Genomic DNA, 288,358 nt, shown 5'->3' with positions numbered 1-288,358 from the left:
GCTGCTGGCTTTGGGGTACGTATGCATAAATCTAATCATCTCGGAACATATGAAGCATGAAATGGCGCTGACCTACCCCTTCCTGGGAATCTGGAGCCTGCAGGAATTATTTCTCAGCAGTTGTTTGTAGGCAGTAGCCCTGGAAAACTCAAACACAACCTCGGTTATCGCACTCAGAACACCTATGATTGACACAGAGAATACAAACTATAACTTAAAATGTGTGGAACATATGAAAACATATCTTGCTACTCAAACGTGTCTTCAGATCCCTGCAGAGTTCTACTAATTATACCAGGAGCTGCAGTTTATTGAGGAACGTTGTCAAGGGACCCCCATCTCCTGTCACAGTCTATGAAAAGCCTCGCTCCCTCGTCAATACCACTGAGTACAGTATAGACTAATGATCGAGACACTTAGGAAGCAAGCTTCTCAATTAACGTTCTGCTCGTTTAAAAGGGGAAAGACATTAGGCAGAATCACTAGTGACAGCTCTGATCTTTGCCGAGACGTTTCTGAGCTCTGACAATCATTTAATGGTAAGAAAAATTACGGATGAAGGACAAGTGGGGATCCTGAAAGAATCATTTTGGGCCAAGGTTCTTCCCCATAGAAGCCAGTGGAAGGTTACGTCCTATACGTTCCATCTCTCTTGAGTCACATGGTCAAAACAAGCAGTCTCATATTATATGAAGAAAATAAAATGTTATATGGCTCCCGACTGGCAGCTTATTTTGTAAATGTTTTTTTTATATATTTGTTTTATAATTGGTGCAAAAATCAAGGAAAGGAGAAAGGCTCAGTTAGATTTAGCTCTATGCAAGTTAGGTTGACGTATATTGCTAAGAATACTTTAAAACACATGGATTAAATTTAACACAAAATAATAAAAAAGACGTTAGCGAGATAATTACTTGGGGATTATTTAATGGTTTCTCTTGGAATTCTACGTTTTCTTGATATTCTGCCACCAAGATGTATATATACAGGTCTTACATCACATTTCTGGCAGGGTCCTAAAATTATTAAAAGCTTAACTGTGAAAAGCACATATTATATTCACTGGCACACGTATAAACCGAAAGTGACATCAGGCTAAGCTTAAAATGTGAATTGGAATACATAAAATGTTGATAAATTCCTTTTAAATTATTAACATCAAACACATCAGCCGGGAATTTATTAGTCTCCATCAGCCGGCATTTTCTGGCTTTTCCCAGAAACCCATCAGCTTCAGAGAATGACCACTTGGCTTAGCACTTAAGTTTCTCTGAATACCTTAATGCACTGCAATGTTTTCTATCATTATTAATCATGGCATAATTTATTTATTCACCTCCAAACAGTTTACAGTTCTGCACAATGGGCTTATAGACAGAATGGCAAAAGACCTTGCATTCCATTCAAAGTTAATCTGGATCGCCTGGGGTTATACAATGCGTGCCTTTTAGAATTATATAGTTGTAGATATATATATAGATGGAGAAAAGACCTTCCAATTAGCCTAATAAACGGATAAATATTATAAGAAATTCTAAATAATTATATTTAAATAATCACTCTTTTGGAAAGTTCTTTGAGCGCTGAGATCAGTCGTTTTGCTTTTCTCGACAGACCTTCCAGAAAGGCTGTTAAACATTGTGTGGGCATTTAAAGGGCAATGCCACGATATGCGTCGTCATAGAAAAATGACTGATCCACGGACTGGTGGAGGAGCAGTTCAGGAACACTTAGGGTAAGCGTATGGTTGTCTTGATATGCAAGACATATTTTCAGCAATATTGTGATAAAAAAAAAACATATTTCTTTCAGGTCTAATAGATTTAAAGGGCACAGGCTCACTTTACATTAAAAAATATTATATTAAATATTACGTTTCCTTTATAACTATAAGAAAGTGGGTCTCTTTAACATTGTTTGCAGTTTTTACTCTTTTTTTCTATTCTATATATTGTAAAACATAGACGTTGTTTCCATAAATGATTTGCACAGTCCTAATGTGCCGCTCATGGCGCATGGTCTCTCTCCAACCCCATGGAGAGGGATTTATAACTAAAACGGCTTCAGTGCATGTAGGAAACTGACGAGTAGGGAACTCGCCTAACACTGACCAAAGCCAATGGATCAGCTGTGGATCCGTGCCACTGTGCTTTGTCTGATCTAATATTACATCTGCCATCAAAGCATCCGAGTCACTCACATTGTGTCCATGGCGCCTGCTGGATAGTTCTATAATGTGTTTTGATCCTTTATGTTATTTGAACATGAAAGCAGTGGTAATGTTGGAAAACAGCTGTCGGGATCAGAGGCACTTAGCGATGTTTGTGTACCACGTAATCAATAGGTACACCTTTGAGTTTCCACTCTCCGCGTCTTCTGATACATCTGGGTCATTATGTTTCCACTACGGCTGCCAACTGTGCAGTAATTAGTACTACGGGACAGATGTGTTGGGGTTTTCATCTTACGGCATGGCTGATCTCTAACAGAGTGGGATAGCAAATTGCTAAATAATAGATAACGTATGATGTCATATGCCAGAAATACAGAAAACTGGATGGGAAGGGCACACGGCTTTCTTGGTATCATTACAAAACAATTACAATGTTTCACAAAGAAACCTGTATGGTTTTAATGTATCCAGCCGGGGTCTTTACAGTAAACAATAAATATTTACATGGCAAACAATGCCGGGTTCTCTAACATTCTACGGAATCTGCCCAAGTTTAATGCGCTGGGAATTAACAGTGTAATAAAGTGGAAAGGTGCGCTTTAAACTTGAGTTAAACGCAATCCATTTACCTTAAATAAAGTCTGTTAGAAACATCATAAAGGTCGCTCTTCTCGCCCAGGGAGAAGGCTTACCTATCTCATTTGAAATGAGAAGTTTTATCTGTAGAATTACGCGTAATATTTCCCAATACATGGGTTTGTAATAAATATAAAGGGCTGACGGTATCAACAAGAAACTAATTTTTTTTTTTAATCTGTAATGGCACTATAAAAAAAATGAATATTTCAAAACTAAAATAGTAGAACTTCAGGCTGATGTCTCACTTAGATGGACAATATTGTACAGTGAATGTTTGAGGACCTGCTATAATGCCTGTTACCATGGTAATATTGGAAAAGTAAATGTATCCGCATAATTAGTTCTGATTATGAGACGCCAGCCACCTACAAGTTACTTGTTAGTCATATACTTTAACCTCTCATTTAAAGCTGCCGTACCATGTGACGTTGCCGGTGTTAGATAAATAACTCCGATCCGGTTAATTAAACCGGGTTGGTGCATTTTGCAAAGTCGAGATGTATATTAATTTAAACGTTCTACAAATGCAGCACTGGAAGTACTACTTTTTGATTATTATTTAACCCCTTCTTTACTGGTGCACTGTGGACAAAACTCTGCAGTAATTAGCATCTCATGTCATATTTGTTAATACGTATTAATACATAGAAAATGGTCCTGATCAAGAACTAGAGTAACTAGACAGTGACCCCAAATTACCCCCAAACCACCATCTGTGTAACCCCCATCAGCTTGACCCCCACTCCAATCCACTCAATGGCACTAAATTATTTACTAATACAGATTTGGGGGATTTAATGAGTTTTACACACATGCATATACATCTCATTTTAATCTCATACCATATGTTACAGCCACCCAACCACACAATAGGTTGAGCCACACAGGGGAGCCCACAGTTATTGTGGAAGCTGCATATAAAGTCACAGGGACTAATAAGAAGACAACGACATGCTGGGGCTCCATATAACAACATAGAAATGAACATGCTTTCACCCTACTTACAGCACCCCAAATAATGACACCCCAACCTTGACCCAGTTGTGTGAAGAAATCATGATGGTTGCCTTCAAGCCCAATACAGACCTTATACAGACCCAATGATACCCCCAGGGCACTAAAACGGCATTTCAACTCCTTGCATGCCCATCATGGCCCTAAAGTAATAATCCGGAATATAACCCCCGGCATTGAGGAATACAGACTCAGCCCAAACCGGTTTCCATAAGAGAAATGCGCAGTACTCACTCAGCTAAAGCACGGCTGCGGGCCGGCGCGGACACTCTGCGGGCGGTGAGGACACTGTGGGGGCGGGACTTCCGGAACGACAAGGCAGAAGTGCGCAGCATTCATGTTCTAGCATGTTCCAACGAGTGAGGTGCCGAGCTCCTGGAAGCCAGAGAGGAATGCAGGAGTCAGACACACTGAACAAGGGCAGCATAACAGCATATGCATGTATAGCCATAGGAACGGGGACCCTGTAACCTGTGTAAAAAAGAAGACAGGTCATATAGAGCATTCTGGGGTGCAGACAAGCTGGTTTATAGGCTTCCAGTGCATTGCAGAGATCCCAGGGGCAGACTGCTGCCATGTTTGGTGAGTTATAGAATAAATGCCATGTCTCCAGAATACTAAGTCCTTTCCTATACTGTTGCACATAGTAGGTTGTATGATTATATATATAAATACAGCTGGTCTGCTTTACTCTATACATTGTGCAAACTTTGTATTTTCTCGTGTAACCCCTTCAGTCCCAGGTTTTTGTTTTTGGTATTTAGTAAAAAAAAAAACTAAAAGCATTTTGGAAAAAAAAACACATTTTAAATTATTTAAAGTGACAGTCAAAATGTATCAGTTAAGGTGTCCTAATTTCAGAAATATCCCACATGTGTAGGTTTATATATATATATATATATATATATATATATATATATGTGTGTGTGTGTGTGTGTATATATCTGTGTGTTGATATATATATGTGTGTATATATATATATATATATATATATATATATGTGTGTGTGTGTGTATATATCTGTGTGTGTGTATATGTCTATATATATATATATATATATATATATATATGTGTGTGTGTGTATATATGTATATATCTGTGTGTGTGTGTATATATGTATATATATATATATGTGTGTGTGTGTATATATATATATATGTGTGTGTGTGTGTGTATATATATATATATCTATATATATCTATATATATATCTTAGGCATGTTTCCAGGCTGCTCCTGATACCTGCACAATCAGGTGGCCCAATCATTGTCCAGGCTGTGCTAATGGCCGTCACCTGTGACCTTTATTATCTCGACAGATAATATTGATATAGAATATTAGATGCTGGTGTGTGCTATGTGTGCACATACAGTACCCTCATATTATGCAGATAGGATACTGTGTTTTTATCTATATGTCTTTAATAGCTGGTAGCATGTAGAGAATAGCTCAACTCTTCCAGTTATAATACCTTTTATTATTGTTATTATTCATAATAATAAATAATAATAATACCTTTTCACTGTAGCAACAACTTGTTATGCTTAACTTTAAATTAATATAGTGTTGTGTTGCATCATCTTAGCTCATATGTATTATCTGTTTTTTTTTTTAATATGTGGCACCTTTTAGGGAGAAAATACATTGTTTTAAGTCTTAAAATTGATTCTGGTTCAGCATTTGAATGTGATGGTGGTTGCTCCACGTTTGTTGCCATAGTGATAAGACCACTTTGCACCAGACGCTCTTTTCCATTTTTTTTAAATAACATAACCACCTTTATAACTATAGTGACCCCTAAAATGGGGCAGTTTTCAGCTATTCCCATACAGTGCTATACATTGAAAGGTGACCCTGATAAAAGCGGCACTGTGTTTAAAGCCCTTCATTGTAGTGGCCAAATCCAGGCTTATACAAGCCCACGTACCCATAGTAAATGTGCATGTAATAACTCATTGGAATGAAGTAACAAAGACGAGTCCACCCAACAGTCAGTGGGGTTAAGCAGCCAATCAGCTGAGAGTGCAGTTCCCGCCTTTTTTCTCTCATTCCGTTATGGGACCCGCTGCCCTTATGAGGTATTCCTGTAGAGCAGCAACTTTCCGACCGCGGTAGGACATAAAGATACTGCTGTTTACTAACATGGCCTAAATATATCATGTTTAATTACACCGGTCATTATTATATGTTTAATGACTAACATGCTTGGTAATTCCAGTCATTATTACATGTTTAATGACTAACATGCTTGGTAATTCCAGTCATTATTACATGTTTAATGACTAACATGACTGGTAATTCCGGTCACTATTACATGTTTAATGACTAACATGCCTGGTAATTCCGGTCATTATTACATGTCTACTTCTATATGTTGGGGAGGAAGCAAATACACAAAAAGGAGATACAGCTAGGACTTTTACACTGCAGATAAGGCCCCGACATGCTTTATTTTTATTCATTGCGTTTAGAGAGCTATTTGCAGGCAAAGAATAAAATAACCCGATAAGATTCTAGAAGGAACATTATTTGCACAATTTACCATATGCCACTTTCATTCCAAAATGCTTCAAACACCCTCAAGAGCCGAGTAACGTTACGGTCCAGGCAACGGGTGATTGTTTTCTGCGAGATGTTTCCAGCGCAGGAAGGGTTAACTCCGCACTTATCTCACTTTTTTCTCTCTCTCTCCATGTAAATGTCAGTAAAATAAAAAAGAACGTATTGTATGTAAATGCTGTTTAATCCGTGGATTTGCTTAACTGTTTGGATTGTACGCCCCTCCGGCTTTCGAAGGTTAACCGAAAGACATTATTTATGTAAAAGAAGAAGGAAGTTATGTTATTATAATTTTTTTTGTGTGTCAACACAGTGCGGGAAAACAAACAGTCAAGCCCGGGCTCGCTACCTGCAAAGACGATATTAAATGTCATGTTAGTCTCCCCGGCGCCGTGTACAAAACGCCGGCCTTACTAATGCAATCAACGGTTTCCCTGTAGCCACGGAGTCGTCTGTTAGCCGATAAAGCCCCAGATATTTGTCCCCGTCCCGGGCATAAGCTCTTAACATCAGTCACACCATCCCCAGAGCTACGGCAGCAATGCAGATGTGTTTAATCTTTAAATATCCTGATCTAATAAGAATAATTCCGGATTTAGAATGCGACTCTTTGGCAGAGTGGGCGCTGTGGGCACTGTGGCCGCTCCAGGTCCGCTGTATAAATCATGTCTTCGCCTGCAGCCATTGCATATTTTTTTATTATTTTTATAATTATAAACACAACAGAACAAATAGACACAAAATAATATCACATTTCAGAAGACGAAAATGAAATATTCCACAATAGAATAAGAACGGCCTGGGATTTTAGTTAAAAGTAACACAGAATGGATAATGCCGTCCTGGTCCCGGAGGTAAACTTTCAAGATAACGGAAGTCCCTTCTTCAGATGCAATCAAAGGGACTTCTGCTATGTTATTGAAACTTTGTTACTGTAACTTTGTCTGTGAATGTTTCACCACTAAAATGTATCGTACACAGATTATTAGTAAATAAAACATTTGTGTTAACGTTTTGTTTTTGAAGGATGTCTAGTAGTATCTACCAACTTCAAATACTGACTTAGTAGTTAAAACAAAAGGAGTTTATTCACAAAGGGGAGCGTTGTCTGAAGAGGTGTTATATTAACTCTCTAATTTCATCGTTCGTTATGAAGGGCTGATACCAGCAGTGTGAGGGTCCGAGGGTATTTAAACTATACATTATACAGGGCCAGCCTAGCTCTTCCTGCAGCAGAAGCTCACTGGGATTGGCTCTTCATGCTCTATAGTGAGGTCAATGAGTTTAATTCACAACTACCCAGTGCACTCTCCTTAGCAAATAAAGCCCAATGGCAAACTTAAAGCACTCATCTCCCCTTAACCTGCACTAGCATTAAAGGGACACTCTTATGTACTTTAATGCATATGATAGCTGAGTGGTCCCTTTAATTTTTCGCTTGGCCCCCCTTGCAAATGCATGAAGGTAATCTGCATCACGGACATTGCAGTGGGGTAAATGTTTTATGGATCTGCAAACTTTTATAATGATTTTCGCCGGATTAGACATTATGCCAACATTGTCGTCCCCCTTTTACAATAATGAGATGTCTTCATTATACGGTATCAGAAGCCAGAATGCAGAAGATTGACATAAAGTCTCCTCAATCCCTTTGTGATTTGCCCCCTATGAAGTATCATATGAAAAGAGCCGTTGATAGCGTCTGTTATTGAACGCTCACAAAGAGGGCTTGAAGATTTTTAAGCAAGTTTAATACAAGTGGATATAGAGCTGTCACATATTAGCAACTTCTTGCTGTGAGAAAGCAGACTGTTACTGTCCTTGAATAATAATCCATGCAATTGAGACAGATTTAAATATCTTTCAGGAACTTGCCAAGTCCCAGGCTTAACCCTTTCCCAAGAGTTCCTCAAGAAAGAAAATAAGAGAGCCTGGAGTTGTTTGTAAGTATACCTGGAGATGCTATAATGGTGAGTATTAAATATAATGAGTCCGCTCAATCATATTTTAGTAACCATGAACTAATGATGTCTTTCCAGGGCTAAGTCTAGCCTTCTTAAGGGCCCGGCTTGTATATAAGAGCGGCTTCGGTTCTAATTGCAACATGCTTCAAACAGAAAAGAACATTGTAACTAGATCAGGTTTGACAGACGCGCCTGCTGCAACACTTCCAAAAGATGTAACAATGAGGTCTCTATACTGTATGGCTACAACTCTCATCATTACACGCGTGGCCTTAATTACTATCCGGTTGGTAAGTATTGTTAAATACACTGTATTATTATCTTAATATCAGTCATTAAATTCACTTATAATAGTGTCTTAGAAGTATGACTAAATCTACTAAAACCACGTTGGCCAGATATTTAGAGGTAACTGGAGAATAGCCGTTTTCGCAGTATATATTTTATTCCAGAAGAAAAATCTATTTTTCTTAATAAGAATGTTATGTAACGTAATGTTCTAAAATAAGAAGCATTGTTTATGTATTTATTTGCTCGGAGTGGGTTCACCTTCCATGCAAACAAGGAATTAACAGTGTGCGGCGAGGTCCATAATATTTTCTTTGCAATAAAGTCATATGTTCCACACTGCATTTATTGAGCCTCGTGTTTGCTAACATTATGTGATGCCGTGCTGAGCTGTTATATGAATAAACCAAAGACTTCCTTCATACCTCATAAACATCTCCTAAACTTTGTGCGTCGTGGAGGAACTCAGCTAAGCCGCTTGTGATTTTATTTTGTAACCAGCCGCTCGATGCTGAGCTCCCGCAGTATTCATAGAGATCTTCACAGCCAGGTGAATTTTGGTTATTAAAATTCTAATCAGAATCCTGTGTGGCAGAAGTCAGAAATCTTTCGACATTTCTGATTCATTATCTGCGCGGCGTTCTGCGGCCGGCTGAAGTCTTCTGGTCCCTGGGGGACTTGGAGTAAAAAAAAAAAAAAAGCAGGGCAAAGCTAAGACTTATGTATACAGAGTTTTAATCCGAGGAGGAACCATCGTGTTATATTTAGGACTATGCAAAAGACACTAAATGGTGTATAAAACAGGATTTTTGTGCAAAGTTTGAAAATTGGTGTCATCGCTATGGCAACCGATTAAATGGACAATCAAAAACGTTTTATTGGTTGTTAAGGCGATACGGCCCATTGTATCAAAATCACTCAAATATATCTGGTTCAAACAATAAAAAAAAATCTTATCAACTCTAGAATTAAAATAAGCCCGCCTCTAATAGAAACACATTTTATCTATAAAAAAATAAAGTGGAATTCAGGTAATGAGAGTTTTGATTTTCTGTCTCCTCCGGAAGCAGTTGCTAAATGATTCATGGTGCTCCTTAGGTCCTGTTTATCTTATGTATACAGGCAGATTTCAAGTTAATAAGCGTCGGTCGGTTAGAAAAACATATACCTTGGTGGTCTTTCTTGTAAAGTTGTGAATTGCGTTTCCTGACCTTCTTGTTCTTGCTTCTGTAGCAGCGATCATTCCCCTGCGAGTCCAAAGACACAAGAACAATCTATTCAGTGATATGAAAATGAGATCTGCAACCAGAAGGGCTATTTAAATGCTAGAAGCAATAAAAAGGTTAGTGACTCTTCTGTTTGACTCTTCCCCAGGAACCAGGGTTTGTTTCTGGTTATTTTATCCAGTACATTTTAGATATAGTGGGCAGCTCTCTTCCGCGTCTGTTAAGAACTCACCGTAGGAACTAATGCTTTCGAAAGTGTCTCAGCGAGACACCACGGAGTCCATCTTTGTTACATGATGTCCCCTGTGAAAGACTTTTAAAAGTTTGGGGTTGTAAGGAAACTCCTTCTTGGAAATAATAGGAGAGTCAAATAAAATGTTCACCCCTTTAGAAGTTACCTTGACAGCTTCATCTTTGCTCAGCATGTTCATCCAAAACTTCTCTGATTTCTCTTAAGTACGTTATACACTATTAATGTGCTATGACTTAACGGGAAAACCAATTATGATTGTTTTCCAGACGAGAAAGTAGGAATTAAATTATTTACGGTGCTCAGACACTCATTTTAATAAAAGGTATTTATGAAAAGTGTTACACATTAAAGGGACCACCGAACACCCGCTGTACCCTGTACTTTCTTGCCCTACAGAGAATACATCCCAGAAGGGCATCTACGTTTAACACAGAGGCTGGAGGAGCACATCAAATGGCATTAACAAATATATATATATATACACACACACTCACACATATATATATATATATATATATATATATATATATATATAGCTTCACATTTAATCCAAGGGATGCAGATTAGTCAAATCTAATCCCCCCTCAGGGTTTAATTTTAAAACGGAGCGATACACATCTCCTCTATCCGAAACGCTGATTCTGTATGGCTTTATGGGCTACATCCACTGAGTTAATAAGGCCCTCTTAAATTATACAACACTCCTACATTATAGAAGACGTGTTGCTTGGCTGAGCGATTTTACTTTATTTTCACTCTTGCAAATGTGATAATTAATTGATTACTGTTTAATCAAAGCTACTTTAAGTTCTATAATTAAGCCAAGATGATTTTGCGCTCGCCTCAAACGGTTTAGTAAATTGCATTATAAGGCAGCACAAAGTGCCCCCCCAGTACTTATGATGTCATAGATTTAGCCATCAGAATAATTAACCCTTTGTGTGCACGCTACAGCAACAAAGAATCTCAACCTATCCAAGCAGGGTTCCTTATGTCACATGACCGCATGCTTTAATTTAACTAATGCGATCTGATACATATTCCGTGGGGGGGGTTGAATACGGTATGGTTAATCGATTTGTTGGCACTGTTGGACGGTCCCTGGTAATGGGGAGGAAATCCTTAATGATCAGTTCGAGCGGGTAGGTATTTCCCGGTATTCCGTGTCCTTGTGCTCCAAGGGGTCAATTAACTCACAACATCTATTAGCCCCCGCGTACGATTTGACGCAAGCTCTGCGTTTTTCAGTAGCTGTGATTGATCAGGTGTGGGCTCATAGACAATATTTTCTTTCCTTGTCCGTTCCATAAATCAGACCTCTTAAGCACAGAATATTAATGGCTTGCAATCCAGGAAAGTATTGAGCAGGTTACAGGCCAGTGGTCAGAAAAAGTATTTTTTCCGTTCACAGCCCCATACACCATCAAACTGGGTAACTAGATTATGTCACATTTTGCTTACAGGCAACGGGGAGTAAATAAAGCAGAGAAATGACTTCACCCCGGCGGTGATGAAATATAGTCTGCCACTAGAGTTATGAGCACGGACAGCAAGCTCTTTGCTTCTCATCCATTTTCCAAGGCTCCCGTTCCCTCTATTTATTAACAGAAAGGAAAAACAGTGACAATGTAAGCATCATATTTCTTGTATGACAGCGCGGACCCCCTTGGGTTAATACATGCCGCTTCTTTGTTGTTTACTTCTCATTAAGCTAAATGTTTTATGCAAATAGGCTGATTTGAAGCCAGGCGACCAATCTAGAAAGGCTGTGATTTTATCTGATGAGTTCATTCAACTGAAATCTGTACTTAATTTCCATAATTACACTGCCCTGTTCTCATAATGTGAACTGATTTCTGAGAAAAAACACACCAAATAACCCTAATCCTGCCTGATTTGAAGGGAAAAAAACCTGAAAGAATATTGCCCCCCCCTCACCCCTGGGGGTCCCTTGTTTTTGTTTTAGAAATATTTCAGTAATAGGTTTCTACAGATGCCACCTTTTAGTTTTCTTTGCGTATGCATTTACCGTGCTCCATTTTAGGAAGAAACAATGTTTGTAAACATCCTGCCCCCGAGGGATGAAGAATGATTACCCCTACAATATGTTCAGCGCACAGCCCCTTAGTGTTGAAGTGGTTAATTATGATATTATCACAATGCGTAAACCTTTTATTTATTTTCTTCTGATATTTAATTATGTCATTTTACGCTGTCTAACTTCTGTTCTTCTCAACAAAATCAACAACAAAAAAACCTTAACCGTTCTGGGTGACCGACTTCCCCTCTGTGTATATATTTGCTTAAAAGAAAAGAAACAAACATTCTTTGCACAGAAAGAAAGAATAAATGTATAAAAAGCCGTACTCACCTCCGGCACTCAAAAGGTTAGGCAGGAAGGAATACGATTGTATTTTGTTTAGGAGCAATTATCTTAGATAAAATATGTTGTAGAGATGCCTTTGGGAACTAAAAAAATAATTCATAAATATCCAAAGCATTTTACACTTGTGTTTTTTCTTGAGGGGATGGGGACTTAATAGGCCCAGAACTGGCAACCTTTTTTCACATATTTAAAATACATTTGGAAAGGCAGAAGTGACCGACCCCTGTTTTAAACTCTTATCTTTAAAGATGCTCTTTTTTTTAATCTATTATACTTTCTAATTAAGAGCAAATACATTGTGACAATAGAAGGTATTGGTGTACATGCGCCATGTCAACAAAATGGTAACCAACATTACATCACATTCATTGATATAGCGCCAACAGATTCCATAGCGCTGCTACAAATCAGTGCAATAATATACTTCTTGTGTATGTCTTGGTGCTATAAGTAACATGTCGTGCACCATTAGCCTTTTCTGCCCTTTCTCTTGTAAGGAACGAGTAACTTTCTTTAGACGTCGGTCTAAGTTCCGAGAGCCCTCCCAGTCTCATCGGCAAGACCGTCCGGACACGCCTCGGGTCGTCACAAACAGTAAAGATTTAATGTGTTTCTCAATTACCCTAATAGCATAAAATATGCCTCCTACACTCTGATGACCACACAAAAGCAGGAAACTATGTATCATTTTCCCTTTTCAAAGTAACACAAATAAATCCAGTCTCATTGAAGTGAATTAATTGAGAGGCATTCTCTATTTACCCATGGCTAAGCACCCAGGCTGTTTTTTTCCCCCTTGGAATGAAAAATGATTTGACTCTTAACACTGCAAGTGTCATACCCTCCGGCTAACGAATCTTTAACAAATGGAAAATGATCTGTCAAAACCAAGAGCCATTACCTAATTCTGCTCTATTCAGCGGCAGTCTTTTGTTCCCTGGAACTTCAAGCTTCACCATCTATCTTTCTTCGAGTTATATAGCAGAAAACTTTGTTTTACTGGACATGACATCATTTCCCACAGTTTTGTCTGTACCTACGAAGTCATATACTTCGGTTAGCTTTATTAATACTTCACTTCCATGTTATTATTTAATGGGCTGGACTCATTGTATTGTCACAAGTTATATTATCATTTCCATCTTCATCGTATTGTAGGGGGTGGTTGTTTTTATATTTGGTAGTCAGAAAGAATATGTTTTTGGTCCTGGAAACTTAGAGCCTGTATCATTTTTTATGGCTCTTTTTCTTTGCAAGTGTAGCAGTTCCATTACGATTCTGTTGCAGGCCTGAATGCATGAAGGAGTTTGTATGTATAACATACATTGTGGCATTTGTCAGGAAGACAGTGTGGAGATCTGTAGCTGGAGATCGCAGACTAAACAGGTCATCACAGGTCCGAAGAGGCCAACTTTTTATTTATTTGTCCTTCAAGTTAGTACCAAGTCTGAAGGCCCAGGTTCAGAATGGGCGCCAATAAAGTACACAGATAAAAGGTGCGTTTGATGAGAAAGCAAGATCTGAACATTTCCTTTTACGTTACAAGTAAAACAGAACATGGAAACGATTAAACTTGGCAACCTTTATAAGCTAACGCGTGTATTAAGTTAATTAAGTTAATTGCGTACTTCCTCAGCACGTCTGGAAGGAACTCCACGCACCCCTCATAGAAAACTAAACCATGATTATTCTTTTGTAAACATCACTTTGGAAATGTAATTACGGCTCTGCCAATATGAAGCAGCCCAGGTGGCAAATGGGTCAAGGGCTTCCATGGCTAATGTGCTGTAAAACTTGTCAGGCGAGCGTGGATAACCAAATTCTTTCCAGAGACCTGCATATTAGTGATGGGGTCTCTGCTGTCCCTCTTGGGACGCGCACACATCCCCCCATACCATTGCCAGCTTTTTTCAGGTGGGTAGAAGCCACATTCAAGGTCATCTTCTTAGACCAAGCATAACATTATATAGTGAGATCTCCATGAAATTATGCAGGAAAGATGGACTGGAAGTAGGGAAAACACAAGACCTACCGTCGGCAGCATGTTTAATTGGAAGCTTAGACAAAACAACACATTATTTGATACATATTTACAAAACTGTCACTGTTTCCACCAGAGAATTCAAGTTATAAACTTGGGCAGTATACCCCCATGGAGTGATACAGTATCAATAAGCCACAAAAACAGGTTGTTTAGTGAACAGTGCAGCTTGTACATAAAGGAAATATTTTATCTTTTACGCGGGCCACCGTGCACACAAAAAGGACATGATGACCCACATGGGATATACTGGAGGCTTTTATTAAATACCTTTTTGTACATTGGTGAGCAGAGGCAATTAAACATTGTTTAACATCGTTTAGCCAGGAAGAACAAATCCTACGTTTTAGGTGGCCGTGTCTTCTAATTTGCCTCCAAAAACCTTCCTTTGCTTACATGGTTTTTCCATTGGGTAACCGATTGCCTGATATGTGCTGCTTTATCCTCCCTTGCCACATACCCCTCACTTAACATACACCCTTTTAATGTGCTTTCCCTACCTCTCTATATCATGATATGAATATGATGATATCATTAACTCTATAAAACCTTGACTGCGCAGGGTTCATGCAGACGGAGACTTTCTTTATTTGAGTTCTCCGTTATACTAATCGTATACATTTATACAAGCCTGTTTTAGTGAGATGATCGCTATACCCGCAGCCAGGTGTACAACATTTTAATTCTAGTTCCCACTTTCTTATGCTTTTTATATTGACCCCTATGGATACATCCATACCATTATTTATCCCTTAAAGAAGTCGCTCTGGCATGTTTCTTACTTCTTAATTCTTATCAGGTAAAACCAGCAGAATGTTCTGCATAAAATATAACCCCTCTCACCCAGTCCCGTTGATGTTACTAGCCAACCTCACTCGCATCCAATATAAAACATGAATTGTAAGCCCAATATTTTCCTTTGCCTTGAAACCCTGGGTCACAAATCCTTTTTTTGCAGCGGCAATATCGACACCGCGCTAAACCCAGACAGCGCTTGGATGCCTCTGCCGAAATTAATTAAAGCAGGGAGTATGAATTGTACCTTTCATTAACATTAATGAGCGGAGGATTTCAGATGAAGTAAGCATTGTATAAATAAATTGAAATAATAAATTAAGTAATTGCCTTAAACACGTAGTCGGGATCAGAGCAGCGAGCAGCTATATCATAGATGGATACTGGGCTCTTGTGGTTAGTAATATATTCAAACTGCTGTTTATGCTTTTTCTCTGTGTGAGACGAATACAGAAATACCGTCACTTATTTGTACAAGAACCTATGAACCATGCGCAGATTAACCATCTGTGTGAATGATAATCCACTATGGATTTTTTTTTTCTCCAGATGGGGAGGGGGGTAAGAAAGAATCTTAATTAGAGTTTAAGAGGGTTGAAATAAATTAAAACCCTTTTTTGGCGTTTTAAGAATGCCCAATCGTAAAAGGGTTCCTAGGATGTCCTCGGTCATCCAAATAATGACGTTTAGTCCACGGAGGGACTGGGAGTTTGATAATAAACTCACACTCAATCATTTAAGTTCTCGCTGTGCCTTGATAGAGCAGTCACCGCTGTCCATGTATTTATTATTAGTATAGGATAGTATAGAAGGATGAAAAAAAGACTTCAGTCCACCAAGTTCAACCTTTCACACATACCTAGTTCTAAAGTTCTAAAGTTGATCCAAAAGAAGGCAAAAAAACCTTACTTGGGGCAATTAACAATTATGCCACGACAGGGAAAAATATCCTTCTTGATTCCATAGCGGCAATCAGTTTACTCGTTGGATCAACTTGCTAATACTACTGTCCTTTTAGCAGTTGTAGCCCTTTATGTTATGCTGAACCAGAAAAGCATCCAGGCCTTTCTTAAAAATATCCACAGAGCAGTTCCATATTCTTATTGTTCTTACTGTGAAGAACCCTTTCCTCTGCTGATGCTGAAATCTCCTTTCCTTGTGTCTTTCGTAGAGACCTCTTGGTGAATCGATCACTATTTAATGCTACGGTGATAAGACCACTTGTGAATCTCCAATGCTTTATACAAGTAAACCCAATTTCTTTAAAGTGCAAAACTGGATAATTTCCATTTGCATTTCAAAAGATTACATTTGCTTAAAGTTTTATTTATTAGTTTAAGTTCCCAAGCAGCTCCTGCGGGTGTGACTTTCAGCATGTTTAAAACATGCACTTTTGATATGTGCATAGGACTGGCATACGGCTCTGGAATCTAAGACGAGAGCAAGGACCGATTAAGATTTCATTCCTTATATCTGCATTTATACCTCCTTTTTGTATCTGGCAACATCCACACGTCTTGTGTTCTCCGCTGGCAGGTGCAACGTCCTTTTTTTTTTTTGTCGGTTTTCTTTTTCGAGCAGAAAACATTAACCGGACAGCGCTTTGCAGAGTTGCTATCCAATCTGTCACTCATAACTAAATTGACCATGCAAAATCGAATCAAAAGCATCGTCCTTCCATTAAAATCCTGCTATTCCCTAGTAAAAAAAAAATGGACAAGGCTGTAATTGTAGTGGTGAGCTACCATTGTAATTGTAGCAGAGATGGGAAAAAACCCCTTTGACAAATCATAAAAGGCAGTCAGAGGAGCCTCTGCTGTGAAGTAACTGAATGATATATATTGTGCCTCTTTAAACCATTAGCAGTATCTATTTGGGCACTTTTTGATAAGTGAAATAATAGATGCCCCGGTGAAAAGTGGCAATCTGGCTGCCATATTTAAGATGACACGTTAAAGTGTTGCCTGTCATCGGTGTATAAAAAAAGTGGCGAGTAGGTATTACTGCGATCAACACTTGATCTTTTTTCCTTCTTGCCTTTAAGTGGAAGTCTGTTTAATAATCATCTTCAGATGTCAGAAGTGACTTTTTGTATTGTTACATTTAGACTGCACTGGTTTCTTCTAAGATTAATCCCATAATGAAGCCAATGGGATTTTTAAATTGACCTTTTGGAAACTAATGTTTTCAGAACGTATAAAGAACAGAATAAACTATTGAAGTTACAGTGTTTAAAAAGATACTTTGTAACACAGACACAATTGTTCAAGGAACATGCAGAACCCCACTGTTCATTGGAATACAGGGTAAAACTTCTGTGACACCAATTCATTAAATACGAGAATCAAGCTTATCAATAAAGGCTTTTCAAGACAAGCAGTCACCAAAAATACGTATCATGTTTTAAGTGCATTCCGTGCATTTTGGCCATTAATATGAACATCTTGCTTTGTGTGCGACTTAAGCAGAAGTTACACAGATTTAAAGTTCTGTTAAACAAGCAGGCAGTACGCATCGAGAGAGATTGGTATATAAAGATATATAGAGAAAGATATAGACAGATACGATATCAAATGACTTCGGAATAAATTGAATTTGTGGTCCCGGCATTCTCAGAATTTGAGCCCATTGTACCGTATCCTGAACTAGTGAACACGCAGCCTGCTGTTATAAAACAATAACTTCGCGTCTCTCTGATCGGATGGCGCTGATAGGAAGTGACAGTGTGCAGCGTGTCTTCGGCATTGCTGAAATTCAGTACAAACAGAAACACCAGGGGTAATGACAATGATAGCTGTGTCTTTTTACATAGTAACAGTGACACTTTCCCCCGTCACTGCCTTATTCCGATATATATACTCAGGCTCACGGGAGCAAGACCTGCAGTGCTTTGGGAGTGGATATAGTGTCATTATCTGGAGCTGTGTTATGTGTCCTGCCATTCTCCCCTATGCCATGTATGTCCTGTTCATCACTATGTGCTTAGCAAATAAACCTTATATTGGCTTAACCAACATTTCATGCTGCCAAAGCTAATTCTGAAGAATTGAAGAATATGTGTCACATTCCCATGTGATATTAAGTTGGTCCTCCCTTTGCAGCTATAACAGCTTTTACTCTTCTGGGAAGGCTTCCCACAAGATTTTGGATCATTTCTGTGGGAGGTTTTGCCCGTTCATCCAGTAGAGCGTTTGTGAGGTCAGGTACTGATGTCGGACGAGACGTCCATCTCACAATCTCTGTTCCAGTTCATCTCAAAGGTGTTCGATGGGGTTGAGGTCGGGGCTTTGTGCGGCCAGTCAAGTTCTTCCACATCAAACTCATCCAACCGTGTCTGTATGGAGCGTGCTTTGTGCGCCGGCCGTCGCAGTCATGCTGGAATAGAAAAGTGCCTTCCTCAAACAGTCCCCACAAAGATGGAAGCAGAGCATTGTCCAAAAGGTCATGGTGTGCTGAAGCATTAAGATTTCCCTTCACTGGAAGTAAGGGGCCCAAACCCTGATTTCAATAATTAAGAGATGCGTCCCAATACATTTGTTCCTATAGTGGTGCACAAAACAAGCTCCATAAAGACATGGTTGGGTGAGTTTGGGGTGGAAGAACTTGACTGGCCTCGCGGAGCCCGTCCTCAACCCCATTGGACACCTTTGGGATGAACTGTATCTAAAAGAGGCTGCAAGATGAAATTAGTATGTTATCTTAAAATGATAGATCACAGTTTGTGTTTAGATCTTCTTTCAGTGGGATAATGGTATTTTTGTTTTAGCCTTTCGTTTTTTTAATAGTTTTCTGTGGAGATGGCCGCTCGTCACCTGATTCACTCAAATCACTTACAATTATTCCATAAAACCAGATTCTTGTAACTCTGTAGCAGCTTCAGAATGTACGTTGTGTTTCTTCAAGCAGTAAGCAGCTCTCCTGTCTGTGATCAATAGTAAATACCAAGGACACGCCATTCTGTAAATGTATTATTATATATAAGGATGCAATAGGCATTATATTCTCTATTTACCCCTCCCCCAGGTGGGTATGTGTGTAAGAATGAGATTTACAATGCAAACCCCTGTTTTTTTAGTTCAGATACTTTGACCTTTTATGTTGCATTCTGTTAATGTTTTCCAATTGATTTTCACAGGCTGATGCACATTTTTTGGATTTCAGATGATAAAAACGGCGTTTAATGTTTGTGTTTTAATTACATGTCTCCGGATAACAATCCCTCATTTAATTTCCAAGCCTCATCTTAACTCTCCCAATCTTTTCCCTTAGCTTGTGAATCTGCACAGTTGTTTAAATTTATTATTTTTTTAATTTATGTATTTATTTGCATAAACCAAACATTAATAAGATGTTTTACTTCAGAGCAAAAACTAAATAGTTCTTCCATCACAAACATCTGTCAGTTTACATTAATCTAGAATCTTGGAGTCTCATGATGTATCACACTGTGATGTTGAAAGCTGAAGTGTCTCACTTCCCCGTGCTCTCTTAGCAGATCATTAATCCAAAGGCCTTTTTTGGGGGGGTGTTAAAATTTGCTCATTTGTTTGTTTGTTGGGTATGCGTGTGCGTGCGTGTCCAGAAACGTCACATGCAATCATTATGCGTATGTTGTAGGCTATTGGCACTTATGTTTGGATGAATAAAAGTGTTTACTGAAATGGTTATTTGGAGTTTAATGTCAGCCCTAGTTCACTAATCTGTTCTTCGTGCACAAAATCAAATCTTAATTTACCCCAAAAAGATCTCCTGTGTCTGTGACATCATATTTAGCCTGTCTATGGACACTTGGCATGCTGAGACCTCACCACTTACTGCTTAACGTGAAATGTTTTAAGAAATTTGTATGTCTGGTTTCCTTGGCACTTTATTTAATAAAATTGTTTGATCTCCTTTACACTTTGGAGTTTGGGACCCGTATTTTTCTCTGTGTTGCGTTGGAGAGGTGCCGGGGGTCCCAGGGACCCGTCCCCCGGGGGTGTCTTCGGATTGGCCTTCATGGCTGGGATTATGGGAGTGAAGAGTGAGGCCAGATGTTACGTTTTTCATACCAACAATAGGCATTTTTCAAATGACGACACCAGTATTCACTGGCTCTTTAATATTGGTCTCCATAAGGCTATAAAAATCCGCTGAAACCCGAGGCTCATAAATCCAAGACATGCCAAAGGTGAAATTCACTCTAGTAATATGAAACATTAATATTAATGGCTGAAGTTAAAATTAGAGACAGAATATTAGAGCAGTATTAAGGGTGAAAAAAACCTCCCCACACCGAGCGTGTATTAAATTGAAGAGGAAATTGATACAGCAAATAGAGTTAAACTAACTAGCTGGGGAATTAATATCCTCGGTGTTATTGTGGCAGCGGCTTACGCATCCCCTCCTCAGCCGTCACTTAAAATCTTAACGAGACGTTTCCAATTGAAATATGGAAGACGAGAAGAAATTAGCCAGCGCTGCCCCGTCAGAAAGGACGTTTTATGTAATTAAAGCTCTGCCTCCGTGACTTCATCGTTAGGGATCACCGCAGTCTTTGTTTAGTGAAGATTATCTTGTAACCTAATTATTATCTCAAAAATGAGAAATTAGTTATCCAATTTGCTCTCGCTAAAAGTTTGCATTTCAATCCGAGTCCATTTACCTCTGGAAACTCTTTTATTGGTAGCGGTTATCTTTTTTTTTTTTTTTTTTTTTAATAGAAAACTATACCTTGTGAGTTTTTTTTGTTCATGAAAACGTGAAGAAGTTATACTTAATATACATTGAGCTTAGTCAGGTACAGTCGTCCAGGTCCTTGCGACTTGTGGGCCCTTCTGCTTTGTGGAAATGAAGACTTTTAAACCCGTTAATCACCTCCCCATGAGCTTGATTGAGATATGATTGATTATCTGTAGTGTTCTATCTAGAATGTCTGTTTATTGGGGGTTCCTTTTTAGAATAAGCTCTGCTCTGGGTGCCGGACACAGAAGAGGGTATAGCTGCTGAACTTCATATAATGAAAGCCACCTATCTGCGTAACATTGCATGCGCTGTACACGGAACACGCGCTGTAATTGCCTCCAAACAGAAGAATAACGAGGCTAACTTGAAATCCAAATAAAACAAAAACAGCTGTGAAAATCTCAGTTTTATGATTACCTAATTATTTTTTTTTTCTTTTCTCTTCAACTACTTGTGGGATTGATAGTCTCAGTTTTTTTCACAGGCTCAAATGAGGGAAAATTTCACTTAAGAGCTTAAATTGAATTTAAATTGATATATAAACTCCGGGGAACATCTCTTCTCCATCTACCCTTCCCTGCTGGGGGGGGGGGGCGGTTGGGTTTTTTTTTTTAAATGAAAGGTCTTGCAGAAATTTTAAATTTAAAGTAATTGATAAAAATCTACAGGTGCTTTAAATTAGAATGTTGTCAAAGGCTTCACATTAAAAAATAAATAAATAAAGACTCGAATTCTGCCTACTTGTTTAAAAGCTGCCTGCATATAAAGTGGTTCTCGGTGATACTTATTATCTTGTTTCTCAGTATACAACTAGTCTGGCAGCAAGTGTGAAGTTCAGTAACAGACCTTTAATAGACTTGTGTCTTTTCTTGTTAATTTGCATTGCAAAACTAATTGATTTTGTTTTCCGAGAACTCCTTTCTCATCTGATAAAGGCTCCTTTGTTTCGCGGGCTTGTTGTTCACCTCTTTAGAGAAAGTTAATTATCCAACATGTCTGCGGTAGAGATGGACCCGCCGGCGTGTCTGTGCCGACACCAGGCAGGGAAGAAGTTCTTTCCAGAAAGGGAGCAAAGCTCCATGACAGATAAGCACAGACACGTGCATCCAGAACACAAAAGTAAATCCAAGTGCCCGTGAAAATAACTTATTTTGGGGGATGTCCTCCTGTTGTAACTAGTGAAACAGAGCTTGTAAACCCTTTTACTCTCAGTACTCGGGTCGGATGTTTGCAGACCCTGGGCAGGCGGTGTGTTGTACATTTATTTATATAGCACCAGCAGGTTCTGTAGCGCTGCTTCTATATAACATTAAATTAGCAGTATACACTTCCCGCTATACAATTTGACAATAGGATTACCACACATTAGGACACCCCGCTCTTATAATATATATATATATATATATATATATATTTATATTACGATCTATATACAATGGTTATTCTTGTAAAGGTGATCTTTGTTACATTAACATAATGAGACAGCGGCTGGTGATTCAGCACCATGGACAGCTCCCACAGCAGCAGCGCAGGGACAGAGACTGCTTCTGTTGGTTATATACATTTAGCCACCTGCGTGGAAATGTTCCATTGTCTTCTGAGATATTGGAGGAGATCAGGCTGTTGTCTTCTCCCCCTTTCTCTCTGGTCCTTGTAACTATTATGGATACATACAGACATGTATCTCTATTACACCATTAAGTTCAGTGACCCCTGGTACTGGTTTAAATGGACTGATGTTCTTTTCATTCATAATGTGACGTTCCATATCGAGAATATCCAGATGGATTTAGTTATATCCACTGCGCTATAGAGCCTGGGTATATGCATTCCCCGGTAGCGAAGCTCTGTGCTTCCTAGTAGCCGGAAATATGTTTATCGACCGTTTTTTATTAAAATTCAGACTAGTAGGTTTGTAATGCTGGCCTGTACGATCTCCATGCATTCTTTTTTTGTGCTGAAACACAATATGTGTTGTAGCAGAATTGTTTGACCTTTGTTGACCACCTTGGACAATGTGGAAATCGCACTTGAATTATTGTGGAAGATGAGCCCCCTGCCTGTTATTCTGTGCATCCAGCAGATATTTCACTAATTATTCACAACTAGAAAAAGATGTTTTATGGCATTCCTGTGTATTTTGTTTCAGAACCTTTATTGAGCGCGCATGACAAACGTATCAGCCTTTTTTTCAGAAGTAAACTGCAATGACTGCAGTGCTGTACAGAAATGTACACAATCATAATCTCCCAGACAATGCCATTTCTGCGTTATTACGAAGAACACCGCCATCCTTTTCATGCGGTGTCTGTTCTGATGGCCTCAAGTCATTTATATTTCAACTATAAATAATAAACCTTCTTTCTCTGAGGGACCGTTGTGGGATTTTATGGAGTCGATGCCGGGATACATAATGCTGAAATGGTATTTGTTTTTTAACTTTGCGCTCGGTTTTCATGCAAAATATATTCGTGGAGAAGCAGTCTGTGACAGCATCCTTAAGAATTATGAGTGTTGGAATGGTAATGCGTTTAGCTTATAGCTCCACAGCTTTAAGTGTGTGCAGAGTTGCATAAATATAATCTAAAATCTCTCTGCCGTCGTCTCTTACACCTTCGTCCCTCCCGCTTTCAGACTGCGCCTTCCACTTCTATTTTCATTTTTAAGGACGCGCAATAAATCTCAGTTAAATTGTCTCATCTTTGAGTTGGCGTCTGAGAGACTGCGTGTAATTTTTGCCTTTTTTTTTTTTTCCCGGACTCCAAAAAAAAAAACTTCTTTACCGAGAAATCCATTACGGATGCTTATTTGAAGATAACTTTGAATCGGACAAAGTTTATTGAGAAGGCAGGCTGTAAAAACGTAGACTTGGCGTAGACGGCTCAAGATTACTTTCCCTCAGCGCGTGAGGTCACAGACGCTTGCTTTATTGAGAACATTTAGCTTGAAGGTCATGTTTGTGAATAGATGTCCGCCGTGTAGCCATTACTCATTTGTGTTTGAGGTCACCAATCTTTTATAATCAGTATCTCTAGACTGGTATAAAAAGCTCTCTTTTAAATAGGAGCCAGAAGTACAGACTCTATGTTCTAATGTTAAGACCCCGTAATATTTTGTCTTTGCTCTCTACCGTTATATTTTTAAAGTTTAAGTGCACTTAGGCACCAGCGGGACTAAACGTTCGGAGGTTTTACGTGTCCGATATGCGGAGGGAAGCCCCTTACATTCTGCAAATAAACCCACTCGCTGCTCATGAAGCCCGTACAAAAAAGAATGGCAGGAGGGAAATAAGAAGCATTTGTACCGGGAACCAGAGCTTTTCTTATTTCGTTGTCATGAATAAGATTTTGGGTTTAAAAATGGCAAATTGATTGGCAGATATGCCCACTTGTAGGTAACGGAGTAGTTTGGACAGCTCCGGTCTTCATAGGCGATGGTGAACACTTAGATTGAGTTAATTAATACATTATTACTAGGAACGCAGAGACAGCTTCATACATGAAGCAAATTTATATCGTTTTAATTCATAGGTGAGGGTTTTATCTGCCGAGGCCCACGGGGTATCTCCGATTCCAGCCTAAAGCAATCAGGCTTCTACCCACGGTAATGTCTATTGTATCTATTAAGAAGAGAAAGCAAATTAGTGCTTAATATTCATAATGCTTAGAGTGGGAAGAAAGCGCTCAAGTATGTAAATCTCCAGCAGATCTCAGAGTTATTTAATGTGTTTATGGAAGAGCGGTATCCCAGCTGCTCCTGAAGTGTTCCGGTGCAGAGCATTAGGTGTTGGTTATTACGCTCGTTGATAATTTTGATTTACTGTGCTCTGCAAATTACCGCATTGCCTGTCATCGTTTGCTCGGTGCCACTCAGGACATGTTCCTCGCGGCCCAGCCGCTGATTGTATGAGCCACATCTCACACAAGGACAGATATACAGTTGTTTGCATTGCTAGGTCTGCACACCATGCCAACTAAAAGGGAATTCCAAAGAATTATGATTGCTCCCAACCCTAAAATGAATATTTAAGTTAGTCTAGGTCAGGGGTGTTGAACTTGGGTTGAAATTGGGAAGAGGGCCAATTTCAATGCCAATGGGGCACTCCCTAAACAAGTCCAATTCACAGCTATGCATTTTCAGCCTTACCGGTACCTATAAATCTCACAGCATTTATACAACTCGTATCATCCACAGGCGTAGCTCTCATCACTCACACATCACCTACAGCAATCTGAAATATCACCTCCGTCTACTAAAGCCGCCGGGCTGTGTCGGCCAGAGTTTAAAGAGACTCCTCATATGCATCTCTGAATATAATTCAATCAGATTCACGGTGACCCCCCCCCCCGGTCTAGAATTCAGTGCCGCGCGTTATGCATTAGATGCCACTTTTCTATAAGCGACAGTGCAACCGACAATAATGAAAATCTGAAAATCCTCAATAACAAGAAAGATACATTAAACACGTGGGCAAAATAAATGCAATTGTTTTTCACCGTAATGTTTTTCAAAGATAAATTCCACTTTGGACAGGCTCTTTAAAAATCAATTTGCACTTGCTTCCTCTGTAAAGATTTATACCAATGAAAAAATCCATTAGTATTAAAGTGCTTAAATACTTGGCAGTATCTCTGAAGGCATCAATTTCTGGTACTAATTACAACTAATTATTCACCCAGCAGTTGAACGCTGCATTTAGTCCCTCGGGGTGGAGAGGCTTGTCTGTATACTCAGTGTAGCATGCATTATATATATTTGTTTTAAAAGTTCTTACATGCAAACATCAAGACAACAAACAAATGTGTTTCAGCAGAACAAACATCTGGGTGAACAATCAAAGCCACTAATGGCAACTCATCGGCAGAAATGTATCCCCTTTGCAGGGATGAACACATAAATAAAAGTTACGCAGACTTGGAACCTTTCATCTTTAGTTATATCCCTTTTATGCAAGCTGAAAGATACTGAATATATATAAAGAATACATATAAATATATAAAGAACGCAGATTTTTTACAAGCAGACCATTTATATATTTTCAGACTGAATTCAATACATTTGTTGTAGAATTCCTTGACCTTCACTGGGTGTTATAGCCGTGTTTTTATTTTAATGAAGTCTCTATCTGTATTATGACAGAACTCTTATTCATTGCAGCACTAACCCTATTCTTGCTCTTCCTAGAATGGCCTTTCGTCCACACAGTTATATATACACACTCATGCTCACACTTACTCTAACACATATACACACTCATGTGCACACTTACTCTAACACACATACACACTCATGTGCACACTTACTCTAACACACATACACACTCATGTGCACACTTACTCTAACACACATACACACTCATGTACACACTTACTCTACACTCATGCTAACACACACTTATAACAACACATACTTACATATACACAGTTATGCTCACACTTCCTGTAACATACATACACACTCATGCCAAGACACACACTCATAACAACACATACTTGCACATATAGTCATGCTCACACTTCCTCAAACACACATATGCATACTCAATCTAACACACACGTATAACAACCATACTTACACATACACAGTCATGCTCACACTTCCTCTAACATACACACTAATGCTAACATATACACATTGACTGTAACATACATGCATGCATATACATGCTTCTCCAATTCCTTTACCTTCTCTTTCATTCTCCCTCACTCCCTCATTCTCTCACTGTCTCATTCCCTCCTCTCACCCAATTACCTTCTCAGAGGTATCATGTGAACCCACCACTTACCAGCCTCTGTGAGAGTTGTATTACTGCCCCGTGGGCATTTGCCCCTGTCCCCAATTTAGTAGGCATTAATTATCTTTCTGTGAGCCAAAAGGGTAACTAAAGATAGTTTACATGCATTTCTGTTGCTTTTAAGCAAATGCCACTAAAACAACAGAGGGCAGTTCCCCCATAAGTAGCCCAGTGCTGGGTAATAATATTATAAAAATGCAGCACTTTAACACAGCCCTTATATTATGCCCGCCCTAAATCAACTCTTAACCACCTGATAAAGTTGGGTTCATTATCCCTCCCCATAGTTCTGCATCCCAGTCGAGGTCATCAGAAGAACTCATGAGCTGCAGTGCCAGGAGCAGGCGCTCGGTTTGTAAGGACTGCACATCTGGGGATGTTACTTAAATAATATCGGCTGATCGGCTGTGTCTGGAACCTCCCAAAATGTGCGTAATTTGCAGTTTGGTCAGAAGATATACTTCATGATGACTCTTGGAATTAGAAGATTGTAAGACTTTGATGTGGACATTTAAATAATTAACCTGCTGTTTCACGGATCTGTATCAAGACTGCGAGCACATAACAATATACATGAATACTTTATAAGGACAGCTGTAAAGTCAGATGGGGTTTAACTAGAAGACATTTTATCAGCCAATTATGAAAGAACTGAAGCAATGTAATCCCTTTTTTTTCTGTTAAACATTTTTCTAGGAGGGAAGTGTTTCCAGCCCACTCCAGAGCAAAAGCTTTAATGAAAAAGTCGAATATTCAATTTATGCTCTTTGACTTGTGAATCAGACCTAAATCCGTTCTTAATACCACAACCGCCGCCTGTTTCACATAAGGTCACCGCAGCTATGACCCCCGACTCCGTCACATTGGCCGTCTGTAACGTGCTAGAATGAATAAAACCTGATTGCCATAATACATTTGCTACATAATTCATTTTGTCTCCCAGAACAGCACGTACAATGCTCTGATAACGCTTCACGTACATGAATATGGGATAATTTCCTCAGACAGCCGTTTTATGTTATAATCAGAGAATTCATTAATATACATGAAACAGACGAAAACAGAAATATTTCTTTGTTCGGCTGTTTGCGGTCCAACGTTTAACAGGGAGGTAGTTCTAAAGATCGTTATTTGCTCAAACAGTGTCTGATCCGTTACTCGATTCACTAGAGAGTGAGGGAGCTGAGATAACCACATCGTGATTGTGCTTTATAAAGGGTTATCCTCCAAAGTTTTCCCCATGAGAGGGCAAGGAGGTGCCTTGTATGATATATACCTATGAATGTAACCAAATCTGAGCCAAAAGTGCTAATAAAGTATTTAAGCGGGCTTTTATCGAGAGTATTGCAGGGGAAATGGTGGAATGTCTTCTTTGGGAACAGATAGTTTGAGGTGGAACTAGTGACCTTATAAAAACTTCTTGGATAACCTTCCAAGGTGAAGCGGAGCCGCAGGACAGTCTTCTCACCTGTTCCGACCTGAACACTTGCATGCAGATGATAGATTGTTTCCATGTGTTTATATATTTGTGAAAATCAAAAAGAAAAGACAGTAAAGTACACAACAACTGACAGATTAATACTGTTTGCGAAAGACAACGTGGTAAATAACATCCTTCCTGCGATGTTAGGGATTAATGGAATGTGTAGTATGAATTAATTAGCACTTCCGACCTTCCCGCTTCACTTCTATTTGTTGGTGTTTAGCTGCCCGCGTATCCTCATTGAACAGGCTGGCTCCTTAAAATCATTTTTACTAGCGAGAATTCTAAGAATCTCGCTGGCATCCATCGTTGCATGATAATGCTCCTCAAGCAGGCAGGTTCCAGCCAATAAATCATTTTTTTATCAATGCCATCTCTATTACATTTCTCTTTGCGTCACATGTGACAATGACAGATTCCCCTGGCGGACATTATTTTTATTTCCATCCAAATCCTCAAAATCAGCATTTTCTATCCATTTTCTTTTTTTTTTTTTTACTTTTTTTGATGCTCCTGACACAGAATAAAAACCAAATCTCTTCACTTATTACATTGAAGAGCTCAGTATATGCCAGGCCGGATACGAAAAGCAGGCGTTTACATGAATTTCTGGTGGAAGGTCCACAAACTTTTCCTCGACACCGTAGAACCTTTTCAACAATGCAGTATGGATTTTTTTTTTCCTCCTTTTTTTCAATTAAGGGGAGAAATAAGACAGATTTGGTAATGAGGCGCTGGATCATCATTTTTCTCCATATGGTTAATAAATAATACATCTCTTTGTAGACTAAAGTCTGGGATAACAAGCTTTTATTAGCTGGTACGTGCAGCACTGAATAAAAAAAAAGCTCATTATTAATAAGGATTTCATTACCATAAAGCACGTTCCGCTATCGTTATAAAGATTCATTGGCTAGTTAAAGATTTAGTATGAGAGAGTTTATATCCATCGCCGGTTGGCTTTGTTCCGGTCGGTAAGAAAAAATCTGATCACTTAGAATGGTAGTCCATTAAATGGCAGAGGATAATGGGAATTGTAGTTCCACAGCAGCTAGCAATTGGCAGGGTATTTATTTGTGATTTAGAACATTTCTATCCAGGAGTCAATGAGTTACTTTGTGTTTATATATATATATATATATATATATATATATATATTTATATATTATTTTTTTCTCATCTTAATGGAATCTGGATTGTTTATCAAAACGGACAAATTAAACTTTATCGGTTTCTTAAATGCCAAGACCTTTTGTGGTGAATGTGATACACAAGACTTAAATTACTGTAGTAACTAAAGCAGAAGAGAAACCTAAGTGGAGATTTGATTAATACTCTGAATGTATTTGTACGTGCAGTGTGCAGAAAATATCTGATGTTAACCTTTCTTCCGAACCAAGGAATGCGCCTAGCTTTTGACGAGTTAGACCAGCTCCCTCGAATTTACAGATTAGGTGCAAGATTACCCGTGAAAGCTGCCCCATGCATGGTTATAGTAAAGAAAAGATTAATGCACGCATGGGCTCATATGTACTTGGCAAGTAACCTTGGTCTTCGTACTTGAATTCAGGTGATAGACTAAAGGATCCAGCTTCGGAGTAAAATATCCAGGTTGTTGGTATTTTAGGCTATATATATGTATACCATTTGGTTAATGGCACTGTATGCTTATCTAATAATTATATAAACTGGGATGAACTGGTAGAGGACACAGTGAGTGGACATAATACTTGAAGGCATATTGGGAATCATGAACATTCCGCTGGTTTCCATTGTAAATTGTTAAATGGTTCCAATGTTAAAGGAAGGGTTCTGAGGGTGGATTTGGCAGACATCAAATGGAAAGGGGTGGAATATTACAAAATAACCCACAAAAGACCCCAGGAACTTCACACTTTTATAAGCACTGTTAATGAAGGTATAGAATCCTCAGTAAAACCCGATATTATGAGCAACACTATAATATTTAAGGTATAATACGCACTAATGCATAATGTGCACGCTTAGCTGAGATTTAAAATGATTCATAGATGCCATTGTTTGTACTTGTATAACACACACACCTCTCTAAGTGTCTAGAAAAGGGTGAAAAAAGGTAAAAAAAGCGATACTATAAATGAGATTATAGCCTTGGTCCTGTTCTGCTGGATCTACTTTTAAGTATAGTTCATAACTATTATGTGATTTTTTTTCTCTCTCCTTCTCTGGCTTCCACAATAACATCTGAATTGCTTTTACGGCATCAACAAAGTGATACAATTGAGAGACTCAATTTACTTTTTTTTCTCCCCCTCTGGAGCAGTGTGAAGAACGTCAGCGGTTGAGGCCGAGACCGCGTCTCCGAGGCGGGTGGTGTGCGTCACAACGTGTAACAATTGCCATTCTGATACTTCCCACAAAATCAGGTACATTTTACACTCATATATTTACAAATAACCATATTTGGCAAACGGCTGTGTTTACGGATTTGATACTTTTTTGTTATTGGTGTTGTGAAAGCCCCTTTGGAGATGTTTAAAACCTGCAAATGTATACGGGAGTCACGGTTATTTAGCAGAGTTTTTGTAGTTTAGCTATTTCTTTGGTTCCTTAAGAGGTGGACCCTCCTGAACGGAGGTAACACCAGTTCTTTTAAAAGATCCCAGTTCTTCCAGCTGACCCAGAAGTCAAGACTCCTGCAGGGTCAACAGATGAGTGCCTTGTGATTATCAGGCTGCTTATGTAAAACTAACACACCTTATGGGGTTATGTATGATGTAATAATTTGACTTTGCAGTGTTCTGCTCACACCTCTAGGACTTAGAGGGTTAATGAAGCCCCCCAGCTGTTAGCACTGTGTAGTATGCAGTACTTATTACCTTCTTTATAGAGGTAAAATGTGCTTTTTTTACATTTAATCTCTTGGGTAAAACCAACAGCACTTACTGGTTTTATTGTGTTTTTAACAAAAAGTTGTCAACAATGGGTTTCCCCCTGGCCATCAAAATGCTGATGATGTTGGCTCGCTCCGGCCTCACAGCCCGTATTGTATTCATTTTCTGTGTCCGATTGAAAGGTTTAACACAAGGACTCCTCTGGGAAATGTCAATATTTTCTAATGATTTTTCCTGCAGTACGATACATGCCATTATATTGCGATCACAAGTGGCTTGTTGAAGTAGCCAGCGTGCTATTGTTACTTCGCAACTTTTTGCGGGATAATATTCTGGCAATGCTTTCTCAGCAGCAATAACCGGATTCTTGTTAATTTGTGTATTGATTGAGCTTTGCCAAGTCTCACGGATTATACATTGTTTATATTTCACAAGACAATGAAAAATGCTTCTATTGTTCAATAACATTACTGTATTTAAAAAAAACCCACAATGTTGGATTAACCGTTCTCAAAAATTCGTATTGGAAGGGAAAGGGGGGTTATTTATCACAACTGAATTGCCCCAAATGTATCCATTTTTAGTTGCAAATGGGGTAACTATGAATTAAATTATCACCATTTATAATAAAGCTACGGTCCTGGATATTGTGCAATGTGATGCATTGTTGCAGCAATTACCTTTACAGCAGAAACACAGTATCCTGAAACGGTAGGCAATTATATGTTTTTAATTAGGGGAGAAAATAAGGAAGTCCTCGAATGGGGTAAGTGGAATTTTAAATCACTATTTCTTTCATGCATTCAATCACTATATATATATATATATATATATATATATATATATATATATATATATATATGTTATTTTCACTATATTCTGTACGGTGATACTGCATTAGATGTTACCTAAAGTTGTCCTCATCCCCCAAAATATAATATATATTCAACAGAATGTCGCATTGGTTTCTAAAGCTTTTGTCTTAAAAAAAAAATTACTCCAGTTTTCTCTTGATAACAAACCTTGATAATGTCAGAGACACTGAAACAATATTACATTTTTGTCAATATGAATTGTCTTGTTTTTGTAACGTTTTTCGTTATTGCTCTCCTTACAATGATGCAGTTGTAGTCCATAGCTATGGATAGGCCTGATCTCAAGCACGCTACCCTTTGCTAAACAGCTTGGCGTGCGTGTAGGCAGTGTTCCATTGTGTATCCCGGGGATAATTCAGACTTCATCCTGCCACGGGCGTAATAGTTTATTAATGGGCTAGGAACTCCTGTTCTAATACAGAAGATGTAATAAGAAATTCATAACTGTAAATTGAAATCACAGCAGTCACTTCGTATTAGAATGACCAAGACTCAAAACCTCATTTAGTTACAAATGTTAGTCTATGGACAGTATGCAGACTATTTGTGTTCTATCTTATGTGCTTCAGCACTCATTTAAGTGTTTTCCCCTCCGTACCGTGTTCATACCTTTTCACTTACAAATAGTTAATAGTAACTGGGTGTTTTATGTTGTTTGTTAATAACTTGGAGGCCAAATCTATGTCCTGAAGATTTAACTTCACTAAATGCTATCCCCGTTTCGCTGTCCTTGTGAAAGCTTCAGAATGCAGCGACAGGCCTAATGTCAGCATGCCTAATTGATTTTAAGTTCTGAAAGAAAAACATTACTTTGTATTTGGTATTTAGAAGTGGCTCTAACGTCACTTTCCTTAAAAGACGTCTTCTATCCTCCCGACCGCCGCTTCTGACGTGACAGTCATTGTGAGCCGTTCTGTCACGGCTGCTCCGAGCTGCTATTTGCTCAACACTTCGGCTTCCGCAAAGTCAAGGACGGAACATATCGATAGAAAAGGTTTGGATCTGTCTTGTTTTTGGTCTTAAAATGAAAGGAATAAGCCCTAATACATTCAAAAAGCAAGATTTATTCAAAACTACCTTCCTGTTTCGAAAAGGAACATTTACTCTTGACATTGATTTTTACGATGAGTTTGTGTCTCGACGTTGGAAGGAAATTTGGAAAGGTTCCGAGCTCTGTGTTTGGAAAGGACATTCAGACAGATTTTAAGTGTGTTTTGTAAACGTGTGACTATGTGACTTACCTTTTTCTACCCGTTGCTACGCCCGCGTAAAAGACAATATGTTCATGTTCTACTTTTTCTTAAATGTTTTTCTTTATAGAGAACAGCAGCAGCAGCCAACTCAACATAGTTTATGTTTGAAGGGAACTAAATACTGAAAGCTTGATACATCACTAAAACTCTTACTGCTTGGGAAGACGTAAAATGCTGCAAGATCAATTTATTCCTTCCTTCCTCTCGGCCATAGTTTATACGGCTGATTCGTAGATTGATAACACTATTTTAAAATATGTAAGGGGTTACTTTTCTTTTCCGAGTCGGGGCTTAAACATGCGTGGCTGGTCTGTTAGAAGAACTGGCGGCTAGATATAACCTTACATTAATTTCCGAACAGTTCCGTAACATAAGTGTTAATAACACAAAAAACACACACTGTGACTTCTTTCCGACACATAACGTTAATTGCGGATCAATCTGCTGTGGATCAGCGAGAACCCTTTCTCATTGGTTTCCATGGCGATTGTGACACGTTAAGAATACCTCTTAATAAATATGTTCCACTGACCACACGCTACGTGCTCTGTGCGACATTGTGGATTTTATAAGCAGCTAGTAAATAAATATATGTCTGGGGCATGGGGTTTATTTAAACCCGACCCCTCTCCGCTTCTACACCTCAAAGACTTATTCCTTGTACAGAAAGGGAACTCTGCGGACTTCTAATTACATGAAATAGCATAACCAGATGCATGCTTACATTGTCCGAAAGACAATATCATGCACATAAATCAAATGGTGACGTGTAAAGGTCATCTCCAACACCCGTTTCGCCCACATCGTGAAAAATGTAAAACTACTGAAAGGTCGGGTCCTGCAGTAGTTACACCCCCTGTGAATCTTTAAAGTCCATGATTACTTCTCAAGATGCTGAATGTAGAACAGTGCAAAGCCGAGACGGTACAAGCAGCAGAATGTTTTTTAGTTTAAAAAAAAAAAAAAAAAAGGAGATCCTAAATTATTTTTAAGCCCCCTATAAAGCACGAAACGCGTCAATGCCAACATCCCCAGCGTGATTAACAACGGCGATGCTTATAACCGCAGTCTGCTGCTGAGCTTTATTGATCCTCTGCATCTATAGTGCTTCTCGTTTTCTCGAGATAACATCTGGTACAGGGAAATAGCCGCTTTCTGCTTAATGCCTGAGGGTCCTGGGAAAATCATTGCAGGTTTCTATAGGATGCGGCGTGTTTCCGACCTTTGTTCTGGGAATACGACTGAAGCTAAGCAACATTGTATCACTCCTAGAAGGAATGGCAGACACGGTCCCCAGTGTGTCAGAACAACACATTAAAATCCCAGGGGGGCGTCATTAAGTCATCTCCGCAAACTGTAATTTAATTAAGCAAAACCGCGGAGTTTACATTTATTGAAATTAGCATTTGCCTTTTATTTTTATTTTTTTAATAAAAACATATGTTCCCAACACTAGTTCTTTTGATTTTGTTATCTGTTTTAATTTATTCAGCCAAAACAGATGCAAAACATTTTTAATGATACATTGTTAATTCAATTAGATTTTTTTCCATTGTTCAACTTTTCAAGGATACTCATTATTTTTGCTACGATCTTGTGTTTCCTGATTGTGTTGGTTTGCGACCAGTGTTTCTTTCCCTTATTTCCAGTTTTTAGACGTAGCTGCTGGAAGGTAGACAGTTATCGACCCTAAGGAGGACACCATAGACAGCTCCCTGTGAATGGAGAAAAGGCTACAAACTGAGGTTTTAGACATCTTTTAAATTGCAGATATTGTCGGTGTCTTACATAGAAACATTCTTCCGGATGTATAGACCCAGACCTTAATCAGTTGTTGGTCTGGTCTTAGATTCAGGAGCCACATGCGTATCCCAGGCATGCTTAAATTACCTAAGTATTAGCCACTACCGCTTTTTGGAAGACTGTTCCATTTAAGAACCTAATGATCTTGTCCACTGATAGCCAGGTCCTAAAACAGTTACATCTTGCGATGTTACTTTCATAGCCTAACCTATTGGTGAAAGCCTTCTTGGTGCCTAAAAATCTGGAACATGCAATTGCCTGTCTGACTCCTAAACCCCGCAAACATTTTAATGTCCCTCTTTACTTATTCTACTTGGTTACTTATTTTGCTTGAGAACATTGGTTTCTCTTCACAATCCTTACTTTACAACACTATAGGTCACAGATGGTCCTTTTTATTTCATCCGAAAACACATTTACCTGGCTGGCGAGCGCATCTGAACGTGAACTTTGCAGTTAATGAATCTTAAATAGCATTCAAACGTCTTTCTGCTGTTTGTTCTAAGCTGCACTGTAACAGTTCATGCTGTTTTATATTTATTTTTCATTTTATTATTATATATTTATTTTTAGTCACAAAATAGGCAATTTGCCGAGGAATGTGACATTTAGTGAAAGTTACTGCAAATTTCTCTTTTAAACTTTTATTTTATTATAATTATGTTAAATCATTGGTATTCATGTCTGCAGGGTTTCCATAGTAAAGTGAGTCCTTGAGTATTGTTTTACGTGTTAGGAGAGGGTGATTGCTATGCCCTCTATATTGGGTGGTGATGGAATCAAATGAAATCATAGAATTGGAAGCCTGTTACTTTACTAATGGGCCTTTGCCTTCTTGGTTTATCTTTTCTATTAAAAATGTTATGCGAGCAAGCAGAATGCAAATAAAGAACTGCAAGCTGTTTTGGGGGTTTGCATTTATCTCAAGCTAGGAGCTCGTTGTTGTCCCAACTAGTATCCCCATTGTACATGGTATGTACGTATATGTTCAAGCCTGGGTATTAATATCAAAATCCTAATAGATCGGGTCAATCATTTCTAATGTAAGTATGGAATGCTACAAGGAATCATATGATCCGATATGTGTTGTAGGATAAAATGAATGTTGTATGCTACGGGGAGGGTCTCATTGGCATATGATAGATGTAAGTTACAATGTTGTATGTGACATTTCCTGGAAAACTTAATAAAAGGTTTTGGTTCCAATGGTGCTCTTACACAACTGGACCACTAAATATCCCTTGCGGTGTGGATAGTTTTAATCGAGCCAGCGAGGTAAACCAGCATGGCTTTCTTTAGCTCCCCAAGTCAACCTACTTTTGTTGACCAGAGATGAAGGTACACGCCAAGTTCTTCTTTCCATACATACAGTCCTCATAACCATGGGTTAGATTTATAGATGGATATATCATGCACTACAAATGGATCTTCTTCCATTCACACTGTATTAAAAGCTAGCCAGCAATGCATAAGTCGAATGATTTTAAAGGCTGCATGGAAGGCTATTGCTAAATTTTTCCTGTAAGAGAAATCAGAAAGCAGAGCTAAAAAGTATCTGTGGGGAGATCTCCTCTCCCCTTTAATTGCTACATGCATAAATCATCAGTGACAGCCACCACACAGGAGATAGGAGCGAGAGACAGCGGATCAGGTTAAAGTGGCGAAAGAGGGCATTTTCCCATCGCAGTTTCACGTTCCTCGGAAGGAGAGAAGTAAGACTGTCTATCATTGACAACACAGGGTATGGGGAGCTGACTTGTCTTAACTGTTAGTAAGACCTTTCCATCACAGAGAAGATGGGGTATCATTATGTTAGAAGGGGTATCATTCCGGTACATAAGTGCAATGCTGGCGCTGACGTGGGGTAATAACGCTACACTGACGCTGATCTACCTGCTATGGCAATCTGTGTATATAACAGCCACCGCACTGAATAAAGAGCGCAGGTTCACTTTTGTTATCTAATTGGAGGAGTTGTCAATCTGATATAAGACTTGCAGTAAACCTACCCTTATTCTTAATGTATTTTTGGCACATTATGAAGGGGCACAGTTCCTCTTGAGCCCTTTCTTCTGAATTTGCCTTTATAGCTCAGTCATTAAAGTATGGGAGTTCGATCGGACCGGTCACCAGGTTCCATCAGCACTGGGTCTCCACCCTGGGATTCTTCCGCGTCCCATATAGGATCAGACATGTTTTGGTAATGCCAGAGGAATGATATATCATACCTCTCGAATGTCCTTCTTTAGGAGGTACCGTGCCTTTTTGAGATTGAAATCTCTTTTCATCTCCACTGACTGCTGGGACTTGTCCATCACTAAGACTGACACTCTTACCTGTAAAGTAATATTCACAAACTCCTAGATTGTAAGCTGTTTGTCAAACACTACTTGTAATGTCCTGTTTACCCGCTGTACAGCGCTGCGGACTATGATGACGCTATATAATGCAATAAATAATAATAATATTCTGCACAGTCTAATTTAAGGTAGCAGACTTGATCTGCTCTGATCAATGTGAGAGCTAGAAGGTCATATTATCCATCTGTAGCAGAAGAGGTATGCACATGGCAAAAAAAATATCAGCAGATGTGCCCAAGGCAATGATAAAACTATGAATTTGCTTTGTACGATCTATAAACCAAACAATCTCCATTATACTGTCCAAAATCTAGTTTGATATAAACCTAGCTGTATATTTGATGTATCACGCGATGGTGTCATTCATGAATTCTGAATAGGAGAGACAATTTTTCAAATCTATATTGTCAAAGCCATTTTCTCTCCCGTAACATCGACTGTAAAATGTTACAAGAGTAATGTCAGTTTTATTTGCATTTAAAAAGTACGGAACACCACAACACATTAACGGCTTTTAAAGTGGCATATTAAATACAGGCTGCCCGTCTAGATTTCTTACTGTATTTGCATATTTCTCAAATATTACATTCTATAAATAATTGTAACCTACAATCCTTTCTGTCATCGCACATGATTAGGAAGACATATTCTGTACTTACATCAAAATATTCATAAACTGAATCTTCAGAACAATAGTCCTTTTTATGCTGTGTGCTTGATTTTTAATTTGTACGTATTTAGCATAAAACATTTAAGCTATTCTAACACCTGGCTTCGATTGAGTCAGATGTACTGTATGGCTCCTAGGGTGGTGATCTATGGTCGGAAATGCTTAAAAGATTGTCACAACCCGAGCGAGGGGGTCAGGGAGGGAGCCTCGCTGCAGGGGAAAGGCTGGACTATGTTTGTACCCAACGATGCATGACAAATAACATGACGGTACAGATAGGCTAAATGAAACACACGGGGGTGGCAATTATAAACGGGACTGGTAGGTACACTCAAGGCTGGATATAGCCCTCGGACAGGGCGCTCGGCTTGAATACTTCAGGCGGGGCCCTTGGCACATGCCAATTTGGCTGGATATCCCTCAAGGCATTGTTACCCTCAGATAGAAAACACCAGCCAAGAGGAGCAACAGAAGGAAGAGAAAAAAAGCCAAACAGAGAACCAGATCAAGCAGGTCACAACCACAAGGCATAAACCCAACACAAAGTCCCCGTCTGTAATAAGCAGCAGGTATTTAAAGGGCTGCTCAACATAACGAGACCAGCTGACTCCATCAGAATGGAGCAAGAATTCCAAAGTATGTAGAGCGGCCACTACAGGCGGAAAGTGGAAATGACAGCACAGTTATTATAAATAATACAGGAGCCTGGAATACAGGGTGGAATCGTGAAAAGATTAATTAAGGACAGAATGTATGATTATATTGTGGCTAGAGATTAGAATAAGCCTATTAATGGAGAAATGGTAAAAGGTTCCGTCTTGTATCTGTTGTTCTTTGTATAGTTCTAGATTGACCCTATACCATGAAAGCTTGGTCTAAACAAGTGGTTGACTTTTCTGAGGTCATCCTGGGTGTACCCAAGCATCTGGCATCGAGGGTTAAAAGAAAATAGTTCCCTTTGATATCTGTAGGGTACTGAGACCAGCTTCTTGGCAAATATCAGTCTGTTACTGTTACCCTGGTGTGGTAACCAAGCAATACATCTGTGATTGAGATAATGCACACTGGCAGACCAGGGCAACTACAGGACAGGGGGCATTTCTGTCTATGTGCTCTTAATGGTTTTGTTGGTCTGCCCTACTCTTAACAAGATGCCACCCAATTTGTGAGCATTTTTCCTTTTGCAGTTGAAAACAACTAAACCACTGGTGACTTTTTATATGGTAAAACTGGATACAACTTCTGTTTCTCACACAGGTTATATCCAATTATAATTGTCCCATACATCAAAAGAAACTGCTTACAACTACACAGCAGTAATTTTTCTTGCCGTTTTAATTAGCGTTTGTGACAAAACTGTATTTCTTGAATAAATGAATCAGAAAAACAATTTTTTTTTCTTAAACCGTATTTAAACATACTGTCATTAAGGTGTAATTTTTGTACCAGTTTTATTGCAGAAATAACAAACTGCAGCACAAACCATAGACAGAGGTTTAAATATATATATATATATATATATATATATATATATATATATATTATATGTAGTTATATGTAGTTTATGTGATATTTATCCTATAATTCAATGGAATGCCTCCATAGTAGTTTATTAGGGACCGTTGTAGGAAGCAGTAGGTTGGAATTAAAATGAGCTTGCTGGGAACCTGTGGCTTACTGATCATATGCGTGTGTGTGGTTGACCGTGGTTTTCTATGCTTGGTAGATCCGTTTTATTCATTAAGTGCATTATATTTGAGTTTTCAAGTAGCTTACAATGTCACCGAGCAAAAGGAATCAATCTTCTGTATTTTCCTTAAAGAGACGTACGTTTCCTTTGTCTTCGCAAAAGGTTTGTTTAAAGAATTCACAGAAGACCAGTAGAATGTGAATATAAATATATCGGGTGCTTAAAAAAGTTAGCGACTCTTCTGGGTGACTCTTCTATTACTCCGACAGTCTCCATAAAGCTTTATGTAACATTATGATATATGAGCCTGTGATCCATTCCGTCACGCAGAGGCAGCGACGCTTTTAGCTCTCCATACTGCAGGATGCAGCAGCACAGAAGAGGTTTCACCTGCTAAACCATTTCAAATATTTATTGTATGTAGGAAGGGCAATAAAAGTTAATCACTAGAGTCTTATCTGCTTATTCAGTGACTTACTTCTACAAGTATCAGCATAGCAACATGGCCCGACAGGAGCCTTAGTCGTGGATGTCCATGCCCTAAGTTTCCATGATAGCATGGATAAATAAAGCCAATCCAGCCATTATTGGAGCACACTACTAACTTTCTACACTTTTAAAGTTTCTGCCTCCAAACGATGAAGCAATTTTCCAACGACGCATGGAACGGCAGCTTCTAAACCTGCTATTTTGTTCCATTATAATTAACACATATTAAAATACCATGTATTCTGTAACAAACACTGCTTTTATGAAAAAAAATATATATTAGGTACCCTTAATCAAGCCACAAACATTAGTTTAACATAACTGTCGGCGTGCCCGAACATTTTATTATAATATTTGTGTCTTAATAGAAGTACTTTAAATAAACAATAACCTATTTTAAAAGCTCTGCATTTAAATTGCCAAAACACAATTCTATCACAAACAAATCAGCTCCTCTCTCTTTGAATTCAATGTAAAGTGATTTCCAGCTTAGCAGCTTAGTACGCGTAACCCTATAATTTATTATAAAGTGCCACGCGGAAACTGCTAAACTAGAGCAAACTGCAAACATGTAATTCTAATTACTTTGCCCTTCTTTACTTGGCGCAATAATAAAAGAACAATGTTAAATCCGCTTTACTTTTCTTTAGCGAACCCGGGTTGCTGTTTAATGGAAAATTAAGAGAAACAAATATTTCAAATACAATCCACCATGTGTGCAAAGAAAACAAGTGTCTCTGAAGCATAAACATGTTTTTTTCCATCCTTAAATATAAGAGAACCTGATCGCTTATATTTTTTCCCCAGGCTCGGCTGCGTCGGGTCACCTTAGTATACTTATCATAGTCACTCACAGTGACACTCCCCATATAGCGTGCCACATGTCCCGGAATCCCCGGGACAGTCCCGCAATGGGCTGCCTTAACCCCGGAATGATAATTCTGAGGTCTCAGCCGATCGGGAGAGACTCCTGAACACCCTAGTGTTGATATGATTACAATAGGAACAATCACATCAAGCTTTGTCTTCTAACATTCTGTACGGCCTCACAATTTAACAAATAAGTTAAATGTATCAGTAATTCATTTATTTCCACTTTCCTTGAAGCACTTTTTTCCCCTGTTTCTAGTAGTTTTTTAAAATATAGAGACATTAGAAAGATGTTGCCATGCCAACAGTCTGCCCTAGGTTATTTTAGCCAGGTTATATTACACAACGTCAACTATTCTGATAACTGTCGCAAAATTACATAAAACATTCTGCGGCAAAACAAAAATGTAAACATAAAAAAGTTGCATTTTCGAGCACCAATAGGAAAATCAACAATTAACTTTTTTTAGAATGTATAAAAATGTATTATATATATATATATATATATATATATATTATTCTAGGTTTAACAAAGTTACATAGGCTATTCCTGGATCTTTAAAGTTCTATATTTAGAATTTTGAATTTCATAGAAATTGTAATTTGCTTTTAACCAAAGTGAAAGTAACATCAAACTAAGAATATAGCTACTGATTGGCATTTGTGTGGACGCTAACAATATATTCTGTTTATAAGCGTTAAACGCATATATTACGGGAGGCACAGATGACAGTTTATGAAGAAGTAATTTCTCTCGGTTTGTGACATGCATCACTCAGTGACCGTACCCAGTCTATTAGATGTCACATTGTTTCATGGTTTATAATAAAGTTAGGTGGGACGCCAAGCAGTGTCAATGTTTATCATTCTGAGATGTTGACTAATGGATGGAATTGGTGGACAGATGTCAATATGTGCTGACGAATTTTATGAGAACAATCCAAGTGAGGAGGTTCTAGCGTGAACTAAATAAATCAACATACATTAACATGCAGCTTTCCTCCACATCTGAAGTTTTCTTGGCGCTCCGTCAGATCAACAATGAATAATGTCATTACGATTTAGAAAAGTACCATTCAATCCATCCCCGTGGAAATACACTCACAGTAATTGAATAATAACATGCCTTTAATCTCGATTCCGAGCACATTCTTAGAAATGCAATAGAAAGAGGTAATTTAAAGATGTGCGCAGAAATTATCAATAAATGTAAATACCGCAAATATCCATAAAGCAGGATCAAGCTCGTAAAGTTATATCTGGTGATCATCAGTTCTGTAATTGTTCCATCAATTTTTCAAGCAAAACCCAGATGCGTCCCTTGAACGTTATTACTGTATTCTATCTACTAATGATAAATCCCGCCGTTACAGTGTGAAGGCAGCTGCTATCAGTAAGGCCCGTTTCTACATAATTCAGGTGGAAAAAAAGTAAATGTTTAACCTATTTGTTCTTTTCTGTCGCCTGCATTGATATTATACTTTATTTAAAATAATCGCTAGGAATTTTCCGGCAGAAAGTTGCACATATGAAGATATTACCGTTCCCTAGTCCTTGGTTTTTAAGTAATCGTGTGACAGCACGGACAGACTGTTAGTGACTTTAAGGCCGGTGGCCACCTGATGACATAAGTTCGGCCAATGGGTGAGTGTGTGGCATTTGCCCGGTGTGCCAGATGGCCAGTTTGGTCGTGTGTCGGTATGTCTGTGGATCTCAGGAGTTGGAGGAGTAAGTGGGGATTTATAGCGTGCCTGGGAATTTATCCTGGGTAGGCTGCCCGGAGCTTCTTGGGGACTAGCTATTAGCTCTAGAGAGCCTTTAGTGGGAGGAGAGTACATAAAAGTGGGTGGGAAGGGGGAGTGGCCACATGCTGTTCCTCTACCCGGACAAAGAAGGAACTGTCTCTGAGACCCGGGGAAGCAGGGCTTCACCCGGAGACTCCGGGTCACACCTGAAGAGTTCCCAGGGATGTCTGTAACAATGCACCAGACACTCTCGATACTGACTGTCTCTGGGGCAGGTGAGGCGTTGCCTCGGTTTCATTTTTAGGTAATGATTTCTCTTTCAATAACATATCAAAAAATGCATTTAATTTTTTAGAGGGTTCTATTTTTTTTTTTAAAGATATTTTTGCAAAACGTTCCAACGCATGCTTTATGACATCATAAGAAATGAATTGACCTGTAGATTCCGAATCTTGGATTACGTCTCTAAAGTAAAAAGAAAAAAAAAAAGAAAATACAGCAATACAACCACACACGGCACCTGTGAATACATACTTTATCCTAAGTAGAACAAAGAAAGGTCACGGCAGGTAACACATCTAGTCGCAGCACAGATAATAAGATATTGTGCCCAGACAAAAGCAATCTCAAGGTGCACTGAGGCTTAAAGAGGCTGCTCCCTGCTGCCTTGAAGCTTTGAAACTTTGAAAATGTTAGCTTGATTTAAAATAATTCCCAGTTGGAACTATAGAAGACCAACAGATAACATAACTCCATTACCGACGCGTCAAGACTGCTGCCTCTTATTCCACATTCTAGAGTTTTAGGGAACGGCGAGGGGTGACAGATAAATTACAAACCTTTCTGCTGCCTTCCCCCAATTCGCTACGGAGGGGTCCCGCACAGAACAGCAATAAAAAAAAATCCAAGGTGGGAAAAAAAGAAAAGAAAATCTGATATTTTTTTTTTCCCCAGTGACTGAATTTCATGTCAAGCTATATTATTTTACAGAAGCAATTCATCAAAATATCTATCTGAAGCTGCCTGGCAGAATAATACAGTTGGAAACAACTTTCACCTTTCTGAGCGCGGCGTAATGAATTGCTAAAGGCCTCGGAGTCCTCATATTTCGTTGTTTGCTTCCGCGTAATAATATACCGCAAGATTATACGATGTCAGCTCCCGTTTAGGTCAGCCGACCTGGTTTTACCAGGCGTGCATATTGGAGAAGACGCCTACTCTGTGTAATGCTGCTTCCAAACAATAAAAGACTTGAAATAAAAGAATAAGTGACCCGTAGTAGATGTCGCCTGTGTTCAGCCAGACCACAGCCTCACATCAGATACATTCAGAGCTTTGCTGGGAGATAAATGGTGCAATGCACCCTCTGATATTCTGTGTTCCAATAAAGAACCCCTGCGGACACCCATAAAACAGCTCCATGCCGGCCTGTGAAGCGACCTTAAGGTGCCGTCTCAGAGAACGGGCATAAGCCTCTATGTACAAAAAAAAAATCCAAAAACATCAGAGAATAAATATCTTTATTTACTCCATTTGCTCAACGGCCTTCGGTCCCTTTAACTGAAAGATGAGGAGCCGAGCAGCGTAGCAATCGTATTGCCGGCTGAGCTATCAGAACAATCTCTTCCCCACTGGTTTATCATCATAATCTTATAGTCAGAGCTGCCACCAAATCCTTAAACACACCTACTAGGAGATACTGGATATTCCGCTAACGGGTAGCAAGCACATTATGCCTGGTAGGGTAGTAAATGTGATTATTTGTTGGGAAGCCAGCACGGTATTTGCAAAACCATATGGAAGCCAGCACGGTATTATATCACCAAACATTGTTTTAAACGTTTATTATTCACCGTCCAAGAGTCGCCTTATTCCCTCATGATTTTTGATCATTACCTGTTTTTTTTTGATAGAATAAAGACTTTCCGCCATTCCGCTGAATCCGCACAGCGAATGCTCCCCGGCTCCTCTCCATGCCCAGGATCTTCGGCTTAATATTAGTTATTGTGAATTGAGTAAATCGTATCAATTTTATTGCCATGGAAAGAGGAACATTTCCTTGAAAAGAAGAAAAAGCAGGGGCGGCAGAAGTGAATCTCATTGCAAAGGCGAACGTTTCGGAAAGGTCTTTTAGTTATATGAAAATGAGATGTTATTTCTGACCTCTCTCTTGAACATTAGGAAGGTTATAAATAATTCTGATTTTCAAATTCAAAGCAGTGGATGGAAAGTTTCGCTGGTGGTATAATGAGAATTTGAAGAGAGAGAGTTCATTGGGACTGCTTAATCCAGAAAAGAAAAGGGCCATGAAATATCCACTTGCATTAAAGTATTAAAGGAAGGTCTCGAAATCAAACCTAAATTTATAACCAGAAACTTTTACGGGGACTTGAGGAGCGATGCGCATAAATCTTTTTAACTCGGTGAGGAACGTCTTCAATCAAAGCAGGCCGTGTGCGGTGACAGATGTATTTGATGGCTGGAGAATTCATAAGGATGATGTTCAGATCCTTAATGATATTTGAAGGTGCTCACACCTCTCACTTCGGCTGGTGAACAGGACCCGCTCATAAACATGATATGTTTGTCACATGAAGAGACATCAAGGCTTCTTGGCCAAGTCAACACGCGTCAAAAGCAAGATTTCTCTGTAATTATCTGTTCCGAGTTAATTAAGCGTTACCCCGGGAAACTCTGAAAAGCTTTACTTCTCGCTGTGGAGGACTGGAACTGGAAATTGATGACGGACACATAAGGGCTGTCTCTTTTTCACAGGGTTTTTAAATATATGTTTATTCCTGCAGAGTAAACTAAGCACAGAACATGCAAATAGTGGGAACAATGTATCTGCGTAGCGGATGATTATTTTACTCGCTGTGTATCGGCCACATCTAAGAAAGCTGGCATTTGGTATAATTTGGGTCATTACATATTAGTAGACACAAGGAACCCTGCAACGGCTCATAGATCGAAATTTCTTAAGATGCAGAAAAATCCCTTTAGTTGGAAACTATGCTGGTTAAGAAAAGTGATACTTTATAAACAGCCAACTCAACGTGTGGCTAGAAGGACATCGCACAAAACTAGACGGCAAGTGAACAGTATTGAAGCCCAACGGGAGGACAGCGTGCCACGTAGAAGGCTGAGATTAATAATCGGAATGCTGTGTATTGTGCGATGTAGCAAAGCTCGAGACAGCTGCCTCCTCTCATTGTCTGTGTGACTTTTACCTGAGCTGGAGACTCTTCCGGAACATTTTATTACCTTCCCGCATTGCCCTGGTCCATGGCAGTTTAGGACGCCTACATTTACTGCATAAAACACAGCTTTTGAATCGCATTTTGCTGAGGACCATTTTGAAAAATGTTTTTGGCTGATAGCTGGCTCAGAGATGTCTACCCTCCAGACATCCATCTTAAGAATTTTTGCCAACGCTAGAATTTCCTTTTGTTGATGCATTTCCAATTTACTTTGAAATGACAGTAAACGGGGAAACACGTTTTTTTTTCTTAGTTTAACCCTTAGGCAGCGGAGGTAAAGCTGATGTGCGATCGGGATTGGATTAACCACACGGACCTCGTTAACGGAGCAGAGACAATCCCGGTTCTAATGCCATAAGCAACGACCTTGAAAAAGTCATTTCGCCGTCATTTTTTGAAGCTAATTCCCTGGAAGCAGCATGCCTAATAAGCATTTCATGCATCTACAGATACATAGACAAATGACCACAGAATATCACCTCCTGCAGCCAACGTAATTTAGTGTAAAGATGAGCTACGGCGTTGAACAAGCAACATTTAAAAGGCTCGCTAATGTAAATTCTGAATTAAACGCCCGAATTGGATGAGATTACAGAGTGACATTGAGATTTGGTGGTGAAAACGTCGTGCTTTTCGTAACCCGCACACTCCACTGTGACCACTTTAATTACAAAGAAAAAAAGGGGGAAATGTAAAAAATAAATTAGCCGTTCCTGAATTCGTTGAGCCGTGCCTTATTTATTTATTTTTTTTAGCCTATTCCCGACAAACGACTGCACAAATTTCTGCTGTTTCAAGAGCCTCTAGAGTCTGAGACGATTAAGGTGCCAATGAACTGGAACCCTCTGATTCAGCTAATGCCTTGGCTGGTAGTTGATGTAGTGAAGCATATTCAGAATGTGTTAGCCATGATAAAGTGGCTGTTTGTGGAGCGCAGGTTCAAACTAATACTTTATAGGATTTTTTTCCCACCCCAAACTTCTGAAAATCAATCGCGGGAGAGAAACGTTAATGTTCTCTGCATTTTAGACGCCTTTACACACTGCAGTTCTTGCCATATTTCCGGTTGCAGCCTACCGTTTGGTCTACTGTAAGAGCCGGCTGCCAGCTTTCTAAATGAGCGTTTATAAATCAAACCGGCCTGAGAAAAAGCCAAGGGTAGCATTAAATCCGGCACAGCGAGAGGCAGAGGGAGGGCGATTCCAGCTCCAAAGCCGGGGATGGCACAAGCTTTTCCTTGTGTTTGACTATCATATTCTCGCACATTTTTTCAGCATGCCTCCCTTTTCCCAACCAGCGTATTAGTTATTTACAATATCCGTTGAGCCTGAAATACTGTGTCACGGCTGCGTTGCTTTAACATGAAGCTCAGCGGGACGTCAACGTTTCACAATTCACATTCGGCGTGAGCTTTCGGATCAGAGTTGCCCTTTTACTCCGAACAAATCTGTTTGGTCTCGCCTGTATGTTAGGTTACCTAAAGGCTATACATTTTCTCTTCTGCTGTATGCTTATTAGTGACCTTCATAGTTACTAAACATCAAGGACATCTGATGAAAACCAGACCCAATTACACCATCTATTTTCTCACCCTTGTGAACTAAAGTGAATGTGTTTCAGAGCATAAATATTCCTGGAAACAGAAAGGTTTTTCGTGTAAGATGGGTTTACTCATTCGTTCTGAGCAGTGATCCCTTTGCTACATTGTATTCTACACGTGGTTCATAGAGACATAAAACCCCCATCCCGGATGTCCTTGTTTTAAGCCGTGCTTTTGGTAAAAGCCACCAACTTCATGTGACCTCCGCTTCGTTGCCAAGGAGCATTCGCTGAAAAGTTACTTGGATTATTTGATTATCAGTAGGAAGCACTTGGGTGGCTTTTTTTGCATTGGCTCCCGATACACGTCATCTCTTGAATTTTGTTTTGCTAATTAACTCTACTAATTAACTTTGTATTTGTTGTCAGTCTAATACCAAGTCTTGCATGTCGTCTCACTGATAAGAGTAACCTCTTCAGCCCAACTAGACCATGAACATCCCTTACAAGCCCAAAGCACGGAGCCCACTCTTGTATTACCCTCATGCACATGTAATACATACATGTAGATGCTTACTTTGGCTGTGTGTTCCAGGTACAGGGTAATACAGACACGCTTTCCCCTCCAGAGCGTTGTCTAAACTGACTTAAAGCCCTTTATGAGTTACATGGATGACGAATGTATCTGTAAGCTGTTTTCTTTCCATGTTTTGACTTTTCTGCTCAACTTAAATTTCTCTACATGTTTGTTATCCGGGGAATATTTGCAGCATAAACCCCAGGCTGTGCCAGTCTTTGTTATGATAGAATGATTTATTGTGTCATTATGTGTCCTACGACGGTGCCACAATGGCACACTTCAGCGGGCTGTCCGCGTATCCCTCAGACAAACGCCTGGATAGTTTTCTACAGGGTACTAAATCTGTATGAAGAAGCTTACTTAGGGAAGATGACATTTCAATGAAAATATTATAGGATGCCCCAAAATAAGGTCATTCATATTAGGCCAAGTTTAGCTATTCTAGAACAAAGAATAAATGGGCACTCTCTACCCCTATAGCTCCCACCTCACCCGAAATGCCCATAAATTGTGCTGTAATGCCTTAGTTACAATATATTTCTGGCCGACAACATGAAGGACAGTTCTCCCAACCATGACATGTATACTTAATTCTGTCAAAGCTTGTACATCTTCGCACTACGCCACTGGCTTACTTCTGTCTAAAGAGTTATCGTTATCGCCTGTATAACAGAACAACACAATTTACGGCGTGCCTCGAAAAGAACCAGGACAATGTTACTTAACTTAAACCTTCAAGTCTTTTTTGTGCACGGCCAACAGCTCATAGGTAATATCGTTAGGGGTTTTGCGTTGGCTCCCCATCTTTCTGCAATAAGCTCATACTGTCTATATTGGCCTAAAGAGATGATTGAAACATCGTCATAATCTGTTATTTCCAATGGGGAATTTATTATTAAAATCCCTGAAATTAGTTGGCTCCCAGAAGCGTGTGTGACACACGGGGCTCTGTCGGAGTAATTATTGATCTACCTGTGCTCAGGTGATCATGTTGGGTGTCCTCGAGGACAAATACTTGGGTAACCGAGGGTAACTAGAATATCTGCTTGTACCACGAGGCGTAATGTATTTCGATACAAGGTTATTTACAGATAATTACTGAGAAAGAATAAACTAATTGGAAACTGCTATCAGTAAGTGTTAGTTGATAAAGAATACAATGTTTTAATTGCGCGAGTGCGATTATTTTACACACACTATCTGTTATTTCAATTCTTCAATTAGCATGGTTTGTGATGATGGCTGAGGCAGAGTGATAGCTAGCTTTGCATCTCTCTGCTTTTCCAAACAGGATTTGTGAGACAAAATGTTAGTGATATTGTATTTAAATTATATATTAGCAGATTTCCAGGAGCATAGTTACTCCTGTCACGTGATTTTATTTCAAGAATCATGAATTCATTGTTGTAAATCATTTGTGAACCTTTTTCCTAGCCGTGGAGTGTTGCGGAAGGTGGCACTTTTTATTCCCGCTGCTCCTCCAGCAGGTTTCTCTTTTCTCTCTGTTTTTCCGTTATTCTTCATCCCCGTTACCTTTGTTTCCTATTAAATCCTGCACAGGGTAACGTGAGATTAAAAACTTCAGTCACCTCTCGTCTGTGTGGTTCAGCCACGCAGCCCGGAGAACTCATTAATAACGGAATGGCAGAGAGGGTTTTATGTATGTGATATACGCTTTGCCTATAAAAGAAACCATCAATTAAACTTAGGGAGACAATCAAATCCTTACGGCTTTGCGGCACCTGCCTGTTCCAATGCATCAGCCGCCGTAATGCAGAAGTGGGCGCTCCGCAGTGTTTTAAAACATTAAGATCCTTTGTCTTGATTCCTCGCCAAGTCCGAGTCATCTAAGCACTGATTGAGAATTATCTGTCCAAAAGATCCAAACCATCTTTCAAGTATACCGAGCAAACACAACTCTCAAACAAGACCATTTCTGATATTACAAGCTTTTTATCTCGTTAATGTCCATTTGGCTGCTGTTCAGTTGTCCATTTTCCTTAATAATTTCTTGACATTTCTAATCATTTCATTAAACCTTGCAATACATCATAGAACACCAGCAGCCGAACCTCAGGACAAGAAATGCATTCCTGTGCATTTCCAGCTTGTTTTGGTCCTCCTGCCTTTTCCCATCCATAGTGTAAGCTGAAGGGTTCACTAATGCCCAATATTTTGGATTATGTTTTCTCTGCCAGATGTCTGCGCATTAGAATTTGACTCCTTGCTGATTTCCATGCAAAATTCACAGTAGGAACGAGCTCTGGGCTGAATTCTAATGACTGAATCAGATAGGAGGCGGCCTCTAACAGATATATATCTTCCTAAATATTGCAGAAAATGATTATTTGGAAGTTGGACTCCTTCCTGCTTCTTTTGATTTAAAAAAACACTAATTTGCAGTCTTCAAGCAGAGCATATGTTACCAGCGCTGATTCAAGGTAATTGGGGTATCGAAGCATAGCAAGGACTCACACTGACATTCTACTCAAACTTTGACATGTACGCCGAGATCTGCAGGGATATTTCCATAAAATATCACCCCCCAGTCCCTTGAGGATTTCTAGGAAAAGTTGTAACAACCTAGAATCTAGTGATCAAATGACACCCCGGGACGTTTACAGTGTTAGCAGTGTTCTAGAATAGAATCCCTGGTTGTCTAGATTGTTTAGCCAGAAGACAACATTGGCTCTAGATGAAGAAATGTTTGCTGGTGATGATGTCCTTAGAAACATTCATCATTTAGGTTGAGCTGGTCCATGGTCAGTAGAACCAGGCGATAGGTTGCTTCGTCCTCGCATTGATGACTGAATTCTTGGGTTGAATTGTGTTATTGGGAATACTCCCATGCGGTTGCCCGTGAGTTGCTTTCACAGCGATGGCTTTTTACTGTATCACTAAGTAGGGGGAAGACATTTTCAAAACACCACTAGCTTGACTGAAATTCTTGAGGGAAATCAAACGTTCGAGGAGGAATAAAGAATCGGTTCGTTCAACAGATGCCTCTTAAAGGGGGGGGGGCTTTTGGAGTTGGTGTCATGTTAAATATGCGCAGCAGGAAGACAGCCAGGTACTTGAACTGACATGATGGATTTCCCTTTCTCATGCTGTTTCTATCTCATTAAATAAAGTGATTAAAGAGTTATCAAATTTTAATACTTCAAATTGACTGCAGCAGGCAGCATTCTGTACATGGCAAATCATCCTTGGAGATACACAAGCTTTAATTTTATTGAAATGCTGGCATTCAGACAGCAAGACGAAATATTGAGAAAAAAACAAACAACGTTGTTTAATTACTTCAAAGCCTGCGCAGCATCTGTATGTTTCTAAAAGTTCTGCTTCTTTCTGCAAAGAGATGATCGGAGCGGCAGACAGGGCTGTGGGTTGGAAGCCGGAGTCTATCATCCATCTAATTATTAGGCCATGAGATCCCTTAGCAATTTGCCGCTGGCTGGTATTATTTACCGCTCTTTGCTGTCAATCAGAACTTCATTGATTTCGTCAATCAGAAGAATAATTTACAGTTTTTATCTGATCCGTAGGAGGTATCACGTTGTAAGCTAGAACATCGTCTGATTGCAATTGTTAGAAGGTCTAAAACATGAACCTCTTCTAGAATGAATCACGTATCACACCGGGGAATGTATTCATTATAACTTCATGTTGCGCGTCTATCCACTCATAGGCTGACGCAAGCGTTTCCGGTATCCCCCATGCACAGGAACCACTGATGACATCCAGGATGATGGAATTGTCCTGCATTCATTTGACCTTCTTATTGGCTTGTCATATCGACACGCGTCCTCTCATCACCGGGGATATTGGCAAGGGTTGCGGTTTTGACAGCCGCTGAATATATCGCAGCACCTGGGGTTGTGGACTCAGGGTTTATATACTTTCCCAAACTCATTATCCCAGCTGTCACTCTGCAGAGAGAAGGACATTTATTCTTTTTTTTTTTTTTTTTGCAGCCGATTGTGGATTCCATCAGCAAATGATACATTACCATCAGTCATGATAAGGAATAATAGGTCGTGGATCTATCTGACAATACAAATCCAAGATTATACCAAATCTCCATGTTTACTTTCTGACAAGGCTTTAATGCCAAGTGTATATTTTCTGCATTGAGTGTGGAATGTGTCATAAAGTATCATTTTAAAGAGATACATTTCTAACAATGACATTGCCATGGCATAGAGAACTTTACGTGTAATGCAGATCTAGTAATTGTGGGTTTTAGAATATCCATTTGGGGTTTTATTTGCATTTTCAGGCTTTGGGGTCACATTATTAGTGAAATTAGAAAAAGACATAAACCTGTCAACACTCAAGAAAAAATGTATAGTTTTTTTTTTTGCTTTTCACTGGAGCCTTTTGGCATTTGACAAAAAAAAAACCTTTTAGGCTGCATTGAAAGAATCCAACGTTTTAGAAACTCCTCAAATTTGCATTGCAATCTGTCCGCTCTTGATGGGGTTTAGAATTTCCAAAGGATAATTTTGACGTGGACACAATCCATTTCAAGGGGAGAATTTAACAGCTGACCTGGTAATGCAAACAGATCTTCCCCACAGAGACTAATGTCACTATTCCTCATATTATCATACGTCTTCCGACAGACAATAGAAACGTCTTCGAGTAGGAATGATAGGAGGACAATTAATGCATGCGTATGGAATAAGCAGGCTTTAAATATGCACATTATACCATTTCCTCCAAGGGCCTTAAAGCTCACCACATAGAGAACAAATTCCCCGTGGCGATAGTGATAATTGAAGGTGTTGTTGGCTGAACATGCGGGTAATGTGTGCAGGGAGCCCACCGAGGTCTGCGTGGGACGCCTTGGTTTTCAAGAGTCTTGACAAAGACCCTGCAAGGTGAAAACGTCGCCGGTCTCTTTGGTGGAACAGAAGTCACGAATGCGCTGCGTTCCTGCATCTTAAACCTTCACTAACAGCGACATTTGAACAACCGTTAAACAACTATAGACTGGAGCGGAAAAAAACATGTTTCAAACTGGTTGCTAAAAACCTTTTTTGATTATCCTGGAGATTGTTCTAAAAAGAACTTGTCCGTTCCCACAGGCTTCCCTGAAGAGTTGACATTTCTACAGGTAGAATAATCAGCCGTGGCCTTTTTCCATATAATACAACTTAGCTTGAATTAGATTTAGGGCTAAATTGAACACTTAATAAGCCTTTTTTTCTGACCACATTGATTTCTTTTCAGTCAAGAAAATCAATGGAAACAGCGGTCATATATTGTGCATTTTCATTTCTGCAATTTTCCTTCAAGGACAATAGAATACGTAGAGGGTCTGTGAGGGTCTGTGAGGGTCCTGCTCGCCCCAACCTAGTACGTCTCACGCTGTTGGTATTTCACCATTTTCTGCTGTATGTGTTAGTGAATAAACAAGCATGGATAATTTTTTTTTTGAATCATGTCACTGCAAGGGATCGGGGTAATTTTATTTAATAAAATGGCAATTTTATTAAATTAAAATGTAATAATTTCTTTTAATAATATCTTTATAATATTTTTTTAATAATAATCTTTAATAATAATCTTTTATGAAAGAAGGTCTATAAAATGATACTGTTATTTCTTTTTATTTTTAAACACAGTGAAGCTGTGCCTGTAAATTGCTATAAATATATACATCGCATGGCTTAGGAAATTCAAAGAGGATTAGAGAAGAAATGGCACTGACAAGGATAAGGAAAGGCATGTCCTCCAGACTTAAGTCTACTTAATACTTTTTTTGGGTTTGTTGTGTTTTGAATTTCGTCAGAGCTGGGTTATTATTACCAACATGTTGTTCCAAGAGATTGGAATTACTTCGGTAGAATAAGACGATGAGTAAAATTGACATCATTGCGATAAAGACAGTTCTAGAACAACAGTCTAGAACTAACAAAAGTAGCGATGACAGAACAGTTTGTAAATAACATACACACAATATAAAAGGTGTAAATGTTCTTTCATGTCCCCTTTGGAGATCACATTGACAGGAATCATGCCTTTTTACTAAAACGTTGTGCCACATTCCTAATTTTGTATCTTCTTAACAAAATACCTAATGTAGTTAGGACTTGAGTTTGGCCACAAATATTTCACCAGTGGAGCGTTTTCATTGTATCTGTCAGACTCACTGGTCGGTAGTCTCCACTCCAGAGCATCTTAGATAATAACTGATTACAGCCATCCGTTAGCTGGGCCTGTAGCTCAACTTCTGTCCCTTCTGTCCATAATCATCAAGTTTCATACGTGTATGGGAGTTGTTGGGTCTCATATTAAACTATAATACCTAAAACTATAACACTCCATCAGATAAAAATATAATACATAGAAAACCCTCTATTACTTATGATTTATTTTCTTCCATTGAGTTTTTGCACAACTGACATTCTGTATCCATGAGTTTGATACATTCATGTTACCTAAACTGGGGTTCTACCGGTTTCCCAGATGTTTATATTGTAGGTTAGATGGCTGCATGTGTTACATCCAGCTAGATGAGGGGGTTGGGGGTTGTATGCACTTTGATTGGCTGAATAAACAGAACAGTGGATTCTCTATTCTGCGAGCCTGACCCCCTATCCAGCGAGGGGCCGCCATTCACTGGGGATGCTAATGAATCAATAGGCCGTTGGAAGTTAATTCTAGTGTACCGTGATTTGTCTTATAGTGCAGAGAGGATAAATGCTTGGATAAATTGCCTTCACATGAAAGAACACCATAATTTTCACTGTCTGGCAACACTGTGATTTTCACGGTTCCAAAACCAATAATTATTTTAAGGAACAAATGTTTTTATTCATATGATTTTTTTGACCTTGTAGGGAGCGTTCGGCCCGGGTTTTATTGACACTGTGATAATGCCGTTGCCACGCGGTGTTTAAAGATCATTCTTGAAGGTTTTTCATACAATCCTTAGTGCGATGAGTCTCTAATAAAAAAAAATACGCTGACCTCGGTGATTTGGGGGGATTTGCACAGCTTTTCATATACCAGCAATTATATACTCCTTTTATAACTATCCCTCGGTATAAGGAGTGCCTCCATTCATTGGATCTGCCATATTATTGAGCTATCCACAGGTATACAAAATAAAATGCTCCTAAGCAACAAATGCCCTTCGCCGAGACCTCCACGAGCAGCACAGAGCCGGGAATACTCGCGGACGCTGCGAATTAAATGGGACTAGTAATTTGGTGCCCTGCCGAGCACCACCATCCCGGACGTAATTACTTTATTTCAAGGCTCAGTCATTAAATCTGCATCTTATTGAATTCTTTTGATACGGACTCAGAATTGCAGAATTCCAATTGGCTCTTTTAAGGCATTTATAAAACAGCTACGTATAAAATCCTATTTATTTAAAAAATGCACAGTTACAGTAAACAAATACCCAAACTTCCTTTAAAGTTGGTGTTTTCTGTAACTGGCCCATGAGTTAAAGTAACACTTATTGTTGAAATGGTTTATTGCTTGAAAATATAAACAAATGTGAGTGAGATCAGCCCAGAACGTTCGTACCGCTAGGACTGGCTGCTCGTACACGTCGGACTACCTGTTCTCAGTTACGTATCTTAATGTTTTTCCACCCAAAATCCTGTACACCTTCGGGCTTTCACATGGTTAAAAGAGCTGCAAGCCGCAGAAGTGTGTTTTAAAATGATAAAAACCCTGCATTTTCTCAGCCTTTCTGTTGCGCTCGTGAAACGTGCGGCTGATGGCTGAGAATTTGGGAAAAACCGTAGTCTACTTTTTTTTGCAGTAAGGATGATAGATTGACGGAGAAATGTCCTTAATTGTCGGGAAATGGCTTGGAACATTGAAATCATTTGGCCCGTTCACAAAAATGAAGACATCAGCAAACAGAGAGCGCTGAAAAAACTTCTTCTCTTCGACTTTTGGCTTCTGTATTAAAAACTGAGCGTCTCTGCATAATTGTAACGTTCCTGTTGGGGTCCGACCTTAATTCATAATTTGTTGCAAATATCTCTCATATTTCAGTGATTTAACGCAAATACAAGGCTGAGAAAAAAAGAAACAGCTTTATATTTGGTGAAGGAACCCAATATTTTGAAATGGCCAATGCCATAATGCTGTGTGGGGGGGGGGTTATATCCCAAAAATCCAGCAGGTAAATGGTTACATTGAATAATCCAGTAGGCTGTCAAGATTCTACAGGGGCCACTTCAATCTAATCAACAGATTTTAAAGAGAACTTTTGGTATTGTGGGTACTTGCTAATATGAAGACTATATGGACAAAAGTATTGGGACAAAGGGGGGTAAACTACATATTAATGTTTATGTATTTATGCAATGTCACAAAAGTCCCTGTTGATATAATGGTCAGGCGTCCCAATACTTTTGTCCATATAGTGTACCCGGCCTGGAAAGCGTTACTAGGAATACTCGGCTGTTAATCAGGAATCCTTAACTGATGTTTTTGCTCATTTACAGGTATTTATTCTTTGCATTCTTTGCATTCTTTGTAATTTAAGGTTTAGCAAACACATACTATTTTATTTAATATTTAGCCAGTATCTGCTTTTTTGAAGCATAGACGTATATGATTTGTTGGAAGACATGACTTGCTAGACCCGCCTAGACACCATACTTGCTGTAAAACCCCGTCCCATCCTTGGTTCATCATACCCAGTGCTTGGAAGCCTCGCTAGATATTTTGTATCTCTAAGATGTCAATATTTCTTAAACCCCATGCCTGCATTTAAATGCGTCCTCGGTTTCTCTCTGAGGCTTTCCAATCCGCTAGAGACAATTCTGTGCAGGGAGGGATGGAAATTGGAGAGAATAAGGGAAAATGGGAGGTTAGCATCTGTCTTTTTTGGGTTGGTAAATGCAGCAGCAGTAATGGATATAGGCTGCTGTCTCAACTCAATACTTTATTGGATGTACGAGACGCTGAAGTGTAAAGATATCAGAGGAGTGCAGACTTCATTCAATTTCCTCACAAACACTTTACAAAAAGACTTTGAAATTAGATAGCGGGAGAATCGCGCGTCCCAGAAGTAGAAGTGCAATAAGGATTTTTTTCCTCTTTTAATTACATATCTTTTGTATATTGAGAGATGTTCTTTGAAAACACCCAGCAGCTATCCGCTATTGAGATAGGAACATGCAGAAAAAGGAATAATTAAGCCAGCCGCACAATACATTTTGTTGGATGCCATTTTTTGAAACATAAAAGTTAATTGTGTTGTTTTTCTTGGGGTCACCGATATTATGCCTCTTTCAGCAGTTTCCAGCAATTGTTGTACTTTTATATACAGCGTTTGTCTCATAAGGATGCATTTTATAGACAATATAGTATTAAAATCCGCGTTGGCACGTAAGGAACGCGTGAGGTCCATATCATAATCATCATACGTTGGACTGTTTGTCAAATGCAAAGAGTGGCAAAGAGTTAACTCTCAGATCAGGAACATCGGGAATGGGGTTAATGGGTTGTTATTCTATGTCTAATACCTTAATGAAAGGAGTTGTGATAATTAGACTCTTAGACTAGTTCTTCAAGCATTGCAAGGCAAGTAGGTTGTGGTTATTTATTTCCTTCCTTCCTCACTCTCTCCTCCTCCCTTTCTCTCTTTCTTTCTTCCTCACTCTCTTCTCCTCCCTTTCTCTCTTTCTCCCTTCCTCACTCTCTTCTCCTCCCTTTCTCTCTTTCTTCCTTCCTCACTCTCTTCTCCTCCCTTTCTCTCTTTCTTCCTTCCTCACTCTCTCCTCCGCCCTTTCTCTCTTTCTTCCTTCCTCACTCTCTCCTCCTCCCTTTATCTCTTTCTTCCTTCCTCACTCTCTCTTCCTCCCTTTCTCTCTTTCTTCCTTCCTCACTCTCTCATCCTCCCTTTCTCTCTTCCTTCCTCACTCTCTCCTCCTCCCTTTCTCTCTTCCTTCCTCACTCTCTCCTCCTCCCTTTCTCTCTTTCTTCTTTCCTCTCTCTCTTCTTCTCTCTCTCTCTCCAGGTTTGTGGGAAGAAAGACATACCAGGCATTATTATACTAGGTTTGATCACCATTGCAATATGAGGCCCTGATGTGGGAATGCTTTAAATGATGAGCAAATATGAGTAAGAATTGAATAGCTTATTTCATGGATTTTCCCCAAAGCTATGCTCATTCCCAGTTAAGTTTCTAATTTAAACAAAGGGGGTTTAACACTCGGATAACTCCCAAGAGCCTGGAGATGTTTGGTAAACAAGAAGTTTATAAAGTATCCCCAGGCTTTAGCTCTTTCTTAGTGAATGGAGCCTGCAAGTCCCAGGCTGTGTCTATTCAGATAAACATGAGCTCTGCAAGGCCTTGCTTTGGCTTCCTGCAGATGAGAATCAGATTCCCCCTCCTACGAATCTCTAATATAAATTTAATCTCCTTCCCAACTTGTCTGCAGATATACTTAAAATAATATTTTAATCATTTATGCTGTTCGGATGATCAAGCATTCCATTTTATGGTCTTTTTCATCCTTCTTAATTTTATGTGAATCTGATGAATTCTCAGCTCTTTAATTCAGTTGCTTTTTAATTCCGTTGCTTTTGTACGACTTTTCCACACACACAAAAAAAACCCTTATGGCTAATTTAGCATACTCAATAGTCACCTAATAATGAGATGCAAAGGGAGCTGTATTTCAATTAAAAAGCATGCAAACGTAGTTTGGCTTCAAAGTAAATGCTCATTAAGTTTCTAGGAAATGAGGAAGGAAACATTTCTTTAGCAAATTGGCCCCATATAAAACGATATAAAATACTATATAAATACTATATATAAATCCTCGCTCCTCCACTCCCTGCACGGGCAGAAAGGGGCCGTTTCAGAAAGGGGGGTAACTCCATAGTTGGGGCTTTTGGTGGAGAGTACGTTGTGCTAATTGCCCCTTTCCATGGCCAGGTAACTGTACTGAAAATACATTTAACCTAAACTAAATGTTCCACATTCACAGAAATCTTATTAGACCGTGTTTATTCGCTTCACAATTCTGTGAATCTTAAGTGACAAGAGACATTGTTACTCACTGAAACGTGTCTCCAGCACGACTCCCATTACCCATATCCCGTCTCGCAATGTCTTTTACAGGACAGCAGGGTCAGCAAGGAATGGGAGTCCGGCAAAGCTTTACCAGAACGGCTGCCGTCTTGGTTAAGAGGCTTTAACCCCTTAATGACAAAGCCCGTACATGTACTGGCTCAAAATGCATTGTTTTCAATGGGTTTAGGGACTGCCCATTGTCCTTAAGGGGTTAATAGAATTTCAGGATTTCTGTGAATGGCCGTGCAGCGCGGACACGTTCTCTGTTGAAACGTGTTTATATAATGATGCGTTACTTTGGATAGAGAGATACGTGCCTTTATTTATTATTATTATTAATCGCTTTATTGTGCTTTGTTTGTTGCTCAGTTTCTGTGGGAACGTGCAGCTCCGATCTCATATATTTAGTAACAATGTGTTTGTTTTCATACCCTATATCTTTGGAGTTACATTTTAAGACTACTCTTGTTACTTTTCCTCATCACCTTGTAAAATGCTAAGCAAAGTACTTCATTTCACACATGGGGTTCGGAGACAACCTTTTTATTACTGTTTTTAAAGTTCTAACACATTTTGACACCTTTTAGACTTTTTTTTTTGTGGGACCGTGTCAATGAATATGCCGCGCCAGAGAATATTTTAGCATAATTACGTCCTGTGTACACTGCGCACACAGATTAAAACCTGTTTTTTTTCCTGCCTAAATAAAGTCCATTTTAATTTACTTTGATAATCCTGCCGTAATGTCTGCAGGATTTTGTTCTCGGGACCGGCTGGCGTGTGCAGCTCGAAGGCTTTGTCTAAAAGGCTCTTGAAGTTTTAATACTTTGTATTCTCCAGACACACTTGACCATCATAGATATTCAGACAGCGGAGCCTCAAAGCACCATCAGTACCATTCAGTTTTGCGTATGAATACGAGAATATATAAATATATAGCTGTGCCGATAGTTCTTTCTGAAATATAGTTAAAACATTGTTTGTGCTTCTACCTTCTGCTGGAGTTCTTTCGTAGACGGATAACGAGCAGAATCCAGAGACATGAACTCTGTGCCTCCCTAAGACTTCAGGCATCTGGATCTTCTCTGTAAGGAGTTGGCCTTCGGGGACAGCGGCATCTTCATCTCTCCACAATGCAGGAAGAAAAGCAAAAATACATGGTTTACGTCTCAAACAATACTCTCGAGAACAGGAAAAGTGCTCACATACAACAGCATAGCCTTTAAGGGAAAAAAATATTAATCACTTATTCTAGAGCGCGGAAACCAGGGTCCTTAACATTACAGCAAACTAGTTTACATGAGCACAGACTTCTAACCATACAGTTCTAACTGTGATCATCCATTGTGTCCAATCTTCTGATCTGAGGGCCGTGACTAACTTCAAATGGCTTTTTGTTTTTTGGCGAAATCAGCGGTAGTTTCTCTTGTGTCGGTCCTGACCATTTCCAGAGTGATGATAGCCACCGAGGAAGCAAGAGATATATTCTGAAGAGAATATATATATATATATATATATATATATATCCCTCAAACGCAGACACAAAACTGGGTTTGCAAAAGAGCAGCTGCTTAAATGAAATGAAATGTTGCCCGTTAGGTCTGTGGACGCCATGGGGTGCATGTGAGAGTAAATGCTGCTTCCCCGAATACCTGTTTTGTGTGAATTCATATTTCATTCCTTCCATTTCTGGAGGCAGACACTTTGTAAGAAAATAACAGGAGTTAAGCAGAAGCATCAGTTATATTTAATAAAGTGCTTAGTTGGAATAAAAGACATTATCTCTTACATGCGGCAACACTTTGCATAATGTTTTAGCAATCGAGGTGTCTGTGTCCCTCATTATGCATTCTGCTGGCTAATTTATGGACTGTAAAGGGGAAAAAAGCCAGTTCAAAAAAATACATTTACTTTTCTTCTACTTAATCTTTACACAAAATATGCACCGTAATTAACATATTAATCTGTAACAAATAGAAAGAAATGCCCCAGTAATCAGCCTTCCATATATTAAATTTTACGTCTTCCTCATTTTGCTCTATTTTGTTTTCAGTCTTTTCCCGTAGGCACAGCGCTATAAAACAAAAAGGCAGCGAGTCGAGGCTGCTTAACTTCAGAAATTGGAGTTTTCAGGATTAATTTGATTTGATTAAACAAGTGTTACGTTTTTTGAAAAATGTGATTTGCATAACATTAAAAGATATTGTGTTGTGCAGAGAGTAAAAAAAATAAAAGATTATGGAATTATATTTTCATTTGGAATCCCATAGATATAGAACGATGTATTAAAACTGATTAAGTAGACTTCATGTTTTTGGGTTAATTCTTCACAAGATCTGTCGGGGCGGTAGATTATAGAATACCTTTAATGATTTAGAAAGCATTGATCTATCGTTCCTTGTCATGTGTCCTTTGCCTTTTTCAAAGTGAATAAGAGTAACATCTTCCCTTTGGGGGAAAAAAACTATAATGCATAGGTAGAAAGGTATCAAAAGGGTATAAAAAGGGTATAAAACGGATATTCTGCAATTGAATCATTTTATGGATAATAATGGGCACTAGAACTAAATTTACCCCAAGTATTGTTAAAAAAAAAAAAAAAACATGTTAAAAATTTAATAAAGTGTACAAGACAGGGAAAAAGCAAGTTGAGATTTTTTTTCTGTTTATGTACACAGCCCCTTGGGCAGCAGTGGATACAGAGTTACAAATATAATGCAATGTGTTAAAAGAGATGTCATCAATTGAAAACACACTCATAGTTTTCTGAAAGATACATTATTTTATCATATACTTGTATCAGTAGGATTAAACATTATCAAAAAGATAACATCAAATTATCTCAGCTTCTGCGGAATCTGGAAGCGAGAACTGAGAACTTTAGATCTGTTCTTTGTTTATTGGAGTAGCTAAGAGAACTCAAATGTTACTTTGGAGTTTTGATCTGTGTCTTCTCAGAAGTACAAGGAACTTGGGTATTGTCTTTTGTCTTCACAAACTGACTTATTCATATTATTCACTGGGTTAAAACCCAGATGCAATCATTAATCTGTGAAGTGATACATTGTGTTGACTCTGGCTTAGAACATCTGTACAGAACTGTAAAACCTGCATCCAGTGCATGGAAATATAGCGAGATGCCGGCATGGCTGTAACTACTGATGGTTTGACAGTAAGATGAGCTGGTGTCCCATGAACTGAAAATAACACAGAGCTCTCTAAACTGTCTGACACCGGGGCCAACGTTACCATAAAAAACAGAGACGGGAAGCCTGCAGCCTACTGATGCTTTTTAATATGGCATTAAACTAGATGTGGACAGGGAGGACAAGGAGACGTGTAATACATACTAATGCAGAAAAGACTGTCCTATGCAAAGAAAACACAATGCACTCTCTAGTGTGACAGGCTTTTATAAATTGTTATTGGAGCTTCATGGTTATACACATTTGTGGCAGCTTTCTAATATTCTCGCAGGAGAACTGTCTCATCTCCTCAAATTAGACTGCATGGCAGAGCTATAACTAACCTTGAATTAAACCACCAGAAGCAGCAAAACTTGTGGATCCTTCCTGAATTTCCTTTCAGTTAATGAGTATAATAGAGGTCAGGACACCAGCTTGCATGTCTTGTCATGCGTCTGACAATAAGACTCTGCTCTCTCACCCCAGCTTATTTGAAATTGTCTAGAATCTGTTCCATAAGCATCACACGAAAACAATACTAACAAACAGTAAGTCTAGCAATGCAGTCATATGCCAGGAGCTGTGCAGTGTACATACACATCTGAAGAACATGACGTGGAAGGGGTAATTGTAGCCCTTGGGTCTGATAAAGAAAGATGATTGATAGCGAATGTTATCTCAGTTTATACAATCTTTCAGGGGATATGAAATTGTTACCTGTATCCATTACAGATGCTGCTGCACTTGATTCATGAGGTGAACCCATATGAGCTGTCTGATAACTTACATTTGGTGGAATTAGGGCAGGGTTCAACAAACCCTGTGCACCGATTATAGTATTGTTCCTGTCCATATTGATTGGAAAAAGCCAGAGTAGGCTAATCACTTGAACAAAAGCTAATTGGAGTCAGGAGTTAGCAAACCTGGAGTCCCATCAATGAAACTGGATCGGAGGAGTGTTTTAAAGCTACTTTGACATACAACACACTCATCTGCTGATGTGAATCATGCCTCACAAAAAAAGAAATCTCGGAAATCCAGCGGAAATAGCGGTGCTATGATTGAAACATTAAATATATGAAAATATATATCTCCGACATTTTTTGGCTGGCACTGAAGTCTAAACCAAATTTGTCGACCCCTGGTTTCGGTTATCCTGTTCTGTTTGCACACCCCAAGGAAGATACCTGGCTTTCTGCTCGTTGGGGAGCTTTACGTGCCATCGCCTCCTACTCTAGTACAGTACAGTGCCGAGGCAAATTGATACATGTGCCTTTCTTCACATGTTCATAGAGCTACACGCCGTGCCCAGCAGGACATCAGTTCATTTACACATCCATCTGCCGAGCGAAAGGCTGTCTGATGACGTGACATAGATTGGGCTAATAGCTGGCACTAATATGAAAGGCAGCCTTCTGCAGGAAATTGCAATAAGAAACACATTGTTTTTGGTTTTTTTTCAGTACTAACAGAGAAACTTTTTTTTTCTTCTTCAAATCAACATATTTTTATTTAAATTCTGAACAGGCCACCGGATCAGTAAACCAGATAAGGATTTACAATGAGCTGGATTTTCCAGAACTGAATGTCTGATCAATTCAGCTTTAATTGCCACTTAAATCAAGCTGTAAATGTCACAAAATTATTTCATTAGCTCTGGTAAGCTAAAATAAAACAAATACAAAATGCGATTAGAAGCATGAATGCCCGTGTCTCATCAAAACAACATGCGCGCTCATCTTCATCAGATAGTGAACTTTGTAGAAAGGCTCTTTCATTCCTTCTAAAAGAAAAGTTTTAGTGGAAAAAAAAGCTATTTAAAAAATCACAATACAAGGAGCTGAAAAGCCCACATCGAGGTAAGCGTCACAATGACTTCGTGCAACAAAAGAGCCTGACCGGTAGATGAATATGCCTTTCATATTGTGCTTCAGTGATTGGCAAGGTTGGAATTAATAGCTGCAGAGAGTGGAAAAACTCCTCCTGGAGACTGCGGAGTTTGGGGGGTTTGTTTATGTTGTCTGTCCTTGGGGTTTTATAGCAGGTACTGGGTGGCTTTAGATACTGCTAGCCCTCACGTCTCAAGGGTTAAAGGTAGTATGTTCTGAATGTATTCCTTTACGGTGAGTTTTGATGGCATTTGTAAAATCATGGAAATGGCCCCATCAACAACCTTTACAGCAGGGTCTCAGCTTTCCATGCTATGCCAACGGTAGAGGGGCTGTTGTCATCGCTGGTTGTCTTGTTGTTCACCCCGAGGGGTAGTGGATGCTTTGGGTTGATTCTGGGTTTGGATTGTTTGGTTGAGATGTTTCATTTCTTGTTCTTTTGGTTGTGTTCCTCTTGAGGTAAGAAAGGCAGTTGCTTTCAGAACGCCGCTGTCCATGTGACACCAGAGAGGTCAAAGAGGTTGCAAATAAATTTCTAGTTACAAATTGCTTATTTGGGTAAAAAAAAATCTGTTACTGTTTGTACAAAGCCGCTACTTCTCATCCTGTAAACACAAACCCCAGCTAGAGGCAGGTCAGACTGTTACAGGCACTCGATCCACTTTGGCTCTTTAGTAATTTCAATAAATAAACATCATTTTTCTTTCTAGAAGCCCAGTAAAGCACTTAGGAACAGAATTAAAGGGTTGTTGCTGCAGATGTCATGCCGCTCTATTAACTTAACCTGTTATAGGTAATTTTCAGCATAATGTAACAGAAGCGCTTCTTTACATTATACTATTCCTGCGCCAAAAAAGACTAAAACCAGGACTGTAACAGAAATGGCTGAACAGCAGCGAGAGAGACAGAGTTTGTTGCTTCCTATGAAGGCCACTGTTTGTAGCTTTCAGGGAACGAATAACGTAAAGGATTTAGTATCAGACCAAGAAAAGCTCTGAGACGCACACAAGAGAAACAAGAGCAGACCGAAACCTTTGGTACTCAGCAGACAGTGGCAGCGCAGGCACGTCTGATACAATATTAATTAATCAACCGCCGAGCGTGTCATTTGATTGTGGTCCTCATTTCATGGACCAGCTCAAACATGTTATGTCAAGCAAGTGTCCAGGCCAATTAAAAGTTTTATATGGATGGTGATAAGAGTTTACAATGTTTTTTATGCGACAGATGGAGTGAAAATACTTGTCAACAGACTTAGGACTAATTACAGCCAAGTGCTGCTTAGATGGATGCATTTCACGCAAAGCAATGCTACTCCCCTATTTTATGCAGGAAAGCTCTGCAGGGCGCGACGCCTCTTCTACTGAGTAGGACAATTCTGCCCAAATATCTTTTCCTCAGCTGTTGAGGTGTTAAGCGCCTCTTTATCATCAATAAATAAAAAATAAGAACAAATGGCCGAAGGTCTTGGAGTTTTGGCAGCAGTTGACGATCTCCATTGGCCAGTCTAATCTAATATGAAGTCTTTGTCACTTCTGTAACCATCACAAGATTCCAGGTGACTAATTGTTTCGAGAGCGATTCAGGACTGGGGAGAAAAGAGAAATGTATTATTGTCTTACGCGAGTAAATGCTTCTCTGAGGTGGCATTTTGCTGAAAACACTTTTAAAATAAATGTTTTTGCTCCTGATAATTAATATGCCGCAGAGAAAATGAGTGTATATTATCAAGTTAGCAGCAGAACGCCATTAATCTAATGTTATGAAATGGTGACATTACATTCCGCTGCTGTTCTGTATCATAAAACGATGAACATAAAATGGTTGATAAATCTCTCTAGCGAGATTAGCACTTGGAAAGAAGTCTGATTTCCCAGTCGGTTGTAGTTAGCGATACTATTTAGTGGCCAAGCTAATTGCTCTTCATGGATGGTGCCCAGAACTTTTCACGCCCCGTTGATTCCTTCTCCATATGGACTGTCCCAAATCAATGCAGCAACAAGTCGTTGAACTCGTACATCCAAAGCTCTTCAAACGCCACGTGTATTTAGGGTCCAACTTTAAGAGGCAAACCCAGTTAATGCAGGGCACATGTGGCATTGTTTGAGGAACACGCGGCTATCTCCAGCTGTGATCGGAATATATAGCTGTTTGAGAGGGTATAGGTGTGATGGTAAATTGCACCATTGCTGGTGTTAGATGTGGCTTGCAGTGAAGCAGAGTTGTGCGACACTAACGCGTCATACAACTAAGATTGGTATCTGTTTTGTCTTATTGTATGCAAGTTAACTTACATGTATCCGTTCTCAGTCGTCTGTGGATTTGTCTTTGTGTGTTCTCTCTTTATCATCTGACTGAGCTCGTGTTTTGAAGTGAGAATACTCATTTTATCCTTTTGTAAGTTTCATCACTCTTTTGTCTTGAAACCTGCCCCAAAAGCATAAACCTTGGTTTAGTAATGGGTTCCCTGGGAGGAAAGTGCTGAAGTGTAATAAACACGAGTGTGGCAACTGCAGCATACGGCTGATAAGTGAGTTACTTTGCGTTGGAGTGCAGAGTATTACAGGTATTGTACTGAACACAATCACACGGAGACGTCCTCTGCCTGTATCCTCTGTTCTACTCGATGAACAAATAGGATATTCACAAATAAAGCATGGTATGCACGTGTGTTGGTAGATAGGTTGTGTGTGTGTATGTGTGTATGTCCTGTGTTATAGTCTTTATAATATATAGCCTGAGATCCCACTGTGCCAGTACCATCCGTGAACTTTGCTCCGCGCTGTCATCGTTGTGAAACAGAAAGGCTTTTAATGATGGCCAGAGATCGAACCCCCTTATTACATCTTAGTAAATCAGATTCAGCAGCCGGTTACAAATCAGTTCAGCATTTCAGTGGAACGTTGTGCAATTGATTTATAAAGTGCCGTGTGAAATGCCAGGAAGAACTTCATCCCGCTATCTGTCTGAAGACGGCACAGACGAAGTGCTATTTTACTGGAGGAGGACTGAATGTCTTCAGAAACCTGCCAAAGAAAAACCCTGCAGGCCTTTCCCATCTGGAGCGTCTTCTGAGACGCCGAGTCCCAGAAACACCTCAAAGCCGCCGTGTAAAGCGCGACCTTGATGACGGGAACACATGTGTCATTTAGCTGGGGCTTGATAAAGCAATCTGCATGCGAATTAATGCAGGTTACACGCTGATGCAGCTCTCAGTACCTACCTTTAAAACGTCATCTCGGGAGAAGGTGAAGTCTTCAGGCGGTTACTTCTGTTGCTTTGAAGTAAGTTATGTTAACCACTTTCAGGCCAGAGGCATAAACAAGCTCATTTCTCTGGAGAAGACGGTGTAAGGTTTATTTAGCGTCTTATATTTGTATTCCCTCCACCAAACATTCTAGTGGTGCCAGGAGAGGATGTGTATGAAACCTCTTCATCATCGCGTCAGCCGCGCAGGTTTTTAGTCCTGTCTGGCCGGTGGCGGTTCATTAAAACTGATTATAACTGGAGGACTTATAGAGCGTCACAGCGTATTCACTAACCCAGGCCAAGTGCGGCGGCACAATGCATACAGGAGGCATACTGTCATGGCCTCGCCAATCACATAGTTTCTTGGTAAATGGGGACTTTTAAGCACCATGGAGAGGAGTGACTATGAGGACATGAGGGCTGTATGTGATGTTTGTACTAGTGAGCATTGGATCTATCCTGGATGGCTTTAGCTCTGCTTACGTCTGGACAAAACCCATCATTCTGCTAACCGCGGCTCCATCTTTTCTACTACATTTTTTGTCCCATCTTAAATTGGTCACTCTGGATGACCTCGCTCAGAGCTGCTTAGAAAGTCTGGTCCTAAATCACACATTTGTCCAGCCCCAGTTTATAGCAAATCCAACGAGCTCATTCACATTAATTTTTAAACGCCTGCAAACAAATCCGACGCTGCAAAGCAGCTTGTTGTAACGAGCCCCATACCTGCTAATAGCTGCCGTTTGCAGTGAAATGACTTTATTTGGGTTGTTTGCTTGTTCTTGTTATTCTCAGGTTTTTTATCTATTGGTCTCAAAGCTACTGATGTGTATAAAGCTGTAAAAATTGTGCCTTGAGCGGGAACTTTCCATGTGCCGTCATGGTGACTATACCCCCGTATAGCAGAAAGAGACCAAGCTGCCCCAATAAGATACACAGCTAATACGATGTAGGTAAAAGTCCAGAGATCCTTTATTTGAGCATTTCACAAATAAATTACACGTTTCTTTGCAACCACATCATAAATCAAAATGCTTATTTACACCTCAGTAACAGCAAGCAATTCAGCAACCGGGGCACTCGCTCGCTGGAGAACATGTGCAGGGAAAAAGAGTCTTTCCTTTACATTTTTGCCTTTTTCTGGTGGAAAGAAAAGTAAAACTTTCACCAAATGTTGAGGGAAAAAAAGAAATGAGATAATCCGTGTTCTACAACACTCATGACCTCATTTCACGATGGAGTTTCTAATACACGGAGCCTGACATTTGGCATAGAGATGCTGCGGGGACGGCGCTCTAGCATGTGATATCACACGTATCACACACACGTGTACTTAGGCCTATTTCCCAGCTGCCAGGCCATTGCAGAGTGTGGCCCAAATGCATGCCCAGTAATAACGTGTCGGGAAGAAAGAGGATGGACTGCTGTGATAGCGGCGGCCACACATTCTCGTATCCGGTAATTTCTAGCTAACAGTTCCTACAAAACACATTTTTAATTAGCTTTACGCTGCACCAGTACAGAGCTCAGGAGAAAGAAGTTTGTCAATGAAGATGCTGAGTGAAGATAACGCTTTTGACTTTTATATTTAAACTTAGACTTCATCTCCTCATCGATTTATGTTTGTTTGTTTTTTTAGAGAATTACAATAAAGATAATGGCCAAGCAAAAAGCAAATCCACGTTTAGGTTTACAGACCCACGGTTCCAAATATTCCATCCTCCATGATGCTCTGGATCTCTAGAATCTTTTATACTGTATGGGACCGTACCAGCTAAAAGCTGAGAAATAAGAACGGTCTGCATCTCCCCAACGCCAGCGGCAGCTGCCGATAAAAATAAACACTTTGAAGCAGTTAATTTAAGATTAAAGGTTATCATCTCATTAATCTGTAATTATTACTGTTCTTGAAACATTATGTATTATCCATATCTTGCGGCTGGATGAGGCTGCTTGTTTTTAGAGCTATTCTGATTATTTACATTGGTGCATTCTTCGTGTATTTTTGGCCAACATAAAGGGACAATATATAGATCTAAATACTAGATTGCCCGATAATACATTATTCAGTCAGGTTCTGGGTAACCTTACTCAGTTCCTATTCATTCCGATCACCTCCCATACATGCCCTTCCGGCACACAGCCGCACAATCTGCATTATCGTCTCCGTGGGCACTATGCCAGAAAACGACCTTTGCTTCAATGTATCTTAATGGCGTATTATGCATACCAGTTGCTTAGCTCTGAGCCGTTTCAAGGACTCGAAGGTGAAAAAACATTCTTCTTTTTGTTGTGCCAGAGCTAATGATATGTGTGAGATCACCTCATTCCAGTGAACTAGAGAGGAATGGAGGCAGGTAAAATAAAAATATACAGATATTATAAAAATGGTTGCGTCGTTTGTCAGGAAAGCGATAATCCTGGATTATATGGCATTGTAAATTGTTTTTGTTTTGTTAAGAAAATAGGTTCAAAAGCGTGGCTTTTTTTTTTTTCTTTACAAAACAATAAAAAGGAAATAGAAAGCTGCTGTATACCACAGCCAAGACTGAGATAGTCCAGAAACTGGAATCTAGAGTAATGGAACAACCCATACCTGTGTGCATGAAGAGGCTTGGCATGGTTAACAGGTATTGGTAGCTGGGAGAATAGCAAATCTCAAGCTTAAGTTCTTTCACGTAAGAAAATAACAGAATATATGTATTTTCCAAAGTCTGGCTTTTATAGTTATAATCATCTTCCAAGACTAGGACTGCTAGGTACCAAACTCAAGTTGACGGCTTTAGAGGTGACGTGTAACAAAGAGGAGGTCATCATTATTTCTGTAGTGAAGTTCTGTGCCCAAGAGAGACCATATATAATTTAGGGCATTGCGGACAGATCCACGACATCTCAGTATCACATAAGAGACAGGTCTGCACAGCACATCGGCAAGTAGCTAGTGTTACTTGGAACCTTAAAGCGTTTGTCCCACCTATTACCACTATAGGTCCAAACATTCATTCTTACATTAAGTTTACTTTACATTTTCATTCTTTCTATAATTCAAATCACAACCACTAAGACAATCTGTGAAATAACTTAACACGGGCTCTTGGTTTGCAGTTCACCAAACAGAAACATACAGATGACATTTTCAAGATATTCGGTTTGTAAAAACAAATTGGGTAGGAAAATACGGTTGTAAATACTTGTCTCACCTAGAACATTCATCTAGCATGACCTAGAACAACAAAGATACTTATTTTGTTATAAAACTAGAATCTTTTAATAAGGGACGATAAATAAGCTTGATACTGTGAATAGCACCGCGGTGGTTGGCAACCTCTCCAGCTGCTGATAAACCGCCGGTGTGTTGCTAATCAATACTGAACGATCTCTGTGGCCTAATCGCTCAATCACCACACTTTCATGTCTAATAACTACTTACAGGCACGCATCTTATAGGACGTTACCGTATAGTTCAGACGGTAGCCGCGGTACAGTCACGTACACTCTGGCTCCCAGAGTCCTGAACATACCCATCAAGCATGACAATCGAATCTATGGATTTGGGGTCCAGGCGCTTGGCTGGAAGATGACAGATACATATTCAGCTGTTGTACAGTGTGTTCTACATCACAAACACATCTCGTTATCAGTGTAGCACAAGTAAAAAATAGCTTTGAGATATTTTCTGAACATCTCTTTAAAAAAAAAAAGACTATTTAAGTACATACAAGGAATCTTCTCCAAAAACACGTTTGCTTTAAAGACAACATATGACCAAAATAATACAGTAGAAATGCTAATTAAAGAATGCAGCTGAAAGTTTCTAGTTGCATAATAAAAGCTTTTTATCTGTTTAAACTAAGTCTACTGGCCCCCTGCTCCGAAGGAGTAAGAAAGGGGACACACGCTGTAAAGACTCACTTTATCCTAGCTGACCGGTTAGAGCCACTCAATGTCACTAGTAGAGTTCATAAGAATTTGGTGTGAGCTCCGATAATGTCCTTTACAACTAATCTCAACACGCACTGTATTGTCTTTTTATTCACATTTGTGACATGCTCACAAAAAAACAGAACTTTATTCTATATATATATATATTTTACTTTTATACCTTTTCAAAGACTGATAAAAATATCCACTTTACTTTAAGTATGTGTTTGGGTATATGTACTAAAGACAAATGTGCTTTACTTAAAAGGTTTATACACATGGGGAGGCAAAAAAAAATGATAGCAATAGAAAAAATACCTTGTGGGGGGCAACCAAAAGACCGTAAAATCCTGCAGGGAAGATAAATTTTGTTATGAATCTTGAAAGCGTACTGTGTGCCGGTGAAAGGTGTATTGATTCTTTGCTGCCATGCCAGAGAGTATTACACTACAAACTTATTGAGCATTAAAGTAGTTGTTCCCCCCCCATTCCTTCACGTGGCCATTACATTTAGCTCATTCTTTACTGTTCATTCTCTCGTTTGCTTTTGTTCACCTTTCTCCCCTACCACACATTACTACAGTACATGACTCTTAATGGTCGCGCTTGATTTTGGAAACCCCACTTTTAAAAACACCAATATAGTTACAGCTGTTGTACAGATTGCATATTCCTTATCACACCTTCCATTCCAAAAGGGATAAGCAGTTCCCTGCAGACCCCTTTGCAATACAAGGGTTAACAATCTTCACATCTAGGCTTCTTTGCACAGATACTAAGCGCGCCCCGTGTATTAGATGGGCTGGTGCAAAGGCATAGCCCCTTTAATACTCATGGGTACGAATGCCACGCTGCTCCAGGAGAGAGAGGGTTAAGAGACTCTAATTATTTCTGACAGACTTACAATGTGTTAATGGAAAATCTTATTACATATTACTCGCACCGTGAATGTATCTTTAATCTGTTACTCCAACATCCCGGCTCCGCAATGCCTTTATTCTTGTCCTATCTTGATTGGTAATCGTATTAACATGAACTCATTAGGAAAGCCTTCAGTGTATTTAGCAGTGTTTTGGTTCAATGCACACAACATGCTTCCTTGAGACACACGGGTTACAGGCAGGAGCGCGCATGGCTGCAGGGTGGTCTCCGATCTGTATTCAGATTAAGCGCCCATCTGACAGACTATTCCAGGTTTGCTAATCAGTACGATGTCATTAAACCAAAGCGTGTGTGCGCGTGTGCATGTAACCACTCTGCGCCCGGCCGTCGGGAAGGACATGTTCAAAGTGATGTTCTTGTGTCTTTCATCCAGAATTCTTGTAACGCGTGTATTGTCAGTAAACGTCCATTAATACAAACAGTGGAGGAACAGATGCTGTCAAGGATTGGTGTGGCGCTTTATAGACTAATTGAGAATGCAGAGCAAACCGAGGCTGCAGCAGTTGAGGCCTAGTCGTGAAGGAATTGTAAACGCGGTCATCAGATAACACCTTTTTCCACTTCCTGTTGCCATGACAATGTGGTAGCCAGCGTAGAAAAATCACCAGTATTCACAGACCTATACAAAATAAAGCAACGGGTAGTTATTAGAAGCGCAGAATGCAAATACATCCCCAAACACATTCTACATCCCTGCACAATGTATGGTCCATGCTAACAAACTAGACTGTAATTCCCATCATCCTCACCCAATTTTAGGGTGGAGAACTGAACCCATGTATATTCCGAGGCAAGCAATCTTGATTTTGCATTTAAGTTTGATGTTTAAGCTCTAGTTTACAGTAGTACAAGACACGAGACGCTTCCCTGCAAGCACCCTACGAACCCTGACTGTCGTGGAGTAGATGAGTAGCGCGCACCCAGCGCGGGGTTGGTGAAGTGCGGTACATTAGGTGAGAAAATATCTGGAAAGCAATGTGCTGATTCAGACGTACTGCGAAGGTTTAAAGAGGCAGGGAAAAAATCATTAAATGATACATTGTTTCAGCTCCAATTACTGTGATTAAAGCACACAAGTCATAGAGAGAGGAAAAGTATCCTCTCCGCTACGGCCAGGCTGCAGGACCAAATGGCCACCGTGAGCCCTCCAGCTGCGAGGTGATACCTCCATCAATAGAGATGCCTCTTCTCTTGGTCATTAGCCAATCGATGCATGTGAATTAGTCAAAGCACCACATTATGACATCATAACCTGGTTACAAACAGTGGAGGGCAGAAGTAGAGAACTGAAATGGCCCTTGTATGAATTCCTGTTATCCACCTACAGATAGTGACTGAGATCATATTATAATCCCATATCTGGAAACTTTTTTTAATTATTTGTAGGTTTCCTAAACTCAGTCTTTGGTCAAACATTCCAAATATGCAAGAGATGATTCCCGCCATCGTGTTGTCGAGATGCATAATCAACTGTAATTAATCCGGTAAAGCATTTGAAATTAAGTCATAGTAAGACACAGCCTCCCTTGTTCCGATCGGCGATCCTCGTGCCCAAAGAGACCTGATTCATTTCGCAATGTACAATAGGTTCTGCTGTCACTTACGAAGAATGGTAATGCGATGGCGTGATTAAAGCGCAAATATAGGGCGCTGTGCGTGTCCCAATTTCTAGACGGTGTCCCAGAGGAGACAAACGCATCAAGCCATCCACATGTTAATGATTCGTAATTAAGAAAAATAAAACACCTTGACATACTTATTACTACAACAAGCTAGACTACAACACACGCAACTCGATTCCTTCACGAACCCGTAAACACGGTATAATCCACGGAAAATCTATAAAACAGAAAGCCCGGTCTTAGTTATCAATGCTCGGCCCTTTAGAATATCTTTTCTTTTCTTGTATGACTTTGTAACTTGACATATAAGTCTCTTGCGTGATGCGGGGCAGGAACCTAAGGGACGTGGACATGCCCCAGTGTCAGAATCACCTGACCGGTGTCAAGGGGGGATCTCTTAAGATCCCAGCACAAAACGACTGCGTTTCCACATATGATTCCAACGTGCGCTATGAAGATAAATGAAACACGCACACGTGTGTGTGTGTATATATATATATATATATATAGAGAGAGAGAGAGAGAGAGATGCCTGCACACCTGGCACAAAACTTAATCAGAAATAGATTCCGCTTTAATTAACCCTGTTAGCGCTCTGCCGTTAAATACAGTTCACCAAACATCAACAAAAGCCAGATTTAATGAGGTTAGCATGAAATACTTCAATTACAGGAGTCACGGATACTATTCCGCAACAATACTCCGGAAAGCATGATTTGTTTTTTTCCAGTTTTTTTGCACCAGTCAACAAGCGTATTAAGAGACATTGAAGTGAGCGGTAAATCACGCACTCGATAGGTGAGTACTTGGAAGTAATTGCTAGGTGGCAAAGAGCACAACAAATTTAAGAGAAATATTCGTGTTCCTGCGGAGCGGTAATTCAGATGTTGGAGCTGTCTGCGTAAAAGCTCTGTATTGTAAGATGTTGGCATGGTGGTATTAGGTTGGAATACTAATGAAATAATGGGTGTAATGGCTGAACAAGCCTTTCCCTCCAGCTGAGAGCAGTGCGCCATTCCTTATGCGATATTCTCCAGACGTAACATTAGCAGGAGGAACAAAACTGCCTTCTGTGTGCGGATTGCAGAAAGCCACCGTGCGCCGTCTTCTCTCACACCATTCATTATGGATGAATCGCTTCCCCCATAACACCGAACCCGGGGACATGAATGTGCCAAACATCACACTCAGTCGCCATTCTTTCTTTGGCTTTGTCATTAGAAGGTTAAATGGTGGTAACGCATGTTATGTGATGGGTGGGAAGGAGAAGATTGTCATTTATCAGACTGCTCATTCTTTGCATCGGGCCACTTGTGTGGACGGAGTTGCCGCATGGCTGTGGTTTGGGGAGCGTTCGCGTTGGCGGTGGATGCTGAGAGTCCTTTCCTCCTTCGGACCGGCACGACTGCAGCTGCTTTTGAAGTAAGCAGAGCAGGAAGATAAACGTATTTTATTGCAGAGCAAGGCGGAATAAATTTGATAGAAAGCCCTAGTGCTCATCTAATGTCTGTGGCGTCTCTCCTATAAAGCCATACACTAAAATTTCAATTTATATTAATGAATCTGCACAAGAGCCGCTTACTCTCTCACCAGTTGTCTTGCGCTTCTTTTGATGTCAGAGCGGCTGAAACTTACTTCACGGTTCAAACATCAAAAGAATACAGATCAGCGTTAAGAGGCCTTGAAGAAAACGCCTAAATATACACAAACATTTGGGTCTTTGGAGTAATAAACAGTACAAAATCCCTTCTAGTGTCTGGAGCCCCTGCAGAGTTAACCCAATCACTGCTTCCAACATTCGTTAACATCTCACAATGAAGTAAAAAACTGAGATTATTTATAGTAATAAAGCACCTCTCCCGCCACCCACATGTTAACTTGGATCATGGTCTCCAAGTGTTGTACATTTTGACGTTTATACTCAATAGTAATAGTTTTTGTGTTTTAGCAAATCGATCTATCCAGCCCTGGGCCCCTCGGTTTTTGCCACCCACAGCCACGTTCCCTCTCCACAAGGCTAAGGTAGACCCTTCACAGACTGCCCAACAGACCCCCCGGCCAGTCTCTATTGCTACAAGAAGAAGGGCTCGCATTTTACTGCCTTGCATGTTTACCCCGACGCACGCATCTCATCTCACAGCACTCAGACCCTTTTACCATAAAGGATTTAGCGTCATCAGACATAAAATCTGATCGTTAGTCTCACTCCTTCACTCTTCTTCATTCTCGCTACAACGCAGACGTATTGTTACCAAAATCCCACAAACTTTTCCTTTGGCCAATCCTTTATCATAACACTGGAGTCTCAGCCCATTTCTGTCTCCTCCGGGGTCTCTAACGTACTTTTGGCTCTGTCTTTTTCTACCTCCTCTTCCTCTGATGCACATACTCTATTCTGGACACTCAAGTGAGTTCATGTTCAGAAAGTGCCCCACGGCCTCTTAAACCCAAAGGCAGTCCTGACTTCGCATGGACCGCACTGAATGTCAAAAACTCAATTTCTGGTGCCCTTGTTCCTCCGCTATCTCTTGATTAGTGTATCTTCTGTATCTGACCAGCACATGGTCCTCCACTCCCCCGGTAATCTGTATATAACACTTTTCCTCTGCAGATAAATTACATAGGGTAGGGTGGGCGTATCTGCCATGTTTTCGAGGACAGAGATAAAACTCACATATTGCTGGCACGTGAAGAGTGTGAGATGTATAACGGAGTAACCGCTTCCCTTCATCAGCATCCCACACACTGCAGCGCTTTACCTGCGCCCGTCACCAACATGGGTTCCTGGAAAACATGGCCGATGCGGTCACTTTATATTACAGGGTCTGTCTCTGATACCTTTGGTCTCTCCTCTGCTTTTCTTAGGACTTCGAGCTAAAAGACTCAGCTGTGTCTTCTCTGAGACCGGTACGTAGTATTTCTGTCCGTAGCATCGCATTTGGAAACGTCACAGACTGAAGTGTTGAGTACAGGTTACTTGGGAAAGATGTCTGCCTCGTTTACAATAGTTACATTATTGAATACCCTTTTGTCCAGAAAATGACCGTCATTAACGCTACGGCCTTCCAATCGATAGTTGCTGTATGTGCCAGAGTGAGAATACAGGTTAATGCTGAGCCATTCGCCGTAAAATCAGAACCGTAAAATTCAACCATTTCCTGACGCTCGGTGACATTTCAGCCGGCATTAACTGCAGCCAATTAACGATGCCCCGGGCGCTAATCACATTTCTGGAGCCTTTCGAATTGGGATTCTTTTTTACAGCAGTGGACATAACATTTCTCCAGAGTTAAAGTGATATATATATATATATATACTGTGTATATATATACTGTATATAATCTGTACGTATGTACTGCAGCTGTGCCTGTATTTCTATTCTATATCTCCGCGCTATTATATAGGATACCCCTTTGACTTGCATTTGCCAGCAGCTTCACAGTCCGTAACGAGGACTCCGTGCAAAGTGTGTTATGTTTTGATGTCATTTCTCAGAGCATTGGTGTGTCGCGGCTTGGCCGGCAGGGCCAGATAGCTGGTATTTATGCCCTTCACTAGGGCCAGGTGACCCTATTAGGCGATTCGGTTCCCTGGTGCACCGCGGCCTCTTTGGAAGATCTTGGCCCATTTGCAATGCAGTAGTCTGTTCAGCTGGACAGCCTCTGAGTACGTCTTCCTTCATGCAGCTCGACATGTTGGATGCCCAGCGCCCCGTATAAATACATTGCCTGCGTCTGCTAGGGGTCTGGGATCTTTCCTTGGAATATTTTCGCTTTACGTAGTTTTTGTTTCCACGTTCTCTAATACTCAATGATCAGCATTCATCTTCTAGCTGCCACGGCGGATGAAGGGGGCATTTAGCCCGCCGGCATTAGACATGTTTTCTAGCTACATTTTATAAACCAAATGTCATGAGTGCCTCCCTCCTGTATATCAGGGAGGGTAAAACACAGTCTGCGCGGTTTGTGGAGACAGTTTGAAAGGTATATTAATGTGCGTGCTTTCTGTGCTGTGCTGTAGAGCTGTTTGCATAACGCTCCCGGCGCTCTACCCACCTCGGCGCTCATTTCACTTGAGTGTTTATAACATGATCGCAAACGGAGAGCCCTTAAACCTGCGTCCGCGTGAATTACTAGTACTGACTGCACCGCTACAACGCTTTCCGTTAGTTCCCTGCCCCGGCTGTATATGCATGGTGCTGTTGGGTTGTGTATGTTTGTCTATGTTTGGATTATAATAAAAACGACCAAATATAAAGCAAAATACCAGTAGCTTTTTTGTCTTTTTGCTTTCTACGTTTTTGTCCAGTTCCGTGGATTAGTCTGAGTGTTTTTTGGCCGGGCTGTGGGTGACCGCCTGCCATCCGTTTTAATTCACAGCCACTGGCGGAATTCGGCTCTCACAGATCCTCTGCATATGGCAGAGCTCACACTACACAGATCGAGGAGGGATAGTGCAAGTACCGGCACATACCGCCATCGCCACGTCTGTCGCAGTCACGCTGGGTATTGCCGAGTCCCCGGTGAGGGGTGGCGTATCTGTCTCACCTGTCCTAGATGTTTGCACGCTCAGGTTTGTAAATAAGCTTCGCCTGACTTATTGGGAAATAGATGAGAGCAGACAGCCCTCCGTTTAATGGGCACCAGCGCCGCATTCCCATCGGAATACTTTCAATCTTCTTTATTTCTGTCTTAAATTGAAATCTGGTTGATACAGATAAACGGAATGAGGGCTCTCTTGCTATTGACATTTTTCTTCAGTGCCCTATGACTTGCTATTACAGAAACACGTGTATGTGAATGAAATGCTCAAAAATATTGGATACACTGTAATGGTCAATGGGTATCAGTATGCCAAAGCTGGTAGTGTACATGGTACCAGACCATGCATGGTTATTAGTATAGGGCAAAGTGCTGAGTAAATAGAAGTCAACAATAAAACCAATAAAAGCGACCAGGTGTCCCCTCAGTGTGAGTCTCTTTGAGAGGTGCATCACGTGCCATCTGGTGTAAGCACCGTGCCCAAAACAAACACGGATGCTCCCGGTGCCACCTACCTGTAGTCTTACATGTGCAGAAAAAACATTCTCTCTCTCTTAAAAGTGCCTATAAATACATGGATGATGGGCACAGAGAAGAGCTACCCAAAGACCAGTTACTGGATCATGGGGAATTATGGGAAATGTCAGATTAAAGTGCTCATCATATATTACCAGGTTTAACTCTTCAACACCCGGAGCTATTTGCCCCCTGCTCTATGCATTGAGTCAGCCATGGGCCCTTCATTCCCCAAGCTGTCTCTAGATGGCTGTCTATGCCCTGCTGATCTTTATATATATCTCTCTATATAAAGACACAGTAGCCAGGGTATATTCATTTCTTTTTCCCAGATTCTCTCCTCCTAATATCAGTAAAACATAACTGAGCTAACAGGAAATAATTCTCTGCAGTCTCCATGATTACACGCTTCATGTCTTATCATTTTTTAATAAGCTTTGTAAGGACTGCTGTCTATTAAACAAAGAACTCCAGCTGACCAGGGCAGTCTGCATGCTAAGGGGCAAAACACACGCGTGGCCCATACACCTCACCCCCCCCCCACCGGCTCACGGTTACAGTATGTAGAATAAAAACTAAAACTTACAAAATAAACTGGAGAGTGACAATATGAGGACGAGGACGAGGCTGATGTGAGGGGCAGCGGCTGAACTGCAGTCCATTTTGCCCTTCTTACAAGAACACACTTGTATTTTTAATTCTGTTGTGTTCGTCAGAGGCGGCTTCCCGGCATCCGTCACCATCACAGGCAGGTTGTAATTGGCTCTCTTCAGATGATGAACGAGGCTGACCTGGGCATGAGTATCTGCAAAAACCCACAGGTTGGGCATTAATTAGACGCAGGCGGCGGAAAATAACACTCAGACCTTAAACTTCCATTCAGAGATACCGTAGGAACGCGAAGACCTCTTTATTTTAAGATCGTACGTGGCGGAGATCTTTAGATGACAGACAAGAATGGTTTTCAGTAATAAAGATGTTACTTATCAGTACTTTGGCTCAGTACAATGAACGGTATTACAGAGAGAGAGGGGCACAACGAATCTCTCCGTCTATCCGACAAAATACACCCTCACCTCTCTCTGCAAAGGACGCTTCTCCGAGGAAAAGGAGTTTGTCTGCTTTTATTTCTAGTCTTTCAACTTCTTTGGGAAGCGTTTTAATTGACGGGCATTTCTTTGACTTGTCATAAAACTGAAGTGGGAGCCTAACTGCAGGAAAGTTAAAATCCATAAATAGAGCTGCATCGTTGTACTTAATGAGCCGTACGTTGTTTGAAACGTTTGGACACGTTTTAAGATGTAGTTTAACTAAAACCTTCAAGTATCTTCAACAAATACCCAGCAGCTACATGCCTCCTTGACTGACCGAAGCCACACTCGGCTTAGTAATAATTTGGCTGCGGGTTATTTACCTTGGTGAATCAGCTTACAATGCCATTAAAACTTGAAAACATGAAGACATTTGTGACAGTGAGGGCTGTAAAGCTGTGGAATGTACTGCCTATAGAGGTGCTACAAAGGCCTCTACAACCAAACTGGGTAATCATCCAAGATGTCTTTTTCTCAGCCTCACGGCCCTTTGCCCACCGGGGTTACTGCAGGCGATGTAGTCTCGTTTACTTACTGTTCAGGGCAGTGATTTTCCATGCTTTATCTGGTCCGGTCTGTTTGCCCAGCTCAAACTTAAACGATTCGGAATTGTGGTGGAGGTCCCTGTCCGACGCTCCTAGCACAACCACATTCAGGTCCTTGGCGTCTTCACACACCTTTGCCAAGGTAGGGTGGATGTAGGGCGCATTGTCATTAATATCTTCCAGAGTAATCTGAAAGGTGCCCGTGCCAGTAGCCGGAGGAGTGCCTGAAATCAGTAAAAGGCAGAGGTCACTACAACCGTCAGCAGCGATCCCTTGAACTGCCCTGATCTCATTATTTTGCCTCATTTATACGTTTCCTGGGAATACGTAACTGTCACACAAGGAGAGTACGACGATAAGATGATCAGCTTTGTTGCCATAGCAGCCTCACAATAACTTTTCTAGCATTTCAATGTCTTTTTCTCTATTTTTTTTTAAACTACCGAACGTGATTAATCTGGCAGATCTGTCACATTTCCTTAGCTCTGTATTCTAGAACATTCAGTGTGCAGGTTGAAGAGAACCTCTTACATGTTGTGTAGTGCTGTATTTAAACAGCGGAGGAATGACAATGGAACCAGCATGCATTGTTCTGAGACGGCGCTGCACTTTGTTAAAAATCCAATTCTTTAATGAAAAATAAATTGTTTTTCACTTTTGATCGGACTAATTGAATCTATGATACGAATCCAATAAGCTCTTGGATCTTGATATTTTATTAAGAAAAAAGTCATGAGACAGGAGGGTTGGAAACACAATGGAACGTTTGAAATATGTTCATAAAAGTCAGAATGTTGTGCCTTTCATTAAGTTGCTGTCTTTGCAGACAGGACTGATAATGCGGGACGCACTCTCGTCATCTTTTCCCTACTCAGTGATATATGGGGGGGGGGGGATGAGGAATAAGTCTAGTCCGTAATTGGTTCGAAACTGATGATTTGTTATTTGTATCACGGTGTGTACGTATCTCCATATTACTCGGAGAGAAATAAAGACACTAATGAAACGTGATGGGAAAGACAATCACTCGTATGATTTCCTTCACGGCCCCGTTCAGAACCCCACGCTCCGCGGCGTATAAACACAACGCGTTTCTTTCCTGGTGACGTTTGCCCTCACGCTTAAAAACATCTCAGCGCTATCTGGTGCTTCTGCGAGTTCACGATTAGCAAAGGCTTTGTAAATATTTACCGGCAAGACGGTCTTTAGATAAATATTGCGTACTCCTAATTCGGTTATCATGTGTTTGTAGATGTAATTTAGATAGGAAATCTCTTTCAGCTTTGGTAATAAGCACTGGAGCACAACTGTCCTATTAAGCCCCGATCTCATCTCTTTAATTTTTAATCAAGGCTGTGTGATGACATATTAAAGCAATATCTTCCTGTAATTTGTGCATATGAAGTGCGTTTCTTCATTTTGCCGCGGTGAGTAAAACGATAAGGAGGATTAATTGTGTTTCTATCAAAACGAATTGTCTGGGTTTTTTTGTCAAACAAGAAGCAGACAGAGACTGCCAGTTCATTCGGGCTCCATACTATTATCATAAAGCAGGGGTCAGCGACTGAAGAAAAGAATGGCTCCTAAATCCCAACCAAACACAGTAACATACTTATACACACACATACTAACACACGCTAAGTAAGATACATACACATATACTTACACACAGTAACATACTTACACACACATACTAACACACGCTAAGTAAGATACATACACATATACTTACACACAGTAACATACTTACACACACATACTAACACACGCTAAGTAAGATACATACACATATACTTACACACAGTAACATACTTACACACACATACTAACACACGCTAAGTAAGATACATACACATATACTTACAGTAACATATTTACACATGTACTAGCACACATAGTAACATACACATGCAGTAACATACTTATACACATACTAGCACACACACAGTAACATACTTACACACATACCAACACACACACACAGTTAGATATTCACATACACACATACTTAAACACAGTGAGATACTTACACACATATTAACAGACACAGTAACATACACACATACTTACACACACAGTGACATATTTACACATACTAACACAGTAACATACTTACACACATACAACACACACAGTAACATACATACACAGTAACATACTTACACATATACTAACACACACAGTAACATACTCACACACACACATACTAAAACACACCCAGTTAGATATTCACATACACATACTAACACACACAGTAACTTATTTACATGCATAGTAACATACTTACACACATACTAACACACTTACACGCACACATACTAACACACATAGTAACATACTAACACACACAGTATCATACACACACATACTAACACACGCTCAGTTAGATATTCACATACATACCGACACACAGAGTAACATACTTACATACACACTCATACTAACACACGCTCAGTAAACTATTTGCATACACACATACTAACACGCACACAGTAACACACAAAAATAATAACACAGGATCAGTTAGATATTCACATACACACATACTTACACACACAATAACATACTCACACACACAGTAACATACTTACATACACATACTAACACACTCATTCAGTAACATAATAACATACACACGGCATACTAACACACACAGTAAGATGCTGCTTGTATCCGAGCACCTGGAACTTCTATGACATCCCTACGCTGAGATTCAGCGCGCTGGGGGGGGTCACCAGTCACTGGACGCAAAGTACAACACCAGCCTTTCATTACTGGTGTACAGTTAACAGCCTACTCCTATGGATCATTCCATTTCATTCTCTACTGTATGCAGCTCTATAGGGGATGCACCCCAGCACCCCCTTACCTTAGTACTACTGTCCAGGACGGGTGGATTTGTGCACCTGTGCTTCGATACAATAACACTGATAGTTGAAGGTATGAAGTGTAATATCCAGCCCTTACCAACAACGCAATCGTCACGCTGCAAAGCATCCATATTAAATAGAAGCACTTGTGCCGTTTTATTTATATCACGTTTACGTTGATTGACATTTCCAATAATGACTTTTTATCCTTTAAAAATGGCCTGCATCTTAAACCGCTAACCCATTTCATCTCTGCCTGCAAGTGGTGACCTTTGAAGGATCTCGCTTTAGGGCTCTCTGCTGCCAGCTAGATTTCTCATGATTTTGTTCATATTAGAACATAAACACGCTGTAATACATGTCATTTACTCCTGAGCCGGGAATCTAATATTCATAGCTCAATTCCAATAGATAAAGGAACGCATTCTCTCTTATGCTTGGTAGGACTGGGTAACAGCAGCTTGAGGGCCAAGAAAAGGACAAGTCATACTCACCATCATCTATCGCCTGGATCAGTGCAGTGTATGTGTTGTTGTGGACGAATATGGATTCACGATCCAGAGGGGCCGTGGTGTTGATTGTACCATTAAGTGGATTTATGTACAGCCAGCCTGCTTCATCCTTTAATATGGAGTACCTGTGTAACACAACACACATTCAGACATAAGGCGTGCATCACAATAAACACTTTGCCAGTCGTGCATTATTGCCTGGAGATTCTAATTACATGTAACGTCACTGTGTCCTAATATCTATCTATCTATCTATCTATCTATCTATCTATCTATCTATCTATCTATCTATCCTGTATGTATATAAAGCCAGGTATCTTACAGTTGTTGCTCCCTGTTTTAGCAGAAGTAAACTGTTTTTTTAAAGATCATTTACATTTTTCTCTGGCAAAACTGCAAAAATTAATTGTTTTCTTGTAGTTGAGGCAGTCTTAAAATTCACTTAATCAAACCGTAAATTAGAGGTGTTTGCAGATAGTAAATATACCAAAACCCAACATTCTGTCACTGACTTGCCTGGCACGTTTTGGCTTCATTATAATGTATCTCAGACTATGAATTAACAATATGCCGTGCTAGACAGAGAATCATCTGATTTGTGAGCCGGCATACTGGGCTACTGCTGTGCGCGGCATCCTTTAGTCCAGACACAGACCCAGCATTGCACTCCACGGCCAAGCATGTCAGATTTAGAGACTTCGGCTCGGCTTCGGGCTTTTAATTCAAAGGAGAAGGCAGCACAATGAAGCGTACTGAACATATTGTGTGCTCCAGCAACAGCGGGAACCGGCGCCAAATTATTACAGAAATAACAAGCAATGGCCAATTTCATTTGTCATTTTTTACATTGTGTGGGAAATCAGCGCATATCAAGCAGCCTGTCTGTAACTAACTTTCTAGACAACATGGAAGAGGCCGTCCAGGGACAGGGAATAAAAAGGGGGCTCAATTCATCTGTAATCTGTATATAATATAATATTGTGAGGGCGACAGGAAATATTCCACCCGTATTCTAATATGTTTGGGGCAGGAACGGAAATAAAATATTGCAGGTAGGCAGTGTATATCGAGTCCGCGCTGATATCTTGCGCTTGGTTTGGGGATTCTGGATGTTACTCACTGGCAGAGTCGTCACGTTTCCAAAGGACCCTAAAACAATTAACTATTGTTTATTCAAACCTCATCTTCCGAAACAGAGATAGACTGCAGTGGGAACGAAGCTCAACGTCTCCTGGGTCATGTTTTGTCACTAAAGAAACATGCAATAGATTCTTATTTTTAACCCTAAAACAGCATTTCACCGGCCCGGCTTGTACTGTCAGTGCTGGCAGGATGAGGACATTTGCTGCTTCCACGTAAATAAAGCCATAAGCAAGGATTGCAAGCGTGGAACACGGAGGGCCCAACAACGTTATGTCTGATTATTATCACAACACGGACACCGGGGCTCCCATATTATGCATCATTGGGATACTTTCCCGCTACAGTGTAATGTGACATATTTTTTAAACAGAGAACTGTCACTTTTTATTTATGAGCCCGTAAGCCCTAAACCCGCTAGCAGTGATAGAGAACCCGAACATGCTTTGCTTTTGTTTCAGCAGATAACATTAGCACGGCTTTTTCTGCTGGCGTGACGCTTACAGATAACACAAGGATATATTTAGGCACAGGGTAATATTTAGAACATCATTTAAGAACAAAACTGTTGAGAGAAAAAAACTATATTCTTAATCCAGCCAAAAAGATTGAGCGCGTTGCTGCAAAACGTGGTCGTGGCGCACCGTTACGGTACAGAGACAATGCACGGCAGCCGGTTATCCTTATCAGCCAAGACCAAAGACCGATCGCTGCTGATAGCACCTATTATTTGCTGCTCAGCTGAAATGGAAACAGGAGATTGGAAATCATTTTCCATTGTGAAAAGTCAGACCTTATTGTTTAGGAATTTATGGTTCCCGGCGCGGGGAGTAATCAGCGCAGACTCCGCTACCTGCGGTATGCTGCTGCGTATACACCTTACCAAACGAGAGGCGTAAGCTGCGTGTTCAAACGTGACACAATGTAATAATGTTTAAATAAACCATTATTACAGTTATCTTTATCAGCAAACCGTGTATAAACAGACAGCCTCGTTACATGCATGCTCAGTGCAAACTAATCCAACCTTTGTCTGCTTCTTGGGGACGGTGATGGAGAAGCTCCAGTCTGTTCCTGCATCGCAAGGATGGGGTAAACTCGTTGAGCACGTGTTATAACAACCAGTAATCAATTTATCTGCACCGGTATCCATACAAACATCACGCAGCTCAGTTATACAAACTATTTGTACAGCCCCATATCAAAACACTTAATAACATTTCTAAAATAAATGCCAAGCTTGGTGGATAATAATACCCCAGGAGTGTAACAGTAACCATGCCATGGGGGATCCACTTACCGACATAGCAGCATCTAAGTAAATCAGGCCGTAGTGTACTTTATAAGAGAAAGAACCCGCGGTCTCAACGAGCCCAGAGTTTGCTATAGCCATCTTCTTTACAGCCGAGGGCTAACTGGCACGCTGAGGGGCACTTGGTAGGTAGACTGCTAAAAAACTACATTCTAAAATAATTATTAACTAAAATCTCTACTATTCCACAACCGTGATCATGTTTTGGTTGTTTCTAACTTTACTCCTGCAGGAAGTTCCATTGATTTCTAACATTCTATCGGAGTTAAATTGGCATCCAAGGGACCCCATCAGTGCAGCTCAAACCCCCCTCCACTGATCGAGTGTTCCTAAGCAGCAAAGCCCTTCATTTAGAGCCACTATTTGAGTAAACTTTTAATGCTGTACATTTTTGTTTCAGTGAAACTTTGAATCCTGTAACCACACACACCCACAGTAACCCCATATATCACCTACAAACCCCCTATGCACATAAATATATGCACACAGCTTTCTCTCCTTTTCTCTGAATCTTTAATATTTCATGCCTGCTACAATCCATGTATTAACACTTTGAACGGCTTCTACCACAGAGCAACTTAATGGTGAGGAGTAATAACTCCAACTCTTACCATTGTCTTACACTTTGTTTATGTTTGAATTCTGCAGCTTCCCAAAGTGTGTAACATAATCAAACAGAAATCTGCAATGTTTTTGTTTTTTTTTAGTTAATGTTGAGGACTTTTGTCCTCAACATTGCTGTAGCTAGCTTCTTTTGCGGCCGAGGCAAGAATGGAAAATTGTGCCACCCCAGCTATTTTTACAGAGGCTATTTTATTTACACTGCTCTTACACACAACTGCCAACATACTGCATTTACACACAACTGCCCATAAACACACATATACGCATACACTGCCCTTACACACGACTGCCCATACACACACCTGCCCATACACACACATATACACATAGACTGCCTTTACACACACCTGCCCATTAACAGTAAAAATGCTGTCACTACTGTGTTTTAGTAACCCCTTGTGTTTTAGGCTGTCTGGATTATTAGTGCCATGTCCCTGCTGATTCCACCAGCCTGCTGGGTTCTATGATGGCCAGACATGCGGACTGTTGCAGGTGGATACTCTTCACACCTTTACCTGCAAACCGGTGGCTTAGTCTATGGGAGTTAATCCATTTAACGTCACAGAGACCAAAGGGCTGTCTGTAAACACATGCAACTGAAGCAGTGAGGGCAAATAAATCTCAATCACACACACACACACACTACTGGGGCACTTTATCCTTTGGATTTTGATAAAATCATGTTAGGCAGCACAGGGGTTAATATTTTATTTGAATATAAAAAAATCCATCTTACACAACTAAAAGGGGATGATCGCTTCCATCTCAGCAGATAAAGATGTATTAGCTTTCGGAGATGATTGCTTGAATAATTCGCTCTCTTTCAGCTTTTTCTACCAGAATAAATAAGTGAGATATGGAAGAAACGTAAAGTTTCCCGTTTCCTTATCAAAATAAGTGGTACTTATGTGTCATTAGTATTCATGAATTATCTGTGCTGATAAAACGCCAGGCGCTCTATCTCTGAGAAATGACATGCCGTCAGTGTCCATCAGAAAAATGTTATCCCGGTGAAATCGGCGAATGAGGACGAGCGCTAAAGCCTGACGAGTATCTGTGCGGATTAACTCCATACAGCTGCTAATAACAGAATGGCGTCTAAAACCCAAAGGGCTCAGTGTCATCAAACCACCCACACCAGATATCCTTTACAATCACTACTCGCCCACCATCAGCACGTAAAGGGTACAGAGATGCTGATGGTCTGACTAGATGCCTACATGCGCACCTCAATACAGTGTCCTACGGAGCCACCTGAAACCCTTATTGTACAGAATATTAACCTTATATATAACACCTACGCGTAGCGGGGAAAGGAGAAAGGACGGCTCATGCCATGTAACGTTTGGCGCTGTGCCTGCCGCTTATGGCTTAGCCTGGAGCAGTTCCCAGAACGCGTGGCAGTGTGTGGCCACGCAATGTGCTGCAGCGCAGGTTAAACACAGCAAGCCAACAAATACTATTAATACAATTCCTCCCTCTCCGTGTCACACGGCTCGCCGGCGTACCCGTTACCATAACATTTGCAAAAGGCAATTAAGCTGGAATACATTAAAGCCCCATTACTGTGGCCCGCCTGAAAACAAAGAGCTAAATGTGTTAGCGCGCTGCTGTCTGTAAACATGGTTGAAAGTTAGGGGCTGTGTAATTTACTGCCGGATCTAAAAACAGCTAGTTTTAGCCTCAATAATTATCCTTACAGTTAATTAAGATCTACGCTTATACGTGGAGTTTGCCATAGTTGGTCTTTTAATTTCCCAGGATAGCGGATTTTATTAAACATGGCCTTTCACTTCTCACCGACAATCAGACTACAAGTTCTGATTAAAATTTCGGAGGTGGTAGGAAGGCACCCAAAATTAAACACTTTAATCTGCCGCAGAATATACACGAGCACATCTAATTAAGAAATCAAATTTTAGAAACTTTATTATAGGTCTATTAATAAATAGTGGCTATTTCAAGCTGATGAGGGAATTAATTGCATTGGATTAATATAGGGTAATGAAAACGAGAAGCCCGACCAATCCCCCTTCTTATTCTATTCAAGCTAAGTGTCCAATTAGGAATCAGTCCTGCGTAGAAACAGGGCGTCTGGAAGCATGTGAAGGGCCGCCAAATGCTAGTCTCTGCATACAGACTCCATATGTACTTTAGAAAGCAGCTTATATGTTACCGGCTACTTGCTGTGACTGATGGGAGTAGGGGAGGTCCCTGTATTCCCGCACACGTTGGATGTACACTATCCTGCGGGACTGGGTTAATCGGTGGGCTTTGTGAGTTTATGTTTCTAATGTGGGGCCCCCAGTGTTTTATTGAGCACAGATATGTGTATCTACCACAGGCACATGAAGTATATAACTTCCCTGCTACAAAAGCCTGACGTGAGAGACTTTCTCCCAAAGCCTGTGGGAAATGTAATCCTTTTACTGTATGGCGTGAGGTGTAGAGCTTCCAGCATATGCCTCTGCCGCTCTGTGCTTTAACGAGTCTTATGGCGTTCAGCACCACGGACAGCGGCAGACTCTGCGCAGCACAGAGCGGCAGGGCAGGTCTCTGTAGCTCATAGACCGGGAATATTGCAGTATGTGTTAGGAAACGTTTGCGTTATATTCTATGCAGCACTAATAATCAGTAATATGCAAGTCCTGCAGGTCTGTAGCGCTACTTAATATTGATCACTATGCGCCATCGTGGCGGTGTAGTCTTTACTGGGTGTAAGTATCCATACACGCTAGCAACAATGTTATTTCCGCCATATAGCACTTTGGCACAACATCAGATCAAAGAAGCGATTTTGAACAGTTTCAGACTAGGAATACAACATACATAATCCCACAGGGGTCTTCGAGGAAAAGAAAATCTTAATTTGCAATGCATACCAGCTATATAATGAATTGCTATACATATGTATTTCTGTGTAATTGTAAGCGCACCATTGTTTAGATTCCTAATGAAAACTAATTATTATTTGGCCTTTGGTTGTTTTGTTGAAGAGAAGCAAGCTGTGTATCCCAGCACTGTGTGGTTTCATTAAGATTTAACACTTTTAGTGCCAGTACATTCAAAGCATTTGATGCCCTTTGCTGTATGACTGCTGGTTGGAAAGTACAGGGATTTAGTAAATTATTATAACGAGTGTTATAATACTTCCCAAGAGTTTCAGAGCAGGGAATAGTAATCATGTGTCTGTAAATTAGCTTTTTAATAGATTTTTTTCATTCTTAAATATATGTATATAGCAGCCCTTAATAACTAGCACTCATCCCTAAAGATGTAACAGAATAAAATTCTCATCTGTCTCCGTCTCATCTGTCTATAGAGCATGAAAAGGTTTTAGATGTCATCTGCTTATGAAGTATGAATTATACCAGTCATTTACAAACACCAACTTCCGAATGCGTCCTCAGGATCACTGACATTAAGCAGAAGATGCGGCTTTTTGTCTAAAATGGTACTTAGAGAACCCTTGATGGATAAACCTTGATGCTGCTGTTAGTCACTACCTGCCGCGGGAATCTGCATTATTTTCTTGTGTTTTTTGAGTTTATTCTCTGATGTAAGTCCATGCATAGCTGAAGGTTTCAAGATGTCTGAAAATGAACAGCTGCAAAGTGCAGATCTTTACTTTTGTTAATTTGACTTGGCGTTTAGGCTTCGGGTATAAACGTGACATTTGTGGTTCATAAGGAAATGGTTTCTGGAATAGGAGAGAACCTCATGGATAGCAGCACAATGAGTGTTATACGTTAATGTATTATCTCACCTTATAGACTGATGCTGCAGCTTGTCTGGATCTGTAGCATTTACTGTGAAAAGCACGGAGCCAACCGTAATATTCTCGACCTTTGTCACACTCATTGGGTCGGGGTGGAAAACAGGCCCTTCGTTCACATCTAATACATTGACCTGGACAGTAGCAGTGGAGCTCGGCCCATACGCTACATCTGGGATCAAAGGGTCTTCGTTCTCAACTTTGATGAGCAGAGTGTGGAATGCAGAAATCTCGTAGTCCAAGGGCTAAAAACAAAGTCATTGTAAATAATTAACATCAACCAGCTTCTCTCATCTGTCTCTACCCACGGCAACGATAACATGTGAGGTTCACAAGCAGAGGTATTTTTAATCTGTGCAAATATATATATAGCGTAAACTGGCAATAAGATCAAACGGGAGACCTGTAATTATTTACTTATGGATAGGATTAAAAAAACAAGTGCCATAACGTGCCATATTATTGTTGACATGAGGCAGTGCCTTACCTACCTGTGAGTGAAGCAATTTCACTTCATGGCTCCTAAATATCTTAACTGGCCCCGTCTGTGACATCCAGGATGTGTTGTTAGTAAGTACTTTTTACTATAGTTAAAGCAAAAAGTCCATGGCAGCCTCTTACCTTGACTACAGAGAGCATCCCTTCGTTTGTTTTTGTGTTGGTATGGATTTCAAAGCTCTGGCCGGGGTTGCCATTAATGATGGTGTAAACTGCCCGCCAGGCTCCGGTGCTTGGATCATCTTGGTCCTCGACCGTCAAGTTTATCATCACACCAGCCACCCCTTCTTTTACTGTGGCTTGAAACTAAAAACAAATGGAGAAAAAATAGGAATATAAATTCAATATGTCTTGCTTCCACATAGCCAGACAACCCGTTATTGCTTCTCCTCTCCCCCTCACATAGCAAAATTGATTCAAACACAGAACCGTTCTGTTCTGGTTTCACTCCTAAAACACTAATTATTTTGTTCACTGACACCTCGTTCCAATAGTGCAGCCAGCAGAAAAACAACAGGACCCCAGTAAAATAGAGAATAAAACAATTAAAAATGTTTATGAAGACCTGAAAGACAGGTAGGGATCCCGGCGGATTCACCGTGAAAGTGATTTATGCCTCAAAAGAGAGTTCATGCCCTGCACCTATAACAATGCATTTGTTTAGAGAAAATAATCAAGGATATAGTGTTCTTTTAAACCACCTACTTTTGATAGATTGCGGGCAAGACTATGGCGGAAAATAGTATTCAAAGGCTGTAAATCTCTCAAGTGAGAAGAAAAATCGTCTACACGTAACACGCATAAAATCATGCAGCCCAAAGTAAGACGGGGAATTGATCTTGGTGGAAGGAACTTTTAAAGTTATTTAAAGGAACAGGGTATGGAAGATTCTGCCCCTGTGATTTATTTAAATATATTAATTATAATGAGTCAGTTATTAGATATAAGCCTTGATAACGCAAATATAACTCATTATCACAGTCTGAATCGCGGGCAATCATGCATTAATACATGAGATCTATTGTTCCAAGGTCCACTATTAACCGGAAAATACATCATTTCTAAATAACAATAATATGTGGTTAAAAAGATCTCCCAAATTCATGGGAGCGCATTTAATTTCTACTCCATTCTCTGCTGAATATAATTATGTGCATGAGGACCTGGTGTACTTATAATTTACAGAAGCTTCCAACAGTGAAATGAATATGAAACAGACAGTTCAATTTGTGTTTCCAGTGATGTTTCACCGGTATGTCGTTAGCCGGGACCGTGACGGTGACGGGAGAGTATAACATCCACAACGCGGGAAAGCTTTGGAAAGAAACTCCAAAACATATTAAGCCATTTGTCTGTGTCACGGGGCATGTGTGATGTCATGCATGGTTCGTGTTTGGGAAGGCTATTTGTATCACTGGTTCTGTTCAGTGTAATAAAGCACTGAATGCTATTGCCATCCCACTGATTGTGACATCACATAAATAAATGTTATGTAATATAATTGCTTTAGCGTTACCTGGAGAGCCAGCGGCGAACAAAATAAATATAAAAAGTGAGCTCATCACATTAACCTACTTAAACAGTATGAGTAACTGCCTCTCCCTGGGGCTGATTATCATACATATCTATGTATATCATACATGGTGCTTGCATGGTGTAAATGTATGCAGGATGCAGCGGGCAGGGATTCCACTTGCAGACATGTATTTGTCATGTCCCTAACCTGGATACAAAAGCCATTAAACATTGATGACTGATCCCTTTAATCAATAGCAAAGATGGAGGTTGATTCAGAAACAGAATAATTTGTATTTTACTCACAGACGACACAATAAACGGAGCTGCCATTAGGGTTTAAAATGACTAATTATATAAGTCTTGAACTTAATTGATTTTATTCATTTTATGCAGCCACAAACCCCTTGTGTTTACTGGCTTAATGGGGAAAACGTGAAACGTGGAGGCTTAGACTTCATGCTGGTATAATGTTAAACAATGTCGGAAGGATATGACAGCACCGAGCATCCTATCATCCAGTTTGATTTGGTCAATCAAACATTCTCATCAAGTAAGTCGTGGCAGTAATTCCCGGCACGTGCTGGCACTGCTAAGAAATCTATAATATTAACTAGTTAATGGGGACGTGGAACAAGTGGCCTTCTGTCTGCCATTTGTATATCCACTTCTACAAATATGTTCTGTCTCAGGGGTCACCAAACCTTATGTACAAAGCTAGCAGACACTTCCAAAGTTACATATGTGATGTCATTAGTAACTTTTTAGTTTCCTAAATCTACAAACAAAGCCCAGGCCACCTCGCTGACATAATTATATTCCAGCCTATCTTTTCAATTTGCTTCTCTATATCCTATAAATCCAACGCTACTTTGAAGCCACATTCCCAGTAAGTACTCGACTCTTTCTTTAGGCAAACCAAGCCTACTATTAAATAGTAAATTCTATTACCAGAGGAGATATTACATAAGGAAGTGCAGTGATACTAAACGCACCTCGCTAAGTAGGGTTTTGCCGGAATATGTAATAGCAGAAGAGAAACATTTTCAAGAATTATTATGATTGGCTTTGACTCGTTAGAATACCGTGGGATGTGATTTCCAGTCAAGAGCAGCGTTTGTGATTTACCTTCTACCAATTTGCATATCAATTCAGTGAAAATATATGGTAGAATTCTGCTTTCATATCTGGCATAATGAAGGCAATGCGCAGCGCAGGGAGAAAGGGCCAGATAAGGAGGTGAATAACTTTATTCTGTGTCAATATGAAGACCACCTGTTGCTTCAATGAAAAGCCTATTCTTATCTCTGCATCCATTAATCTGCCTATAGTGATATGAATTAAAATGAAAGATAGAGCTAACATTCTAGTTAAAAATGTTTAACAAGAATATTCTTACTTACATCACACGGTTATATTACACTTTGCATATACATACACCACTTCACACATAGTCCCCCAGCTTTATGCACGTAAACATGCATGTACACAATCTAAAACTTTCATACACGAATCATGGGAGTTTGAAAAATCGACCATGCATATGGTAGTCAGTACACCTTAAGCCTGTTCCTCACACACCTATATATCTGTGGTCATGTAATGGTTACGTGCACTACCTACCATATGATGGGTTGCTGGTTCAAACCTTAATGACTGTATGTATGTTTTAGTTTGTGTGCATGTTTGTTTATGTAGAGTGATGTATGTATGGCATGGCCATGTAATGTGTATAGTAAACTATATACTCACACACACTGCCACGCTGTACACTTACATACAGGAATCACAGAGGTTTGGACCAACCTTACTGCACATGGTAGGTAGTACACCTAATATTTATGCCACTGTGGGCATGTATGTGTGTCCTTGTAAGGTGTTAGAGTGTGTGCATGTGAGTCAGGAGCAGGCAGTCATCATGTGTCCATAAGGAGGCAGAGAGTCCAAGTACCTGGTGGTGTAAAGGTGAACCTAAGCAGGGTTGCTGGCTCAAACTACCATGAGTCATGTATGCACACTATATTGCCCATATACTGGCATATATATATGCATATACACCATATCATCACACATAACCCCTAGAACACCAAACACTTAAACATACATGCACACAATCTAAAACTTACATACAGGAGTCATGCAAGTTTAAACCAGCGCTCTCGCAAATGGTAGGTAGCGCAGTTATCAGAGGGTCCCAAACCATTACATGATGCCAGGGGCCACAGTGATAATAGGAACTATGTGATTTATTATGTATCTTGTTCATGACTAATGTGTTTTTCAAATATAATATGATTTGCCCCCATCCTGAACTGTGGCCAGAACCTGCCACGTGCAGTGTGCCTAAAAATGGCACAATTATCTCCAGAACTGGTTTTAATTCCTAGTCTGGCCATGTGTTTAATGAATGGGATGAGAGATTTATGGGTTAAATGAATGGGATGGGAGATTGTATAGGTTAAATTTAAAGGGATGGGGACCATATGGGTTTAAAGAAAAGAATGGGAGACTGCATGGGTCTGTATATGTATATGTATATGTATATGTATACATGTATGGTACGGTTTCCTTACTAGCCAAATGCAACAGATTCCCACTGACAGCAAATGAATTTGTGTGCCGAAAATAATACACACCGCATTCTAACAATGTAACAAAATAATAACAGAAGGCTTCGAAAAGCTGGAAAAGCAAGAAATCTGGCCCCTCAAATATTACTATTCATAAGTTTGTAAAACAACATTAAAGTAACAAAAAATATACAAAGCGTATGTGCTTGTGCTGACAGAACACATGTATGTTTAGCTTTCCCCATGCGACTGCACCTGTTTACTGCATGACAAATAACGTTTTCATGGACTTAAGCAAGACCAGCTTCAGTGGAGGTGATAAAGAGTTAATATTACTGCATTATTCATGAAGAGTTAAAATATACATGTTGTGCAGTTTTTTAGGAATCATTTATTCTCAATTGTATTTGATTGTAATCACATGTATGGAATTAGCTTTGCAGAGTACCGCTGATTGTTTTCCATGTTTGGGACCAAAGAAATGATTATATAGGAGTTGGGACGCGCTGATGTATACAAGATGAGCTTCACACCCTAAACTGCATGGAAACAAACCAAGCAGCTGTCTGACTTTGCTACTTGTTGCTACAGCAAACGATATGTACTCGATGCAAGAATTGCATTGGGGACAGTACTTAACCGCAGAGAGTGAGAAAACTCACCTGTACACTAAAGGTGATTGATCTTTGACCACCAGGAGTATTGGTCGTATTGATATTGCCTATACAGACAGATTTAACATGGTGTCCTGCAGGCTGATTACACAGATCAGATTATTTGGATTAATGCTGGGGAGCCATGCGAGCGGCTGCAGGAGTGATTAATAACCTCACTGCACAAAGGCACCCATTCTATATTTAGAGCCCAGGCCGGTGAGAAGCAGTTGCCTTTGTGGCAATATCGCTGTATGAAGTTCATAACCTCGCAGAAGGAAATAAATCCTTTGAGTGTTCCTCACAGGAGGAGAGATCAGACAGCGGCGAGTTTAAAGCTGTGTGTGTTTTTATTTGTCATTTTACGGATCTGTGTGGCTCGTGTCAGGCCCTGTCCGTGAGAATTACATGCATCTATCGGAAACTGTTACGGCACTATCATTTGCTGTTTATTACTGTGGGCTGGATAGTTACTTAACACCAACCAGATAGGAACATCATATGACTGCATTTAACCCTCTGAATGCCAGAGAGGAGCACTTTGCTTTATTCACCTCTTACATTTCAAATGGTTAAGTAGCCATAGAATGTAAGAATACATATTATACAGAGATCCTGGTATATCGGCGGCCCTCATGGACCACTTTAAGCTAAGGGATGTTCTTATTACCTCTATATGCTGAGCAGCCCCTTCTTGCCTGTGTCATCCTATACAATAATTCTCACATGAAAAAGTCTCAGTGGCTCCCAACGATCAGTTTGCTTGCATTTGTTTACATCTCCCATAGCGGCAACAACCGTGAATCAAAAAAGCAGCAATTCCTCAATGAAAACAACATTTGGAAGTCTGGGAAACAACATAAATAACCTGCAGGCATCTATTAACATACATGTGATTGTATAGCGTGTGTCCCTGCTGAGAAGCCCAATGGAACATGTAATGACTGGATACAGGGTGCTGCGAGCACAATTAGAGGCTTGTTCACCAAGTATGTGTACCTGATCCCTGGGCAGGTTCAAGGTGTCTAGAGTACTGTGCATCATCTCTATGAGAGTGATTTATGGGCTGTAGTGGATGAAGGCAAATGATAATATTCCTTAAACCCATCGACTCCCAACATAACGTAAACCTATAACCCTGTAAGCACCTTCATTCCTGACACAGAGATGGAAAGACGCAATATGCTTGTTCGCTTTACATTCATCTCTGGCGTGGCTGGTAGGTCAATCTCAATGACCCCAAGAAGAAAGTAACTCAACAACAATCTTGATCAGTGTAAACTAGTTCTGCTTTTGTCCAAAAGGGGGTGATACTTTGTCCTTGTGCCACTGAAAGGCTTCATACTATGTGATACATTAAATCAAAGCACTCACCTCTTTTCTGGTAAACTCGGGTGGGTGATCATTTTTGTCATCGATGACGATGGTGGCGGTGGCAGTACCGGGCAGCCCCACATCAGAGCCTGCCATGTCTTTGGCTTCAATGGTCAGTTCATACTGAGCAGCTGGTAGAGTCTGAAAGGGAAGAAGAACATGTGTTAGCTTCATCTATTTCAGGCAAATTACTAATTGACTGTGGCTGGAATTACGAGGCAGCATAACAGCAAGGGATAAGGGAGTGAGTATAGCAGCTCTGCACAGTGCCTCCTGGTTGGGGTGCACCAATGATCGGTTTATGCTTCTTCCTTGGTGATACATTGTCTGGTTGGTTGGGGCAATAAGCAGATCCATGGTTACAAAGTGATTTCAGCGATTGTAGAGACTGCAGAGCTGTATAACACGGTATAAACCATTAAGGAATATTATCCACCTAAAGACATTTTCATGAAACATATTAATACATAGCATTTACCAGGGAGGGGGCGAGTCTTACCCCAAATTACCAGTTATTAACAACACTAATAGGAATGTATGCAACATGCCTTTCTTTAGTTATTCTTTCCCAGACAAAATATCACACAGAATCTAAATTACTGTCCTTAGAATGGTTTAAGAAAAAAGCAGGCGTCGTGAAACTGCAGATTTTGTACCAAGCTGACCTCGTGAATACCGTGGGCGTGAGGGTCTGGCAGTCTCTCTGTCTGCATTAAACTTTTATGAGTAGATCGCTGGATATGCTTCCATTAAATAAATTGTACAGTGCCTTTCCCGCAATCTGCCGATAGCTCAGTGTTACCACGCTCCTCATTCTCTCACCTTCTCAAACACTTGTATTCGCAGCTCATGTAGCATTATTTCAGGAAATTACCCGTGTCGCTTTGGAATTAGATTTACTGTTTGTAATTTTCAAAACAAAAGTAAAGTCTCCTGGACTAACCATGATTTATTCAGCAAGTATACTCGCAAATACTGCCGCCATTTGTGGGGTTAAACCATTGCTGCTTTTTATAGCTTATTTCATGCTCTTTGCTTTGTGGTTCTGGCAAACATGGGATTTTATTGCGCTGATTCTCTTACAGATCAGTTGGGTGTTAGTAAGGTCAGTAATATTCACATGCAGAGGGTAATTCAGAGGGGTAACTGGCCCATTATTTGTGGTTTTAGGCAAGCATGTCAGTGTTATCATCACTCCACACCCCATATCTGGCACCAACACAGGTACGCATGCTGCGGCTACACGGTGAGCATCAGTCTGTACTATACCAGAGACAGCCGTCTCACTGTGAATCTTTACTCTGAGGTTAAATACAAGCAGCTGTGTATACATCATATAATAAGAATATTATTGTGAATCCCACAAAGGAATGAAAAGTATTAACCATAATGATCTCTTTACCGCTTTATGGTAGGATGTACGTGAACCTGTGCGTTTGTTAAGTTGTTTTTTAACCCGCTTAGTCATGCTGCTAAGACACCTATAGAAGAGCACTGTACATTAAGCAGGCAGAGAGAAGTCTGCCGTATATCTGAATCCGCACACAGAGTGCACCGAGGTGTCCGCTAGACAATGATAATTAGATTATAGCAAAAGGAAATAGAACATAACGAACATAAGAATGTTACTGATATGTTTGTCACTCCATAACAATATGACTCTTTTGCTCCATGCATTAGCCAATCTTTCCAAGGCCACGATCGTGTCAGAAGCACAAGCCATAACGTTCAAGGTGACGTGTCTAGAACACACGTGAGAAATACCAAAAATGAATGGTTTCTGCAGATAAAGGCGTCCTTGTGGTTTTAGAAATGAATCTGTAGATATACAGGCGGTGGCAGAAGTGTTGTAATTATTGTGGCAAACTGATGTACACAGAGAATGTGTGAGTGTTAAAGGCTGGAAGCGCGCATTCTCTCATCAGCTAATAAAAAAGCAGAATGCAGTTAAAAGTATCTGAGAACAGGTATAATTTAAAACAGAAAAATGTTATATGGAAGCAGTTCATGCTCGGTAACCATGAAGAAATCTGCAATCTCAGCTATTCCAAGACATTAGTTTTCAAATGACTATAGAAACACTGAAGATACACGAGTCCTGTTTCACAGCGGGAAATGGATTTGCCTGCAGAGTACGCGCGCTTGTTTTGTTGAAGAAGAAATTTCTGCAGAATATCGCCACCGTGCCCGCTTTGCTCTAAATGGATTAGCACTTTCTTTATAGTACGATAGTTTTCCAGATGACGGTCTGCATGCCAATTTACCGGCTAATGTTGTTTTACATACACACTGTAGTTGCCATAATTGACTGAACAAAAGGATTCTTCTGATGATTATTTTACAGGTTCTGTAAACAAAGAGGTCGCCCGCAGAACCTTACATGATAAAAAAAAATGAATGATTACTCTCTATGTAGACCTTTACAATAGAAGTGCGTTAAATGATCACATTTGGTCTACCAAACACTCTAAACAGAGCCCAAGAAAATGCCCCCCTCTCTCTCTCTGTCCCTCAATCCTCTCTGTGCCCTGTGCACTCTACCCCACCCCTGCCTTGCATCTGCCCCGACCTGCTCATATACCTTCTCCAGCCATTTTCTGGTCTCCTCTGATCTCTCTCTTTGCAGAAGCAGAGACCATGCTAACAGGAGGGGTGGGAGAAGGAAGTAAGGGGAGGGAAGGAGGGGGGTCAGTATGTGAGTCCTGCAGCAAAACCTTAACCACATTTTCTGGGAATGCTGCCAAAATTCTAATCAAAGCTTGGTTAAGCCTGCCTAACTTATATTGATAACCCTGCATCCCCGTCCCAAATTAATAGCTGTATTCATCATTACCATCACTGCATTGATATGTTGGCTCCTCCTGGGACAAACATGGTTTGTGTTGTCTTTGTGGAGCTGTACTTGACTGAACTAGTGTAGAAACGTAGTGTACCACCCGGAGAGTGAAGGCCATTAGAATGTGATAACCTGTATCGCTGAGCTAGTACTTTGTTAATTCTACATTTGAGCTCACTTTTTAGTAACCCAAGCAGGCACAGCCGGAGGCCCGCTGATTACTTTGTTATAGCTGCGACGTCTGACACACGATTAGTCTAATTATTTTTAACATGCACAAAATGGAACAACAACAGGTCAGTTCAAATCTAAATCTAGATACACGGAAACTTGACTTTAATGTAAAGATCTGCATTACAACAAACATCACATTTACCAACTAAATGTTTTAAACAGTAAATATTTCATTAATTCAAATAAAAAAGTAAACTTAACATTTTCACTGTGGTGTTCTAGAGCCGCGTGATTGTTGCCCTGTCTAATTAAGTTGTAACAGCATGCATATTTTTAATATTCCCAATAAACCGCGTTTTCATGTGTTTCTCTCTCGCGCGCTGAATCCAATGTTATATCTTTTCCCCGTCACTTTTAATTAGAGTTCACTTTAACTCAATTTAAGTTCAGCTTTGCTTCTTAAGATCCTATTATGTGCAGCGCACCATGGTGAATAATTCTGTAAGGCTAATATTAAGATAATATAATTTGGCATTATTAAATTCAAATACAGGAGAAATCTACAAAGTTTACTATTCAAAAGTTATCATGCTGGCTAAGCTGCGATAATCAGGACATCTGCGTGAACCCAACTGAATGAAGTCATCTCGGCATTATAACTAGAGCAATATACTGCAGTCTACCCCTCGCTGGACAATAGAATAACGTGTCTCAAAGACCAAAAAGGAAGCAGTAACAATACTGAAATCCTTCAGTGTATTTGGGCAGCCGCATGCAAACTAACGGGCACACAGCTTGTATGAAAGGCTTCGAGATAACCCGACAAGGCACTTGTGGCGTTACCTCTCTGAAGGATACACTTGTTTCATCACAACCGCTCGGGCCAAGTTCACATCTCCAAGCTTTTACAATGGATGGGTAGTGAGATAGCGACTGGAATACACACGTGTAACATGGACCATAGATAAACTGGAGTATGGGTTGGATATCATTGTCTATGTAAGAGTTAGATGTTTATGCTTCAGAGGTAGGACCTCTGCCACCTTGCAAGAATTGTTAAATAATAGACATGGGCTTCACTGATTGGCTCACATGGATGACAAAACGCCGATTTTCGTAAAAAACATGACAAAAGATTCATCCACCACTAACTCGCGTTTGCTATACTGACTATAAAGAACTCCTACATTTAGCTTGGTCGTGGATCTGTGTACAGTACATGTGTGCACAGATGGGAGAGCTGGGATTCTTTCCACACTTTTTCCACACATTGGCTGCAAGGTGTTGGAACACAGAAAAAGCAGAAAGAATCTATCACAGTTCTCTAAGCATTCTATAGGAGTCCATTTGGTGACTACTCTGGTTTTCAAGTGTTGTTGCCACACTTGGATTACATATCAGATCATCAGTATCTAACGGGCAATTTTACTGGCCTCTTACTGATTATATTCTGGCTCTAAAAATCATTAAATGGGAAATGTTATCCACATTAAAAGCTTCTCTTTCTACCCTTTATATGGATTATTGTGTGTGAGGTTCATCTCTCCAGAGATAACTCCAGGTAGCTTTTGAAGCAAGACATCCCGTTGTGTATGAAATGAATCGGTAAATGATATTGGCTTTACCCCTGGACAGGCAGAAAATAAAAAAAAATCTGAAAACTGAAGCTTTGTTGCTGCCATATAATTCATGAATACAAATTAAGGAAATTCTAAATTATAGGAAATCAGGTAAAAAGAACTTCAATTAACAGTCTCCTCTTTCATAAGATTATATCTTAGCATCTGCCAGAAGATAATACAAAGCCGAGAGATAACACAAGTGTGTAATATGTATCTAGATATAATTCATTCTAATTTCATTTTCACTCACCCATCTTCATTCAGACATCAATCACCGCGATGGGTCGAGCAACTCATGCAACTGGCTATTTTCACAACTGATCATCTCAAAGAGCTACAGACCCTACCTATGTGTTACACGGTTACACTCCCACCTCCACCTGTTTACCTTTCTGCTTCCACTGTCCCTTCTCTGTCTGTAACACGTTTGTGGCTTTTGTCTCTGACAGGCGTTTATTCGCTAAATGATGAGTTATCAGTAAGTTGGAACGGTAAAGCTCTCTACACACAGACTCCAAGTCTGGAGAGTTTATCCAGTACAAAGAGTCAGGTTGGCCCTGGGTAATGCTTTTCTCGTGCAGAGAGAGATGGAACTCATCCTACTACAACTAACTGCTTGGTGAATAAATCCTTGTTTGTGTTGCATGCAGTCCACATGCCGCAGAGGCCATCGGGAATTGTGGATAAAGATACTCAGCCACGCAGTTATCATAGGGAAAAAAGACAAGAGCAATCAGCACAGATATTGTTACTCTGTCAGTGTGACAGCTAAGGCAGAAGTAGTTGGAGGACACTATGATTGTGCAGTGTTAATATCTTAGGACAACACAGAATCCTGTAATTATACAAGATCAACATTAATCAAGCAAAATGGGAGTCTATTGTGGTCTTATTATCCAAAGAGAAAAATGGTAGAACTCTACCCCCCTCCTTCAATAGAGAGGCTGACAAAGCCATGTGTAATTTAGCTTACACTTACTATGCCAGTCACACCAAGGAAACCAAGCAGCGGAACACGTGTAGATCTGGAAATCCAATTTGTGGAAAGGACACAGCAGCACGTCACAGGCTTCTCATAAACCAGAATCCTCACTAGATTTCTTAAGGTTATCAGTGTCCCTCCACTAAACAAGGGGCAGATAAGGAACGGCCAGGTCTCCACTCACAAAGAAATAATGCTTCTAGTTATTATTTTTCCATCCATTGCGTTATTTCTAAGAGACCCGTGTGAAGTGTTTGCAGGGTTCTGGCTGATTAGCTCAGTCTAACCCAAAGTTAGATCCAAGTGCCATGGTAACAAATCATTAGAGGGCCCTCAGAATGAAAGCCGTCACACTACTGAAACCTGTTACAACGTTCTCAATGTTATTAATTCCGAGGGCTATTCATTAATACAGCATATTTATTACAGATACCTACTCGCTAGAGAAAATTTACCATTATGTCCACATATCAACCACTTATATTTTAAAAGAATAGTGTAGTCCCTAAAATAGTAGTTTAATTTTTAATATATGGTAGAGTCGTTTGAAGCAGGCATTAGGTACTGGAAATAGAAAATGAGACTTTAGCTCCGCCCCTGGCTGCCTCTACTGAACCCAGAAGCATTCATATGTACACTTTGTGCACATGCTCAATACAGCTCCTACTGAGGTGCCTGAAGAAGCAGCCAATCACATCCGTGCTAGCAAGATAGAGAACATATAGTTGGCTGCTGTCACCCCCAGTAATGTTTAAAGCATCTCAGCTACCTTTGACTAGAACGGGATCTCTACTGAGCGTGTGCAAGAAGCATTCCCCTGTATGCTTCCTGCTTACGTAGGGGCAGCTGTGGGAGGAGTTCGAGGAGACAGAAGAACTCCGATAACTAAAGAATACCTGCTCCAATTTGCATGCACTAAAATGCACTTGAGCAATAATAGAGTATTCCAGCAAATTAAACGCTGCTGCAGGCTATTTCGCCTGGTTTCATTTACATTGGAAAATAAGAAAACTGGCATTACCTGAATGAAAATCTGAAATCTGTTCTCTTTTGTTGCCAGCTTGTTTTAGACAAGGCGCTGCTGTAACAATTAGCTCATTTCCAACAGCTACACTTTTTTCTCTTTCGAGTGCAAAGTACGCTTCACAATTCATTGTATTTCTTCCAAACTCTCAATCATATAGAATATTTGACTAAAAAGAGTCAAAGCCTATAATATCGTGATGGAATATTAGTAGATGCTGAGTAATTTGTGTGCAGCAACCCAGATACAGTAAGCCGCAAAACTATCATGTGATTTATTATCCCGGCTATTAACATCCAAAAAAAGTTCACTATCATGGATGAAAGGAATACATTGCACTGTAATGACTGTAGCACACTTATGCTAACTTAAGTAACTTCCTATGGATGTCATTATATATATATATATATATATAAATATATATATACACACACACATATATATACACTGTATGTATGTATATATATATATATATATATATATATATATATATATATATATGCACATTGTATATATGTACACTGATCAATACTGCTAAGGACTGACTCACAGCTAAGATACCCCATGGAATATGATGCCAAGTTTTTATTTACGTTATATTTTTTATATTATAATCTGTGCTATAATGCCTAAATATTTCATTGCACTCTTGGAATGGTCCCTAAAGGACCCACTTCACACCTTTTATATGCAATTCACAATACAAGGGAACCTTCACTACTTTGTATTAGTCAACAGCTAAACTCCCACACCTTTCCTAGTAATCCTACTATGTAGAACAAACAATAGGGGCAACTGGTTAGAGGTAATTTACAGTGAAATACCTGTAATTAAAATAACCCTGCTAAATGAGGCCATGAATTACAGGAATACCTGCCTGTGCTGTGCTAGCGACTAAACCAACGGAGGCTTTAATACTGAATTATTACAGTTTCTACACACGTATAAGGCTGAGGTTTATGTTTTAACTAACATTGGATTCATTTAGAGGCAATGGTTACACTGTAGCTGTTCTTATAATATAAATTATGACATAATATGTAGCATACTGTTTAAAAACAGAAACATACCCCAATATATATTTATTACATTTCTTCAGGTTAGATTAAGTGAAAGAATATCAAGTTAATAAACAAATAATAATTTATAAAATAATAATAAAACATATATTGTGCTAAAGGTGCAAACAGAGTGCCTATAGAAAAGAAGAGGTAAATAAGCATCTCTGAGGCCTGTTATATCAGAGCAGAAGTCAAATCTCAAAAAAGTCCTCTTTAGTAATAGAATTCTGATGATCTCACACACAATCCCAAGAATAGAGGAGCCTGTAAAAAGGCTGAAAGGCTGGCGTCCTCCAGCAACATCATATCTCCAAGATAAATGCGAACAGACTTTATTTGGAAAGCCAAGGTAATGAAATGAAGAGCATGTCTGAGGCTACGCGGCCTTAAATTACACAGCCACCCACAGGAGCCTTTTATTACCCTGCTGTGGACTTACTGGCCATGATATTTATAAGCGGAAGCCATTGCTGTGTCTGTGTTTTCCCTCTGTTTTCATCCACTGGGATGCTCCTGTCTCCTATCAACGAGACATTGCAGACAAGTAATTGGGAAACGCTGCTCTGGATCAGATGTTGTCTGAATCCGCTTTAGTCGGTGGAAGTGAAAATATAATGTGTTTAACACACGGTGAATACATCTGTTTACTGACTCGTTAATAACCCAAGAACAACTCTTTGGGGCTTTATCACATACACACCATTCTGGTGGCAGAATGTGGGCTATTTTGTTGAGGCTCAAGATCAACAGGACAAAAAAGTTTAACTCTTTTCTTTTGGGAAATGACATGATGACTTAGGAACCGCAGACACCAGAATGGCCAAGTTTTATAAGGGTTTTCTTCCGTATTAAAGCTGATTAATAAGACACCCCCTCATATAGTTCCATTGAGATTATATTCACCTCTCTATAGTCTCTTCCATCTAAGCGGTACAATTATTTATCATCAGTACATAAGCCCTTACAGGAAAACAAACACAAGAATCCTTAATGAAATTCTCCATTTCTCATAGCAATGGCACAATGCACTAAACTGCAACTGATACTTATATAATTTCATTGCCAGATAAATCTATACATGTTGGGGAAAACCTTATAAATATGCTGAACAAGATTCTGCATTACAGCAGCCTGGGAAAAGTGCCTACAAGAGCATAAACCTTTGAACATTTTACAGAAAAAGCAATCATTCAGAAGAAAGACCGCTTCAAACAGATAAAGGAATTGTAACACGTGTGGATGTAACGCGTAACTGTCCCTAATCCCCAATGTATAGTGTGGGGCAAGAACACCAAGCTCACAGACGATGATCAGCTCTTGGTTGGTAAATATATCTGAATAAGGACAGAAACGCCACTGATTCCCCTCCACAGCTGCTTGCAGGCCAATCAACGCAGGAGAACTTCTCTTGATACAAAGTATCTACCAGTTACTGGAAACTGGGGGAATACCCCATAAACAGCCATTCTGATGTTAAAATCCAATGCAATGTTCTAAAGGTGGTCTTATCACCAGTTGGATGGTGACATTCCATTAAGTACTATAGTGGTAAGACCACTGTTATAATTCAGACCATACATGTTCTTTATAATAAAAAAAAAATGACATCAAACCACGTTGTTGGCTACTTTGCCTAGTTACAGCACACCGGGACTCGATGGATTATATCCCTGCATGCTATCTGGGAGACTGAACCTCATGGAAGTTCTTTTTCAGAACCATCCGGAAGAGACATTTCCAGCCGCGATCCACAAGCACAGAGCGAACGCGTGTCACAAACAAACATGTCTGTTTGTGATAAAAGCAGATAATCAACACGGGATTGATGATGTGCCTAATGGACAAGAACTAGTTGACAAGGTGCACTTTGACTACAAAAATAGAACCGTGTCGGTTTCAGTAGATGATCTCTAAGACAAGACGCATTCTGACTCATGATCACTTCTTAAATTTCTCTCATTTGTAGTCTAATTCCAACTCATACTCTAACCCGACTGCGACAGTCTCTCCTTTTTTCCCTATTTTTTTTTGGTTAGATTGCCTTTGACAAGCATTGCTGTAGGGACTTGTTTCTTAATATGCAATGCAGCTTCCACGATTTGCTTGTTAAACAACTGTCTTTAAATTGGATTAGAACCCTTGGATGTCATGTCTCCAGAGCGGCCCAAGACTGGAGGATTGACACAACTACAGAGTGAATGTGAAAAGACCATACAAAGATTTTACTTGTTTTGATGTGCCAGTTTAGACCAAAATTTACTGTGGTTAAAATCCCAGCGCCGAACGCTCATAAAAGAGGATCTTTCATATTGTGCAGAGAACAGCTGTGCTGCATACAGATATTTATAACCAGCGGCAAGTGTTTTACGGGTCATCTCATGGGACACAAATGAGGAATAAGGCTGCGATCCTTTCAACAAAACACACTGAATGCCTAATAAGAAACAATCTTTCTATGTGGCTTTTCTGCTGTTTACATTACAAAATAATTCTGCATGAATTGGTCATACGTCTGGTCTATATGTCATAGAGAACACTGCGTGTGATGCGCAGCCAGGTGTCTTAGAGGGATTGCCATAAAAAAATACTTTTTGTGCATTAATGTCTTATTTTTGTATTATTCTGCAAAAATACATAAATCCAATTTATCGCCCCATGTCTTTTGCGTCTGCAGATGGATTGCACAGAGGGCATACTATCTGTCCTATTGAGTGATCTACAACTTGTGCTCAAGGTGACCTCTGTCTGGTATCTCTCAGAAATATAACGTCAGCAGCATTTCACATGTATTTTTCAGGTGGATTCACCCACAAAACCTTCTCCAAAGTGATAATTCAACTGAATGTAACACAATGGAATACCACAACTGCCACGCAAATCCAGAAAATGCTGGTTAGTTCTACTTGGTAGGACCACATGGTTCAAAGCAGCTTCTCCGATTTTGTCATTTATTACATCATTTTCTAGAGAAATTTCTGTGAGATCTTCTCTTTTTTCTACTATAAACATTTAGTGTTTTGAAGCTCCAAAGGCTGGATCGTGAAGCGCTTTATTGAAGAAGTAGTTGCCCCTTCATGGAATCTGAGATAAAATTGGATGAGGTGTCTAAGTGGTTATAAGAAAGCAGGATAGGTTGAGGTGTGCGCTGAATAAGAGCCTTTTCCTTAGACTTGCAGAGAAAAGAAACGATTCAAGATGACCCTAGAACCCATTGATCGGAGGGTCAAGAAACTGCCTTTACTCTTGGACCTCAGAGAAGATCTGATGATTTCCATAACCAAATGATTGACAGGAAGGAAGGACGGAGATATATTTTCTATACGGCTACTTTTCACTGCAGTCTGTGAAAAATCAGAGACTGAATGAATACGGCTTCTAAGGCGATTTGGGATTTGGGGAGAAGCTGTAAATAAGCACATCTGCCTTGCACCGTTATTCTCATTCTTCAGCCATAATTAACCAACGAGAGGAAGATCTGCAGGGAAAACATCGTATATGTATATGACGGGCTCCGTTACACCATGTAAATATTTACTGGGTAAATAACAGTTTCAATCATATTAACGCATGGCAATGATTACAGACAGGGACACGCTGCATATGGACACTGCATAGGTTAAGATGTAATTGATTCTTTTGCAGGCACTCCGCTGCTATACTTGTGTATTCAAGGCAGTTATTCAGAGACACACAAGACGTGCATCCTTCACAGCATCCATTTGAAACTAATATCCTGAATGCAATTTCAAATCCCATTTGTCCTGGACTCCTGGGTAAAAAGCGCACACAGCTAGAAACAGCCAAATCAAAAAGAGTCCCCTGCCTGCAACTAATACCCTGATATAGGACTGTGGGGCCATGTTAGCAAATCCCTGCAACCTACACCAGTGTAAATACATAATATAAGCACTTAGAAGATCCATCATCCCATTCCTCACTAACGACACGCTCGATACTCTGTGATGTAGCACCGATTCCAAACCATAGCAGCAAAAAGAACCTTAGTCTGTTAGAAATACTGAGGATTGTTTTTTTTTACATAACATTCTTATTTTTTTTTTTATAATGGCTCAAATCTGATTAACATGAAATCAAGGCGTTTTGCCTTTTACACGCTATATAACAGTCCCCCAAAGGTAATACCCAGTTCTAGTTGGGAGTACGCCTTCTCTTGAATCTGCTAACAAGAACCTGGGAGACTGGCAAACACTCCCTGTTTTTCTCCTTTGAAATGTATCTTAGCTTAATAATGGAGTTTAAGTAAATGTAATGGTCGTTTCCTGGCTGAAGTCCAGAGTCAACTCAATAAACATTCTTCCTCCGTCTTTCATGTGGCCGAGGTCCATGGAAATAGTACGCCTTAATGGATGTCTTAGCGCACCGGCTAATCACTAGCTATTAGCATTCTAATAAGTAATAACAAGTTTAACCCAAGACGCTGAGAACACCGGCAGGATGATTCAGATCCATCCGAGTTCTACTCAGTAACAGCACCGAACAAAAAAATACTAAACTGAAAGAGTTATTTAGAAACAAGTGAACATTTTTACAACACACAACACTTCTCTTGTGTACTTTTGTGTGAAATCACATCTAATATATTAAGTTACTTTCCTGTAATGCTTATTTTTAAAGGATGTTCTAGTTTCTAGACTACTTAACCTTTTACCTGAACACCACAGATAAAGCTTTACCTAAATCTACAATTTTCCAATGTATTTAGCCAATACCAAAGACATAATCCCGCTTCATTTACCCTAACAAACTATCTGCAGCAAGTGGAGAGAAAAATCAGTCGTCGGTAAAACCCACACACACACGATCTGTTTCTCTCTCTCTCTCTGAACAAACAGAACTATTGATTCAGAACGTAAAGGTCAAGATAAAAGGAAGAGGAAGAAAAGGTAGAATCAGGCCAGCCCCAAGCGATGCACCCAGGAGCTTAACACGGATCAATCGCTCTACATGCTGATTAGATATCAATAAAAGATTGAGTCATTTCAATGTCATGACGGGGGTGGGAATGGAAGTCGGCCAACCTGGCTATTATTACACAAATGGTTATTACTGTGAATCCATGCTTCAGATATGTTGGTGGTTCAGAATGATACAGCTGAGCTTACTATCATTTTAAGATTAACTACATGAACACTTCCAACCGCAAAGACTAAAACTGACTGCGCGTTCCAAACAGATCAGGCTGATTTAAGAACACGCGAGGAAATCCAGATACCCTCTGTGTACTGTTACCAATGCAATAATCAACAAATACTCTTAGAAGCACGGTGTCATTTCAAATACTTTGTTATCATAAAAGAGAATGAATTGAAATGCTATGTGATGAGTGGCAGCCGGCTGAGCAATGTCATGCGTTTGATCCTTCAGTCCTTGGAAATGCGCTTTAATTCTGTGATGAGAAAAGCTTGTGCTCGCATAATATAATTAAAAGACTTTAATGGCATGTTTAATATACATGACAGATGTTTATGGATACATTGTATCCGGACTTCTCTAGGACTCTGTCCTTTGTGTTAGACGGGAAGAAAGATCGGCACCACATGCAGCCAGCAGCTTGGCCTTGAGTATAACTCAACTCCGTTCAATGGCTAACTGGCCTTTAAATGAGGCCTTGGAGTTGACTTGTTACTGAAATAACATTATTGCTCTAACACATGAGGTCAGTACCAATTGTTAAACGCTGGTTACACATCCGTAGTAAGAAGTAAGATAACAAAACCATCAAACACTTAAGATGAAATAAATTCCTACAGACACGGATCATAAAGTGCTCTAATGCATGTAGAGTCAGTAACTTGACTCCTCTAGTCAACACCCAGTATAGCATAGCATGGCACAGCATATCATGGCACAGCATATCATGGCACAGCATATCATGGCACAGCATGGTATAGTATAGCATAGCACAGCATGGTTATTTGGGGAGCTGGGCCTGCACTGTGGTGTAAATTAGAGCTTTAATGGCCTCACACATCATCCATCAAGCAGAATTACCATAGTAACAATAAGAAATCATTCTAACCATGATAACAATAATTAGTAATTGTAAACAGAGACCAAACCCAAAACCACAGAAATATCAGAGCTCAGAGCTTTAAGGGAAGCATCACCCGCCTCCCAACCTGACAGCAGGCTTTGGATGGGGGCGATAACCCCATCGCCTGGGACAGTCCACATCTCTTACCTAAACTACCACTAGATCATTTAAACAAAGGTACCCAACGCAGGCGATATTGTATAGATATTAGTATAAAAATGCTTCCTGATTGTGTTATTGCCTTGGGAGCAAGCCACAACGCAGTGTAGGACTTTATGATTTCATTAATATTCACTTATTGAATTACTGATTGCCCAACCACAGGAAGCGGCCACAAGCTTCTGTAAAAACGGCCGTTATAGCCTTTATATATTACAGCGTTCATCAATCACGCTTTAATTGAATAAAAATATGTACGCTATTATGGTCACTCGCTAGCTATAAAGCTCCCGGTAAAATAATTAATTGGTTTACATGGAAACAGAGATAAAGCTGAGAAGTGATGGTTTTATTGAATGAAAGTAGGTTTGCATGCCGATGAATCAAACTGAAATCCAGCAAAGCAAACCTTCCCCCAACAGGGGCAAATCATCAGCCTTTCCTAAAGTTTTACTCGCACTCCTCGCTAGAGGACTAGAGGAGCGTGGGAGACACAAGACGAGTCAACAAAGCAATCGCAGTGAAGCAACCACCAGGGATATTGTTATGGGGATTGCACCGCTATTTCAGGATCTTGGGGGTCACATATACGCTGCTGTAGTGGTCCGTGGAACGTGTTTAAGGTGTCCACGGTTTGGTTACAAATATTTCAGGTCAAAGTATGAGTTTAAGAAATAAACCTGTGAATGCCTTACTCAAAAATGATATCCCACAGTCACGAGAAACGCCAGACCTTTACATCTCAAACAACCTTATGTGAGAAGGGGCCACTGGGTGACTGAGGCTCCCCAGGGATATGAAGACAGGCCCAGACACGAAGGCTCTACCCCTGATGAGTATCAGCCTTTCATGTTCATAAAAAGTATTGTTAAAAACTCAAAACACGGCCATAGCCAAGTCTAGCAGCGCCATTAAATGTTAGCGCTATCGGGCGTTCAGTACCTGGGCTCGCTAGAACCTCTTACACCCAACAAACCACCAACAATCCCAGACTTCATGGGCACTAAAGGACAATAAGAGGAGAGGGGTTTAAGACACAACCTACCTGCAATCTCTGCAGCCACAAGGGTTATGAATATTTTAATGTTTAACTTTTATTCAAAATGTGAACAGCATTCACCGTAAAGATTAATATCTTTTCATTAAAAAGGAAAATGCACTATGGGTTCAATATTTGCATATAGATGGAGTATATAATAAGCGTATTTGTCCATCTGTCAGCGCAGACACAAAAGCAACTACATAGTTTGTTTATTTTATCCTGATGCCCAGTAGAATACAAGGTTTTATCTACAAAGAACAAAACAAATGGAAAGAAGAAGCCAGATTTGAGCTGCGTTCCCTTCCGGGGATACCCGGCACACTCCACATGCAGTTTGGTTTTTAACATGCAAACTCAGTGCTCACATCTAATCAGCAATAACAAGGAACTGCCCACTTCTGTAACTTCACAGAATGCTCACGACTTCCTAGATTTACAGAAATATTCATTATCTGACGGCTTGTGGGATACGTCCAGCACAGACAAGTCCGATCTGCCGCGCCAGGCACTGCTATAACTGTGGGCACCAGACTCTGCTCATACGCAGTATCATTTTACAGCAATACGAACGCTCAGTGCTACCGACGTCAAGTAGATGGCACTGCTGGTTTAAAATACAGCTTGCACTCCCCTCCTGGAGGTATCGGTGGATTTAAATGTTTAACTCTGCAAGGTTCTGACCCAGATTCCATGCCAGACCCTCCTCTGTATTCCGACCTGGTTTTGCTTCTCTGGGTTCCTGTGGATTCATCTGAAAATTGGAACTGAAGATCATTTGGCTTTTTATGTTTTCAAAAGATGCCGCATCAAATAGTTTGGCAAACACATCTAATATATCTGCACTTGCTCTCGGAGGAAATCATTATAAGACAGGCAAACAAAAATATGCAGATGCAGGCGTCTGCCACACTCGTATTGGTGGTTATAAAGCGAGTGGTAAACGGGCATGCATTTAGGATGACGTTTAAGACAAATTATCAATCAAGAGTGAGATGCGAATAAAAAGCAGCCCATCATGCACTAGAACCATCCTTCAACTCACATTGCGGTTTTTGTGAATTAGTAATTTTGAACGGTTAGAGATACTTTGTGGACTTGTGTCAAAGACAAAAGCGATTACACACCTACACTTAAGCTGGAGTTTCTTGGTGCATTATTCACGCACAGTATACGCCATCATCTCATTTGGTTCTGTGGATTGTAGAGCTGACATTGAAGGCTGCAGGGCATTGTATGAATCCAGAGAATGGATGGATATACATGAATGTTTACATTGTGGGCAGATAAGGCATTCTGTGTCCATCCTTTAACAAGTTTACTACGCCTGACCTGCTCTCATCTACTGCAATTAACTGTAGCAGTTCGGATAAATTAACCCACAGCAACCCTTAATAAATAACCCATTTGATCTCTGGATCACTTGATGTAATAACCATCCTAAATCAATGCATACATTAATGAAAAATATACACCGTATCGCTGCTTTTTTCCCAGCAGCAATTAAATGGAACATTATGTTTTCCCTGTATACAAAATAAACCAAACTCTGCTTGTAAATGTGAATGAATGAAAGTAACAGTTACAGGAATAAGCTCTTATAACTGGACAGAATAATGTAACACATACTGCAGCAATGTTCACTCCAGCTTGTTGCTGAACCTGGCATATAATTAAAATATTTCATGTGTTCTAAAATAAACATCATTGTTAAATACATTTGCAATAAAATAACTCTCAATGTATACAATGCATATAAGGTACAAAGCATCTCCAGAATCTGCCATCTGTCAGGTTATATTAAGCATTTTCATTTCCATGTTTGTCATCTCCCCCATCTTTACACCATCATTTAAGCCACAGTAATTATAAATAAAGCTAAAGCACGAAGCGATGTATAGGAATATCTCACAGGTTTATGTTGCACTCACCTCGCGATCTAAGAGCTGAGGGGACACTACGGTGACGATGTCTCCCTTTTCAGGGTCAATGTAGAACATGTTTGGCGATGGTTTGTCAGGGATCTGCTTGAGGATATTGTATCGCAGCACAGCATTATCAGTGGTTGGGTCGTCAGCATCAAAGGCTACCATATGCATCACAGTTGTACCTAGAAAGCAAACACACAAACAGGTCAGATGCTTAAGGCCAGGCTGGCACCTATAAGAGTCTATAATGGATTTGGTTAAACTGTGGAATTTCCTCCCCGTTATTAGCTGAGAAAAGAAAACCACAAAATAGTCGTAGCTGCTTTGCCAGCCGAAGAGACTCTGCAGCTTTAAAGCCATTCAAATTAGGAGCCAAAGCACCTAGACATGACGGAGCAATCATAGGGCTGACAATTTGCTTATCACTCCTATTCACCATGTCACCAGACAAAATGCTATTGATGTACAATATACTCAGAGCCAACGTCCGACTACCCTGCTGTTTTTACATTAAACATGTGATGCAATCTTATGCAGAATAGATGAAGCTTCATCCATATAAATGTAGAAGAAGGCTTGAAAGGGATGTTCTTGGTGGCTGATATATCCATTTAAAATTTAGCATTGTGTCATCACCATTTGCTGCTGCACAGTCTCTTTTATGTTTTATGGAAGCTAAGAAAGAAATGTTACTCTGTATCAAACTTGCCAATAAGAAGAATGAAACACACTGAAGATCTGATCTGCAATACTCGCCGGGGGCCATATGTATAAAAGTAAAATCAGCACAGTTTAGATGCAAAGTGCCAAACAAAAATATATCCCTCAGGTTCCCGTGGTGATTGCACCACATACAGCACAGTATCTTACAAGGTTTCCATTAATAAATATGGTCCCACATAATGCCGGATGGCTCCCCTCCCTTAAGAATTTAGTCTTTTAGGATCCTCTCTCTATTAATCCAGGTACTTCTATAGGTATTCCATATAATACTAACCACGTACACACTAATATAAAAGAACGTTTAGAGGGGGCCCCTAGGACCCCCCACGTGTATCACTATACCCTACCATCTGGGTGCAGTCTTTGAGCGATATATTGTCTCCCTCATCATGCGGCAAAGACCATCTCGCCACCCCCGGCAAACAGAAACTACGGCTAACGCAAAGCTTTACGATCGCACTTCCTGCTGGATAATGGAATTTATTAAGGTTATTTGACCATGAAGAGGCATCTCAATTATAAGTTTATTTCCGGAGTGATTGTGGAACGCCTGCACAGTATGTGCTATACACACAGATACGGCACAGTTGTTTAACAAGCCTGATTAATATGCACATGTCCAATTGCACAAAGTATCGCATTAGCTTCATGTAGGGTTCTGAATAAGGCCCCTGTTGTTTGCCAGTTTGAATCATTCCGTGTCATTATGCATGGACAGAGCTGAGGTGCTGGTGACCCTCTGAACCGGCGATAATTACCCCGGCTCTTAAGGTGTTCCAAACACACAACACACATACAACGCAGGGGCTGGAACATGGGAACACAAATAAGACGGTATCTCAGCAGAATAATACATACATACTTATTATCTCGGTTCCGCGGTGTGTGTCTGATGCGTATCTATCTGCGCTAGTCTTTTTCAATACTATATATAGTTTTGGTGGTCCCCCTTGAAAAAAATTATTGAGTGCCATAAAGAGTGCTACAGAACACAGCCAAAAACCTGCCGCATTGTATCAAATTGTACATGGGAGTAAAAGTCACTTTAATGACAAAAAGCAAAATGAAAAAGCTTCCTAAAAAATCTGTATGGCTGTTATGTTTTTTAGCCTTGAGTAGAAATAATACAATGACAACTAATGCACGACATGCTAGAGAGTGCCATTAACATTTAGCCTAAGTGGCACAGCACCTTTAATACACAAAGGAATGCTAAGTCTACGCTAGTATATGTTTCATGTTTGCTTCTGAATTTGGAGCTAGGGAAATGAAGTAATTAAGATCTGCTCATTAAGCACAAACGAATAAAAAGTGTTAAGCAACTAATTGAATAGATTGAAGAGAGGGTAGTAATGAATAATACATTGTTTGGAGTGAGGAAACCGACACGCACTTTCTCTGCTGCTCTGTCACTTTGGTTTTAATATAGTTTATTGCAGGACCTGTTAACAGTAAATAAGTGGTTTTATTTAAAAAGGATATATCATAGAGGGTGTTTTTTTCCTCTATTACGCATATTCATGAAATCTTGCAAATACTCCAATTAGGCTCATTAGCGATGCTAGCATCACGCGCATGGAGTAAATACTCAGAGAGTTCTATTGGGAGTTGGTGGGTTCCTATGAAACAAATACAGCATTATTTAAGGTTGGGTGTAAAAATAAACAAAAACGCTATATTGTTGGTGGTACCTCAATGGAAGGATAGGCAGTTCCACTGAAATAAACGTGAATAGGGCACATTTAATATTTCATAATGCTAGTTTTTGTAAAATAGGTTAATACGAATGTAAGAGTGTGACCGTCTTCTCCTTCTTGCTTTAATCGCTATCTGCCCTGTCTCTGTAGTGATGGTAATAAAGGTGGGCTCTCTGATGGGGGTTGAAGGGCGTCAGCTACAAGACAAGAAAGGGAGGAAGAAGTCCTCGGTGAATGGCTTGGTAAGCCTGGGTAAGACAGAACCATGTGGGCCACCTAGTCTTCCCATCCGGGCACCTGGTGGATTTCAGGCTATAATAGGAATCAGGGATGCAAATACCTGGTGCCAGAAGCCAGAATAACAGAAGGTAAAGCTATCTGAAAAGATTAAGCAACAAATATCTCAGAGTAAGACAGCTGGGGGTTCCGAGTGATCAAATTTGTATTAAAACTATATTTAACCGTAATGAACTGGAAAAAAACAACATATGTTAACAGTGCGTGCATTTAGCAGTCCAATCCCCATTCCGCAGGTAGCAGGGGTGGCCTTTCCTTATCCAAAATGTAAGTTTTGAGTTGTGTTTTCATTATTAGGTAAGTGGGGGTAAGCGTAGCCCGGAAGTCATAATATCTCTACATGTACGACAGGGTTCAAAAGGGAGGCCCCGTCCAATCATGTCAATAAAACAAAACAAGGCAAGAAAGGGGGTACAGGGAAGATATAAAGGGGGTACAGGGAAGATATAAAGGGGGTACGGGGAAGATATAAAGAGGGTACTGAGAAGGTATAAAGGGGCTTTGGATGATAAAAGGCCAGCTGGGAAAAATCCCAGCAAAGTATCTCTATGAGGAGCGGCGGCAGTAAAGTCTTATTTGGGGGCCACAATTTCCCAATCCTGCAGCGTCATCTCTTTTGCGGACATTGCAAGAGGCAATTAACCCCACGCTATATTTGAAGAAACCGTTACTCTTTCATTACAGGAGCTTGGGGTATAAAATGTGACGCTACAATTAAGCGATTATGCAAATAACGAATGTTAAAAATCTTTTGGAACTTCTGGTTCAGCGCAGTAATCCTGCAGGTGTCAAACATAAATGAGACAGAGGAAAAGAAGTCTGAAACATGACAACGGTAACACAAAATGGTAAGAACGCGGGGAACGGGATCCAAACATGTTTTTTATCCCCGCTGTGTGAGTCATGTACAATGTCTAATTGAATATCTTTTCTCTCGGGATGCGGTGCCGTGATGTTTCTACAATTAGGATATCAGGCGGAAATGTATTGACTATTTTAATAACTGCTGCATTGCCATTTTATGATCTATGCGTAGTATTTGAAGAATTGATTTTATTCTGGTGCTGGTGAGACTTGCAGCTGCTTGTCTGGCTTTTAGATTTAATTTGGGGCTTTCATTGTTTGATATTTTAAATACAATTGGACTGTGAACAAGTAAACAAATCTTAAACAATTCAAACAGTCATTACGTTTGGAACGAGAATAACAACAAAAAAACAGCTTGAGATAAAGGTTGAGAGAGAAAATAAAACAAAGCGATATTATATAGCTGAATGTGACGGGGACATATTTAGAGGCTTGGGTGAAAATGGAACCACTGCATTATTAACCCTCCAGCATGGAAAACATGATCTTTACGGGTATTATCAGAATCATTTCCAGCTTAGTTTCCATGTCTTAGTTTTGGGTGAGAACCACAAGACTATCCAACTGGCAGCGCATCTTATTATATGACTTCATAAACCCGCTCATTTTAGATGCATGCATGGAAACTGTTGGGGTTTTACCCCAATCTCAGGATCTCGTGGGAGATTCTCTGGGCTATACAGGATGGAGCGACCCCTTCCTATTCTACTTGCTTTTCTCAATGGTTTATCAGCGCTGAAAGACTGCTTGTATACAGGTGGTTCATAATATTTCACCTTTTGACAAGTCATGGTTTCATGGCATCATGTATTCTAAAGAAGATGCTGCAAGTAGGGATCCCAATTTTTAATCTAGCCATGGACCATTTCATTGTTTATTGGGGAATAGAGAATGAAAGAACCCTTCGAAATGCTGTTTTTTTTGCGGATGAGGGGGTGATACCCTTCTTTGATTAAGAATATATTAAGAGTATGGTAAGGACTGGATTAGTGCATTAAATGCACATCCCATATAATAACCGGGCATCATAACGATCTCCAATAATACACTCCAACTAACCCTTCAAGGGACATTAAGGACTCAATTACCAATGACTTACACGGGCATTATAATTTGCCGCTTCTTTAACATGGTGCTTAATTACGGATTGCACAACCTATTAGAAGGATAGAAGTAGAATTATCCATCTGAATCTGTACATTAGTTCCAGGGATGATTAAGGCGTGCAAAATGGGTTTTAGTTTTGTTGGTACCTTAACCCTTGTGGCCCATTTCTGACATTCAAAGGGTTGTGATGATCCTTCTTCAAACTATTGGTCAAAAACAATCCCAAAATGAGAAATGTTGTGGCTACCAGGCAACCGTCTACATGCCGTCAGAAAAAAAAGCCATTCCAAATCTAATCTACTAACATTATTATAACATTACAAAGATCAAGAGATCCTTTGATCACAATATTCACTTCTGAGAACCTCTCGTAAACCATTCACAATTCACATGGGCATTTCCACCAACTTCATTAATGAGACCAGCACAGCACAGACCAAACACTACCCACCCCAACCTGCTTCATAAAGCAGAAAGCTAATATTAGTCATCTAAGTTCACCTTAAGATGTGTTGGTCACCCAGACGCTTAAAGGATGAATAATCCTGCAGAAGCTGGACTGATTGCTCCTACAATTACTAATAAGAATGAGGGAAACAAACATGTGAAAGGACTTGACCCCAAGAGCCGTGTCACTGTTGTTTTGTGAATAAAATCGCTAAAGTGCCTTTAGGTTCATGGCATATTTCACATAAAGATGGTGAATGAATTACCATGCATATTTTTTCTGCTACTGTGCTCTTCCCCTACTAAATAGCTTTTAAAATGTTTTCACCGCGGCTTCCTCTGTTTCTAATTTCTATTTAATACCATTGGTGCCCAAAGCGCCATTGAAACCGGAATAAACTCTGGGCACTGTATCCCCGCTGAGCAGATCTAATCATTTTCATTTCTTGCATTTCTTGCGCCGGTACATTTTGCAAGCCTACCCTCTCTGTCAGACAGCAGAGAAGAAAACAAGAGAGTGAAAGCATCATTATTTAGATGTCTGATGTGAAATTTTAAAAAAAAAACAAATAAATAGTATCACCTTCACTTTAGTATTAAGGTCTAGCCTTTCTAAAAACAGGCTTGTAGGTTACCTGTCATGCAGGGCAGGGTGCCGGGGGTCCTCACCAAACCACCACAGCGTTTCTGCCATTAAATAAACCCACTAGCCTAGTAGTGAAAAAGCTATTTCCCATTAGACACAATCTCATGCAAATATTCCCAATATCCATTAGTGTGCATGTCCACAGTTTGCCTGATGTGAAGGCTTAGACCTTAATCAGTCCTTGGTCTTCTCTTAGAGTCAATTGTCTCCACTGGCTACAGCCAGAAGGATATGGTGAAGGTTATAAATAATAATCTAAAGTCACGTACAACACCTTCTGGGGAGGTATAAGCTATTTAAACATTAGTCAACAGGTTCAGCATTTGGAAAAAAAATCCATCCTCTCCTCATTAGCTAAATGATTCCACTATCCACTTTCAACAGCCTGCTGCGCTCTATGGAGTTACTCTACTAAAGACGTTTGAATAATGGCGTAAGGAGACCTTGAAGCAGAAGTATCCATATGCTCAGGTTACGATCCCAGCTGTACATAGCTAGGGCTATTTAATGAAATCTCTCAATATTTTAGAAGGCCCGGGGGTGGGTTTAGGAGCTGTCAGGCAGATGGACAGGCTGATCATTTACTCCAGACTGAACATAAACACGCATACGTCAGGATGTCTTCCATGTAAAACCACGTAGTTTGGGCTGTTGGGTGGCACGGAAGGACAGGTGTAGCAACTGCAAAGTGATTATGTGGTGTATTCACAAAATCAGACATTTAAAAGGAGAGTTGACCATTTAATCCTGATGACTTCTGGTGGATCTGATGGAAGCTTTGCAGGTGATCACTTATATGCCATATATTATACATGGACAACACTTTGCTAAATTCAGCAATACTATAAATAATTGTACATATTTTCCTCAACTGGAGCCGTTTCAATCTCTGACAGCTTATTTTTCATAAAAATACAAGTGAATAAATGTTTTATCCGTGTCAGAATGGGGAAACCTATAAAATGTACGTTACACTCAGCAGTGTTATTGGCACGGACTCCCCTACAGCTTTATCGCATTATCATTATACGCGAGGATCAGTCTTTCCTTACAAGAACCAGGTAACAGTTACGATGGGTGTCAGCAGACTGGTCCCATGGGGTCGAGAGAGGTTGAGCCATTGTCCAACTTGCAGATACCTTTCGCTGTTACTTAACTAACTGACCCAACTTGGGATATAACTTACATATCCTTAACTTTTTTCTATTTTACACAAAGAAAATCTATGAGGATATAAATAATGGACATATCAGGACCTTAATCATGGAGACCAAGCATTCGTATGGTTAGTCTGCATCTTCCTTCTGCCAGGTTTCTCGTGCAGGATATACAATCAGCGAGATTCCTCCTGTTTGTTATCTTGCAGATACATTTTGTCCGGTAATATTGCGTGCATCTGCTTGGTAAACCGTGTCTCATTATCGTTTGCAAAATCTATTAAGTACAAGGTCTGCGATAACAATTTCCTAAACGCTGCATAACATTGCAAGTGGAATAGATGTCTCGTTAAAGCTGCATATTGTTGACGAGCTAGCGTTCAGATCCGACTTTCAGGTACCTGTGTGCCACAAAGCTCGGCTGTCTGAGCCTATTGGGAGTTATAGTCTTGAGTAGATAACTTTCCCGTCATTAGCCTGATCTCATTGACTAGAGGAATACACATGCTATTGGGATTCGGGATGGAAAGTAAATGTAGTTCTTCCGAAAAGCACGAAGTTAATTTGCTGCGTTTGATCTCTCTTATTTCTTTGCGTAGGTTAATGGAAAGACAATTCTTCCAAATCTATTTCAAGATAAAAAAAAACACCTAACAGTTTATTTCCCACAATAATGCCAACGAGTTCAGTGCCTTAAAGACAGCGGTACTGGCAAATGCTGGCGGGCCCTGAAAATGCGCCAAGTACCCCCTGGGCTATGGGAATGTAGGAATATTAGTGCATCTCCGGGTCACACAAATAACATTTTCCATACATTCCCTATGAGAAGCCCCGGTTCAAGAGTTCAAGTTTGCTATTCTAGTTATTAACACACCATATGGTTAGCTGATTACCCCTGATAAGGTTATGAATTGAGAAATGTCTACATTAACATATTACATTTATTGAAATGTCCAAGCCAAGGATACGTGTTTAGTAATAAATGTAATGTTTTATTTTCCGTGCCATCGCATACAGCATACATCGCGTAAAGAATGAAGAAGCTGTTTATGTTAGAGGTAAAAGAGCTAGTAAAAGCATTCCCCTAAGAAATGATGGCCCCTATGGTAAGGTCCCAAGGGCCCACTGCTAGACTTGGGGAAATCAAATCTACACCCTGGGTAATAATCACTTAGCGAGGTCTCCGAGATGCAGAACCGCAGTGAATCTGAGGCGTGCATCGTGAGAATGAATTCTCCAAAGTAAGACAGCCTGTCAAGGTCTTCACCAACGTAATATCGCTCAGATTATAAACATTATGCACCAAGCGGGCCACCCAGGTAAAGTATTTTAGCTTATATCCAGAATAAAAACAAAAAAAATAGAAAGGTAAGCAGTACTCTAAAATATTTACTCCTCATATTTCATTTAGCAAACAAAACATCAGAGGCCCAGAGATGTAATCTACATGATGTTTAAATCAGAACAATTTAATACTCGTTGAATTAGCGTATTGCCCCATCTAACGAAAGAAAAGGAATTAAATAAATTGAGTATTTTTTTCTATATTTAGATAAAATAATATTCTCCCTTTCGGCAGCTTTAATATATCTTTATCTGCAAAAGGAAAAAAATAGGAGAGGAGAGAAATAACTCTACACGGATTGTTATGCTGTTACCCCCTGAAACTCAACAACATGTTGGAGGTGTGTAATAGCGGTGTGTAATAGCGGTGTGTAACAGCGGTGTGTATTTTATGTGATCGCATAGTAGGTTGAAAAAAGACTTCAGTCCATCAAGTTCAACCTTTCAATTGTAGGTAAAAGATTAGAAAACCATAATTTTGCCAATTATATAGCTAATTATGATTAAAATATATAATATGAAGCTCTGATTAAGGAAAAAAAGTGCAACATATTATCAAGATGAATAAAGTACAATAATACATGAAGGATAAAAATACCTTGTCAGCTAATCATTTTGGTAAAGAATGGAATTAGTAAGTAGAGCAGACACTATGATTTAAGACACATCCCTTCAGTAAATCCTTAGCAGATTTGAAAGGCATTATTTGTGGCTCACTGGATAAATTTACGTTTTAATAATCCACATAAGATCTCCGGTCAGTCGTGTCAAGGAAGCCTTTTAATTCCTAATTTGAAGAACATTTCTTCAGTCCTGGATCCCCAGACATCTCTGTTAATGTACAACCAAGGAAGGGCCTATTCACCGTACAGTCAGCCTAGGACTTATGGCGTAACGGTTTAGAAAAAAAGGAACCTAGAACTGCAGCGTCATTAAATTCTAACTGAATCCTGAATAAGTACTAGAAGCAGTACCTCCAAAACACGGCCTAAAAATGTTAAATATTTATCAGCAGAATATTAAATCCTGTGAAGTGTTTTGGTGTTAGACTGCTCATCTCACAAAGACTGCCGGATGAAACACATATATAACTAATTACGTAAATGTTAATAAACCCGGCATATCCTTGTTTCTAGAAACAGTAACCCTGCCATTCTTGCCGCAATGAGTGAATGAGTTAAATGGAGGTAAATGATGGAAGCTGGCAGCAAGTGATAGAATCCCTGATGAAATCTGTGTCTCGCTGAAGGTGTCAAGCGGCTCACTTTGTCAGCAAACCCTAAACGTCCTTCTCCAATGGCTGTCTCAGCTAATATCTCCTAGGGGACCTGTCACAAAAGTTCCACATTTTGTTTGTGGCGGGGGGGTAAGAAGGCTCTCCAGATGCTCATGGAGCCGTTGGGTTAAGATGCAGCAGGTCACAAAGCCAAAGGCATGACTTTCGTCTGTAGTAACAAGGAGGATGTGCGTAGAAAGTACAGTCATTATTTTGAAATAGAACCTTTTTAATCCATTGTAATGCTCTTCTTTCTAAGACTTGAGCTAATTTGGAGGTAGTTGCCAGGATTGATATTACTTACATTGTTGTAGATGGAAAACAAGCTGATTAAAGGTAAACCCTGATAAGACAGAATTCCTGTTAATCGGAGGAAAAAGGATAACTGCACCTAATCAATTAAGTGCCGACCCAACCGGTGTAGAACTTCAAATCAAATCAGCACACTTATGCCATATCACACCTATTCTGCACTCTCTTCATTGGTTTCCTATAAAACGGAGAATCTATTCTGTTAAGATAGGCTTGTTGACACTTAAAGCCTTAAAGAACCAGGCCCCTGTTTCCTAAAAGAGCTATTATCACCCTAAAAGTCTCCTCCATCTATCTCTTCTTTCAGTCCCACACTGCATACAACATGGGACTCCAGAACATTCTGTCCAGCTGCTCCAACACATGGAACTCATCTTTTCTCCCAAGCTTTCCACTAATTCACACTTTTATTTCCCCACTAACTTCTTAATATCAAGTTGTGTCGCTATATAAAGCATATAGATATGTCCTTCTTGGACAAAAGTGCTATGTAAATGTCTGTTGTTGTAAGTGTATATAGTTTTCTTGGCACCTTATTACAGATGAGGGAACGGGTAATTAGTCATTGAGATTGGACTATTGCTTGCATAGTACTAATGGCCTCAATAAAGCGTATTTCAACCAACCAGTAATGTATACGGAGAATGCTTAAAATCTATTTGGCAGGAGGACATGTTTGTGTCCATGGTGAAGCCTACGTGTATTACAATGACTGCTGCTTGATATAGATATGCTTGGGAGCAATGGGCGTGCAAAATGTGGCAAGTTAGTAGATGATCAACTGGTATTTAAAAAAACAAAACATGGTTACTACTCTAAGCCATGTCTCACCCCAATATGTCTCCAGTTATGAGTTAATACGCATGCGTGTGACATCATAAAAAGGTCCCTCATCCCAGAAGCAGATTGGGTATTTGTACGCAAAGGAAGTAGGATGAAACTGGATGGAATGACCTTTATCTACATTCTCTATGTAGAACCTTGGCAACCACCGTAATGGGGATAATGCTACGGTTGTAGAATATAGTAATCTGCCACTGCACAGGTTAATGAGATGCACCATGGAGGCTTTCAGAAATCAACTTGGCGTTTTTTTGTTTTATTACAATTTACAGAGGCCTTAAGCCATGCATGTGAATTCTGCTGACATTCTCAAGTCTAGGAACAGGAGAAGATGTGCCATCCAGATATCAAGAGACAGATCAGAATTTAAGCACCGCTAATTCCACTAAGAAGCTTATTCGCAAGCACAGCACAGTTACTTTCTGCAAAATCGAGAGGAAAATCCTCATCCGAGTTAATAAAAATATTCGTGGATTATCGGATAACCCCAAAAGTGAGAAGAGATTAAAGGTCACGTTCAGGTGTCGGTCAGCGTTCTAGATACAAATTACATAAAGTTAATCACACATTGGGAAGGCTTGCGATAAAAGTGGAATCGTATCTGAAATAGGAATAAAAGTGATACATTGTATGCTATAAAGTAGCAATGCTGTAAAATATGAATACTACATAGAGAAAGCCAGAAACAGTAAAATCATGCATAAGAACAGACAAGGGTCAAATGAATGAAGGGAAAGCGGTAAATTAGCAAAGACATTATAGCACAGAGAGACTGACCAGAAGATATAGAGTGTACAGATTTAAATATTTCAGAATAAAGTGCCTGAATTCCCGTCATGGGCAGTGATAAAGGTATTTCCGTCAAGGAGAATATTTCCCATACAAATGATTTGTTCCTTCACTTCCGCCACATCCCAGTACGAGGACGGCTACGCCAGACGCAGAGTTTGTTGCATTTTAATGAGATTCCTCTGACGTATCAAGTGGAGCCTGGAAGATCTTCGCCGTTGATGTTTATCGACAGAACCCTATATCTTTCATGTAGAAAATATAAAATAATAGGGAAGTGGGATGTGGTTGCTTCGTGGGCATTGCAGCGGATGTCTTAAATGTGTATTTTTGGCTTAGTGTATTGCTACAGGTGTGTAAACCTGAAAGAGACACGCAGAGAAACCTCTGCATGAAGTAACATTTTCTGTGGCAGCCATGCAGAAAACATTTGCAAATGAAGATATAGAAGCCAACAGCAGGCTGAGCTCTAACTACCTTTTCCTGCAGAAAACGCGGGAATACAAGGTAAAGAGCAATATGTCTACGATTGTGTAACGGAAGAGAGCCCGCAGCTAATCAGATGTGTGCTCACCTATTGGGTACAGCTGGGGAATAGGGAACTTTAGAGCCCTACGGATAATCAGGACAATGTTAAATCAGTCCAAACGGAGCTAAAACCAAAAATGAATATGGGTATTAAGGGAAGCAGATGTATGATTCGAAGTGACAGTCACTGAAGACGTGTCCTTGTTTTAAAGACAGAAGGGAGGGATGATATCAGCCTTTTCTGCTGAGTAGAAAGCAGATGTTAGTAAAGCTCTGTATTAAATACACGGCGCCCTGTGGCAAAAGCCTGGACAATTAAAGAAGCTGCGAGTCTGAGGTTACCGGGTCAAGCTGCCATTTTTTATTTCTTTAACAGACCTTGTGGGCCCTTGGAAGTCAAGGACTGTCTCTCACCCCCAGGCAGTGCCCTGGCTTGCGATCATGTTAATCCTCCAATGACCCTGCTCATCTTCCATTGGCTCTGCTCTGTTCTAATTTAGAATGTTGAACGCCATTTACTAACCCTTACAATGGCTCTCATGTCTTTAATCTGATAACCTGACATCACAGCAGTGAAAAAAGACTTTGCGGCATCAAGCACCACAGTCATATATTTGCAATGAGGATGAAGCTTAGCATATAAATACTATGGGGCGTAAATAACTTCTTCTGAAGTCATAAAAACTACATGACTGTGAATACTAGCTATATCAGATGGGCTTTCTCAGTACTTTTATAATATTAAATCCTGAAATATCCAATATGTACGTACAAAACAAAGCATAGAATCAGTGCACAGCCAGTAAATGCATACAACTGACAGGTATAAATATTGGGATTCTATCAAAGTTCTCCAGTTTTCCCCAGTTTCCTCCTTTTGGAAATGCCAGCCTTTCACATTTTCAGTCATTTGTGGACGTAGTTTTTTTCTTTCGAGAGACCCAGATATATTACAATGAAGTTGTGTCCGTATCGCAGCCCAAAGAAAAAAAAAAAAGAGCCTGGCATCCAAATTAATGCCCGCTTTTTTGATTATTAAATATACAGAATGCATCAAACACTCCCTGAGATTTCATCTTTGTCCTCTGAAAAGCACTTGAATCAAACCGCTGCAATTTATTTACTCTATTATGCTACGACTTTCAATGTGGGCTACCGGGGCCATTACATAAGCAACTATGTGTACATTAAGGAAGCTGCCTTCTACAGAGGAGCAAAGCGAGGAGCCATAGAAAGATCCACTTCAGCTAAACAAGGTCATTGTCCAATTAGAATTTAGTTTACAGGCAACAATAACACTCCTGTCAAACACAAGGATGCTTTAACGTTCTAATATCTCGTTCGCTGTGCCTGGATTTACGAGCTACGGATGGGGAGGAAAGCGGATAATGTGGTCCTATAAGTAAAGTGCAAAATATTATCCGTTTTAAATAAATCCACAAGACTGCAGACTTATCACTTTTACAATCTACTGCAGAGTAATGAACAAAACTTGTATAAGACTTATTACACTAAGGGGAGGGAAGTCTCTCCAGTCATTAAACAGTCTTCGGTCTTTGCTATCCCCCTAATAGTCACGCATTTATCAAAAGATGTGACTACTAACTACGCGTTAGTAGTAATAAAGAAGGATACTGTTTAGTTTTACAAAGTAGTAGACCGTATGGGCCTCGAGACAGCAATCAATGCTTGAGACAAGCCAAAATATTATTCTTCGCTCTGTCCTAATCTACGTTATTTACATAGCATGCTCTGCGATGGGCCTCACATGAGCATAAGAGGCAGTATTAAACATGCCTAATAACATCCAATAAATACAGAAAGGACATAAAGCTCTACCTACAAAGTGTTAGAAGGCAACAGAAAATCTACACTTATTAGTGAACACGACACGGAAACAGGCTACGGCTTCAACTTTATCTTTGGGTTGGAAACGAGTGACTCCAGAAAGAAAGGATGCGATCCAGATGTCACATTGAGACATTGCATGGAGTGTTCTGCGCCATCATTCATACAGAGCTCAAAGTAATTGTCATTCTTCATGGCCCAATACGCAGGTTTCACGGAAATCAAAGTGTGTGAAATGATGTGAATCAGGCAAGTTTGGATATCCCAGCCTGAATCTCACATATCTAAGAGAACGTTTCATTAAAAAGGTGCTTTTATCGGTAATATGTGTTTGTTATGATAGTCCTAAAATACTATTTGATAATAATTAGAATTGAGTTCATGTAATTTGAATATTTGCATGCTGCCCCTACTGCGAGTTCTCAAACTTTTATATCTCCTGCCTGCAGGACATAATTGTGTTTGTAGTATGTCTTAAAAGTCCTTTTTGTGACTTGGTAATTATTTACACATATTTCTTGAATCTCCTGAATGCTCTTTAGTTAAAATGTGATGCTGTCAGGCAACGTTACCACAATAAAGGAAAAATCCCTCTATTCTGGCGTCATTTGGGAAAAGAGAGACTCCAGTACTTACAGCTTTCTCACAGAGCTTTCTAACCTCTCGGGGTGACTACACTCTGTGAAAGAGGAATAAAACCAATGTCGAGAGCACTGCTGTTTGCCTTGTAGCACGTGGTACAATGTAACGCAAAGGGGTCTTCTGTAATTGCAATGTCGGAGGGCAGTAAAGATATATAGATAAGCGAGCTGAGGACGGGTATAAACATGCTTCAGGTGTTGATGGGGACGTTATTTTTACCCGCTTATTTGCGCATCTTAATGATTTGTATTCCCACACGTAGGCCACAGAGGAGAATAGCTTCATGTACAGACAGGAGTTCATTTTGCCGTCACCAAACGACACATCTTCCTCATTAGGATTTAGGATTTATCGGTTTAGAGGCAGTAATCCTTTCAGGTTTTTTGCTTGGGGCATAAAGAGATGGTGCACAGGATAAAAGGACATCTTTATTAATCACTCCTGAGATGAAGATGGCGGATTGGTTTTATAATAATTAATGTTATTCATGGAAAGGTAGAGCTCTCAGCTTTTATAAGATATAGATATTGTTAAGACGCCACAATATGTGTGGTTTTGGTTAAATCAGTTGTTCTGGAATCATTTCTATAGGAGCCACTGGCCAGCCACAGAGCACGTGGTTAATATCGCAGAAGTGGAAATTGCTTATGTCCAGAACAAACAGGAAAACACAAACAAATCTGAAGGTACCATCATGTAATGCTGCCTGTCAGTGAAGGCTACAGTATGACCAAAACCAGAAGTCTATGGAGCTAACAGGTCTTCAAAATGAATGATTTTAAACATTTAACATGCAACTAAAGTAATCACAGTGTTTTGTGGTTAGTAAATAGAAAACATCTTATTACGTCATAGGGAATGCCTTGCGGTCAGATTATTTAACCACATAGCCTCTATAATGTTGCCTTCTACAAACGCATTCTGAAGGGACTAACCTGTGGGAGATCCTTCCAAAACATGCCCAACGTAGGGTCCTTCTCTGAAGATCGGTCGATTGTCATTTTGATCAATGACCACGATTTCTAAATCAACAGGTCCTTCAACTGTTTTTCCATTTTCATCGTTAACTTCCACTTGAAGCTGTAAGGGACAAAAGAAATATATATCATTAAACGCATTCCAAAGCCATAATGTCTCATAACAATTATCATTACTGATTTAGTATCAGCTCCAATATTCAAGCTGATTTTAACCGGTGTTTTCATTATTATATGTCTGGCAAACATCAACGTTCTAATATGGCAACGTGAAATCATAATACATGTTCTCTCTCTCTTTTTTGGTTCCTTCATATATCACACTGTATGAACAATTTGAGTTTGAGTATGAGACTCAAAAAGCTTCTTCAGCTAACCTAACCCCATAGCCTTTCACAAAATCACACACTTCTCTACAGCTGCTGATTAGGGAAAAAGTAGCTAAAAATAATGTTTTGTTTCTAGAAGACGAAAGATTGCCGCTCCTCTGGGAATGAGAGAGAAAAGTCGGATGGAGAAATGTGTGTTGGTACAAGGTGTGCCGAACAAGTTTGTATCATTACTTACAGGCTTGTATTACTGTGCTTTGAAAATACTCTAAGGTTATTTATTTAAATGAGAACAGCCGTGCTGTATTGAAAAATAACATGACATTTCACGTACCTACTGCCAACAGCGCATAAATCATTTCTGACCCTTAACCCAAGCAAAGCTACAATCATTTTGTATCTGCTGTAAGCTACTGTGGTCAGCCTGCATTCTCATGATGGAACACGGAAGAGACTCAACGCCATTCCAACAGCAATTTAAAGAGCACCTACGTGTATAATAAAATAAACAGTCCTGCTTTCCCAGGATTACTTCAATACAGACAAAGTTAACAAAGCAATTCAGTTAACTGAGCCTACCATCTTAACCCCTTCAACATGGTTTCTCACTCTCCCCGCGATCCCCCTGCAACGATCACACTGTGATCTCTATACAAGTCCCCACCGACCTGCGCAGAGATCACAGCGTCTGAGCCTCATCGGAGGACAGGATACCCCCTGCAGGATCCTGTCCTCCGATGACCTTCTGGGTGACATCAGCTTTAAAAATGTAACAGCTTTCCGGCTTTCATGCCAGGAGCTGTTACATCAGATCGGGCAGCAGAAAGCTGGCAATGCCGGCTTCTGCTGTCAGTGGGGAGTCCAGGCTGTCAAACGACAGCGTGATCTCCCGTGCAGCGGCAGGGATGTGTCCATAGGGGACTGAAGGGGTTAAACAAGTGCCATATTTTGCATCTCAAGTAAATAATCTCAAGCAAATATGTTGTGCACCCGTTTCAGTGCAATCTTCCACAGAATGACGGAACACATTCATACAAAAGGCATTGTGCTGCTACTCTTCAGTCCTTTGCCCGGGGATGTGTATATTGTATAAAGTGTGGTGTAAAGTGGATGTCCAGGCTTTCTGAGCAAACATCTCTTAAATAACGATCTCCAGGGACCTTTGGTCCCAGTCATTATACTGGAAACATCCTGAAGTCATCCTCTGTTCTAATGAAAATGTCTCCATAATAGCCTCCACTTCGGCTCTATGACTTAATGAGGAAAACTCTGGTTTAATATGAGCTCATATTTTATAGAAACCCTTGACTCTTTCTTTAAGTGCGTCTGTTCTCTTCTAATGCAATAAAGTGGATTATTACCAAGAAGGGGGAAGAAAACGGGACGGATCGCAGCTGAATTATTTGTGAAAATCAGTGAATTTTGAATTAACGGCAATTCAGAGTATCACATCGAATGCAATATTAAAAAATCTATATCAGACTCTAATGCTTTCAAAGTAAATGTTGCTGCACAAATAAATGAGCGCTTCAAGAGATAATTTACTAAATTCAAACCATACACATAATTTCTTCATGTGCATGGAAATGCCGTTAAGTTGATGCATTGTTTAATTATACATACTGTCTGCGTACGCTTCCAATCACACAAATCCCATTCTGTTTCAATAATAACACTTAAAGGGGAATCTATTGTGCATTTTATCAGTTCTATAATTCTATGGATTTAACAAACATACATGGGGAGATGACTGGCACGAGTAATAAACACTTCACATCTACATTCTAGTACAAACAAGAACATCAGCCTTAGCCATATGATGTCATCGACAACGCGTCAAAACTCTGTACCCACGTATTGTCTGTAAAAACTCCTTTTGTATGTTCAGCTACTTAACGAGTGGTTAAAAAATCTGATCATTTTTAGCGTTTTAGATGGAAAATGGTTTTATACTTTTGACCGAACTGATCAAAAATAAAAAAAGGGCAGTCAAATGCTCAGCGAACGTTTTCAGCTCATTTTTTTAAAGCACGGTTTTACGACCCCATTGATTAAACTATTTGAACCTGCTAATAGCAGATCAATGGTGAAAGGCAAAATTTAGCAACCTCATACTAAATTCAGGAGGATAATCTGTGCTTGGCAAGCCGAGAGATAAGTCAGCAATAGCTCCGTTCTGTTTCGGATCCAACAACCACGAAAACTAATTTACTTTGTCAAGATGCAATTAGTAGCTGCCTTTCCTTGCCATTTATTTGACAGCTTTTCATTTTCCTAAGATTTTACAACTTTTGTACAAAATGCCGTTCCGGAATCATATCTGTCCCCAATATTTTGCCGATTCTGTAAACATTATCCAAAGTAAGGGTAAATTAACAAGCACATTAATCTTAGATGTCATCTATGACCTTAAACAGCATCAGTAACGTTGTTTCTCGGATGCTGGAAGCCCAGTGACAGGGTCTGCGCATATTAGAAATTAGCATATTTTCTTGATATGAGTAAAAGAATCGTAATTACGGATGTCAAAGGCAGAAAGAACAATAGTTAATAATTTAGCCTGGAGACATGCCCACCGTGCCAGGCACCTGGATTTCATGGGGTAAATGGAATAGATTCTTAGCAGGAAAACATAACAGGGGATAAGGACGCCCACATTCTAAGGTTATTCTTGGCTAAGTAATGCAGAAAAATAAACCGAGATTGAAGAATTAATTTGAGGGCAAAATGTGACAAGGACCTTTTGAAATTAATGATAGTATACTTTAAAAAAAACACCTGGGTCAGGATGGGGATGTCACATAGTAATTATCCAAATTCAACATGTCTCCATAGTTCATTATTTAGTGGGAAAGGATACCAGGAAGAAACTCACTGAAACCCCCTCGGATTATCTCACATCCACCCTTCACATCGAGATCCTTGTGCTGCCTTCACCTGTGGTGGCGTCATTCATTAATGCTACTTTATCTCAGAATAATGGAAGCAAAGCCAGGAAGCAGTGATATAACGCACCTTCCAACGTTTAAGCTGGCTGGGGAGACATGCCACCCCACACACATTTACAGGTCACTGATTACACGGCACAGTAAGTGTAGGAAGGTCCAATGATGATTATCAGAATCTTCTAATTATACACCTGTGACAAAGGACACCATCTCCACCATCACCTAACTAGAGTCCATTTTGATCACTGCTTTAAATTGCTGTAAATTTTGGGGTTTATCTACTAAATCCCACGCTGCATCAAGATACTTTTATGACCCTAAATGTTGCACTAAAAAATCCAGGCGAAACAAGATGGCCCAAAATGTAAGAAACGCCAGGCCAGCCTGGTCCTCGGGGAGTCATCGGGACTGGGCCTCCATGATGTGGAGTAAAAACATCTGAAATCTTCCAGATCATCACCACACGCATTTAAGTGAATAAAACCTTCAGAGATCACAAGGCATAACACTCAAGACATAGTCTTACACCATGCGCCCTTTGTGTTGCTTTATAAATTAATTCTCCATTACTAGCAAAACAAAAGTGATTTGTTCTTCTGGTGCTAAGTAACCGGCTACCACTACTACCAGTTCAGTGATGTGATAAAGGCACCGGGACTATCGTTCTCCCTAAGGGGAGCTTTTGATTTTTTTCATTGAAAAATGGCAAACATAAAAGAGAAAATAATGGAAAAAGCATATTGTATGCAAAGTCTTCACAATGCCTCGCACTGAATATCTTTCACTGAGAAAACACACAGGATGTCACAATCAGTTGAGCGAGAAGGTGCAATGTCTGCCTTCTTCTACTGCCAAATGCAACAGGTTAGTGTTAGTAACACTGCTAACTCGCGCCCGCTTACTCCAGACACTTGCATGCTGTGCGGCTGTGAAGGAAAACCAGGATCAGACTCAAATTAAATCATATTCTCTTGTAGGTTTTGGTGGGAAATGCTTTGCATTTTGAGGACTGTAAGAAGATAGGGATATCAATATTTTATCAAAGAGAAGTTCCATGCGCCCTGAGCCAATGTCTCGGAAAAAGAAAAATGTAACAATAGCTCAGAGACCATTCTGCTCACAGGCTGAAGAATGAAATAATCGCCCAGAAGCCCAGAAATTCTTAATAGTCATGAGCAATATGATACAGAATACTAACCAACGGTTAGTTAATGGGTAGACATAAAAATTAAAAACCTTAGTCCTTACAGACATTATATTATAGATCTATAAAGATACAACGTTAATACCAGCCACTGCTTCATGTGAAATAGTTGTATATTTGCAGTTGACACTCCATTAACACAAGTACCTAGCTTAATTGAGGAATTTAAGAAAAGAAAAAAACATTTTTATTTACTTGATAGGTTTGTTATATTGCCACATAGTAATGGAATATTCAAAAAGAAAAGTGTTTACTGCATTCGGAGCTTGAGAGGTGAGATCATTGTATAGTATGTAGTGGACTTGGTCATCACTTGGTCATCACAACATCCGGAAACCTGTCTCTGAACATTCGACTTCAGTGGCTTCTGGTGAAAGAAGTGTTTATCTGAAGCAATTAATATTATGCGTCTTCTATAGGATTCGAAATCAATGCAATCAACATCAACATTGATTAAGCCAGCGTAGAATTACAGCACTGGCACATAGCCCGCTGTAGGAGATTGACATAATTCAATATGGAAGGCAGAAGGAATACACAGCCCATGCTGTCTCATAAATAAAAATCCCTTGGTAATAATGTATAAATTGCCTATTGATAATTGATTATTGCTGCTCCGTTTTTCTTACAATCACATCAAAATTGTTTGGCCAAATAAATATGGTTGGTTTTATTTCCATATTTACACCGTGATTTGCAAAAACACTCAGTTGATACAGTTGCCTAATAAATGATTCTTCATTCTCATTCTAAAAGGTAAAAAGATAACCCCACATTGCAAATAACAGCGAATAGCTCGTTTAAAACACTCAGATGAATCAAGAGCGGCCTGGAGCAAGTTGACTTGTGTTTGGGTGTCCCACTGCAAGAGGTCATCTTCGTTACAAAAGAATAATAATAATAATAATAATAATAATATAATAATATCTCAGTTAGGCAATGTGTACAGTGTTACATTATACAGTACTGTAGACAGGATTCTTTCAACACAATTTACATCAAAATTAGTTTTTTCCTCCAAAGATGCCTATTTGCCCAAGGTCAGGAGTAGCTGCTCCACAGAACTAATTAGGCTCGGTATTAATGCATCACCAGGTATAGCAACCATCAAAATAAGACGGAAAAAAAGGCTTTGCATAATTTCGAAACGTGTCGCAACAAATTAATCAGAAACTTGTGCCGGCAGAACTAGGAGGCTTGGAGTACGGGGACATTCAAACCCAGATTAGTGTCTTAAATGTGTTTTCTCCAGTTTAGGAAAACTATTTTCTCCCTGGTGTGTAATAATTGTGCCCCAAAGAAGTGCATACTCCTCCATAAACAACGCTGAATTAATACAAAATATAAACCCAGATTAGACTGATCATCCTGCTGCTCTGTACTCTGAGCCAAAGGTTGGAAATCACTGGTATACAATTAAAGGGAATCTATCACAAAGGATATAAGAAAAGCATATTTATTGTATAACCTTTAGCTTTACTTTATAATGCTGCACTAATTACCCTGCTCTGGGGCGGTCAGCTCCGGAGAAAATCTATACTTTTGTTCAGGTTCTGAAGCGCCGAGAAACTCTACATTCATAGTTTATTTCTGAGCAGTGATTAATCCCAAGCCCCGCTGCATACAGATCTCCTCTCCTTCGACCAATGCAATGGTTCACCCGGCAGAGTCATTCTATTGTTTGATACGATTATAAGACGCTCTTCCAAACTTTGCACCAGAATCTCTTTTTATACTCAACCCCCAGGCCTCTGCTTCATGAGGTCATCAGGACGTTGTGACATAACTGGTGATGGTATCATATCATTCATTCCACCCACAAAATAGACGTTTTAGAAGCCAGCTGAGTAGCCATCGATGGTTCTCCATACAAACTGACTCTAAAACAGCACAATGCAGCGACAGTCTAGAGTCTACGGCTACCTGGCGTTATAACCAGGCAATTAAAATAAACCCACGCACACTCACGCAACAGGCTTTACTGCAAACGGCAGTCTCAGCCACAAGCTTAGTAGCACGGAGGCTGACACTGGTGATTCCATTCGCCTCGAGCTTTGCCATTTGTGGGACGTATCCATTTTTTCACTTAAATAACCTGTTAACGTTTCCAATTCCTACCCAACCTCCTTATGACCGGGAGCCGGTTTAAAGCGTTACAGAGAATAAGGAGCTTTAAAGTCTGTATCCTGAAGCGGGTTCAGCGGAGTTATATTCTGACAACTTCCATTTATATTACATTTTTTCTGAGAACAGATTTCTTGTTTCTTAAAAATCATCCGGGAGCGGTTAAAATGGATATTGTATATTTTTATACAATATGCAGTTTATTCTACTGAGGTTATTCAGCTAATAAGAAGAATAGACCTCGCTGCTGCAGACTGGCAGCTCATTTTCATGAAGGATTCATTCCCAATGGTTTTTAATAAGCCCGAGTTATTTACATTTTTAACATCTAGATGGACGGATGCAACAACGTTAAACACATTTAACGAAAAATACAGACGGCGACTACAATTTCTTTTAAGTAAAACAAACTGAATCAAATTCCCAGATCATCAATTATTTATATGGCGTCACCGAATTACTCGAAACATTTAAAACTCACGGCATTTAATGCTCTCCTATGCAACATCAGGCTACTTGTGACATATAATTCAAACAACTGCATTATATACGGCGGCAGTAAGAGTCTGTAGTGATGTCACTGCTAGCAAAACGTAGGATTTCCACACTTTTTTTCCTGTTATTATTGTTATTTCTGTAAATTCTAAGTATTCCAGCGAGAGATCCGAGCTGCTATTTACAAAGGAATCATGCTTTATTAAGCGCTAATTATTATAATTCTAAAAGGTGTTAGGAAGCCAAAAACTACGGTGTACTTAGAAGACACAAAAGTCATCTCCCCAGTGCTATCCCAACGTCACGCAGGAGGAGGAGATGAAACATGACCAGTAGATAAATGAAAGCAGATGTTTGCTTGATCTAGAACTACGCTGAATTTCCAGAAGAAAATATCTTTGCCCTTTCCCCTCTCTTTCTCCCCCGAGTCATTAATCACATTAGAGCCATTCCCATTATTATTATTAATTATGATTACCTTTTTGGCAGCGCAGGGTGATAAATAAGTGTTCTTCATCATTTGATAAAAAAAAAAGTGGTATCTCATCAAACTAGCTCAGAGATTAAAAATCTCCTGATGTTATCTCAGTAATTAAATTCAAAAAAGTAATGCCATCTAACTCGGAGGGAAGAGATGAATGGAAATGGCCTGGTGGATCATTCTGTTTCTGCCGTCATACTCCATCACGGACGTACATTTTGTCTCTGCCTAGATTTTGCTTGACATGCATATTTATCATTTCAGTGCGAATGGTGATAAATGCTATAGTTAAAATGAGACGGCTGTAACGCGTTATAAATGTGCCCTCTCAGGCGCGTTCGCCCCTCCTTGTTATTGGGGGAAACCATCTTTAATGATAAAAAGTACTTTTAATCTTCATCAAGTCCAGGAACTTCCAGTATGTGACCAATGTACTACGCGACTACAAGGCCCATAAGGCTCCGTCAGCAACATCAGACCTCTCTCAAAAAGCTTCCGCTGAACCAATGAACATTTTAGCACCCAGTAACACCCATTGGGTCTTCTTGATTATACCCAGAGATTCCTAATGCAGAGATCCCGACCCAACAGAAGGACTCGCCTGCTTCTTTTCGTTGGTAATGTTTGGATGCCGGGAATCGTGACAGGGACTGGCCAGAGACGCATGTGTTATTTCTAGACTTATTTTTAGAATTGGAGAAGAGAGTACATATGGGAATTAAAATACATATTGATTTGGGACTTGGCATTAATCAAGGTACTGGATTCCAGCTCACAACTCCCTTGTTGAAGATGTAACGGTGATGACCTCACACCCTCTGTTATGTTTTTGCTTTCGGTATTTCTTGGCTTGTAATATGTATTCTGAATCAATCATTATCCTTATCGTTGTTGCCCCAGGCATGGCAGTTGATTGAACAGCCTCCAGGGAACTGCACTGATCTCTTGATAGGGTGGGGGGGGGCTTCTACCCATTGACTTTGTCTTACTGTAAATTGAATATTGAATTTGAGAAAAAAAAGCTTCTTTTTGACAACTCATATCCAGCTCTATTGAAAGAAATGACTGACAATAAACCAAACCTTGTCATTGTAATTTGTGTGCGCGTATGTCACGTAACCTCTGTACCACAATTATCTCGTAAGTTTTATAACCAAGTAGTGAGATAGATATAATATTTGTGTACATTAAAGCAAAAAGTGCAAAATAAAAAACCAAAACAAAACGAATTTTGTTGTATTCAATTATATTCTTTCACTAGAAAATGGACCTGCATGAGCCAATGATGTTTCATATTTTAATGTCCATAAACCCGCTGTCTTGTCTAAAACGACCCATTTCTGTGATCGAATGCATCTCTAGAACACTAAATGGACCTCTTGCTATGCAGTTATAGTCCAATGGCTCATTTTGTGCCAGGAACCAGGCTGCACATCGTGGCAGCGAACGCAGTTCAGTATCACAAACCTGTCTCTGATGCTGGAGTTACGAGTCTCACAAATAAAGAGAGGACATCATGTTATAAGTAGTAATGGGCAGTGACCGTGGCAAACCTCTCATGGAGATTTATTATCGAGGGGCAACGCCAACTCTATGGAATCATCAATAAGTCTAAATTCTGAAATGGTTCACCATGAACCTACCGAGGAACACAGATCCCCGATTACATAACGCAGGAAATGTTCTCACTTTGATGGTCTCATGCATCACCCAGCCCCCCCCCCCGACTGGGGTCTTAACAATTTCAGAGAACTTAACCAAAGTTTCAAAAAATGTCATGGCTTCCATCTTTACCTATTGCTCATATTCAAAAGACTGATACAAAGGACTTGTCATTATTTAAATATTCAACTGCATTTAAGAAGGGATATCAACCATAACATATTGTCATTAAAAGCACCAATTTGTAGTCTTATATATGATCACAGCAGGGAAGAACAGTCTGCTGCAGACTATGTGACCCTGAGAATCTGCCCCTTTACCCTGAGATTGGGGCAAAACCCTGAGACTCAGGGGCAAACCTTAAAAGTTCAAAGGTATGGCTATACAGATAGGTCATTCCTACATCCTTAAGGCTGAAGCTTGACCCCTATAAAATGCAGAAACATAAAGCCGTGCGTGCCTTTGTACACTTACATGGTAAAATGGAATCTCCTCTCTGTCAAGGGTTCTTGTTACTTGCACTTCTCCCGTGTTTTCATTTATTCGGAAGGTCGCTTTGGGTTCTTGGTCAGCCCCCTTTCCAGACATTCGGAATTTGGAGCCAGGGAGAAGTTCACTAACAACGACCTGAAAAAGAAGTGCTTACGGGTCAGGCTGGGTCATAAACACACGATATATAACTTTACAGAAATACACGCAGTGCAGAGAACGGTGAAGATATTTACGGACAATAAGGCTTCATTCATTTCAGATAAGCCTCAATCAGCATCTGCCATACGTTTGGATACTGGACAAGTAAACCTTCACTTCAACAGACTAACATGATACTTTCTGGATAAATGTTGGTAGGATTTATAGTCCAATAGGAAGTGGCTATCTACGATTTCCATTTAAAAGACCATTGGTGGGCCATATACAAGGTGTTATTTCAGCTGGCTATGTGCAGAATGTTGTATAATTCTACAGCACTCACAGGCTATACGTGTTTGGTAGTACATAATTATCACCGATATAAACTACCTTTTCCCAGCTGCATGGTGATATAGAGATCATATGACATTCTGCTTGATCTCTATCAACTTTTTACGGGAACACTCAGTAGACGCTTCCTAGGGAGACGTAAACGCTATGGAGACCCGGTCCCCAGTAAAGCCTGAAACAGGAATTCTGCCAAACGTTTCTGTGATTATTGGGATTCTCAGCTGCTTATATTTAGATACAGAGGGCGGCATTATATATTCAGAGACGGCCGTAGCTCCTGTCGAGCCGTTCATTCCTCCTGCATAGAGTCTTCGGTGTTTACATGAGGCTAATGTTGCTACAGTTTCTAAACACAGCTAAGTCCAGTACTTATTAATAACTGACTCTCATTTCCATATGAGGGGCGAGAAATACATACAATTTAAACAGCCTGACAATGTATAAAATATCCTGTCCTCATAACAAACTTAAGCATATCGGTTGCTACAGGAGAACGCAATGAGGTTTGTGGCATTATCTCTGCGACAAAAAGTTTTTTTGTTGAGCGATCCCAACAAAGCGCCGTTCTTGCCAAGTTAACGAATGCATAGAGCAGGAGAATATTACAAACTAAATGCAGAAATTAGAACGCTACACGCTGTTTGTGTCTATAAATCTATATATAATATAGATTATCAAATAATAAATCTATTTTAGAATATAATCTATTATATATAATCGGTGGATGGAGGGGAATGGCATCCATCGATGAGTTAGCATCAAGTTCTAGTAAACTGTTTTGGCTCGTTACACCTGTGCAGGAATAATGAATTCTATAATCTTGGGCGCTGTGGAGTCTGAGGCCCCAAAATCAGTGGTTTTTTGTTAATCTGCCCATTACAGCGAAGCGCCACGGTGGCATTAGGAGGACACACAAGCAGAACACCTTCCCGTGAACACTGTATTAATGGGGAAACCGGAAGGGTATACCAGAAGCTGGTTATAGATTCAGAGAAGAATTATACTGCATCCCAATGTAATCTGGAAACCTGGAACAAATGTAAAGTATCTCCGAGAGCCGGCTAGCGAGCAATTTGCAGATCGCAATGAAATATTGTAATCTCTCACTGGATATTACATAAAGCATGCCTTCAGATCTCCACCCTGCCATTTATCTTATGTTTAATGGCTAGAAAATTGTCATCATTTTACACAGCAAGTTGTATTTTCTTTAGGGCTCCTTTTATCTTTGCACTTCATAAATATTTTAAGCATAAAAGGTAGTATCCATCTCTCAAGAGCAATGAGGCAATAAACTCTGCAGGCCATGAAAGGAATTGTTCTACCAACGCACTTAATCATGAAACCATGCATTTAATCAGTCAATATGCCACAGAACAAAGCTAAAGAGATACATTTCGGGTTATCGGGACCAATACAGTAAGGGATGTGGCAGAGGTCCAAATATCATACTTCCCAAATGGCAAAACAACCCGAAATATCTGTGAATATACACGGTACCGACCCAAATACAGACTATGCTCTTTGGTGCATCTGGTAACGTTGTAATTCTCGGGGGATCCATAAATATGAAAAATTCAGTCGTATTCAGAGCAACATGGTTTATATTAATGTATGATTCTTGTTTTTATAATACAGAGACCCCCAAAGACAGTGGTGTGGGGTGTTTTGTTAGAAGAGAAGGCCAATGCATGTGAACGGTTACTGGATTCTTTTATGGACTGTAGGAAAAAAGTGACAAATTGGCAACATAGATGCTCAAAAGAAAGACTTTTTCAGAAAAGTCAAAAGACCAATACCTAGATTACCGAGGTGTTTAACAGGGTAATGCTTACTAGCATAGATAAGACGGTGGGATATCTTCTCTCTTTTCTCAGAGTAACAGAGTCACAAAAGAATTCTTTCCAAAATCTCCCATATGCAAAGACGCAGGGTCCCATTACCTTTAATTTCTTGTGCTGATTTTCAGTGTGTCAGCTACGGACCAAGTTAAGGAATATTTGTTGTTACTTTATAATTAAATAAACGTGATGCGTTTTATTGTAACACTAGACCTCTTCATCAGGTCAATAAAACTACTAAAGTTTTTTTGTTTTTTTTTTAAATTTTCAAACAGTTACAGATTTGATTTTGTGAGTCGCAAAATCAAAAGAAGCAAATCCAGCTGACTCTGCGTCTATTAGCGGTGCTCTCTTTTGCCCTGGCACGTTTGAGCGGGTTTATGATTTACACTTTAAAAAAAAAAAAAAAAAGTTCTCAGTTTCCGAGTCATATTAAATATGTATAGTAACAGCATTTTCCACAACAGATGGTTTAAGGATGTAAAGTGTGAAGGTTTTCTATATAATTCTAACGCACGAACACAACAAATCCTTTAAAGCGGGTTATGTTTTCATTTGTTTAATCTATGTATTAGCCAGCCTGGATAGGAAAATAAAAAGCTTTCCACGGGGAAAGCAACTGCTGAGAAATTGAATGGAAGTAGGAAAGTTAGAAAAAGGTGTGATGGCATTCTCTGTAAAGTGAGAGTGCAAGAATGATGGCTGGATTTATAAACACCACGTCAAAAGCCAACAAAACGCATTTCATGAAAGGCCATTAAACCAAATTCCAGAAGCGGGTATGAAGGCTTTGTGAATCCACTCATTAGCTGGTGGAAATGGAAAAGTCATATTTATATTTATATATATATATATATATGATAATTTTATATAAGAAAACAGGGTTTAATGGTAACTAAATCCAGCACTAGAAACATTATTCCCGGTGTTGCTGAACCCAGCCATTCACCTAAATACTAAATACTATTTAAATCCAGTAACATTTCGCATCATTCAATTTTTCTTTTTTTTGGTAGGAACTTTTAATTGTGACCTAAAAGCAAGTATTGATAGGTTGTTGCTATAGAAACGTAAACACATTTCTGTGTGTTAGAGGAGAGAATAAAATGAGTTCAACTGCCAAGTTACAAGAGAGACCTGATATTTTGTATTATCACTCTTCTCTTAATACAGTCTTACTTTATATCATTAAGTTATTTTATTAACCACCGAAGCTTTGGCTCCCTATTTTTTTAATGTTGATCTCACTGATAAATTGTTACAATTGCTCTTCTGCATTAAATATGTCTTCGGTTTTTAGCTCTGTGACACCGAATCCACTTTGGCTCTGAATTCGGCATTTTACTTTCCCCATGACTCGCTCCCAGCCCACGTCGTCACTTTTAATTCCTATGTAATCATTAGATTTTGCAGCAGATTGCTTGTCTGAATAATTGAGGTTCTTGCGCTGGCGATATCTATCCATTGGGAAATAAATTAGGAGTGCTTGCAAACTACCCATTACGGTAAAAATCCCAACTGCTACAAATTTACCCTTTTCAAGTTCCCCAAGGAACTGAAATTCAAGCCGCCTCACGTTAGCTTTCACTTCCACTGGGGGCTTAATTAGATTTTTCTTATTGCTATTCATTTTAGGGGTAGCAGCTCATTACCATAAAGAGTGATTGTATGGATTGCTATTGGAATTGTATGAAGGTAAGCATGAAAAGACCCAAAGTAGTTTATCAATAGAGGTTTTTCACAATGGTCCCAGAATTTGATGTGAATGGTCTCCCGATCAATAAATCATTATTCCAGCAAAAAAATATATTAAAACAAGATGCCTCCAAAGAAAGAGGTTTACATACCTGATCGCCAATTTCCTTTAAAAAATAGATAAAATGTGCTGCAATCCCTTACGAACTCTCTTTACTGTAACCAAACGTAATATTTCTTTTTTAAAACTGAATTCCAATACACTTCACAGCTATACGCGATGTCATTCTACACCCTGAATCTTTCTCTACAATACCGCCCCAAAAAAAAAGCCACGATGCCCTTGGCCTTGAAGGTCACGCAGATGATTCAGCCGGTGCAATTCCTCTTCTCTCCTTTGAATGACGTTCCGGTGAGTTGGAGAATAACCGCCAGCGTTTGAAAAGTAAATAGCAGAGAGAGCATTCATAATGTGTAAACAGACATCATAAATATTAATTGAAACTATTTATCAACAAGAAGCATAACCTTCTTTGTAGGGGATTAGAGGAGACCGCGGAAAAAGAGATTTAACAGAAAACTTTGATGCTTCCAGGGTCTGCAAAAATATTAGAAAAGGCAACTTTTTGGAAATTAAGGGTTATTTCATGGATTAGATCATTTTTTCTAATTTATTTTACTTTATAGAAACTTTTGAAGCACAGAGGAGTGATGGATAGAGTAGCTGAAGCCCTCGGTTTATTAGTTGTTTAAACCAAGCAAAGTTAAACTATTCTGACTCCTTTCATACATTTAGCATTGCAATCAAGCATCCAAGTAACATGTAACATGTAACATGTAACCCAAACCCTAGGTCTTTCTATGAACTCCTCGGATATCGCCAGTATTCATGTATTATTTTGGGCTCTTCTTTAGTTTGGATCATCTTTTTGAATGTTATATTTTTGCCATGGGCGGTTATTGGGCATTCTCTGATCACCTGGTGGATAGCCATCTTGGAAGAGTAATGGTTTTCCAATCTCAGCCCATGCAAACAGAGGGAAGTCTGACAACTACAGATGGTGGGATATCTGTGCAGCTAAGATAAATGATTCCCTTATTCCAAAAAACTATCTCTGGACAGAAGCTCGACTTTCACCTTGGGCCGACTTGGATGACATCCATTATAACCTAATACATAGTTTCATGTAGTTACTATAGAGATTTTGTAACATTTTTATATTTTTACTTCCATCTTCTGTACGTTTAAAGAATTGGTGGCGGCTGCTGTAGACAGCTGTTACTAGAGCAGGTGTCACAGTGCACACAGGGTTAAGTACAATACAACACTCGAACGCCCGGAACCCCATTGTGTATTTCCATAATCCGCTTTACACCCAAATTAAGTATATATTCCAAAGATTTAATTATAGATTTTGCACAGCCACTAGTCCCTTTGGAAAGAAACCCTGGTCTTGTGTGCAGCGTATGGAAGGTCACAGCACAGAGATAAGAATGCTTAACAGCGGGGAAATTAATCAGGAGGTTACAGGTCTCCCTCTCCAAAGATTGTGACAAGATACTGCCGTGTCACATGACCCACGCTTTGACAATCTGCCCCTCTATTTCAGTAATTAATGGGTCTTCAGTCATTGAGCTAAGTTAATATGAAGAATTGTATGCTATATCCGAAATACATGTTTTCAGAATGACCTGACACGGGTCAAACTAAGAAATAGCACAAAGCCACGGCACTTGGTTTCTATAAAAGTGTGATATTTGTTTCATACGTTCCAGTCCCACAAGGTCAGCTTATGATCTATATGTACTTCCCTTACAATTACCTCCATGCGCAGAGACTGTGAATATTTTAGTGTAAATAAAGCGGTGTCATTGAAACTAATACTGTAATGTTCAAAACTGGGACACATTACAACTGCCATGAATACCAATTTACTGGGTGGTAATAAAAACATGACATGTAGGCATATTTAATATGGGCAAACTACCAACATGAGGCTTTAGTACTGTTTATTCGGCCAAAGTACATAAGCTGACCTGCCATGTCAATGCACCCCATGGAAAGCCACCCCATGGAGAGCCACCCCATTCATTGATTGGGAAGCCCAGCTATTTCAGTGGTCCTGTTTCTCAGTTAAGGTTCACCGTCCATGCGGTGCCTTGACAGGACACTGAAATATATCACTGTTTTTTTCACACCGACAAGTATATATGATTCCTTATTCCTGGTGCAGGTTGTCAATGGAAGTTTTCAAGGGTATTTGCCAGAATTTACAGAGTTCTGTGATACATAGGAGGGTCCTGAATATTCTGCATGAACAATGGCTTCTGGCTCAAGAGGAAAAAGAACCCCTCAATCATTCAGCCACCCTGATTTACCTGAGTACAATGATTGATAATTCCTACCCAGCTCATAGTATAACCGCCAGTGTTTGTCAGGCAGCACAAACTGCTTCATATTTACATGTAAAAGAAGAGCCTTAAGCACATCGAATTTATCCCAGCACTACAGAAACGTCTTAACTCTTGTGCTGCTGGAAACCTCAGCTTTTTTAAAACAAATTTCCTTAATCCTGCAAATTCCCTCCGGCAGTCCAAAAAAAAGCAAACCATTTCATTTTGTGTAACGCTCTACTGAATTGTGTATTATAACTATCAAAAGGCTGTTTGAATGTTATGGACACCTGGAATATGTTAGACCCCGTCATTGTCCCTGGTTACATACGGACAGCTCTCCCTGTACTACTGCCTCTTCAGAGCCCTGCTTCGCATGGTCTCCAGCACGTGAAGCCTTCTCCACAAGATTGTCAGATTGTCTGACTAATAAAAAAGCATCCTGGGGTTTAACTAATTGCCCCTGAGAAGACATAAAATGAAAGGACTGATCTGATCTTCTCTAAAACTATTTCAAGGAACAACAAAAGTATAGATTGTCATTGTGACCTCATGAATCACGGAATACATGAATCGTAATACCTTACGAGACCCCTAAAGCATAAGGTCCTTTTACCAGCAGTGAACCATAATGCAGGTTCAATATATCAAGGACTAGAAGATCTCCCCATGCTTCACAGTCTGTAATCCTGCCCCAAGAACCTCTCATACCCCAAAGAAAAGACATCCAGGGTTGTATCACACTCACCAATCCAAGTTCATTTAAGCTAAACCTGAAGAGAAGATAAAATTATTTCATACAAACAACATCAACCCCTGAAGCATTCCGCTCTACATTACAGCTCTGACAAGCAACAGAAAAGTCCCTAGAATAATCTTCATCTTGAGAGTCTGCCTCAAGTTTACCGACTGCCTCTCTGAAATTGGCAATGTGAAGAGGGTGATGATCGTACCAGCCGCGATGGCTCTACCAATTACTGGTCATTTTGTCCATGTTTTCACTGAACTTTGTGCACAGGGTCCCACAATCACTAGAATTCCGTTAAGGGTATTGATCTTCTAGCATGCAGGAAACATACTCTACGATCGCAATCAAATCACAATCAAACAGCTGTTACACCTCTCATTATTTTTCTTTTGGTCACTTAATTCCCGTACCGACAAACAACATTCTGTCTCCCAGTTAATGACCTGCATCCTCTATTGGCCCGACTTCCTAACAGTTAACCCACCATGTGCCGGACCGTGCAATTAATTACATTTCAATGTCTGGGACAACAGTCCGGAACCAAAAAGAAGCGGGTTCCGAAGAGATGAAGTTCTTTATTTCTATTATTGTCTTAATGGAAGCAAAACATGTACTCTGACGTTACAAACATCCTCTTAAATCAGACATCACTTATCCTGCGTAAGTGTCCTACCAGCAGGGTTAGATCTAGTCAGATCAGAGCACTTATGGTTGCCATCTGTGTGATGTACATATGTTATTTAAAGTAACTTTTAAAAATCACAACACTCTACCACGGTCGGTCAAAGCGTTTTTCTTTCTAAGACAAGACAATCAGCTGACATAAACTCCAAAATATAGAACATGTTTTAAGCAAGCAATGCCCTTCGCTTACACTGTGCGTGATAAGTTATACAGGCGGTCAGTGTACTTTTAACGCTGTACCCCTCCCATCATCGTAGATCTAACCCAGCTATTCATTGAAATGATTGCCTTTATATTTTTAACATGCGTCCATTGTGTGCAGGAGAATTAGTTCTGGAATAACACAAACATGATAATGATGATTACCAGCTCGGACTAAATACATGGGAACGCTGCACTGGAGAGAAGAAACATTACAAGATGCGTCAGGTGGAATTCTGCATTTAGTTATCTTGCATCTGATCAAAAAAGTGGTTTAGACAACCCCTGGTTGCTTTTCTGTTAAGTAAAGAAATCCTCTGTCTGACGTAGTTCCTCCTCCAGGTGCTTCTACAGAGAGCAGGGAGCATACCTTGGTATGCTCAGTAGGACTCCCATTCTAGTCAATGTGAACAGCAGAAGCCAATCACATGTATGCTGTCTGAACATGGATGTTTTCATAGCATAGATGTGATTGGCTGCTGCTTCAGCGGTGTCAGTGGGAGTGCTACTGAGCATGTGCGGAATGCTTGCATAGTAATGCTTCCTGAACTTAAGAGACAAACGTTTCATGTTCTTATTTCAATAATTAAACAATGCATGTTACGATCCGAATTCAGTAAAGTGCATTGGGGTCCACACAAAACAGACTCCAACATGCATCAAAAAATTAGGGGACTAGACTGAAAGGTGATTTTCAAAGAGCAGCGTTAGGATAAACGACAGTTAAAACTCTCTAAACATTGGAACTTTCCACTTGAAACTTTCTACAGTCATTGACAGTTCAAGACTACTTTTCAGGCTTTGTCTACAATTCCAATAAACTGATGTGGTCTTCAAACACTTTTTCCCGTGTCGGTAGCTGCGAGCAGTACAATGATCAGACGCCATGGCTTCATACTGAAGATGGGACCACTGCTGAGAAAACGTTAAAAGAACTGACAGAAAAGATGACGTTTCTAATACTTTCTTTTCACACAAAGAAGAAATGGGGAAAAAACTATAACATGTTATCTCAGTGTGAGCGCTTATTTCACCTGATGGGAAAAAAGATCACGATTCCTAAAACTCTGCTCTGGAATTTCTCTAAATTTAGCTGGAAAAAAAAAAACATTATCGGGTCCGTTTGGCGTTTCAGGTAACAGAGAAAGGTTGTTTACGGTTGAGTCTCGACAAATCACTATTTGGGTAATAAATATGCTGCATAATGTAATGTTGGGTGCTCAAAGAACTGATTGAAAATAACTAGCAATCAGAGCTGACTTTACACGGGTTATCTGTTCATTTAATGTTCACTCTAGGGATAAAGCTGTATTGGGGTCTCAATAATCTGGCTGATGCTTTTCTTGGCATACGTGGTCAAAGATTTGGGTAGAAATACAGGATTAAGAGGCTTCTGACTGCAGTCTAATGGAGACAGAACGTAGGCAGGTCAGGCTCAGTCTATGCACCCTGAGAGTGCATTAAGAGCCCCGAAGGCCTGTCCATGTCCCCCGGTACTCTGGTTAGGTGGGCTGTTTAAGGATTCCGACAATACTCTTAGAGTGTAGAGGCCAATGGCTGCATGCTCAGGGACACCTGCCTCTGATGTTTCAGAGACGCACGGAGAAACGTGAAGAGAGCATTCTTGCCAAGTGTGGTTTTCTCTTTTTCCCACGTAGCACGATGCTACTAAATGCTGACCTGCACTCACGCTTACATCATTTTGGGTTGTTTAACTGTGTTGTATCCTTCGCACACTTACAGGGTTAACACACTCAGTGTACCGGCGCGGTACTTCTCTCTGTACTCGAGAAGGCCTTATCCCCAGGTCACTGGGCTAGAAACGAATGGGAATCGGTTCAATGCTCTCTCTCACACCAGCGGCTGTGGTTATTGCATGTGGGCAGTAATAATTTAGATAAACAATATTAGAAGACCAATGGGATTAGCTCTAAAATAAGACACAAAACACTAAATTTATTATCTGCAAGTGAATTAAGGTGGCCTAAAACAGTTTTGAGCCAAAATTCTATATAAATTCTATATAGTTGCGCACCTGTTCCCTAGCAGTTTATTTTCACCCTACTAAAGGGGGCAAATGTCTTTTTCTTGCCCTGTCGATGGAAATCCATGGCCTGTGGAGAAGCCAAGACTAGCTCAAACAGTATGATACATTCCTTAGTGGATAAGTACCATCATCATATGGCTATTTACCATTAAAGCAGCAGATGATAGGCATCCTATCTACATGCAAACACGCAGTCTCCCCGCATTAGAAACAACCGAGACAGCAATAGCATCACAGGAGACAGATGTACTTGTTACTCCCGGCTTCGCTACTCGTAATGAAGGAGCACACAAATGAAATGAGTAAACCCAATGTGATTTGGAGGATACATGGGCCATGCATTCTTCTCACACACATTAATCTGGGCATCGCTTTACAGAAGGTTAAACGGCATGACCTCTCCATTAAAACAAGAAAAGAGATGGCAGGTTGAATGTTGGTTGAAGACTCTAAGTAAAAATAAAGTTGCTGAACTAAAACGAGTTAGAGTAGAAGAATTACACCAACATTATATGGTGTACATAGTTGTGATTAATACCCACAGACTCACGTTCAGTATCATCAAACACAGGGGCAAAAAGTCTTAGGGCTCAAATACAAGACTAGCAATAGTGTCTTCATACATCTTTCTCGGGACTCTACAAATAAGGAATGCCAGGGACACGGTTCGGTGCTTTAATGTTCTAAGCCAGGTTAATGTCTACCTATCGTATGAATGATTTTCACCGCTCGACTCATAAACCGACCACAGGATCCGGAATCACTGTCTACAGCCAGTGCTCGAGCGGGAAGCAAAGGTGCAATCCATCAAGTTGCTCTCATATTTTTTGTAGGAACAGCAAAAGAAGCAAAGCTGATTTAATCTTTTCTACATAACGTCAACTTGTTTGCATTTTAGTCATATTATCCCTTTCACAACCTGCACAGAAGTGCTGACGGAATATGCAGTAAAATGAATTCACTGCCATAATTAATTTCTCTCCCATAGAGGTTTCTGAAAGCACACGGAGGGTGCAGGTTTTGTGGGGGGGGGGGTGAAACGCCTCCTAAATGACCTCATTTCCATATTGTGCCTTATTTTGTCAACACAAGAATTTCTTCGGTCTCTGAAAATGAGGATTTTATGAAATATAATTTTTAAAGGGGTGCGAACGCATTTAAATACAACGCGTGTATAAGTGATGCACGATAAACCATTTTTTTCATCTGACAGAGCCACCTTAATTATATTTTGCAGGAAACGGATTTTTGCCATTTGTTTCTCCGGATTAAAATTTTGAGCATTATGTAGCCGCAGGAAATGTCACGTTCCTTTCGGGTGTATTGATCGGTTCACACTGCTTTAGGTTGGATCAATGACCAAACAGCAGAAAGTCTGGAAACTCTAGTAGGTTATGCAAATATTGAATCATACGGGTCACAGCGGATGTATCATCCATGAGCAAAGTCATTATGCATTGGTATTGAACCTTCTTCTTCTTCTTTTAGTGCAAAGGGACAAAATTAGATATGAGATTTTTCATGCTTACTTCAACCAAATTTAAATTGGTACAGCCTTGAAAGGTATACAACTGAGAATAAGGGAGGGGGAAGCCTAGGGAAAGCTGGAGGTCTACCTTTGGGGTGGTCTTTGCTCCAGAAGTCATAGGGTAATTATTTTATCATCATAGGGGTAAATTTTATCCTGACGTCAGCAGGGAAGGAGTAAAAAGGACATTTTGCACGCGACTTGGTAGCACCTAATTATCGGGGGTACCTTGAAGACTGGGTAGACTCATTACTGAAAGTCCAACTAGAAAACATTCTTCAGCTTTTATGCTACTGGTTTATGGGGACTCTACTGGCCGGTGGTATATGAATCCGTACCAGTGAAGTCACTGAAACATCTCATTGTCCCAAATAAATGACACATGCGCTGGATACATTAGGGCTGACATACATACTCGCAGTGGCAGCACAATTCACATGCTGTGGGGCTGAACAAAGGTCAATTACGGCGTTGCATCTTAAGATACTTTGTCTAGTTACTGCTCAGGGGTCCCGAATCATTCTGATATAAGATGGTCTGAGTGCTTTAGGTTTAATAAGACACAGAGATCCCGTCAGGAAGCATGGAGTACACGCGAAGTTCTAAAGCAGTATTGTGATGTTTCAGTGACAGTTGTGAGCTTCACTCCGTAGCTTGTTTCAATGAGAGGTCAACTCAGCATGTCTCGGAGGGGACCGTCTATCCAAGCTTTCCTGTCTCATGCTGTGTCTTAAAAGCTTAGCTATCCAGCAGGCACAACCTGCAAGGGGTCTATGTCAAACAGGACAGAGGTAAGCGTGATGTGCCGCCAGCATGTCGCGCTGTACATCCCCTGGCTTGCATGCTGTGTGATTATGCAGGGAAAAAGTTTCCTAACAGTTTGAGATGTTCTGATGAGCAGAAAAGCATTTTCTATTTTTTTCCATCATCACTAAAAAAAAAAAAAGAAAAAAAGAAAGAGCCAACTGCTGCTCTCCTTAAGATGTAACGAGTCACAAAATGTGGATTTAAAAACATCCGTCACTTCAATACATACTATAATAACCCATAGAATACTTTGACAGGAACTTTGCCAATTACCCTTTAACTAAATTAAAAAAATAAGCTGAGAATGACACGAATTCAAGAAATTAAACAAAAATCGTACAAGGGAAAGTCACGATTAAAAACCATCAAGGGGCATCCCAACGCAAGTGAATATCGCTACAGTTCTGGGTTTGCCGTGGTGTACACATCCATCACGGTTAATGGAACCCTGACAAATAGCCCATCATTGTAATTAAAGGAAGATTCGATGTCCCGCCGCTTCCTACTGCATTTCACTTGATGCGGACAAATACATTGGAAGACTAACATATGGATGGGGACCAAAAATTGAATATAATAACGCTACTCTTGTATGCTCAAGCCAGGGAAGAAGCACATCAATAACAGTCGACAATTGTCACCCACACCATCTGGACGCACAGCCTGAAGCTGCCAACAGCGTATTAAACATTTTAATTTCATTGTCATCCCATAAGATTGCATATCCTATGTGATTTGTCAAATGAGCGTGCACTGTGCGGCCTCCAAGTATCCAAAATTCTATAATGAAATATACATACACGCCTATAAATTAATCTAGGCCTTTTATAGACACGAAATCAGCTTGATTATCATTATGCCACTTATTTAAACTATTACTGTCTGGCTGTGCTTCTTCCACAAACCCTGATTCCACGTTAAGCCCTTCTATTTATGAAGGAAACATTTTAAGTGCAGAAACGGTAAGGTTACGTTCATTCACATTACGTAGATAACATAGCAGCGCCTCTATCTGCTCCTATAAATGTAGCCAAAAAAATGACCAAAAAAGCAGTAGATCCTAGCATTAAATGTTTAGGGCGCCATTGCTAGCCTACTCCTGGGCTTTGACCATCTTTGAATTAAGAGAAAGCTTAAAGAAATCCATGCGTTTGGGGGCCATAGTACTAAAAGTCTCTAGATTGTAAACTTGCAAGCAGGACCAACGTTAACTTAATGTATCGGTTTGCCTTTTTCTGTCGCTTCCAGTTTTTGTCAGACCCTTTGAATGTATCGATTATAAGAAGCGTTGCGTAAATTGCTGGTACCGTATGAATAAAAGATAATAATAAGAAGTGCTAAACTCAACTGATTTCCAGGTTGTCCACCCTGATCTATAAAATGTGGACTGCCAATTAAACACAGATAAAACAGTTAACAGTTATTTCAATATTAATTCATTTGATCAGTAGAACATGTAACATGCAGACCTTACCCTGCCCACGATCTTCGGGAAGGGTGTTCTTTGACCCTCTGGTATAGACATGGAAGGAGCTACAATGGATCTTCTGTGTCTCAGAAATGGAAGATGTCTTGGAACTTTGAGCATGTTCTGCAAAATAAAAACATCAACCATTACTGGTGTGAATGCTAAACTTCAGAATTCTGACGATTTACACAATGCTGATTGTTTTAACTTTATACGATGCAGTCGCTCCTACCTTCACCCATAAAACACTACAACTACTGGTCTGAAACACTGATCCCTTCTAGATCTAAAAGAAACTCATGGAGCGCTTTATTTGAATCTTCCCATATTATTTCACCATGGGGTCGAAACCTTTAAGGTATTTCCCCCCTCCTCTGCTATAGGTTCTTTGTCACCTGTATCTCCTAACATGCTGCATTACTCTTGATGGAATAAACAAGGACCCTGTAAACATATCGATTGGTCACAAAGAGCATTTAGAGCATCTCTGAGCTCATTAGTCGTTATTAGGGAGACAGTAACATTCTTTGTCATTTGGAGACTCCAATAAATTCGATGTGGTAGAATATCTACACTCACGGCAGAGGAAAGCCAAGTCACTCCGCTGCACGTTATTGATTGGTATTAAGTATTTTCAAGGGTGCGTTTGGGGAAGGCTTTAACCGGCTATCACCCGCAGGCTTCTGGTTTAAAAGAGGCTGTATAATCTCTGTCGCCCAGACCTGGATTTCTGGTAAAAAGCACATTTACATTTTTTAAACAGGCGGCAAGGAACATCTCTATCCAGTTCACAGCAATCCACCTATTTTTAGTCACTCTCTCCGATATTTTGCAGACATTAGGCTGAGAACCGACGAGAGGGGCATAGTCGGTGCATCCGAGATTTAAATCTTAACCCAGCAGAGAAAAATGCATTTAGTTTTTAGAGGCTATATCCAAAAACCTTTACAAAGAATACTGCACCCGATACAAGGTATGACAAACGCAGGACTGTCAAGGACAAGCCGATAGTTAAGGTAAAGAGCCAAGAATCTGGAGGCAACCGGAGACAACTTTCTTATTTATGTCTTACTTTACCTTTTTTCTACAACAAGAGGTGTTCTCCGCATTGTGGCCATCGATTATATACTGAATGTAGGTGCGACAGGTATACGGGCATTAGGAGGGAAGACTCCCGTCTATAAAAGCTTACAGTCCCATCATATACAATGCATTTAAAGATACAAAGTTAACACCGGGAGTTGGCTATGCCTTCTGGAAATAACAGTCTCGTTATTACTTTGTGAAGTGTAATCGTTCAATTTCTTTTTAGAGCAACGAAAAGTGCATTATTTCCTCCGTGTTCAATAAAACCAAGAAAAGGATCAAATGTTATCCTTATTGCTTCTTAAATTTCAAATATCATCCCGGTGACAACTCCATTTTTTTTAATCCTCCAGATAAGCCCTCCAGAATCCCCCGGCAAACCCATAGCAGGTGCTGATGGATTTACACAGGCCTCTGGGTATCCTTGAATTGCTGCAAGAAAGGTTTTAGGTGGGGAAAAAAAATATAACCCAAAGCCTTTATCGTACATTAGCGGCTCAAGAAGCTTGTGTGAGCAGCGTGCTCCACGCACATCACCGGGCTGTCTAATATAATACCTGAAAGGGAAATTTGACCCCAAAAACCATGTGTGAAACGTCGAGTGATGAATTTTAAAAGCCGAGACTCAGGTGGTGGCAAACACAAAGAAAATCCCATTAGCGCCTAAAAGCCTTACAGAAATAGAGAGGGGGAGTCTATGTAGTCACCCTGTTGTGACTCTATTTCTTAACCCCCCCCCAACCTCTAAAAATGTTTCTTTCGCTAATAAATCTTCCTGCTTTAGGAGTTTATCCGGCAGCAATAAATATTCAATTAGAGCTTTCAGAAAAGCAGCAAAAACCTTAAATAATTCTCTTTATAAGAAGGTGTCTCAGTTCCTCGCTAATGTCGTATGCTCGATGTGTGTTAACCCTTGGATATTAATAGAGGAAATCTCTCTCATCTGCTTGGATGGTTCGGCTTTGGACATCGAGATGATGTTTCGGGTTTAATGTCCTTGATAGGTCCCCCCCCTTGGGATTTCACAAAGTAGCGTCTGATGGTTTCTTTAACCTGTAATAATAAAGTTTCTCGAGAGCATTTTGAAGCAGAGAGGCCTTCACCCTTCAAACTGACAATAATTAATAATAAATAATATTCGTTTTTACTTATTCAGCGTTTTTCCCTGTTGGGACTGAAAATGCTTTACGTTGAAAAAAAAAAAACAAGGAAAGTTTAATAAAGTAAACAACAGGGTGGGATAATGAGCACATTTCCATACAGCTCTCTTTAAGCACAAGTTATATGATAAATAAGCAGAGGAATAGAAACCTTCCAATACCGCTCGTCCAAATGAGTGCAAACAACCCTTCTGGGTTTGTGCTTTGAACTAATTCAGCTTCACAATGTAAAGTTACGACTGTTTTCCCATGGCATTGCTAAGGAGGGACTGTGGTGGTAATGAGTCCCTCAATAAAAACTCCGCCAAAGAGAAGCATTACGTGTCTACATATGTACTGGCTACTTAGAGGAACATATCCAGGGAACACAAAAACACGATACTAAGAAGGTCTGCAATGTCCTGCTTTTTTTGTTCAGGGAGTAAAATTTCTCTGGCTGACGGTTTGGCTCAACAATCAGGCAACAATATGGCGTTCATCATCGTAATTATAGGAATTCATTGTTGTGCCCTTTTTTTTGCTTTCAATTACCTTGCATTCTTAAACGCTGCCTCTGTGTGTGTAAAAGGGGAATTTTATCTTTAGAACGCACATTTTCCGCTCCGAGCCAAAACAAGTGAAATTAATTTTAAGCTGTGCCAAATGGAGGAAACGTGAGACAATGGCCAGGGTTTATGGCTGTGTCGCTACCAACACGCCAAGAAACTCGTCTAGAGTGAAGAATGAATATGGAAGGGAGGGGGTTGTATGGGAGATACAAAAGGGCTAAAGGAATTATACGCTCTCAAGGATTTTTCTTACGTAATCTTTCTTATCTAAAGTTCACATCTTCGAGTTGAGCTCAGCCACATCATTTAAGGGGCTGTATCGATTTGCATGTCATTTCATTCCTTTTGGAACGCCACTCAAAAGCAAGATATCAGGTATGACAAGATAATGAAGTACGAAGACCGTTCCAGCACGTGCCGGGCCCTGGCCAGTTTGATTTGCACGGACTCTGCATTTCTACATATATGTTGCGCCCTCGCTATCCGGTAGCAGTTCATATGGAATAAGTCAATGGGATTTTCAAAAGTCAAAAGAGAAATGAACCTTTAGGCACCGTGTCTCTGGATATACACAAAAAGACAAGGAATTACATTAATTTACCGAAACGAACATCACTAACTCCAACATTTTCATTAAGTCTGCAATGATTATAATAAATAACTCAAATACTTGAATAGTAATTCTGGGCTGATTACAATTTCAGTCAAATATTCCGCGCCTCTAACATTTATTTTAAAATAACGTTCTTGAATGTATTCATTATTTAAAAAGAATGAACGTGAATGAATCACAGCAGCAATGTGTCTCATTATACACTAGTATACGCCATCGAATGATTCACTTCCTAGCAAACGGCTATATGAATCAGAATAGATTTTTTCGGTACAGGGTCCAACATAGACAGGTCCTCAGTATGACCGGCGAGCAAAATAATGGAGAACCTCCATAATGTTTCTTTTTCTTTCCTTTCAGAAAACGGTATCCATTTTCCATTACACCAAGCAACTAAAGCTATCATTCATGGCATATTTGGCAGAAAAGATCATGGCGTTTATTAAGACTATGGCGTTCAAAGCGTACCCATATTTTGTTGTCTGCTTTGTCTCACCCCATTTCTCTTATCTGATTCTGGGTGTAGCTCACTAGCTGTCCTATCATTCAAATTACCGTATAAATGACTCTTTCGTTAATTACCAAGGTGCGTGTACATAGTTTCATGAGTTGTTGGAGCTTCAGGTCAAACCAACCTTCTGCTGATTCCAAAACATCCCAGATATAGGGAGTAAATTACTCTTCCAGGTCCCGTAATGTCCGGCTACACTGCTTAATACTCAACAAAACAGAAGAAATATTCATTATATTTTCCCTTTAACTTGAAATAATGTCAGACACAGTTAACATTCAATTTAGCTGGAACCTAACATCAGCAGTATTTCCCAACAAGCTGCTTGTTTTATGATTAACAGGAAGGTCATTTTGAAGCACTCATTAGTGACATATTTAAAGGTGTTCTTGGGAGTAGAAAATATTCACAATTTATTATATTCAATGGCTTAGACTACATTTTCTGTTCTGGGCCCATAATTTAATTTCTGTACTGACTGATTATTGCCACTGGCTATTTATACGCAAAGAATGAGGCTTTTTATCAGCATTCTGCGCACGGCACATAGCAGTGAGGCAAAAAAAAGGGAGAAAAAACTGGGTAATTTTCCACATCTCTTTACAACTAAGACCTGCTCATGCATGATGCTACATTTGTCTGGTTTGCTATGAGCCGTGGTTTGTGTTTCAAACCCTGCCTCTGTTCACTCATCCTTGGGAAATTCTGCAGCTCTAGATACAAATTTAATTATCGGAGTGCTCTCTCGGCTAAAAGGTTTTTCTAGGAAGGTCAGCAAACTGACAAAAGTGATCGTCTCAGCGTGGTTCTGGGTGAAGAGGACACTGAAGGGGGCAATTTATTCCTGGATTGCGTCTGAATGAAGCTGTTCGAGTTGAAGGGTGTATATTACCATACAACGAGGAATCTGTTAGGACTCCCGGCTAAATGGTGGAAAGGTCTCTTCTAGACACTAATACAGGGAATTATCAGTCAGTGTCAGAGCAAAGCATTATTATTATTATTATTATTATATTTCAACGTACCATCTTTTGTTGGTGTTTATTCCAACTTTAGTCTACTGTGCTTGAGGAAGCTTGGGCCATCCAACTCACATAAAATAACTCCATGAAAAGTGGGATTATTTAGATGTAAAAATCAAACACAATTCTCATGCTTAGCTGCTCCCATAAGTATTCTCCATCAGCAAAGTTAAAAAGATGTGAGCTCTAACTTGCTGAAACAAGTCATCGTATTATCTTTGCAGGGTTGGCTTGTAAAGAGTATGGAGAAAGCCTTAGGGAGCCGCTCGCACATGAGAAAACAAACAACTTGGAACACCGGTGTTTCGACTTAATCATGGCGGGTATGGCATCGCGCTAAATGGGAGGGAATCACAGAACAAAGAATGATATAGAAGAAGCATAAAAAGTAATAACCTCCAGGAGTCGGTTATACATGACCGGGCAAAATACTTTGCAAAACTGTTGTCCGCACAAGTTTAATGGGCATTTGGCAGAGAGCAGTGAATTTAATTGTGTAACGATGAGCCACAGAAACAAGAATTATATATTTTAAAAAAACTGCGGATACTTTAGGTTCCTGCAGGGATTCAATTTTACGATGATTAGTTTCCAGAGCTAAAAGAGGATCGTTTTTATAGCACTGGTTTGGTTTATACCTCGCCAGATCTTTGGCTTGCAGACATAATGAAGGTTGGAGCTGTCTCGCCTGATGGAATACCATATATTTAGGAACCCAGATTCACATCATTTCCAATAGTTAAGATATACGAGTATTCATTACAGGTTAGGTTTCTTCTCCCATAATCATGCACCCCTTGGCACATTTTACTAAAGGTTCTACACTGTAAAGCTGAACTTCAGGTTGTGATAAATGTAACTGGGATGTAAGGCTCTGTGGCAACGGGGTAACTTATCGGCGTACAGTAGAAGCGAGGCCTTCCTGGTGTAAAGTGATGCAAATGAAGCAAATAAACTGGGATCAAACAGAGCATTAGCATCTATGGGACTTTCTTTTTGCCTTGAAATTGCTGAATTCAACGTTTCTATTGTATGTATGTAAGCAGTAAAGAAAAAAGGAGTATCAGAAAAACAAAACATCGGGTAAATTCTGTTACAACATAATCAGGTAGGCAGCGAGCATCTGGAAAAATCTGAAATAATAAAGAAATGGGGGATCAAATGAATTTTCTAATCATAGCAAAGCTTTCTATAATTGTTCTAATCTCCTAACGATGATTAACTACAAAGAGCCGTATGGCTGAGCGCATGTATGTAGAGTTTATGTAGTTTGCCTTTCTTTGTTGTGTTATTGAAATACTTTGTTGGGTGAAACCTAAAGCAGATCAGTCATCTAAAAACACCTTTTAATCAAAAAAACATGAGAAATGGTGTGTGTGTGTTATTGTTTTTTCCCCCATTATTTAGCAGTTTTGAGGAAAGTGGAAACTGACGCTTTCTTGCCGCGTGTTGGATCTGGTCTTACAGGAACATTCTGCGTCTGACGTTATCCGGGCAGGACACCAATGTCGAGGACTAAGCTTGTGGAAATCATTGGTGATGACGGGACATCTACTGAAATGTCTTATCGAAAGCACAGGATGGAGAGAGAACGTGCCTGTAATTCATTTCACAAACACAAGCTTTGGATGTGGTTGCATGGTTACAGATGTCTCAACGGCCTAAAAACGCGTAGGAGACAGAACTTATAAGGCTGAAGGAGAATGATTATACAGAAGATGTTTTTGCAAGAGCTAGGCAAAGCCCAGCAAAAAAAACACCAATTACAAGAAAGAAAAAAAGGAAAGTTTTAACGAGGAACAAAAAAAAGTCATTTTTTCCAGAGGATTAAGAGACTTTTTCCACGTTTATTTTCTTCCACTACTTCTTTTTAGTTCCACACTTGGCCCGGAGGCCCCATCCATTCTAGTGAGTCAGATACATTTTAAATCATTAAATCTATGTCACGTTTAATATAGACCCTGCCTGCTACAGGCCTCTGATGCTCATAGCGCTAGTGTTGCCAGTTGCGCTGCTGGTAACAGAAAGCCTTCCAATATTAATAACGTGAGGCATGTTTGAGGTTAGCAGGACATAATGTGGCAGCAGATCACAAGAAGCCGCCCAAGAGATGGCGTACGCGTCCGGGTTAGCGCCTGTCATTTCTAGGTTACTTATCATTATGCGGAAGAAAAAACACTTTGTAGAATTTGGCTGACAGAAGGGCTGCCCTTCATGTAGATTTCCCAAAGGGGAAGATTCTTGTCACACAAAATTGCCTGAACCAAAAGATGTGAGTGGAGCTAATTGAAAAGAAAGATCTGAAAGGGGAGGATGAGGACCACGCTGAGCCACTGATACCTACCTATTAACCCTTACCACCAAACTTTTTACCTTTAAATGATTTCAATGGGCTTCTCCAGACGCAGAAAACTTCGCTGTGTATAATGCAATTCCGTGCTACCAATCTCTCTTGTTTATGCGGCTATTAGATCAAAACCGCAGACAAGCGATTTATTGCGTATGAAAAACATCACCTATGCCACTGCAATTTGCATTCGAAAATTGATTTTAGTCACATTGAGATTTCAGGACAGAGACGGTTTTTTTTCTATTTTTATTTTTTTTCTAACTGATGCCAAAGCCTCTCAGTGTAATAAAAATAATTATGTGCCTTCAAAGGCACGCCAGGCTTGGGGTGGGCTTCTGATCTCCGATGGATTGCCTCGCCGCATTCGGTATGGATGGGGAAAAAATGAGAGTGGGAGGGAATTATCTCAGGTAATCATCCTTTTGATGTCATATTGATATCTGAACCTGAAAAAAGGGTTGCAGCTCATCATAATTGCATTATAAATATGGTAAGTCAATTAAGATAAGATGCAAGCGATGCTATAACAGCAATCAGATTTGGGATAATATATTTTAGTCTGTTAGTTCTCCAAGGCAATTTGCAAGAGAGAACGGGATCTTATTTGAAATATACACTTTATATTGCACGATATATATTCTCTCATATTCTCTTTAAAGCCTGTAGCTAGTGGGCCTCCCTTTCTCACTTGGCTGAATACGCAGAGCCCTGGGCAATATTTAATTTATACATTTCAACATTTGGGTTTTCTAGCAGCCACCGGCCAGACATCCCATTAAGGAACACATAATCGTGACCTTTCATCAGTTCTTTAATTCCCTGAGAGGGACAGAGGACTCCACGGTCCACCATCTGCACCATATCTAAAGATGAGTGGTCCTCTTGAGGAATGGTGGGAGGTTGGAAGCACCAGTCAAAAGGTTTAGATTCATCACAGAACAATAGGTGGAGATAGGCAGGTCTGTTTAAAAAACATAGGAGGCTGATACAAACATAACACTCATCCAGTGGAGAACCCTACAACCCTACACCAATGGACAACCCTTCCCGTGTACAGAATGTAGGTTCCTCTTATAGGAACAATCCTGGCTCCTCGACCGCCCAATGTTAGCTTTCGAAAGAACCGTAGGCCTGTTTCCCATTGTAAATAGTGTTCTTGCCAGCTGTAATGTCGACTATAAAGTGATCGCAAAGCTTGGTAATGGAAAGTCCAATTATTCGAATCAAGCCAATCCTCTATAACAAGTGCACAGCACTAAACACTATGCTCTCTTTCCCCAGTTGAGTTTAAATCCCGTGCTAACTAATCTAGCCGCCAAATATACAAGTACAAGATGCCGTGTACTGAAAGTTTACTGGAAAACATATGGAAGAGCGTGTCTGGAACTGGTGATTTTCATATTCTCTGCTAAGCTATTTGTGTTTTGTTCACTCGGTGTAACAAGGCACTGTTAAAACCTACCACTTAATGTCAATCAAGCGGGAAGAATTACCATCCAGGAGCACGTACCAATGTCCTTATCTGCCATGTTTTGATTGATACTAAATAATCGTGTCAATGTGCATTTGATCAAAGCATTTACTGCTTATTGGAGTAAAACTAAATTACATTGTTTGGGTGTCTCTGCATAACCAGACACTATACTTGAAAAGTGCAGCTTACAAGACTGTAAAAATGTTCTATAATGGGCCGTACGTGGGATTCGCCATCAGCTAACACTAAGCTTATTTGTACATGTCCAATTTTTTAACTCTTGAGAGTCAAACATTAAAAAACAAAAATAATCAGAAAAAAAATAATAAAAAGTAAAGATTTGACCAAAATAAAGTTTATAAAATTTAGAATTGGACGGTTCCGTGGTTTTGATATATTTTAGTAGTACAAAACAAAACAATTGGCCAGTCTGAAAACCGCTAACACATAAATGAATTCCTACAGCATGAGAAATAATGTAAGTATATATTTCCAGTTGACGAGAAAACTATAGCTTGATATAATTTTAATTATTATGCCCGTTTCTAGATGACTAATAATTTACCACCAACTTTAAGCCAAAGGCATTGTAGAAATACGTTTTATTCTCTAGTTTGGTTGCCATGGAGCAAAAAGAGTAATTGCTGTTTTTCCGCCGATGGTGAAAAAACTGTATCAACAATCAGCATTGCTCCAAAAAAGACGTATAATCAAGCCAACTGTTAGCGGTCACTTCTAGTTTGTACCGGACTGCAGTTACCTGCATGGATAGAGCCTGCGCAATTATTCTCAAGAAAGAGTGAAGAAAGGAGTTGGAGCAGCGGGGTATTTTATTTTGTGATGCAAATTAACTGGAAGCAACAGGGAAAAGTCTTATTTGTTGCTTATAAAATATTATTAACCGCAAAACAAATGAAGGACTAGTTTTCCATTGCGTCGGTGTTAACTACCCGGAGTACACGCTAGGCACTGGACTGCACAGCATGTTTACAGGGCCGCTTTCTGGGACCTCACTTGGTGGAAAAACCAAGATCAATTATATATACTAATTGTGATGAAATATTTGTTTTAAAAACAAGAAAGCCTGCTAAAACATCATATAGCCTACTCAGCAGCAAAAGGCCATTGTGTGCGATACTGCTACCCTTCCTGCATTGTTAAGTGTCACAATTAACAATACACACACAAACACACACACACACACCGACATATATATGGGTGAGAGGTAGTGTGGGGGGGTATCAGTGACGGGTGAGCGGTAGTGTGGGGGGTATCAGTGATGGCTGAGAGGTAGTGTGGGGGGTATCAGTGATGGGTGAGAGGTAGTGTGGGGGGGTATCAGTGATGGGTGAGAGGTAGTGTGGGGGGGTATCAGTGACGGGTGAGAGGTAGTGTGGGGGGTGTATAAGGCACAGAGACGGGTGAGAGGTAGTGTGGTTGTATCAGTGACACGGAAGTTCTAGCAGCTAAGATGGTGCGGCTTCTCTGAAGAAGCGAGACTTGAGATGTTTCTTGAATGTTGGGAGGGAGGGTGAATGCTGAAGGTTCAGTGGAAGTAGATTCCAGAGATATGGGGCAGCTCGAGTACATATATACATCTATATCTATCTATCTATATATATACATTCATACACACACACATTCATACACACACACATGTATATATACACGCATCTCCTTGGTATTGGTACTTAGAAAGTACACTCTATCCATTAGCTGTTCAGTAGCTTATGTATTGTAGTTTATATTGGTAATTATTTCATATACACTAGGATCTGTGGGTTTGTAAAACAAACTTTACTCTGAGGCACTGTGTGTTTACTCAGAAGGGCCGGAACTTTTTTTAATGATGTTCTTTCACATTAATCAGAATTGATTCGTCTGTTTGAAAAATGGCGTGCAAAGGCAGAGAATTACTGCGTGATAAACTAATCTACCCAGAATTATTGCCGCCTGTGGGGGACGTTGGTAATTCTGTATGCACAAACACAAATATTTCACACACAAAAAAACCTTCTTCTCAGCTTCCTCGTAGGGAAGGAAATGATTTGCATTTGAGAAAACGCACCGTTGTTCATGGCAGAAAATAAAAGGGGGCTTTTAACCCTCTGGATTTTGGAGAGGAATATATATATACATGCAAAGCATCTCGTGGTCCCCCAGGCAGCCAGGGGATTAATTAAAAAGTATTTTATGTTATGGTTAAGAACAACCATAATGGTTTTCAATTAAAACTTTTCCCGAGGCTCCTTTTTAGTTATCACACCCGCACCACATTTTTTTTTTTTTTTTTCAATTAAATATATTTAACTAAGCCATAGGAAATAATCACCGGCCGTGTTACGCGCTCTTTCCGAGTAGAAACGAGTTTGTTTTAGTAAATAATGGCCAGGGCGGTATCGTAAAACAAGCCAAGGTTTCCTAAATTATGACATTTCCAAAACATGATCAAATGCCTTAAAGCCAAGAAAGAAAGTTATTCGTCAACTTTGAATACGTTTTACTCTTTAGAAAAATATATTATAGTGAATGGAAAATGTGTCCACAGAAATTTTCACTTGGTGTGTGCGTATGAATGAATCTAAATGGGAAGTATATTTTGGTGTAAAAGCTAATGCTAACCGTAACGATCCAGTACACGCCTCTGGGTCCACGCTGTTAACTTGTAGACAGCAGACAATTAATCGTCCTGGGGTAGGTGTAAAACATATCAGGCAGGTTATGGAAACAGTTTTTGTATATGGAGCAGGTTCATTTTCACCGTGACAAGTTATTTTGCGGTTTCAACTGTTTTGATGGAATCCGGTGACAAAATAAAATACCCATTTCCGAGATGCCGAGAACTTTGCAAAAGTATATTGTGAAGCAAACCGAAATAGTCCCCGAAACGTACAAAACAAATTAGTGCGGAATAAGTGGCCGCCGATTCAATTTGTGTCTGCGGGTCACCTTTAACCCGTCAGCACCAAAGGGCTTGCAAACATTTTTCAGCAACTGCTCTCCTCCGATACAAGACTAATCAGCAAAAAATCTGCTTGCATGAAATATTTATGGTCCTCCGGTGTCTTTATAACAGTTATTTAAAATGCATTTGTCTCTATAAAATTAAGCATTAAGCTCTTTGATTGGAAATGTAATGGGAAGCAGGAACAAGGAGTATGAATACCAAAGGCTGGTGTACAGTTCTTGGATACAGCAATTACAGAGAGAAGGGGGAGAAATTATCTAGGTGCAAAAAGAATGATTGCTTTTCTTGTAATCATAACAGAGTCTTAATGGTCACTTGGTCGGCTGCTTCATTTCTTTTATCGCTGCGGAATACAAATAAATCATAAACTCCGGATAATAAAATAGTCAAGTCAAAAGGCCAAGAGGAGCTACAATTTTAGGTATAAAATTATAGTCTGATGAAGTTTCTGTTAACTGTTCGCAAAGTGGATAGTGTCTACGCACATCGAGGGATTATACTGCAGCAATCAAAGCGTTCTGTACTGAATGCCAGACCAGCTTTCTCCCCGAGACATATTTCTTCCGTTGATATTGTTTGTGACAGCTTTGAATGTCACTTGTTACCAGGATGTTCTCTGAGAGATGTTTTGTTATTGCCTTTTTCTTAATAGGTTTCATTTAAAAGAATCTCTCTCCATGTGGGATCGACAGATGTGTTAGACACTGATAGCAAACCGACCAAGACGGATTTCAAACAGATCTCTATGGGGGTTCTTGCATGTGCACCCCTAGCGAGATGAAACAAAATTGTTTTCTGCCTTGGAGCCACTTTCCCTCCTCCTCTTGGGTTCATAACACCTACAAATTCTTGCTGTTGTGAACTTTGCTGTAGCAATATGCTTTTCCAAGGTGCTTTCTTCTTTCTAATTATTGCTTTCACCTGTTTCCATGTGTAGCCAGGCAGTGTCTTAAGGGCCTGGTAGATTCCATTTAATCATTTCAGCTCACACTGTTGTATGTTATGCCAGTAACGCACCCATCCTGCTGCAGGACTGCATGCTGCCTTTCCTTTTTTCCCTTCGCTTGAAAGGGTTGCCGCTCTGTGGTGCCAAGCTCAGAAACGTCTGCCTGACGCTCTCATTCTCTGTAACAGTAACGCTGCCGGTGTTGGTGGAGGCTCAGAATCGGGTGCTGAACTATCAGTGCCAATGGGAGTAATCAAGAACATTTAACAGCTGCTGCTAAATGGCTACAGGGGTAGGGTGGGGGTGAGGCATGTCTACAAGATACAAGTATATCCTCACTGCGAACACAGAAATAACCCAACATGTTTGTACCTCTAATCTACTACACAAAAATAGTAACAGAAAAGGCAGCATCTCGGTGAGCTATGTAGGTAAAGTTGGACTCATTGAGATGCTACTCCAATGCTTTAAGAAGGCACTGTTAGCTTTCTTGCATCGTAAAGGTTTGCATCTTACCTTTAAAACATTGCAGATATGTAAAGCAGCTGATAAAAAAGCCTTACCTTTAATGAGTTGTGTCTGTCTTTCCTCCCGAGTATCTTGACTTCTGCCATGTCATCAGAATGAGCTGAGCGTGCGTGAATGAACAATGCCCGGACTGCCTCTGTAACATTTCTTAATGCAATTAGTGACCCGTCAGGCTGCACTTTGAAATCTGGGCTTGAGACTTCGTATGCCACCTCTTTGTTCCCCTGACAGTCGTCAAACAGAACTGGAAAGAAACAAAAAATGGACCTTATTACTACTGTTACCCAGTGTGAAAACTCTTTGCATTGCAGCGTGACACTGGCATTCTGTTTAGGAAAAGACAATACAAATTATATATGCAAATATGCTGCAAATGTGCAAGCTTTTGTAGTAAAATGATCTGAATCATCTGAAACAAAATACAGCCAGGAATGCAGCTAATTAATTACATCGCTGGCATCCATGAGCGTGTGACGCCAATCAACAAATCAGAGTCTGTTTTTTTTAAATATTTACCCGAGTACCGGTCTAACGTAATACCAGACTAAGTAGCTTAACCTGCAGTAAGTCCCTCTCAGTAACATTTTAATTGTTTTACCCGTATTTAGACACCACGCAACTTAAGAGCTCCTGTAACATTGGAATCCAGAGGTGCCGCCCATCTAATATTCCATCACATGGAGACCACAGCCAGCAGAGACATTTAAATTAACAAGCGCTTTAATCCGATGTACAGTATATCTCTGCCAAGGCTGCCTTGCATATTGCTCTCACTTGCCAGCATGCTACAAAGCTTACGTATCCACATCCAATTCCTTCTGCTCACTGGAAACACTACGGCTGCTCTAATTAAATCCACCAATATCTAATATTCAAGCCACGGAGCATATAATGACAAGGCAATTAGAAGCAACAGTTTTCAGCGGTAAACACGCGGTGCGTTTTGCGGTGTCGTTCTGTTAAGTGGCGTGTAGCTGTGGGATGTTGCCCTGGTCCCACGCTATCACGCTTCCTACAGAGAAGGCATTACTGTTATAGCAGTATAGTGCACTATTTAATCTGCACTATTTAATCTGCACTATTTAATCTGCACTATTTAAACTGGAAATCAGAAGAAGGGCATTTCTGTGAAAAATAAAATAAAAACTTGTTAGCTATTAGAGGAACCAGGATCAAATCTGAACTGTTTCCAGCTTCTCGCTAATGCAAAGACAACGTTCACTGCATCTTTCCAAAGAGCATCTTAATGTATCATTGAACAGAATTATACAACCGGACACTACTTCATTCAACAGAATCCCCCATGCCTTGTAAACGTACCGTACTCTGTACCCCTCCACACGACTGCACGTTTAATACGTGTTTCTGCATTCAATACAATTATTTCCAAGTGATCTTTTTTGGAATAATATTTTGTTTAATAAACATTAGTACAAAAAGAATCGAATGCGCAAAAATAATTTAAATTGGCTCATTAGTGAATATTTTAATTGTAGAAACTAATATGAGAATGATATTTCAGACTGTAGGTAATATAACTATAGTTTTTTATATTGCGTGCCGAAGCATAAAATTACCACAACAATTTATTAAGTTGCACAAACTATTACGCCCCCCCCACACACACACATACACACACTAACGCTTTGTAAAGGACTGCTGTTTTTTATGCGCTAATGCATTCTTACAGGCAAATACATTGTGACAGATGCAGTAAGAATGTAGCGATTAATTGCAGTGACAGTTATGTGGTGTAGGAGGAATTATGCTGCCCTATGTAATCATAATAATAATAGTTTACAGCGTTCTGTGCTAAGCACAAAGACTGAACTAACGCCTCGCCGACTACCTGAACACTTTGGGTGGCTTTGATGCTTTTACTCGAGCTGCAGAGAAGCTTGCAGAGAAGGCATTAATTGAGAATCCTGGTAGATGTAGACCACCTGTAATTTACTAAGAAAAAAGATAGAGGGCAAGGTGAATTTTACCGACCACAGCCCCGCAATTTGTATCTTTCCTTTATGGACTGTAATGATCTGATGTGTACTGAGGTGGATCAGGACTTTTAACTTGCTGCGCTATATTTCAAATACACAGAGCGTGTAATAGCGAGCGAACAGGGAGGAATGGCAGATTTCCTGAAACACAATCTACTCGCCTTTTGTCCTGAGATTGTTTCCTAGAAGCTGCATCGCTATGCTATATGGGAGCTCCTGTGCTGTAAACGTGCGCTCACTCGGCATTTTCTCCTGGAAATTGGAGATTTAAAAGCAGAACGTAAGGCTGGGAACCTAAGTGATGTTCCTGGAAGACCAGTCATTTATCGATAGACCTTCTTCCCCATATACCTGCAGTCCTGTATACGCCAAGCCTACATAAATGTGTGTGTGTGTATATATATATATATATATATATATATCCAGGAATTCTACTTCATACCATGCACTAGTGGATCTATCACCAACCACCCACGTTCTTTCTTTAGCCTTGGAAAAGATCTCTATTCTAACATATATATTTATCTATAGTAAGGTATACAGTAGCTGTTGATATATAATTTTAAACGTTACATCGGTATTCCAGCACCGAAAGCACTTTGAAAAATACCAAGTTCAGACTCCCGTGAACTGTTTGTAAATTAATAATACAGAGTATGTTTTCTAGCAGATGCTATCCTGACTAATAAGTTGAGTATCGTAGCCGGAGGCAGAGATTTTTGAGGCATTTCAAAAAGGAATTTCGGTGATTCGCAGCTAACTAGAGACCCCCGATGTTAAAAACTGTAGGTTCAATCGTATCTTATCCTTCCCGCATTAATGCCTGGCTGCAATCGCCAGCGTTTATTTCTTTACCCTATTCCGCCTTGCCTGATCTATGGGAATTCTATCAATCCCAAATATGTGGAAAATGTGCAATAGATTGAACACTGCTGAGAGAAGCAGCATGTGTGCCGGGCTACTGTATGAATGTGAAAAAGATACAATTACTTAAACTGAAAGGAAACCCAGCCAGCTCACTGCCTGCTGTATCTACATTGCTGCCTCCGATGAGTCTGTATCACATATTGCTGTGTGATAGATATCTCCAGATACTGCCTGTTTGTTGAATATGGTGAGGTGGGGATAATTGTAAAGTAGGTATGGCTAGTGGAGTTATCTGTTTGCCAGAGCGCACAACACGTCGAACCTTGAAGCAGAGGGGCTACAGCAGCAGAAGACCCCACCGGGTGCCACTCCTGTTGACCATGTCCATCCCTTTTATGACCACAGTGTACCCATCTTCTGATGGCTCCTTCCAGCAGGATAATGCACCATGTCACAAAGCTCACATCATCTCAAACTGGTTTCTGGAACATGACAATGAGTTCACTGAACTCCAACGGCCTCCACGGTCACCGGATCTCAGAGCTTTCTCTGTCCTGCTTACTTGTTGTGTCGCTGTGGGATGTACAGCACTCACACAGGGGCTCCATCGAAGTGCTTACTCACAAGTGGATTCAGCTATTATTATTATTATTATTGGGAATTTACACAAAATATGTCAGGAGTACATACCGCTCAAAATATTTATATAATGTTTCTTTAAACCTGACTGCAGTTATACGACTAACAGGGGAACCCGTTGTACCGGCTGGTCTTACGGGGTAAGGGCAGTATATTTAAAGGGTGTCTTCATTCCGCAGGGATAAGCAATGCCTTTACTTCTGATCTATACATTTTGTAACAGCCATAAGTGAGGATGTGGATGGGCAGAAATAAATCAGCTAGAAAAGGACATAACAAGCACTGCATTTTAATATTAAAGTTGCCTGATTTTTCAGCGCAGGTTATTTGGTAAATCATTTTTATCAAATGTCTAGTTCATTTCTATTCATTAGTGGCCAGCAAATGAACATCATTATCGTGTTTAATCAGCCATGGACTTTACAACTGTGTCCACATAAAAGGGCAGCGAAAGCGATGTGAGCTTATCCACGGCTGACTGTGAACCCTGCGCTATTCTACAGCTTACTCTCGCTATGGCTGCTGAAGGTTAGGTGTCACCGCGTCTGCATTCATTCCTGACTTTATTTATTTTGGTTTATTTGTGAAAAATAATAGAGTTTCTGCTACAGGTGCGGATTAGTACACGTCAATCCTCCTGCCATTCTCTTCCACAAAAGTAGCACTATATCCAAAAATATATTTGCCAAGAAATGTTTGTCGCTTGTATGTATCACATGTCACTCAGAATATTTGCCTCCTGTCCTACAGGTAAATTCAAGCTACAATAAAAGTCCGAATATGAAGGTTTGGGTCGGGACGTGCGAGTGACTGACAAACTCCAAAGATGGTTCCACGCACCATGATGGATGCCACTGTAGGTCCATGCAGCCATTCTGTACGCAATGACAATATGAGGTCTTCATTCCAAAGAAGGCACTTAAACCGAAAACGCTCAGTGTGCATATACCTGTGAAGTGTGAAGGATCAATTATTTTAATTACGGCTTTCCTGAGTGAACACAATTTTCTCTTTCATTAAATTGACACCTGCCCCCCCTCGTTGGCTATGTTACGGAGATTGCCACCGTCATCGCTTTTCATCCATCCAATAACACAATGGCCGTACACCTGGTTACAACACATTTTGTTTGTAGCTGTTTGCTGTAGGCTTATAGAAGCTTAATTCCAAGACGTTCCGAAATAAAAACAATAAGTACATAACAGCATCTATTGGTAAACACCCTCTCCTACGGGACTTCTTCATGTAAATAAACTGTCAACTGTAAGTGTCAAAATACCGAAGCAATCACTCTCAAAGAAATTACTCTCTTATCCAGGAGAAAATTGCCTGGGCCTCTGCTGAATGATTGCGGGATAGTAAATTAATTTAAAAATCTACTTTCATATAACCAATTAGCTCCGGGTCAGTATTTTTCTTTTACTTCCAACATCACAATTAAAATAATTTATCTTTGAGTTCCATGTCATATTCTTTAATGTGTCAGTTCACACGAAGGCTCTATTATTCCTATTAAGTGCGGTTTCTGCGTTTTCCCTTTGAATGATTGGCGCGTATAACAGCGCCTCTGCTCATTGCGGGAAGCCCCAAGTCTTTATTGTACTTGAAGCCCTGTCCAACTCCCAGTGAGAAAAAGGTATTTTACATGACATGACTTGGACTTTCAAGACATACGGGTTGGATGTTATTACTTCTACGATAAGCCGATCAGTTTTGTTATAGATTAATATACAGGTAATATACATAAGTATACTTGCCACAACCAAGGTGGTGATGATGGGTCCGTATAGGTCAGCCGGTGACTATGCCAAAAGGGATCCTGGAGTTTCGGAGACACTTGCCTGTTTATCAAACATTGGCGTTCATAAGTGCTTTCCACACAAAAAATTTTTTATTCGATGTAACAGAGGCATCTTGTTGGGTTATTACTCTGGAAGACTATTCGCTGTTATGGTTACGATGTATTTTTGTAAATTTTTGAAACAATGTATCTGTTCGTAATCCTGCCAATCTCCTCCTTCAGCCAATCAGTGGGGTACTAATTTTTTAAACTGTCCTCTTATCTTTTTTTTAGAGTATCATAAAGCGACTCATGGTTACAAAACTGAATAACCTCCATTTGAATATTGACTCGTGCGCCGAGATCGCTGCAAAGAACCATGTCATTAAAAAAGGCAGCGTGTAATCTGGCTGTATACTAACGCTCCGGAGCGTTTTCCATTCACTTCAAACATCGGCTTTCATATTCTTCATAAAGACACGCTTTGGCATCCTTTACAAAGAAAGCGCCTCAGGGGCCCGGTAAGGAGTGTCAGTCAAGAACGTTTAGGAGAAGTTGAGATTTGTTCTCATATACAGTGGGAGGCCTGTCAGATCAATACAGTTATGTTTTCCTCTCTGCCTATTAACACGAGTATAATATATATGATTATGAAATGGGCAATCCAAGGCTTTTAATGAACTGCCGTATAATGTTTTCTGCTGTAATTGAATGGCGCTCACACTCCTAATTTACAGGCCCTGGTTGTAGTTTATGCGTAGGATTCATATGGATAAAGTATTTAAACGTGAGCGAGCCAGAGCTATGAAAGGTATAAGGGAACAGTTAGACTAATAGTTTGGATTAGGGGTTTGTTGCTTGCTTCTACCACCTATGGCAGGAAAAAAGTCGGTGCCATCCCAGCAGGAGCCGTATTTAGCAAAATCCAACATCTATCATTTAAAAGTTGAAATGAACAGAGCATCCGTCCGGTCCCCTCCTCGTTTTATAAAGTGTCACACTTCCTGGACTAGTTAAAGAGAAAATACAAAGCATCCTTATACTAACTTAACATTTTTTAGATGAAAAATGCAGGCATTTCTAAATCAGTAACTTGCTCTATGCAGCAAGCTGGCTTTTGACATACACAAAGGTCAAGTGAAGAATAAAATACAGCTACTGATTTTTTGATTATATTCATCTTAGCCGGTTCTCTAAAACGAGACCGCCAGCTCGGAATTGTGAGCTTTTCTTTTTATTGTAATTTTTCGAATATCTCCCTTATTGCAATTCACATGACATTAAGTTCTTCCATTATGGAGCCAAACCATTGTTCCTCGCCTCCCGCATTTAATTCCCAATGGAAACGGTAAAAAGTGAGCTTAGAAAACTCATTTAAGAAGTGAAGTTTTAGAATTAAAATATAGATTCATCAGGACTGACCTTATTTATGAAAGTCCAAACAGCGCAATTGTCCTCTATAAATGTGACTTTGCACCTCCTAATTAGCTTGAGAATAATATTTGTTATTTGTTATTGCAAAATGATAAATTATTGTACCATGGGCATAAACGTTTCTTTATACATTTGAGATCATTCCAATGCTTTTCAATGTACTTGTTTCGGAAGAATCGGCTGATTGCTGGTGGAAATTTGTGGACAGGCTTCTAGGACCGGTCATGGAATAGTTACGGGTGAGCTTGGTGGGCCTTCGGTCTATGATTTGTTCTTTTGGCAAATGAATAACATGGATACTAAGAGACTGTGAAATCTACGATCTAGCTGGTCCTGGAAGGTGGAATTGCCCATGCCTCTCGAAAGATAACGAAGGATTGTCTTCCTGTTAGCTGGGCATATTCTAACAACACGGTTTTATCGATGCACTGGTGTCTGCACCGCCATGGCAGAGAAGGGCATGTCTCTTCACACCGGGAAGTTTTGCCAATCAGTGCTATGTAAAGGAACTGGCTGGGCTGTCAGAATGGTGAGAAGGTCAGGGTCTAGAATCTGTGCATACGGGAGTCACGGACATAAAAACGTTTCTGGACTGATCTTTTTGATGAAGTACGTCCTATTCTAGCCTTATAAAGCATTTTAGGAACATACAGACCATAATGATTGTCTTAAACCCAGCCACCGTTTCTTGAACAGCTGGCACCTAGACAGCAAAGTGCCCTACGGAGACCTCAAAAAAGTTTACGTGCTTTTCAATAAAGGGGTCTCTGGTGTGCTCAGTGTCCCATTACTGATTACACCGATTCTGCACATCATGAAACCTACCCTGATTCTTCTTTGACTGACAATTACCCAAGGGGATCTCATTAATTGCTTCAACATTAGATGAGAGCTAAAAATGATTTTGGTCTCACGCAGTGCACACCGCACTCTTTTATTGCTGTGGATGTACTTCTAAATGAAGTTTACCCCTTCCTGTTCATTTGACATGTATACACACCATTCTAAACGACTGAATATTATACTGGTTTCTCTGTCTCGCCAGTGATATTAGATGTAGGTTCTTCACTTACAAAGTCCAGATTACATATTATTACTAAGTATTATTACTATAACATCAAACCGTGCCATTAAAGATTTGGATATTCCATCGATATTAAAACTTACCACTCTTAGCTCTTTAAAACTAAAAAGGTATTTCCTCGATTGAGCGTTTCTGGTGTTTTTCAAATAGACATAAAATTGAGATGATTTAGATGGAGCCGTGGTAAAGATTGCTCTATTACTCGCTGTGCTTTGTCTCTAATATTCATTTTAATAAACTTGAACCAGACAAAAAGAGAGAGTTGTGATTGATGAAATAATCCATTATTTCTATAAACAATCGTATCCCGGGAGCACGGCCTGGGGGCAAAGCGAGGGTTTTAGAGGGAATTGGTTTGACTAGACACCAGAGCGGACAGCTTGCCACACGACTTTTGCTTTTAGATCTCAGGTTCAATTAAATATTTTGCTGCATTCTTTGTTTCTTCGTTTTTATTTCCCTTTCCCAAGTCGTTAAGGTAGAAATAAAGAACCCGTACAGACTAATACATGCTGCATTCCCATTGTGAATTAAAAATGAAAGCAATGCTTGGTTCCAATACATTCCGGATATATTTAATAAAGGGATATAAACGCCTGAACAGCATAGCAAAGAATGCGCCACGATTTAACATCTATCAATGTGCATAGTAGAGGGGTGGAGATCTTCAAATTATCCGTCAATCGGACCACCACCGAACACTTATTGAATAAAATACCAAAGTGCGTCTGTTTGTGTTCGCTTTATCTGAGAATTTTTGTTCTTTTGCTTTTCCCATCAAAGAAAACGGCGGCTGTAGGAGAGATAATCGGGGAGAAGTAATTCTTTGCGTTTTTGCGGAAAGCTGCCGGACTGCGCGGCCCGACAGTTACTGGAGAGAGAATCTTTTCCTAAGCAGTAATTGCGAGAAAAGGAATGACTGCTGCTGATTTTAATCTTAGATTAAAAAGCAAGGGACATCTTGTCTGAACTTTAATCATTTCTCAGGAAGCCAAATAAAATACAAATACTCTGTGTGACAGGACACGTCTGGTCTTTCTTATCTTCCGCGAATCCAGTAATTGGGAGAAACTAGACAGCGTAACCTCTTCAAAGTGTAGTGCAAATAAAGAATCGCTCACGCGCTGGTGCAGATAAAGCCTTAGCCCATGGCGGCTAAACTGCGCAGAGAACGCCATGAAACATACTCAGCGAGGCTGACCACAAACATTACAACTGTAACAACCGCAATGTGTCTTTTGTTTTAAAAACAATACAAAGCATATCATCAGAAAAGAAATAATAGTCCCCGCGGTCAAAAAGGTTTGAATGATTCGTGTTCAGTACGAGACTGTGAGGTCCACCTGCCTTGGACAAGAATAAAGCCAAACATATCCTACTTTTAAGGCAATGTCGGTTCATATATGTTTTATCACTCAGTTTGGATAATGAGGAACAATACGGATATACCTTCTGACATATACTGGGCAAAGATAGTTCTGTTCTCAAAATATTGTTTCCAAACTGCTTGTGATGGGCAACATTGTTCTTCTTCATTCTATACACTCTTTAGTGACGCAAACCCGTCTTTGCTGTAAATGCAAATAACCAGTTTCCAATAAACATATGCTGTTTTGTAAGGAAAGCCCTCTCTAACGCAGCGTGTCTGTCTTAGCGATGAGTTACTGATTTAATACACGTCCTGACAGCAGGACTAGTGCGAGATTGCAACTGATGCTAACCTGCCGTGATTGCATCTTCTATTAAGCATTAAGGGACTGGTTGACCTATGATTATCACAACAGGCCCTTGCCGACCTCTCTCCCACCCACATGGTTCTCAGGTATCTGTTAACTCCCGAAATGAACTCCCTTTGTAAACTGCTGCACGCCAGTGGGTTACAGCTGATGGAGAGCAGACCCAAGCATTTATCACTAAAACAGCAGGCCTTCTACTGTCAATCATATGGTCTGGAATAATATATGCTGGGAAATCCATCAGATGGGGTGACATTTCCGCCATTTGTGTTAAAGAGGGGTTTGGACATTGTAAGGATCTGTGATTTTCAGTGCCGTTATCTCAACTCTCTTACACCAGCACAACCTTTAAAATGAAATGTGGGACTACAGGGCAGCACATAATATAGAGTTTAACACTATGAACTAACTTACCAAAAAGTTTATATATATATATATATATATATATATATATTATCCAGGATATCAATTCTTTACAATATCTTTTTGAAGAGTTAAAAGTAACCAGCCTGGAACATGAATACTTAATGGGCCTGCATCTATGGATACATCAGCATTTTCTCTACATTTACATATTTCTACTTATTTTTCCTTGGTTCTGTTATTTGAGTTCTTACCGCCTTGAAACTGGTCGCCAATATCTTCAACAATTTGTTGAATAAATTAAGACATCAAAGAACAAGACGTACATCAGACGCGCAAACTAACAATGTTAAGTATTCTTCCTCCGCCTCAAACGATTTTTCCAGATAAAGCCATTTCCAGTAACAATGGGAGCCCAGTGTAACAAAAGATAGTGTCATATAGATTACACAATCGCACTTTCATTACACCTTTCCAGCTATTTATGAAAAGGGATCAATTTGTACTCATACCGCACTTCTTTGGGACTGCTAAGTGGATTGGACAAGCTACTTAGCAATTATTATTCCATTATATACTTTATCCATAATGACTGACAAACGCTACAGAAAAGCCGCAGATATGCGAGAAGAGGAAGTAAAGAAGGAACATAATTACAGATTGTTGAGGGGTAGAAGAAAAACCCACAGAGTGTAATCCTGGCAGTGCATTAAAAGTGAAGCGCGTGTCCTGTGTGATCTTTGCTTTCTGGTAACTCTGTAGGCGATATGCCAGGGGCTGCTATTACAGGTATGCTGAACGTTCTGGCAACTCGAGGGGGCCTTAGGTTCTAAAAAGCTCATTAAACACTTGATTGGGGGACTGTGGGAGCCCAGCCAGTGCAAGTTGTTGCCCTGCTGGACCTATAATATCTTTAATTCTTTATAAAAGAATGATATATGCATACAGTTATATATTTCTCCAACAATGATCTCATTAAGTTCCCAGACATCCTGCCATGAACAATGACCAACTATCATGTAATGTCTCTAATATATACACATCTGTTATGTATACCTCCAGGACGACAAATACAGTAAGTGTTGGTAGTACTGGTTTGTAAAACATGCAAACAAAACAAATCCATTGTGGCAAATCTTATTTATTAGTGATATACAATCACTTCAGGGGATTCTAACAAAGCAAAAGGAATATAGTTCTATAGAATAAGTGATATTTTAAGGTCTACGTTGGGAATCGGTTAACAGGATTCCCAGGAGTGGCGACCTTCGTGTTACTAATTGGCGAAAGTCTTTCCCATCCGATATGAAAAGCAAACAGCCAACGTCAGCGCTCAATGTATGTTCTGTGTTAAAATGCAAGCAGTCACCTGCTGTGTGAAATATTTCTGGAGGTCAGCCCCCTAGTACTTGATAAATGAAGTTCTGAATGGGAACTGCGAGGCAGCAAATTGAGTTAAAGTCTACGCTTCAATATTTGCCCTAATATCTAGCGTTTTGTGAGATCTTGCCTTAATAATGGTTGCATTAGTTACAAATGGGTTTTGTAATTAATGTTCGAAGAAGAAAAAAGTTTGAAGAATGTTGAAATGTCAGATCTGATACCGTATATTTTGTGTGTCAGGCCTTCAGGCTTAATTAGTTGCAGATGAACATCACAATTTATCCTGGCTTGACAAACTAGACGGTTAATTAAAAAGTTAATGTTAGATTTATCAGTAATTATGGCTTTTGATTCAATGCAATGCCAATACTAATATGAGGCTCTGTGGCAATAAAAATCCGTGGCCCATTCTCTTGCTAGGCATCAGGGTATATAACAGCCGCTAAGTAGATTTTAAGACTACCTGTGACCACCTAAGGAACAATGATGGTCAACTCCTGCATGGACATCTATCTTAGTGTCTGCAATGCCTTTGGTGAGTAGGACACTTTAGGCCAACAGAGGGCCTTATTTGTGTCCTTAGTCCATTAAGGGGGCATCACATAAGGTTTCAGTACCCCAACCTACTCAAACCACAATCCGCTGCCTGGAATATCGGGCCGCTCATTGAACAGTTCTGCATGGTAGCTTAGAAATAAAACATTAGTTGAGTTTCCACGTGCACTCAGATGATAGTAACAGAGAAGCACAAGCGGGCACTTAGTTGAGCACCGGTGAAAACGTATAGAACAAAAGAACAAATCAAGAGTTAGAGGAAGATGTAACATCCTATTATAGATGCATATATCTGGTGCGACAATTGTCCACATGCCAACAACCTGCCATTCCAACCCACATGTTACTAAATCTAGTATATGGATTTCACTTCTGATTTTCCTTTTCCCATTCCATGAATATCTCAATGTCTGAACCCAATGGTAACAAACGGTGAGGCTATTACCTATAAGTTATTAGTATTAAAGCACAAGGGTTGGATTTATTCACCAGCGGCTACTAAAGTGCGTTCCAAGTTACAATGGGTTTTCAGTAGGTTTTATTTTCTATTTCTGCTGATTTCATATGCAAAGTTTAGAATTTGCTAAGGGCTCCAAACAGCTTTAACTGTAAAGAAAGCAGATGGTCAAATCCTACCCATTAATCTATTTTTATATCTCAAATACCAGCAGCGTTTGTTAAGCAGGAGGCCAAAGGCAGGGTCGTACTATTTATATTCTGTGACACGTAACAAAAGCCTGTCCTGTAAGCCCGTAACAGAGTCATCGACAAATACAAGACTTGGGATAACAATATTGCATAATATGGCAATGCAAGATGTCAGTAGATTTGCCAGGAAAATACTTATGCAAAACAAAGAGCCATCTGTTTCCGCGTATGCAGAGAACCGGCTGACAGTCTTCAAGGAACTCCAAAGAAGAAGAAAAGTTCTCTTCTCAATAAATTAAAGTTTCTCTAATCGTCTGAATAACCTTAAACTCCAATCAGATGTATTTGAGACAAGAAAGCCGTACTTATAAGACCATTAAAAATGGCACCGCCAGCAATATGATCCATATGCAAATCTTTGTATATTTGAAATATTTTAGATATCGTTACGCTATGTAATTCCCCTCTCTTCCTCCACACGCCTTTCCATGTCTCTTAAGGAGACTTCCAGTCCGGATACCGTTTCAAAGATTTGCACGTCGATAATATGGCTGGTGGTGCCTCTCTTTGCTGCTATTCTTCTGGTGTGGGGCTGGAGAAGTCCCCGGAGATTGCATCTGTTACAGGAGAGTATCGTTTCTTCTCTTTTATACTTCCATTGGTTGGACTTACATTAACAATGCGGACTGAAAGCTGTCAAGAAATGCTAATCTAGATGTAGTCGCAGAATAGTGCTGTAAGGTGCAGCTGATCGGCGAAGAGTCACTCGTGTTATGGAAAATGATGCCACACAAAGAAAAGTATCCGGCCTGCATTACTTTAAATCAAAATGTTAATTTGTCATGCTGCAGACACAAAGTGAAGTGTGTACCAGTTAATCTTGATAAAATACCATAAGATTTAAGTCAAAAGAAACAAGAAAGTCAACCTAAAAAGGCATCGTTTGGGGTGCGAAAGCCTTGGCTGTCTTCTGTCTTAAACTAGACAGAAGGAGTAACCTTTGAGCTACAGGACAGATTTTGGATATCATCTCTAATACACGCCATACATGCAGACATATTGTGACTTTTCTTTGTTTAGAAATATATATATAGTTATTATATAGCTAGAAACATAGACGATATGGGACTTAAACACTGTTATAACTCATATAACGAGAGAGATAAGTTGGCAGTAAGCAGTAATTTACAATGACACCCCTCACAATAAACATAATAATTAAGGTATATGGTACTTGTAACCTATTGAAGCTTACAATTGCAGAAAGAAAGCATTAGCTTGTGATATGCAGGTACTATGAAGTATGCAGTCTATCACAAAGAGTATCTATTCCCACTTTAAATACTACCATCAGGGAAGCTCCAGTTCTGGACCCCTGGATCTTTTTCTCCAAACACAACTTAACACGGTCAATCACGTATTGTATGTTAATACAAATATCGCCAAAAACATTAGTTGGTGTCATAATACATTTTGCATGGGTGATAATGAAACTATGTCCCAAGAGAGATCTGACAACAATGGGGCAGCTCTGCCTTCACTTAGTTTTCTACACAAGAACTTGGACAGGAGCCGCCAGTATATACTCACGGGTCCTGAAAGATCTGGAATAAACTTGTTTCTTGGGATGCGCTGCCACTGGGACATTTGCCTCCGAAGCTGAGACTTGCCAGCCATCCCTTTGCAATCCTTCTCCAGTGGTAACTAAGCTTCATGTCAGCCTAATGCCACAACACCCTTAAATTAAATCCTACAGTACCGAAAATTGTAAGAAATGTTTAACCCACGTGGATCCAGTGAACCATGTGTATCTAAACTGTATATATAAAATAAGTGCAAGTTAAAAAGAAACATGTATTTTCTGCGCACGCAGGAGTTAACCTCTTTTCTGTGCAGAGTTATTTGTGTTTTCTTGCTATTGACAGATTTCTGCCTTTAAGAACGCCAAGGCTTTCTTAGAAAGATCTGATCTAACTGGTGTTGACAGTAAAGGACAAGCCAATCTCGAAGATTTCTTAGAAATTGACAAACATTCACATTTCCCGTCTTGAGTGTTAGAACTTATTTTACAGGTGACAACGAGAATTCCTATAACCATATGTTCCATAAGTCTAAGTAGAGTGAAGTGTAACACAGATGACTTTATCTTCAGATGTTTATCCCGTGGCTGCCAACGTTTTATCAAGTCTATAAAGCCAGTTTAACCGATTCCTTCAAAACTTGGATTCCATTATTTACTTTGGCATAAACAAATGGAACTCGTATTTGTTTTTATTCTTGATTATGGAATGTACAAGAAAAGAGCACACTGTCAAAGGGAGATAAATTGCATAGAGTTGTACCAGGCTGGGAGGCATCAGGTTTGGGTAAGTAAGCCTCAGCTCTATACCCCCACTATATAAGTTGTTCATAACTGAGAGGTTTTATGCTGTATACAATAACCCTTTGGCATTTCACATCTCAAGTGACATCTTGAAAAAACGTAAAAGCTATACATATTTTACCCTACTACAAGTGGTATTTTGGACTGATATAATGCACACACATAATATACATACACTACATGGACAAAAGTACTGGGACACTTGAACATTACATGTTTTGTGGGAATTATTGCCCATTCATCCAGTAGACCATTTGCGAGGTTGGCACTGATGTTGGATGAGACGCTCGGCTCCAAATCTCCGTTCCAGTTGCTGCGCAGTCATGCAAGAATGGAAAAGGGCCTTCCTCAAACTGTTCCCACAAAGTTGGAAGCAGAACATTGTCCAAAATATCTTTGTATGTTGTTATTTTGGACAAAGTAGTGTATATAGAGGTTTAGTTTATGCCAGGACTAAAACTCTGCACAAAAAGTTTGTGATTGTGTTTATGATGTGAGAAAATACATTGATTAGCATCTTCGAAGATCGATGTTCCTATAATTTGAATCTTGACACCCATGAACCCTCGGCTACTCTTACTTAACTACCTGCTTCGGATGGGTAACAATAAAAGGTGTAATAAAATATGGCTTAATCCCATTATTGTTTGGCAAGAACACGTTGTTTCCAACCCAACGGCTTTTAGTATAACTAATGTGTGTTCTTTCCTGTGATTAGTTATTGTGCGTTACACTTGCTGACAAACAATGCTTAAAATGTATCTTTGAAGCAGGGAAACTGCCTTCAAATTCTTTATGGACTGCAATGTTTCACCTGAAGAATTGAAACATAAATGTCCGGAAGACATCTTCGATCGTGGCTTGCTGCTTGTTCACAGTTCTGCATGAATTCCTATTTGTGGATGCGTACACACCAGTCATACCAGTAAAAAGCCAGTTCATCCACCCTGTCTACATGCAATAAAAAGACAGATAACTGCATATCACCGACTTCTTGGTGTAAATTGAGTGGAGTCAAGTCATGTTACAAGCAAAAAGTAATTTAAGAGCGTTTGCAGGTTAATATGAAGATTGAAAGGATCTTTGGGTCTGGAACAATCCTTTCTGAAGGAGAAATGACGGCTATGTACACTTGTGTAGAGCATTTAAGGTTCAGTACACATCCATCTCAATATTTGCTATAGGCCAATTACGAAGTTCTGTATAATTGAATGGCGTATGGAAGGGGACAATATTAGCTTCATTATTTGAAGAACCCGTTTTCATAGGACACAGGCGCGCTAACCAAAACAAAGTGTTTGCATTTCTTAAACTGAGATTTAGGGCCAAGACGAGTTCTCTGTTCTCTCTTTGAATCCATTTGATAATAATAATAATAATAATAATAATAATAATAATAGTTTAGCCTTTTGGACAGCCTTTGATGGTTTCTTAACATCATATTGTTTTCAAATGGATTTTGAAGACAGAAGATCTAGTAGACCCACCATCCCTCAATAGCACAAAGCAATCTTCATTTCCAGCAACATTTTTTAAAACCAGCATCTTTGGACTTATACTGCAAACCACCTAAACACAATTAAAGGGAGATCAACTAGTGTTTTGCCTTAGCATCATTAGGAAACCCAAGCAGAAATCTCTTGGATAACCCCTAAAATGGGCAATACAGTCAGCTGTACTCCTGGTGTTTGTGCTTTAGATGAAAGATGTATGGTGTTTTACTATGTCCATTCTCTACATATCTTCAGAGCAAATAAGTAATCATGGTCATTCTGAATCATTGTATCACTATAAAGATGAATGCCTTGACTATGGAAATAGTGAAACAATGTTATCCTTGGTGGGAAAAAGTTATCCACCTCCTATGCCATTCCATATCAGTGCTCATAACGTCTGTGTTATTTCTATTTGTGGAATTTCTCTACTAAGTTACAAATTATGACCCGATTGGAAGTCAATGTCAAAAGATTTTAAATAGAAGCCTGGTATAATATGCTGGGGAGTACAATGCTTCCCAGAAATTTCAAAATGTAACATGTAAATGAGCTTGATCGTCTATCAGGTCGATCTGTTTTCATAGAAGCCGAATATGATCAAATGCCCCAGCCACAAAGTCTTTAATCATTTGTTTTTTTGTTGAGGGGTCGTGTATGTATGCGTTTATGTACACCGGTGTGTTTTATTCAAACCATGGGGTGATCAACTTCTGCTCACTACATCTTTACCCGAGTAATTGACGTCTCTGGATCAAAATGATGACTCGCTTTTATAAACCAGCACCTTTTCCATATAAAAGGGATGTGTATCTAGGATACTTAAACAGTCCAAGGTGTGCGAGCTGCGAGCTGCAGATCTGAAGAGCAATAATTGGAGTCTGTTTTGCGGTTTGGCTCTAGAAGCCTGGAACACTAATTAGGCTGCTTGGACATTTATTAGTCGCAGAAACTCACATTCAGCAAACAGAAGATGCAGAACAAAAGCTGCTACAACATTCCTGTGTTTATACATTTATCACTACATATACAGTATACGGCAGAGTCTATTCACCCCAAACATGGACTTTATCTCGTTGTGTGATCCCATTTTGAGGAATCTGTAGAACCCACCAGACCTTCTGCTTCTGCTACCCTTAGTAAAACCCTGACCTCTCTTATTATAGTGCCTATCATGTCTAACACCATGAGGGTATCATATTTGCTACACATAACAGGGAGTGTTCTATATGAATGCAACCAAAAAATAAATGGCAAATAGATGTTAAGGAAACATGGAATATTAGGGGGGACAAAATGCTATAGCTAAAAATGTAAAGGCGTTGGGCATTAAGAACTAAATGTGTAAATCATGACCTTACCATTGCTAAAATTCTAATGTGAAAATTGAGTGTCGTTCCTCTGAGTGTGAAACTCAGACAAGTCAGACAAGTCAGATCTGATATCCCCCGACCTTTGACAGCTTTGTGAATTATCAGATTTCATTTTGAAGATGGTACCAGCATCTGCTGCAAAGTCTAAATATATTCCTGAATCTCAGAATTTCTGGTAATTAATGATTTCTTAAGAATTAAGCCTGATAATTAAATGTATTTTCTTTTTTTGTACAATGATGTCATCCCGGGCCAGGGTCCAATCTAAACCCTTTGCCCCTGAGTGTGTTTAGCAGCCAGGCTACTCTTCAAGAAGGACTTTCAAATTAGCATCGGGGCACGGTATCTAGGGAACGCAGGCAACAAATTACCTTTTCTGCAGCTTGGATGAAAAGAACCGACAACAAACACAGTTTTGCTATTTGCACAGAAATGCTCAGGGAGCGTAATAGTTCTGCCCTTCCTATTTTCCAACACAGAATGGATGAGAGCAAAAACGTCTTGGAAATATTCCCCGTATATGTTGAATGGAACGCAGCCTAGAGCGGAACATTATTGTGACGGCCTGGTTAATCGGATCCCATCCATTTTCATAATAAGATCTTTGGCTGAGTTTCTCAGTAATGGAACACAGATGGAGAGGTGGTGTTCCTTGTCTCGGAGGTCACATTATTACTAGAAGCTAATATTATTTACAGCTATGCCTCGGTCTATAATAAGCATGATGCAGTTTAGCTACGCACGCTTTATAAACACAAGTGCGTCTGGCTTGGATACATTCTTCAGTTTAAGGGACGGTGCGTGGAAGTAAATAACAATTTCGGCTAGTCTTCCACTGGCTGAAACTACATGCTGGTGAGATAATTGCCACTTTCGGTGTTGTCAGTGATGTAACAGTAGGTTCAAACCATTAACAGAGAGTATATTTCTAAAATTGCTCTATGAAAGCATTAAAGCCGTGCAGAGGTGAAAAGTCCTTATCCTTAATCATCAGGTGGGAAACGAGTAGACAATTTGTATGGGAGTTACAAAGGTCGCTTGGGAAGTAAAAGCCGCCCTAGCTGCCTATAATACAAGCAGATACCTGGATCGTTGGGCTCTATGATATCCCGGCAGGACCCAACCCCATGCTGATAGGTCCAGTGTGATGGTGAAAGCATTGTCCAAAGACCCTAAGCTGTGAACTTTATGGCCTTTTTTCATTTATAACCTCATATCTACAACCATTCTTCCTGTACAGTTTGTTTAGATGACAGCTGGAGCCCGTGTGCTTATTTCTGTAAGTGGTTCATATCTAAAACACTAAACGTATCAGAGAACGGCAGAACTTAACGGCGGCCGTAGTTAGCGCTCCTTAGACTACATGAAGAGGAATCTGGCTTAGCTTGGAAGTTAAATAAATATTCTTATCAACCAAGGAAGCGGTGAAATGTTCAAGCCTGGTGCAGAATACTTACACCTTCGTAATGTGGTTCATCTTTAGAAATTAAAAGCAGACTTGGAACATACTAAATGGATCGGGGCTGCGTGCATGGCAAACACCAGGTAATGTGTTTATTGAATAATGGGGGAGGAAGTACTGATAAAAGACTTAAGCACCGTGTGGGACATTTCAAGGCTCTGGGCCCTCTGCTTTTGCACAATAACAAGATGTTTTTGTCTTGCGGCTTTTTCTAGATTGCCGTTCTCATCAGACTTGATAACTGGATGTCTAACTGTCTGGGCCAGTCTAGAATATAATGCAGTCACACACAACAATCATAACGCCTCGAAAAGTGCCCGGCGGAGAGTAAACGTATCGATTGACCTCTGTGTAATGATCTTTGGTAGTGTGTCTGCTGACATTAATATCCCCACACAATAGAATTGTCTAGTTCCAGTCCTACCGCCAAATGATGTTCTTTGTCAAGAGAAGTAACATGTTTCAGAAAAGATCATTTTCATGATCAATTTCATGACAGAGGAAAGAAAACGTCCCACGTCCAGTTGAATAGTTTCAGCTTGGTCATGGTTTGGAGAGCATGTTGTATTATTTAGCAAATGTTATTGTAAATCGTTAAATGTTGCAGTTAATATTTTCCTCTATTAATAATATTCCAATTCCTGCCATACCATAAACAAAACATCTAGAATTCATTCTGACGCAGCTCTGTTTTAATGCTGAACTAGTGTTACAATATTGACAGTTCTAATATTATATTATAATATATAAAAAAGCCAGCTGTATATTCCTGAGCCTCGCACGACTTCAGAGAGCTGACATTTAAGACACTCGACAGATAAGGGTTCTTGCATTTACCAGTACTTATAAAACATAAAGCCTTTGCATGCCGACTGCATTTGCTTATAGCAATATATATATATATACATATACATTGTTATTGATGGCATTTGAAAACTACACAGGAGCCAACAAGAAAGTGTGGAAGGAGATGTTGATCTCGAATGTGGAGATATTGATGTTTATAGGAAGAGATTATATGCTGCAAATGCAGAATTATCCACTCCAGTAAAGAAATAAATAATAGTGTTCTCCCATTTGGTATGGACTGAAGAGTATTATATATATATATATATAATACTCAAAGAATCTAAGCCTTCGAGGAAATTTAGTTTTTCTTGTAAGCTTTGTAAAGTTTCCAGTAACTGTCTGATGACAAGGAATCAGTGGGATATTATTCTCGCCTAGTATGAAGAATCACTCTTATGGATTCGTACCAAAGTTGTCTTTTGATGATTTCCAGCTCTGGGTTTTTAAAACCCCATACTGTGTCATTTTCTTTCCTCCTGACTAACCGAAGAATTATTTTGTAAATACTTCATTTCTGGTGCTGGGAGATGGAGAGATCTGATCATAAATTCCATCTCCGTAACCGCCATGAGTATTACAGCTAGTACAGAAAGCCATGTTATTTGGTTCCTAAGGAGAGGACAAACAGCATTAAAGAAACCGGTGAGGAATTTACTGTGATGTCAGCGGGGAAATGTGTGAGAACTGTATGCAAATTTCCCGCAAAGAAAAGTGCTCTTGATCTTCAGTAGCGCCGTCTTGGTCTGAGTATCCTCATGAGATCTTGTTATAAGAATCCCACTCTAGTGATTTTCTACTTTCTGTATCCCATCAAATCCTATGCTAGGTTTGACTTTCAAGAAGTTTTGATTTGAAACAGAAACTCTATTTTTTTTTTCTTGAACTATTGTAAGTGTAAACAACAGGTGTTTCACGTGATATAATGCTAATTAACACGCACTGGATTTTAAGATGAAATGGTAATTACGGCAATTCTGACAAGTAAATAAGAGGCAAGTAGAACTTATATTTAAAATATTGCCCATTGAACATAACTTTCACCTTAAGCACAATACGCATATTTTCTAGCATTCCTGTCAATACTTTATTTTGGTAAAAAGTGGCTACTTTTTTAAATAAAGGAGGTCACCATTGTTGGACTCCCCAGGACTGGCTCCTCAGGCTCTTCTTTTCCTGCTCTTTATAGTAGGCAGGAGGAGGTGTGGTCAAGACAGGGGGCAGGGCTAGCTGCACATTAGCCTATACTCAAAGCCGCTTGAAATGGGCGGGGTGGGAGGAGTAGGTGGAACCTGGGCATGGAGTGGGTGTGGCCAAATGCCACTCCCCCACTAGGAATTCTTCCTGCTATAGTTCTAACTGGACCTACTGAACCCATAGAACTTTCAAGTGTTCACACAGAATTCTAATTCAAAGCTGTTCCGAAGGATGTTTTCTGTGAGCTCATATAAATCAATAAATAATTCCTCTCTGTCACAAAGTCAAATAAAGATGACTTGGACAGGATTACACACCAAAATCACACTTATTTTGTGACTTCACAATCATTTATTTAGCAAATTGCACATAACAGACAATGGCGTACTAGTCCACAGGTCTTTTGTCAAGTCCATAATAGCCTCTAAATCACCAGCACCGAATGGATTACGGGAAATTCTCTTATCTAAAAGATCTCTGCTGATACTGTAGTTACTCCAGCATTTCTGCCACTGTGAACAGCTGACATACTCGCTGATACTGAACAGTTGCCCATTGATTTAGCCAATTAGAAAAAACAGCTGGCCTCCTTCAACCAGCCCCAAATGTGGCACGTCGGACGCCGTCAGATGTTCAGCCATAATGCACCTGGCAGCTACCCAGAAATTATTGTAACCTTAAATCGAGTCATTTGCTAATTCAGGTTTAGAAAGAACTAACCACACCAAGCCATCTATTTGTCAAATCCTTTCAACTTCAAATTGGCATGCGCAAGGAGGCTAATCTGCCGAAGAAACTGCAAATATATTTAATAGAAAAGTATTCACAAAAGACCCATACCTTGCTAATAATAAGGGTCTGGAAATTCTGTACACTTTCATTTTTCTATATAACTTTTGTACAGGATTATTATATTATTATATATTATATTTAATCTAAAATTATCATATAATTTGTATCTAGTGATATTATGTGTTATTTTCCGAGGCGCTTGGTCTATTGTGAACTGGCGTGTTTTAGCGTTAATCAGTTTATTTTCATTCTGGCAAATGATAAAATAAATTATTGGGGTGAAATATTCCTCTGGTTCCTATGGCTGTTGTTCCTATGGCTTGTTTACTACTACTGGTAATTCTCCTTAACCTGTCAAGCGTTTATACAAAAAAATTACATTAATATTAAGGGCCAACGGACATTTAATGGCAAAGAATCATTGCCCCCGGCGGTGACCTGAAATCAGTAGAGTTTTCAAAATGAAGCATTTTAATTAAGCAGCACAGGAACTCTAACAATGCAATAATGGCATGTATAGTCCTATATAAAAGTATGTTAGCATCAAAAGTATTCTGATACAACATGATATCCATCAACGAACAGAACAAAGGGTCAGTCATTAATTAGACGGCGAATTAAAGCTTTTCAGCGAGGGTCAAAGCACCCTTCATTCTGACATTTAAATCATTGCTTGGATACTTTGCACTTCAGTATGCAAAATGAATCACAAAATGCTTTTTTGTTAATTGCCTTCATTTTTCACGTGAGCTATTTGATTTATAGTCAATTAAAAATCCCCTGAAAAGCCACAAAATCGTGTTAAGGATAAACATGATTAATGCTACAGAACGACTGCTCCACATGTGGTGTGAATGGCCGCGGCTGTCAGCGTGGGCAAAGCCCCAACCCCTGCAAGTCCCGAAATCAAAGCGCTGGGGCTTTCAAGGAGAAGTCCGTCTTTGAGCTCTCCGCTTTCAGGCATAACTGGCTCAAACCACGCTTTGGTCTGCTGTAATTTGCATGAAATGACATGCTGTGCTCGGGAATATTAACGCAGAAACAAAAGCAACTTCATAAATCATCACGATTCCGAATTTTCTGCAGCATACAGAATATGTTTTAGGACGGATCCCCTGACCTTACCTAATACCTAGGGTATTGTATACACATTCAAAGTATTTGTTATACAGCTGTCACCTCTGCGGGCCACCAACCGATACGGATACCAACTGATACTGGGGCAGAATCAGGGTACTTGAAGCAGAAGAGAAAAACAACTGCTTGTCCCCAGCTTGGAATCCTCATTTTAAGGAACATTTTGTGATACCTCCTAGTGGACCAACATCCATAGAGTAAGAGGCAGAATCACATAAGCTGCCAAGAACTCAGAGGTCCTTCTTTTCCCTCTGAAAAGCATAAAGATAGAGTTGTATCGGTCACGTAGAGGATAGTCCAAGCAAGTGTCAGAGACACATAAAAGACCCCGAAGGTCACTTTACAGAGGGAAAAGAAAGACCTCTGAGTTCTTGGCAGCTTATGTGCTTCTTACTCTATGGATTTTGGTCTACTAAAAGGTATCACAAAATGTCCGTTACAAGACTTAAATGTCCTAAATATTGTAAAAATAACCTATGGAGTGCGGTTCATCTAACAGCTACGGGGAGACGTCCTGTCCAATGGCTCGTTAAACAGCTGCCCAAAACCAAAACCTCCGTGCAGTTTTAATGTTACTAGATCTCCAATGTATATTCATTGGGTTTTTTTTGCGAGGTTGCATTTTTTGCCATCATACAATGGAGATTCCCATTTATTGTACGTCCATCTATGAGGCATCTTTTTAAAAAAAAAACAAAAAAGAAAAAAACCAACAAGCAGCTTAAAGTCACTTTTGTAAAGATGCCTCATAGATTTAATCCTATAGCCGTGGGGGAGTCTCTAATCATATTTATATTAAACTGCAAAGTACCAGTAATATTGCAAAAGCCGCTGAACGGATTTTTATTTCAACATATTATGGATGTATCCTCAGCTAACAATACAATTTAAACCACTTTCGACAAATTTAACATTTCTATTTCAGAACGATATGAAGAATAAAACCCTACAGACCAATATTTGCGTCCTACTGGCGGCGCGAAGACCGAGGATGGAGATGCCTTTATGAAAAATATAATCCTATTTGCAGAAGAAAATAGGACTTTATTTAACTTTGAGATCTATCCAAACAGGTTTTTAAAAAATGTGCGCAATTATTACCTGCCTTTTACAAGCAAATAATCTATAGTAATTGAGTCACTTACAATCGTATTTGTGGAAATGTACATGTGTAGTTTTAATAAATCTGTTCTCTGCCTTTGTCATCGCTAATGACATTTGAAAACATCTCTGCTGGGTAAAGAGAAGTCTGCATTGTTCACATCCTTGATAAATATGTTTTTGAGCGCGCAGCAATGTTTATTGTAACAATGAAAAATATAACAAAAAGATAATATGAATGTCAGATAACCTTAAGCTAAATGAAGCTTTCATCAGAGGCATAGTCATCATAAAGTTTACATGGTAGAAGTTTGCAGAATAAATATGTCCATCTTTAAAGCTGATGGTGTCCAGGGATAAACTCTACTGACGATAAGCTCTTCACTGCCATAAGATACGTTTGCGAGCTATACTAGGACTCCATCCTCTTATTGCACTGTAACAATATGTCAATTAACTCATGGGATAGAAAGCCATGACAGTAACATCTATACATTAACCAACCCATTGGTGTCATGGTAATGTAGTTTGATGGCTTAAGCTTACATCTCTCTCTGTTTTCAGAATACTATAATGGATTACAACTATGGCTGCTTTGTGATCTGTCCCAGAATGCAATTCATTCGCTTCTTCTGTACATATAGTATGATTTCATTGAGAGAGAATGAAACTGAATGATCCTTAACTGAGACATAAACTGTCATTTTATGGTACGCTTCTAACCAGAAAAAAGAGCACTGCGATCGTTTTGTCCTACCGTTCAGAACGAGCTGGTCCTGGGTAAATTCGGGTGGCTGCTCCACGTAGAATATTTTCTGCTGGAATCCAGGGATGCACTCAATGTCATTTGCAATGGTGAATACCAGAACCTGTAGAAACAATACGAAATGTTTTAATCACAAAGTGCTGAGGAGTCGGACCCACTATTCTAGTATCTGGGAACCGGACACAAACACAATTATATCAAAGTTAGCTTTTGACCTGCCAAGATATCAAAGATTGCCTGAAGTCTTTAATCTCTATGCTGATCGCAGCTTGTGGTCAGATGTTCCCCGTTTCAATTTCCAGTGATTTTATTTTGGATTTTTTTTGTGTAAAATAAAAATAGCTCTAAAGTATTCGTGGAAAAACTAAAGTAGAATGCCGTGACATCATCAAAGTGCCACCTAACACAGCTTGTCAATGCCTTCTGCTAATATCATTAAAATGTATGTATAGTTTTGTTTTGTTTTGCTTGTCTGCCATAAAACAATAATAAATTGAGTGATAAATGAGTTTATTTTACAATTAATAATTTCGCAAGGCATGTAACGGAACAAATGAACTAGCAAATGAAGCGTTTTTTGACAAATGAAAAACGACAGGTGCGTAAGCTATATAGAAAAAAAATGATCTAAATTCCAAATTAAAAGGAGTCCGCTAATTAAGATTCCACACGGAGTGTTAATAACATTTGAAGACTTGAGCAGCTAAAATGGATTCACTTTTTTTTTTAAGATGTATCAAAAAAAAACAATTTTACTCCCATAATCAAGCTGGACGAAATGTGAGCTTCCTCTGGAAAACACTAACCGAGTCCCAGAACGGGCTGAAATGTGATGTGGGTATGGGGGTAAATCTTTCACGGGCGAGTGTTTGTGGAAAACTTGAAGGAAATACGCATGCAACAACTTTACTGAAAACCGTAAATGGATTGCGCCGGTATCCAAGGCTGACCTTGGAAAGCTAGGAGTAAGAACACGATATTAGATTGATTGCGTCTTTGTACGGCAGGCGAAACCTGGCCAAGGATTGGCAGCATCTTGTTACGGGAGGTCATCGAAACTAATTAAAATGTCACGGGCGCAATTATCTGAGAAGCAAGACTGCGCTGGCGGTCAGAATCCAAAACGCCTCACACGGTGGTGGCGTCAGTGATCTCCCGCTTAAACGTCAGTCATTCTTGATGAGCCTTTTGAGCTGATGGAACCATTTTTATGTTAAGCATCGGTGACATATTGTTTGTTAGATAGCACAACTGGCCTATTATTACCCAAACTGGAAATTAAAGTCCTAATATGACTTTACCTTTAGATTACTGACGTCACATTCTGTAGATTAGACTGCCATGTCCTGACCTTGATCGTATTAAGGGGTCCCTGTGAAATAATGTGTACGTTGACTATAGAGTTTGATTGCAATGATTTCCTGACACAACATGACAAATAGCCTTTGTTGGAAAATTCACGAGACTTAACGTATTATTATTATTAGGAAACATTGACAGAGGCCCTTTTTCACGGTGGGTCCCCATAGCGTGGAAGACAAAAATGTTTAATATAAGAAATGGTGAATTAGAAAGGATATTGAAAAAATAATAACTACGGTGTGGTACATTTTGTTTTTACTAGGAAATGCTTCTCTTTAATGAGAGGCTGATACAACGCAGGGTTTGTGAAAACATTTAAGAGAAGTAACAAGGCTAAACATGTATAAAAATAGGAATAATCATCACCTTGGAATCTTTTGCGAGCCAATTAAAGCACAATGATTATTGGAGGGGGTTTTGTTCTTCCCGTTTGGGTTATAACACAGTCTTAACGTGTTTTATTCAGCAGATATATTTGGAAGCTGCCAAAGAATTTGGCGTCGAGATGAAGGATGGGCGGAAAAGTGCGTTTAAAGCAAGCAGAGAGAACATCTGCGCGGCATAAAATAAGACAGATACATCGCCGAGTATACCGTAAATATCACGCGGATCCCTGCATATTCTGAGAGGATGTATATGTAAAAAATAGATATAAAATGGTCCTTTTTTCTCATCGCTATTTTTAAGTGGAGATTATGAAGAGAAGTGATGGATTCGTTACACTACGACCAATACTCATACGTCTCAATATTCAAACTTTCTTTGTAGACACCGGAGCAACTTAAAACCCCGTCCAAACATGTTGCTCATCCTTTGAACTCGGTACTACAAGTTCTGGAAAGGAACACTGAAATGTTACTGAGACTGAAAAAAAATAAGAAAAAAATGATCTAGAAATCAAAAAAGCTTTTAGAACAATTTGAAGCATTTCATAATTTGAATCCACTTTTCATTGTGCGGAGTGCGGTACAATTTGAGGAGCCTTCTATGGCCTTTTTATGTTATCATTTTAACCCTTTTAATGTCAGATAACTGAATCCAGACCTTGCTCGAAAGTCTATTTGCACCCATCCTGGTAGCCCAAAGGGTTAAGTGTTTGAACCGGAAAATGCCTCCATCCCGGTAAGCTAGCACTTTAAATCAATTGAAGAATAAAGAGAATACTTCAGCCTTTCATGTCATTTTGGAGATGATTAAAGGTTTTAATCAGACAATCGGTGACCGGTTGTAATTTAAGAGACTTGTTTTTGAAAATCATTACTAATCAAGTCTTCGTTTGGAAGTGACCTTTCGGAACATTTAATTACTTCTTCCCAATTAAAATACTGTAAATACTTACAATATTAAACACAGAGAATTTTAACATATATTTTGTGGCTTTAAAACACAACAGATACTCCGCATAGCACGGTTACAAACACATCTCCGCTGTCTGTATATTCAAAATCAGCATTTTTTGACTATATAACTATTTTACAAATCTAGGTTTGGCCATCTGGGAATGTCAAGGAGTAAACTGGGATAAGAGAAGTGCTTACGAGATGTAATTACCAAATCGTGAGGTGTGCCATCATAGCATAATGAAATTCACCCAAGTTGATGAGAAGTCCGGAAGAAAATGTGGGGGGGAGTCCTCTGCTCTATGTTCTGAAGTTTCAAGATGGAATCTGAACACCATGCCTGGCCCGAGAAATACATTGGCGTCATTACCCCCCAGATGTTGTCTCCCTCCGCATTGGACCTTGAGTATGCGTTTTCAGGATCTCATTTCTCATACACAGGTGGATTTCAGAAATAGGCGACTAAACATTTTTAGATGAAGCAAACAATTTCGTCTCAATGAAGGCCCAACATCAGCAGGTTTTGTCGGCAAGAAGAGCCAATATGTCCCTGCATAATGAATGCACTGTTTATGGGTGAGCACGATGACCCTATTTATGCATAAGGCCAAAAACGGTAACTTTTACTTTTATAATGGCCACTATGAAGCTGCAAAGTATTTCAATTAATGATACTTTGTACTTAAAACAGCAATTTGAAAAGGCATGGATTATCCCAAACGGGATGGTAGAGAATAGTTAACGCGCAGGCTGTATGTCACAGGATGATGTATGGAAGCCCTACAGCTGCAAAGCACAGACCTTGAGAGATCTTTATGGTAGGAAGTGGAAAGTGATTTCACAAATCTTAGCGTGGATACGGTCTGTGATTGTAAGTATATCGTTTTCTATCACATTCCTTCTCATTATTTTTCTTTGTTAGCCGACTGCCCATCAAGTATCCTGACCACAGGCACCACCGAATACCAGCTTTTCATGCGAAAGAAGATAAGACAAGGGAATAAGGAACAGCTCGGTAGTCATTACATATGCATAGGAACTGAAATTACACTTATTGTTTGGTCCCTTTTATTATTTCATACATATTTTATATTCCACTTACAACTATGAACCTACTGAAGTTCCCCAATGTACGACTCCTTTGTCTGGAACGCCATGGAAGTCTCTGCCTATGCAGAACCCTGAAGACTAGCTGTGGCATGTAACGTGATGGATTGTGGTGTCGGGGTTGGAGAACGAGACCTCCATTGTGTCTGTGTGGAGAAACTGGGCGTAGAGTCTTTAGGGAGAAGGCTGTGTTGTCAGCTTAACATCACCTATCATAATGATGACTAACCATGGAAAGGTTTTCTCTAGAGGACTGGCAGTGCCTTGCTATATAAATGATTTATATCAGTGCCTTATACAAACATTATACAAAATGTCATATACCGCAGGGGATCACAGACTACAAGGTCAGAAGTTCCGAAAACATACATAAAAGAAAAGCCAGGCATCCCATTTAGTGAAGAGTTTTGGGTTTTACAATGAGACAATATAGTGTTCCATCAAAGAAAGAAGAAGCATGTTGGTGAATCAAAGCATACTCATCATACATAATCAGAATATTACACCCAAAGATGTAGTCAGAGTAAAATCGTTCTGAAATGTTGTGGATTGTATGTATACATTAGTTTATGTCATGAGACATGAATTGGAAAGTAAGAAGACAAGACCAAGGATGAAATAAATCTGAGGCTTTACACCTGATAAAAATGGGCAGACTAAATGGAAGGAATGGTTTTTATCTGCTGTCAAACTCTATGTTAATATAAATTCAAAAAAGTCCATCATTTTGTACTTGTAGGCAGGCTACGAGATGTGTCAGAGCTCTCGCAGAGGTAACACACACGTTTAATTAATCAAGCTCAGGGTTACGGATCCAATTTAAGCTCTTCTTTAACAAGGAACTCCAAATGATAATTTCTTTGTACGTAACCTAGCTTTCTGGCCCAGGTACATGAAAGGTATAATTTGCTACTTGAGGTAGCAATTGATAATCTGGAGGACAGCTTTATTTCTGACTGTGCAGGACTCGAGGCGCTCAAATGTTTAATAACTTCTGCTGTTCCAACGGAAACACAGATCTGATGAGCGTAGAGAATAAATTCACTGCGCTGTATGTTGCACGATGGCTCCTACCACTAAGAAACTGGGAGTTTGGGTTTCCTCCGGCTATATCGAATGGCAGCTGGTTTTAATATAGTAATACTGAAAGGCTCGATGTTTGTCAACACTTGCAAAAAACGTTAATTCGACAATAAATAATGTTTAGTGTTTTTAGGGTTTGCGATACTCCATTCAGAGCTCTGGTTTATAAACATACAATTTCCCATCATCTTCTTACGTCTTTGTTCATTGTCTCTTTTTAAATCTATGTAATCTTTTAGTTATCTGTTGCAGAACTCAGAGGGAGAGGAGGATGCGTCAGACTTAAGCCATAGACCCCCCCCCCAACATAACGTGCTTTGTCTTCTATCTTAAATTGGTCTCTGTGGGTATAAATAAAACATTTTGGGGTTTTTTTTTACATCAAATTCATTTAACCCACCTTTGCCCAGCCCGGGTGTTGTAATGGTCTGTGTTGATCTGAATTTGTTACCGAGCCACCATTAGGCCATTTGGTTTTCTTCACAGAGCTGGCCATTGCCTACCTACCCTGAACGCCCAGGTCCTACCTAAATCTACATACGGAAATGTTGCTGGTTGATATAGTTTGATATGTAATTGGTTAATTCCCTGTTTACAATAAACCCGTGACTTTGAACTGTTAGTTACTAAGTAGACAATCATGCACTTAAAGCGTTCTTTATAGAGAGCTGTCAAGTGTGCTCCGCATCCTACTGCAGCGATCTCCCGTAGCCTTCGCGCTAATGGAAGAAATTGAGGAATTGCCAAATCGCTCTAAAATGGTTTTATTAATTTGATGCAAATGGCATCACCCAGGTGCTGAACTCAGATCTGAGTGATTTGCTTCTCTCATTATCATGCGCTTCTGGCCTGTTCCCTACTTGGCTACGCCTGGCGAGGGAGAAAAAAAGCGTATTAGCTGCAAGATCTGCAAGTTTATTCCAAATTCACAAAACTACTGGCAGTAGCATCTATTATGAAAACAAGTGGCAGACAGCACTCGCAAAATTAGGTGTTATTTAATGCAAATATCTTGTTCTGCTCCCTGGGTACTTAGATTATGGATGGCGGAGAATGCAAGCGTTCCTTCTGGTTAATAGTACGGAAAAACTAATTATTACCTACCGTACATAAGGTTCCGCAAATGGTTGTATTTGTCACTTCTCATATTCCGAGCTGTCATTAGTTTTAGTTAAAATGCATTTTGTCGGGGGGTGGTTAATGTTTCGGTTTGCTAAATGGCAACACTTAATTATGAAATGCCGCTTATTCCTATATGAATCCATATTTAAGCTCATTATTGTTACAGAATATTCAAGGCTAGCTAAGGGTTTTATACTCCTTCACAGCCGATACAAGGGCACTTGGCACATCACGTGTCATGTCTGATTCTACATTTGGGAATACATGCTATACACGCCTGGTGAGATGGGAATACAGATATGCTACCTATTGAGCTCATTTATAACCCAGGATAATACAACCCCTATTAAAGTTATTCTATACAAGCAAACCTAGTCCTTACACCAAAGCTGTTGGCTTTCATTCAAAACACAGTATGATTAACCCAGAAGCACGTACTGCATCTATGTACGATCTTACGTGCCCGTCAGAAACCACAGTAATCCTTATCCTAAAGGCAGGTTCAGCCACCGCCATCCCAAACTGCACCGGCTGGAAATAATCCACACTTGTACATGGATGCTCGCTACGTGCTGGTCTGTTACGGGAAGACGTTCTTTAAGCAGAGATACTTTGCAGCAGAAATATCTATAAATGCTATTGACCACTCAATAAGAGGTTGATATTTCACTTCAGTCGATAGCAGGAAGAGCAGAAAGGTAAATGGCGTGAATTGGAAGCTTACACTAGGCGTGCTCTCTGCCCCGGATCCCCGAGCGCTTAAATCAAGTTTCAGAAGGTAAGAATCAAACGGTGCTCCGGCAAACTGTTTGAATTGTGAACTTTACTATTGTTGGAAACACTTCTTAACATGAGGTCACCGCTATTATAAGCCGTACACCTGGCACCGAGAACACGTCTCTCCTCTCTCATCTTATCCACGCTTTATCTTCTTCATGTTTCTAGAGATATTAAAAAGTATCAGCGGAAATGCTCTTGTGTCTGAGATATGACTTGAGTCTCGCGATTTTACCTTCTGTCAGCCTATATTTATTGGTTAAATATTCCCATCTTCTGGAAGCTTTCACAGACTGATGCCCTGGCGCTCTCTGGCCACCGAGTACTATCCATCTTGTCTTTGGTTCCATCGCTCAAACGCTGTCCAGAAATTAATATACTTTACGGTGAACTTTGGGAAAAAAGCTCAATGAATCAACGCAGGGGGAATTCTCCGGTTGTCGTTCTGTTCTTTTGCTACGGATTAATATCTGAAACCTGAGCAATGATTTAAATGAACATAGGAAGCGCGTGCAGAGACAGGCATGACTCCCGTACAAGCCGGCAGAAATGCCTCTACATAATGAACGCCGTATTTCATAAAGTACCTGGGACTATGGCTCGTTTGTCTCAAGAATTTGGAGCACGGTGTCTCCTTCCAAGATTGTGTTTCAAAGTACCGTCCAGAACCATCGGTCTCGCACTTTCTGAATGGCATGTGCTAAATTCTTACTTTAGTCCTTCTGCCAAAAGAAAAGCCTACTTCTAAAGAATCGGCTCAACACCTTTCCAAACAGACCAACACAAAAAGACATACATTGTTAGGGGAATTCTTTGATTTTGTGTATTTATTTTATTTATTTTATTTACAAATACACAGACCTAGTAGCGTCTATTTTATTACAATTTTAAGCTAAATCACTAAATATTGGCCAATAGTTTTGTCAATCAGCAACAGCATAAACATCTGACAAGCTCTTTTTGTGGATTAAACAGAAACCAGACCCTAGCAAATGTTCTTAAAATTTCTGGCTGAAACACAAACGAAACCTTCACTGGTTTGTATCTTTTATGAGAACATAAGATCCACGTGCGTTGAGTTCTGCCGTGGTTTTCCCATCCGTGAAGCGATGTTTCACACGGGCGCGTCGACTAACATAAACAATTCCTTTTTCTTATTTAGCAAAAATCCGCCGCTGCGCAATTGTGAGAAGACAATTCTATTTCCCAAAGTTCCCCAGAAGAAATCCACAATATTCTACTTTAATTAATCTTCATTTTGCCATTTGAAATTTGCCAGTGAAATAATTTGTACTAGATGGGTACCATCTGTGTCTTATGCTCCTCTATAGAGTAATCAAACACGTTAGGTCTATGAAAGAACGCCACGAAGCACACAATGTGGTTAACGCGATACACATCTGCTCAAAACAGAATCTCCTTTTGGTCACCAAAGGAATTTTCAATGTTCAGCTGAACAAAAAACAGACCCCAAGGATGAAAGATTAGAAACCGGATATTTAACGCACGCCATTGAGTAATAACTAATTCTAAGGAGGTGTCTCTGTTCCATACCAGAATCTTAACATGATGGGCTCCTTAAACCCATGGTGCGACTAATGAACTAGGCAGGTAAAATGAACGTGGCCACCATCGGGTTTGATTTGGCGAATTCACTTTATGGAAGTTGTACAAACCCTGGAGGTAATTCCTGTAACATGTTTATACTTTGCATTTAGACTTCCCTTTACAATTTGTAATATTGTCATCAGCAGTAAACGTTACATCACAAAAATATTACATCACAGTAACAACACTTCATGTTGCGTATGAACCTCTAACAACCACACGACGTTGCTAATAAGGACAGATGTCTAAATGTCTGATTGATGGCTTATTATTATTATTATTACCTTTTATTTATTAAGCACCCACAAATTGTGCAGCACTGTAGAGTTTCATTGGGGCAGTTACCATATACATAAACATACATGAATACAGACACATCAGGTTGAGTACCTGCCCGTGAGCTTGCCATTTAGATTTTAATTGCTTTTAAAGGAGAAAGTCTTGCGTAGGAAATATTTTTCTTTCAGTTTAGAATACAGTGTTGAATGCAGTGATGTAGAGAAGTTTATCTGCAAATCTGGAGGCTGCCATTGTTTATGGCGACGCCAATGAAGTCCCTGTTAAAATAATGCCACAGACCTTAATCCAGTGCTTATTATGCTTTACCACAAGGCAATATGATAAGAATAAATAAAAGAACTGATAAAAGACATGCAAAAAACATTCTACCAACATCACAATCATATTTTATGAAAACAAGTTCCTAAAACAGAAAATGACACTTATACAAGTATTAAAGAAAGAAACGGTATGGGTGCGATAATGACGATGATTCAGAGATTTGCGAATAAATGAATCTGTCAGACCGGGGCTAAGCATAGCCGTGCCATATAAGAAGCCTAGAGAAGACGTCCGTTGGTATCCAAACACCGAGTGCACAGTTTGCATTTAGAAAATGCAGCATAATATAAACCTACCTTGGATTCCCGAAAAAAAAATATTCACCGCGTGCCGGAAAGACGAATGTGCTTAATAACAAGCAGCCTCTGCTGCATTAAGTTATGTCTCAACCTAAAAGTGAAATCACCCCGCATGCGGAGGTGTAAAAATATCAAACTGCCCTTGAAGACGAGATAGCGTAATACCATGATTTATCAGTAAAGAGCATGATGATACGTTTTCAGATCGGTGGAACATTTTGAGGGAAAAGTGCCCTTCTTGAAGACTGAGCGCGTCACCACTCGGCACAAGCAGACTTTTCATTAAGAAGAGACATTTAAAATCCTCTCAAGGAGTCACTCTTGCTTTAATGTTTAGGTATATTCTGCTAGATAAGAGCCTTGGGAGTTTTCCACGCATGAACGGTGACCTTGACGATGGCTAGGTTAATGATAAGTATATATTCTCTAGAGCCCCATACCACTAGTCCTTCATCGCCTGCAATAATATGTCAGGACGCAACCGGTTCCACAAATACACCGATTCCTGACTTAAGTATCCTCTTGAAAAATGGTAAAACCACATCTCATTCACAGCGTACGTTAGCGCATGTTCAAACGTTCTGTAAGCTGCACTGAATCTTGTCATAAACAGTCCACATTAGGTATTTATTCTGTCCACAAAAACACGGTTATTGCAAAGTGCAATCCCAGTGGCTTCGTTCAGCGTAAGCCGATGAGATTTTGCAGTGAATCCAGGGGGATATATTTATTTAAAGATCAATGGGAGGGGGGTATGGCACAATACATGTAGAAGACTGCATTTGTTGATCAGCTTCTAAGCCATTAGTAAATATAATTTAAATGGCTCATAAAACAAAACCCTACAGACATATGCCCAAATACAAAATATAATGCAACTCCCATTAAAAAAAAATCAGCTCAAAGACTCTGCCTCTGGTTTTATATTAAATGATTCAGCCAGATTCCTTAAAAATAGAAAATTGCAAAATCGTGACATTTTGTTATAAACAATAACAAAGTATTAACTTGTTTATATATGTTAAAGCTTGCTGGTTATGGTTTCTCAGGTTGTTCCATCAAGTGGCCTCTTTGGCTGGATCTGCCAGACCTCAATTAGTTTATAAAATGAATGCTAACCCGAGGAATAATCCCTCCCCATCAGTCATTACAGCAAGAGGACGGCGCATGATCGCTGCTCTTTAGGTGAACGCCTGCAGTTTTAAGTCTCTGCCGGCGGCCAAAGCCGGAAACAAAGCCAATGCCCGGCAGCCTGCGGCAGGGATTCGCGGTTGACAGGCAAGCTGTTATTTTCAATGAGATTAGCTCTCCTGTCCTGCTTTGCCTGCTTATGGCATGGTTTGCCTTTAAGCAGAGGACTTTTTCTTGTTGTGAGCAGGTTGATAGGAATTGCATATATTTCTGCCCTTAGCTATCCCTGCATATTATTAGACCTCTCCAGCAGTAAGGGATTCATCTTCTTTGTCCCAACTACTAATGTTTGTCTTCCTGTTCAAGAAGAATCTCGCTGTGTATCAAACGACTCATTTAAAGGGCTATCAAGCAGGGAAAAAAAAGAACGATAGCGAGGTGTTAAAGATTAATACAGTTTCTTCTAGGTGAAGCAAATGCCATACACACACTTAGTAAATATTCATGAAATAAACTACATTATGTATGATCATTAAATGTCTGTGCAACATTCACTGAGAATGAACAAGGACTACGCGGCTCTTTCCCGATTCAGATCGGTCACGAAGTGGGCCAAACCCAGCAAGTCTGTTCACAGGCTGCTTGCGTAAGACATTTTTACAATTAAATGTGGTTTCTTTCAGGTTTCGGCACTGATGAAAACTTCTGAGGGTTACACGCCGCGATGGATAAGGACAGGACAGGCGTAAACAGCGGCCGATAGCAACAGAACCTCAAGGAATATATAAGTTCTAAGAGAAGAATTTGATAGAACAGAATGGGCAGCCTCAACGGCCCAAAACCTTTACTTCATTTGGACAGATAACTCCCAAAACATGTACTTGACCAATAATGATGGTGTTTAACCTCTATAATTTCGCTGCATTTTTAAGGAAGAATAAAATATTGGGTATAGATATCAGGGAACGTAAAGAAACTCCGATTATCCAAAGAACGAGCCCTTAAGAAAGGCACTGCTCACCACTGACAATACAAACACACCTCTGTCCTGAAAACAATCACAGAGAGTGTCTTCCAATCTAATTCTCTAAATACAATCACTCAGATAACCGAAGAAAAGACTACAAAACATCACTTCAGATCTATTTATATATTTCTTACAAATGTGTACGCAGCGGCTGCACGGTGATTCTATTTATTGCGGATTCTTGCAGTAAGTGTACACATCTCCGGGGTATCGGTGATTTAAGCGCAGATCCGCACAGTAGCCTCGGTCGTGTTGTCCTTGGCTGGTAATGCAGAACGCGTCGGTTCTGCTTCCAGAACTTGCTCCCTGTGTGACATACCGTCACAGAGCAATGCTAGCCGTGCTGCTTACCCGCATTAAATCACTTTCACGGTTAAAAGCTGATTCTTTGTGTTGTTCGTTTGTTATGAACTTGCAGTATCAGCTGGATTTTGTTATCAGTTTTCCAAACTGCTCTTTATCAGCACAATCTAACCTCCACGGACCAAATTTATGGGGTGCTTGAGTCTTCAAATCAGAGCCAGCCAGTGGACCTTGTAAGCGCTCTGAAGCTGCATTAATCAGGAACTGTATTAATAATTTGGTGTCTTAATTGCTTTTGTGTGCTGTTTAAATCGTAGGAAAAGAAACATTTTGCAGATTTCTTTTTTCGTACGAGGACCACATTATGAAACTCAATGGTCCTAACATCAGAACGCATCAGTCTACCAGGACAGAAACTGGGCATTGGAAGCAGCCAGGCTATCCCCCTTTTCCTTCCCCACCCTGATGACCATAATCATATGCTGAGCTGCACTAGATTGGGACATGATGTGGCTAGAAAGCCTTGGCTGTGGCCGGGGGCAATAAGCAGTTCAGGGAGGTGGCTGGATCGGAGTTGTGAGTCAAGGGGAGTTTCTTGGTATAGTCTTCAGTATACAGAGGCAGAGATGGAAAAGGTCTAGTTGGGACAGCTTGGAACACTGATGGAACTAGAATGTGTTGCTTGATACAGAACCTTTTTTGGAAGCTGATTTTCAAAACATTCTGCTCCTTGAAGCTGCGCCAGATTGTAAAAGCAGAATAATGATTAACTTTGTTCCCGAAATACTTCTGGTGAAAAGTACAGACATATCCTTAAGGGTAAAGTCATATTAAGGAAGGATAAGAGAAAAAAACCTGTGCCAAAGCTAATCAGCCATGTAGGGGTTCTAACATAAAACATGGGTCTCGCTTATTCTATGGCTTTGTATCCACAAGTGGAATTGCACGGCTTGTACAAGAGCTATCTGGCCTAATTTCATGGCTTTGTACAAATCACCGAATTTCGGCAACTTTGAAATTCTACTGGTCTACAAGTCTACTGGTTAATACCCTATAAATACAGAAAAAATATTGCTTCAGTTATTCCTTTACTTCTTAAATATTCAAAAAAAAAGTTCTATTACACAAGGTAGCCTGTACTTTGGCCCCCCGCAATTGTCTATATGAAAGGCAAGCAAATTGATACATGCAAGTTGCATTGTATGTCAGTCATTGTTACAACTTTCACAATGTATGATGACTTGTACATAAAACATAAGTATCCATCATTTTAAGAACGTTTCAATCCTGCGAAGCACAAAATAAAATAGAAAAAGTGAACTATGACAAAATGAAAGGTTTCAAACCTTTAAGATTGTTTAAATTGCTGACCTGAAATACCAGAAAAATGTTGCAAAAGGAAAATGTCTGCTATGATTTTTTTTCCTCGGAAGGAATCAACAGACGTAGGTTGTCAAAGTAAGGTAATTCCATCTCTTACGAGCTGAACATTTTCTGAATCTGCAATTAGAAATTTAATGTATGGATAAAAAAAAAAAAAAGAAATCCTTTTCTCGACTCCTGTTCATTACAATTTGTTCCCGAATTGTATCAATCAATTTTATTGGACTGCCATGAGAGAGAGCGAAAGTTTCGGTGCTTTGGAGTACTCGGCCCCCTTCCCCATTGTATGATGGATTGCTTCTATTTTAAACCCGCCTCGTGTTACAATGTGTTTTAAATTACTGTTCTTCTTTATGCCCCTATTATTCAGAATCACCATGCCAGAGCGGAGAGAGGGAACGTTATGCAATGTTTTATCTTATGGCAAAGGCAGCCATTATATATAGATTATGCGAGTGGGATTTTATTTTCACACATTTGCACTTCAGATAAGTTTGATTACTTCCTAGAGTTGACAATTAAATGGATGTAAGAACTGATACATGATAACGGTCTTTTGTTTTATACTCAGCGGCAATGATACGAGAAACTAGCTGTAAATGGATCTCGGTGGTAGGGCTGCTCGATACCCCAGGAACCGTTAGCCCTAGGGGTCTAGCAAACATAACTAATACAGCTTCTTATGGAACGGCTGTCACGTGGCCCCCTGTACAGCCATGCAGGTCACAGATCCGATAGGCGCAGGTTTGTGTACAAAACAAAAATAATGTATTACCAAATATATATAAATAAAAGGAAAACATTAAACACTTGCCTTTATACTGGAATAAAGTTTTCTTCTGTAAGATTCTAATTATTATTCTAATTACTCAGAAGAGCTTCAAAATATTTAGCAAATACCAAAATAGTCTAAGAATCTACTTGGCCTTTCACATTAAGAACCTGAAATTGGGGTAAAACCCCAAAGAGTTTAAAATGTATGTAATAGAGGGACATACCGGCAGCTGGTGCCAACTTACAGCGTAAACTGCCCCAAACTGTATCCAACGCAACGGTCCTTAAACATTGATCCATAAAAAAGTAACAAACATCACTACGCTACTTTTATTTCGACATATAGCTTAAACAGTATTCCCTGTAATAAAATAGAAAAAATTGTATTTTTAAAGGATGCAAAAGCAGAAATGATATTTTCAATAAAATAAGGAAATGTTTGGCAGCTGAGCGTTTCATTAGAATGTAATTTGCTTTGATATGCAAATCACCTTGCAATTAGTATAGCATTTCTGAAGAGGTGGTTTCAGCGTGCCAGACATGTTTAATACATTCAGAATTGGGAGTTCAAGTGGCTTTCTCTGCAACGCGATTTCTCAGGAGGGGGATACGTTTGCTAGATGCTTGTACTATGAAACCAGTGTGCCATCTTAGCATTCACCTTGTGTCTGCCGTTTGTTTTACTGAATGATAAAAAAAAATGGCCTAATTGAGCCCCAGGTCAACAAATGCTTTAGCTAATGAATAAGCAGCAAATATACCTTGGAAGTCTATGATTTTCCTCCCCGGGTTTGTCAGCCGACTGTTGAGTCTCTTCTTAGTGGGGGGGGGGGTTCCGGGTGTGTGGATCCCTTCATTAACCATTTCTTATCTACACCCACTCCCTGCACCTTCTGTGTGCCCCCAACCCGCCGCCCTACTTTATAATCTTATCCCATTAAGACTGTTTAAATATTGGTGTGCAAAGAAAGGAGCTATTATTTTATTATTGTGCGACTGGTATTATTGTTGTTAATTTATAGAGTGCCAGCAGATTCCACAGCGCTTTAACAATGTTGAGAGTAAAGGTTAATAATAATATCGGAATTGCCAGAATTGATGGTAGGAGAAGAGGATCCTGCTCTTGTTAGCTTACAACCTGTAACATTTAGCATCTTTGGTCAGCTCTCACGCTGAGCAAGTAAGATGTATTAAAGTTGGATAATAAATGCTTGGCTGCAGGTAGCAAAAATACTCTGATATAGCCGTAGTAAATGACAGGATGAAGGAAGGCCAAGCTGAGCTCGATTCACACTAACCTGGAGACAGCAGAGGACTGGGTAAGTATAGCAGACAGGGATGCCTTTTGTGGTTGCGGACAAACCTCCTGGTGTTAGAACAAAGACCTCTAAAGTGAGCTGCACATGAAGTCTCCCTCCTGCACACCTGATCCAGGGACTCCTATAAACAGAACGGCCACTAAATCTATCACGTCCCCACCAAAAGCCTGTGTTGGAGCTCCTTTTTATAATAAGAAGCTTGTGTCACTGTGAGCCACATGAGGGAGGTAAAAGAATGAGGGGAGGTGAAAGAATGAGGGAAGAAGAACAACATGGCCGCATGCGAAAAGCCAGTGTCAAAGCCAAATTATACTACCTACAATGTATAAGGGCAAGAAGAGATATGATGCATTACACAGATCAGCCTTAGCATGTTTTGTGCTTGGACATGTACTTTTACACGTAATCCATTTTCAAAAGACACGCACATTAGCCAAGCCTAATACTAGATGTAGACAAAGGTAGGAAGCTCTAGGCAGAGGCAGAAATGTGTGAATTGCAAGCTGACATCAAACCCTTGGGTTACTTAATCTGCCATGTCTCCTATTCACTATATAAATGCTGATTATTTTATTTCCTAGGGTAAAGTAAAAATGAATTTCCAGTTTACAATTTAATTTTGAAAGTTGATCTGCAGGAAGACGAAGCTGTAATAGACTCCAGTCTTTCCTCTGGTGTGTTGTGTTTGAATGTCTTTGGCATTAGATTTAATCCTACAGAAATTCCATGTGATTCTGTAAAGATATTTCACGTACCCTTACAGGTAAACTAAGACAGGCACAGCTTTGCAGCAGGGTAGCAAAGACTCAGTCGGCTTATTCTTTGTTTTCCATTTGGTTTTCCTACCATGGGTATGCAAAATGTCCATACACGGATGCCATGAGTCCAAGCGAGACTAATAAAGCATAACTGAAGATCATTAAGGAATAAGACGTCGCTTTAGAAATTAAACAGGCGTTGTACAAGGTTAGTAGTAGGATGAAGCATCGGAAGCCCAGCAAAACTGCCTAGTAATATGTATTTGGCGCACAGATTTCATTAACCCCTTAAGGACAATGGGCAGTCCCCAAACCCATTGAAAACAATGCATTTTGAGCATTAAGGGGTTAAAAAAAGATGAAGTGCGTTGGCTACGACTACAAAGACTACGCTACCCCTACGCTCCTCACCAAAAAGGTGAATAAAAAGCATATTGACAGAATCCAGGGAAGTTTCCGTCTTTGCTGTGGTAAGAGCTGTGGTAGAACCATCAGACCCACAACAACCATCGTTGGTCACGGACTGTGCGGTTAAAAGTTTCACTTGTTTCCTTGCAACAACCCGAAAAAAAACATAAATATTCATTCTTTTTTTTCTCCTTGATTTCTAACTTTATAGCACAGAAAAGATTATCGTAGCATTTACAGAATGACAACGTTGAGAATCGTTGGCTAATTGCCACTGGCTTCACATCGTAGTAGTCGTACGTGTCCTTTAGTTTGCCGTTTAAACCCTGCTGATTGGCATACACAGCTCTAAAATCTGTTTACAGTTACTTGAAGTCTGTAAGGACCAAAACAAATATACGTGGTTAATTGCAGTTTTCTTCCTTTAATGGTGATTGCAATAATCCCTTTGAAAGAAAATATGGTGTTTCCATAATAGTTAGCGAGTGATTTGTTACTGACTGCCAAATTAAAGTCTCTGCATCTTGGTTTCCTTTTTTGTATCGTTGTAACTTCTCAAGACTTCAAGGGAATTCATTTGCGCGGAATACGCTGTTAGGAATATAATCAGGACACACTGATGCACAATAATACTGAAGACTATGAATGCTTTCATGGCCCGAACATTGCTTCGTTTTTGTCGTTTTGTATGCATAATATTACTGTGTATATATATATATGCTTGTAAAACTCAAATGTTGGCAACAAATGTGTGATATCAAAGAGTCAACCCACACGCATTTCTATTTATTACTCTTAGGTGTAAGGCTTTTGGAAGAAAAATATTATTTTATTTACACTATTTAATATCGAGATACATTTTCTAATGTATATATACACATTTTAGGGCTTCAGAACACTGGCCCACTAAACATCTGAGGAAAGAGATTGGGTTCCATTATGTCACCTTCTCATCATCTACAAGCCCCTTCCAAATGATCACCCCTGTTTGCAGGGCTATGAACCCTAGAACGGCATGCTTGCTGTGGAAATGTAAGGGTAAAAGCTCCTTAGTAACCCACTAAAGGTTCGTTTGCTGTGTGGCAATGCAGGCCTGCGGTGCTGTGCGTAGCATGGTAAGTAGGTGCTTGCCGGTGGGAGCCGGTCGAATACTGAGCTGGCTGCCTGGGAGCGAAGCCAAATTGCGCACCCTTGGGTCCCTCAGAGCCCATCTGGGAGAGAAAACACATTTGCGCGGAACACATGTGTGATAGATCACCATAAAGATGTTGCTGAGTTCCACCTCTTAGAGTTTGCGAGAAAAGCTGTATATTCAGACACGGAACGGTGAAATCATCAGTCAATTCACTGCCAGGGAGAGAGAGGTCAAGTGAGGAGGAATCAGACCTGCTACGCAAAATCTATTAAACTCCCTGGAAAATGTTAAAGAAAAAAAAAAGCAGTAGTCAATTTTCTGCAGCCATTTGGAAAGGATTCAACCTTCCAAATGTCAGAACTAATTGCACGCTCTCCCTGTGCAACGGCAACTTTTTGGCACGCTGCAAAGTTACACGAGTCCTAAGCAATTTTCACAGAGCTCTGGCAAACGGTAATATCTCTTTATTCAGAGGTTAATTAGATAGACCAAGCTTATTTTATGCTAACCATTTTAAAAATGCTTAGTATCGGTCTGGCATGGGAATTAGCGTGGGTGAAGGCTTCTCATGGGCTGCTGGTCAATCCATAAAAAAAGACTTCAAACCAAAAATTGATTTGATATCCTTTCTGTGATCTGACAAATACTATTGTCCGGTTATCCAATTCAGCTGTGACTGTACATGCTGTGTGCACAATACAAGACTCTCTATGTGCCTAGTATCTTTTCTGTATCTTTTTATGTCAATTCAGCTGATGTTATTCTGGGAATAGTTGGTGTTTACTGATTATGATGTAAAAAATAAACTAAACTAATAAATTAAAAAAAAAAATAAAAATAAAAAACCACTTAAAACCATTAACTGTATGATAGTACCGGGTTTTATACTCTTCACAAGTCTGACTCAATTCTTCTTAAATCCACTCAATTTCAATGCGTTTGATGGTTGGGCGCATATGTCGCTCATACGTATTTTATTGACCACACGGATACCATTCATTCTGCTCATGATTTAAGAATATATGGACAGGGGGCATTATTAATTGCGCTAATTCCAGCCTAATAATCCCAGGAACACACATAAAGAGAATAATATATCAATGGCTATAACATGCACTTTCAATATGTAACCATATAGCAAAAAGGTTTTTAACAGAACACAAAAACAATGGAGTTGCAAATCGCTCACATAATGAAACTATAGCTGACTTTAAGTCACATTGACGAAAACAATGGCTGCATAACGTACAGCACAAGATGCACTCAACATTCCCGCAGTGATGAACTGACAATCTAATGGCAGCCTACGATGTACTGTTAATTGAGAAAACCTTTTAGCGCTCAAACAATAGTTACTCATAGATGAAACAGAAAGAACAGAATTACCAGCAATTATGCATCATTCCTCAATACAGCCAATATCTGTGCAAAAGAACCATGAACGGTCTGATAAAGTGAAACCTCTGCTTCATACAAACTCTGACAGGAACTTTGTAAGGGTCGGATGAGGTCAATTATTTGGAGACCTGTTCACTTTGAGGTAGCAGAGCAGGGAGTTAGAAGGGCTGAAGGATCTACTTCTAAAGCGCTCATAGAAACAGAACCTGAAAATTAGGAGTCATGGCTCCAAAAGGTCCATCGTACGAGGTGTCCAACAAAGATGGACGGCTTCTACAAAATGACTCTGTGAGGATATTAAGTAACGCATCTAAATCAATAGTTTTTGTTTAAAGAATAGAGAAGCCTCTTCAAAACGGGGATTTGGCTTCATGTTCTAATTCAAGCCTAATAATAATATAGTATATGGTCTCATCGATATGAGCCAGTGTACTTTAAAAAAGACAAAATCAGAATATCTCCTCAACAATCACCTTGCTGATCTCCTTCTGAAGTAACTTCACAACGCTAGAAGAATTTCATTAGGAAAGGCTAAAGAAAGAGAGATAAGAATTCAGGTTTTTACGCCAAGAAAGCCTTCGATGGATTAAAGAGCAAATGTATATTCTATTTAGCCAAGCTCTCATATCGCAATACGGTTTGCAAAGATCCTGAGATAAAAGCAGAACATAGGAATCAACAGATCCATTTAAGTACAAGCAATTTTCAGATAAAGTAGAACATTTGGAGAGTCCAGTTTTTTCATTCTGAAATGAATTGGAGAGATTCTAAATACAATACGTTTGGTTCCAAAAACTTGATGTCCAAACCGACGCCCTGACGCTACCCCCCCCCCATGTTCTATTGTATGATGTTATTGGAAGCCTGACCACTAAGCAGCAATCTCGAAAATTACAAAGAAAACCTACATTCAAGTTTTTATCAATATTTTGTGTCTTCAAAGTATGAGGAGGGCAATAATTTAAAAGCGTTTGTGCCGCCTTGGCAAAAGTACAGCCTTCTGATAATGGCTTCCACTGAGGTGAACATCTTCAGGATCGTGCATTCCACAACTCTACTGCCCTTACCGTTATAATGCCAACGTACATTGTAACCAAATGCACAAGGAATAATATTCTATTTCACCTACTGACCACTTAATTAGCAATACATTAGTACAATCTTTCTAGCATCCCCCGGTTTATTAAATTGTAATTATAATCTCAAACTATCCATGACATTTAAAAGAAACAGCTAACAAACCGGAGTCAGGATTGAGCTCACATTTCAATAATCCCTGCCGCGCCTTTGGGATACAAACATTGGATTATATACTACTATGATAATTATTTAAAGCCCTCTTCCTCCATCTAACTTGTGCTTCCAAAGGGGTCACAATGGGGTTTAAATGGAGAAAATGTGCTTGTACAAACCTACTTAAATGCCTTCTAGTGGAAGCACAGAGCTCTAAAACATCTAAAGCATCTGGCAGAGGATCAGTCTTCACTAGAAACACCAGCCAAAAGACAACCACGTGAAAAGAAGACTTTTAATACAATGTTTCCAAGTAAAGATAAGTAAATCATTTTACCTAATCAGCATTATGACTTCTGGACCAGATCCCTAGAGAACCAATTCATGCGTTTCCCTACGGACCCCATTTAGACCAAGTATATGATCATAGCAAAAGCTGCTTATTTTACGAAATATTGCTATGAAATAATTCCATAATTGGTCCCCCCTCCATCTCACACCATGCTGAATGAGCGGGTGTCTCACAAAATCCAGAATTATAAATGAGACGGTGCATGGTTGACATATGTGTGTGATATTAACAGCACACAGACAGAGCTACCCGCGTATGGAAGGCTGCCAGACTGCTCTGGGATGCACGCTACGGCGTGTCTAAGAAGAGCCTGAGACAGCTTGTAACGAGAGCAGGCAATATGTAAACCAGCCGGTGGGGAATGGAGCCGTAGGAAGAAGAGCTCTGTATCTCCAAAGGTCACCAGAACTTTTCATTAGTTTGTATGGTTACAGACGATTGCACACAGCTTTGTAAACCTCCATATCGACTGCTATTTATTGGAAGCAATGTTTGGGTAACAATCCACAACTCGCTATATTATGTGTTCTTTGAAAGGGTTCGGGTTCTACCTGGAGCCGCAGGTTATCCTGGTCAGTCTCAGGTGACTTGTCACACATTTTAGAACTGGTCTCATTTTATGAATTCCACAAGGCCAAACTGGTAGATGTGACTACCTTGCTGTTTATCCTACTGGTAAATCAGGAGCATGTGAGCTGTTTCATCTCAGGTGACAGCATTAGAAATACCAGGTTCTCTAGAGGGCTCCAGGATGACATTCATTGCTCACTGTTAAGAACTATGGCCTTCTAAACACCATGCTGTATTGCCTGGCTCATGGATATATATAATGTGAAGAATAAAAGAATAACTCACGGTGGCCAGCAATACGAATGCAAATTAGCGCTTTATTGCAACATCAGAAGCAAATTGCTAATAAAATAAGAATTAATTAACACAGCGGTAAATCGATGTTTACAAAGTGGCTCTGAGAAGCTTCCAAAAAGGAAGAAATAATTCCTTTTGGAAATGAAGCAACACAAATCTCCCCTTGCGTTACCAGCAGTCATGCAACACACAGCTATGAGTCCCTTCTGATCACAAATACATACATACATGTTTCTGTGTTGGGGTATACATACACAATGGATCAGTTCTATTCATTAAGAGGTATGGCGTCATTGAGTAATATGCTTGTATTTCAGCAGAAAAGAGCAATTTGAACATAAAGCTTGTCTTGTATTACACCGTAAACAGTTAAGTCCCTCGCAGTCTTGCAATTTGTAGTGTGTTTATGGTACAAGTCAGACATTAGGAGAAGCAGTGAAGTGTGTGCTTATACTAATAAGCATGTCCGATAGCAGGTTTCTCCATCACGCCTCTTCCAAAATGCTACCCACTTCACAGAAAAAAATACAACGGCACCTTTTACAATATTAAAGGGATTTTTGTTGACTACTCCATTTTCTCCTTGATGATACTTATATCCTGCAATTTGTACTTCTTTGTCCGTGAAAACCTGCTGTCGGAGCTGATTGCTTCCATTGCCCGATCACCGCAGAAACGAGGGGCAGAAATGAGCTCCACTCACACCCCGTAGGCATCAAATTTAATCTCCAACAAGTAAATTGTTCTCAAAAAAGGTAAACGCTGTTTCTAGTTTGTTGTATACTACTGTCTGGATATTAATTACATTTGGTATGGCTGTGATGACATTTAACTTTCCACCCAAGGGAAGCCAAGTCAAATAACTATTCTCATACATAGGTTTACAGAATAACGGCTATAGGGAAATATAAAAAAAATGTATATTTAGTTATTTGTCTAAAAACCCAGGGCCAACATCAGATAAGAAGTTCGGTGTCATAAACATTTAATTTAATGTTCATAAATCATCCATAGCTATAGCGTTATTTCTAAACCCTGGGGAATTAATGGGCCATAAATATTAAAGTGCAGCCTCAAAGAAGGGTACAAAACTCATGATTTCCAATCAAAAAAAAAAAAAAAATGACCGCTGATCCACATTGATGTGAAATAAAACACCATGCCTCGGTCCAAGAACCTGTCAAGTCGTCTGCCAGCGGCACAGCATCACATCATAATCCAGCACCTTCTCTATGCGGAAAAAGACATTTACCTCGTGCGGACTATCCGTTTATGTGAAAATAGAATTTATTGGCCCTTACCAAGACTACGTTTACCATAGTGTGCGTATACTTTTATATATTTCCATTTTGGTTGATGATTATATATTTGTATATCGCGGCAGCACAATCTATGGTAAGGCCAGGCCAGGTTAAAAAAAAGTCTGATCATCCTTTGTAAGCTTTGTAAATGATATCTGATGGCCTCGTTTTCGCACACATGGTTTATGATGCTGGAAGCTGCATTTTGGTTTTTTTGTTTTTATTTAAATAAGGCTGTTTTTCCCCCGTAACCGTAAATGTGTACCTTTCTGTTCTGGTTTATGTTCTGCAGAGGCTTTTACTCCGAAAGACATAAAACAAGCTCATAGTTCTTAAAACCCTCGCTCTTTCGCAAAGAAGAATTAACGTCAAGAATGCAATCGGGTTTTGTTTATATACATCAGATACTTAACAGCTGCTCCAAGGTATTTCAGGCAGATGTTCCAAAATGATATTCAACAATATGCTCAAATTCTACTTTTTACTAAAAACTGCAATCTAATCAAAGACGGCTCATCTTCATTTGATGATTTATTAAAAGATGGACCGGTAAGATCTGTTTTTAATGCTGACAAGCCACCACTGCCACCAAATGAAAGCATAGAAACATCTGCACTTCCTTCTATCTGTTTGCTGTTAAATGCTGTGAGACCTCCAGATGCTTCTTCCGCGTTGCTTTTCTGTTGACACAATTAAATCTTATCAGGAGAAGAGCATTAGACAACTTGTTGGACAACCAATTGGTTTGGAGAGGAGCTGCAGTAACGTTTGGAGCAGCTCGGACAACTGGTATTCTACTGACTGGTGGCATTGAATGGGGGTCATAACTACTGAAAGACAGAAGTTGGCCAAGGTGTGAAGAGCCTCATGGAGGGTAGCTGAGTAGTGAAGGAGTTTTGAACGCTCCACAAGGAATCGAGGGCCCACATTTAGAGGATTTTGTAGAGGATTTTTTGATGTTCAGCTCCTTTGTCAGATGCACGTAATCCAACAGTAGAAAAACGTTATATCAAAAAAGGTTTTGACCAATACATGTAGTAGCAATTTGGCTAACACAAAAGGAGCAGTGATTTTATATAAAGGAGTCTACATCTCTCACAGTAATAGGGTAGATAGACTCAGAACCCACAGCGTTTACATTTCATTATACTCTGGGATGGAGTCTGCCTGGTTTATTAATATAGGCTGAACACTTACTCCCATTCTTGAGTCTTTCTTTGTTAGTTAAGAGCTGACTGACGTTAGCCTAAGGCCTTTTACTCTTTTCTGGAAACAAAATGCTTCCATTGCTGTAATCCGAACATTTGTGATTGTTTTTTTCTGCCGCTATTGTGGAGAAGTGTTGCCATGAGTGGTAATGCACACTGAATGCGAGGCTCCATTCTATTATGAATCAGTCTTGATTGCTCAAAGATTTCAGCTAATATGGATCTTGGCTATTATAGTGCACTGCCTGACGAGTCCCTAAATTTTCATCTGAGTGCAGAGAATTATGTCTTTTCCTAAATGTACCTCCTGCTTGATATATTTCCAACTTTCTGTGGTGTGCTGTCTACTGAGTTTTATGGGCGCTCGGTTTCTTTCCATAATTTCATCGGCAATGTCCAATTAGCACATCTGAATGTTATAATGAGACTTAGCACCAATGTCGAATACACTCCAAAGACGTATGGAATTATCTTCTCCAGGAGGATTTAAAACCCCCCAAAGGAGTGTATTTATAAGTATGTTATTTAACGTTACACATGCCTCTGTCCTCCTAGTTTCACAATCTATGGCGTGTGGCTTTCCTAATTAAGATTGGAACGCTGGATTATTAGATCAGTTTATATTTAACGCAATTACTGGGCAACAATTTCTGGACTAAATCAGCATGGAAATCTTAAGGTAAGACTCATGCTCTTTGGGCCAGCTTTAGCTAAGTTACAGATGATTGTGAGGTTACCTACAGAACATCCAACGTATTCGTTAATGGAAACTCTGGCCAGCTTTTTGTTCAAAAGAAGCTTAAGAGATATTTGGTGTTTTTGTGCTCGGATCTCACTGACAGCGTCGCCACCTTTTATGAAAGAGACAAGTTTGAAAACATTTCCTAAACATAAGAAGCTCGACTGTAAATTGTGTACACCACTTGGGGAGATAATCCAGGAGGAAAAGCTTTCAGCACGGGAAGAAAGAAGAATAAGTATGGGTTTATCATAAAATAAAAGAGACTCTTATGCTGCAATCTACGCCAAATAGAGTTTTTACATGGAAACTGCAAATAGAAAGATTTTGAAAAACGGAAATTAACCACTTGCGCACAGAGTTCTTTTGTATGTTCTATGTATGGTTGACTGGTGGAGGAAAGGGCAATTTGATTGATTGATTGATTGATTAGGGCAAAAATTGTTTGAGAGGATGGCTGACGTGGGCGGAGGGCAGGAGAAGAGATGGTAAAATGGAAGAGTTAATGCATTGAGATGAAGAGATAAAAGAACAATTGGCATTAAGAATTACATTGTGACCTTCAAGGGCGTGAGACATTAGTAGAGGCTCGTCTAGGTCCTATTAAAGAAGGAGAGAAGTGAGGGAAAGTAAAAAGTTGCATGCTATAGCAAACAGAAAATGATCTTTGTGGAATAGAATGAAGGTATTGTTAAAACATTTTTCTAAAAGTGATAAGGGCCTGAAATCCCTGCATGCGTTGACCCTCCACAGCCGTCCCATCGTGAAAGCTCCGCTACATAGCTGATTCCTAAAACCTTCTCGCTTTCTCAACAGGCAGATTCCGGACAATCCACAGCGGGTTCCTCTGAAGTGTACTTAAATTCTAATTTACCATAAATGGATGGAAAGGTTTCAATGTCACAAAGTCAGATATTTCACTGGATTCCAAACTAAACCTTGCGAGAAGAATATTAGTCAAATGTAGATTCATGTAATAAGTTTGGGTATTAAACAGGGTTTTTGGTGCTAAGTGGTCGATATAGAGGGGGAAAGCTTTTGAATGTTCTCGTTCTAGTATAATAGCTGCTTATTATAAAGTCCTTACTTAGTAGAGAGAGAAAGAAAGAGGCCATTTCACTACATTTCCATGTTTACACCTGCTGTAACATACTGATTTCTGGTGCATTAGCTTATTCTGCAGGACATATTGCGAGAGAAAGACCAGAAACGTTGGCTTGATTGACTTTTTCTTCAAAGATTCATGGATTTCACATGAATGTTTCAGTTTGCTTTTAATCTGGGTCTGATTCGTTGTCTATTTACCTGGAAATCGTCTTTGTTGAGGAAGTCGAGTGGCGAATCATCTGTCAGCAGCATACAAACCGCGACGTTCATCCTAACAATTAACCAGGAACCGTAAAGTTGTAGATCGGATCGAGAACAAAAAAATCCTTACCTAGACGGAGGTCATTGGAAGTGGATTTAGAAAAACTGTTACATAATATAATAATATTTTTTTTTACATATTCTTGGCGAGTCAGCCATGGTGATTAACACAAGGCATATTTATAGCCCGTTGGAGGTGTTCTTATCCACTGGTTGCAGAAAACAAACTAGATGATCGTGCCAAAACAATCCTGCTTCTAGACAGAGACATGGAAATAAGGACAAAAGGATATACCCTTTTTAATTGTTTTTATCCTTATTTACAAGGACCTGCTACTTCATGCACAGCTGGATTGGAAGCACGGGGTATAACAGCGCAAGCAAGGTAACTGGCAGCAGAAAGCCGTTCTTATCTTAATAAATCTCTTCGGATAGGCTAGGAAGACCTTATGACTTCTGCTAGTAAATGTTTTGAACATCATTACACCGCTAGTTCATTAAGCTTAAATCAGACAAAAAAGCCTGCTGCCATATAGAGTGCAGCAAGCAGTGACACGGTGATGTGATACGATGTTTGACAGCATCTCGTAGCTGTAACAGAAGATAAATAACACAACAAAGCCTCGGATGGGAGTGAAATGTGTCGGTGCATCTGCTGACTGCAGCCTCTATAATGAACGTAAAGACGGAGAGTTGTTACATTTGCTTGCTAGGTGTTTCCACCGCACAAAACCCACCTCTGCTAAGTGAACAGTGAGCTCTGTTTGTTTTTTTCAAGCTACTAAAAGGTTTTGCGATGACTTCTATCACATAAACTGAGGGACACGGTGTTTTTAAGTATCTTAAACTAGTATTTCAATATGGAAGGAGGAATAGATATTTGTTTAATCAAATAATTTTTAATGACTTTTTTTATAGTTATATAGTTTTATAGTTATTTTGTATCTTCTAATGTTTTATTTCTGCAATAAGTATGTAGAATGAAGTAAGCTTTAACCTAATGGTTTTTTAGCTAAAAAATAGTTGTAAAATAGTTGTGGTTCATACAGTTTGTAGAAGAGTCTACAGTGGGGTCTTCCTAATCATAGTTTGATGTAAGAAAGCAATCATCTGGTTGGGGATGATGGATGGGATAATCCACATGTAGCCGCCGGCCACCTTTCCAAATTATGTGTTACTAGCAACCCCATGAGGCTTAACAAGTGTATGGTTGGCCAAGTATCATGAATGTTGTGGTTTTACAATAGCTGGAGAAATAGCTGTAGGCTATCCCAGCCGTACATACGTAGAGACAGAATGGAGACGCGGCCATTTAGAGTACGCGGGGTGACAATGCACAGAAAAACACGAGACAATATGTTCAGAAACCAAAAAAGGTCTAAACAGTGTACTGAAATCAATAGGATACAAAATAAATCTGTGGTGCTAAATAATACACAATCATTTAATAATATACTACTGCAAAAGTCAACTATATTCTAATTAATCTTACTCTCTGTCCTTAAAGAGTCTTTAAAACACTAACCAACCTGCAGAAAGATTTTTACCGTGATCTGACTCTATGATGCTCCATTTTTAAAGATCTGAAGACTTGGTAGATGCAAAGCTTTCCTGCATCAGGTTCAGACTATACCATCTGCGCTGCGCAGCTGCCTCCACCCAGAGGAAAAAACTCCGCAATGCTAGTCAAATAACAAATTCTCCGGGCCAATATGCTGTGATTGCACTAATGTTTAGATACTGCGAAAATAGGCCTGTAATTCTTTTCTGTTCAGAGGAACAATTGCTTGTAATGATCTGAGCACAGTTCTATTTTCCCTTTGTTCTGTTTGCTATCGTAACTTTATTATGTGATCACACTAAGCTTTTCTAATAAGAACACCACTGGAGAGAGTGGGGGTAAAATCAGCCCAATCATATATATACACACACACACACACACAGGTATATATATATATATATATATATATATATATATATATATATATATATATATATATATATATATATATATATATGTACCCATTCTGCTGGTCTCATAAGGTCTTTTCCTCTTATGCATCAGAATGATCAGTGCGCACATACATTCACACACACATACACATTCACACACACAGAAGAGTTCGTAGACTGGGCCTGCCTGCCTATAGCTTGTGCTTTATTTCAATCACAGTAACAGTGTTAGAAATGTTTGCTTCGTTGTTTTATCAGAACAGAGCCAACTCCTATGACATGTAAGCAAAGCAGGTGCAAATTACCTCCCGGTCTTGAACTATTTCCCCCCCTTCTCCTGACTCCGCTTTCCACCCGGGGCAAAACCAATCAGAACCAAGTAAATGGAAGACTTTTATCCACTCAAACATCACAGGACTATGTGCAGACTTCCGCTACTCCGAATCTGAAATCTGAATGCCATTACTGAAGTTTGTATTTTAGTATACAAAATCTCAAGGTATCCTGTCGTCTACTGATATAAACCAAATCTAACCTGATATGGATTAAAGGATTGAGGACAGCCTGGTAATAACATCCCTATGATCTATATTAACATAAGACTGAATTAGAATAGTGTTTGCATGTCTGTTATTTATATTCCAGTATCTCTGCTCTCTTTCTGTACCTTTTGAAAAACGAATACAGTTTAAAGAAAGGAGCTGACCTGAATACAATGAGAAATTACAGCTTTAAGCTTGACCTATGAGTCTCTTCCCGGCTCGGATCCCTAGACGAGTAGGCTTGGTTCTTGACACTTCTAGGATGATATATAAACCCCCATTGCTTGCAAAGTTTGTATATAATTAGATTTAATTCGTTTGATCATTAGAGTTGGGCTGACAGATTTATGACTTGCTCTGCTGTATGAAGGAAGAACAAAACGTGACACGATCTTGAAATATTTTCCTTCTCAGCGGATAAGAAGCTTCCAACAATCTGAGTAGCATCCCTAGCCTTGTGCTGCAGTTCTGTTTAATGTGGCACATAATGAAAAACTTTTGTAAAATCAATGTTACTAGTCTTTTGGGACGTAGTTAGAGAAGTTAAAACTGGTCGCGCGTTATTAAGTTGAAAACCACAACCCGTATATTCTTTCATGGAACTCTTTGTGTCGTGTGCAGCATAATCACCTGTAGATGGGGAACTGGAAAATATCATCCGTGATAAACAAAAGGGTATTAATAAGGCTCAGAGGCCACCGACCCTAAAATACCTCTAAAAATGTGTTGTACAGTGATGGAGAGTTGGTAAGGGAATAACCTATTGAATTATACATTATGCAGGGCCAGATGAGCCTTCTTGTGACAAACCTGCCAACCTTCTTAGAGAAACTTGCCAGAGTTAAAACCACAACTTTCCTGCAAACTCTCGTTCTAACTCTCCTTTTGTGAAGAAACTCCAATTAGACCTTAGTGCTCCTCCGAGGAGCTGCTGGAATACTCCGTAAGAATGTGTGGCTCAACCTGAGTAACCCTGACAGAGAGCTGTATGATGGCACACGGAGCTAAGACGTAGATGGAATGAATTGTGGACAGAGGTTGACTAAAGACCCCGGTGGCCAAATTGAGAGTTCTAGGATTGTGTACATTTCTTCTTGGTAAGTAATGCAGTGTAGCTTAAACAGTTTTAAGAAAACAGCCCAGTTATTTTTTGCGTTAGTTAAGAGTTATTGGAATCGGTAGGTGGAATTATTGGCTTTAAAGGAAAGAATGGTTTCACAGAAAACTAAATTGGGGCAAATCATTTGTGTTATTGCAGAATAAAATGTAAAATAAAATTTGTAGAGAAATCCATGTAATAATTGGCTATTATAATCCACAGGAGATGATCAAGATGCGACTTAAAATTGTAATAGCAGACACAGAAAGCCAATACTTCACCCAGGAGACAAAAACAATATAGATATAGACGAACCAATCAAAAGCAATACACCAGGATTAATACAGCTGGAGCAGGGTTAATATTTTTTTCCGGGGTATATTAAATCTTTCAGTGAACAAACTATGTGGCAGCTTTTTAAGACATAATCTTAAACTCCCGGCACTGGTATTAGCTATAAGCATTTTTTTTGCTTATAAGTTTTTAGTTACTAGTTTCTTTTTGCTTAACTAAGAAAAAAATGAAAATGGTGATTTATCAGATCCAAAGAGGCCATAAAAATCTTTAGACCAAATGTTGTGGTTTTATCTGGTTGAGAATTAAGTATAATTAACTTTTCATTCGTAGGTATGAGTAATTTCTTCTAATACTGTAGTACGCTAAAGTAATACTGTAAAGAAATGTATCGTCGGATTGGTTTCTGGATATAAGCCTGGTGGAACCAGCCACACGGATAACTGAATATACCAACCACGAGGCAATAAAACTCAATGTCTATTCTGAAAAGAAATATACATTGCATAAAACATTGATGAGTAAGGAATATATGACATTTTAAGGGAATAAAAAAGGTCTGAAAGTCGTCCATTAATATAGCAAAATGGTGCCCATCCATACAGAAAATACAAGAACACAACCATCCCAGCAGAGAGGACCAAGGCGCCTTCATGTGTGATCAAGAAGAATGAATGAGAGGGTCAGAAAACTGGTTTGGTTCTTAACATTTGTAATAATTTATACAATAAACAATAACAATAAACAACAATAATTTGTTTTGGTTATTCTATCATAAACTTGCACCAAATTAGTTAATGCTACAGCTCTGTAAAACCAATGAAAGCATATGTTGTCTTTTTAAGGTATGCATCGGGTTTATTAAAAAAGAATATATAATTTAACCCCTATGTTACATTATAGTAAAAGACATGCATGTGTTCCTTTTTCTAACCCAAAACTTTTCTTTTAACAGTAAATGGTTCACCGAGTGACAGTTCCCAAGTCAACTGTAGATGGCTGATCATTCCTGGATCATGGGACTTTCAGTACCCCACCGACCAGAAGTCTACCTGTTTGGGTACCTCTAATTTAGCAAATTCCTGAAGAACGTGAGCAAATTCCTGCCCAATACGGTCTCCTATCATATAACCACAGACTAATAATGCCAATGTAATCACCACTATGCCAAGGAAATATAAAATCATGCCATGATGTGGCAAAATAACTGGAAGGTCTCAAGACGTACAGCGAGCATTAGAGGCGCTTCCGGACATCAAAAAGTCAAATCGAGTAATGCTGTTAAGCATTAAAATCATCACTCTGCGTGAATTTAAGGCCGAGCAGGGGAAAAGTGACATTTCTCCCTTTCCTTTCTATAAATGAAGCTGGCAGTAGTTTTGTTCTGGAGCACGCGAGGCCCTCTTCTGGAAAGTCTGTAAATTTAAACTCAAAGGTTTGGAATTTCAGGGAAATGATCTGAAACTAGATCGGGATACTCACAACGAGATTACTGCAGGCAAATAGGGAGACTCCGTCACACAACACTTATATAGTGTAGCCCCCGTTTCCTTTTCTGTACCCCTAGTTATTTTTCCTAAAAACCGTTTCTCTTCTTTAGAAATTTCTGGACTGACTGCGAGAATGGAAACTTAAATACAGCAGCCGTAGAGAAACAAAAATTCAATTTATTCATTACAAGGACGTTCTTTGTTTCAATCCCTCAAACATCAGAGTGTATTTAAAAATTAGATATGGGATCAGAAAGGTATCGCTCTACATTTCAGTGCAGACAGTGATGTCAGGGAAGGATCACGGAGAAGAAAGGGCTGGTGTTCTAAAGATGCTGCCTATGGCATTGCCTGCTGCATTTCTTTCTACAGCTTAAACTGCTTTATATTTGAGCGAAGGCTTTGAAAAGCCAGCAGAGGACAGCGACTGCATCCTTTTATTCTTCTCGGCTTCATCTGGGTTATTGTGGGTGAACTTCCAAACTACTGGTACCCCAGAAACGGGGCAGGAAAAAAAGACAGTATGGGAAGTTGCGCAAGGACCCTTAGCTTGGAATACATTGTAATTATATACTAGTTTATGCCTTGGGTTTTTTTCTCCTGTGGGTTATATCTGCTTTTAAAATTCTGTAGGAAGATTCCAGGGTGTGGATATTGCAGGGAAACTGGGAAACTTTGAGTCATAATAGCAGTAAACTGGAATCAATTTCTGCCATATGGTTTTATTAAACAAATGATGAAAGCCTTTCCTCCGGGCACATTTTAGTTCTAATTAAAGAAATAAAAGCCCAAACAACGAAAAGATGAGGAGGATGTTGATGTTCAGAATACAGCAGTATTTAACCCTCCATGAGATATACCTCCCCAAGTGCTGTACAGAATGCTATTTGTGGATTTCTTTGGCATGAATTCGTCCTGCATTCTTGGTGTCGCTGGAATAACTCATTTTGCCTTTTTGGTCTCTATGTTCAACATCACCTACAAGAGGTGACCGATAACATATTTTCTTTCCATCTTAATACACCTTGTGCAATCGACAATTAGCGGCTACATATTGTGCCACAGGTCACTGTTACCCCACACAGCCCAAGGTGCCACACAGTATGCAGCGTGGGTATGTTATAGAGGACTGCATCAGGAATGCGAGTCCTGCCAAACATTTGCAGGTGCGGGCGGTCAGACAATGTACCTGCGGGTCCCAGTAATCCCCCGCACTCCCAAAAGGCTGCTCCGTTCCGGCAGGACAAGAGAAGAGACGCTGTGTGCGGCCTTGTGGGAGTGCGCAGGAAATCTGCAGTTCAGGTAAGGGAGCGGGGGAGTTTGTATGAACAAGTATGCGTGATTGAGGGAATAAGTATCTGTGAATGATTAGTATCTGTGAATGAGGGAATGAATGAGTATATGAATGAGTGAATGATGTTTGCGGGAGAGGGCGGGATTGGACACATATGTTGCGGGAGCGGGCAGGAGTGGAGCACACCCGTTGCGGGAGCAGACGGTAATGGTCAGAAATTCAGCGGAAGCGGGATTAAGAAAACAGGCCCTCGCAGGGCTCTAGTATGTTTTGTGTTACATATCAGTAACAGACTTTGCAAAGTCCTGTGTAGGCTTCAGTTTACTATGTTCTAGTTTGTAGGATATAATTCAAACCCAATAAGCTCTGTTGGGATAGGAGATAATGGAGCGGTTGACCTATAAATAAAATCACTTGTGAGAAATACTTTACATATATATATATACAACTAAGAGACACTTGAATGCATTTGATAGCCACTGATCCCTTTAGCTTTCTATGGTCCATGTTACAAATGCATTTCTGCAGAGTGCCCTTCAAATGAATTTGCCCCTTTATTTATGCTTCAGCTAAATGCCCTACAGTCAGCTACGGTGCTGGCTCTGCTGAACCCAGGATGCGCATGTGTAAAGTCTTCCCATTGAATCCAATGGAAGCGCTTTCCTGCCACTGATTAACAGCTTCAAGCAGCCAATCCATGCCAAGCAATGTCGGATAATGTTTTTTTTTTTTTTTGGAAGAATGCATATGAAAGTACTCATAGATGGGTAGGGTTACTCATAAAATACTTTAATATGTATTCTTCTAAAATGGTGGTGTCAGGGACATTAGACTGTCCCTTTAAAATGAAGCCATCCCTGACATTATAATATAGGCTATGGAATACCTAATATCCAAAACGTTTGGTCATAACCACACAGATATAGTCTGTACAAGAGACACAAGAAAGTTATAATCCATCTGGAGTGGATCCATAGCCACACCAAGGGATCCTATCACAGACTGATCACTACTGAAGGTGTAATATATTGGTTATATACTATTTAGGTATGTGGTTCAAAATACATTTGTTCTCATGGAATAACAATCCTGTGGTTTGTCCACAAATAGAATACACGACATTCTGCCAAATTCTCCTTTATTTGTCGTTACCCAAAATGAAAGGTTTAAGAACTGTCTTGTTTAAAAGTATCAAGGAGAAATTCGTATTATAACAGCTGCTGAATATTTCATTTTATGGGTGATATTAAATAATATAAAGTTGTCGGTCATTGAAATGTGAGGCATGCTGTATTCTGCTTAAGGGAACACATGATCTTAGAAATATTCAAACAAAGAGACTGCATAATTTATTATATTCCTTTTTAAAAAGCAAAAAGAGAGGCCGAGTGCTATGATTTTTGGGGGGCGATTTATTGTTTATCAGTTGTGATACCTTCAGATTTAGAGACAGCATATGGTGTGTAAAATGTATTTAGTTACACAAACGTTTCTTGACTGCAGAACCTCAGCTATGTTGGCTGGCTTGCTTCAAGAGATGGGTCAGTCGTTGCAATAACAGAACAGATTTTATATTGAGGATAGCAGTGATAAAAATAGAAAGAAAAAGGAAAAAACTATGATTAGATAATGGGATATTGGCAAGTCTATTGGAAACAGTTTTACTTTAGTTGGTGTGGTTAGAGGAGTGGTTGGGGATGGCTCTTCACAACACTTTTTATGATACTATCATCTTCTTTACATACTATTTTATGTAATTAGGCCATTCTGATATTTTATTTATACAACTCTATTTATAAACACATTTCTGATGTTTACACACACATTGTAACTTTTTGACGCTGTAGAATACTGTGCTACACTCATATCCAGCAAACATTCTCTGCTCTTTAAAGAGGGGTATCGGGGGAGGAAAGAAGGGCACAGGGATTTGGGGTCCGTCCCTATCAAAACATTTTGGGCCTATGTGTGACCCCTTCTTCTCTTCTAACTCCATCTGATATCACGAAATGCCACCATTAGGAGCATAACTGAATTAAGACGTGCTTACATTTAGCTTGTTACAAGAAAGCCGAGCTGACAAGTTACATGACAACGTGCAGACATGACTTCCCATTAACACAGTCTATGGATTTGTTAAAGGTGCTTCAGACTTTTAATTGTCCGACAAGCAATTATCACAGCGTCTCACAAAATGATTTGCTATAAATAATCACTCCATAAGAATATCAACTGCTGACCTTGAAAATAAGTTAATTGCAAACACAACTTTACTATGTTGGCTAAAATGTGACTTTTTCAGAATAAATGTTGATGGTACAATAGCATTATTTTATAGTTATCATTATAGGTAAATTTGTAAGGTAACTGGATTTTAGACCAAAAAATGATCCTGTGAAAGGTTTAGGACGTGCTTTTATCACCAAAACAACCAACCAAATAACTATGGGTCGTGCCATTTGCACTGTTTTGTTGGTTGCTATGGTGATAACACTGCCTTATACTAATCATATATCTTGTAGTAACATTGTACCAGAATCATGTTTTTTTCTGAAATCAAAATAAAGATGAGACGATATCAAGGAGATAAAATACCAGGTCATCCTAAACATCTGGGAATAGGCAGCAATATCATTATACACTAACGTGTTGGTGGATTTCAGGAAAAGAAGAGAGAACCTTCCCCATATGATCTTTCTGAAGAGTGTTTACTGTTATGAGACTAAATATATGCTGTTCCTGGGTTCTTCTTGATATGAGTTTTTATCAATTTGCTCATAATGTGCCAGCCTACTTTATATGCTGATCCATAATGTCTCAAGGAAAACTCTTCAATCTACAAAGAAAGCCCGACATTCCAGGAGACTGGAATCCAAATGGTTTTATATGTTTCCTTCCTAGCATCGCATCCCTCTAGATTAAAAACTTGCTGGAGCAAAGCCCTCCTCAACTGTTGTTTCTGTGAGTGTAATTGTTATGTTATACACTACTTGTTATGTCCTGTCTACCCACCGTACAGTGCTGTAGAATATGATGGCGCTATATAAAACGATTATCTCATTCAGAATCCTGTGTGCTTCCTTTTAAGGATTTTCTTCTATATTTTTACAAACTTTTCTCAACCTCTGTTTTTAAGGTCTGTAGCATTACAACCAAGAATAATCGCTATACGTTATATGCCAAACATATGCCGCTAATACCTCACTCAGACTCTTGGCTAATCCTGCCAGCTTCTAATACCCACTGGAAACCTCAATTACTGCCACGCGTCCGTTGATTTTAGGCTGCTTTTACATGGGGCTGCTACACCTGCAGAACAGCAAGAGCGCAGGAATATCATAACACCTGCGTTGCCGAAATCCAAACCCAAGCCTTGTGATTACACATCAGCGACGTTCCAGACAGGCTGCAGAGCATTCCTTCCTCCAACGGGGAGCACATACCACGCATCGAGGTACAAACAGCAGAACACTCGCACCCACTCAGGGAAAGGAAAAGCAGACTAACATAGCTAACCTCACATACAAGTTCATCTGCAAGCTGGATATATGAACACAAATGATACAGTGCAGTGTGCAGACTACTGTCCCATGCTTCAAAGGGTTTGTGATGGGGAAATGACCACAAAGGACTCTAAATGGAACTGATGCAAAATAGGAGCATTCACCAGGGGGTTACAATGCACACAGAGATACAGTATGATGACACGAAACACAAAGCTGCATTTCACAAGAAGAATGAGAGTAGTTATGCCTGATCATGCTATGCATTATATTTTAAAGTCGCCCTTGTAATGGCCATGCTCAATATTTAACCCCATCAGCACAAAAGGGTACAAAATGCATCGCCCAACAATGAGGATCTATACGGTAAAATCTATTTTTAGGATAGAAATCATTTTCTTCCAAATTATGTTACACGTAGTAATTGTTCCAATATTGCTGATCCAACCATTGACGTGCACTTGGTTTTTCCAGTAATGTACCATTCATTTTCTATATGGTTTACTGGCCCCAAAATATACAAAATCTATATATTCCCTTGAGTAATGTATTATGTTTGAGTCACACATCAAAGGTAGAAAGGCTCATTAGCGGACATCTATTTGCATCATCTGTATAAACATACCCATATACACTATTCATATACACTCTAAGTGCAGTAATTCACAATTTGCTTCAGTACAGAACTTATTGGTGTGCGTCAGAAACAAATCCATGAAATTAAAGCACCAATAACATAAAACTTGGTTTACGATATATCTACAAGGAAATCTTTGCCCACAGGAATGCTGGTGTATTGCAGTCTAGCAATGTGATTATCTCCCAAACCAAATAATGCTGCTTGGATCTTTACTGCCTAAGCCTGGTACCAATTTGCGGGTATTAGCTCCAGGCAGCGTAACCTCACTTAGCAGGTGGGTGAGGGGAGGCTGAAGGCAAGGTGCGCACGGAATGATAGATCATCAAGACCATCCAGTCTAATGGTTTAGTTCCGTGCAAGCCAGCGACTCCTCATTTGCCTGAAGCCAGATGCCAAAAGATCATAGCGTTTAACACCAGTTGCTTTATGTGTCTCCAAAGTAAAATAGTAATTTGATTTTGGCTTGTGAAATGTTCAACATTCATCCAACAAAGTTTTTTTTCTATGTTGGTCCACCCTACACAACTGAATGGAAAGGCGTGTAAGTCATATTCACTACATCGATGGTTGTGACACAACAAGCAATGTGTCTTTTAACTTCTTGGGCTTTACAAAAAAACACGGATTAGCGAGGTTTCTGTGGCTGGAAGGAAAATATTCTGTTTACCAAATTCTTTCATTGCCACACCTAAGTGCCTTTACCCCGATATCCTCACACACCCTATGTTGGAATCCATGGGATCTTTTGGCCACCCATTCTCCTGTTAAACAGAAACTGTAACCTTGCCACTACATAACCACAATCTTATCACTACAAAATGCCAGGGGACTTTAATCAATAGGAATCTCTATATATTTAAACTAACAGATGTTAATCGACATTAAATGACTCTCAAAAAGAAATAAAAATAAAGTCATACAAATCAATATCCATACACATTATAGCCAAAGGCTGCATGAATAATAGGGTCTTAACAACCATATGTCTGTGGTGTAAGGAATGTATCGTTATCCAATGATCTATTGACCCCAGCAGCCCATAAAGGGTTAAGTAGTTATACTTTGCAGTACACAATAGACATGTCCTTATTTCCTCTCTCTGGAGTTTCTGACACTGTCTAGCATGGGAACCCCGGTGCATTCCTTGTCTGCTCCTCCAAATTGTTCAGTTGCTTTGTTTCCATTTCTGCTGGGGAGATTAAGTAATGATCTCCGATACTAGACTTCTTCATACCCGACTGCTCTTCACGTCTTTACTTGGTTGGGTTATATTTTCATTGCTGTGCAGTGTTCGTCTTTAAATGACAGAGAGGTGCCAAGAAAACCTTATTTCTTCAGCACCCAATGGGCCAAAAATGCAACACATACTCTACAATCCCAATGCCTGTCAGGAAAGCACGATCAACTATGCTGCCAGATTTGCGAGATAAAATAATGCAATATTTTTTGATTTTCTGTTTTGGTTTTGTATACCCATTAACATGTCTGGTGTGAATATGTATTTAATGTATTACTAGCACTTCTATAGTTATATAGCACTAGCGACTAAAACGTTGCATTTTGGCTCAGTGTATTCAACAGCTTGTCTCAGGAGCTTGCAGTCTTTTTATGCATATGTTTTTAAATTAAGCTAATGTAAGAACCCTCTTCCCCTACTAGAAAAAGAAATCACAACATGAAATAGCATATGTAATAAATGTACTAGCACACTGAGCAGAATTGCTTGGAAATAATATTAGTCCCAAGGTTTTAAGGGCTGTGGCTTCCTTAGCTCTCTCCTTCACATAGAATTAATGAGATTTTTCCCAAGCACTGAATAGGGAGATGGGAGACTGTGTGGGCTATAGGAGAGCTATGGATCTCCAGCACTGAGTGACAGCAGCAGCAGGCTCTCCCTGGTTCAGCAGATACAGTTGTTTGTACTGAGTCCTGATATGGGGGTTTCTCAGCTTCTGTAAGTGGAGAGTGAGGAGTTGTCCTATGAACATTACACACAAACAAGAACTGTGCAGCAGGCTACCTTACAAAAGACATCTCAAACCATTTGCAATTAAAATGAGGGAGCTCCAAGGGGTCCAGTGCCTTCATGCTGGTTCACTCCATTACAAAGTTCAGTGGGAACACTGTGTCCTTTCAGTTCAGAAGTACAGAACCAGTAATCCATTGATCACCACAGTCCACAGCAAAGCCAAAAGCAAGGCACCCCCATCTCAGATTTCCATACTCCCAAGTTTCAGGTCAGAGACAGGCTGCACCCCAAAAAAAGAAGCAAGGGCTTCCACTGATGGATATCCCAGAGAGGAGGAACCGGTAGGGTGCATGGGGTATATAGAGATCCAGCTTCCACGGAAGAATCAAACAGGAGGGTGGGGTGGTGAAGCACCAAAAAATCATTACCCCAATCTCAAATGCTTCAAAAGGATAGCCATGGAGACCCTCACAAATCAATCATCCTGCAGACTGAGGGGACCCTTGTGCAATGTCACTAATAATGCAATAAATAGCAAAGGATATGGGCACATACCCTCAAAGAAACAATGAAAATAAGAAAATAAAAATGCAACAAACTGTTAAAAGCAGACTGCATCAGCATAGGGGCTCTTACCTGAGACAGCAGCAGGAGCAGGGCGAGCTGGGGCTGCTGGTCCATGTTTGCAGGCTTACAGGGGGCTGGAGGCTTTCTCATTCATGCACTGGAGCTGCTCTGTGCATACTTGCGCTCTCATACAGCCTTTGAATAGAGGCTTCGCCTTGAGAGGCAGCCAACTTCCCAAATAGATGAGCCGCATCATCACTAAAGCATTGGGTAGAGCCTGATGGGCAGAGCCAATAGCTCACTCCCCGATCTGTGCTGCTCACATGGGGCACACACTGCCTTCAGCACGATCCTGCTCTCATTTATCTGGCTTTTGGGGCATTTCACATATTATACATTTCACAAACAGCCCCTTCACTGCAAAAAGCTCTGAGCCTGGGAGCTCAGGGGTTAACAGTAATTCACATGTTGTAATTCACCTGCATTAAGATGAAGGCATAAAGATGCAGCAGGATTGAGCAGCCTGCATGTGCAGCTGGGGAAGAGACTGGATTTTATGTTGTTAGTATATGTATGTATATTTATATATAAGAGTGTGTGTATATATATATATATATATATATATATATATATATATATATATATATATATATATATATATATATATATACATATATTTTTTATTTATCTTTCTTTTGTAGCAGGTTGTGCACACAAGCTACCAGTGAGTCAGAGCTCTGTATGAAGTTCAGGATGAGCACATGTCACTTCTATGGGTGGATGTCAAGATCCTGTCTCATTAACAGCATTCCTCTTAGGAAATGTACAGTGCTTGGCAAAGCCAGCACCCTCACAGGCAACACTCATTTAATCCTCATCTGTGGCAGCACAAAAAGTTGTTATTCCAGTGTTTAAAATACATGGAATTTGAGTCTCTGTCCAATTCCTAAATTAGGACTTGTTTTTTTTTTTACTAGCTTCAGGTGCCCGAAGAACACTTTCGTAATCCATTGGATCACAATGCCTCCTATTGCAGGTTTTATTTTTACATTTGTATAAAGCACACAATGCCCAGCCTTGTTTCTGAATAATATAAATACAGTGTATGTAAAGTGTGTATATATATATATATATATATATATATATATATATATATATATATATATAAAGCATGAGTCTATTCATGTGTAATTATATTAAATAAATGTAAAATATATTATCGAAAATGGGTCAGCACTATTAAGAGGTAAGGTTATGAAGGCTGAGGCTATCATTGGGTATCATTTTGCCCAGGACCCCAAACCGCACGAGGCACTTTGTGGAGTCTGGCTGCCCAGTTTCCATTATATCTCCATGGTTGTGTTTAATGATACAAGCCTTCCATAGTGTCCCTCGCAACCCAGTTGTACCCGCACTTGATGTTCTCCTTGTCATCACGCACAACATTATGCAGTGAAGTTACAGCACTGCTACTGAGGGGTCCCAAGGACAGCAGGTGCGGGCCCCCTACGGTAAAGCACGCCCTGCAACAGTTGCCCATTTGCCCTGTGTTTAAGACAGCCCTGTGTGCTCTATAGAAAGCCTATAGATGTTTGATCCTCTATTGGTAAAAAGGCTATAGGTAGATATTGCCACCAGCTTCAGTTCAGTAATGTGTGCGTGTGTTTATATATATAAATTATATATATATAATGTATATCTATATATATATAAACCTGACGACGGAGTTGTTGGATTTTCACACTCCTGGCACCAGATGGTCTAGTGAGGAGTGAGGAGGCAGCAGCAGCTTAGAGACAAGGTTTGATTGCATTTAAATTTCACTCATCTTCTTTGCAAACATCCTATTCAGGAGAGTAATTAGTTGTGCTTAGGACTGGGGGAGTTGCCCCTGTACATAAAAACATTGAATTTATATGGTGGGAATCATATGTGGTAATCAGTTCCTCTCCGCATTAGAATATACTCCTACACTGTTATCATTTTTTTTCTTGCTCTCTGTTTTGCGCAATTTCAGTATTACTACAACTTCTCTGCAAAAGATGGTGGGCAGCCACGCTTAGATAGATCTTCTCATTTTGCTATTCTTAAATGACCTGTGCATCAAGAGATACGGTGAACACACGTGTAACATGTAATATAGAGGGGCAGCTCACTCTGAATCCATTGAGTCTAGAAGGAACAAGAAATAAGGCAAGAAGCAGAGAAACCTAGAACGACAACCTCTTGTAACCTCTACGCATAGATTTCTTTCCATAGATATACCTGTTTGATTGACTGCGTCTCTGATTAGGTGCATCGATGAGGACGAGGAAGCCTGAGGACTGAAGACACTGCTCATATACTCAGTTATTCTTTTTATACAATTTTATCCCAGAATAAATTGTTGATGTGTCTACACATTTGCATTTTGCTTCTCAGTCCTCATTAGCTTCCACAGTAAATCGTTTCTACCTATAATTCTAATGGGTTTCAATTATTTTGTCTTTCTTGGCTGTGTTCCTTGGTAATGGCTTGACTTTTTCACCTGCTTTAACTATATCTAACCTTTTCAGCATGTGAAGGCTTTGAGGTGACCTAAACATGTAGATGTTGGAGAAGTGGTCCGAGTTAGAAGCCTGCTGTCACCGGTAGCTTTGGCTTTTCTAACCTCTGTGTTTCATGGTCATCAAAACAAAACATTCCTTATAATTAAAATGACAGCTAGCAAGTACTTGAAACTTGTACATAGAGAGGTTGCTTATCTGTAGAGCTGCACCTCCTTTGTGAATAAGATCATCAGTAAAAGGGCAGAATCTATTGAAAACTAGCATTTACGTTCATATAATGTAACTTTACAAAGCTTTGTTATGTGTATATCATTAATGAAACCTCCAGACATCACTGAATGTATGGCATATGTGTAGCTGTGATTGTTTATATAATACGCTCATTCTTAAGATGTGAGACTATGGTACAATAGATCCAAAAAACTAAATATAAATGGCGGAAGCTTGTCCCACCTAGGACTCTACAGATGTATCTTCTCTTTTATATAGTACATAGTAACAATGGCAAAGTAGAAAATCTGATATGATATAAATGTATTTGCTGTTACGGAAATGGGATTTCCCTTTTTAGGTCAAGTAGAGGTTGACTTTGGGGTCAATGTGCACCAAGCTTATCTTTCTCAAAGGTAACCAGGGTAGAAAACTAAAAGATGAAAAGATAAGATCATAAAGAGTCCAGCTAATCAAACCAAGGGTAATTTATAGTTGTCAATGGTCTCTTTTTCCATAAATGATGCAGAAAACACCTTGAGGATGTCTCAGAGGGCTTGTACGAGCAGCGTTTAGCTGTGGGCCTACACAGGTTGTGCTCACACATACTCTCTAAGTGACATCAACAAAAGATAATGCATACGGTATGTTCCTGAAGTTCCGTTACACAAACTAAGATGCAGCACACTGTATACATCGTAACGTTCGGCAAATGTTAGGTCTACAAGTTTTGTCAAACATCTTTAGAGTGAGAACCTCATTTATAGAGATACATAACCACCTATTATGACTCAATGCTGCAACAGAAGGCAAATGGCATCATTTTAACCAGAAATGATATTTTAATTAGGAACAAGAAATGTCTGTTGAATAAGATCGTGCCTATGATAACATTCTGAAATCATTTTGTAAAACCATCAGAGCTAATTGTTGCCATTAATGGTAATAATGTCTGGGTTAGAGCAACACATAGAAGCAGTTGTCCAAAAGACATCGAAACAAAGGAAACTGGAAATTTGATTGCAAGACAGATGTGCGTTCAATAAAAATGCACAAAGAACACAGTTTGCTTGTTTATTGTGACTTATATTACAGCTATAAAACAGCTACACTTTTAACAAACAGCCACAGTCTCTCTATCGGTTATGAGTGACTTAAAACTGACAAAATTAAAATGAAAGGCACTTGCCATATGCACCGACAGAGAGCCGGCTCATTTTAAGACCAGCTCTTTATGTTTTTTTGCTGACCCCCAAAAGCCTTGTTGTTTTTTTTGGTGGAACTAGTTTCCATTTCTGGAAACTTCATAATATATTTAGTCAATATATGAGTATACATGATCGTTTATGCATTAAAAGGGTGAACCTTGGTGTATTTCTCCTCCAGAAAGGCTGAGTTTGTCTGCTGGGATGTACAGTTAATGCAGAGAAATTCAGCTATAAATTATACTTCCCAACCCCTTCATACAGAAGGCCCATAATACATAGTAAAGCCTAGTGAGATAAAATGTTCCGTCCTAGACACTCATGTGCTCCGAGCATTCTTACATTCACGGAACCTAGCTGCTCGATAAAACAAACTACATTAACGTACTGTTAGATATTTAGGTAATTCAACCACATAATGTCTGGCATTTTATGCATGTATGCAGTTTAAGCCTCTGTGAGCTAAATATACTGACATTTTCTTTAATAAAATATTGAACAAATGTCAGATTTACTATTCCAGTTCTCATAAGAATAACCTTTTGCTTCCTAAAACACGTGACCTAAAATCTCAGATTAGGGTTGTCTTTGTTTAAAGTTCCAGTGTTCCACTTTGGGATCTTGGACAATTAGGAGAGAAAGCCTCTCTGTCCAAAAGACATATTATTGCTTAAATGTGTCCCTCAAACAAAAAGAATCAGGGACAGGTACAAGGAAAGGCAAGCAGCCAATGCTCTACTTATATCGCCTAGCCGGATGCTAAAACGTGTAATGCTCACACTTACATTAAGGGTAATTCTCTAGTCCTCCTCCTCTTTCCTGATCTACACGTTAAAAAAAAATCTAAATATAAGAGCTACATGGTGGGAAAGAAAATATTGTAAGAGACGTGCATTGAAGAAAGGTGTATTACTACTAGCGTCTCATTTTATTTCTGCTTAGTGTGAACTCAACGTATAGACTGTTTCTATAGCCTAGTGATTAGAAATGTTGGCTGGCAGATTTGTTTTATTGTGATTAAACATATTATAAAAACAGCTCTGTTCTCATCAGTCAACAATGTTTCATCAGCACGTTTTCCGATATTCCTCCGTAAACACAATTGTAACAGTCTTAATGATACATTCCCTTTAAAGATCTGCGCAGCGCATAATCATTTCTTCTAGGTTTATAGTGTGAAAAATAGGCAATACCAGCTGTGAGCATTTAATGTTATTCCTAAATGGGGCAAAGGTATCTGAAAAAAACGAAACCCAAGGATAACGCGTGCGTTACTGTAACTGCATGTATAGAAATAACTGGGATTATCTGGCCCGCTGCCAGCTACAGATAGGAATTCGCATACAAACCCACCGCATTAAAGCTTCTCATTAAATTCTAATGAACTCTGATTGCTACATTTTAATAAATTAAAAAAATAAAAAAATTGCTGTTTTGCAAACTCCAGTAAGCACAAGCTTTGCAAGTTCTGTACAACGATTAACACATTTCCAGTGCGCGGATGTAACGTTACATTTTTTATCGTGTATTTATAGTCTCGCGGAGACAAACCGACCCGATCTATCAAACATGTAAACAAAAACTAATACATAATTAGGTACTGGCCACACGATCCAGTCTCTCTAGACTATATTTTAGATTTCTAAGTACATCTTGTGCAGGAGTGGAACACATGGTGGAAGTTTTATATATATATATATATATATATATATATATATATATAGCAGAGAGGTCACATGAACGTACATCCAATTTTTCCATGGATTTCACACAACGGTATTTAGCCCCTAAGTTACCATGAATTTTTTTGCCAACAAAGATATAAAATATTACAAAAATTGTGCTTTTGCCCACAATACACAAAAACAATAGAGAAATAATAAAACTATGTATTACCATATTAAGAAAAAAACTCCCTAAGAATATAACTCCCTAAACCAGATAGGTTCAATATGGTCAATTTCTTGTATTGTGGGTATATATAAAAATGTTTCTTCCATTGTTTACCATATGTATGGCTCTTCTCACTGCTGTCTATCAGGGTTTTTATACATGACTTTGGTTTCAGGCGTACGTTGGGAACATGCTCGCTGGTAGTGGCTAGCTGCAGTTTGTTTCCATGTTTTGTTTTTTCCTATTTTATATTTTCCATCATTCGCTGGAGGAGACTTCTACTTAATTTTTAATTATCCCATTATCGACATAATGGTCACCAGCAATGTTGTGTAGCTCCAGGGGAGGTATAAGCATTTATCTCTTATAGAAGAAGCTAATGTGAATAACAGGCACCTTCAATATATATTTTTTCTTTAATGTAAGTTATTTTTAAGTACGACTGTTACCTTAAAGCAGATAAAAAAAAGGGCAGACTATGAGAAACTGGTCTCCATCAAGTGTTCTCTATCAATGTAATCTGTTATTATAATAAGAGGAAGAAATGTAATAAAACTGCAGAAGTGATATTCATAGTCACAGGTAATATGCGCTGGATATACCGAGCGCTAAAAGATTAAATTAATGAAACTTTCCCACGAGGCATGCAGCTCACACAGACTCAAGACCATGGGCAGAGACCAAGACAGATGCAAAGGGGGATAATGATCGGCACTGACCACCACAATATATAAATATATATATATATATATATTTCATTTCAATTAGCCACACAAGGTATTGGTATTTCTGTGCTACTGGTTCCAGTCCCAACCTGGTCCACTGAGGCTGATCTGACAGTTAGGGTATGCAATCCATTTTCCAGAGGTTTCTGGCCACAAATTGACATTAATGGGAGTCACCAGCTCGCTGCAACCCCCTAAAGATGTTCTCTTATGGAGACGAGGAGTAACAAAGAGAGATGACACTCTGGGAGGATTGGATAACAAAACAATAACTGGGGCTATATAAACATTCAAAATGTTCTCAATCTTTAGTTATATAGCAACAGGCAAAGGTTCTTACTGTTTCGTATTATTGTATACTGTATTTTATCTTAATGTTCTTTCATATTCATAAGTGGTTCGGCCTTTGCTTAGTCCAATGTGTCATTGGGGCAAAAATACTGGACTATAAACTTCAAATCTGAGCCAAGGAGCTCAAAGACCCTGTGGTGGAGAACGTATCATCATGCATGCACGTAACATTCAGGATGTTTCAGCAATATTATACTTTAATAGTATCTACATGAGCAATAACATTTCCCATAATCCCTCCGACTTCATCTTGGAAAAGTGGCCTGTTTGTTTTGTATCGTTTTAAAATAATATACATTGTATCAAAAGAAAAGATTGAAAAAAAAGCACAACTAGAAAACATTATGTCGTCAACTGACCAAATCTGAGCATTTAAAATAAAGTGCCGGCTTTGTACAAAAGAGTAACCTTTCGGGATTTCTTTTTGTATCCCTGTGACATTTTGTCGAGACTTATAAAAACGATTCAGACATTTTAATACATAAGATTAAATGCAGTGGCAATAATAGGACGGGGACTCGTTGTTTGCATGTGAAAGAGTTCCTTCATGTACATGCATTTACACGTCAGTTTTAGATCCTTGCATTACAGTTCCCCCTTTCTTAAAAGAAATGTGAATTTAAGAAAAGAAAAAGAAAAGGGGGAAGATGAAAAAACAACAACAAAATCATTAGGTCAACAACTGAGAAATGGTTAAGTGCCGTCTCTTCTTAGTGGTAAGAAACAGTAAGAAGGTTGAGCTAATACTAAGATAATGAGCTCTCTTTACTAGATATCTACTCTACAGAACTCAAGTGTATTAATAATCGGTTTATTTTTATTTCCAGGTAAAAAAGGAGAAATGTTTTTGCAAAGGCAGTCTATGAAAATCTGTTCTAACTATGTTTATTATTTATAAAGAGAATAATGTCCTTTTCTTTCTGATTCTCTGACTTTTTATCTCTCCCCTGATAACTCTCGTTGCTGTAACGTCTCAGCTACATCTTCTTAGCGGGTTCCTTTTTTCCTTCTACATATAGAACTGGAGTTCTGTCCATAGACAGGCGGTTGTTACCAAATTCTATAACTATATAAGGGATATCTGCTTCTATTACAGTATGTGGCAATTTCTGTTGGCAGCTACGCCATGCCATTATAGACAAAGAGAAGCCATAGCAGAGTAAAAAAGTATATATACGGTTATTTACGAAAAGCGGAAAGCATACTACCTCTTTAACACATAATTGTCGCTTCAAGTTAGCTGTAAATTACACCAACATTAAAATCACACCACAGACCCAACGGTTTGCGTACGTTTCCCCGTTTGCTAACGGATAAGGGGACTTTGACATTTGCAGACAATGGAGATAAATTATTTATTCTTATCCTCCCTAATTGCAGTATCCTCTGAGCTACTCATGGCTGATGAGACAGGCATGTAGACTACATCCTAATCAATGAACAATTGATACCTTTCCTCCAGCTTCTGCCTGCTGGCAGGTTGGCAAATTATGTTTTTGCGCCTTCGGTAAACAAAAAGCTTAACAACCCAACATTTTCACAGTTTAGGGCCAATGACACAATGCGTATTCTTCTGGCTCACATATAGCTTCATGGCTAAAAGATTCTTCTGCCTATCAGTGAATCAGATCGAAATACTAGATGCATGTAAACAATATGTGATGCACTACATGCTTCACCGCCATACTACCTTGTTGGTATATTTAATGATGTTTAGTTGAAACAATACATTATGCATTCTGTACAATGGCTTTATAGACATACATTATATGCCCCTGCTGGAGTCAAAGTTCTGCAGCAGCCTGGGCTTTTAGGACATGTGAACACATAGCCACAGGGCCCTTTTCCTCATGAGAGACGGTATGAGCCAAACCAGTACATTGCCAGTGAATCCCCATAAAAAGACCAACCCGGTTTGAGAATTTTATTAGGTCCTTAATGCTAGCATTAAATTTCTATGTTCTGTATTCAGAGGTTCATTTCCCATCGAGTGCACTTATCCTCTTCACGTCTTTAATATTATAAGCGGGCATATATTCCATGCCCGTAACGCCTTTTGTTGAGAGCTCTGTAAAATGATAGTGTATAATTTATCCTCGCATGCCCACACATACATTATATCCTTAACGGCGCCCAGACATTGCTGGATTCATAAAGCATTATATACCCGTCTTAGCTGTCGGGATATTAACTCGGCTCTTATATGACACAGGGTCATTCCGCGCTACGCAAGCTTCTCACTGCAGAGCTCCTTAAACTATTGCGTAAAAAATCTGAAATTCACCTTGACCTAGGCGTTTCCTTATAATAAAATGTGACAGCAACATAATGAATACACAGCGTGTCTGTTGGAATGAGGATAATAAGGCCATTTGGGATTTTTATGGGGTTTTTATTCAGGCCGATAAAGCATGATTTTGAAATGATCCCGCATTTTCTTGTTTAAAGCATCCTGGTTTCTTTTTGGAATTCCTGGTTTTATGCTTCCATGTTTTTCGTTTTGTTTTTGGTTATTTGTTAGTTTCATTCATGTCATTATGCAACCCTCGAAAGTGTTGTATGGAAATCTTCATATCCCAAAGAAAGGCTCAAAAGACAACAGAAATTCTTAAATGTCAGTCCATAAATTGGACGTCATATTAAATATCAGAGATCATTAGTGCATGGTTACTCCCTTTCTGTTGCAAAGCGAGATGAATGAATAATTCACGTTTGCGAACGAGCGAGTATGAGCTAAAAACACGAGGCGTGAATTATCTTTATCTCCTGCTTCCAACCATTAAAAGCCATTTCTATCACATGCATATATTCATTCAGTTAATTTTTCACATAGCCAGTCTTTGAAGAACAGTTTGTGTTACATAAACTTTTAGTGTGCTTTAAATTTTTATAGGACTGTATACATTTTCCCCGATTTAGCAGTGAAATATGGCTAGCTTTGTTATATGCTTTATATTTCTTTCCGCCGTGTGACATATCTAAAGATATTTTGGTTATAACAGTGGAATGGGAGTTTTTTCATGGTCTTAAAAAGATTACATTATTCAATAAATTAGGGGGAAAAGAGACTGACAAGTCTTAATGGTTTATGTTCTAAGAGTTTCATTTCAAGTGGACAATGGGCTTCTGTTGTGCCAATGGGCCATGCATTGCATGGATTCCAACATTTTCTGAGTGCAGATAGTGCTCTTTTCATCAGATACTAAACAGTTCTTTATTGTGTAGAGATACAGTCACCGCTATTAAAATGTCCTGCTATTTAATAGGAAGTGACGTCCTCCATCCTTGTTTTTGTTCATCCTAACATATCTACACCAAAGATCACGAGAGAGGGAGGATAATGCCACCAAAGCCACCGGTCATCCTGGTTTGGGTTTTGAATTGATTCTAGATGGAAATAGTCAGAACAAGAACATGACATACTAAAGTGGGTCGTTAAAAGGAGCCAGTGAAGGGATAACTCTGGAGAAGAGGGCTCCTTCTCCCTCCGGCTAGAGGCTGGTTACTCTTGTGGCAACGGCACCCTCCTGCTGCCCATATAGATAGACAAAACACCAATTTTGCATCTAATTTTGTACGGCAGACTTGACCATGTAGAAAAAAAATGAAGATATAAAATAAAATGTAAAAAATCTTATTTCCCAACAGGCACTCCGTGGTTTGATAAATCTTTTATCTTTGGGTAAAAAGATGGTATATCTATCAACCTGATCAGGATCCCTTTACTCTACCGCCAGACTGTTATCTCTCCTTCCAGCAAGTGATCCGTCTTTTGCACAAGAGGGATACATGATTCACTTTGTCGAGTATTCCACTGAGTGATCACCGGTGTTTAATGTCAGAAAAAATATAAAAGGTAAAAGATGAAGAAAAATATCTGAGAGAATAAAGAAGGGAAGTTGGACAAAGAATAATTGTCTTTATGTGATACTTGTACCTGTATGTCATGCCAAGGTCGTTTACAGTGAGAGTCTTTCGCCGAATCTGGACACTCAGGCCAACTCCAACGCAAGGACAAGTTCCCGCACAATGAAATGATAAAAAGGCATGTAAAATATGTTTAAATAGTGTGGTAATGCCATATGAATCGTAAGCAGATAACACTCTAAGAAAATAGGAATTAAAAATATTTGGGTTTTTTTGTTTCATATAAGTGGGGTCCGTTGTTAGGTTGCTGATAAGACATTAGCTCTCCTCACCATTTGAAATTGATGGCCGGGTAACGTGAGCAATGACCTGTCCATGTTTCACATTGAGCCCTTTTTAAGGGCCATTCTTCATGATAGTCCCTGGGGATAGTAGATATTTTAGATCAGCTTCCAGGTTGTTACTGGAGTTCAGTGTACAGCCGAATACTTTTGCGTGTTCCCATCGCCCTCTGCCTGTTCTGACCTTTACCTTCATGTATGGAAATGCAGATTCTCTATACTCTCTGCATCATCAGGGGCTCCTAACTCTCATTCCATTTATTATCATTGGCCCCACATTCCTTGGACTCGCGGTGATTGCATTAAGTCATAGAATGCTCTGCTACAGAATTCATGTCAGAAAGTATGGTCTAGAGGAAAACGTTTGGCCAAAGGTGTTATATGCAATGGTCTAGGGAGCCATTTGACTTGATTTTTTTTACCATGTTTTCTCAAAATTTCTCACTTCCACTCGATCGGCAAATGGGGTATATTTGGAAAAAAGTTATGTTTGATAGACTTCTGTCTGTTTTGACGCTAGCAGCTGTGATTTGGAATTCATTTTGTATGCAGTCAGTAATATTGATTTGGGAATCAATAGCAGACTCCTTTTGAATAAAAATGATGTTGTTAAAAAGCGGCAAGCTCCAAATTCAAGTGTATACCCAGGTATCATTATCCACGCTGTGACATTAAACAGTATGTAAATTATACACGCCGGTGATAAAGTGCTTCTTCTGTCAGAACGCTGTCTAATAACAGATCTCTGACATTAAATCAGACATTTTTCCCTCATTAATGTTCAAAAGAAGCGCGTTTCTTCCTAGCGTTCCTGACACGGAAAGTATCCCCCCATATTTCCATAAAGTATTATAAATATTATCTAGATACATATCGTTGTTTTATGTTCCCCTGACAAATAATCAATACAGGCTCCACCGAGCCATCTAAATCACAAAATAAGTGTCAAGTTTAACATCTCTGTGAGCCATGGCAGGGTGGGACCCTCATTTGCCTCATTAAGGGGCTTTTAAAATGCACCATTAGGACTAATTACCTTACTCGCCTGTCAGTACGTCGCCTACACGCCTGCAAACATTTTGGAAAAATAGTTAAGTTACATCTATAAATAGACTGGATGATAAATTGTGCGCTGAAAGATTAGAGCGTCATACAGACAACCGATGTAATATTTAGTGTGTTGTTTAAAAACTACTTTTTAAACCTCTTCAAAGCCATCAACGATTCTTCATCGCCTTCTCTCACCCGAAACATACTCCTTAGAATCTTCTCGCTAAACTCGGCAACGCTGTTTGACTATTTCACAAGAAACGGTACCAGCAGACTACGATCCAAATGGGGTGTCTTCCAAAATGGTCACCCACGATGAAAGCACCCCGTTTTTATTTTTCCATGATATGTTGAACGCTGCCTTGTGCTCTAGAATTATTTTCGCGGCAGAAAATATGGTCATTAGCGGAAGCGGTCTCATGGCTTACTGCTCAGATAGCAGCGAGCGTAGTCTATCTGTTATTGGAAATCTTTCAGTGAAGCAAAAGCCCTGCTGCTATAAACTAATATGTAAGAGGAGTGAAGAGTATTAAAAAGCACAGCACAGCTTTGGTGTGCTTACCGAGGAGGCAGCCTCGGGGAAAACAATTATAAATACAAAAGTCACTTTAAAAGAACCACTTTGATTATTTTGCAAAGGTTTAGTAAATTAGTGCTTTTCTGAATAAGGGCCAAGACGTAACGGCAACACCTGGATAAAACAAGACGAATGCAAGAACAAGAGACGGATAGAGACTTCGTGTAATGTGGAAAGTTGGAGAGATTGCGCATTAGATGAAAATTCACTTATATATGAAGCCCCATTTTTGAGCTGCTAAGGATAATAGTCATCTGCATTGTGTATCCCCCCACTCCAAAAATAAGGGTCCCACGGGCCTTCAGTTACAACGCTACTTCACCAATGAATGCCATCAACTAGGGACGGTTACCAGAAGTAATGTACACATGGTTTCCAAAAAGAGTTTGAATTAACAAGTAGTCTAAAACCAAAGCCTGTAGCCAGATACTTACCCTGGGTGGGCAAAATTACGTAAAATGTCACTAATCTAATGTAACGCCAGAGCCAGAATGCGGTTCGTTGTCAGCGTTGGTACTCTCCTTACTTCATTTGCTATTGGTTCAGCTAAAAAAAAAGAAACCCATACATTTGGAATGCTCTAACAATGTTTTTTATTTTCCCCAAAGAAAACCTAGAATTGTGATTTTTTTTTACCCATTTTCAGTTGTCTGACTATTTATGTGGCTGCTCGGGAGTGACAGCTGGTGATGAGACAGATCATTCAAGCGTTTTCTTCACTAAAAGGATTGCACGCTTAAGTAACACGCTGATACTATTCTAAAATAAAATGCAGGGCATAACCAAAGGTCATCCTGTTGTGTTAATGCGACACTGACAATAGTTGTTGTTGCATCGTCTGTGTGTTCTTACATAAAACCCTTTTCTGCGTTGCCTGATTGCCCTTAACATTTTACCTTCTATGCGGTTAAATGCTAGCAAATACAATATTGTTACATCCACCTTGTGAGCTATACCGAGGTTCTTCATCGTACATGTTTTGGGCTTGACATGCAGTTAAATGGAATCGTCTCCTCGTGTCTATCAGATTTGTATATATCACGGTGTTGGAAAACAAAAGCACGGAAGGCTGCCCTCGCTCATTGATTCTAAAGATAAAGCACTGAATCCATTTATTCTGTGGGGTTCTATTTAGGACACACTTGATGTCTGCTTTGCCTTTGACCATCACATGAATCCACATTAAAGCTGTCAGTGCTATATCCAACCCAGCCAAATAACACAAAATACAATCTGCTCTTTTATTAAGGAACCTTTCCAGAAATATATTTGTGAAGTTTTCTTATTTTGAAAAGAGATAGTTATAGTTATATGGCTGTTCTTTGTTAGCTGGTTGCGGGAGCAATTTCCCAATGGACTTGCTCTAAAGAGGCATTTGGCTGGGCCACAGGGGAGTCCCCGAGCTGCCTTGGTAGGGATGACCAGGCTCCCTTCTGTGCTTTGGCTCACGATTGCCTGGGGGAAATGCCCGTAACCATATTTGCTAAGTAAGTTTGTTTAAGAGGGAATGTCCCTCTTTGAGCTCCAAATCCCTGAGTTTCCATTTTTCCTCCCCCAATGACCCTTCATTCTAGGAACTAGAGTTTTTGTTGAGTGTATCACAGACCTAAATGTCACAATAATGTTTATTTTTAATAGCCTTGCAAAGCAGAATATGCGTTTACAAATATATTTTAGTGAAGGACAGCTTGTTGCGTGTATATTGTTCATCAACTCTGCTTTCAGCATTTAACATTGGGACCAAAAAAGTGGACTTCATTTCATTGGCCCTGTGACCTTTCTAATCTGCGCTTCCCCACTTACGCGTCTGGCGATGATCAAGGAAACCTCTCGATGGTTTTGTTTAGGACCACTTGTAATTTGCAACTCAAATCTTTACAATGCCCCTAGGTACTCAACACTGAACTTTCGGCAATGCAAAAATTAATTGAGGGAAATTGGAATTTGTAAGTGTTATTTAGACAGACACAAAAATGCTTTTAGTCCCAATCAAGCAATAGATGATTCTGCGTAAATGGGAAATAAAGAGTCTGTGGAATTGTGTGATAGCAAAGGAAATGGCTGTTTGGTGAACGATACCGTTACAGAAAACATGGACACTATAACAAGCAGTAAGTGAAGCGCGATGGGATTCCCAGTATGTACAAGGCCCCTACCAGCAGCACACGAGACGTTTTATGGGTTTTCTATGTTTTTGCTACTCTTGTGGCTTGAGCACTAGCTGAAAAGTATCAGACTTTTATGTACTAATGATTGAATGTATTTAATAAAAGAGTAACTGTATCTTATGTCAGTTTCCGAGTGAACACCACTGATAAAAACCCTTGCCTTCTGGTTAGGAGTGGGGTCTCTTGAGAGCCATAGATATCTGAAATGTATCACGGCCCACAACTGTCTTTGGATCTTTGTACAGCGCTGAAGAACAGGTTGGTGCTCTCTAAATCAACAAATAACAATATTCCAGAAGGGATTCACTGCGATATTTCCATCTGAACCTGCACAATATTGTGTTTCCAAATGGAAATTCCAAATTGCACAAGCAATTAGACACATAAAAGAAGCCGGATTTTACATATTTAAGATATCCTATTCAAGAAATGTAATTTACAAGTTACCAAAAAAAAAGAGGAAGGTGGGAGGATCACGGCGGCAGAATCAGCAATACATTTGGAATTGTTTTGACGGATGATTTATCCTGTTTACAATCTGAAATCAAATGACTTTTGCTTTGGGTCTGTTTTAGACAAAGCTGCTATTTCTGGAGCTCGGTGTGAGACAGTTTGAGAGACGTGTGGTAAAGCCTGAGAGAGCGCTGAGAATTCTATTATTCATATCATCAATTTCTGTCAACAGGGTGACCTACTCAAGAGCATTGGACAATGCATCTTATTTTGTTTCTCCTCGTTGAGAAACGGACAATCTCCAGGAAAAAGGGAAAAACTGCTCTGACTGAGCAAATGCAGGAGATGTTCTTTTGTTTCAATACAGAAGAGCCAATAATGAGCTAATGTGCAGCCAGAAGGAAAAGTTTGATGCTCTTATAAGCATTATGTTAAGGAAGAAATAAGACAGGTATACCTTATATTCTATCATTCGAAACAGAAACCTTGAATACCACGCAGCATAATGCAGTCCTGAAAGCACATAAAAAATAATTTCCTGGCTACCATCTCTATATCATTATAGAAGCATTAAAGTCAAAACACATGGGAGCTATGTGAAAAAGGGCCACAGCAATAAAACTGGAGCAATCACCATAGCAACAAATGGACTGTTGCTACCAGATCATTATATTATTTGTGTGCTGCTGTCCAGGTAGAACCTATATAGGAGAGCAACAATCCTGTGCATCCATGTCTCGACTAAGTCCATGACTGCGAGGAATGAACCTATTTCCGAAATTACTTTGAATCATCACTTAATGGTATGAAAAAGATATATAATACTCGTCTAAGAGGACAGTCCTAACCTTCAGCTAATGCATGCAGCCCGCCAGTGGCTTGGAAAGAAAAAAACTCACAAACCGTAAGTCTGCCCCTAATATCATTTAGTAGATAAACACCTGATGACTCATCTCACGTTAGAAAACAACTTGGATCGGAAAAGTAAACAGCTCAATTATTTTATAATCAGATGTTGTTATATTTCCATCCACAAGAGGAATTATAAAAATAAATCCGGTTTAACTCTCCGTACTTTTCATGGTATTTATTTTAATACCAATAAAATGTTTGGAAAAACAACGAAAATTACCTGTCTGTTCAATAAAGACCCCCGTATTTGCTGAAAGCGCCTTAGAGACCACTTAATGTTTACACCACGGTGACACGTCCCTCTACTGGCAGAGCAGTCTGCGTCTGCTGCGCTTTCATTCATCAAGAAAAAGAGTGTCTGGCTCATTGCTTGGCATCCAGCAAGAAATTAACACGGTGTCACTGTATATTGCACTTGTGTCCGCTGTAATCACATTATTTTCCATCAACCTGACTGTAGATTTTTTAAATTATTGATTTCATTCTAAATAAGAACGGACAAACCAACATCTCTGCGGTGAGGTCATCGCACGCACATCATTGTGACAAAAGTAACTATTTTACTTTTACTCGGATTTGCTTGAGAGTAGCAGCTGATGCACGCGGTAAAGCCTTGATGGGGGGGGGAGACGTAGAAATCTCTGCGGCGGCTCAAGGAGTAATTCTGCTGTTAAAGTATTTGGTAATATCTGTTAAGTCCCCGCAGCCTATTTGAACTACGGTACAGAACGGCGCTTTTCTTCGAGTCCATGCATCTGACATCTCTGTATTTTAGCCCTAATTCCCAGATCACCAGCACACTAACTTTAATTGTTAATGGCCTGGCTAATTGCAGGAAATTTACTCTGCAGTTCATTAGCGCAATGGCTTTTGGATCAACAACACTGAAAGTTTGCTAAATTCCCGGTTGTAGCAAGCTTCCTTGATAAGAGAGCCTGCGGGTAATACCGGAGCTGATGGCATTTATTTTTATTATATATTCTAAGGTTGTTTATAAAGAGAAGCCGTGGAATACATGCATCGCTTGCAGGCACGTATAACTGCATTGAATCCTTTTTGTATACGCTGTGCCTACCCAGTCAGTGGTTGTTGGATCATCATTTGGCATTTTCTGTTAAGTAGGTTTTTAGCTAAGGCTTTGACTTATCTGAACTTTTCTACTCCCTTTTTATTGTAGCTTAGAAAATTCCTACAAAATAATCACCAACATCAGTTGTTTGCTTTTTGAAAAAACATATCCCTCCACAAACAGGTCCAGGTTAGCAGGGGGTGAAGACTATAGACTTGTCCCCCAAAGTAATGGTTCCCAGTGTGAGGCACAGGGAAGGAAGATTGGAGAACAGGACTCCATTCAATATCTGCTTGGCTTGACTGAGGTGTATTTCATACACAATGAACAGAGAGGAAAGGAAAAAAATAAATTAAAATACCTAAAATCATTGTTTGGCCCACATGGTTTGAGTCGTTCCCCGCCACACTAACAATGCACAGCACTGAGTTAGATTATATGAATGAATAAAATTATGTTTAATTGTAGTCCTTTGTATAATAGTGTAACCGTACGTTCCATATAAATGCCAAATTTCATTCCTGGGGTCCATGTGTTTGTTTAGAATTTGTTTCTAGCCAGCATTGCACAATAAATCTCCTACTAGAACGCGCTCGGCTGTGTCACGTCCCCGCACTGTTCCATACACTGTAATACAATTCTAACTGATTTGGACTTGGCAACATTGTGTTAATATTAGTTATATTTAATCTTGCTGATCGTAGCAAAGCAAAAGTAACTAATTAAATATTAGCTGGGGAAACCTGCCCAAGGCCAGGATCAAAGTGTTGCTCAGCCTACACAAGTAATCAAGGCAAATGTACTAAAAAATAACTTGATTGATACACTGAGTATCAATGTATTCTTCGAGCCATCATACTTAACTCGTTCTTTATGGCATTGGTTGAACAGGACTCCAGTTTGAGTTCTGCTAACGTGGGAAGTCAAGGGACACAAAAGAGCAAAACACAGTCGTGTGTCTAACGTGTTGTTATTTTTGGCACATTGAATTACTTGCCTTTTTTGCTAGTATACATTGCCTTCCAACACAAATAGCTTGTTATAGTTTTGTCTCTCCAGACAGGAAAAACATGTTTCTGACGTGTGCAGCTTCATGCATGGGTCTAAATAGCGACTACCTGCCGGATAATGAGCTACAATGGAAAGGTTGTCCTTTATGGTGAAGCGGCGGAGGCATGTATGGAATGTTAATGTGCAATCCAACGCTTGTTTCTTAATGGTGTTTCCACTTTAACAACAGGAAAGATGCAAAGCTGATATCTGAACAGCTGAACACGTACCGTTTACTGATATTCCTGATATTATAGAGTCTTTGGGTAATGGCTACAGTAGAGATTCCCAGATGAAATCTGAAACTGCATCATATAAATAGATTTATGGCCGGCCCCAGATGAAATGCTTAATGCTGCTGACTTCGGTGCATCTGTTAATGTGCAGTTATGTGCTGAATATTATATACAGAGCCAACCACAAGCTACATATAATCTCAACTGCTCTGGACAAGACTTTCCATCGATAATCTGAGTCATGCAAAAGAATACATTTTACTTACACTGAGCTGACAGTGCACAAATGGACACAATAAGTTATTATGGTTAAGTAATTGTATCAGCTCTAAGTGGGACAATGATTTATAAACAAAGGATGTGCGACATTGTCTGGGACGCAGCATTAGTGCACAACACATGGCCAGCGACTTATGGGCGTCATAACAAACTGAAGTATGTGCTGTATCGGGACAGCTGGGTTTCAGCTATACATGTGTCTGTACATGTGTCATTCAATGTTCAATCAGTGTGTGGCGCGTCACGATTCGATCGGGGCTTCAGTGAAAATTAGGGGATCAGAGGTTTAGGTGTAATGTAAGGGAGTTTTACTTACTCAGATGGTGGCAGGTATGTAGAGTAGCCTCCCATCAGAAGCGGTAGAGGAAAATACCACAAACATGTATAGGATAGGCATTTGGCTCCTGATATCTAAACAAGACCTGAGTTTTACATCAGGAAAAATGTCAGAGTAGATGGGCCGAATGGTTCTTATCTGCCATCAAATTCTGTTTCTAATTTGTAATTGATGAATAAATTAAAGATTGAAAATACCTGATTTCCATTAAAACCTATTTTCATTTTATATTCTTTAATTACCAGTGATTAGGAAAATTAAAGCCTAAGAACACACCAACCAGTATAAAAAAACAAGGCCATTTCCATCATCCTCAAAGCTATCTTTGGAGTCTCTCCATCAGCCATCGCCTTGTTCTCGTTAGACAGTAGAGTATATAATACGGCTCTCTATTGCTTTATGTGTTCCGTGGCATCTTCACATTATAGTTAAGATGGCCTGTTTGGGGTATTTTAGTATCTTATCTCAGCTCAAGCACCTCACTTTTACAATGCCGGGAACAGTTGAATTATATGGAGGATTGCTGTAGACATTTAGAAATGAGGGGTTTTCCAGTATTGCCCATATTTTCTAGTAGTAGGAATCTCATCTAAATTCTGATTTATTGGTCTGTGCTGTAACGGGTAAATAAAAACCCTGTTAGAAATCTCAGCAGATGGGGTAGAAGCAGCCGTGTGAAACCTTTGCTTCTCTGGCAAGACAGACAAGAAAAGGGAAAAGCAACAGTAACTAGCACTGCAGCGACACTATAAACATGACAAATCCATTGTAGGGTTTCCGTTCCCATACCATTATCTCCAGCTCCCGTGAAATATTAAAAGGGTTTTGCGAGAAGACAATCCCAACATCAAATGAAAACATCTGGTGTTAAATAAGGGGTAATATTATAAGGTCACAGCACACCGGAAAACTATAGAAAATATTGATCTGCTTTATACGACCTTCTGTATGATTTATTGCAAGCAATGCATGAAAGCGAAGGGGCGCCTTTTATCTGCATCGCTTTCAACAATAAAAAAAAATTACAAAGATTTTTTTCACCAAACGATCCGCAACTTTGCTAATTTCACTGTAATTTCAGTATATATATACTTGTACACCATGGGAATGCGCGCACATTATCCAGCATCAAGGAACAGACTATATATATGTTAATCTATCTTACTGAAGTATTAGTCATTAGGGATATAAATGAGCTCATTGGTGAGACTGATATTACCTTCAAATTCTTTGGTTTTGGGTTGTTAACTCCTGAGGAAGGAGGCTTTTTCTTGACTTCACACAATCATGCTAAGCAATATCTGGTGTCAGTGAGATCATCTAAATATAATATCTCGTAAAACATTTATGGTGCATGCTATCACCTGTTGGAATGTTCGACTACCGGGACTTGCATGAAAAATATCAGATGTAGAAATGTCCCATTAAATGCTTAGCTGTCCTCGCCCATTGGATTGGACAAAAATAATGGACTCAATCGCTTCCAATGGACTAATATGGATGGGGTTAAAACAGCCAGAAGTCTGGTAAAAGGTCCCTGTTTGTTGCATTGCCCTCTGATGTCAAATAACCTTGGGTTGACGAATGATGACCTTGGAAGTCACAAAAAGCCTTATGTCTTGCACATGAAAAACTAGATTGTGAGCTTCATGGATAAAGAAATATAGAATCTGTGTGCCTGGTTTTCATACATAAATGCATTTTTCATAAAGGAAAATAATATTTTATTATACAGTAAGCCTGCTGTTATAAAAAAAACATCTACAGCCAAGAAAGAAAAAAAGATTTTTTGGCTGCAGACCTCTTTTTAGTGAATACATTTCCATAAACGACTCCTTTATGTGCTTTTTTCCACTCCGCTAGAAAATTTCTGCTTTTATGGAAAAAGAATGAGATGATTTAAAAAGCCCCTAATTCTTCTCATTAAAGAAAATACCTAGTTTCAAACATATCTAGGGTGTTAATAGCAAAAAGAGGCCAATTTGTAAGAAATGTTGCTTGCTGTTATCAAACGCAATTTACTAATGTCCATTATCGCACTTGCTTGAATATGCCATTTGACATTGCACTAGAGGACATGAATTTCTATATAAATTAAGCAAAATAATTTTGGTTAAGCCAGAGTCTGATTCAGTGCATTTGATGAGTAAAATATTCAAACTACCTTCAATTTTAATAACCATCATAGTTTGTTAAGAAACAAATCTCACATTACAAAGTGAGAAGTTTAAGAAATCTGAGCTGTATGATAAGGAATATTTGTCAGGCCAAGTTCTATGGAATTTGTACTTAATGATGGGCCAACATGTGACTTTCCTCCTTATCTTCAGCTCTGTAAATGAACAAAGGTCTTTGGTCTATTTGGTCTCTACTACCCCACTGTCCTCTGATGAACTTTAACCTTTCCCTCCTTTAGACACCTCTAGTATTTGCAGTTTCTGGCACAACCTCTTGCTATTCTACACCCTTTAAAGCCTAATTTCACCTCCCCAGGTAATCCAAACACACTAAAAATGTTATTATACTCCCTCATTCTATTTGTAACATGTCTCCACAATGTTCCATAACGATCAGTAACAGGCCTTACCTTGCATGCAGATCAGGAAGTTGCTTAACTGCTCTTAGGGTCTGGCACATCAAATAACGTGGCTGAGTAACGGCATCTCAAGGTTGTAGACCTTCTTTGACTGCAACCAAAGCACCACAGTCTCTAAAGGAGTGTGTTAAAGATATCTCAAGTCTTTGTATAGAGAGGCCTTGGAAGCCCACCTTCCACGAAGATCTTTTCTTAAGGCTCCATCTATGAAGTCTGAACATTAATCTTTCTGGCATTGAATGAGAGTCTGCCATTTGTGTAATTAACACAATTGTCATACCAAATGGTTCTCTGTTGTTGTTTTTATGATTTAGCTAACAGGTGGAAAAACACCAACTTAAAGGTGTTCTCAGTACAAACTAGGTACAATCTGGAGACGTAAATCAGAATCCAGATTTATCCATGATGATACGAGACCGCTTCTTCGTACTTTTCCCTTGTTCATTCTTCCTTGGATGATCGTCGTGATCCTAAGATTATAAGCAAGACAAATGGTTACGTGAATTGAATTGATCATCCACATGGGAAACCAAACATTCCACAATAAAGAGAGAAAATGTAAATGATTACTTTTACTGCGCTTGACAAGCATAGGAAATTAGAGCTAGGCAGACTTCCTACTACAGGTTAAAAAGCAAACTTTTTAATGTTTCACTTGTCTGAAATCTTTTTTTGTTTACGCACATTGTGCTACCTCCTACATCCACTCAGTATGTGAATAGTTTCTTATACTTCATTTTGCTCGACATGAATCTGGTCCACCAACCACCTGCCTGGGCTTATTTTCTCTGCTGCTTGCATCAAAACTGGTATTTTCAGGAAAATGAATATGCTGAAATTCCAAGTGCTTTGTTCTGATCTTACAAAACACAGAGAAATGTGCCCAGCCCTAATCTTTGTGTGTGAGACATGCCTGCCATTATCACAAAAACAAGGCTTGGAATATTGAGTGGAAAAAGCAGCCTTTATGATCAGCTGTATGAAGAATGGGATTGATGGAGGCAGCACATTTGCCATATGATTTGCTCCTAGCATTGAGATGCAGATGCTTTGCCCTTATGAAACAAAACCCAGAAGTTTCTTCGAAGATAGCAAATAGTACACTGGGTGAAAGAGCATTAAAAGCGCAATGGAGTGCATAAAAAAAGACAAATAGAATAGAATGCAACAAAGAAATTGTAATATGCGGAAACAAAACATGAAGATTAGCTATGAATATTCACCGCTATAAGGACAAAAATATGTAGGAATAGGACCATACTTCTGTAAGAGTGGTAGTGAATAAGCAAATCCTGAACATAAAGTAAGAAAGGCAATTCTGGAAAAAACTCCAACTCCCCTTCTTCAGGATTAACTATACAGCTTGTTTGTAATAATTTGGTGTTACTACCCACAGTGAGCCTTCTGAGCAAAGTATGGTCCTTGATATTAGAAAAGATTAAAACAGAATGTCTATATGAAGATTAGAATCAGAAATAAAGTATGCTGGTGATATAAGACAAGCCTATGGCCAATATTAGGTGCTAAATACATCTCACAGGACATGAAAGTATTGAAACTGAGATATCAGTGGTAAAATTTGAATTTATTTTCACTTGCCAGAAGCTACACAACAGCAGATTTAAAATTAAATGATTGAGGTGTTCTTTAATTCATCCCAGGAGCTAGAAGAATGTTTGTCTTTACTTGTGATGTTCTATATAAATCTTAAACTAATGGAGGCGGAATGTCAACAAGATTCAAATTCCTTCTGAAATCTTTTTTCTCTGGGAAAAGTGTTTTTGGGGATATGGTAATAAAGGTAAATGGGAGCCAGGAGAAAGAAAAGAGATTATTCTACCCAAGGGGAAGCAGATAGAAATGGATGAAAAATGAGTATTCAAATGACCTTTATGTATCCATGACGGTTACATGTTTTTGATCATCTTTAAGACTGGAGACTGGTTGGAAGGGATTGGTCAGATTAATAAATACGAACTTATTTGTTTTGGTTTTTTACAATATTATATTTAGCTTGTTCATATATATATATATATATATATATATATATATATATATATATATATATATATATATATAACAGTTATGTGAAAAAGAAAGTGCACCCTCTTTGAACTCTATGGTTTTACATATTAGGACACAACAATTTGCAGGTCTAAAAATTAGGTAAATACAGTCTCAGGTGAACAACAAATGATATATTACAACGTGTCATGATTTATTCAACAAAAATAAAGCCAAAATGGAGAAGCCATGTTTTAAAAATGAAGTACACCTTATGATTCAATAACTTGTAGAACCACCTTTAGCATCAATAACTTGAAGTAATTGTTTACTGTATGACTTTCAGTCTCTCACAGTGTTGTGGAGTTCATTGAGGTTTGCAGACATTTGTTTATGCACAGCTCTCTTAAGGTCCCATCACAGCATTTGACTGGACTTTGACTTGGCCATTTCTACATCTTGCTTCTTTTCGTTTTCAACCATTCTGTTGTATACTTCCTGCTGTGATTGGAATCGATGTCCTGTTGCATGACCCAATTCCGGCCAAGCTTTAGCTGTTGGACAGACGTCCTCACATCTGACTCTAGAATACTTTGGTGTACAAAGGAGTTTATGGTCAACTCAATGACTGCAAGGTTCTCAGGTCCTGTGGCTGAAAAACAAGCCCACATCATCACACAATCATCAAACGTGGCACTGTGCATTATGGCTACTTTGTTCTTGTGTGTCCAAAGGACATTGTTCCAGAAGTATTGTGGTTTGTTCAGATGCAACTTTGCACACCTAAGATGTGTTGCCATGTTCACCTTGGGGTGAATTTGCTTGGATGTCCTTTCCTGGGAAAATTGGAATCTGACTTGAATGTTTTCCACTTTTGAATAATCGTTCTCACTGAAGAATTTAAATTGTTTGGAAATGGCCTTATAACCCTTCCCAGATTGATGGGCAGCAGCAATTGCTTCACTAAGATCATCGTTGATGTCTTTCCACCTTGGCATTGCGTTAACACACACTTCAGTGCTCCAGACCAGCAAACTGCTAAGTAACAGATGATTGTCATGTCCTGATATGTAAAACCATAGTATTCAAAGAGGGTGTACATTCTTTTTTACACAACTGTACACACACACACACACACACACACATATATATATACACATACACATGTATTGACTGTTCTTAGACTTTGTGGCATGTTATCTGTGATTGAGGGACATGTTGAGGAAGCTACTGAAGACAGATGTATGTGAGATGTCACAAGTGTCACAGTGTCTGGGCCTTAATGTGATCCTGTCCTGTTTGATTAAAGACCACGAAGCCTTATCTAATCAGACTTTCTAGAAATAAGGTTGAAGCCTGTGACCTTTGAGTTATGAAGCGCAAGGAATCCGGGGATTTGATTATATTGTTTTGAAAAATGGCTCAGAGGGTTTATAACACCTAACCGAGAACACCATTCTCTCCATCTCTGGCTCACATGTGATTTCTACCATTAAAATTTCATCCTAGAACAAAGGATGATATTACTCAGAGATGGGTAAATCACAGTAGACAAATTGTTCCAATAATCTTTAAAAGCAGTTAGAAAAAAGTTGGCTGAACTTTTGCCTTGAGCATTCTACTTTTGTACACAGTTCAGAAACCTGCTCAAACAACAGGATTTCAGACCTAATTTTTCAAGTCATATAAGCAGTTATATAAAATGTACTTTTTTAAAGTGGTACATGCATGCTTAAGTGACTACCTGAATAAACAAGGTAAGCAGAAGAACAATTAAAAAGTGATCCTTCAATTGGTTTTAAGTCTTTGGTGACTGTCAAACAATTGTATTTTTCTTTACTTTTTAACATCTGACTTTTCACAAATAAAATGGCGTGTTAATCATGTGATCAGCAACTGTATTTTATGGCTCCACTTCATTGGGTTGGATAAGGATTCATATACATAATGCATCCTTATAAAGATATAATTAGATCCAAACTCTCTACTGTTTTTAGTAGAAAAGACTTGAAACGTGTTTCTCAGCAGAGTAATAGAGATTAAAGTTTAAACATGTGCATTGAGTAAATAAAGCTTTCAATAAGTAATAGGTTTATGAAATCTTATATTTATCTTAAAAACAATCATCCCAGTTGAGTTTAGGGGCTACGGAATCGTAGGTTATACACTACGGTCCATTTAATAGTATATAGAATACAAAAAGAAACAAGTTTAAAGGTGTCATGGAATTCTATGGGCTCCTATTTACTCACTAATTAGCGACTCAATGGATAATGTTTATTCTTTTAGTTGTTTTCTTTGATTTAGACTGATTACTTTTTAGACTGATCCCACCGGATTTTTTTTAAACGTGCTAAACAAATTTAATCTGAAAGGATGCTACATCAAGGATGTGGAAAGCCTATAACGATGGACAAGAATGAAACCAAGCAGTGTACCGCAATGAATCGTTACTAGGTGTCAATGGGTAAACTGGGTCACTGTAATTCGTCTGTTGTGGCGTAAGAGAGCGGTAATTCTCGTGCCATTTGACTCAAAAATTTCACATTTGCGGTTTTCGGCTGCTGCAGATCACATTCTCTGCCATCTGCAGTGTGTGCCTGCATATTAAGTCAGAAAAGGTGGAAGGCAAAAATGTAAATGCTTTTGTTGCTTTCAATCTAAGAGTGCTATTGAATAGCAATAAACTTAAAAGTATATATCGACCATGAAACGTTCACCATTGTTTCCAATATTACAACACACAATGCATCTGCTGATTGTGATGCATACATTATTAAGTGCTTCTTGAGATCAATTGTGTCACTACAAGGGGATGCAGTCCAAAACAGAAACCGACAAAGAGAAAAGGACCAGTGTTTCTTTTATTTGTTGGAAATCTTGTCCCACAATGGGCTTTATCATTTTAGTATAAAAAAAAAAAGAAGTTTCGGGTTTCTTGGAACATTCCTATCAGCTTCCATTTAGGAAACATTCACCAGAACAAAATCACAGAGCGTGGGATATACTCCCCATAAAGACAATCTGTTTCCCCAAACCAACCACTATTTGTGTTAATGTGAAACCAAATTTCCATATCTCTAGCTACTCGCCAGAGAACAAATACAAGCATCGGTAGTATATGAACATAATGATGTCCCCTACTGATCTTAATTATTTTGTGTTCATTCCTTCACGTTCTATCCAATCCATCCCAAGATCCTGATTTCTCACTCACTGTACTATGAAGAACAGCAGCTACAGTGAGCAAATCTGAGATGCAAGAAAGAACAATCAATCAACCTACATGCATCATGTATTGGGTGGCAAGGAACTTGATATCTTATCCGCAGCTGGCGTTTGTGTATACTCTCATAATCCCAAAGTGGGACTTTCCTTTGGTTCAAACAATGCCATTTAAACTGAGCTTGGAATAAAATCATATTTAAGCATTGTTTTTGTATGCGTATTAGCTAGAAAGGCACCATCAGTTCCATCAGATATCCGCCCAATTTATCTGGCTATGTTGATTACAGCAGCATTTTTTTCCTTAACTAATTAGGATTCTCATTTCCAAAGTCATCTGGTAAGATTCGAGGCCGTTTTGTTTCTCTGTGATTTAGAAGAACTCATTCAGAAAGCAGATGGCGCAGAGTCAATCCTGTTAAAACTAATGGAGTCCGACTGGACACATAGATTCATCTGAACCAAAAAGATATATTTCCGGGGAGTTGAACACCAGATGCAGTTTGTTTTGTAAAAGAATTTAGTTCTTGTTAAGGATGAGAGGAGGGAATATAAACCTCCTACTTCTTAATTCAAAGCCAGTTCATGGTGTTCAGGTGTAGATTCTGCCACACTGTTTATCCATAATATGGGAACATCATTTCATTGTTTTCTGGCATTAAAGAGAATAAGGTAATCAGCTCAGTACCCCCCCCCTTTGAAGAAGTAAGAAGAAGGGGTTACATTTAATTATTGTAGATTATTCATAATTCTTGCAATTTACCAATGAATGGGAGCATTTTCAGCACATGTACAAGGAGGGTCCTGTTGGACCCCTGGAACTCTTGTGCAAGCCAGCACTGGGGCTAGGTGGTGGGAATCCCATACATGCACACTGCCAGCAAAAATGCATTCTGACAAAATTTTTCTTGTTAAACCTTGAAGGAAAGAAAGCAAAGGGTGGACACATGGGACTATGCTGTCTCAGTAAGGGAGGAATCTGCTGAAAACAGTAATATGCTCTGTTTCTAAAATAATGTATTTTTTAATGATTTCCATTGCGGGCTGTCCACCTATGAGTAAGTTTGAAATGAACAGATAGCTGCATGTAATGGCAGCGTGCCAGCTTATGTTACAGTTGTGGTTGGATATCTGCAGAGAATCCTAGCAATAATTTTGTTGGTTTAAATCTAGACTCGGAAAAGAAGCAGGAAAGGTTTATATGTGCCTTTTTTTCTATAATAAAATACATGCCTGCGCGTATTAATTGGGAGTATGCATCATCTATATACTGAATGATTACAGATGCTGGAATTTATTGTATTTGCTTAAAAACAGCAAACATTCAAACTTATTATTTTGTCATCCAAATGTGCATTACTCAGAAGTCTGAACAATCAGACTTCTGATGGATTATCTTAAAATGTCAAACGTACAGGATAACTTTCTTGATGTTGAAAATGAAACCCATACTTATATTTTTCATTTTGATTTTGATTTAATTTGCAGGCACTCCAACTTTCTCACCACGCATGGCTGCCTAAATTCATTTCACTTGTCAAAGGAGAAAAATTTTCATAATTAAACACTAAAATGTGGTGGCCTTTCGGAAGATTAGCACATATTTCATATTTGTTTTTGTTTTTTCCTGGGAGATGTTTTTTTAGGTAGAGTTTGCTTCCGTGTATTGCAATTCTGACAGCTGATTTCCAAGCAAATAAATAATATGACTAAAATATTACACAGCTGCTCTTGGATGCTCATTTTATGAAAGTATAAAAATGTAGAAACGATGTCACTTAAACAAGTATTGCTAAAGTCTCCTGGGGTTGCCTTTGCTGACACTGCAAAATGAGGTTGAGTTCTCCTGGGCTGCAGACCGTGTAATACAATTCTCCGAGATAAATTTTTGTCCAAATTTCTCCTGCATAGCTGCGCAAGAATAAATGTGATAAAGCAGCTGAAAATAGAAACACAAAATTTGACATCAAATAAGAACCCATATTGAGCCCATCCACTCTACCCTTTTTCCTGCAGCCAAGCCTCAAACCGTAACTGGCCCTTGGTCCCGTCTTAGAAACCGTCAGAAAATCATTTCTTAAAACCTAGAACTCTATGCACGACCTCAAAGACCAAAGCACGGCCACCTAAAAGATTGCAAGGTTTGTAGTATGTGGTGCCAGCAAATCCTCACTGACACGGTTACAACAGCGCATCTATAAATTGTATGAGAATGGTCAAGGTGGGCACCTACACAAAGTTCTCTTAAAGAGGTTACTTTAGTTTTGTGTAGGTCTTTGCTTGAGACCAGTAGAGAGTAAAGTTATTTTCCTTTGGGATGTTAATTTCTGCTGTGCTTGCTTTTTTTGTCTCATGCGGAAGAAGGGTTCAAATTTGTAAACGAAGACTGCTTCAGCGTGATAAAATGCGAAGCGTGTGCGATTTAAAAAAGTATACTTCTGTCCGAGGATGGAAACTTTTAAACATATGTATAAGTCTTCTCTTGGTTCAGAAAACGGATTATATTCAGTATTCCGCTGAAGGAACAGAAGGAAGCCGGAATTCTGTTATGTTGACGTATGAGGACACTCAGTAGTGGAGCGACCTTCGACATACGCTACTTACTTAAGAGCACAGCATAGTAATGAGTTTTTGTGCAGTGAATACCTTTGGTTCCTGTTGTCCGTTAAGATGAATGGTGCCATCCAAAATGCGCAGCCCTGGTGATATCAAGGGGCATGACACTTTCACGGCTAATTATATTCCCAGCCATTACCATATATCGGCAGCAGATTATTAATCCATTAACCTTGTCTCTTGATTTATGCTTTTTCTAATATTGTACATCACCTCCCACACTTGCAAGTGACATATGCATCTTACTAATGTTATTCCATAATTGTGAAGCCGAGGCCTCATTTAAAAAAAGCCGCATTTACATTCATGCCAGAGATGGACAAATTAAGTGGTTCTAACATCCCCTATTCTCAACATACTGATGGAAAACCTTCTTTCTGCTGAGTTTATCGTGAATGAGTTTGTGTCTCTATCCAAAGCTCACAATTAAGTAATTACCCTTTTATAACACACAAATTGCATCACATTGAGGGAGTACTTTAAAACCAAAAGTTACCTTCCGTTTTAGGGTCTTTTTAAGGTTAAACTGTGAATAAAATGAACATTTAGTTCTCAATATTCTCAAAGGCATCCAATCATCAATCGTTACTGATTTATCTAGTATAAATATAACAAACAAATCGGTAGATTAATACAAATATACAGAAATGGAAATAAAAACGATGCAACCGGTGGTTCCAGTATCCAATTCCAGAGCTCCTCGGGGTGACACCTTTAATGGACCCCTGAGTGATATTAACTACCGCATTCTATTATAAGTCTTAAGTCCTGCGTTTGCTCCGGTTTCAGTGCTGACATATATCCAATATGATTTGTAGTTTATCAAGTAAGCCAAGCAGCAAATAAATCAAATTACACCCAAAAAAAACTCGCTAGGCTGCTGGGATTCTCAAGGTTGTATGAGTCTAATGCATCTTTGAAGTGGTGAATCCTGGGGTCATATACTTGTTAATATCCATGCCTGCGTGATTCTAAAAAGGAAACACTTATAGTAAACAAAAATGTACTGAAAACAGCTGACAATGTCCACTCCTATTTTGTTTTATTGTTGCACTTTGAAGGCAGATACCATAAACTCCTGATTTTAACAAAGTAACTAGCCTTAAAGATCACTCACCAGAGAGCATACTGGGGAAAGGTGGGGGAGAACAAGAAGCCAATTATAAAGATTGTTTAGAACTAAGTGTGTGATGTATTAAATAATGTATTATTTTAAGATATTTATGGAGTTATTCAATTCAATAAGAATTCATCTGTGGCGCTTATTGATGGTGAATGCCAAGAAAGCAGACTCTCTCATCAAACACCTTTAGATATTTGAGGCTGCAATGTTTGGCTATATTCTATATAACCTTTATTAAACACCCGGAACCAGCTGAATGGGCAAAAATAAAAGTAAATTGCACAGATAAATAGAATTTTAAAAAAATGCATATATAACCCATAAAAAATAATTTTGTTTACGTGTTTTTGGTACAATTCTTTATCATCTCCTATTTGGATTAGATTGTATGTGTAATGGCTGTATTATAACTGGCATAAAATTTTTACAATGCACCATGTTGATGGAAATGAGCATCAATCTGTTTATGAACCATATGCATTTAAATGGAAAACAAAGCTTTAGTGCAGGTGTAGAGATGACAAAATTAGCCGTTTTGACAAAAAGGATTTTAAAAACAAAAAGACAAAATAGGCAAAATTGCTAATTATTTTTTGCCATTTTAATTCCCCTCAGAGGTTCCAGTAGGACTGTTATTTATTGCGCCATCATATTCCGCAGTGCTGTACAATGGGCATCATCCATTGTTATTATCTGGAATACGTTCCTGATATACATTAATTGTGTACGTTGTCTACAAGATGGACAACACTGCGGGGAAAAATAGCACGGATTGATCTACTTATGATAATGGATCTTCCATTGATTCACTACTCATTGCCAAATTACAGGCAGACACAATATGTAGCTACAGCATTCTATATTAGGAATTTCACTGCAATAAATATAAAAAGGGTCAGCTTTCATTTAATCCAGAATTCTAAATGTTAAATACTTTTTATAAAGAAAGCAGAAGGTATCAGTCAGCTGGGCCATTAAGCTACATGTTTAGAATTCCATTTTTGTAGACTATTTGTTAACCACTTTCACATATTTACTCATTTTACCCTATATTATTATTATTTACTCTGTTCTTTTTACAAGAAAAAACATATTACTTTGAAGGTTCAACCAAAGGGAAATGAGACTATTATGAGACCTTAGTTTATCCCTATTTGTCTCATTACAGTTAGTAGGTTTAGATAATAGTTATCAAGACACAAAAAAATACATACAGAATAGATACTAAAGTTTGTATCTGATGATTTTGCAGTCAACCATACACTGGTTGTAGTTACAGAGAAACAATTGCATGTAATACCAATAAACTAAAAATTATCTTTTTCACGCAAGGAGACATCTCTTTCCTTGTTATACAAAAATGTTAGCTTTCAATAATTGGATGAAAAGACAGAATGCAAGATAAATCTCTTAAGGAATCTCTTAAGTCTGTAATACTAAATGCCATCTTCTGACCTCAATTTTGTAGTAATTACACTGCTCCATAATTACTTTGAATAATCTATTTCACAACATCACTATCCCCTGACATATTTTACACTAATAGTCAAATATTAGGCAAAGCCCCCTAAGTAATGGATCTTAATCATATTGATTCGTATTTTATGGAAACACTTAGCATACCGTTAGTCGGAATGTAATGAAATTTCTTTGTTTTTCGGAAATGAAAAAATACAGTTTTATCCTGATTTTACATCTATAAAAATATAATACTTCTAGGGCTCTCCAGATTCAAGTAAAACAACAAACACTATGTTTCAGCTAGCTACATCTACACGGGCATCACAGAATGAAAGACACTTTGACCCGGAGTTATAGAAAAGAAGCAAGAAGAGAATACATACTAACTCCCAGCAAGAGTGCTGGAAACTAGTGTGTCCGGGCAGGAGAAGAATATTTGTTATCGTTTCAATAATATACAGGCGTATCCAGAACAAGTAATAATGTTCGGTGAGCAAAAGAGAGAAAATGTAACATTGAAAATTACACAAAATGACTGAGTGGATGAAGATGCATAAAAAAGAAAAACAGAAAAGAAAAGCAGACAGTTTACTAAAAATGGAATTAGGTGGTTTAGGGGTTAAATGGAAGAAGCATTGTCTGATAGTTGAGGAAATGAAAAGACTGTGAATTAGGGAATTAAATACTTATTTTGGGGAACAAGGTAAACCAGAGATGTGGTGAAAAGTGGCCTCCAAACAGAAAAGCAGACACTTTCTATCGCAATTTGGTTCTAAAGTATGCACTCAATGCATGATAAACATCATAGAACAGCAGAATGGAGAAATAACTGATGTGAGTGGGCAAAGAGGTCTTGACTGCCATCACTTCCATCACTATGTAAAAGGTAAAATGAAAGAAACAACTTAAAAATAGATTAACATCTATCCTTTTGGCAGAAACTGTCAGCTACGGGTTGGCTATTTCTCAAACATAATGCTTGTTTAATTAATACCTTGAGTTTTATGGGTGGGCAAAGTTTTATTTTTGACAGCGTGCCATAGTTTTGTGAAGGAGAGAAATTACAGCTTATAGAACCTGATGGAATTCCTCTCCATGTGTCGTACTGCCCTGTCAAACAGACAAGCAGGACGCTCCACTTTAACAGGCTCCCCTGCTGGCATTTATTGCTTCCTGCGAGTCTTCATACAAATCCCATACAACAATGGAATCACTGGAGTTTATCCTCTAAACCAGGAACAGTATGTGAGTTGAAAGATTCCATCAATGAATTTGTAAAGGGCCAGCTGAATATATTCTGCAAGAAGGGCTTAGTACATTTTCTATTAGCTAGAGATGTAACTTCTTCAGATATTAAATGGCCTAAGTCTCGACCTTCTACAACCCTTGAGATAATTAGCCAAGTGATTACATATTACTAGGCAAATGTGACTACCAACACAGCCTCAGGATTTTGTCTGCCTACCTGATAAGTCCCCATTAGTTTATTATGTTTGGACTTTACCTATGACTGAATTCAGATGATCGAGACAATTATCACTTGTGTCCAACACAGACGCGGTGGGAAAGTGGTAACCACTTACCATCAAATTAGTCTCACAGCTTCTAAAAGCTGTTCCAATTAATACACATTCCAATCTAAGTAAAATTACTTTATCCCTTATTTTAGCACATTCGTTTTAGTCTCCTCTTAATGCTCTCCTGATTTGAAGGTCAGCTTATTAGCCCATTAATTCCTTTATCTACCATCACAGTCTGCATTGATTCAATTCCCCGATAACCCCTCTGTTCCACTGTCCCCATACGCCCGTCACAAGCCCTCACACGGAAACGCTTTGCTGTATATACCTCTTCAAATCACAAAACTTTGCTACAAGAGTCACTTAGAAACTAGGGTTTTGGCAAGTATTAGTTTGGCCAAGAACAAGTGCTAAATACCAGTAGTATTGCGTAAGAGAAGAGAACAGAGGAAAAATGATAGTCATTCAGTGTTTTCTCCACCTGTTCTGGTCATTTAGGCTTTTTTTTTTATAAAGTAGATTTTTTGGAGTATAAATATGTTTTGAAGCATATTCTGACATGAATTAGAACTATTTGATCTATGATGCATTATGGCAAATAGTGAATCTGTCTGAAGGCTATTTCTGAACCTCTTTCAGGCTGCGTGCGTTTAGGTTTTATTTTAGTGTTACATGTATAATTTAAGATAGTCCCAAACTAATGTTTTGTATGATACATGTAAAAAAAAATTTCCTACACTCTGGTCATCCCATATCTAGTTACAGATGTTACATTCTTAATCCATGGTCCTGGGATTAAAGGGAATGTATAATTTATTTGTGGATATCATTCAAACTCCACTTGTCTCCTGTAATTCTACAGCTACAGCTTTTAATGAAAGTGATCATGTGACAAACGACATTATTTTCTATTTTTTTTTTCCAATGTGACATGATCATCAAGATCATCAGAAACAGAGAGCTTGTGATATATGTCCAATAGTCTACAGAAAAACAAGAAACAAGACCAGGTTGGCGGCAAAAAGAAACATATACAGATTTAAACAATCAGCCATATATTTGAACCATTTTTCCGGCTTCAAGTAAAGTATTATCTTTTACCACTCGTAGTATTGATCTTATTCTTTATTTCTTCAATTTAATTAGAGGTTCATTATTTGTTGGCATAATCCAAATGAGTTAGTGTGAGCTGTGCCAGTCAGTCTACTCCATAACGACCATTCTACTGCCATCCCAATGTTAATTTAGTAGTCTTTTTACACAAAGCATTATAACAGGTAGAGATACAGTATTGAACTGCAAGAAAAACATCTCAAGTTATAGTAGATGAAATAGATTAGATGTATTGTCAGCGCAAAGAAAATTAAATAGAGCATTAAGAGAGTAGGGAATAATGAGATTAAATGCAGATCCAGTTCTGACAGTAAATTAGTGCTCAGTGAAATAGCTCAGTGCAATGTGTAATGGAAAAAACATTGGGGAAATAAGTGCTTGCGCGCATACAGATGGAGGAGACGGGAGGGAGATAAAAAGTCTTAATGCCATATAAAACGTGGGGCTTTATTAGCACTACAGCAAGTATGTCAGAGCAGGAGTAATACCAATCGGAAAACATACATGCACATAGCTTTAGAGCCTCAGCGTCCTTTTAATCACACCCTCAATAATAAAAATTATATTTGCTCTGACCACAGATTTAAGGAATGAGCAATCAGCGTCTCAATCACGTCGAAGACACAAACCTGCGCTCAAGGAAGAATATTTTCCTCTACAAGGGGTACTTGAAGGTGCCACTGAGACATCCCTTTCAGCATGGTTGATGTGAAAGTCCCAGGGGGCTCTATTTAGCTGTAAAGCGTGCTTTGCGCCCTCCTACAACAGACAGTCGTCTCTGCAAACAATTTCTTGTGTCTGTTTGCAAAATCCTCTTGGTGGCAGAAAGCTAGTTGAGCCATCAGTAATGTTGATTTGCATACCATTACCCACTGTGCTCCATAATGAGCCTTCCTTCCGTTTTAATTCATTGCAAAGCGTCTGTGGGAGCAGGCCTTCTGATTTAGGCGGTACTTGAAAACGAACCAAGAAAGCAATTATTGTTTCTCAAACTCAACACATGAGGTATGTTTTGAGCTGGGATAATCTGCCACATGTTTACTATCTGCATGGTGGCGTGTAATTTCCAATAATGCTACTTTTCCTGAAATGGTAATCACTCCTCTGTCACGACAGTTGCTCCGGGGAATAACAATGAATGCACACATCGTGTAACTTGGTAATAAATGTGTTAACCTTGGGGAAAATGGAATTTGCCTAATTTTTCTAAGCGTTTAAACAGCGTCTTCTGGCAACGAGGCCATTAAACTGTGAGGTTTTCTGGCGGTGTTTGAGCGTGATTGAAAAGCATGTACACATAACCATCACCCATATGGCGTGTGCGATGTCACAGACATGCGTGGTGGTAAACAGGCACACAACAGTATTCCTAGCTATCAAGCCATCCTGAATAAAAGACTAGACCAGCGACCAAATAAGATTTCAGGGGTTTATGGCAGGAAAAAAATTGGCAGACTAGAAGGGCTGAATGTTTCTTATCTTTCGAAAAAGTCTATTTTGCTCATTGAAAATGTCTGTTTTGTTGAAAAAACCCTATGCGTTAAAATATTCTTCTGGAACACAATGGACCAAGCCCTTTGTAGTTTTAGCAGCGGACTATCAATCGTTTGTTAAGAACATTATCAATTTATTTTTATCCGGCTGCACAATACTATTGCTTAAAACCCATTTTTCTTTTATTGCAGCACACAGCTGTTATTAAGGACATCATTTCTATCGGCAAAGGTCGCTGCCATATCTGTCCACCAGCAACGATGAGGGCTACAGGGGAAAGTATGTTTGCTATTGAGAAGTGAATGGTTTATCAATCTTCAATGGATATCACCCTGACCCATGAAAGAACACATCGTCGTCACTGCCAACTACAAAAATGAAGTCTGAAAAAAGAAAGTGTCGTTTGTGATGGAAGGGATTTTGTGAGGTGTCTGTTGGATAACCCGAGCGCACTATTCATGAGCGTTCCGCATGTGTACAGTTCTGCTGCACATGGAGAATGTGTTAGTTTAACATGCGCTGACATCTGGCAATGTGTAGATGCAAGTGGTTATGTCGTTAAAGCAGATGTTTTCTTTGTTCATTTTGTTTTGTTCTCCCTCTTTTAGGGAAAATATAATTAAAATACAAGTTGCTTCGGTGGAAAATGAGCATTCTGATAATAAAAAAACAAAACAGAGAGAGAGATGTTATAGTGTCACACGACGGAGGAAGCACTTAATCTTTGCAGTCCATCTCCTGACGAGTCTTACATTGGATGACCAGATGTCTTGAATCGCTTAGTGCTGTCCTGTAAGTTAAACACGCACCCAGGAGGAGCCCCATTTTATACAGTTTTGAAACAGAATTTTGTGAATTTGGCCATTCACACCAAGGTTCTATGATAGCAGTCCAAAGGGCCACTTCAGAGCAGGAAAATGCATCCAGATAAAAGTCTTATTTTGACCTGTGTCCAGCGAGGCCCTAAACTCAAGTCAAGATTTTTTTGCACAATAAACCATGTTTTCCAGTAAAAAGATTGTTCTTAATGAGCTCAGGTAGAACTTTGAAGTGGCAGTGAGTTCTGTTGGTCAAAAAAGGCAACATATAATGCTTAAAGCCCAGGTACTAGGAACTGAGCTTCCCCAAGCTGAGGATGGTTTGTTATCGGGGCAAGACAAGAACAGCTTACCTTACAGTGAAAAGCTGTCAGAAATTAGATATACTTAGTCTCAAACATAAAAAACGACTAATTTCTCCTGCTTAAGATGGTGATGTACAATGACTACATTTTGAACAGATTATTTTATGTTCTGCATCCCCCCTCCCCGTACACACACCTGGAATAAAAAACATTGGTAATATATCATATCAGCTCTATCGGCACATTTCTGCAACCAGAAGCTTCTGACAACTACCAAATGGTGACACTTATTACAAAAATAACAGTTATTTAGGCTCACTCGCAGACAATTGTAGATTCTTTCGCTGGCAACACAAACAAGGATCGGAGAACGTAAGAAATAACAAGTGTGAGGGTAATTGCAAGAGTGGAAAGGACAGCAATGCGGGATTTACTTCCGATGTAGTGCAGGTGCAGGACCTGATTTACACGAATGTGAAACACATAAAAGGTTTTAGAACGCAAGAACGGATTTGCTTGCTAAGTGGTGATGAGTACAATGATACACTATGATGACTAGAGTAATACATGGGGGTGTAAAGTATTCCGGCAGCGTGTTTTAAATTTGACGACCTTTTTCTTGACCGTTACCATGAAATCGCATTTTTTCTTTTACATGTTTTATCGCTGGCATTAAACGTGGAATATATTTCTAGGTCCCGTCAAAACTTCCTATTGTTCGTATGATTTTCTGACTCATCTACGCAGCAGGGGACTGCTTTTAGAAATCACACCATGGTAACACCTATCATTGCTCCCATCAGAATCTTTTATTCCTTTTATCACTATATCAGAAAACCTTTTTTTTGCCTTAACCGTACATGCACTTTTCTTTTTTTCCCATCTCCGGGTGTCAGTACTACTTGTCCTGCACATGAAAAACTTTCTACTTCTGAAACAAAAATTAAGTTAACAAACCTATGATCCAAAGACCAAGCATCACCCTGTCATCACAATAAGGCTGTAATTGATATGACATTTTCCTCTATAGGAAGAGGATCAGACACTTTGTTCTGCTTATAATAACAATACATTGTGCCGTCAATGTAAGCATGTGTAAGCATACAAAGATACAAAGATAGAGTGATGTTAACCTGGGAAATTATAGGTTTGTCAACACATATTTTTGTACAGTCAAAGTGTACTGGAATCCACGGTGTCATTTTCACTGTCTGTAGTGTCAGTTACAAAACTCTTCCAAACATTCCTGCTGTTAACATACTTTCAATTCATGAAATCTTAATTAAATGCTATGGCTCAGTAGTAATAATAGTAATAATAAAGTCAAGTCTTATATGATATCTCTAGTGGTTATGAATTTGGAAGACAACCCCTCCCCCCATGGAAATTTAGGGTGATGTTTGAGAGCACCACATGTTCCTGGTCATCAAAATGTTGTTGTCTAAAGGCAAATAGCTTGTGATATTGCCTGATGATAAACCTACCGCCACAAGTAAACCTCTAAGCTACTGCCTAGTGGTACATACGGGCTATACTCATAGCACATGCCAACACGTGGGATCAGTCACCTCTATGTATAACTGTATCTCGACCTTCTGTCGAAAGATCAAATGTAATACATGTAATATATTATGCCCCACAATAAAAATATCTACCATGCTATACATAGTAAGAAGTAAAATCTATGCAATGAAAAGTCTTATTTCCCTTAAGTCTTCATCAAGGAAAAAACCCAAGAAATTCATACAATGGATTACAAATCATTACCCATTTTTACAGAAGAAAATTGTATCCAATAAACATTGTCTCTTTTCCTCTGTGGGTTATTTGCGATATTGTGTTCCAATGGCATATCAGCGATATTATACGTACATCTACAGCCCAGGGCCATTTAAAAAATATCAGCGGGCTGTAGTATTACCAACAGAAGACCCAGAAAAGGTACTGCTGACAACCTTAAAGTGCCCCAGTCCCAAACCAATGCGATTACTCAGGCAATGAAAGTGGTCGTTTTGTTCTCAATATTATTATAACATAATTATGTTTTCCCCATACACAGCTATATAGATCAGCCGTCACCACGTTCAGCTGTTAAGTTGCCTAAAGAACCACATAGTTAACTTTTATTTCAAGGAGACGGCGCAGACAGGATTGTAAGTTTAAGTGAGAGTGTCAAACTGTACCATATGAAGGGAATTTCAGAGAACATTGCCCTCAGGTGAATATTTCTGTGCTGTGCTCACTCTTCTTAATGTACTGCTTGATTCCAGCCATCCTCTGTGTTTGTACTGCTGAGAGCTTTATCCCCCAAACGTATTATTCCACTAGATGGTTTTAACTGTAAATTTATTGCTGTTTGTAATGACACCATTGCCTCCATTGTCTTGTTATTGCAGGCAACAATAATAACAAACATAACAACACAATTCACAAACATTTAACTTAGACTCGGGGCATCTGTCATAATGTAGAACGCAGCATGGAAGGAAGTGGGGTTGATGTTAAGGCTGTGCCTAATTACATTCACATACTGCCCTGAACAACATTATAGTAACTCACGTGGTAACCTTAAGTTAGCTGCATTCCACAGATGGTTTATAATTCATACGCTTTAATAAATATTTCTCAAGATGTATGCACCCGAGTACTGTTAGTAACCAATTCTGTGAACCCAAGAACCCCTTAGTGCCAACCTTTTCTCAGTAAGTACCCTTAATAACAGTTTTCCAATGCCATTAGCATTTGAAGGCACTGAAGTACTCTCTAGACCATTAAAAAGTACCACAAAGTGCATGTTTAAGGATAAGGAACTATACATTAGGGGCACGTGGTTGTCACTAACATTTACATTTTTAAGGTATTTCAATGTGATTGGAAAGGTCAAAGATAAGAAGAATTTAGGACTGCGTCTGGCTGTTTGGTGTGGATCTACTTACAAGCAATGAAGGAAAAGTGATACGAGGAAATCAAAGTAGAGAATAAATATTTGAGACAGATGCAGATGTAAGATGGACGTAAACAAAGCGTTTAGGCAACCTGATCGCAGGAGAAATAACCCAGTTGCTTTTGTAGATAAAACTTTCCGTATCCATCTCTTCAGGGTTAATTTTGTAAAAGGTTGTGTTTCAGCAGAATTTCTTCTTGCTCATCACAAACATTGCACATGTTTTTCCCCAGTGGCATGCTAATTGCCAGTTAAAGTCGTGTCAAATGATATCCCAAGAAAAGCTTTCTTCACTTCAGCACAAGAATCAGAAACTAAATCAGTAGGCATGGAAACTGAGAATGATCCTGAATTCTCTCTCAAGGTGTCAACTTTTGTCTTTCGTGTTTTGCAAGTGGACCATTTACGAAATGATTTGCGGCAGAGCTTACAATTCTTAAATGCTCTCAGTTTTTTTTTTAAAGATGTTCAACAGACAACAGATAAATGCACCTTGATGAACATGATCTCAAACCGTACAAGGATGACATTGCTGGTGATGAGGCTCATTACTGTAACGTTTCCACATCTTCAGTAGCAGCTGAACAGTTCCTATCCTTAGATCTAATCAAATCCCGAAGGCACGGCTGTAAATTTTACATGATACATTTTTCTCTGATACTAGTCTAGAACTTTGTTTTAGTCGTTGAGGAGAGATGCGTTACAGTGTAGATCTGTATATGGAACCCTGGCTAGATAGTTACCAGCGGACACAACATAAAGTGAACCCTGACGTACAATCGCTATGGGTTCTTGCCTCGTTCAAGACATCTCAAGGAAAACTGCTCCTTAGGGAACACATTCCATAGACATTATTGTGTCTACAGAATGACTTGTTTACCTTGTTCAGTTGATCGGTTACAATCCAGATCCAGGAACACAATCTTTAAAGCTGTTCCACAACATAGTCTGTCTCAGTATTATTGTACTGCTCCTTGTAACAAGTCTTGTTGATATCTGTGAAAGAAGCCTGTCTGCGAAAATCGTAGAATCTCTGTTGTTTTCATACCCAATAGATGTGTTTCCCATAAGGTCTCACATGGAGTGAAGTGTCTTTTCAATCGATATTAGTTTTCTCCAGTATTATAAGAACAGGAAACAATCTAGACAACAGGCTGATTTTATACAGAAAGTGTGTCACGGTGTAACGAGGGGTGTCCAGTGCCATAGATAATGGTTGTACTTCTTAGAAATTATTATTGTTTGCCTAGATGAAAACAGTTTTCTTAGAAAACATTTAGTAACGTAGAAACGTGTTCAACACATACGAATGGCAAACGAACACAAGTGTGAATATTTGAATATATTTTATCTACCATTTACTATTCCATGTTGATCAGTTCTCTGGTCTGGAGATCTTTTATTTCAGGATATACCCTTCAACGGGAAAAAAAAAAGAAGAGTGCTAGAAATATAAGCCAAATATTTAAGCCCAGGCAGCGTTCCACAGACTGTAACAGCTGTAAGCAGTTGCTAGCCTTTCCCTGGATTATTTGGAAAGGCAGACTATAGGGCTTTACAATGAGTATAGAAATAGAACTGTGTGTCCAGGGAGCGGTCACATTCTGAATGAGGGGTTCTGTTCCTACGCTTCTCATTCGACGGCACGCATTCTCTTTCCTGAAAGTGGGTGGACAGCTGAACTCATTTACTGCATGGTTTTCTCATGTGTGAGTTTTGCTGAATTATACCAATAAATGGCTCTGTATGTGGTAGAAATCTGCAAAAGAAACAATGGGGGGAAACAATGGGAAGAGCAGCTTTGTTCCCCCCCCCCGAATGTTTATCGCTTTGCAAAATAATAATCCAAGACACAACGTAACTATTTCTGTGAAACCAATGCCTTTGGCATGCATCCAATATTGCGGTTCCTTCTACATGTGTTCAAGTCCATCAACTTTAATTATTTTATCCTGGAGTATTTTACATAGAGCTAGAATTGTTCTTTCCCCAAATGTAATGTAAAAAAATTTATTTTTCATTTAGTTTTTATTTCTTTTTAGTGAAATTAGTAAATGGTAGACTAAAAAGGCCAAGTGGTTTAACATTCTTTCCCAATTCATCACTGTAGTATGCTTATTTGCCATAGATGCATATATTGTTCTGTATGTCATAGATGTCACCACCCTGTATTCCAGGCTCCTGTATTCTTTATAATAGCTGTGCTGTCACTTCCACTTTCCGCCTGTAGTGGCCGCTCTACATACTTTGGAATTCTTGCTCCGTTGTGATGGTGTCAGCTGGTCTCGTTATGTTGAGCAGCCCTTTAAATACCTTCTGCTTATTACAAACAGGCACTTTGTGTTGGGTTTATGCCTTGTGGTTGAGATCTGCTTGATCTGGTTCTCTGTTTCTCATGCTGCTGCTCCTCCTGACTGGTGTTTCTTGTTCGCAAGGGCTATCCTGCCAAGCGCCCTACCCGAGGGCTATCGTGCCAAGCATCCTACCGGAGGGCTATCCTGCCAAGCATCCTACCCGAGGGCTAGGCTGCCAAGCGCCCTACCCGAGGGCTATGCTGCCAAGCATCCTACTCGAGGGCTATGCTGCCAAGCATCCTACTCGAGGGCTATGCTGCCAAGCGTCCTACCCGAGGGCTATGCTGCCAAGCGCCCTACCCGAGGGCTATGCTGCCAAGCGTCCTACCCGAGGGCCAGCCTGCCAAGGGTTTGGTAGTGCCAGTGTTCCATTTACATTGTTTGCAAGAGGACTCTCTGCTACCCTCCACCCTACCTGAGCTTTTCCATCTGAAATAAATAACAAGCTCAATAATCAATAGCTACATTTTCCCTACATACATCTTATTAATAATCTGCATTCACTAAATGAGACGGTAATGGGGAACGAGATACCAAATCAATTCCTCTGTCCACTTTGTTTATTTTCTTCCATTTCATTGTGATGAGACATGTTCTATGAATAAGGCTTGACTATTCTTCAAGGTCTTCACAGAACTCTACTGAGCTAAATAAATTGCTTGTTGCTTGTTAATACGACTATCATTAGTAGCAAAATGTGCAGTTCAAAGGGATGTAAAAATGTAAAACGCTGCTGAGGGGGATGGGGAGGAAACGCTTACAAGGCACACGTGGAAATGTATTTCTGGTTAAAAAGGACTTTCAAAAAAATATGTAATTAAGCACTGCTTTAAAGAAGCCACTTAAGAGTTTATTTGTACTGAGTTTGTAAGACAGCAGTAAAGTGCCATAACCTTACAGAAATACAATCTGTGACCTTGACCTTGGTAGCTGCCAATATTTGTCATCATTTTTACTATTTTTAGCATGTAGTGAATGCATTAGGATGTGCCTTCATAGTAAATATTTTATTTGATTTCTGGGCAATGATTACCTTTTATAGTACTTTTCAGTAAGAAATAACATGTCATTGCTTAAATTATTTAAAAAAAAACTATGTTTTTACAAGAAAATAAATATATCTCATACGACTTAATAATTTAGGCGAATTCTGGTAGACTCATAAAACTCAAAATTTGGATGCCACAGAAAACTTACCACCAAAAAACAAACAAACAAAAAAAAACCCTTTCAATCTCAATATATATACTTGGTTTCAATACATATGTAGAGAAATGGCCAGTGTTATTCCATCTATGTCACTGTCACATTCATGATTACAGGCCTAAAGAATAGAATGGTCAATCGAAGATATCTCCATATTATCATAAACTTGATCAATGGGTTAATCAAAGATAACAATTTATGTCACATTAAATGTTTGAATATATCATTAATAATGTATAAGGAGCATTGTGGGAAAGAGATGAGGTGTGGTTGGTAGAATTCCTAACAATGACAATAATGGAGCAAGTAATTTATAGACAAATCAATGTTTAATCAATATCTAGGTCATATTCCTTACACGTCAGCCTATTGCCGGTAATCTTGTAAAACCCACAAACACATTGCAATTTCATGGAGCTTAAATCCTTGGAATCACAGCTCCGGTTTATAGCAGTTTATATATATAGATAGATATATAGCTATATCTATATCTATATATAGATTTAGATATAGATATATATCTATCTATATATATATATAATAACCCCTTACACACAAATCCACTATACTGTCTCTTGCCGTGATGAAGAACTTGGAAGAAACATGTAAGCATGTACAGTTAGTAGCCACAAAAACAAATGAGGTTAAATAAAACATCATGTGATGGAAAAATTATGCGGAGAAATGGAGTTCCATTGTATTAATTATCTGAGAGCCTTGCAGTGATCCCATGGAGAAGTTTTGGGGTTCCAGATAAGCCCTTACTGTCATTAAACTTTCTAAAACTCTCTTTTAAAACTCTTTCAGCAGGACTGTATGCCTTTTGAAAGGAGAAAGTTCTTCAAAAAGCTATTTTGTTAACCAGTTTTTGATTTATATATAAACAGCGTATCCCATTAAACCTCCTTGTCTCTTTACTGTTTTATTCACTGTCTATACCTAAATATAATTTTCTGTAAAGATTGTTTTATGTTGTATATTAAATGCATGATTTAAACTCAGGGGCACACTTGCCTTGTTTCGTTATTTAGAATATGAAACTTTTTTTATGTAGTGAGACACTCTTATGTGACAAGACAGGTTCATTTTTAACAACAGACTCAGTACACACAAATGGGCCCATATTGTCTTAATATCGAGCTTTAAATCTCGATTAATGGTGTCATTTGCTGCAAAGGGACGGCACTGAGATAGGGAACTTTAACAGCATAAATCCATTCTTTCCCAAATATGTTTTGTAAAAAGACTGAAAATACACAGTACCTTCTGCAGATCTGGTTATTATTGGGGCAGGACTTTTCCGGTAGCCGCTGGATTCCAGCAGAATCTCCATCCCAATGGAAACATCCCTAAAGACAAAGAAATTAGGGTTACATGGTAACCTCTTAAACTAGTATATACATTATATTGGCTTCAAAAAATAAAGTGTAAGTGATGCCTGAATACACACTTATTATTTTCAATGTAAACATATATGTGGCATGCGTTACACCACGGACAATTTAATTTGGCCCAAGCTGGGAATGGAGTGAGCCGACAGCATACCAGCCGTCTGTAGATGAAAAGAGAGCATTTCATTGCAGGTTTGCATTCCTCTCCCTGCTAAATCAAAAAAAAACAGCAGCCTACAATTATTTCCCCCTTTTGTTAAACAAATATTTTGTCACTTTGTCATATTAAATGTTAAGGTCTCCTTTTGTTGAGTCTGAATGTATCTTTTAATTTCCTAATTAAAGTTATCGGTTACAATGACAAAGATAGGAATTAAATACACTTCGTATGAAAACCCACAGCGCACCACGTGCATGTCCGTGTATTTCTTGGTCAAAGAAGACATATTCTTATAATTAATTCATAATAAAATTAAAGAAGAGTTACTAATACCTTTTCTTTTAGTATTCCATTAAACATACGCTATGCCAGTTTCAGTGCTTTTACTATGAAACAATAGATACGGTATTTGGCTGGCTTTACCATTATTTTTGCATTTAAATCAAGAAACAGTCATAAAAACCCTTATATGTTTGAGACCTGGATGTCTCTGCAGACTTGTTTTTTTTTTTTTAATCTGAGTAAATAAGAACTCGTAAGCAGAGAGACTAAAAGATGCATATATGGAAACTGTCAGAAGTCTATTTACAGAGAGAATATTTGTCTGAAAGCACTCAGGCCGCTGCCAATGACATGTTCCCAGCGAGCGTGCCAGGGAAAAACTTGGAAAATGTGTGCCGAGGAATATCTCCAGATGGAATGTGCTGGCCTCCGCTAAACCCATCAAAGCACACGAACGAGGGGCAATTGGAAATACCATGTAAAATTATAGACCTTTGATGAGTCACTTTTGTGTATATATACCAAAACAGAGGCTGCCTGCCCAGAATCTCCCCTAGGACTTTCATCCTGGCACGAGAAGTCTGAGATGGTGGGTGTTTTCACTCTGGCTCGCGGGGTGCAAATTTAAAGGCTGAATCACACTGCACTCTCGCACAGAATGTCCCACTGTGTTCTTTCCCCCGGTTCAAACAATCAAAACTAATTGTAATTGCCCTTTCATATGTCTCCCCCCCTATACTTATGAAATATTTACTTAACACAATGCAGTCTTTAAACGGTATATTTTATTTATGGGCTTGCAACTGATGCCAGTTATAATAGCTTCTCATTCCTATAGGGACGGAAATCAGAAAAGCTTTATCGCGTTAAACCAAAAAAAGACAGACTTCGGGAAATGAAAGCCAAAGCAGCCATAAAATGTTCACGCGCTCATCATACATCTTCAGTAACTTTCTGTTGACACCAAAGAGTTTCCCCGCACCGCTTTATCTGACGGACAGACGCCCCGGACGATATACGTATTAACAATAAACCTTTTTGTTTGTTTGTTGCTTGGTGCTGACTTCTATATGAAGCTTATTTTAACTTGTGCTTGAATTTCATCAGACAGAAACAAAGCCAGATAATCTGTGTGTTTAATTAAAACAATCCTCTTAAAAAGAGAATTCACACATTAAACACATTCTTTGAGATTTCTGACAATTTCTAAAACTAAAATGATATGTAGGCTCTAAAGCTCTGCAATTCAGTATTTCAGAATTTGGCTTTGTGTATAGAAAGGGGAAGATTTGTTTTCCAAAGTTTATTATTGGAAATAAGAACATGATTTTGCCTACCCTTAAAAATAATAATAATAATAATAATAATAATAACATTGCTACAAATTTACGGAAATTCATAAACTTTGAGGATTAACGATAGGTCTCTTATTAAGACCCACAAAATAAAAGCTCAGACTTCCTGGAACATTTATTAGTTGTTACATAAAAGAACTCCATTTAGAATTAAAAATACATTTTAACATTATTATGATTGCACTGCTCTTCACCATCTGTCTCACTCCTCCTCCGCCTCTTAATACATTGTAAGCTTGAAGAGCAGGCCCTTCTACTCTTTTCTCTCTACTACGTGTACTCATGTTTTTGTTGTATATTTTCAATGTTATATTGTTACTTTTTACTCTGCCTTTTGTAAAAGCATTAATGAATCTGCTGACACTCTGTGCATAAAAACACTGGAGGGCAGAAACATGGCAAGTTAGCAGCATATGAAGGCTTGCGGGTAGGAGAACCGGTTCTCAAGCCACCTGAAAATATCACGATACGACAGAACGTGTTTGGGGCTGTCAGCATGGTCATGTGCCCGTCTGACTCCGCAATGGACCGTCAAAGAGTTTTCATTTTCTACCAATTTATTAAAAATAACATTAATGTGCATTACCTCTGCTCTCCACAGCACCATCCCATAGCACTCAATCATTATGGCAAACTGCTCTCTTATTATATAGATCGGTTCAAGAAGGGAATCCCCTTGTATAATGCAATTTACGCAAAAGGAAGTTTGTCTTTATTTTGTCGAAAATCTGCCTTGCAGACAACACTGACCTCTTGGCACCCAATAGAACAGTCGATCCTGAAAATACATTGGGTCGGAAATGCTGTAGGGAAGCTGGTTGTTAATTTTTCTCGCACGGTGAGGGTGATGTGCCCTGCAAATAACGTCTCGCTAAGTATCAATACAGAATAGCTTTCGTCATTTTTCTTTTAATCAAGCATTGCTCCTCGAGGTATAAGGAGCTCCTAATCAGCTATGTATCGCTCCTACTGTTTAAATGCAACTGACATGTTATCATTAAAGAGTCCTGATACAAGCCAGCATGGGATTGCTGCATACACGTGAGATACCGTCATTTACAACGTTTTCTATCAGTGCAATAGACATGAGACACTAACATAAAACACATTAATCCCCTTAGCTTCCAATCTAATCCTCACAGACACAGCATTATGCATCCTGGCAAACCGTCTTTGGTGTTTCTGCGATCAGAGGCCCATACGATTTGGCCTCTGCTGTTTAGAAATGGTTCTCCTTTCCAAAACTATCTTCTTAAATATAGTGACTATAAGCTGTACATTTCTTTAACTCTTTGCCTTTGGTGTACAGCTTAACGAGAATAACCTGCAGACAGAGAAAATTCTCAAAACAAACTCATACTCGGTTTGTTTGTTATCAGGAAAGTACCAGCAACAGATTAAACAAGGCAGAAAGATTTCGGGTTATAAATGTGAATATCCCTCACATACTTTGGGCTATGAAAGAAGTGTTAACAGCAATATGAAAAAGGTTAGTAAATCGGTATAAAGGGTTTTAACAATTTAAAAGTTGTAAAAAATTAAATGTCAACCATGTTCTACTCGGTGAAAGGGAGAAGAATGGGAAACAGCATTATTAAGAGTTTCCAATTTATAACTGAAAGTAATCGTGAGCCGGATTCACTCGCACTGGGAGCAGAGATGAAGCACGTGGAGACCTTCCCTTCACATCTGGTATAACAGCTATTAAACGCTATTATATCTCAATGAAGAAATAAGGAAACTTGGCAACTTAAAGATATTTGGAAACTATGTTAAAGTCAAAATTGAAGAGACATAATAATGTCCTAATCCAATTCCTGGCATAGCAGATATTAATGAAAAACTGTCACCGATTGCTCATCTTTCTCTGTCACTTCTTTTAACACTACTAGAATTTATGTAACAGATCAGTTTGTTTAGTCAGGGAATTAAATTAGTACTGCCACATCAAATTATAAAAGAAAACGCATTTAATTAACACAGCTGTTTGATATATTATTTGTGGGTAATTACACTTTGTGGCAGTGACAGGGTTGGAAGCTGTTGAGAAGTAAACTACGAAGTTGCAACTTGACTGCTAGTACTGCGTGTGTAAAGCAGAAAGTGTTGAGTGTCAGGTGTCAATTAAGTGAAATTGCCCATGAGAGGCAAAGCAAGGCGATGATGATTTCACGGTACTCTGATTGCTTCCAAGGATGACAGGAGGGGCTGCAGATACCGCACAACCATTTCATTCACAGACTAACAGAGTCGGTTCTAAAACAACTATCTGGCCCTAAAATGTTTGTGCCGGTTTTGAGCTGTTTTGAATCCATTACTACGAATGCACAAGTTCCTGGCTCCTCAAATACAGGCTACTAAGATTTTCTGTCTTGATCATAAATGTATCCAGCTCTGGTATAGGCGCCTGCCTACAAACCCACACCCAGGGATTCATCAGGAAGCATTGGCCCACACTTTTCCACTTTGTGCTACAGAATTAGTTGAATGGGGTGACAAGCCAAAGCAGTCATGGCTTTTGTGAGCTAAAATGTCTGATAGGGAACTACGTTTACAAATTGTGTCAATTGTGATCATTGATAAGGGGAGAAAGGTATGTTTTTCAATACTTGTAACATTCTTTGCACCACATCCTCAGGATGAAGTCCTAACAAAAGTGATACGCAGATATTAAAGAATAATCACTTGTGCGATAGCATACCCCATTCTCAGAGGAGAAATGAAAAGGTACAGACTGTTGCGATTGGTAAAAGTTCTGTTTGTTTATAAAGCATGACTGAGAAACGAAATCCCCAAGCCTGGAGAGATTAGCGCATAAGAAAAAGGAAGCAGGTACAGTACAGCATGTCCCAGTTCCAAAAAGCACAAAACACAAGGTTATAAGGATCACACACGCCTGGAACTGCCTCAAATCAGAAGTATACACTTCAAAGACAAATGTTTCAAACACAAACACTCATTCGCTAGTAGCGCACAGATCTGTGATCTCACTTTCTTGGAAGGAAAAATAAAAGTGAAGACGCGTGTAATATAACAAGGATGAACGGGAGCTCGGAACACAAGTAGGTGTATGCAGAGAGCAATGTTACATTGTACAAAAAGAAAAAGGAACATTTTCAAATCTTGGCAGCGAATGAGCTAAACAACCAAACATTATTTTTTTTTACCCGGTATTAGAATAGGAGGATTCCTCGAAGAAAAAGACTGATGTGTGAAAGAACTCTTGGTCATTTAGAGTTTCTCTCCATTGATACACTAGATGGAATTGTTAAGGAGCCAGAGGTACCAATGATTGTGACGTGTAGAGGTGAGTGCGGTTAAGCCAGTTAGTATTAGCCTTAGAGTGGTAGAGCCATCATTATTATCCTGTGTGATTTCAGGAGTCTGACTTTATGAAACATTGGAAAATCCTTTCTTTGACAAGTAGGGGTCACAGGGCAAAAGTTAGTAGCAACAAGAAACCTCACCAACGGGAGTCGGAAAGCGTGAGCTGAAAACACTAGAAAACATCATCTCCTCTGAAATTGATATTTTTAATGCTAACTACAGCTTTGTCTCTTCTGTTACTCTAACTTCAATAACCATCTTTAAACAAAAATATCGACAATAAGCAGGGTTTTCTGCACTGTTACCTTGAGAACGATGTACTGTGTCTGCAAAAAATAGCCAGGAAGACAGAACTCCAGGGAGGTGCAAATTGTTCGACAAGAGAACATGGTGGATAACCTTAATTAACAATGCCCTGAAAGCCCTTATTTTACACCATTGGCAAAATATATAAAAACAAGGAGGGGGAAATGTCCTTTATAACGCAGCACACATTTATGTATAGTACGCCGGTATAATGCAGGTTTTAGTAAATATATGAGTGGCAGTATGAATTCTAGCAATGATTTGAGCCAGTAAGAATTCATTAAACCAATTGTTCCGTTTTCTTTAACTGCATATAAAAAATATTCGCTTAGACGGCTTTAACAGGAGAACAATCCAAGCCTTTTGAAACTTTTAAGCTAACAGAAATGCAATGTTAATACTTCCCCAATATATATTTAGTAAAATATTGGAATAGTTTACCATATGAATATTGCCAGCTTTTTACTGTGTTCAATGACCCGTTTATTTCTATAACAACTGGAAATGGAAAATCATTAAGGATCTCACCACGTGCTTCACTGATAACGTTTTCTATACACTGAAAAGGCTCAAAAATGCTATTGCTATTTTACTGGCTTAGGTCAAGCTAGCAATCAAAAGTGGTATTTGAAGCCAATTATCCTCCTTGAGGAAAGTGTATTATAATATTCTACTGTTATATATGTCATAAAGACAGAATATTAAGGGAAAATACTAGTACTGATATTTTAATTGACCTGGGAAATTAGACAACGTACCAATGACATCTAAACAAGTCTTAAGGCCATCTAGTAAAGATTCAAGGATTTTAAATGAACATAAAAACTGAATATAAAAAAAATAGATACTTTTGTTAGTTAAATTTGGCAGCTCTTTGTAGAATTTTATCAGGACATGGAAATAGGGCTTGCCGAGGCTTGCAATGGTCCAACGTAGAGAGTGATGGACCTTGGAATCCGGATGCACGTTTTAATATTACTTACTGCAATGCAATGTAACAATAGGTCAATGTGTCAAAGTCGAGGCATATGTGACATTTATCTAAAACATTTCCCATGGAAACTCCATATAAAGCACAAGACATAATCGGAAATATTTCTGTCATGTACAATTTTCAAGATTGTTTGTAATATCATTTCGGTAATAGGGTCTAAGCAATGCCCTGGAACTTGGAGGGTTACGCAACGTCACAGGAATGCACCGATACGGATACATCTAAGACAAACATTTTTTTTCCCCCCATTACACGACAAACTGATTGCAAGACGCATTTAAATGCTCGTTTTGATAAATCTACCCGGTTGTGACTAATGGTTAAAAGCGAGCGTGCCCTTGGAAGGAGATGGCAAGGCATTTTATATCGCAATGAACTGGTATGGACAAATTGCTGGAATTACAACAGAACATCATTTTGTGCATCTGAGGATTACTGAATACACAGAGGTAAAAATCCATCTCAAAGTTCGAGACATGCGAAGGATATGATATGTATAAAGTCACAGTGACTGATTGAGAGGGAGTAAAGGAGAGCGAGAAACTGAATGTAATCTGTATTCCTGATAAACTCCTGGCCCTTCAGACTAAAAACAGCTTTCTGAAGACACATTGTAGCTCTCTACCACAGGAATAAAAGTAGGCACTTTTTTGTTTTTCAACATTTTTCTTTGACAAAGTTTTGCGTTTTAATAAGCGACCCGCCAGACCAGCCCTCACAAACAAAATAATAATTATCATCGTGCCAGCTGTCTCTTGCTGTGGTGTTGATGTGCTAGGGTCTCAAATGGCTCTTTAGTGCCCTCTTTTGTGCAACTGCTTTAACTAGGAATTAGAGAAATTGTGATAATTATTATATGACAACAAATTTGTATTTGCAAGCAGAATAAGCGTGTTCTGTTTGTACAGATGTCCATGCTGCTAAAACCAGAGTATTATATCTATCTGCTTAACTTGACATGTAGAAAGAATGGTAATTGTCAATAGTTTGGGGTTTAGGCAACATTTTAGTGTTCTTAGGGTATGTAAGAAGACAGCACGCTGCTTACATGTTTTCAGGGACTCTCTTCACCCTCCCTATGTCATACAAGTCTGCTACAAGTGGCTATCCTGGGATATCAATAACTGGTGGCCTAGTGAGGGAATAATGCCCCCTTGCTTCTTGGCTGGTCTTTGTGTACAGAGATACACAGGGCTCTGGATTGCGTTGGTACCGTGGGTCTACCTGTAATTGTTGATACATGGCAAGGAAAGCTCTTTGTTCACTGAAGCATAAGCTGGACCACCATATCATATGTTTAGATACATTGTGTTTTGTATGATTACGTTTAATAAATAGGACACTAGACAAAAAATGCTTTAAGTGTACCAATAACCATAACCCACAAATCAGGACTAAGCAGATAGATGCTCCAGTTGATAAACCAATAGGTTGAGGGATCCAAAAATGCTGGGACAAATTAATAATGAGAGAAGAACCCCTTTCTGCTAAAAGATATTGTAGCTCCATATCTTTATACATACTGCAGTAAACAGAACATGTCCAATCATTTGAAAGGCTAAAACAGCAATCAAATTGGACATATAAGTGGTCGTATAGAATGAACAAAACTATCCCTTCCTAATCTCAGGATCTTTAGTCTTCTGTAAAGCAGATTATTTATGAGAGCAATAATAGCAATCTGCTCACACGCTGTACTGTTCCCAAAGAGTGTGATAGAGCTGTCACAAAAACTGCTAAAATAATATTCCGGAGATAAGTCACATGCTTTGTTTCTGAGCAAAAGATGATTTCTTGAGAAGCTTAAACAATTTCATTGCCAGAGATCCAGACAGAGCAGTGGCCAATTTTCTGACATTTTGCTATAAAAGTGTATGTAAATATGACACCTGCAAACAGTTTGCCCTTAGCATATGCAAAATGGTTGTATATTACATTCATGCTCACATGCGTGTATTATATACACAGGCGTGTGCTCATGTTGGGGTGGAAATGCTGTGCTCGTTGTAAGATTTCAGAAGATTTTGCTATATTACATTAGTATAAATCCCTATAAAATAATTATAATATAAATGGATTAAGGATGCAATAATGCCAATAAAGTTCCGGATTAGATTTTCTCATGAATGATTTATTGGAAAGACATTTAAAAAGAGGAATAATGGCAAGTAAAACAGATTTTTAAAGTCGCTAACTGTATAGAATATATATTTTCCATTTCCTCCTCTTTGTACCTGTATTACATTGTGACCGGTACATTGTTTGTACATATGCAACCCTAGAGAAGACATCTGCCTTGATCTAATCATACCTGAGCAGAGCCTTGTTCTGATCTTGATCAATACAAGTATTGGACCTGTAATAAGGAGATGACTGTAATTTCTATTTAGTTGTGGATGACCATTCCACTTTAAAAGAATAAAAGGTGTAGAACCTCCTGCTAACATAATGTTCCAGTCACCATTATAATTTGCAAAATCTCCAAGCCACAGTTGAGAGCAACATATGTCTTCCTTAAACTGGTGGCCTTCAACTGAGGTAGCAAAAGTGTCAATCTCTAAAGTGAGCAATAATTCTTTATCTTGTTGGTGTCATCATTGCTTGCAAAGTGTTATACAAACTGAGATTCATGTTAGTGCACACACAGGGCCTTAGATTCACAGTATGAACCACGGCTCAGTTTCTACAACACTCATACCATAGCAATTAACATTTCGGAAAAGAAAATTGTGAGAGGGAAAGCCATGCTCTTTTTGGTGAATATGCAGAATTCCTGGCCTGTTTGTGGCCCTTAATAACTGGACTTGTGAACCCTGAGCTAGACTGTTAAGATCCCAAAGCCGAGCACAGTTTCTGTTTAACCTTTAGATTATGAGTGAAGAATAGAGCTAACACAAATGGCCATCATTAATGGCTGTGATGGAGGTGGAGGTCTGTGCAGGTGCCAGGACAGACCACTCTAAGACAGCACATTCCCTGTCTCAGGGCACTGAGATATGTCATTATATCTTGGTATCAGGCAACACGCAAACCAAGAAGAAGGAATTGCTTGCAGAGAGGTCTCTACCTTAAAGATGACCCTGATCATCCCTTTGACTCCAAAGGCATAAACAAGAGATCTAGACACGCAATGCAGTGATATATATATATATAACTCCTGTTCTGTTGGTCCTCAAAGTACTTTGCATTCCCTCATTCTCTCTAAAACGCCCACAGGTTCTTTCTTACACAATGCATGTAACAAAACCACCAACACACATAAAAAGGATGCTTCTGAATGGTGTGCGGCCTTCGCGTACATATAACAATATATAAGCATTGTACAAAATACTCTATAGTAACTTGTAATGCAATCAGTACAAGTAAACATATTTACAGAACAGAATGTAGGGTTCCTCTCATATTTTTTCCCTGTAAGCCCAAATTGTTATGTGATGTTCTACTTGTAATGATTTATATAAAATCAAATAACAATAATAAAGCCTCACATGTAATGTATGATGCGATATTTTATGGAGGGTATCTTTCTATTATTCTGAGTATTTCAAAGTCAATTGTAACATGTCTGATACAGAAACAAGAGTAAAGCACTTAGTCTAGTTAAAAGTAAATACAGACATCCGCTCTTTGTGTGAATAAAAATTTCCATTTGCTTGGGGGGGGGGGAGTCAAACGTCCGTAAGCGGGAATTACTTTTGTCCACGCTAAGTTATACGTTCCATTCTTGTAATTCTGTCAAATGAGCCATTCTGGCCAGCTCGCCCGGGCTTCCTGTGATACACAGAATGCGTTTGATGGGGATCGCCATCTCATTATTGGCAGGAAAAGTGGACTTCAATAAACAGTTCATCTGAGATTATGATGAGATCAGATGTTACCCGGTAAAGAGTGGGAGGTCAGTGAAAATGGGAAACAGGATTACTGCAATATTTCAAGGACATAATACGATCACTGCGTCTTGTGTCATTTAATAACATACTGTTCTACTGATCTGCAACCGTAAAGAATAAAAGCGCGAGAGGGAAACATATTTATAGGCTAGTTCCCAACAGCAAGTCTAATAAACAAAAGCGCAACCTCTATTTTGAAAAGACGCTTGTATTTAAGCATACATTTTCAGCTTTAATGTAAATAAAGTACATGCGGAGGTGTAATACAACGCCAGCTTTACCTTTTCATTTACATCTATCATCCTTAACACATGCATTTTAGTACAAGGAACCGAAATCTTCTTACGGTCCACGTTAGGTCCTTATATCATTGCCAGCGCTTTACAGAGCATTCAGAAAGCAATGAAAACATGGCTTAATATGTGATTAATCATATACTTATACAACATATAACAGAAAGCAAACGGGCTGTGCGCGAAATACCGTTATAAGCAAAGTCACAAACGTGCAGTGTGAGCGAGCGAGCACTGCCTACAGCGTTCTGAGTGTTATGACCATTTTTTTATAGATTTCATATATTTCCGTGTTTTACCTGGCGTAACTTTGAATATAAAGGTGGCATTCATTTATTCTATGCCCTTTAGGTGTATTGGGAGCACAACCCATTTGCTTTCCATTGTATATTGTGTTTTTTGACTGGTTGAGACACCAGCAACTATCGTGATGAAGGGCGCAGAGCTACCATCTACATTTTCACAATCTATTTATACAAGTCCTATCACTAACAACACAAAAAGAAACTTACCAGACATGAAACGATCAGTAAAAGATGCGCTCAGATTTTTTGATGGAGGGTCAACGTTTTAGCCAACAAACTATATATAATGCACTACAGAGCCTTCAATAATATCATGAGATTTTCTTTTCACGCTATTATGTAACAACGCAAAGAGCAAAGGCTGATTTTTAAATAACAAAGTGAAGCATTAGTTCTGATCTGGGTATCACACTGTGAAAGAGGTTGTCAAGAGGTTTGTTTCACCAGAGTGAGTTTCGGCAGTACAGAGACCTTTAGACACCATTATGACATTAACATCAGCTAAAATAGGATGTTCAGGTAGCTCCAGCTTATTATCAACACAATGTTCTTCAAAATAATGACCAATGGAAAAAGTTTTAGCTTCTTAAGGCACAGCAGGTGGTAGAAAATATTAAGGT

At 39.4% G+C, this 288,358-nt stretch overlaps 1 protein-coding gene across 2 annotated transcripts; it reads right to left on the bottom strand.

Annotated features, from left to right (window-relative positions):
* Positions 1-71,424: 71,424 nt before the first annotated feature.
* CDH13 (cadherin 13) lies at positions 71,425-231,582 on the bottom strand. 2 transcript variants are annotated; one of them, XM_053448414.1, is made up of 14 exons: positions 231,454-231,582; positions 192,002-192,113; positions 167,010-167,218; positions 153,775-153,891; positions 139,849-140,001; positions 130,090-130,234; positions 114,635-114,813; positions 97,752-97,892; positions 91,763-91,945; positions 91,133-91,386; positions 84,273-84,415; positions 80,899-81,132; positions 79,859-80,077; positions 71,425-73,212 (listed from the first exon to the last, which is right to left on the bottom strand). In XM_053448414.1, exons 1-14 carry the CDS (start codon positions 231,532-231,534, stop codon positions 73,205-73,207), a joined length of 2,178 nt encoding a protein of 725 aa, XP_053304389.1. In that variant the 5' UTR covers positions 231,535-231,582; the 3' UTR covers positions 71,425-73,204. The 2 variants fall into 2 exon arrangements, with proteins under 2 accessions (XP_053304389.1, XP_053304388.1); XM_053448413.1 differs by lacking the exon at positions 71,425-73,212 and having other exon boundaries at positions 79,682-80,077.
* Between the last annotated feature and the right edge of the window lie 56,776 nt (positions 231,583-288,358).

This window comes from Spea bombifrons, chromosome 10 (assembly GCF_027358695.1).
Source record: "Spea bombifrons isolate aSpeBom1 chromosome 10, aSpeBom1.2.pri, whole genome shotgun sequence".
NCBI lineage: Eukaryota > Metazoa > Chordata > Amphibia > Anura > Pelobatidae > Spea > Spea bombifrons.
Note: the sequence above shows the minus strand (reverse complement) of the source record. Positions and strands in the feature narration are given on the sequence as shown.

Excerpts from the sequence above, each read along its gene's own strand:
- CDH13 (XM_053448413.1), bottom strand. The coding sequence starts at position 231,534 with ATGAGAAAGCCTCCAGCCCCCTGTAAGCCTGCAAACATGGACCAGCAG. Across the intron at positions 97,893-114,634 it reads CTCAGCTCTTAGATCGCGAG|ACTCTACCAGCTGCTCAGTA; the intron begins GTGAGTGCAACA and ends CTTCCCTTTCAG. Across the intron at positions 84,416-91,132 it reads CTGCAGCATCAGTCTATAAG|GTACTCCATATTAAAGGATG; the intron begins GTGAGATAATAC and ends TGTGTTACACAG.